Source organism: Tachyglossus aculeatus, chromosome 25 (assembly GCF_015852505.1).
Source record: "Tachyglossus aculeatus isolate mTacAcu1 chromosome 25, mTacAcu1.pri, whole genome shotgun sequence".
In the NCBI taxonomy this organism is placed as follows: domain Eukaryota; kingdom Metazoa; phylum Chordata; class Mammalia; order Monotremata; family Tachyglossidae; genus Tachyglossus; species Tachyglossus aculeatus.
In genome coordinates this window covers 2,029,090-2,317,447 of record NC_052090.1, presented here as the reverse complement: position 1 = coordinate 2,317,447, position 288,358 = coordinate 2,029,090, and the positions used below count along the sequence as shown (strand labels likewise).

Genomic DNA, 288,358 nt, shown 5'->3' with positions numbered 1-288,358 from the left:
GTAAGTGCTTAATATGAACCTTCTTTCCTGTAGTTCATCCTGCCCTCAGTTTCAAGGATGATCTTAAAGCATCATTCAGAATTCACCATTCCACCTCTTGAAAACCTTGGTTACTCATCCCCCTCCACATAATAATAGTAATAATAATGATGGTGTTAGGCGCTTACTATGTGCAAAGCACTGTTCTAAGCGCTGGGGGAATACAAGGTGATTAGGTTGTCCCATGTGGGGCTCACAATCTTAATCCCCATTTTACAGATGAGGTAACTGAGGCACAGAGAAGTTAAGTGACTTGCCCAAAGTCACACAGCTGACAAGTGGCAGAGTTGGAATTAGAACCCATGACCTCTGACTCCCAAGCCCGTGCTTTCCACTGAGCCACGCTGCTTCTTCACATCACATAGCATCCATGTCAATTGACCACTGGCTCTCTCCCTCTGATTTGTCCACTCTCTTCAGTAGAGAAGGGGCTTCTCCATTAGGAGAGCAGCATGGCCTAATGAAAAGAGCACAAAGCTGGGAGTCATGAGTCCTGGATTCTAATTCTGGTTTAAACCCTTAAATCAATAGTATTCAATGAGTACTCTATGCTTTGTAGAGCACTCTACTAAGTGGTTTGGAAAGTACCAAAGAGTAGACACAATCCCTACCCTTGAGAAGATTACAATTGCCTGCTATGTGACCTTAGGTAAGTCCCTTGAGTTCCCTGTACTTCAGTTTCTTCATCCATAAAATGGGGGCCTCATTGTCTTGCTCTGTGTACAGCATGGCGTGCTCACATCATGCACCAAGTTTAGAGACACATTGAGTCTTTGCCTCAGGGCACCAGCCAGGAGGATATATGAGGAATCACCTCTTGGTCCCTGAGGGGAGAGGCCCAGTCCTATTGGGGAGAAGGGAGAGACATCTGGGGAGAGAGAGAATGGATGGAGTGGGAGGCAGGGGACGGGTGAGGCATATATGTCACAGGAGGGAGGGATTGATTTCCCTGCCCTGCCCAGTCCTGAGCTCTGCCCATACAACCTCCCCCCAGCCCAGCCCACTGATGGGAATCCCAGCACCCTGGGAGCTCAGGACATGCTGGCTTGGGAAGTGAGCCAGAAGGAGAAGAGCAGCCCCTGTCCCTGCACTGGAGGATGCCACTTTCTGAAATTGCTAGTTGGGTGAGAGGCCTTGTCTTGTGCCCAGGGCTGGGGCAGTCAGGATAGTGAGGAGGGACCCTGGGGAGGGGCCAATGAGATCATGGAAACCCCAGAAATTAGGGACCCTGTCCAGCTCTGCCCACAGTGAGGGTCCAGAGGAAGCAGAGACATTCTGCACCTGCTGAATAGTTCATCTCCCCACCAGCACTTCCAACACCTCAGCACATCCACGCCCAGTACCTGGCCTGGTGGTCTGGATTACTTCACAAATAGCTCAGGATGGCCAGGGGTCTATGGTGGGAAGGGCAAGAACGAGGGACAGTGAGAAGTTTAGCACCAGAGGAGCGGAGTGTGTGGGCTGGAATGTAGAAGAAGAGAAGGGAAGTGAGGTAGGTGGGGGCAAGGTTATTTTTTAAAAGTTTTAAAGTCAATAGGCAGGAGTTTTTGTTTCATACTGAGGTGGATGGGCAACTCCTGGAGATTTTTGAGGAGTGGGGTGACATGTCCTGAACATTTCTGTAGAAAGATAATCCAGGCAGTGGCGTGAAGTATGGACTGGAGTGGGGAGAGGCAGGAGGTTGGGAGGTCAGAAAAGAAGGCTGATGCAGTAGTCTAGGTGGTAGGATGAGTGATTGTACTAATGTGGTAGTGGTTTGGATGGAGAGAAAAGGGCGCATCTTGGCGATGTTGTGAAGGTGAGACCGGTAGGTTTTAGTGACTAATTGGCTATGTGGGGTGAATGAGAGAGTGAAGTCAAGGATGATACCAAGGTTGTGGTGGGTAGGAAAGTCAAGAGTCTAATACAGTTGGCTTGGGAGGACCAGAGATATGGACCTGGAGGGTAGCAGGTGAAGAAGGCCAATATGTAAAATGGGGAGATTGGTGGAGAGTTGTGAAGCCAATCGTGATTAATGCTGAGGTAAGTAGGAAGCCTCTGAAGGTATTGTGTCTACCAACTCTTATTGTAATGTAATATATTGTACTTGCCTAAGGTGTTAGTAGAATGCTCTGCACACAGTAAGTACTTAGCAAATGCCATTGATTCAGAATAATAATAATGACTATGGTACTTGTTAACCACTTACTATGTGCCAAACACCTTTCTAAGCAAGTTAGCAGGTTGGACACAGTCTCTGTCCCACATGGTATTCACACTCTTAATCCCCATTTTACAGATGAGGTAAAGAGGCCCAGAGAAGTTAAGTGAGTTGCCCAAGGTCACACAGCAGACATGTGGCAGAGCCAGGATTAGAACAAAGGTCCCTCTGACTCCCAGGACTGTGATCTATCCACTAAGCCACACTGCTTCTTGATTGGCTTCCCTGACTCCATCCTCTCCTGGTTCTCCTCTGATCTCTCTGGCTGTTCATTCTCAGTCTCCTTCATGGGTTCCTCATCCCTCTCCCATCCCTTAACTTGAGGGGTCCCTCAAGGTTCAGTTCTTGGCTCCCTTCTATTCTCCATCTACACTCACTCCCTTGGGGAACTCATTTGCTCACGGGCTTCAACTATCATCTCTATGCAGATGATCCAAATCTATATCTCCTCCCCTGTTCTCTCTCTTTCCCTCCGGGCTTGCAACTCCTCCTGTGTTCAGGACATCTCTACTTGGATGTCCTCCCACCACCTAAAACTCAATATGTCCAAGACTGAGCTCCTTATCTTCCCTGTCCTCTCCCTGACTTTCCCGTCACTGTGGACGGCACTACCATCCTTCTAGTCTCACAAGCCCGCAATCTTGGTGTCATCCTGACTCTGCTCTCCCATTCAACCCACATATCCAATCCATCACCAAATCCTGCAGGTCTTACCTTCACAACATTGCTAAGATCCACCCTCTCCTCTCCATCTAAACCACTATCATGTTAGTACAGTCACTCATCATATCCCGACTGGATTACTACTTCAGCCTCCTTTCTGACCGCCCAACCTTCTGCCTCTCCCAGCTTCAGTCCACATGTCACTCTGCTGCCTGGATTATCTTTCTACAGAAATGTTCAGAGCATGTCACCTCCACTCCTCAAAATCTCCAGTGATTGCCTATCAACCTCCGTATCAAACAAAAACTCCTCACTATTGGCTTCAAAGCTTGCCCCTACCACTTTTCCCCGTCTTGCCTCACCACCCTTCTCTCCTTCTACATCGCAGCCTGCACACTCCACTCTCTGGTGCTAACCTTCTCACTGTGCCTCGATCTAGCCTGTTCCACTGTCGACCCCTGGTCCACGTCCTACCTCTGGCCTGGAATACCCTCCCTCCTCAAATCCACCAGAAAATCACTCTTCCCCCCTTCAAAACCCTACTGAAGGTGCGCCTCCTCCAAGAGACCTTCCCAAACTAAGCTCCCTTTTTCCTCAGCTCCCCCTCCCTTCTGCATCACCTTGACTTGCTCCCTTTGCTCTCCCCCCACCCCGCACCCCACAGCACTTATGTATATAGGTATATATCTATAATTCTATTTATTTATCTTGATGCCTGCTTACTTGTTTTGATGCCTCTCTCCCCCTCTCTAGACTGTAATCCCAGTGTGGGCAGGGATTGTCTCTCTTTATTGCTGTATTGTACTTTCCAAGAGCTTAGTACAGTACTCTGCACACGGTAAGTGCTCAATAAATACAATAGAATGAATGAATGATTGAGTTTGCTTAAAAAAAATTATCCTTGCAGCAGCATGTAATAAAGAATGGAAGTGAGAGAAGCTGGAGACAGGTTGGACAGGGATGAGGCTGATACATAAGTCAGAGGAGACTATGAGAAGACCATGAAGAGAATAAGAAGTGACCTTGGAAAAAGGTGGTAGCAGACTGGGTGGAGAGGAATGAACAGATAAGGTAAATGCTGCATAGTAAGATCCAGCATAATTTAACAATCACTTGAACTTGAAAGTTGAAAATCATAAGAAATCAAGGGTGACACCAAGGTTGAAGGCTTCTGGGAAGGGGAGGATAGTGGAGATAAGAAGTTAGGAAAGAAAGTAAACCCAGCCACACAAACTCCCACCCAAGCATATAAATCCATTCCCTCTGCCTTCCATTCTACCCTTCAGTCTCCCCATTCCACCTGCTCGATTCAGAGGATTCCTACAGATGGAACCCTGCTTAGCTCCACTCCCTTGATCCCCTTTCCCTTCGCCACTCTCGTACCACTAACCCACAGCCCTGGATCACTGCCTCTGTCCGCTTCCTTCGCTCTTATGCTCCAGTTGCTGAACGCTGCTAGCGAAAGACTAAACACCAAGCCAACCTTGTTCACTTCAAGTTCAAGTTGCCTTAACTCTGCCCTCTCCTCTGCCAGACAAAACTATTTCTCCTCCCTCATTGACACCCATGCCCATTATCCCTGTCAGCTCTTCCGTACATTTAACTCCCTTCTCAGGTCCCCTGTTCCTCCCCCTCCTCCTTCCCTCACCCCCAATGATCTGGCCTCCTACTTCATTAATAAAATTAACTCCATCAGGTCTGAGCTCCCCAAAGTCACTCCTCCCCCTTCTCCAACCCCACAGCTCTCAACCCTCTCCACTACTCTCCCATCCTTCCGAGCAGTATCCTCCTCCCTCCTCTCAAGTGCTACTCCAGCCACCTGTGCTTCTGACCCCATTCCCTCTCATCTTATGAAATCTCTCGCCCCATCCCTCCTCCCCTCCTTAACTTCCATCTTCAACAGCTCACTCTCCACTGGTTCCTTCCCCTCTGCCTTCAAACATGCCCACATCTCCCCATCCTAAAAAAGCCTTCTCTTGACCCCACCTCCCCTTCTAGTTATCACCCATCTCCCTCCTACCATTCCTTTCCAAACTCCTTGAACAAGTCGTCTACACCCGCTGCCTCGAATTCCTCAACACCAACTCTCTCCTCGACCCCCTCCAATCTGGCTTCCGTCCCCAACATTCCACTGAAACTGCCCTCTCAAAGGTCACCAATGACCTCCTGCTTGCCAAATCCAATGGCTCCTACTCTATCCTAATCCTCCTCGACCTCTCAGCTGCCTTTGACACTGTGGACCACCCCCTTCTCCTCAACACGCTATCCAACCTTGGCTACACAGACTCTGTCCTCTTCTGGTTCTCCTCTTATCTCTCTGGCCATTCATTCTCAGTCTCTTTTGTGGGCTCCTCCTCACCATCCCATCCCCTTACTGTAGGGCTTCCTCAAGGGTCAGTCCTTGGTCCCCTTTTGTTCTCTAGCTACACTCACTCCCTTGGTGAACTCATTCACTCCCACAGCTTCAACTATCATCTCTACGCTGATGACACCCAAATCTACATCTCTGTCCCTGCTCTCTCTCCCTCCCTTCAGGCTCGGGTCTCCTCCTGCCTTCAAGACATCTCCATCTGGATGTCTGCCCGTCATCTAAAACTCAATATGTCCAAGACTGAACTCCTTATCTTCCCTCCCAAACCCTGCCCTCTCCCTGACTTTCCCATCACTGTTGACGGCACTACCATCCTTCCCATCTCACAAGCCCGCAACCTTGGTGTCATCCTTGAATGAGTTGTCTACACGCGCTGCCTAGAATTCCTCAACAACAACTCTCTCCTCGACCCCCTCCAGTCTGGCTTCCGTCCCCTTCATTCCACGGAAACTGCCCTCTCAAAGGTCACCAATGACCTCCTGCTTGCCAAATCCAACGGCTCATATTCTGTCCTAATCCTCCACGACCTCTCAGCTGCCTTTGACACTGTGGACCACCCCCTTCTCCTCAACACGTTATCTGACCTTGGCTTCACAGACTCCGTCCTCTCCTGGTTCTCCTCTTATCTCTCCGGTCGTTCTTTCTCAGTCTTTTTTGCAGGCTCCTGCTCCCCCTCCCATCCTCTTACTGTGGGGGTTCCCCAAGGTTCAGTGCTTGGTCCCCTTTTGTTCTCAATCTACACTCACTCCCTTGGTGACCTCATTCACTCCCACGGCTTCAACTATCATCTCTACGCTGATGACACCCAGATCTACATCTCTGCCCCTGCTCTCTCCCCCTCCCTCCAGGCTCGCATCTCCTCCTGCCTTCAGGACATCTCCATCTGGATGTCCGCCTGCCACCTAAAGCTCAACATGTCGAAGACTGAGCTCCTTGTCTTCCCTCCCAAACCTTGTCCTCTCCCTGACTTTCCCATCTCTGTTGACGGCACTACCATCCTTCCCGTCTCACAAGCCCACAACCTTGGTGTCATCCTCGACTCCGCTCTCTCATTCACCCCTCACATCCAAGCCGTCACCAAAACCTGCCGGTCTCAGCTCCGCAACATTGCCAAGATCCACCCTTTCCTCTCCATCCAAACTGCTACCCTGCTCATTCAAGCTCTCATCCTATCCCGTCTGGACTACTGCACCAGCCTTCTCTCTGATCTCCCATCCTCGTGTCTCTCTCCACTTCAATCCATACTTCATGCTGCTGCCCGGATTATCTTTGTCCAGAAACGCTCTGGGCATATTACTCCCCTCCTCAAAAATCTCCAGTGGCTACCAATCAATCTGCGCATCAGGCAGAAACTCCTCACCCTGGGCTTCAAGGCTCTCCATCACCTCGCCCCCTCCTACCTCACCTCCCTTCTCTCCTTCTACTGCCCAGCCCGCAACCTCCACTCCTCCACTGCTAATCTCCTCACTGTACCTCGTTCTCGCCTGTCCCGCCATCGACCCCTGGCCCACGTCATCCCCCGGGCCTGGAATGCCCTCCCTCTGCCCCTCCGCCAAGCTAGCTCTCTTCCTCCCTTCAAGGCCCTGCTGAGAGCTCACCTCCTCCAGGAGGCCTTCCCAGACTGAGCCCCTTCCTTCCTCTCCCCCTCATCCCCCTCTCCATCCCCCCATCTTACCTCCTTCCCTTCCCCACAGCACCTGTATATATGTATATATGGTTGTACATATTTATTACTCTATTTATTTATTTATTTTACTTGTACATTTCTATCCTATTTATTTTATTTTGTTGGTATGTTTGGTTCAGTTCTCTGTCTCCCCCTTTTAGACTGTGAGCCCACTGTTGGGTAGGGACTGTCCCTATGTGTTGCCAATTTGTACTTCCCAAGCGCTTAGTACAGTGCTCTGCACATAGTAAGCGCTCAATAAATACAATTGATTGATTGATTGATTGATCCTTGACTCTGCTCTCTCGTTCAGCCCTCACATCCAATCCATCACCAAAAACTGCCGGTCTCACCTCCGCAACATCACCAAGATCCGCTCTTTCCTCTCCATCCAAACCGCTACTCTCCTAGTTCAATCTCTCATCCTATCCCGACTGGATTACTGCATCAGCCTCCTCTCTGATCTCCCATCCTCCTGTCTCTCCCCACTTCAATCTATACTTCACGCTGCTGCCTGGATCATCTTTGTGCAGAAATGCTCTGGGCATGTTACTCCCCTCCTCAAAAATCTCCAGTGGCTACCAATCAACCTATGCATCAGGCAGAAACTCCTCACTCTCGGTTTCAAGGCTCTCCATCACCTCGCCTCCTCCTACCTCACCTCCCTTCTCTCCTTCTACAGCCCAGCCTGCACCCTCCGCTCCTCTGCCGCTAACCTCCTCACTGTACCTCGTTCTCGCCTGTCCCACCATCGACCCCCTGCCCACGTCCTCCCCCTGGCCTGGAATGCCCTCCCTCCCCACAGCCGCCAAGCTAGCTCTCTTACTCCCTTCAAAGCCCTACTGAGAGCTCACCTCCTCCGGGAGGCCTTCCCAAAATGAGCCTTCTCCTTCCTCTTCCCCCCATCCTACCTGCCCTACCTCCTTCCCCTCCCCACAGCACCTATATATATGTTTGTACAGATTTATTACTCTATTTGTTTTACTTGTACAAATTTACTATTCTATTCATTTTATTTTGTTAATATGTTTTGTTTTGTTGTCTGTCTCCCCCTTCTAGACTGTGAGCCCGCTGTTGGATAGGGACCGTCTCTATATGTTGCCAACTTGTACTTCCCAAGTGCTTAGTACAGTGCTCTGCATGCAGTAAGCGCTCAATAAATACGATTGAATGAATGAATGAATGAACCCTGGACTCATGGCTCTGGTGGGCAGGCAAGATGTTCGGGGCAATTACTCCAAGCACCATGTAACAAAATGACATAACAGGAACTCACTACAATGTAATGAGAGAAGAGAGTGGCTAAGTAGGGTAGAAAGAGCTGATTGAGTGTCTTAAAACCAATGGTCAGAAGTTTTCTGTTTGATGCAGAGAGGAATTTATAAACCATTGAAAGTTTCTAAGAAGTGGGGAGATGAATGCAGAGCAAAGTTTTCAGGAAGTGATCTGGGCAGCAGAGTGAAGTATGGACTGGAAAGGAGAGAGACTGGAGACAGGGAGATCAATGAGGAGGCAATGGAATATGATAAGTGCCCGGATTAATATGGTTTGGTAAAGAGGAATGGGTGGATCCTGGAAATTTAGTGGAGAGAAAAACTGACAGGATTTTAGTGCCAGATTGATTATGGGGGTTAAAAGAGAGAGAGGAGTAAAGGTTAAGATTACTGGGCCTTCAGGGATAGGAAAGATGGTGGTGTTGTTAACTGTGATGGGAAAGTTAAGTGGAGAAGTGAATTTGAGAGGGAAGATGAAAAGTTGTAGACATACTATCCTTGAGGGGCCAGCAAGACACCCATATGGAGAAGTCTTGGAGGTACGAGGAACTAGAGGCTGTAGAGGAATTGAGAGATCACATTCCAAAGCTTGTTGGGGGAGGCTGAAAATGGACTTATAAGCTGCTGCTGGCACCGACCAAGGACCTCGCAAGGAAAGAAAGGGAGGGACCTTGGGGTAGGAAGATTGCTCTCCTGGGATAGGGACTGCTTGGAGTAGAGCTAGGCGATTCAGTTTGCATTGAATTTTGTCTATTGTTTAAGTACTTGTGTTTGATTAAACCCTCCATACCTATTTATCTCATAATTAGGTTGGGAGGAGAGCAGGACTTGAATTCCTAAGTCACATTACAGGAAAGAGAGAAATGCTTGATGAATTTCCTAACCCAAAGCATAACCCCCAGGAGTTTCCTGGGAGGCTTACACCCCTTTTGACTCAATCCCCTGGAGGGAATGGTGGTGGTCATGGGGGTGTCAATAATAAAGAGGAAAACTCATTTTTAAAACTCTCTCTGGGAGGATCCCTAGAAGATGACCCATCCCTGAAAAGTAGTTGACTTGGTTCCCAAGCCCTCCTTGATAATGACCATAGCCATAGGAGCTGGCCATGGATCACAAGGCATCCAAACGGTAGAGGAATATTGGTCTCCAGAAAAAGAGTTCCAGCAGAGTTTCCAAGAGCACTCTTCAGGCTGGCCCCGGGGTTCCTACTGAAATCATCATCTGCTTCAGCACCAGCAGGAACTTTCCTTCAGCAGCACCTAAGGAGACTGCCCAACCATGGGGGTTTGCTTCTCTGAACAACACAGCTACCTCTTCCACCCACTACAGGCCCTACAGAGGGAAACCAGAGAAGGAGCCAAGCCTGAAGTAGTGTTTATGCAAGTTTTCATCCAGGGTGCAGCAGGGGAGGAGGAGCAGCTGAGCCCACGCGGAATACCACAATGCTGCCCTCACTGTGCCAGAATGAATCCCCTTGGGTTGTCCCTCAATGAGCATCCTTGGCATAACTCAATTCAAGATGACTTAGGAGCCTGGAAGAAAGGATGGAGAACCTGCTCATCATGTTCTCATTGTGCAAGCCGATATTCACCCACCTAGGACTTATGTACATATCCTTATTCTCTCCCTTTTCCCCTCCCTGTTATTTATTTTAATGACTGTCTCCCCCTAGACTGTAAGCTCCTTGGGAGGCAGGATTGTGTTTACCAACTCTATTACATTGCACTCTCCCAGCAATTTGTACCATGCTCTGCACACAATGTGTTCAATGAATATGAATGATTGATTGATTGATTGAAGAACCCTCTGAAAGGCTTAACTGGAGTTCAAAATTGTTGGGACCAAAGTCTCCTTCTTGCCATCTACCACCATTTGCCCTAATGACAAAATAACAAATCATAGCATTCAGGCCACAGCAATCAGGAGGAGAATAAAGAAATGGCTTGACTCTGTGGGGACACGATTAGGAAGGGGAAAATTGGGCAGGACAAGCAGTCAAATTGGAACATAAAAATGACTCTGGAAATGATTCTTCAGCTCCAAAGGCCAGAACTGACAGCCCAGGACAAGTTGACCTCCCTTAGCAAGCTGGGCAGGAAAGCTAGCATTGGTAGTGGTGAGTGGGCAGCGGTTCGTGATGTTTCTTTCATTTCTGAATTTACAAAAAAAAAAGAACAAAAATGAACAGTGTTTTGCCCTGGTGATGGAAAGTTGGAAAGTCAAAATAGAATAAGGAAGAAACCATTAACACGTATTTACAAGCAGGAGGAATTGAAATTGGAAGGGCCTGGATAGTTAGTAATAGCACTGAATTTTTTGTTTTTTATGGTATTTGTTAAGCACTTGCTATGTACCAAGACTGTACTAAGCACTGAGGCAGATATAGGCTAATCAGGTTGGACCCAGTCCCCCTCCCACCTGGGGCTCACAGTCTTAATCTGCATTTTATAGATGAGGTAACTAAGGCACAGATAATTTAAGTGACTTGCCCAAGGTCACACAGCAGACAAGTGGCGGAGTGGGATTAGAACCCAGATCCTTTGAATCCAGGCCTGTGCTATATCCACTAGGTAATGCTGCTTCTCTATTAAGTATTTGCTATATGCCAAGCACTTCCTGAGTACAAGGGTAAATACAGTACAGTGAGTGTAAACACAATTCCCATTTTACTCTGGGCTCGCTATCTAAGAGTTGGAAGAGCAGGCACCTGATTCCCCCTTTTACACATAGGGTAACTAAAGCCTAGAGAAGTTAGGAGATTAAGTTCACTATGATTGTTCCCCATCATTTTGGGAGGGATTTTGCTTGAGCTATGACTCCGGGCCTCTGCAGGAAACTTCTCAGAGTCACTGAAAGAGGATGTATGGGGCAAAATTTGTCCCTGATCTGCTACCCCTGGGGGAACCAGGACACAAGGGAGGCCTGAACCTCAAGACTCCCTGGACTGTGTCATCTGCCTTGAACCAGGATGACAGCATCTGCAAAGGAACCCTCCCCGATCAGAAACATCCCAGAGAAGAAGAGGAGTCTGTCTCTGATGGCATAGGCCCTAGGGTACAGAGGAAGCTGTTGGATTATTGGATTACTCCTCATGGTGGGCAGAAATCCCCGATTTGGAAAGGGATTTATGATGACCTTTAAAAAAGAGAAAAAGGAATCCTATCATGACAGATGGTCAGAGTCATATTTCTACCAGGGAAAAAACTAGAGCAAATGACCAAAAATAATTTTGGAATCTCTTAGATGAACAAAAGATCCTTGGAAGCCATCAGCATTGCTTTCTGAAGAGCATACTCTGCCTCAGTGATGCCATCACCATCACCATCTTCATCATCATCATCACCATCAATGGTATTTATTGAGCACTTTGTGCAGAGCACTTAGTACAGACAGCAGCAGCCATGCAAGTAAGAAGAACATTCAATCTTGCTTTTACTGTACTCTCCCAGCTGCTCAGTTCAGGCCTTTGCACTAAGTAGATGATCAGTAAAAACAACTGACTGATTGCCTGACATGGATACACTAGGGAAACAGTTTTGCCAAATGAAGATGAAATTCAGAAGGGACAAGCCCCACAAACCCAGGGTGGGTTTGTGTTTGTGGGTTAGTAAAGTCAGCAGCAGCCATGCAAGTAAGAAGAACATTCAATCTTGCTTTTACTGTACTCTCCCAGCTGCTCAGTTCAGGCCTTTGCACTCAGTAGATGATCAGTAAAAACAACTGATTGATTGCCTGACATGGATACACTAGGGAAACAGTTTTGCCAAATTAAGATGAAATTCAGAAGGGATGAGCCACACAAACCCAGGGTGGGGAAAATCTGGGTAGAACCAAGGACAGAAGAAAAGACCTGGGGTTCATAGTGGGCCAGAAACTGAATATGAGTAGCAGGGTAGCCAACATGGAAAGGAGGTATCCCACCAGGAGTATGACAGACAGTGATCAGCTGAAACTTCTCTGAGACATTCTGTGCAGAGCTCTAGCCCCTCTCTCTTAAACAGGATATGGAGACCCAAGGGAATGGAGAGAAGAGCAGCAGAAGAGAAAATAGATCCTGCTAAAGCACTTGGGTGTTGGTAGGAATTTCAGCTCTGAGTGCCTAAAAGACTATACTTAGGTATATAATTCATTTGATGACTGCCAAAAAGGGATTTAAATGGCTCAAATAGCATCATTATGCACAAGCTGGTCCATCCCCTGGCTTTCAGACAAACTCAGTTTGCTACTATCAGAAATACCATGAGTGATCGGTTCAGTTCAGTTGAGAAACCAGTAGATTAATCTGTGTTCCATATGCTTGGGGACCATGTGTCTGAAAAGTTCCTTACACTCTGGAAGAATGTGAGTGTGGAGACAGCTTCATGTTGTTTATAGAGAAGGAAGGTCTCCTGAGGACCAGCAAGACATGACTTCCTGAATTTGCCATCTGACAAAGAGGAATAAAGAACTACCCGGCATGTGGTGCACAAACTCTGAGCTGACTCTTGAGGAAGTCACCACATCAGGCTCTGTGGGGAGCAGCTACAAAAATAAGGCAAAGGAAAGGAAGATCTTCCTTTCACAGATGCCTTCCGTGGTCCCCCACTTAGGTGTGGTAGCCACGTGTGCCTTTGGGGCAAACAGCATCCTCACCATACTAGGCCTGACCCCAATGGGCTCCTGTAAACCCTCACAACTCTGAGATTCCTCTGGCCCAGGGCATTTCAAAATTGGAATAGACCCCATGCTGCTGCTGCTGCTACCTATTCCCACTCCTCCCAGTCTCCAGAGATGGCAGGAGTCAGGGAGAAGTTGAGTCTGGGAACTGTGGAATAAGCTGGTAAGAAAGAAAGCACAACTGAAATGTCTGAAAGGTTAGACAAAAACCTGTGATATATAATGAAGAATTTTTTCCCTGGGAGAGCTGCAGTTGCCACCAGGGTCTAATCTGACATTTATTCTAATCATCTTCAGTAGCAATGTGGGTGGCAGTAGAAGTTTCTGAGAGCAAAACAGCAGGAGCTGCTTAGGAATCAAGTCAGGGTCCAAACGGAACAGGAAAATTCTCACTCCCATAGGGAAAGCCCATTTGCATAAAATGTCAACACATTACCTAATGATATCACCATTTACAAAGGTGGAGTTGAATCATCATGAACCACAAAGAGGTGCTGACTCAATCTGTGAGGGATAGGACCTCCCAAGCACTTAGTACAGGACTCTGCATATAATAATAATGGCATTTGTTAAGCACTTACTATATGCCAGGGAGTGTTAAGCACTGGAGTGGATACAAGCAAGTCAGGTTGGACACAGTCCGCCCCACGTGGAGCTCACAGTCTCAATCCCCATTTCACAGATGAGGTAATTGAGGCCCAGGGATGTGAAGTGACTTGCCCAAGGACACATAGCAGATAAGTGGCAGAGCCAGGATTAGAAGCCTAGGCCCATGTTCTATCCACTATGCACACTGCTTCTCATATATAGTAAGCATTCAAGAAATACCACAGATGATGATGAAGAATCAATCAGACAATGGCATTTTTTGAGTACTTATTGTGTGACGAGCACTGTACTTAGTGCTTGGGAGAGGACAACAGAGTTAGTAAACACGATCTCTGTTCTCTGGGATCTTAACAGTTGGTCAGGGAAGACAGACACATAAAAATTACAACTAGGCAGAAGCTACAGAGTTTAAAGATAGGTACATAAGTGCTACTGGGCAAGGCAGCAAGTAATAATTATTATTATTATGGTATTATTATGGTATTGTTAAGTTTTTACTATGTGCCCAGCACTGTTCTACATACCAGGTTAGATACAAGTTAATCAGGTCACCCTCGTACCCAATAGCTAAGGAGATGCAGAAGGGCTGAAATAGCTGTAGAGAAGAAATGTAGTGTGGATTTAAGAGATTAATCAGGGGAGATGTCCCAGAGGAAATGTGATTACAAATAAACCTATACCTCAGTCTTGTCTTCTCTTTGCCAGTCTCTCACCCACATCCTGCCTCTGGCCTAGATTACCCTCCATCCTCAAGTCCAACAGACACTCTCCCCACCTTCAAAGCCTTATTGAAGGCATATCTCCACCAAGAGGCCTTCCTTGACTAAGCCTCCTTTCCTTTTTTCCCACTCGCTTCTGCGTTGCCCTGACCCACTCCGTTCAATCATCCCCCGTCCCAGTCCCACAGCACTTGCACACATATCTGCAAATTATTTATTTATATTAATGTCTGTCTCCCCCTCTAGACTGTGAGCTCTATGTGGGCAGGCAATGTGTCTGTTGTAGTATGGTACTCTCCCAAGCACTGAGCTCAGTGCTTTGCACACAGTAACTGCTCAATAAATACGATTGAATGAATGAATGAATGCTCTGTACACGCACTGAATGAAGTAGTGAAGTAGTGAAGTAGTGAAGTGCCAGATATGAATCAATGAATCAGTGGTATTTATTGACCTCTTACTATGTGCATTGTACTAGACTAAGAGCTTAGGAGAGTACAATAGAATTAACAGTCATGTTCCCTGCGCATGAGTTTACAGCATAGAGAATGGGGAGTTCCAGGCAAAGGGGAGGGAAATAGCAAGGAATCAGCAACATGAGATGCAAGTAGAAGGCACAGTGACTTGAGAAGGCATAGTGCCTCTTCTTCTCCCACTCCCCCAGACTCACCGGAAAAGGAGGAGGTGTTGGCTTCCTTCTCAAACTTCAGTGACACTTTCCCACTAACCCTCCTCCCCCTTCCCTTTCCTTCCCCTCCTTTGAAGCCCATATTACTTGCCCCTACCACCCCCTCCGGATTCTTGTAGCCATCCTCTACCGCCCCACTGGCCCCACCTCCAAATTTTTTAATGATTTTGACCCCTTTCTCACCTTCCTTCTCTCCTTTTCCATGCCCACTCTGATCGTAGGAGACTTCAACATCCACATGGATGTTCCTGGTGACTCCTCTGCTGCCCGTCTCCCCACCTCACCTCCCTATCCTCTCTACCCACTCTTGATGACCAGATTACTGCTCTCAACTCCACCCTCTCTACTCAACTCAACTCGCTCACTCCCCTTTCCCTTTGCCGCTCTCGCACCACTAACCCGCAGCCTTGGATCACTGCCACTATCTGCCTCCTTCGCTCTTATGCTTGAGCTGCTGAATGCTGCTGGCCTAAGTCTAAACACCAGGCCAACCTTGTTCACTCTTTCCTGCCTTAACTCTGCCCTCTCCTCTGCCAGGCAAAGCTATTTTTCCTTCTATTTTGACACCCATGCCCATCATCCCTGTCAGCTGTTCCGTACATTTAACTCCCTTCTCAGGCCCCCTGTTCCTCCCCCTCCTCCATCCCTCACCCCCAATGATCTGGCCTCCTACTTCATTAGTAAAAGTAACTCCATCAGGTCTGAGCTCCCCAAAGTCACCACTCCTCCTTCTCCATTCCCCCCACCCTGCTCTCAACCCTCTCCGCTACTCTCCCAGCCTTCCCTGCAGTATCTTCAGAGGAGATCTCCTCCCTTCTCTCAGGTGTTACTCCATTCACCTGTGCTTCAGACCCCGTTCCCTCTCATCTTATGAAAACTCTAGCCCATTCCCTCCTCCCTTCCTTAACTTCCATCTTCAACCGCTCACTCTCCCCTGGTTCCTTCCCCTCTGCCTTCAAACATGCCCACGTCTTCCCATCCTAAAAAAGCCCTCTCGACCCCACTGCCCCTTCTAGTTATTGCCTTATCTCCCTCCTACCCTTCCTTTCCAAAATCCTTGAACGAGTCATCTATACTCACTGCCTCGAATTCCTCAACGCCAACTCTCTCCTTGATCCCCTCCAGTCTGGCTTCCATCCCCTTCACTCCACCAAAACTGTGCTCTCAAAGGTCACCAGTGACCTCCTTCTTGCCAAATCCCATGGCTCCTACCCTACCTTCCCCTGGCCTGGAATGCCCTCCCTCCACACATCCGCCAAGCTAGCTCTCTTCCTCCTTAAAAAGCCCTACTGAGAGCTCACCTCCTCCAGGAGGCCTTCCCAGACTGAGCCCCCTTTTTCCTCTCCTTCTCCCCATCACCCCCCTTCTACCCAACCTCCTTCCCCTCCCCACAGCACTTATATATATTTGTACAGATTTATTACTCTATTTATTTTACTTGTACATATTTACTATTCTACTCACTTTGTTAATGATGTGCATATAGCTATAATTCTATTTATTCTGACGATTTTGACACCTGTTTACATGTTTTCTTTTGTTGTCTGTCTCCCCCTTCTAGACTATGAGCCCGTTCTTGGTTAGGGACTGTCTATGTATGTTGTCGACTTGTACTTCCCAAGAGCTTAGTACAGTGCTCTACACACAGTAAGCACTTAATAAATACGATTGAATGAATGAATGAGAAGAGCTTAGCATGTAAGCTGGGGTGCAGTTAGTGAACAGTGAAGATACGTAATAGGAAGAGAGTTGATTGAGCACCCTAATCCAAGGGGAAGGAAAAGATACAAGATTGCATAAAAGGAGAGATGTTTGGGCTAGTGAGTTAAATTTGGGAGTTATCCACAGAGGTGACAGTTGAAACTGTGAGGACATTGAGCTCTCCAAAGGAGTGATTGTGCATTGAGAATACTGAGGCTTGAGAGAACCCCGCAGTTAAGGAGTAGAGGGGCAGAAGAAGAGCCACTGAAGGAGATCGAGAAGGAGCGTCAGATATCCAAAGATAAGCAGCATGGCCTAGTGGATAGAGCATGGAGTCAGAAGGACCTGGGTTCTAATCCCACCTCTGCCACTTGTCTGCTGGGTGCCCTTGGGCAAGTCATTCTCTATGCCTCAGTTCCTTCATCTGCAAAATGGGGATTAAGACTGTGAGCCCTATGTGGGACAAGGACTGTATCCAACCAGATTAGTTCATATCCACCCCAGAGCTTAGAACAGTGCCTGGCACATAGTAAGTGCTTAACAAACACCACTATAATTATTATTATTACAAGAGGAGAACCAGGAGGGGACTGTTTCCATGAAACCAAGGTTAGATAGTGTTTCCTGGTGAAGAAGGTGATCCACAGTGTCAAAGGTAAGTGAGAGGTCAGTGAGGATTAGGACAGAGTAGAGCCATTTAGATTTGGCAATGAAGAGGTTTTGGTTGACCTTTGAAAGAGCAGTTTCAGTGGAGTGGAACGGGTAGAAGCCAGATTGTAGAGAGTAAAGGACGGAGTTAGAAAAATGGAAGTGGAACAGCTGATGTGACCCAACTGCTTGAAGAATCTAGTCAGTAATTGTAGACAGGAGCTAGAGGGATAGTTAGATGATGCAGTGGGGTTCTGAGATTCATTTTTAGGACAGGAGACACAGGGACGTATTTGAAAGCAGTTGAAGATAGTAGTCATGGAGGTAAGAAGAGAGGGAACAAGTGATTTCATAAGGTGCAAGGGATGAGATTGGAGGTGTCAGTGGAAGGAGTACATGTCTAAAGCAGATAATAATAATAATAATGATGGCATTTATTAAGCACTTACTATGTGCAAAGCACTGTTCTAAGCACTGAAGAGGTTACAAGATGATCAGGTTGTCCCACGGGGGGCTCACAGTCTTAATCCCCATTTTACAGATGAGGTAACTGAGGCACAGGGAAGTTAAGTGACTTGCCCAAAGTCACACAGCTGACAATTGGAGGAGCAGGGATTTGAACCCATGAACTCTAACTCCAAAGCCTGTGCTCTTTCCACTGAGCCACGCTGCTTCTCTATGGGAGATGGGAGGATGGGATGGGATGAGATGGGATGAGATAGGAGAGCTCTTCTCTTGAGAGATGACTGGGAAGAATGAAAGAGTGGGTGTGGGGTAGGAGGGTGTTAGGTAGGTGAGGGGAAGATCTGGGGGGGATTATTCCAGATGGTCTAATTTTGTCAACATAGTAGTTGGCAAGATCATCAGATGTGAGGGAGTGGGGACGTGGAGACACTGTTTAAGGAGGTCTGACACTCCCAGGCCAATTTCCAGTCTCTGGCAAGCACTATATTCATTAGGCACTCAAAGAATACCATTCTGACTCTTAATTGTAAGAGAGTTGATATCACTGTGGGGGTTAGGAAGGAATTTAAAGATCTGGGAATCCCTGAGATGGGCAATGGGAATAGGAGTCAATGAATATGGTTTCTGGGCAGGGGAGAGGGCAGAGACACAGAAGGTGAGGATGAAGTTTGGATGGACAAGATTGCCCTGATACCTGGAATTGGTGTTGATAAGATTGATGTTGCAGAGATTTGGTGTTGATGAGATAAGACAAGCAGCATGGCTCAAAGGAAAGAGCATGGGCTTTGGAGTCAAAGTTCATGGGTTCAAATCCCAGCTCGGCCAATTGTCAGTTGTGTGACTTTGGGAAAGTCACTTAACTTCTCTGTGCCTCAGTTATCTCATCTGTAAAATGGGGATTAAGACTGTGAGCCCCCCGTGGGACAACCTGATCACCTTGTAATCTCCCCAGGGCTTAGAACAGTGCTTTGCACAAAGTAAGCACTTAATAAATGCCATAATAATAATAATTATTATTATTGGCTGAGAGACAAGGGTCAAAAGTTGGTTGATGAGGGCAAAGTAGAGTGCATCAATTTGTGCATCAAGAGAGGGGAGGTTGGCTAGGGGGTCTAAATAAGTGGAAGGGATCAAAAGACCAGAGGTCTCTGTGGGGAAAGAGGACAGTTTGCAAGGAGGAGATGTTTCAGAGAGAAGTCAAGTGAGGAGGTGGTGGTCACAGAGTGTGCATTCAGGGTTTCGATGCTTCTGTTTTTATGGTATTTGTTAAGCATGTACTTTGGGTCAATCACTGTTCTAAGTGCTGGGGTAGGTACAAGGTAATCAGGGTGGACACAGTTCCTGTCCCCAAGGACACAGAAGGAGGGAGGGATTGGAAAGGAGCAGGGAAGATTTTAGGGAGAGCACACCTCATAGTGTCAATTTCCTCATGAAAGTATATTTGGCCTCCTAGTGGGGGAAAGGTTGCCAGTTGGAGGAAAGTACGAGCAAGGGCTGAAGGTTGGACACCTAAGGGTGAAATGCAGCTAGAAGATTGGCTGCAGAGGAATTTAAACAATGAATTGGGTCAGGAGGGACAGGATTACCATTTGAAGTCAGGGCTGCTCAAAGTGAGCACCTCTGGGCGGTGGCCAGGTGGGCACATGGACATGCACACCTGCACGTGCGTGCGCACACACTCACACACACACACACCCCACCACCACCACCACCACCACCACCCCCTCTTTACTATTCGCCAAGGTCTGCGCCCCTTAAAGTCCTCATGTTAATCTAGCCCCACACTGAATAAATTGAAACCACGGTTGAATTATCCAAAATGGGGTGATTTGAGAACCTGAAGTTCCCTGGGGGGGTTGATTTGGACAGGACAAGCTCTCTTCTTGAGTTTCATTCTCCATGGTCTATTAATGGTATCTATTCAGCACCTCCTGAGTGCAAAGCACTGTACCTTACAAGGGCAAGAGAGGCTAAAAAATTTGGCCTTACCCTCAATCTAATGAATATTTATTTCACTTGGCTGCATTCCTTTCATTCTGGCATCTCATCCATTCTGCTATATCCAGAGGAGGCTCTCAGAAGGTTGGGATTCAGAGAAACCAAAAGTTCTGGGTCTCACTTGACCTGGTGCCAAAATCACCAAGGATGAAGTCATGCAGGAGTTTCTGGAAGGCATTTGACAATGGGGAAATCTTGCCAGGAATCTGATGGTAAGAAGTTTCTGTTTGATGCAGTGATAGATGGGAAGCCATTGAAGTTTTTGAGGAGTGGATAAATGTGGACTGAGTATTTACAAAACTGCTCCAGCCAGCAGAGTGAAATATGGACTGAAATGGAGAAAAGCTGAAGGCAAAGAGACTGATGTAATAGTCAAACCACAGTTTGACTACTAGGAGATCAGCATGGTATCAGCAGTGTGGCTTATTGGAAAGAGCATGGGCTTGCGAGTCAGAGGACTTGGGTTCTAATCCTGGCTCTGCCACTTGTCTGCTGTGTGACCTTGGGCAAGTAACTTCACTTCTCTGTGCTTTAGTTGCCTCATCTGCAAAATGGGGATTAAGACTGTGAGCCCCACATGGGACAATGATTGCCTTGTATCCACCCCAGCGCTTAGAACAGTGCTTGGCACCTAGTAAGTGCTTAACACATACCATAATTATTATTATTTATTATCAGTTTCAATGGAGAGGAAGGGATGGATTCTAGAGATGCTGTGAAGGAAGAGCCAACAAGATTTTGTGACAGACTGAATACACAGGATGAATCACAGATGAGCCCAAGGATGATGCCATGGCTATGGGCTTGTGAGACAAGGGAGAAAGGTGTTCCTACAGTGTTGAGGAAGTCTCGGGCAGGACAAGGTTTGGATGGCTGTTAACTCTCCAAGTTCTCCATGAAGTCTGCCCCTCTTGAAGGACTCAGTGGCTGCAGCAGATAGCCCAGATTGATTCTTCCTGAAAATGGTGAACTATGGAATTGGAAGCCACAATCTCCAGGGTGTGTATGTTGCAAGAAGCCCTGATATCAGTGTTCCTGATAGGGTCATCAATGGGAGGCTTCTAACGGCAGCTACTTGCTGCTGTCATGGAAACTGGGGTGTGGCATTGGCAATGCCTAGTGCTGTCCATTAATTTTCAGTGGATCTGTCAAACTATAGAAGAAGGAAAGCGTGAAGCCCGGGTATTTCAACTCTGCATCTTTTTCTTTTCTTTTTCCTGCATGCTGCCATTTAACAAAGTTCTTAGAACTACCTTGAGCAAAATTAAAGAGGGAATAATGTATGCTCACACCAATGCCTCTTAGTCAAAGAGTTTATTTGTTACTTGAGAAAATTCCTTTTGTTGTCAAGCTACTTCAGAGAGAGGCAGCAGATGGCTGTGTAAATCCCAGAATGCCCAGCCGGAGCTGTGAACAGATGTCTGGGACCAGGAATAGACTAACCCTCTCTATGAGACTATATGCTGGAAACTGAGCAATTCAAGAGATTTGTAAAAATCTGCTGGCTTCCAGAGCACCCTGAAGAAAGAATCGTTTTGCTTCCTCTTGTGGGAGGTTTTAAATTACAAATAAAGTCATCAGCATGTTGGGGTGCAACCTTTAGCAAGGGGATGAACACAGCATCCCAGAACATCTCTTCTCAAAAACCTAACCCACAATTTATCTCATGGTTCATTCATTCATTCAATCGTATTTATTGAGTGCTTATTGTGTGCAGGGCACTGTACTAAGGGCTTGGGAAGTACAAGTTGGCAACATATAGAGACAGTCCCTGCCCAACAACAGGCTCACAATCTAGAAGTGGGAGACAGACAACAAAACAAAACATATTAACAAAATAAAATAAATAGAATATGTAAATATATACAAGTAAAATAGAGTAATAAATCTGTACAAACATATATACAGGTGCTGTGGGGAGGGGAAGGAGGTAGGGTGAGGGGGATGGGGAGGGGGAAAGGAAGGAGGGGGCTCAGTCTGGGAAGGCCTCCTGGATTCTGGTTCTGAGCTTCCACACATCTGAATGGGTCCCTTTGCTTTACCAAGCAAAGATGCCTGACCGAGCCTTCCCAAGCTTTCCATTGCTCCCTTCCGACTCGGAGATAGTGTTTACCACCAAATTCAGATCCCCTGAGAATCATTCTTCAGATGAGGAGCTTCCACTCTGTGCTGGGCAAGCCTGGTATGCTGGGAGGGAGGTACTTCCCCTATTACCCCTGTAACAAACCAGAAAACTTATTGCATAATCCCGCATGGAAAGACACACCCATACACAACTGCGCAGTTATCCTCATAACTGTCAGTGCCATTTATTACCAGAAATCCATAGAGATAGATGAGAGCACTGAAAATGAAAGATCGGATATTTGGAATGGCCCCCGTGGAAGACCACCGCGTTCTAAAATAAGTTAAGCTCTGGATCATGTATCAAGGAGGAAGAATCTTTGATTTTTCACCTCTTCTGGCTGTCTCTGAGCCTCGAAAAAAAAATCCGAAATCTTGGGCTTCCTCTGGATGAAGTCCATTCCCACAAGGTTATTTGCAAAAGGGATTTGCTGCCACCTAGTGGTTAAATAGGGTCCTAACCTGAAAGCATATTAACCCTGATTTTTGAACTGCCCAACAGATCAATCAATCAATCAATCGTATTTATTGAGCGCTTACTGTGTGCAGAGCACTGTACTAAGCGCTTGGGAAGTACAAGTTGGCAGCATAAACAGATTTGCTTAACACCCTCTTGCGCGGGCCCCGGCTAATAGAACCGGGAATCAGTGAACTAGTTGGTTGTGAGGAAGGCTCAAACAAGGCAAAGCGAGTCCCTTTGAAGAAGCAGCGTGGCTCAAAGGAAAGAGCCCAGCCTTGGGAGTCAGAAGTCATGGGTTCGAATCCCGGCTTTGCCACTTGTCAGCTGTGTGACTTTGGGCAAGTCACTTAACTTCTCTGTGCCTCCGTTCCCTCAACTGGAAAATGGAGATTAAGACTGTGAGCCCCATGTAGGACAACCTGATTACCTTGTATACCCCCCAGTGCTTAGAACAGTGCTCGGCACATAGTAAGTGCTTCACAAATGCCATCATTTTTAATATTATTATTACTGAAAGGGTGGTCCTAGGAAAAGAGGGACTGTGTCTCGGGTCCCTCTGCTACCTTCTGTTCCTCCCACCACAGTTTAGAAAGGTGACACAGGAAGGAAGAAGGATCAACCTCCTTGGAGAGGCTCTACCAGCTAGAGATTCCTTTAACATCCTAGTCCAACACTCAGCCTAGTTAGTGAGTCACTATTGCTTGGGGGACGGAAGTGACACCAGTCCACATGTTTTGTTTTGTTGTCTGTCTCCCCCTTCTAGACTGTGAGCCTGTTGTTGGGTAGGGACCGGCTCTATACGTTGCCAACTTGTACTTCCCAAGCACTTAGTACAGTGCTCTGCACACAGTAAGCGCTCAATAAATACGATTGAATGAATGAATGAATTCCTTGGCAGGCTTGGGTACCAGCCAGAAGAGACTTTCTGCAGCCAGGTCCCCTGACCCAATGAAGAAGACTTGCGGACATAACCGCGGCAAGATCTACGCCTCCTACCCCGGGGTTGCTGCTGCCGTCCAGCCAGCCAGTTCGGCCATTGGTTCATTCAGATCATCAGCAGCTGCAAGGCAGCCTTCCTCCCAGAGCAGGGACTTGGTGGTGATAATGATGGTTTTTGTTAATCAATCAATCAATCAATTGTATTTATTGAGCGCTTACTGTGTGCAGAGCACTGTACTAAACGCTTGGGAAGTACAAGTTGGCAACATATAGAGACAGTCCCTACCCAACAGTGGGCTCACAGTCTAAAAGGGGGAGACAGAGAACTAAACCAAACATACTAACAAAATAAAATAAATAGAATAAATATGTACAGGTAAAATAAATAGAGTACTAAATATGTACAAACATATATACATATATACAGGTGCTGTGGGGAAGGGAAGGAGGTAAGATGGGGGATAAAGAGGGGGACAAGGGGGAGAGGAAGGAAGGGGCTCAGTCTGGGAAGGCCTCCTGGAGGAGGTGAGCTCTCAGTAGGGCCTTGAAGGGAGGAAGAGAGTTAGCTTGGTGGATGGGCAGAGGGAGGGCATTCCAGGCCCGGGGGATGACGTGGGCCGGGGGTCAATGGCGGGACAGGCGAGAACGAGCTACGGTGAGGAGATTAGCGGCAGAGGAGCGGAGGGTGCGGGGTGGGCTGTAGAAGGAGAGAAGCGCTGTTAAACGCTGTTCTAAGCACTGGGGAAGATACAAGGTCATCAGGTTGTCCCACATGGGGCTCACAGTCTTAACCCCCATTTTACAGACGAGGTAACCGAGGCACAGAGAATTTAAGTGACTTGCCCAAAGTCACACAGCTGACGAGTGACGGAGCCGGGATTGGAACCCATGACCTCTGACTCCCAAGCCCAGGCTTTTTCCACTGAGCCACGCTGCTTCTCAGGTAATTGGAACTGTATTAATTCAATCATCATCAATCGTATTTATTGAGCACTTACTATGTGCAGAGCACTGTACTAAGCGCTTGGGAAGTACAAATTAGAGACAGTCCCTACCCAACAGTGGGCTCACAGTCTAAAAGTATTTATTGAGCGCTTACTCTCCCAAGCACTTAATACAGTTCTCTGAAATTACTCAGTGGGAAGCAGAGTAGCCTAGTGGAGAAAGCATGGGCCTGGGAGCTCTAATCCTGGCTCCGCCACTTGTCTGCCACATGACTTTGGGCAAGTCACTTAGCTTCTCTGTGCCTCAGTTACCTCATCTGTAAAATGGGAATTAAGATTTTGAGCCCTATGTGGGACTTTGTCCAACCAGTCAGCCTTGTACCTACCCAGAACTTAGAACAGTGCCTGGCACATAGTAAATACTAAACGAATACCATATTTAAAAAATTAATTGATGAAATAAATAAATCAATACCAGTTATTGAATGATTACTGGATTGTCTGGTCTGGGATGTTGTGTGAGTAATTGGAGTGGGTGCCTGAGGAATCCCACTGTGACTCAGTGGGCCATCCTAGGCTCCTGTCTTTGAAGGGGGGGGGGTCTATCCACTGGGTACTCCCAGTGGCATCAGCATCCAAGGGTTCTGCGTTGGGTTTTGAGCTATGTGTTAGAGGATTCCCAGGGTCATTGATCTGAACCGTTCTGACACCGTGGGGGGTGATGCAAGGGCTATAGAGTGAACAAAGCTGCTTCACCACCTACAGGGATGGCCACAATCATGGCCACTTTCACCTGAACTAGTGAAGCAGTGTGGCTTAGTGGGAACAGCACAGGAGTCAGAAGGACCTCGGTTCTAATCCCAGCTCTGCCACCTGCCTTCTGTGTGACCTTGGGCAAATTGCTTAACTTCTCTATGCCTCAGCTACCTCAACTATAAAAATAGGGATTAAGACCATGAGCCCCATTTGGGTCCAACTTGATTTGCTTATATCTACCCAGACTCTTTGTACTGTTCCTGGGACGCAGTAAGTGCTCAGCAAATACCATGAAGAGAATAAGCATTTTGCTTCCTTCGTACTTTCCCAAGCTCATTGTACAGGACTCTGCGCCCAAAAAATATCTTTGCTTGATCATAGGTAAGAAACATGGCCAGACCCACCCACCCACTCAGATTCACGTTCCTAATTGTCTTCTTGTTTACAAAATCAACTGGACATTTGCAGGGAAGGGCAAGTGTTTCCCAGTGAGCCAAAAATGAAGCCAACAGAGTAGCTGGCCTAAGCCCATTGCCCTGGGCCAGTACAGATTTCCTTTCCAGCCTTCCAGAGCAATCAGTGAGGGGAGAAAAGCTTTTCAGTTTAAAACAAGGATTTAGATTTTCAAATGATAAACCCAAATGTAATGATGGGAATGGGAAAAGTCAGCACGAAGCAAACTGACAACTCTTCATTTTAGTGAATAAACTCATTGGTCCTAGGGACAAGGAGATACAGACTAGCTTGTGAATATGTAGACCATCTGTTCTAAATATCTCTCGCACTACACGTCCTGATCTACCTGGGCAGTGATACTGTTGCCAGGTTTTTGAGAAAACAGTTAAAGCACTCAGTTCATCCAAAGGTTTGGGGAGGCAGTGGGAGCTAAGTGAAACTTGCTTAGGCCTGGGAATCAGAAGTTCCAGATCTACTGATGGTCTGCTGCTTAGTCGGGGGCAGCACACTTAATTTATCTCTGTCTCAGTGTCCCCATCTGTAAAATGGACATAAGAAGTATGGACTCCCACCAGCCCCTGCTCCAGCCCAGGAAGGATTGAAACACCAGCAGCTGCGGGAATCCTCCATCACATCCTTGACACCGCACCGCTGGGACCTGCCATGAGAGAGAGAGACTACCCCCATCCTTCCCTCCGTGCCATCTGACCTCCCAGCAGCCTCTGCTCCAGCCCAGAAAGTACTCAAATGCCAGCAGCATCAGTGTGAGGCCTTCTCAAAATACAATATTTTGGTAAGGCCCCAGTGGTGGTAGCGGCTGCATCTTTGTCACTGTTGGGCAGATCTCACTGTTCTTCTACCTCCCCCCAACATCCCTCACCCAGAACAATCTGGCCATCTACTTCATTAGGAAAATTAACATCATCAAGTCTGAGTTCCCCAAAATCCCTCCCCCCCTTATCCATCCCCCCTCCGTTCGACTCCCTCTTCTACTTTCCCATCCTTTCCAGCAGTATCTTCAGAGGAGATCTCCTCCCTCCTCCCAAGTGCCACACCCTCCAGAAGCACTTCAGACCCCATTCCCTCTCACCTTATAAAAACTCTCACCCCTTGCCTCCTCCCCTCCTTAACTTCCATCTTCAATAGTTCACTCTCCAAAGGCTTCTTCCCCTCTGCCCTCAAATATGACCATCTCTCCCATTCTATACTGTGAGACCGTTGTTAGGTAGGGATTGTCTCTATTTGTTACCAAATTGTACTTTCCAAGTGCTTATGTACAGTGCTCTGCACACAGTAAGCGCTCAATAAATATGATTGATTGAATGAATGAATGAATGAATGAATGAATCCAAAAAAACCCTCCCTTGACCCCAAGTCTCTTCCATTTATCAGTCCATCTCCTTCCTACCCTTCCTTTCCAAATTCCTGGAGCAAATTGACTACACTTGCTGCCTCGAATTCCTCTCCTCCATCTCTCTCCTGGACCCCCTCCAATCTGGCTTCTGTCCCCTCCACTCCACTGAAACCACCCTCTCAAAGGTCACCAATGACCTCCTTCTTGCCAAATTCAATGGCTTCTACTCCATCCTAATCCTCCTCGACCTCTCAGCTGCCTTTGACACTGTCAATCATCCCCTTCTCCTCAACACGTTAGCCAACCTTGGCTTCACTGACTCCATCCTCTTCTGGTTCTCCTCATCTTTCTGGCCATTGATTCTCAGTCTCCTTTGCGGGCTCCTCCTCCCCCTCCCATCGCTGTAGGGGTTCCTCAAGGGTCAGTTCTTGGTCTCCTTCTGTTCTCCATCTATACTCACTCCCTTGGTGAACTCATTCTCATTCTCTCCCACGGAATCAACTATCACCTCTTCGCAGACGATACCCAAATCTATATCTCCTCCCTTGTTCTATCTCCCTCCCTCCAGGCTCACATCTCCTCCTGCCTTCAAGACATCTCCTCCTGGATGTCCTCCCGCCACCTAAAATTCAACATGTACAAGACTGACAAGATCTTCCCCCCAAAACCCTGTCTTCTCCCTGACTTTCTCGTCACTGTGAACGGCACTACCATCCTTCCCATCTCACAAGCCCACATCCTTGGTGTCATCCTTGACTTCACTATCTCATTCATCTAACATATCCAATTCGTCACTTAAACCAGCCAGTCTCACCTTCACAACATCACCAAAATCTGCCCTTTCCTCTCCATCCAAACCACTATCAAGTTAATACAATCACTCATCCTATCCTGACTGGATTACTGCATCAGCATCCTTTCTGATCTCCCAACCTCCTGTTTCTCCCCACTTCAGTCTGCTGCCTGGATTATCTTTCTATAGAAACGCTCAGGGCATTCACTCCCCTCCTCAAAAATCTCCAGTGGTTGCCTATCAACTTTAATATCAAGCAAAAACTCCTCACTATTAGCTTCAAAGATATCACCTTGCCCCCTCCTACCTCACCTCCCTTTTTTCCTCCTACATCCCAGCCTGAACACTACACTCCTCTGGTGCTAAACTCTTACTGTGATGCCTTGTTCTCACCTGTCCTGCTGCCTGGCCCACATCCTACCTCTGGCCTACGTCCTACATCTGGCCTGGAATGCCCTCCCTTCTCACATCTGCCAAACTAGCTCTCTTCCCCCCTTTAAAGCCCTACTGAGAGCTCACCTCCTCAAACTGAGGAGGCCTTCCCAGACTGATTCCCCACTTTTCCTCTGCTCCCTATCCCCTCGCCATCACCCCTACTTCCTCCCTCTGCTGTATCCCCTTCTCTGCCCCACATCACTTGTGTATATTTGTACATATTTATTATTCTATTTATTTTATTACTGATGTTTATATATCTATCATTCTATCTATCTATTTTGATGCTATTGATGCCTGTCTACTTGTTTTGTTTTGTTGTCTGTCTCCCCCTTCTAGACTGTGAGCCTGTTGTCGGGTAGGGATATTCTCTATCTGTTGCCGAATTGTACTTCCCAAGTGCTTAGTGCAGTGCTCTGCACACAGTAAATGCTCAATAAATACGATTGAATGAATGAATAAAGAGCCACAAGGAACCTGAATCTTTCCTCCTCGAGGCCCAAATGGCTACTGCTCTTGTCATATTTATCATTGCCCCTTTTCTCACCTTCCTCATATGCCTGTGAGCCTAGGAGTTTACCTCCTTTTCCTATTCACCATCCTCCCCGTTCATCATCTCCTATTTGGCTCGTTACTGTTGGGAGATGCCTCCAGACAACATCTCCAGCAAAGGCTGTGTCATTCCCAGCTCTAGCTGATTCCTGTGACTTGGCTCTGGACATTGCTTCCAAGTTCTCAGTTTTCCCAGTTGTAACAATGGCTGTGCTGGTACACTGGGATGGAGGTGAGATTCATGATGTTCTGAGATACAGGGCAGTGAACTCGGGGAAACTTATGCACACACAGATCGGAACACCTGCTCCCCAGCAAACCCTCTCCCTACCTCAATCCCCACAATAGCCTACATCCATTACCTTCATTCCCTTCCATTTCTGAGCAGTGTTTACTGACACAATTCTCCACTGCCTGCCCATCCTGTTGTTAGCTTCTGAGTTGGGATTTGCTGGAATCCCTTTAAATGCACTCAAAATGAAAAATGGGTTTTTAATTGCTAAGAAAATGTTAGAAAAGTTCAAGGCTGGCTCCACTTTAATAGCTCAGCTAAAATTTGACATTTTTTCACTTTTTTCTTAATGGTATTTTTAAGTGTTTACTGTGCATTAGGCACTTCATCAACAAATCAATCAATCAATTGTATTTATTGATGATGATGATGATGGTATTTGTTAAGCACTTACTAGGTTTGAAGTACTGCTCTAACCACTGGGGTAGATACAAGCTAATTAGGTTAGTGTGTGCAGAACACTGTACTAAGCACTTGGTAGAGTACAATATAACAGAGTTGGTAGGCATGTTCCCTGCACACAAGGAGCTTACCATCTAGAGGAAACTAAGCTCTGGGGTAGATACAGGATAATCAGTTTCGAAAATATCCCTGTCCCATATGGTCTCACTAAGTAGGGGGGAGTAGGTTTTAATTCCCATTTTCAGATGAGGTAACTGAGGCAAGAAAAATTAAGTGACTTGCCTAAGGTCACACAGTAGGCAAGTGGCAGAACCAGAATTAGAACCCAAGCCCTCTGGCCTGTGCTCTTTCCACTAGATGTGCTCCTCTTCAACCATATTCCCTACTCCCAGTATATTAGAGAAGCAGCGTGGCTCAGTGGAAAGAGCCCGGGCTTTGGAGTCAGAGATCATGGGTTCAAATTCCAGCTCCTCCACTTGTCAGCTGTGTGATTTCATGCAAGTCACTTGACTTCTCTTGGTCTCAGTTACCTCATCTGTAGAATGGGGATTAAGACTGTGAGCCCCACATGGAACAACCTGATCACCTTGTATCCCTCCAGCGCTTAGAACAGTGCTTTGCACATAGTAAGCGCTTAGTAAATGCCATCATTATTATTATAAGAATAGTTGGGCATTACACTGACCTGCAAAATCACAGAATTAAAGAAGCCTGGTGCCCAAACACCTACTGGCAGTGCAAACATGCAGAAGAGTAATGCTTAAGCCATCAAGGGGACAGTAGGTCAAGTTCCTGATGACCCTTCTGCTTCCTGACTTCTATCACTCCTCAACTCTGTTGACCTCCTGCTCCACCCCACCACACGCACTCACCAACTTGGATACATACTCAAGCTCATTATCTCTAGCCAATGCACAATTGCTGCCCTCACCAACTCAGAAATCCCTCTACCGGATTACAACCTCCTCACCTGCCTTCTCTTCCACACCTTCTCCCGTAAATCTATACTATTCCCCCACAGAGACCTCTGATCTCTGGACTCCATCCAATTTTCTCAGCTCATCATGCCCCACTTAGTCTCCATACCCAAGCTAACCTTCCTTGATGACCGAGTAGACGTTCTCAACACCACCCTCTCTACTGAACTCAACTCTCTTCCTCCCTTATCCCTTAATTGATCTCACACCTCTAACCCACAGCTCTGGATCACCTACACAGTCCGCTTCTTCATTCCTGTGCTAGAGCTGCAAAGCCTTGCTGGTGGAAATCTAAATATCAGGCTGACTTTGTCCACTTCAGGTTTATTCTTGCATGCTCTAACTCTGCCCTCTCTTCTGCCCAGCAAAACTATTTCTCCACCCTTATTGATACCCACGTCCATCGCTCTCACCAGTTGTTCCAGACATTTCACTCCCTCCTCAGGTCCCCTGATGATGATGATGATGGCATTTGTTACCTAGCTTCCTAAAATCGCCCCTGCCCCTCCTAAGTCCCTCCCACTTCAGGCCCCTCTTCAACTTTCCCATCCTCCCCAGCAGTATCTCTAGAGGAGATCTCCTGCCTCCTCTCAAAAGCCACACCCTCCACCTGCACATCCGACACCATTCCTTCACACCGTATCAAAATTCTCGCCCTCTCCCTTTTACCCTCCCCAACAGCCATCATCAACCATTCACTCTCCAGTGGCTTCTCACTGTGCTTCAATCATGTCTATCTCACCACCAACCCTTCATCTATGTCCTGCCTCTGGCCTGGAACACCCTACCTTCTCAAATCCAACAACTGCTCTCCCCCACTTCAAAGCCTTATTGAAGGCATATCTCCTTCAAGAGATCTTCCCTGACTAAGCCCCCCTTTCCTCTTCTCCCACTCCCTTCTGCATTGCCCTGACTTGCTCCCTTTGTTCTTCCCCCCTCCCAGCCCCACAGCACTTATATACACATCTATAATTTAGTTATTTATAGTAATGTTTGTCTCACTCTCTTCTTGACTGTAAGCTCGTTGTGGGCAGGAAATGTGTCTGTTTATTGTTGTACTCTCTCAAGTGCTTAGTACTGTGTTCGGCACACAGTAATCACTCAATAAATGCAATCGCGAATGAATGAATGAATGAATGAGTACTGTGGGCCTGGGAGGGGAATAAATAAAGGGAGCAAGTCAGGGTATCACAGGAGGGAGTGGAAGAAAAGGAAAAGAGGGCTGAGTCAGAGAAGTATTCTTGGAGAAGATGTGTCTTCACATCTTCTTTGAAGCCGGGGAGATTAATTGTCTGTCGGATATGAGGGAGGGCATTCCAGGCCAGAGGCAAGATGTGGGCAAGAGCTCAGTAGTGATAAAGATGAGCTAGAGATACAGTGAGAAGGTTAGCTTTAAAGGAGCAAAGTAAGTAAGCTGGGTTGTAGTAGGAGAGTAGTGAGTTGAAGTAGGATGGGGTAAGGTGATTGACTGCTTTAAAGTAATGGTGAGGAGTTTCTGCTTGATGCACAGGTGGATTGGCAACCACTGGAGGTTCTGGGGGAGTGGGGAAACATGGCCTTAATGCTTTTGTAGAAAAATGATCTGGGCAGCAAAGTTTGGAATGGAGTGGGAAGAGACAGGAGACAGGAAGGTCAGCAAGGAGGTTGATAACAATAATGAAGGCAGGATAGAATAAGTGATTTGATTAATGTGGTAGCAGTTTGGATGGAAAGGAAAGGGCAGATTTTAGCAATGTTGTGAAAGTTGAACTGACAGGATTTAGTGATGCACTGAATATATGGTTTGAATAAGAGGGGTGTCAGGATAACACAGGCTTGTGAGACAGGAAGGATGGTGGTGCCATCCTTCTGGGAAAATCAGAGGAGGTCAAGGATTGGGTGGGAGGATAAGGAGTTCAGTTTTGGACATATTAAGTTTGAGGTGATGAGAGGACATCCAGGTAAAGTTGTCTTAAAGGCAGGAGAAAATGCGAGAATGCAGAGAGGGAGACAGACCAGGGCTGGGAATGTAGATTTGGGTTTCATCCACATGGAGATGGTAGTTAAAGCCATGTGAATGAAGCAGTTCTCAAAGGTTTAGATAGAGAATAGAAGGGGACCCAGAATTGAACCTTGAGGGACACCCACAGTTAGGGCGTGGGAGGCATGGGAGCCTACAAAAGAGACTGAGAATTTCATTCATTCATTCAATCGAATTTATTGAGTGCTTACTGTGTGCACGGCACTGTACTAAGCACTTGGAAAGTACAATTCAGCAACAGATAGAGACAATTCCTACCCAACAGCAGGCTCACAGTCTAGAAGGGGGAGACAGACAACAAAACAATAACATCAATAACATCAAAATAGATAAATAGAATTATAGATATATACATCATTAATAAAATAAACAGAATAATAAATATGTACAAATATACACAAGTGCTGTGGGGCAGAGAAGGGGATAGAGCAGACGGAGGGAGTAGGGGCGATGGGGAGGGGAGGAGGAGCAGAGGAATAGGGGGGCTCAGTCTGGGAAGGCCTCTTGGAGGAGGTGAGCTCTCAGTAGGGCTTTAAAGGGGGGAAGAGAGCTAGTTTGGTGGATTTGAGGTGACACTACGTGTTATTCTGGGAGGCCCTGCCTCCTTATCACCCATGGTGACAGCAGGCTTGTCCAGGGAGGCTGTGCCTGGTGGCAGTGTAGTATAGAATAGTGTGGTATAGCAGGAGGCTTGTTCTGGGAGGCTGCTCCTCTCTACCGCACCATGGTGGCACTAGGCATTGTTCTGTGAAGGTGCACCTTTCTATCATCCCCTTGTGACACCAGGCATTGATCAGGGCGGCTGCCCTCCTCTATCATTCATTCATTCAATCATATTTATTGAGCACTTACTGTGTGCAGAGCACTGTATTAAGCGCTTGGGAAGTACAAGTTGGCAACATATAGAGACGGTCCCTACCCAACAGTAGGCTCACAGTCTATCACCCCAAGGTGGTACTAGCACTTGGTTCTGTGAAGCTGCGATTCTCTATCACTCTCCAGTGGCATGATCTTTTTTTTTCTCCTCTGTATTCGTCAAGCACTTTCTATGTGCCAGGCACTGAACCAAGCGCTGGGATAGAGATAAGCTCATCAGGTTGGTCACAGTCCAGGTCCCACATGGGGCTCATAATCTTAATCCCCATTTTAAGACTGTGAGCCCACCTTCTAGACTGTGAGCCCACTGTTGGGTAGGGACCGTCTCTATATGTTGCCAACTTGTACTTCCCAAGCACTTAGTACAGTGCTCTGCACACAGTAAGCGCTCAATAAATACGATTGAATGAACGAATTAAAGAGGAGTTGCAGCATGCCCTAGTGGAAAGAGCACGGACCTGAAAGTTTTAATTCCGACTCCGCCGCACGTCTGCTCGGTGACCTTGGCCACGTCACTTAACTTTCCTGCGTCTCAGTTACCTCATTTGTAAAATGGGGACTAAGACCGTGATCCCCATGTGGGACGGGGACTGTATCTGACCTGATTACCCGGTTTCTACCCCAGTGCCTAGAACAGTGATTGGCACACGGCATGTGCTTAACAAATACCTCAATTATCATCATCGTCATCATCATTATTATTCTGACTTTAGAGATGAGGTAACTGAGGCTCAGAGAAGTGAAGTGATTCGTCTCCTGATGGCACTTTGATCCTCCAGCACCTGCTTACTCCTTTGGCCTCTTTGTCATCTATCTCGCGTTTGGGTGCTGTGGCATTACATCTTCATCAAATAATCGGATCGGACAACGTCCCTCATCTAAACCGGCCGCACACGGCAGGGTTGGATTTTAGGAGTGGTCCATCGCGGCCCCCTGCAAAATGACCCGTGAGTTCCACATAGGGGGCCGTGGCCAGAGGGGAGAACACTAGAGAATCAATCAATCAATCAATCGTATTTATTGAGCACTTACTGTGTGCAGAGCACTGTATAAGCGCTTGGGAAGTACAAGTTGGCAACATATACAGTCCCTACCCAACAGTGGGCTCACCGTCCAAAAAGCAGCGTAGCTCAATGGAAAGAGCACAGGCTTGGGAGTCAGGGGTCATGGGTTCAAATCCCGGCTCTGCCAACTGTCAGCTGTGTGACCTTGGGCAAGTCACTTAACTTCTCTGTGCCTCAGTTACCTCATCTGTAAAATGGGGATGAAGACTGTGAGCCCCACGAGGGACAACCTGATCACCTTGTATCCTCCCCAGCGCTTAGAACAGTGCTTTGCACATAGTAAGCGCTTAACAAATGCCGTCATCATCATCATCATCATCAACGGTAGCCGCTGGGCTAACACCGGCCTCCTGGGAGATCCAGGGCCAGCGTTTGTGTCTGCCCGGGCCCGGGGCCCGCCACGGTCCGTCCTCCCTCGGAGTCGGTCTGGGAGGGGGAGGCTTTGGGACGGACACGGCCGAATCGATCAATTGATCAGCGGTCTCTAACTAGAGTCTGCCACTTGTGGAGCTCCGTACTGAGTGCTTGGGAGCACTTAATAATAACAGTAATAATAATAATTATGGTATCTGTTAAGTGCTTACTAGGTGCCAGGCACTGTACTAAGCGCTGGGAAGAATACAAGCAAATTGGATTGTCCCACATCATCATCATCATCATCATCAATCGTATTTATTGAGCACTGTATTAAGCGCTTGGGAAGTACAAATTGGCAACATATAGAGACAGTCCCTACCTAACAGTGGGCTCACAGTCTAAAAGGGGGAGACAAAACCAAACATACTAACAAAATAAAATCAATAGGCTCACAGTCTCGATCCCCATCTCACAGATGAGGGAACTGAGGCAAAGAGAAGTAAAGTGACTCGCCCGAGGTCACACAGCAGACAAGTGGCGGAGCCATAATTAGAACCAATTACCTTCTGAAGATCTCCATCCCACTGCCAACACCACAGAAGTTAGGTCGTATCTATAAATGACCTAGGTTCAGTGGAAAGAGGGCAGGCCTGGAACTCAGAGGTCATGGGTTCCATTCCCAGCTCCGCCACATAATAATGACAAGCTGACAAGTGGTGGAGCCAGGGTTAGAACCCATGACCTCTGACTCCCAAGCCTGCGCTCCCTCCACTGAGCCATTAATGTTCTTTGGTGTGAGGGAATAAACCAAAATTCTCTCAATGGTTTCTGAATCAGTATCTCCCCCTCCCCATCCCCACTGCTTTACCTCCTTCCCCTCCCCATAGCACCTGTATATATTTATATATGTTTGTACGTATTTATTACTCTATTTTATTTGTACATATTTATTCTATTTATTTTATTTTGGTAATATGCTTTGTTTTGTTCTCTGTCTCCCCCTTCTAGACTGTGAGCCCACTGTTGGGTAGGGACCGTCTCTATATGTTGCCAACTTGTACTTCCCAAGCGCTTAGTACAGTGCTCTGCACATAGTAAGCGCTCAATAAATACGATTGAGTGAATGAATGAATGAATGAATGAATGAATGAATGAATGAATGAATGAGTGCTGTTTCTGGTCACATATGTCTGCTGTGTGAACTTGTGCCAGCCACCCAACTTCTTTGAGCCTCAGTTACCTCATCTGTAAAATGGGGTTCAAGACTGTGAGCCCCACGTGGGACAACCTGATCACCTTGTATCCCCCCCAGTGCTTAGAACAGTGCTTTGCATATAATAAGCGCTTAACAAATGCCATCATTATTATTATTATTATTATAAATTGTGTTCTATCAATGACGTCTGTCTCCCTGGAGACTGAGAAGATGAGGAAGGGATAACCCCACAGCTTTTTTAAAAAAAATTATTTTAGCACTTATTACATGCCAGGTATTGTACTAAGCGCTGGGGTAGATACAAGCTAATAGGGTTGGAAACTGGCCCTGGCCCACATGGGATTCACAGTCTTAATCCCCATTTCACAGAAGAGGTAACTGAGGCACAGAAGAGTGAAGTGACTCCCCCTTCTAGACTGTGAGCCCGATGTTAAGTAGGGACTCTATATGTTGCCGACTTGTACTTCCCAAGTGCTTATTACGGTGTTCTGCACACAGTAAGCGCTCAATAAATACAACTGACTGAATGAATGAATGACTGCCCAAGGCCCAAGCAGACAAGTGGCAGAGCTGGGATTAGAACCCAGGTCCTCTGACTCCCATGCCCGGGCTCTTAACACTAGACCATGCTGCTGCTCTGCATCTTTTCTCTACCCCAGAGCATACTAAGGTACTTGGCACATGGTAAATGTTTAAATATTAAAAATAGTACAGTGCTCTGCACAGAGAATGGACCCAATAAATAGCATTGATCAATTGATTGACCTGGCATTCTGGCCCGGATCCATTTTCGCTAGTGACCCCACTGCTTAAATAAACAGCACAGCAGAAAACAGCCAAAGCCTAACAAATACCAATAAGATAATAATTAAAATAAAAATACAAAGGCAGGGCAAGAGAACTGAGAACAGCACCTATGCTGATCAATCACCCACAGAATGGCCAAATCTGTCTTCCTGACAATAATGATAATAACAATTGTTGTATTTGTTAGGCGCTTATATGTGATGGACAATGTACTAAACGCTCGGGTAGATACAAGATAATTGGGTTGGACACAATTCGTGTCCCACACTGGTTTCACAGTCTTAATCCACAGTTTACAAATGAGGAAACTGAAGCACAGAGATTAATGGAGAAGGGAAAGGCATGTTGGGGTGTTGGATGGAAGAAGCAGGAGTGTTGTATGATCTGTGCTGGGTCACTGGGGGAGAGTCAGGGTTGAGGAGGGCAGAGACAAAAGGTTCAGATGGTCACACCACCAAGCAAATGGTGGTGTGACCCTCTGGTTTGGGGTTACTGTTCAAGGTTTTGCCGGGACAGAAGACCAACTACCAGTGGCCCAAAAGGGCTTCTTCCCCACACCCCCACCGACAGGGCCAAGCCCCTGGCTGAGCAGAGTTAGTCAGTCAGCTAGTCAATCCTATTTACTTGGTGTTTACTGTGTGCAAGACCACTATACTAAGCACTTGGGAGAGTACAATATAACAATAGAGGCATTACCTGACCACATGAGCAAACAGGCTAGAGGGAGAAACAGACATTGATATAGAGAAATACCTTACAGATATGGACAGAAGTGATGGGGGGCTGGAAAGTTGGGGGTGGGGGGTATATGAAGGGAGCTAGTCAGGGCAAAGCAGAAGGGATTGAGGGGAAGAGGAAAAGAGGGCTTAGGGAAGGCCTCTTGGAAGAGATGTGCCTTCAATAAGGCTTTGAAGGCAGGTAGAGTCATTGTCAGTTACAAAGAGGGAGGGCATTCCAGACCGGAGGCATGAGGAGTTTCTGTTTGAGGTGGAGTGGACAGGCAACCACTGGAGTTTCTTGAGGAGTGGGGAAACACATCCTGAATGTTTCATCAAAGCCTCCTCTGATACTGGGGAAGAGGAGTGGTCAGAGAGATAGGAAAACCAGGAGAGGACAGGGTCAGTGAAGCCAAGGTTGGATAATGTTTCCAGGAGAAGGGGGTGGTTGACAGTGTCAAAGGCAGCTGAGAGGTAGAGGAGGATTAGGATGGAGTAGAGGCCACTGGGTTTGGCAAGAAGATCATTGGTGACCTTTGAGAGGGTGGTTTCTGTGGAACTGAAGGGGATGGAAGCCAGATTGGAGAGGGTCAAGGAGAGAATTGGAGGAGAGGAACTTGAGACAGTAGGTGTGGATGACTTGCTTAAGGAGTTTGGAGAGGAATGGTAGGAGGGAGGTGGAGCGATAACTGGAGGGAGCCATGGGGGTCAAGGAAGGAATTTTTTAGGATAGGGGAGACATAGACATGTTTGAAACCAGTGGAGAAGTTATTGAAGAGTGAACAGTTGATGATGGCAGTTACGGAGGACAGAAGGGAGGGGGCAAGTGTTTTAATAAGGTGTGAAGAATTGGGGTCAGATGCACAGGTGGATTTTGAAAGAAGGCAGAAGATCTCCTCAAGATACTGCAGGGAAAGATGGGCCAGTTGAAGAAGGGGAAGGAGTGGGGAGAGAAGAAGGGGAAGGAGTGGAGAGAGACTGGGGAGGGGCAGGAGAGATTTTAGGGAGATCATGCCTGATAGTGTCATGTTTCTCAAAAAAGTAGGTGGTCAGTTCATTAGGGGCAAGGAATTGGAGGGTGGACCGGGGGCAGGAGGTTTGAGAAAGGAGTTACACACCTAGAACTTTATAAGGATGGAGAAATAATTTTGCCTGCAGAGGAGAGGGCAGAGTTAAAGCACACAAGAATAAAATAGAAGTGGACAAAGTAGGCCTTTATATCCAGATTCCACCAGCACCACAGATTCCACTGCGGCTCATGCACAAGAAAGAAGGAGGTGGATTTTAAAAGTGATCCAGGGCTGTGGGTTAGTGGTACAATATTGACGAAGGGATAGGGGAGCGAGTGAGTTGAGTTCAGAAATAATAATAATAATGACAATAATAATAATAGTATTTGTTAAGGATTTACCATGTGCCAAGCACTGTTCTAAGCACTGGGGTAGATACAAGGTAATCAGGTTATCCCATGTGGGGCGCACAGTCTTAATCCCCATTTTACAGATGAGGTAACTGAGGCCCAGAGAAGTTAATCAATCAATAAATCGTATTTATTGAGCACTTACTGTGTGCAGAGCACTGTACTAAGCACTTGGGAAGTACAAGTCGGCAACATGTAGAGACAGTCCCTACCCAATAGTGGGCTCACAGTCTAAAAGGGGGAGACAGAGAACAAAACCAAACATACTAACAAAATAAAATAAATAGAATAGATATGTACAAGTAAAATAAATAGAGTAATAAATATGTACAAACATATATACATATATACAGGTGACTTGCCCTTGTTAAGTGACTTGCCCAAGGTCACACAGCAGACAAGTGCAGAGCAGGGATTAGAACCCATGTCCTCTGACTCCCAAGCCTGAGCTCGTGCCACTAAGCCATTCTGCTTAGAGAAAGTGATGTCAATTTGCTTATCAAGGGAGGGTAGTTTGGGTATGGAGGCTAAATGAGGCATAATGACTTGAGATAATTGGATGGTGTCAAAAGATAGGAGATCCCTGTGGGGGAACTGCACAGATTTGTGGAGAGGAGGTGAGTGGGAGAGAAGTTGGGTGAGGACGCTGTGATCAGACAGAGGGATTTCAGAGTTGGTAAGGGTTGAGATTGTGCAGTAGCTAGAGATGATGGGATTGAATGTGTGTCCAAGTTGGTGAGTTGGTGAGGTGGGTTGGAGCAGAAGGTTAGTGGAGTTGAGGAGTGACAGAAAGGTGGGAGCCTAAGGGTCATCAGGAACATCTATGTGGACATTAACGTCCCCAAGGACCAATGTAGGGATGGAAAAAGAGAGAAGGAATGTGGAGGGTGGTAGATGAGAGTTACTAGAATCTGGATCTTATTGCAAGTTTGCTCCACATCCTGCTCATCACCTTCTGTATCCTGCTCCTCAAGGCATCAGGGTGAGTCTGAGCCAAGTCCTGTCACACTTGCTCAAGACATACAAATCCCCTGGAAAACTTGGGCCAGCTGGCTACCACTCAGTGTTTTTTCCTTGCAAGGGTAGGATGGCGGGGAGGCAGGGGGAGATTAATAGTCTGGAACCCAGTATTCCAGCTCCAGGAAAACTGGGCATAAATGGGTGGTCTCCAAGGAGGTGAGGTGATAATGGCAACAGCCGTGTGGTGAAGGGAGCAGTAGTACAGTGTCCCACCCTGCCTCCTCCCCACATCCACCCTGTCCCCTCTTAACTAGTAGCGCCAAAATAAAACTTTGGTGGACTTGAAAAGATAAATCATAATTGGCCTAACAGGAGGCTCTCTGTCCATAAAATCGGATTAGCTTCACTGCGCGGTCTGACCTGATTGCCAGACTCCTGCCAATCACCCTCCTGCTTATCCATCCCTTTACCATGCTGGTTTTCTTACTAGTAAGCATGAGACCAAGAAAAGCCACGGACATGACAGGGAAGCCCAGCGAACGCTCCACCACAACTGTGACCCCTTTAATGTTGATGTTGCCACTGCTTGAAGCTTCTTTCTGCTGAGGGGGCAATGGCCCTCCTGCAGTCTCCACCACAGTTGCCTCCACCACCTACCCAAAATAGTTCCTTTAAGGGGCCAAACAGCCACAGGGAGAACCCAGGGTGGGAAAGATACAGCAGTAAGACCCATCAACCTGCTTACATATAAACATTCACCTTTTTACTCTGGCTGTAAGTGACTGAATGTGCTCTTTCTCACCCACGGGGAAGGACCTGCAATCAGTCCCACAGTTAATCACAGGAAACACCAGATTAAGTTGCAACTTCTCTGGACAATCTCTCTTAAAACCCATAAAATTATCTGACCTATGTCCTCTCAAAGCCTTCTCTCTAATCACCCCATCCCTGTCCTTCTTTCCCACCACCACCTTTTGTCCCCCTCCTCTGGCACCCCCCAAACCAAGAATCTCCCCACAAATTCACTGCCATTCAACCCTCCCCACCCAACCATCATGGGTGGTCCCCCCCTTCTCTACTCCCCAACCTGACTGTCTGTGAAACCCCTGCCTCCATCATGGGCAACGTTACCTCATTCTTTGACCTGATCCTGACCCAATTACTGCTCCTCCTCTCCATCACTGAAACCTCATTCTCCCCAGACAACACTGTCTCCAACATCACACTCTCCCAAATGAGGCTCATCTTCTCCCATTCCCCAAGACTCACTGGGAAAGGGGGAAAAGTGGGAAGGGAGAGAAGGAGGGAGGGAACAAGTGCTTTAATAAGTTTAAAGGGATGGGACCAGAGGCTCAGGTTTGAGAGGAAGTGGGAGATTCCTTGAGATACTGCTGCAAAGAATAGGAGAATCAGAGAGAGGACAGGAGAAAGGAGGGACTGGGGAGATACAGGGGAGATTTTTAGGGAGATCATGCCTGATGGTTCTAATTTTTTCCAGTGAAATAGGGGGTAACCTCTCCCAGGTCTCCTCCCACTTTTTAACATGCTCAGGCACTGCTCATGCAACCCCATCCAAAAAAATCTCTTTCATGCCACCCTCCAAGTTATCAAGCCATCTCCCTCAGCCCAGACAAGGCCCATGGCTGAACTCTATCCCGAGTATTCTAGGAAGACAGACTGGTCCCTGGACCACAAATTCCCACCCTGACCTTTGGGGAGAAGGCATGAAGGGAGGAGGTCAAGGAGCTCTGGGGATTGGAAGGACTAGAGCCAATTCAGACCACTCAGATTCCAGGCACCAAGAATGTCATTGGGGGATGCAAGCTGACCACTGACAGGGAAGAGGATTCCCAGCAAGAGAGCCATGGTGGAAATCCATCAAGCACATTGCTTCCTACTCCATCTGGCCCAGCAGAGCAGCAGGGCAGGAGTATCTGTGGGGCACAGAGAGTTGATCTGGGTGGCATCAGAGACCCAGGAGCCCTGGAAAGTCCTGAGGTGGGAATCTATCTGCCCTCCAGCCACCCTCCCCCTTCTCTAAAATCACCAGCTCCAGAGACAGCACGGTTGATCCACAGCTGGCGTTCCAGAGACTGCAGTGCCAGCTTGCTGATCGTGGCCCATCCGAGAACAATCATCCATTTATTAAAGTGGCCTCTTTAAATGTAACAGCCTAGATCAGCTGAACGGGTAGGCTTACAAACCTGAAAGGAGAAGGAAAGAAAGGAGAGAAGCAAAGAGAAGCATTAAACTGATGTGTAATGGAAGGGGAAAAGTCTTAACTAGGGCTCTTGGGACTCTGGCTCCAATGGAAATTCCTAAGCAAGGGTTCAGGAGGAAGCCTTCTTTCCTGGACCAATAGTGCCCCCTCCTGTCCTTTCCCAGCCCAGCTGTTACTGGAATTCATTTTCCAAAACTGGGGATTTTCCAAAATGAGATTGCTTCTTCACTCTTTTATGTCTGTAGAAAAGGACCACTCAAGCTCATTTTTTTAGCAGAAAAATCCCATAATGTTATTTCTGTTTTTTCTCTCAGTCTCTCTCTTAATGAAGTGTCCCATGGAAACAAGCCTCAGTACTGAGATTTCAGGACCGAGCAACCACCCACATTCTCTCTTCCTTGCCATTTGTGTTCCCACTCGTTCCCTCAATTCTTCTCTCCCTCCCCATTTTTTCCCCTTTCCCAGGGAGGCTTGGGGAATGGGAGATGATTGGGCTCACCTGGGAGAGTGTGATGTTAGAGGTACTCTTGTCTGGGGAAAATGAGGTTTCAGTGATGGAGAGGAGGAGCAGTAACTGGGTCAGGAATGAGGTAAGGCTGTCCATGATGGAGCAGGGGTTTCATAGACAGCTGGGACTGTCAGGTTGGGGAGTAGGGAAGCGGAGAACCACCCATGATGGTTGGGTGGAGAGGGTTGGAGGGCAGTGAATTTGTGGGAAGATTTGCAGGGGGAGCGCAAGACAAGGGGGACATCATGATACCCTGTCTCAGGTCCACCAAGGCATTACTAGCTAAGAGGTGGCAGGGTAGGTGTGGGGAGGAGGCAGGGTGGGACACTGTACTACTGTTCCCTCTGCCACAGGGCTGTTGCCACTATCACCTCACCTCCTTGGAGACCACGCATTTATGCCCAATTTTCCTGGAACTGGAATCCTGGGTTCCAGATTATTAATCTCCCCCTACCTTCCTGCCATCCTGCCCCTGCAAGGAAGTAACCTGAGTGGCAGCCAGCAGGCCAGCCCAGGTTTTTCAGGAGATTTGTATGTCTTGAGCAACTGTGACAGGACTTGGCTCATTCTCACCCTGCTGCCTTGAGAAGCAGGATACAGAAGGTGATGAGCAGGATGTGAGGCAGACTTGCAATAAGATCCAGATTCTAGTAACTGTCATCTACCACCCTCCAGGTCCCATCTCCAATGTCCTTAACCATTTTGATCCCATTCTCACATTCCTTCTCTCTTTTTCATCATCATCAATCGTATTTATTGAGCGCTTACTGTGTGCAGAGCACTGTACTAGGCGCTTGGGAAGTACAAGTTGGCAACATTGGTCCTTGGGGACGTCATCATCATCATCATCAATCGTATTTATTGAGAGCTTACTATGTGCAGAGCACTGTACTAAGCGCTTGGGAAGTACAAATTGGCAACATATAGAGACAGTCCCTACCCAACAGTGGGCTCACAGTCTAAAAGGGGGAGACAGAGAACAAAACCAAACATACTAACAAAATAAAATAAATAGAATAGATATGTACAAGTAAAATAAATAAATAAATAGAGTAATAAATATGTACAAACATATATACAGGTCAGTCAGTCAGACAAACATCAAGATAACAAGGCAATCACTTTGAACTTACTTTGAACTCACTTTGAACTTACGTCAATATCCACATAGATGTTCCTGATGACTCTTTCGCTGCCTATGTTCTATCACTCATCAACTCCACTAACCTCCTGCTCCACCCCAACGACTCACCAATTTGGGAACACATTTATTCATTCAATCTTATTTATTGAGCGCTTACTGTGTGCAGAGCACTGTACTAAGCTCTTGGATAGTACAATTCGGCAACAGAGACAATCCCTACCCAACAACGATCTCATCATCTCTAGCTTCTGCAAACCTCTACCCTCACCAACTGTAAAAGCCCTCGGCCTGATCACAACCTCCTCACCCAACTTCTCTCCCACTCACCTCCTCCCCACAAATCTGCAGTTCCCCGACAGGGACTTCCCATCTTTTGACCCCATCCAATTTTCTCAAGTCATTATGCCTCGTTCAGCCTCCATGCCCTTTCCCTTTCCCTTGATGAACTACTTTCCCTTAATGAACAAATTGAAACTCTCAACACCACCCTCACTAAGCAGCATGGCCTAGTGGCAAGAGCTCTGGCTTGAGAGTCAGAGGACATGGGTTTTATTCCCAGATCTGCACATGTCTACTTGGGTAAGTCACCTCGGGTGAAAGTGAAAGACCCACTTATGGCCAATGAACACAGCATAGTGTCAATGCTGTGCCATGGTGCCGTAACCATTTATTCATTCAATCGTATTTATTGAGCATTTATTGTGTGCAGAGCACTGTACTAAGCACCTGGGAAGTATAATTCAGCAACAAATAGAGACAATCCCTGCCCACAACGGGCTCACAGTCTAGAAGGGGGGAGACAGACATCGAAACAAGTAAACAGGCATCAGTACCAACATTATAAATAAATAGAATGATAGATATAGTCACAGCATTAATAAAAATAAATAGAATTATAATTATAAATATGTACAGATAGACACAAGTGCTGTTGGGAGGGGATGGGGATAGAGCAGAGGGAGCGAGTCGGGGCGATGGAAGGGGTGCGGGAGCAGAGAAAAAGGTTGGGGGGCTCAGTCTGGGGCCTCAGATGGGAAACACTCCCAAGACTGGGCTCTTTCCACTAAGTCCCACTGATTAGAGTTGATAGACACCTTCCTGCCCACCCTGAGTTTATTATCAGTAATAATAATAATAATGGTATTTGTTGAGAAGCAGCATGGCTTAGTGGAAAGAGCACAGGCTTGGGATCAGAGGTCATGGGTTCTAATCCCGCCTCTGCCACTTGTCAGCTGTGTGACCTTGGGCAAGTCACTTCACTTCTCTGGGCCTCAGTTACCTCATCTGTAAAATGGGGATGAAGACTGTGAGCCCCACATGGGACAACCTGATTACCTTGTATCTATCCCAGTGCTTAGAACAGTGCTTGGCACATAGCAAGTGCTTAACAAATACCAACATTATTATTATTATTATTATTATTAAGTGCTTACTATGTGCTACGCGTTGGGGTAGATATAAGTCTGTGAAATTGGACACGGTCCCTGTCCCACATGGGGCTCACGCTCTTCATTCCCATTTTATAGATGGGGAAACTGAGGCCCAGAGAAGGGAAGTGACTTGCCCAAGGTCACCCAGCAGACAAGTTTACAGTCTAGGGATCCAGCCTGGCCTCTGACAGGATCAAGAAGTCCTGGGCTCCCTCCCCACACCACCGTGCTCCGCAACCTTCCAGAAATTCTCTTTTACCTGGATGTGGCTAGCACAGTCCCCGGGAACGTGACTCTTAGCGAAGCGCCCCCAAGTAGTGATCGCCTCTGAGGCTGTTGCAGTTTTTGCCAACCAGGTTGGCCAGCTATTTTTCAAGATTCTTCCTGGGTCTATCCACAGTGAGACACACCTTAGATGGTTCTTCAGTCAGAAACCTTCCCTACTGATGGCATCAGCCCAGCAGGCAGAGTCAGGACTAGAACTCAGTGTGCCTCAAGTCTCTCTCCACTGCAGTCCATATTTCACTCTGCTGCTCACATCATTTTTCTACAAACACGTTCAGGCCATGTGTCCCTGCTCATCAAGAACCGCCAGTGACTGACCATCTAACTCCACGTCAAACAGAAACTCCTTTTTACCACAACCCAGCCTGTACACTTTGCTCCTCTAATGCCAATTCATTCATTCATTCATTTATTCAATCGTATTTACTGAGTGCTTACTATGTGCAGAGCACTGTACTAAGGTCTTGGAAAGTACAATTCAGCAATAAAGAAAGATAATCCCTGCCCACACCGGGCTTTACAGTTTAGAAGGGGGGGATACAGATATCAAAACAAGTAAACAGGCATCAACATAAACAAGTAGAATTATATATACACATCAAAACAAGTAAACAGGCATCAATATAAATAAATACAATTATAGATATGCACATGTATACACAAGTGCTGTGGGGCGGGGAGGGGGAGGTAGAGAAAAGGGAGCAAGTCGAGGTGGAGGGAAGGGGGAGCTGAGGAAAAGGGAGTCTGGGAGTCTGGGAAGGCCTTTTGGAGGAGGTGAGCCTTCAGTAGGGTTTTGAAGCGGGGTAGTGTGATTGTTTGGCAGATTTGGCCAACCTACTCAAGGTATTTCAATCTCGTCTATCTCACCACCAACCTCTTGCCTGGATTACGATCCCTCCTCATATCTGACAGACAATTATTCTCCCCGTCTTTAAATCCTTATTGAAAGCAAATCTTCTCCAAGAGGCCTTCCCTAACTAAGCCATTTCCTTTTTTCCCACTCCCTTCTGCATCACCCTTACTTGCATCACTTACTCATGAACCCCCAGCCTCAGCCCCACAGCACTTATGCATAGATCCAGAATTTATTTATTTATATTAATGTCTGTCTCCCCCTCTAGACTGTAAGCTTGTCGTGGGCAGGGAAGATGTCTTTTATATTGTTGTGTTGTACTCTCTCAAGAGCCTTGTACGGTGTTCTGCACACAGTAAGCACTTAAATATAATTGATTGATTGGGGAAGATTCTTTTTGACAACACAAGCCTGTTACGAAAAGTAACTACTCATGCACAGTGTCAAAACAGGTGATAACTACAGTAATAGTTTTCCTGAGTTTTCTTTGATATGAGATGCCTTAATGGTATGAATAGTTTGCTGCCTGATCTTGCCCATTCACAGACAAATATTTATGATCATTCATGATGAAAGATGTTGCTACTAATTGTGAAATTCATCTAAGGGTGAGGAGAGAAAACCATCAACACTGAAGAAAAGGCGGAGAAAGAGGATTCTTACTAAACAGAGGCCGCCCCACCTCTCCTTGAGAGCTGCAGAATCTTCTAGGAATTTGTTGGAAAGAAATTGTCTGTTGGATATCAGGAGGGAGGGCATTCCAGAACAGAGGCAGGACGTGGGCAAGGGGTCAGAAGCAAGATAGACAAGATCGAGGAAGAGTGAGAAGGTAGGCTAGCATTAGAATAGTGAAGTGTGTCGGGTGGGTTGTAGTAGGAGAGTAGTGAGGTGAGGAAGGAGAGGGCAAAGTGGTTGAATGCTTTAAAGCCAATGGTGAGTGGTCTCTGTTTGATGTACCTGGGAGATTCATATGGCTTCAGAGATACCAATCCCCTGCCTTGATTCCTGATAAGGTCAGAAGAGAAGCCCTCCTTGGGCAGACGGAACTGCGGGGAGGCTATTCTCTCAGATGATCAAACACACGCTTCACCCACCCGCTATCGTTCCTCCAGCTTTCCTTCTCCCATCGGTCCTTTCTCCTCTGTGATCCCTAGGGAAGCAGTGTGGCCTAATGGATAGGGCACTGGCCTGGGAGTGAGAAAGGCCTGTGTTCTAATCCCAGCTCTGCCACTTGTCTGCTGTGTGACCTTGGGCAAGTCACTTAATTTCTCTGTGCCTTGGTTACCTCATCTGTAAAATGGGGATGAAGACTGTAAGCCCCATGTGGGACAAGAAGGTGTTCAACCTGATTAGCTAGTATCTACCTCGGCACTTAGACATGTAGTACATGTTTGACATGTAGTAAGTACTTAAATACCATCATCACCATCATCAGCACATGGAATTCCTGGGCTCAGTACAGTGGACCCAAGGGAATTATTTATTTATTATTTATTTATATCGGTGCCTGTTTACTGGTTTTGATGTCTTGATGCCTGTTTACTTGTTGTCTGTCACTCCTCCTCTAGACTATGAGCTCATTGTGGGCAGGGATTGTCTCTACTGCTGTATTGTACTTTTCCAAGCATTTAGTACAGTGCTCTGCGTGAAGTAAGCGCTCAATAAATACAATTGAATGAATGAATGAATGAATGGAAGGCCTCTTGGAGGAGATATGCCTTCAATAAGGCTTTGAGGCGGGGGAGAGTAATTGTCTGTTGGATACCAGAGGGAGGGCGTTCCAGAACAGCTGCAGTATGAGGGCAAGGGGTCAGCAGTGAGATAGAAAAGATTGAGGTACAGTGAGAAGGTAGGCTAGCATTAGAGGAGTGAAGTATGTGGACTTGGTTATAGTAGGAAAGTAGTGAGGTGAGGAAGGAGAGGGCAAAGTGATTGAGTGCTTTAAAGCTAATGATGAGGATGTGGATGAGCAACCACTGGAGGTTCTTGAGAAGTCAGGAAACATGGCCCTGACGTTTTTGTAGAAAAATGATCTGGGCAGCAGAGTGAAGTATGGAATGGAGTGAGAAGAGGCAGGAGGCTGGGAGGTCAGCAAGGAGGCTGACACAGCAGTCAAGGAGGGATAGGCTAAGTGCTCAGATTAACATGGTAGCAGTTAGGATGGAGAGGAAAGGGCAGATTTTAGCGATGTCATGAAGGTCGAACCGACAGGATTTAGAGATGGATTGAGTATGCGGGTTGAATGAGAAAGAGGAGTCAAGGATAACGCCAAGGTTATGGGGTTGTGAGATAGGAAGGATGGTGGTGCCATCTACAGTAATGGGAAAGTCAGGGGAGGATAGGGTTTGGGTGGGAGGAGAAGGAGCTCTGTTTTTGACGTGTTAAGTTTGAAGTGACAGGAGGACATCCAAGTAGAGATGTCTTGAAAGCAGGAGGTAATGCAAGACTGCAGAGAGGGAGAGAAATCAGGGCTGGAGTTATAGACTTGGGTATCATCCACATAGAGGAGGTAGTTGAAATCATGGGAGCGAATGAGTTTTCTAAGGGAGTCGATGAAGCTGGAAAATAGAAGGGGACCCAGAACTGAACTTTGAGGAATCCCCCCCAACCCCCGGCCAGTTAGGGGGTGGGAGGTAGAGGAGAAGCCCATGAAAGAGAGTGAGAATGAGCTTCCAAAGAGATGGGAGGAGAACCAGGAGAGGACATTGTCAGTTTGGTGTAAATTAAAGAGACATGATCCCTGCCCTCAAGAAGCTTTCTATGTTGTGGGGGGAGACAGGCAAAATAAATTACAGGCAGGGGAAGCAACAGTACATAAGTCCCGTGGGGATAAGGGTGACAATTCAAGTGGTGCCTTCTCTTAGGGGGGCTTACTTTGGGGATTTTGTGTGGGGAGCCTAGGCTGAGCAGGAAGGATCCCTTAGGGATTCTTGGGTCCCTTCTATGTTAGCCAAATTTTTCTCGTTAGAGTGCAAACTTCTTCTTCTAATGGTATCTGTTAAGCACTTAGTATGTGCCAGGCACTGTACTAAGCGCTGAGGTAGATACAAGATCATTGGGTTGGACACAGTCCCTGTTCCATATGAGGCTCACAATCTTAATCCCCACCTTACAGATGAAGAAACTGAGGCACAGAGAAGCTAAGCACATTCAGAAGGCCCTAGGAGCACCTCACTTCCCTGCCCCCAAAGTAAGCATACACTTTACATCAGAGACTGCCTATCCATGCTCAAGCCTGAACAAATCCCCAAGAACGGGCCAATGGGGCTTTCACTTTTTCCATTCACCGCAGGCAAGCAGTGGTTTTCCCTGCACAGGTCCAAAGAGATGTGTTCCTGGTGAATAGCCACTTACCCAAATCAGTTTCTTTTTGTCACTGGAAATAAACCACACCACACAACTTTCCCCCAGGAAGAGCTGTCAGCTTACATTTCATATTCTCCAAAAGTGCCGTGCTCACATTAGGAGAGGAGACAGCTGCGGTTGAAGGGCAATGGGGACTGGCCTCTGGGACCAACGGTGCATACCCTGGAACACTCCCCAGGGCACATACCACCCTCTGACCCGCCAACTAATGATAATAATGATGGTACTTTTTAAGCACTTACTATGTGCTAAGCGCTGGGGTGGATACAAGGTAATCATGTTGTCCCACGTGGGACTCAGTCTTAATCCCCATTTTCCAGATGAGGTAACAGACACAGAGAAGTGAAGTGACTTACCCAAGGTCACACAGCGGACAAGTGGCAGAGCCGGGATAACCCACGTCCTCCGCCTCCCAAGCCCTGGCTCTTTCCACTAAGCCACACTGCTTCTCCATCTAAGGCGTTCTGACCTGCAGAGCAGAGTAGAGAGGATTGAAAGGGCCCTCTGCTATTCCAGCAGCTCCGGGCCACCCTGGTTCGCCATCCATTACACCCGTCACCTCCCCCATGCCATCCAGGAGTTCCTGACCTGCGATACAAAAGCAGCATGGGGAAAGGCTGTGGCTATGGATGTTCAACAAGCGCCAAGTCTGAACCCTACATTGCTTCCCTTCCATCAGACCTCTGGGGTTCCCCATGGAGGAGAGAGACTAACCCCTCACCCATGCCTCAGGGATTCCCATCAGCTCTTGCTCAGGAAAGGTTTGCGCAGTGGCGGCAGCACGGAGGCTTTTCAAGTTTTAGAACATCAATTAGGTCACTGCCATGACTGAAGCTGTGACTTCTGGGGCTGTTGGGATGTGTGAGGAGCCTGAGATCCGCCCCGTCTTACTCATTATCATCCTTCTTTTATAGCTTTATTTCATCTTTCCTTGCGTGTCTATCCCCTTGTTCTTAGATCTTGACCTTTGGGTATACTTCTTTCCCAGTACTTGGTATCTGTCTCAAGTTGAACGGGGGCAGCCACCACCTCAAGGTCAAGTGTTATCTCGTGACTGCCCGAGCTAGCGAAGTGGAACTGGAAACGCGGACTGACACTGCCCCTGCAAGTGTATCCGACAGACATCCTAGGCCAGGAATACAGACGGTGGAACTCACCTTCGTGGCAACTAAATAAGATATGGAGGAATGGGAGGCACAGAGATTGAGCAAGCAGAAACAGGAAGACAGAACAGCCTAGAAGGACACGTGATAAATACCTGCCACCTCCAACATTCGGGGCAACAGATCGAGACTTACAGCAGCCCCCTACATGTCACCTCTGCCCAAAGCGAGGGCTACCCAGTTGGTCTGCACCAAGTGAGGTCCCATGGGACAAGTGAGTGTCCCACTCAACGGTTGTGGGGCTGAAAGATAGGGTAACTCAAATGTATTCCTCCCACGTGTGATGCACTCGTGTGAGAGCTAGATGCTTCGCCATGTGCAAGTAATGCAGAAGTATATTCCTCCCAAGAGGGAAGTTCAATTCGCCACAAGTGAATAACTAAAAATAAGTGTATTCCTCCTGAAAGGGAAGTTCAACTCACCAAGTAAAATAAATAATACACGGCTCAGCCTTTCTGACCCCAGTGTCTCCTTCTCGTTGTGCTGATCTGTGACAGATGACAGTACCACGCTTTGCACACAGTAAGTGCTTAATACTATTACTACTAGTTCTGTTTTGATTACTGGACTGGGGACAGGCCAGCCTCAGCAGTGACGAGTTCGAAAAATGTCCTTTCAGCCTCAGCCTTCTGTATTGGGGAGGTGGGAAGGGGGGGGAGAGAGAGAGGGAAGGAGGGAGGGTGGGAGGGAAGTAGGGAGAGGGAGAGAGCATGAGTGTGTGTGTGAATACACGTGTATGTGTACACACTACATATACAAAGCATAAAAGCAGCTGCAGATGGAATGTCATTACTTTGAGTGATATCTGCACCTGAGTATCTACACAGCAGTTAACTGAGAGCAGTGGCATCTTCAAGTAGGAAGGATAATTATAAACTTCCAGAGAGAGAGCAAATTATCCACCCTAACAGTATCTCCCCATATTTCCAGTCCATTCCAAAGACTTAAGGAACGGTTACCAAGACCCAAACATACTAAAAATACGGCCAAAGTTTAAATAAAAATTTGAAGATACCCATCACCAAATCTATTCTTTTTCTAGGCTCCCAGCTATTGGCTGCTTCATCTCCAAGGAGGAACCAGAAGTAACAAGAGTTTAGCCAAATATTAATAATAATAATGGCATTTATTAAGCCCTTACTATGTGCAAAGCACTGTTCTAAGCGCTGGGGAGGTTACAAGGTGATCAGGTTGTCCCATGTGGGGCTCACAGTCTTCATCCCCATTTTACAGATGAGGAAACTGAGGCACAGAGAAGTTAAGTGACTTGCCCAAAGTCGCACAGCTGACAATTGGCAGAGCCTGGATTCGAACCCATGACCATACTTCACTCCCACAGCTTCAACTACCATCTCTACGCTGATGACACCCAAACCTACATCTCTGCCCCTGCTCTCCCTCCCTCCCTTCAGGCTCCTGTCTCCTCCTGCCTTCAGGACATCTCCAGCTGGATGTCTGCCCACCATCTAAAACTCAGTATATCCAAGACTGAACTTCTTATCTTCCCTCCCAAACCCTGTCCTCTCCCTCACTTTCCCTTCACTGTAGACAGTACTACCATCCTTCCCGTCTCACAAACCTGCAACCTTGGTGTCATCCTTGACTCCGCTCTCTCGTTCACGTTCACTCTTCACATCCAATCCGTCACCAAAACCTGCAGGTCTCACCTCCACAACATCACCAAGATCCACCCTTTCCTCTCCATCCAAACCTCTACCTTGCTGGTTCAATCTCTCATCTTATCCCGACTGGATTACTGCATCAGCCTCCTCTCTGATCTCTCATCCTCCTGTCTCTCCCCACTTCAGCCTATACTTCACGCTGCTGCCCGGATCATCTTTGTGCAGAAACGCTCTGGGCATGTTACTCCCCTCCTCAAAAACCTCCAGTGGCTGCCCGTCAACCTATGCATCAAGCAAAACCTCCTCACTCTCGGCTTCAAGGCTCTCCATCACCTTGCCCCCTCCTACCTCACCTCCCTTCTCTCCTTCTACATCCCAACCCGCACCCTCCACTCCTCTGCCGCTAACCTCCTCACTGTACCTCGCTCTTGCCTGTCCCGCCGTCGACCCCCGGCCCACGCCCTTCCCCTGGCCTGGAATGCCCTCCCTCCAAGCTTAGCTGTGCCAAGCTAGCATTCTTCCCCCCTTCAAACCCTACTGAGAGCTCACCTCCTCCAAGAGGCCTTCCCAGACTGAGCCCCCTTTTTCCTCTCCTCCTCCCCATCCCCCCGCTCTACCTCCTTCCCCTCCCCATAGCACCTGTACTTATGTTTGTACAGATTTATTGCTCTATTTTATTTGACTTATACATATTTACTATTCTATTTATTTTATTAATGATGTGTATATAGCTATAATTCTATTTATTCTGATGGTATTGACACCTGTCTACTTGTTTTGTTGTTTGTTTCCCCCTTCTAGACTGTGAGCCCACTGTTGGGGAAGGACTGTCTGTATATGTTGCCAACTTGCACTTCCTAAGCGCTTAGTACAGTACTCTGCACACATTAAGCACCCAATAAATACAACTGAATGAGTGAATTAATCTCTCAGTCCAAGAGAGAGGTCTTATTACCTGGAAATTCCTAAAGTGAAGTTCCAGGCAAGTAGCCCTTTCAGCACTTTGCAGAGGGCTTGTTAGAGCCAGGACCCCATTAGTTAGAGATGTAGAAGACAATGGTCAATGGCAAGGAGCCTCTAGGAAGGGTTTTTTAAAACCCTCCAAAATTACCCACGCTTCTCTGGAAACAAACACTACTCTTCAGCCATGACCCAAACAGATACAGCTTCAGAAAGATAGCAGGGTGCACAGCAAAACTAACCCCGCCCTACATCCAGACGCTATGGCCAACACTGATCAAAAGACTGCTACGGGAAAGCCCCATCAGTTGCCAGCTGATACTGGGCTTTGGGAAGAAGAGTTGGTCTCGCTCCACTTGTCCAAACCAACCATAGCCAACAAAACAAGGCCAACGCTTGTTGCACAAAGGCAGATGACTACCAACCCCAGCAAGATTAACTAGAGAGGGAGACATAAGAAATGAATAAGCAAATTTTCTCTCATTGATCACGATTTATTCTGAAGTCATGAAATGCCAGCAACAGAACAGACCAAGTCAGCGAATAGGTCAGGCTGGACAAACACTTGATTGGAGCCATGTTTCCATGGGCTATGAGCAGCAGCACTGAGTTACATGACGAGGGTTTCATTGCCCCCACCTTCCTGTTCAAATTGTTAGATAAGGCAAAGGATGGGCAGCTATTGAAGGGTGGCATGCAAGAACAACAAATGATGAAGTATTAGGTGTGCAATAAATATTCAATTGCTGAACCTTCTTAGTGGTGGGGACAGAAGGAAAGAAATCAACACCATCATAAAAGTGGTAGGGGAGAAGGCATTTCAGTTCAGAATTTTTTTTAATGCAGGAAATAAGCCCTTTTAAAATGTTCTCTTAACCTCTACTACCTTTCTGTAGAGGTAGAACATTCCAAAAGATAACCTTTTCTTTTCTGGGGTACTTGTTTTTTTGTTTGTTTGTTTTTTAAGCTGGTTGACACATGAATTTGCTTTTGAGTCTACTTTCCACCCTCTTTGCTCCATGGGAGGGTACCAAACTACATATTTAGGGCATAAGACAACCTGATTATCATCTTCTAAAGCTCTGATTAAGAAATGATCAACGAACATTTATTTCACACCTAGTCAGAAATAGCCCAAATGTAGATTATTGTTCCGCTTCCTCTTCAATGATCTCAACTTTGCGGGGCCCGTAGAGTAGAACGTAAGCTATATGCCAGTCTCCACCACCGGATAATCGCAAAATGTCATCAGGGGTAACGATGCTGACTTTGTCATCATCAAACTTAATCCATTCTTCTACGAAACAGGAGAGAGATATGAAAATCAAAAAACGTCGAGAAACAACTTAGAACGGCCGACCGAGGCTAATCAGAAAATGCAAAAACGAACGATTCCATCACCTTGTTTCCTTTTCACCCATGATACATAATGGCCTGAGGAACTAGACCTTCCCTGATGCGTCAGCACCGCTTGCAAGTCGTAGTATCCACAATTATTGGAACCAATATCTAGGAAAAAGAGAGAGGCGTGTCCATTTTAGCCCATCCTGAAAACTGTTCAGAGTAAATAGTCACTGGTGAGAAACTACCACAACCTTCTTGTTCAGCCAGTCCAGGTTGACTGGATACTTCCTGTTGGTCTAGGGAGAAAAGAGCATAAAAAACTCCAGACGCTGGAATCCCCGGCATCCCTGGGCTCTAGTCCTGGTGCCCCCCTGAAGGACTTTGCCATCGGTGGGGAAGGTTTCCAACTAAAAAACCACCTAGGGCACTCTACGAGGCAGACAGGCCCAGCAAGAAAAATAGCTGGCAAATATGGATGGCCCAGACCGCCAAGGCCTCCTCCTGCTGCATTACAGCACTACAGAGCAGCGCTGGCACTCGGGTGTGATCAGACCCTAGCCCCATGGGGACCCTTACAATGGGATGCAACCCTGACCACTTAGTTGACTGTTGCACTCGGGTCCAGCAGGAACACAACTAGCACTCTGCCACCCATTACTGCTTTGATCAAATCTTTGGCGCTGGTCCTTTGCGGACTGAGGCTCGCCTGGCGTTCTCAATAGGAGAAGCAAACAAAACCAAACTCCTATATTATCAGAGGTTAGGGAGCATGACAAAATGGTAATTATGAAGTTGAGCATTTTAGAAAGATACTTGAAGCTTACTCGTATGGGGTGGCAGTCATTCATTCAATCATATTTATTGAGTGCTTACCGTATGCAGAGCACGTAACACACATTCGCTGCCCAAAACAAGGTTACAGTCTAGAGGGTGCAGCTGAACGGCCCAGAACATATTCCTAATTTCAAATTCAGAGCTTGCCAACCCTTCCAGAGGACTGAAAAAGTCACTTACCATCAGGAAAAGAAAAGGGCTCATATTTAACTTCTTTCTGGGCACCGCTACCGTTGTTTGTCTGTGAAGCGAAAGATGCTTTTGAAATATTTTCCTAGGAATACTTGGAGAATAGCCTCAACCTTTCCCATTAACAAGTAATTGTATTCCACAATATTTGGAGAAAGGTCAGGGCTACCTGTAACAGGGCATGCCAAGGAACATGAGGCTTGTGATGCCCTGTTACAGGTAGCTCTGACCTTTCTCCAAACCCTCAGACACCTTGGCCCTTTACTCATGTTTTCCATATAGTAGACAAAAGCAATCTACCACTTCCTCTATACCCACACGGCCACTCTCTAATTCTAATTAAACTTGCATCAACTCAACTGGATTAACCCGTAAGCTTCCTCAATAGCCTCCCCTGTCTCTAGGCTTTCCATTTGCCCAGTCTACATTATATTTTTCTTCACCTTCTCCCACCTCCCCCAGGAAGCCCTTCCCAATTCCCAACACCCCAGGTCTGGCATCAACCAGGCAGCCACCTATAATACTTTGGTCTATATCCCCATCCTCATCATTTTGTGATCATGCATATCTAATTATTTATTCATTCATCTAGTTCAGTCTTACATATTCTTGTTACTGTTGGCTTCATCTCTGCGCTTTCTCCCTCCCCGCACTGTTTGTAAATTTGTGTCTGTCTGTTTCCCCAGACTGTATATTACTTAAGGGCAAGCATCACAGATACAGATACAGAAATTCGTATTCCACCTACTTTCTTTGGCTGCTGATTTACTTTCTTGTCTTCTAGATCCTTGAATTTTGATCGAAAGGAGACCATTTTTTCTTGAAGTTCTGGGGTACAGAGCTCATAAACATCCAACATGAGAGGAAATTTAACATCCTAAGTATAGAACAGGGAAAGGGTTATTATACTGAGAAAGGGAATGGAGAATCACAGAACAGTAAGGAACACTGACCATTCATTCATTCATTCAATCGTATTTATTGAGCGCTTACTGGGTGCAGAGCACAGTACTAAGCTCTTGGGAAGTACAAGTCGGCGACATATAGAGACAGTCCCTACCCAACAACGGGCTCACAGTCTAGAAGGGGGAGACAGGCAACAAAACAAAACATGTAGACAGGTGTTAAAATCGTCAGAACAAATAGAATTAGAGCTATATGCACATCATTAACAAAATAAAGAATAGCAAATATGTACAAGTAAAATAAATAGAGTAATAAGTCTGTACAAATATATACAAGTCCTGTGGGGAGGGGAAGGAGGTAGGGTGGAGGGGGATGGGGAGGAGGAGAGGAAAAAGGGAGTTCAGTCTGGGAAGGCCTCCTGGAGGAGGTGAGCTCTCAGTAGGGCTTTGAAGGGAGGAAGAGAGCTAGCTTGGCAGATGTGTGGAGGGAAGGCATTCCAAGTCAGGGGAAGGACGTGGGCCAGGGGTCAACGGCGGGACAGGCGAGACTGAGGCACAGTGAGTAGGTTAGCGGCAGAGGAGTGGAGGGTGTGGGCTGCGCTGTAGAAGGAGAGAAGGATGGTGAGGTAGGAGGGGGCGAGGTGACGGAGAGCCCTGAAGCCGAGTGAGGAATTTTTGCTAGATTAAGGTTTATAGGCAGCCACTGCAGATTTTTGAGGAGGGAAGTGACATGCCCAGAGCGTTTCTATACAAAGATAATCTGGGCAGCAGAGTGAAGTATAGACTGAAGTGGGGAAGACAGGAGGATGGAAGATCAGAGAGGAGGATGATGCAGTAATCCAGTCGGGACAGGATGACAGATTGAACCAGCAAGGTCGCGGTTTGGATGGAGAGGAAAGGGTGGATCTTGGCGATGTTGCGGAGGTGAGACCGGCAGGTTTTGGTGACGGATGTGTGGAGTGAATGAGAGAGCGGAGTCGAGGATGACACCAAGGTTGCGGGCTTGTGAGACAGGAAGGATGGTAGTGCTGTCTACAGTGATGGGAAAGTCAGGGAGAGGGCAGGGTTTGGGAGGGAAGATGAGGAGTTTAGTCTTGGACATATTGAGTTTTAGGCGGCAGGCAGACATCCAGATGGAGATGTCCTGAAGGCAGGAAGAGATACGAGCCTGGAGGGAGGGAGAGAGAGCAGGGGCAGAGATGTAGATTTGGGTGTCATCTGCGTAGAGATGATAGTTGAAGCCATGGGAGCGAATGAGTTCACCAAGGGAGTGAGTGTAGATAGAGAACAGAAGGGGACCAAGAACTGACCCTTGAGGAACCCCTACAGTAAAGGGATAGGAGGGGGAGGAGGAGCCCGCAAAGGAGACTGAGAATGAACGGCCGGAGAGATAAGAGGAGAACCAGGAGAGGATGGAGTCTGCGAAGCCAAGGTTGGATAGCATATTGAGGAGAAGGGGATGATCCACAGTGTCGAAGGCAGATGAGAGGTCGAGGAGGATTAGGATTCACTATAGAAGTAGGGTTAAATGACCAAAATTGCACTCAGAAATTTTCCTGCCAGGACTCAAGGCAGTACTTCCCTAGTGTAGTCCCATTTAGATAGGATTTCCTTTCCTTGTCATTTCCTGAAAATGCCACACCTTAGCAATGAGGAAGACCTGTTATTCTGCCCTGGGGTTTCTCCAGCCCAAGACGTAGTTTTGAAATACAATCACTGGAAATTTCAAATACTGGAGAGAAAAATGTGATTACCAGCGCAAGAATGTAAACATTCAATTTATCAAGATTCAATCACTAGGATCATTACCTTAAGAACTTTGGCATTGACAGATTCCTTTTCTTTGTAAAAAAATCGAACCATCTGAATAGTCAGGTAAGCAGGCAGCCGGCTGATCTTTGACTGAGAAAAGTATATTGGGAGAAATAGAAACGATAATTACAGTTTCTGTTTAGTGCTTACTATGTGCCAAGCACTTTGCTAAGCCTCTGGGAAGATTCACCAAAATCAGTTCAGAACCATACCTGTCCCACACTTGGCTCATTATCCAAGAAGACGGGAAAGCAGGCGTCCTTACCCACACCTGACAGATGTGGAAACTAAGGCAACACAGTAGACTAATGGCAGTGCTGGGATCAGAACCTAGCTATCCTGACTCCCGGTCCCATGCTCTTTCCACCAGGCCACGCTGCCAACATTTCGAGCACTGAATTACGTTTTCATTTTTCAACTCTTTGATACTAAGAAAGAAAAGTTCCTGACTGGGGAAGAAGCGTGGCTTAGTGGAAAGAGGCTTGGGAGTCAGAGGTCATAGGTTCTGATCTGACTCTGCCACTTGTCTGCTGTGTGACTTTGGACAAGTCACTTAACTTCTCTGCCTCAGTTACCTCATCTGTAAAATGGGGATTAAGACTGTGAGCCCCACGTGCGACAACCGGATGACCTTGTATCTACCCCAGTGCTTAGAACAGTGGTTGACATATAGTAAGCGCTTAACAAATACCATCATTATTAGTAGTAGTAGTAGCCCAACTGTACAAAACCCCCAGCCTCAATAAATGAATGGGAAATGAAAAGGATACTATACTTACCGATTTGATGTACAGAGCATTTCTTTGCAATGTTGGAGACTGTTTGGTGATTTCTTCCTGGAGTCGCTATATGATAAACAAGAGGAGTAAAAAATCTGTTCCATATAAAATGCTTTCTTGAAAATTGACGGGCAGTAACGACTTTCTCCTTCTGTTCCTCCTCCCCCCAAACAAATCTCTATCTAAAATCTGCTATCACCTATTTATCTCTTCCAGTAAGCCACCACTTTATGGGAAAGAAATGATAGAGTTTCTTGAAAATTTTTACAAAACAAGAAGAGAAAAGGGCAGCCTCTATGTGTTCCCATTGAAATGTAGCTGGAAAAACAACCTACTTTTGCCTCGGAGATTACTCAAGGCCCCAGGCCCTTAAGAGATTAAAAACTGTACTCACCAGTTTAAGTCCTGTAAAAAGATATTTGACTTCTTGATTGATGAAGCAGCTGAGTTGAAGTTGATTTTCCTTTCCTTTAGTGGCTTCTTCTTCTTCGGCTTCTGTACATTTCATGCTTTATCAAACAAGTCAAGGCACCTGCTATCACTCGGTTATGGATGTAGATTTAAGTTCCTACATGGGAGGGAATAGGAACTGCTTCTAGTCAGGTATCAGATTAATGGGATGGCAACTGCATTGGCTGCTGCCTTATTTAACAAAATATTTCTGAATCTCCGTAATTTAATGTCCTATTTCCCTCACTGCCTTCCACTTCCATTTGGATTTCTCACCTTCCTCAGGTCCTAAAACAGTTCCACACTAGTGCAGAGGACCTAGAAAAGTCCTGCTTCCAGGAAGCTTGACTGCTCATGTACCCTACACAAGGACCACTTTGGGGAATCCAAGTTTCAGGATCCCCTCAACCACATGCTTCTATCAGTTCTAATCTTGGTAGTGCCCCTCTGCTATTCAGAAGGCAGGACCCTTGTGATCTAATGGAACATGCATATTTTGCAGGCAGGCACACTAAATGGTGTTACTCTAGGGGAATGCCCTCTTTCTAAAGGTCTCCAATATCTGCTCTTCAGTTTTTCCTTGGGTGAGTACATCCACCTGTTTCCATCTTCCCTCATCTAAAGGGGGACTATTCCCTGGATAAATCAAGACAATCTTCATTAAGGATACGTTGTTTCAAATTCAACACTGAAGAACTGATCAATCAAACTCTTCTTTTTAGGAGGTGCTGCTGCTGTTGTTCCAGAATCTGTCTGCAAAGAAGTTATGTATATTTTAAAACACTATATTTACATTTAAATACACAATAATGAAACTGATTTTTATCCAAGCAAGAACAGCAATAAAGTCTAGATTTCTTACAAGGGTAGCTCTCATTCCGGATAGCCCTACCTGACAAAAAAACAATTTTGATTAAACCTAGTAAACCTAACCCCTGGAACTCTCAAAAATCATCCCTTGTATGTTCATAACCAATTGTATGCAATGCGGATGTAAAGAAGTAAAAATTACATTGACAGCAAATAATTTTAGCTTTAAATAAATGTAGCACTGACAGAAGTGTGAACTCTTTGAGGTCCAAAATGGAACATTTATGGAATTGAGATTGGCTCGGTGCCAAGGATGCTGATTTATGAGACTGCATTCAGGCAGAAAAACAAGTTCACTTAATCTTGAATGTATCTGTCTATGCGGTTTAGCTGTGAAATTATCTACTAATCGCTCAGGTTTAAAATAGTGAAACAAACACACAGGTCTAAGTCTGAGGAATCGAGGGTGTCTACCTTTTCAAAGCAATTCACCGAAAAAACTATTTGAAAAAAGATCCGAGCATTGGTCCCAAGTGTGAGATGGACCAACACAATGCTGGGCATTATCAAGAAAGGGGGAGGAAACAAAAGGCACAGGGCTGTTAAGACATAAAACCATTGTCCTTCCTACTTGGGCTATACCCTGGGCAGTTCTGGTCACAGAGCTGGTCAGAGTACAAAAATGGCCCCAGGATAATAAGGGGAATAATTTCGGCTGGAGGATGGATTGACAGGGTTAGGACTCTTCAGATGACAAAGACGGAGGTTGTGGAAAAGCTGCACACAAAACTTTGCTCCCCGTATCCCACACTGTCAAGAAGAGGCACCCTATGGAATGTGAAGACAGTATGCACAAAATGAATAGAAGAAAATACTTCTCAGCAGGTGGTAAACAAAAGGAATTCATTACCACATGAAATGTGCACAGGCCAGAAAGACCAGCAAATAATATGTGAGGAGTTCATAATGGGTCAGTAGAAGGAAAGTGTGATGTCAAGAAAGGCAACCACCACCCTTTGGTGCCCCTGTCAGAGAGAGCCTCTTGGCCTGAAGTGACCAAAATCTAATAATTAATAATAGTAACTGTGGTATTTGTTAAGGATTTTCTGGTGCACTCAGCGCTAGGATAAATACAAGGTAATCTGGTCAAACACAACCCCTGTTTCATACAGGCATCACAGTCTAAGAGTGAGGGAGATGAAAAATTTAATCCCTTACTTCACAGATGGGGAAATAGGCACAGAGAAATTATGACTTGCCCAAAGTTACACAGAGGCAGGTGGCAGGGCTAGGATTAGAACCCAGATCCTTGCCCTTTCCACTAGACCAGGCAGCTACTCAGACTCTTTAACAAACTAATCTATTGATAGCATTTTTTTATACAACAGAGATAGGCCTTAAAATAAATTAGTTTCAATTACCTCCATATCAGAGTCACCTTCTAAAGCTTCCAGTTTTTGTTGCAGTACTCTCATCACCTGGACCCAACATTCATTGGCATCCTGGAATTAAAACATTCATTCATTCATTCAATCGTATTTATTGAGCGCTTACTGTGTGCAGAGCACTGTACTAAGCGCTTGGGAAGTACAAATTGGTAACATATAGAGATGGTCCCTACCCAATAGCGGGCTCACACTCAGGGAATGTTTACCAATTTGCTTACTGGGTGCAAGGCACTTGGAAAAGTATAAAACAACGGAGTTATCATTACTATTACTAAGTCGGTAGTATACCTACATAGTAATAATTCTGTGTGCTCACTTCAGAAAAATCTATATGTCCACACTGAAAAATGATAGACACTAAAACACATTAAGCAGTACTGAAATGGCATTTCTTACAACAGGGAGAGATTACTGGTCAAATACTGGACCTCCAGGAAAAGTCAAAAGCTTTTGAATTATTTTAAATGTTTGATACTTAGAAAAGAAATTCCAACCTCATACAACAAATACTAACCCCTTAAGGTATTATGGATAGCCCATATTTTCTCATAGCTTTAGGATTTTGGCATTGATTACCTGTTGAAGATACTGTCCTTGATCACCCTTCTCGGCAAACTGAGGAAAGGCCATGTGTAAAAACTGCAGAAGAATAATCGGAGGGATGCTGGAGGAACTTTTATCCATGGAATCAAACAAATCTCTAAGAGCTTAAAGACAAAGCAAATCTTTCTATAAATAACCGCAAGCCAGAGCCAAAAATCAAAGACCTACTGACACAAACTGGGAATTACATGGTAACAGGGTTCAGGTTTTCCATTTAGCTCAAGTGATGCTTTCACAACTGACATGTACTGACCGACTGCTACTAAACAAATCCTTTAAATCAGAGATGCAATATACACTAGGGCAAATTTCTCTGACCACACTATCTGATATTTCTAAAAGTTGAGTGTGAATACCCATGATGATTATGGTATTTGTTAAGTACTTATTATGTTCCAAACACTCTTCTAATCATTGGGGTAAGGTACAAGTTAACCAAGCTGGACACAGCCCCTGTCTCACATGAGGCTCACAGTCTAAATAGGTGGGAGAACATCTTACCGAAAAGGAAACTAAAGCACAGAGAAGTGACTTGCCCAAGGTCACACAGCAGGAAACTGGCAGAGCAGGGTTTAAGAACCTAGGTCCTCTGTCTTCAGGTCTGTGCTCTTTCCACTAGGCAAAACTGCTTCTCAATGGATAATTGTAAAGGGTAACATATTTCAAGATGAGTCATATTTCAAATGCTTTCATAAATTCTCTGAAAAGGGTGCGAAAGCCTTGAGTCTACCCTAAGGCACAGAAAAGATCCTGTGCCAAGTTCTGGTCTGAAGGCATATGGTAACCAGGAACATTTGGCCAGTGATATTAGTGCAAGGGCTTGGGTGTCAGAAGGACCTAGGCTCTAATCCCGGTTCCACACTTGTCTGCTGTGAGACCTTAGGCAAATCACTTAACTTCTCTGGGCATCAGTTACCTCACCTGTAAAATGGAAATTAAGACTATGAGCCCCACATGAGACAGGAACTGTGTCCAACTCAATTTGCTTGTATCCACCCCAGCACTTAGTACAGTGCCTGACAAATAGTAAGCACTTTGGAAATACTATTATTACTATTATTATTCTTATTAATCAGGGACCAAACGAGGAATAACCTTGCCGGCAAAGGAGAATAACAAGAGGCCTTTAACTGCTGCAATATGATCCTCCATCTTTCTTCTTGAAGATGGTGATGATTCTGTCCCTGAGACTCTGAGGCACTTCCTCAATGCTTCCTATAATCAGGAAGCACTCATGTAATTGTTTAAGCAGGAGGTCTCCTCTGTGCTTGCAGGTATCCTATTGGATAAGGTGCTTTTCCATTTTTCACATCTCTTCACATATCAGACACTGTCTACCCAACACTCTGCTTCCTGGTTGCTGTGATCTGAACATCCTTGAGATCCCTTTGCTGCACTACAATGTAATCAACATGATGCTCCTATTTAGATGGTGAAGACAGCCAGGATGTTGTGGAAGATGTGGTTTCTGATTGCAAGATAGTATTCAGAAATTATTTAATGACAAAGTCAGCCCTTGCTGTTGAGTTTGCCAATCCCCTGCAGCCTATCTTTCCTCCCTCAAGGGGCATCACTTCCCCATTGAAATCACCAATTTTTCTAACACTGGTACTCTTTCAACGAGACTGTCAGTCTCTGGAGAGTCTTTTTCTTCATCAACGTACGTCATCATGAGGGCAGAAGTGCTTGTGATAGTAGGAAAGGGCTTTGGTTTCAGGGAAGGTTGCAAGCACTTCACCAATCACACTCCTGGGCCGACTGGAGAGGCCTAACATCAGTGACTGTCCAATTACAAATCCAACTCCCTTTTTAAGGTACCCTTGATAAGGTAAAGCCTTAAAAAGGGAAAGCCTTTCCACAAAGATGTATCCAGAAAGCACCTATTTTTGCGAGCACCCGTTCACCCAGGAGTCTATTTTCCCTTAGTGCTGCACTACCCAATCCATAGTTAGCCAGCTCCTGTACTATTAAAGCTGTTCTTCTTTCAGGCCGATGACTTCTTTCATCATCATGCAACATTCCGACATCCTGTGATACAATGGCTACTTCACAACGCATCTTTTTTCTTGTTTTTTGTGGCTCTGCAAATACTCAGCTCACCAGTTATGGCTTATGGGAGAGCTGGGTTTGGGTGAGGCAGACAATTTTTAGGGGCACCTTTTCTAGTCCCTTTGCCATTAAGGAGCAGTGCAATCCTAAACTTGGCTGCTCAGACATCTAGGATGCAGCAGTCGAGCAACCAATACTTCTTACTCGTATTCTCCTTACTCATGCAAAAATGGTTTGAGGGCAGGTACGTATGAGAGAGCCCACCATGAGGAAGACTTAGGCTTCAAGCGTTTTTCATTAGTAGTGATGGTTAGCACCAAGTCATCCACACTTTCTCACCAAGGCTCCACCAAAAGCACACCTTAGGAGATGGTTGGTCTGGGTAGGGACGCAGCCTCGGGCCTTAGAGTAGGCTGCCCTCTTAGCAGCAGGACCTGCTCTGCCCTCATTCGGTCTGTTCCCTTCTGCCCGCAGCTGCTACACCAGTCATTGCGGTTTTCACTCGGAAACCATGGTAGCTTGTGTTCAAGAAACAGAATAATTGTGTGCCCTCTCCACAACAGGTCTACGCAAGGAATCAGAGACGAATGGGTACAGAGTGAGGGAGTACCCTTTCATATACCAAAAAGAGGTGGCTGGAAAGGCACGATACAGCAGGGGTCTGCATGTACACCAAACAACTCACTTAACACTGTTAATCACTTGACATCATGTTTGGCCAAGAGGGTTCTCACCTCTCCTGAGTCAGACATAAAAACATAATGAACGAACACCAAGAAATAGCCAGTCTAAAAGATAGAAATGGCCTTCCTAAACTGAATAATTGAACAATGCTATGTGGCGGAGATAGTGGCATGACCAAGAAGGTGGATGATGGGTCAGGGAATGCCTCTTTGGGATAACCTGAAGAAGGGGTGAGAAGTGGTCTGGCAGATTTGAGGGGGAACACCCTTCTCCTTCCATTCTGGCCTCCTCAATGAAGTTGACATAATCTCAGATGTTCCACTGGCATTGCTCTACAGATAAAGAAGAGACCTACAGATTTTAAGCATGAAAGGGGGGGGATCTTTCTAAATACCTGAGGTAAGACCATTTAAATGCTGTACGTGCTACGTGCTTGCTCTGTGCTAAGAGCTGGGTGGAGACAAGCAAATAGGGTTGGACTCAATGTCTTAGGTAGAGTTGTGCCAACAAACGAATCTGAAGTTTGAAAATCAATTTTAAGCAAAAATACTTCTTTGGGATATTCCCATTAAGCATTGTATTTGAAACACTTACCTGCAGTAATATATTGCGCGGAAGCCATTTCACCAGAAGCTCTTAAAGCACCAGCATACCTAAGGAAAACAATTCCAAGTCAGTACACTTGCAAAAAGTAATGTTTTAATAATGTTCTTTAACAAAAAGTAAGAGGGTGGCGAACATGATTCTTTTTAATTTGGTTACTGAAAATTTATTCTGTGCTAAATGAAATTAAGTACTAAGTACTAAATTAAATACGTTTAACAGAAACAGAATTCTCAGAATCCATATGTGCCATAATCAGTGTTAATACTATTGGGTTTGTTAGCCAGCTAATGGTAGGGGGGAAAGGGTGTTGAAGCTATTATGTTTTGCTGGACGTGGTGTGTGGGTTGTTTTTTTCTCAAGTGCTCAGTTGGACTAGTGAAGAAAGGGAAGTTTTGCACCAGGATGAAATTTCCCACCTCCAGACAGGCTCAGGAGTCTAATCCCACAGGGTGGTAGTGTTCTCCCAAAAGCCACCTTGTTTTTTGACCAGTGGCCTGTCTGTCTGATCCTGGGGAAGACCAACTGGGCCCCTACATCCGAGCAAGCCTGATAGAGCCTCTCAGGATATCCTGCTCCCTCAGCAGCCCTCTCTGGGAAATTACGGCCCAGGCCCTAGGAAGGGAAAGGAACGGTCCACCTTCCAAAGTTTAGAAATTTTGTTGTTGTAACTTAAAATGATCTGTTCTGAAATGTCAATCAGATGTCTATGCTACACTTGGAGGTAGGACTAGTGGGACAAAAATTAAAATATTCTTCTCATTTGAAGGATGCAAACATCTAAACATCTAAAGGATGGCACTACCATCCTTCCCGTCTTACAAGCCCGCAACCTTGGTATCATCCTCAACTCCTCTCTCTCGTTCACCCCTCACCATCCAATCCGTCACCAAAACCTGCCGGTCTCACCTCTGCAACATCGCCAAGATCCACCCTTTCCTCTCCATCCAAACCACTACCCTGCTGGTTCAATCTCCCATCCTATCCCGACTGGATTACTGCATCAGCCTCCACTCTGATCTCCCATCCTCCTGTCTCTCCCCACTTCAATCTATACTTCACGCTGCTGCCCGGATCATTTTTGGCAGAAACGCTCTGGGCATGTTACTCCCCTCCTCAAAAACCTCCAGTGGCTACCAATCAACCTACGCATCAGGCAAAAACTCCTCACTCTTGGCTTCAAGGTTCTCCATCACCTCACCTGCTCCTACCTCACCTCCCTTCTCTCCTTCTACAGCCCAGCCCGCACCCTCCGCTCCTCCGCCGCTAATCTCCTCACCGTACCTCGTTCTCGCCTGTCCCGCCATCGACCCCCTGCCCACGTCCTCCCCCTGGCCTGGAATGCCCTCCCTCCGCGCATCCGCCAAGCTACCTCTCTTCCTCCCTTCAAAGCCCTACTGAGAGCTCACCTCCTCCAGGAGGCCGTCCCAGACTGAGCCCCCTTTTCTCTTCCCCCCTCCCCCTCCCCCCCTTACCTCCTTCCCCTCCCCACAGCACCAGTATATATGTTTGTACATATTTATTACCCTTTATTTTATGTGTACATATTTACTATTCTATTTATTTTATTTTGTTAGTATGTTTTGTTTTGTTTTCTGTCTCCCCCTTCTAGACTGTGAGCCCGCTGCTGGGTAGGGAACGTCTCTATATGTTGCCAACTTGTTCTTCCCAAGCGCTTAGTACAGTGATCTGCACACAGTAAGCGCTCAATAAATATGACTGAATGAATGAATGAATCTAAAGTGCATCTTAAGGTGGATTTGTGGCAAAACAAGAATTTTCAACAGGAAAAGCTCTTTAAAAATTGTACTTCTCCATTCAGACAACTACCGTCTGTTATTAGTGATGCCCAGACACTTCTCACCGAAGGATTAAATTCAAACACATTTGGTATATTGGCTCACTAGGACTGAAAAACTTAAGTAGTAGTCAGGACACTGTTAAATGTAGTTTCAGAATTGGAATCTAGGTTTTGGTCAAACTTTTATTTTATGTTAGAAGAATAAGAAATGTCTAAGCCTCCCTTACTTCTCATTCCTATAAGAAAGTAAGCATTTCTCTAACAGATCCAAAACTCCGGAAATACAGAATCAGTTTGGTTTTACTCCTTCAGAAAGACTCTTGAAGTCCAGTGAAAGCCACCTCCCTAGCCTGCAAAATAACTATCTGTCCTTAATGCCTGTCAACCTTCAGCCATACCTCTTAAGGGCCTCTTTGAGTTCCGGTACGGAGCGGATACACTGAACTGTAGCATTCATATAACAAGTGTTACCAAGGTTGGTCAGTCCACAAGGAAGTTCCATCTACCAAGAAAAAGGAAAAAAATCATATTTTGAAAGGTCACAGTTTCAGGATTTGGCAGGCTGGTTTCCCTATAAACCCAAAACGTACCACTGTACAACTCTCCCCATAAATGAGCACCGGGCGCACAAGAAATCAAGGCTAACATGGTATTTACCTAAGGCACTCTTTTTTAAGCAAGGTCTTGAGTTGGCTTGGCTAAAAGATTTGCACAATATCACAATAAGCTTACACGGATCGGGTCTACCATCTCTCTTTTTTTAAAATGGCATTTGTTCAGTACTTACTAGGTGCCACGCACTGTCTACCACCTCTTTTTTTACAATGGCATTTGTTCAGTACTTACTAGGTGCCATACACCGTTCTAAATGCTGGCATAGAAAGGAGATAATCAGATTGGACACCGTCCCAGTCCCACACTGGGCTCATAGTCTAAATCAGAGGGAGGAGGACTCAATCCCCACTTACAGGCTTTAGTTAGATTACAGCTGCAGGACTTTGTGCAGCCCTGGCAACACACATTGCGGGGTGTTTGGGAAGGGCGCCCCTTTACCCATGCCCTGTTCAAGAGCCACTTTCAGCTCCAAGAGCCAAATACAGCTCCAGAGCCACTCGTGGACGACCCCCATGTTAGACATATTCCTTGAAATGCCTAATTTCAGTGAATTCTTGGTACCGTGCTCTGCACCGAGGGGGTGCTCAATAAATACTTCAACTATTGTGAGTTCCCAAGGAGTTAAAACTGCACAAGTTCCGAAACTGACTACTACGGTTTCAGGATTACTTTTAGCACAGCTATCAATATCAAGAGAGTGATAAGGGAGGGAAGTTCCCCTAGGCATGGTCTCTCACCTTCACAAAGGAACAAATCCTATGACCGGTTGCTTACACATGAACAGACCACTGACTACTGAATTACACCTCCTATTGACTCTTGAAATCCAAACTACAAGTCATTTTAATAAGCAATATTCAAGCACGTGTCCATAAACATTTGCTGAAAACAGTGATGCGACTAGAGGAAGAAGTCCGATAGATTCCTTACAGCGGAGGCTAGCTGTTCTTCTGTCATGTCTTCTACGAAGACAGTCCTAGCCACGGGCTCCTCAGGAAGAGCATCGGCTGAACCCATCATCAGAAGAGTCATTCCCTGTTTGAGAAACAAAAATGATTACCTAGATGGAAACAGTGAGAATCAGCACTTTGTTGCTGATGGAGGTGATTCCTGTCCTTAAACTTCAGGATTGAGAAATATGCAACAGGACTGATTATAGTAACAGAGGTTTGTGTGGTGCCCACCTGTACTTTCTTTTCTGCCCGTCACGGCCCCTCGGGGCCATCTGTTGTTAAAGGAGTCAACTATTGATTCTTTAATATTACAGTTTATTTCATCATCATTTCATGGTAATGGTTAGGTGAACTCACGATCACAGGATAAAAATCCTCCTGCTGAGGGCTGAATTTTAACCTGATAGAAGCATTATCGATTGAAATACATTAAAGCTAATTGCCCCCTATTGAAAGCTATAACACTAGTGCATTAAACACAGTTAATTACTTCTAAACATTATGAAAAACTACATCGATTGCTAAATCTAGACTCGGCTTCCATTTCAATTCACCGGAAGAAATACAAGAAATCTAGCATTCAAATCAACGCAGAAACTCTCCCCTTATACTGAAATACTAATTCTAGTCAGTTCTATGTTTACACAGGGGTCACGAGTTTGAAGCAACCCACGGTAAAGGGAACTCAGACACCTAGATGAACATAGTACGTACAGGCACCGTTCTTTCTCCCAACGGTGCATCACGTTCTATCCAGACACAAGTTGTTGGAAAAACATCCCATGATTCGAAAACATCAGGGGTGGGCTCCCCAAAGCCCTCCCTTCACCTCTCCAACTCCCTCCTTTCCAAAAATCCTTCCTATTATCCTTCCCAGCCATCATTTGAGATTTCCCACCTGTTTACAAAATCTGTTCACTCTACTGGGGCACCATGGTGCAGTGGACAGAGAACGAGCCTGGGAGTCAGAAGGTCATGGGTTCTAATCCCAGCTCCGCCACTTATCTGCTGTGTGACCTTGGGCAAGTCGCTTCACTTCTCTGTGCCAAGTACACACAGCAGACAAATGGTGGAGCCGGGATTAGAACCAAGGTCCTTCTCATTCCCAGGCTCTATCCACTAGACCACCCTACTTCTCCCTTCTTGACCCTATACAATACTGTTCTCTTCCCCTTTATTCCCCCAGATAGCTCTCTCCAAGCTCACTAATGAGTTCCTGCTTACCAAATCTAGGGCTTTAAAAAGGACCTGGGCTCTAGTCCTGGCCCCGCCACTTGTTTGCTGTGTGACCCTGGGCAAGTCACTTAACTTCTCTGTGCCTCAGTTACCTCATTTGTAAAATGGGAATTAATAATAATAATCATTATTATGGCCTTTGCTAAGCGCTTATTATGTGCCAAGCACTGTTCTACGCACTAAGGTAGATACAAGGTAATCAGGTTGTCCCACGTGGGGCTCAGTCTCAATACCCATTTTACAGTTGAGGTAACAGGCACAGAGAAGTTAAGTGGCTTGCTCAAGGTCACCCAGCTGATAAGTGGAGGAGCCTAGATTAGAACCCACCACCTCTAACTCCCAAGCCAGTGCTCTTTCCACTAAGCCACGCTGCTTACTTGAGCCCCACGTGGGACAGGGACTGTGACCCGATTACCTAATATCTACCCCAGCTCTTAGAACACTGGCCGGGTACATAGTAAGCACTTTAACAAATGCCATAATAAAACCTTCTTGACTGCTTTCAACACTACAGACCACTCTCTTTCCCTAGAAAGACAATATAGCCTTCGTTTTGTTGATATTTGTCCCCTCATTCTCCTCATTTTTCTGGTGCTCCTTCTTAGGCCAGCTCTTCCTCTGCCCTCCCACCTACTAAATACGTGTGTGCCTCAAGACTCAATACTGGGTCCCCTTCTCTTCTCACTTTATCCTCACTCCCTTTGGGAGCTCATCCCCTCCCATGGCTTCAACTAACACTTATACTGGGTTGCTACAGCTATGCAGACTCCCCAGGCACCTTTGTGGTACGATAATACCTTCATTTTTCTCTAGAATCATGAGGAGCAATAGTGACCACTGTGATCTCCCATTCCCACTCCCCACTCTGTGACTGTGGCTATCCCTTTGAGGATCAGTTCCAGGTCACCTACTCTCAACCTACACTCACTCCAAGGGGGGAGTTCATCCATTTCTGTGGCTTTCAACGGGATGTCCAAAACTGAACTGCTTACCTCCAAAATCCACTTCTGCACCTAACTTTCCTAACAGTACCATCTTCCCCATATGAGGTTCACAAAGTTGGCCTTATCCCATTATTCCTCTCGTTCACCCTCATTATTCAGTCTGCTGTCAAATCCTGCTGATATTCATTCAAACCATCTCTAGGATTCACCCTTTCCCCTCCATCCAAACTGCCACCAAGCTGCAACTGAAGGCAGGGATCATCATCATTATTTAAAAAGGTATTTATTGAGCGCTTACTATGAGCAGAGCAATGTACTAAGCACTTGGGGAAATATAAGAAAACACAGTTGGCAGACATTCCCTGCCACAATAAGCTTACAGGGATCGGGTCTACCAACTCTTTTTAAAATGGCATTTGTTCAGTACTTACTAGGTGCCATGCACTGTCTACCAACTCTTTTTTTACAATGGTATTTGTTCAGTACTTACTAGGTGCCATACACCGTTCTAAATGCTGGCATAGAAAGGAGATAATTAGACTGGACACAGTCCCAGTTCCACACTGGGCTCACAGTCTAAATCAGAGGGAGGACTAAATCCCCATTTTGCAAATGAGGTAACTGAGGCACAGAAAAGTTAAATGACTTGCAGGGAAGTGACAGAGCCGGTACAGAACCCAGGTCCATGCTCTCTCCACTAGGCAATGCGCTCTCCCAAAGCACTTAGTGCAGTGATCTGCACAATAACTACCATTCACTGACTGATCCAAGCACTTGTCATATATCTTGACTCGCTCACTCCATCGGCTTACTTGCCTCCAGTCTTCCCCTTCTCCAGGCCCCACTTCATATGTTGCCCAGATCAGCTTTCTAATAATGGGCAGCATATTTCCCCACCCCTCAAAAGCCTCCAACAGATATCCATTTCTCTTCACATCAAGCGGGAACTCCTGACCATCGGCTTTAAGGCAGTCAGTCAACAGGCTCCCTCCTGCTTTTTCCACTACACCGCCCTCCCACCTCCCCCTCACAGTCTTCACTCTGCTGGACCTAACCTGAGTACTTTGCCTCATTCACATCTCTCCTCAACCACGCACCTTCAAATATTACAGACTACAACTCTACCCATCTTCAAAGCTCTTTTGAGTACACACCTCCTACAGGAGGCCATCCCTGATTAATTTCTAATCTCCCGAGATAACAATCCCCCTACAACTGCCACGTCAGCACTTCTGCATCAAGGAGTTGTAGCATTTGTCAAGTGCATGTGTGGCGCACCGTAGTAAGCACTAGGAAACCATAAAATCGGTTACTTACAACCTCCCATAGCACTTAAGTACATGTCTGACATACCCTATTCCTTAAGTATATCCCCTTTGCCTTCTTCCTCCTATCTATAAATCATTTTTGTCTGTAACCCCTCCTCCAGTTTCTAAAATCTATGAGGGCAATCAATCATATTTACTGAACACTTACTGTTTACAGAGCACTGTACTAAGCGCTTGGGAGAGTACAACACAACAATATAACAGACACATTCCTTGCCCACAACGCGCTTACAGTCAAGAGGGCAACAAGTATCTGGTCTTTTAACTCTACTGTACTCTCCCATGTGTCATACTTGGGACGCAGTTAGGAATTAATTCAACAATACAAGTAGTAGATAATGCTGTTCAAAATGAACAGAAATACAATCATATGGAAGAACTGACTATTCCAAAGGAAAGCTAAAGGTCTGAAATGAAACAACCCTTCTATACAAACTTTCCAATCCAATCACTGCTTCATCCATTAACACCTAGAAAAGAGTTTCTTGGAAGATTCCAGATTTTATTTTTCAGGAATCAGAGGAAATACTAAGATGTTTAGCTTAACACATACAAGCAAAATCATATCACTTCTTCTCTATCCTGGGACTTGAGTTTTTGCAGAATCCCATGTTAAGAAAAACTAATGCTGCAACACTCTAATCATGCGGCTGCACCAAACCACATCAGCCGATATATTCAGGCCGGCACACATTGTTAGAAGAATATTTCCTAATTCTTCCATTACACACTACCCGGGGCACAAAGTAAGAAATGGAAGAATTGACCCTACAGCCATGAATCTGTGGGGGTGGTGCATGATCACTTAGGAAAGGGATCCCATCTGGTTCCCATTCAGCCCTCCTCCTTTCATGGTTAGATCACTGCAACCACCTCCTCAATGGTCTCCCTCCTGGCAGCCTCTCCCCATTTCAGCCCATTCTCCACACTCCTGAAACATTCCACGCCCTTCCCCACAGCACCTGTATATATGTATATACGTTTGTACATATTTATTACTCTATTTATTTATTTATTTCACTTGTACATATCTATTCTATTTATTTTATTTTGTTAGTATGTTTGGTTTTGTTCTCTGTCTCCCCCTTTTAGACTGTGAGCCCACTGTTGGGTAGGGACTGTCTCTATGTGTTGCCAATTTGTACTTCTCAAGCGCTTAGTACAGTGCTCTGCACATAGTAAGCGCTCAATACGATTGATGATGATGATGATGATCTCCAATGATTACACATCCCCCCTCACACAAAAACTCCATGCCATAGGCTTAAGCTCTCCATCAGCTCTCTCAGCTCTCTCATGTGTATACACACACACACACACACACAGAGATTTATATCTATATATAGATATATATAGATATATATATATGTATAAGCTTTCTTCACCCACCACCCCCCAGCTAGGGCTTTTCGCTTCTCCCTAGCGCACCTCCAAACTACACCCCCACCCTCGCACTGTCTGACTCCGAAGCTTGCTCGTTCATTCATTCATTCGTATTTATTGAGCGCTTACTGTGTGCACGGCACTGTACTAAGCGCTTGGAAAGTACAATTTGGCAACAGACAGAGACAATCCCTACCCAACAACGGGCTCACAGTCTAGAAGGGGAGCCAGAAAACAAAACAAATAGACAGGCACATTCTCTCGGGCCTTAACTGCCCCCTCCCCTCCAAATCCGCCAGATCTCAGTCCTTGCCACCTTCAAATACTTCCTACATTCCCAGTTCCTCCAACAAGCCTTCCCCAATTAATTCCTAATGCTTTAAGTCATCCCAACACAAGAGTCTCCTGTAGCACTTTTGCATTTAATTATAACCATCCTCTGCATTTCTGTACATTCAATTTTTCATTACACTATTTGTTCTACTTCCATAATTTAGAAATACTGTACGGTGGGTCTCTCCTTTTAGGCTGTAAGAGCCTTATAGGTAGGGTATGGGTTATGTGCTTCTGTTGCACCTTCCCATGTGCTTCTTATAGAATTCTCTAGAACAGAAGGGCAAATTCTAAATGCTTGATGGGTGCTTTTAGAAAAAATTGCAGGAACCAAAAAGATTCCTGCCCTACTTAATCATTTGGATAGCTTCTGGAAGGCCCAGTATTTTAAGATTCCAAATCGTATCAATCAGAAGTATCTCTGCTCAAAATTATGCCTTCGCACAGAACCAGATGGGATGTGACCCCAGCTGAGTGCAGCAGCAGCAGCTGTTGCTTCTCTCCAGACCAGAACTGTAGACAGATGTCGACCTTCTTGATGGAGTGTGGGAACTGTGGAATTCCCACAGACCCTAGCACTACTGTGCGATAATGTCACCCCAATGGAGTGAGCCACTACACGTAGCCCTAGCAAACCACCAAAGATCAGACAGGAAACAAGTACATTACACATGTAAAGGCACGTGAAGAACTCAGGGAAAAATGAGCTGCTTTTCTACGCTGGCCAGGTGGAAATCACAGCACTGACCGGCAAGCTTCAGGCCCTCGCCCATCAGGAGGAAGAGTCATATGTCTTCAGTTCACATATTTCTACTGAATCCCATAATACTCTACAAATTCAGTGTCCTCCTTTAATTTCTATTGCAAGAATTGCCTGAGGTTGACTGATGACATTCTTCTAACAGGAAATAGCCCATTCTCAGGGGGGAAGAAGGCACTTTTTCTAGACCCTACATGATAGAACATATCTTAGCCTGTTAGACTTAGTATTATATCGCCAAGAATTCCAATCTCAATTGCTTTAAGGTCACTTTAAAAACAACAACCCTATAAACAAATCATCAGCTCGATTATTTAAAAGAACTCTTCACCCATGCTCCTTAAAGAAAAAGTTCAATCGAGCCTCTCTCAAAGCCATAGTTTTATCACTATCATCATTTTAAGTAAAAGGATAAGCGTAAAATAAAAAACCCTAATAGGTGCCCTTAACCAACTTTCGCTCAAGGAAAATGAACATATTATAAAATCAGCAATTCCAGAAGCTTTGTTTTCAGTTAGGTGTTGTTCTTCCAATGTTACTATCTAACTGGATAGAAAGCAATGGGAAAAGGTTTGTGGCCCACACCTAAAGTCTTGGGCAAGGTGCACAGTTTTTCTTAATACAGATCTCACCAAGAATGTAACCTCCACATTATGGGAGAACTAAGTGCATTAGAAAGTGTTCTGAAGGTATTTTTACACTGTATGTTTATTTTTTCCAAATCGCAAACTCTAAAGTAGGTAATTTTTAGTAATGTTAAAAATAATTCTAACTAAATTTACAATAGAAGCAGCACAGCCAAGCATGGGCTTGGGAGTCAGAGTACATGGGTTCTAATCCCAGTTCTGCCAATTGTTTGCTCTGTGACCTTGGGTAAGTCACAACTTCTCTGTGCCTCAGTTCTCCTATTCTCCCTCCTACTTAAAACTGTGAGCCCCACGTGGGACAAGAACTGTGCCCAACCTAATTAAACTTTACGTCAGCGTTTAGAACAGTTTTTGACACATAGTAAATGATTGAGAAACATCATAAAAAAGTCAAATGGGATCTAGAAGATCTGTCCTACTTCTGAGGAAAATGAGGAATTTTGAAAGTTAAAATGCATTTGCTTGATAAATAACGATAATAATAACAGTGATAATAATGGCATTTGTCAAGCACTTACTATGTGCCAAACACTACATTAGGCACTGGGGTAGGTACAAGTTAATCAGGTTGGACACAGTCCCTGTTCCTCATGGGGCTCACAGTCCTAGGTGGGGGAGGGGAGAAGGGAAGGGAGAACAGGTATTTCACTCCATTTAACAGAAGAGGATCTGACCCGGCCTTGATTACTGTATCAGCTTCCTTGCCTTAATTCTCTTCCCACTTCACTTCACCCAGCTGCCTGGATCATTTTTCTACAAAAACGTTCATTTAATATTTCCCCACTCAAGAACTTCCAGTGGTTGCCCATCCACCTCCGCATCAAACGGAAACTCCTTACTATTGATTTTAAAAGCACTCAATCACCTTGCCCTCTCCTTCCTCACCTCACTGCTCACCAACTACAGTCCAGCCCACACACACTTCACTCCTCTAATGCTAACCTTCTCACCGTACGTTGATCTCATCTATCCTGCGGCCGACCTTTGTCCACATCCTTCCTCTGGCCTGGAACACCCTCCCTCTTCATACCGACCCAAAATTATTCCCCCCACCTTCAAAGCCTTATTGAAGGGACATCTCCTCCTTCCCTGACTCAGCCCTCCTTTCCTCTTCTCCCACTCCCTTCTGCATCACCTTGATTTGCTCTCTATTAACGCCTCCCTCAGCCCCACAGGACTTATTCATTCAGTCAATCGTATTTATTGAGTACTTACAGTGTGCACAGCACTGTACTAAGCACTTGGGAGAATACAATATAACAATAAACAGACTACAACGAGCTCACAATCTCATCCGTAATTTAATGGTGGTCTCCCCCTCTAGAATGTAAGCTTGCTGTGGGCAGGGAATGTCTGTTATATTGTTATAGTCTACTCTCCCAAGTGCTTAGTACAAAATTCTGCACACAGTAAGCGCTCAATAAATACAACTGATTGATGAGGAAACTGAGGCACAGAGAAGTTAAGTGACTTGTCTAAAAATCCTACAGCAGGCATGTAATAATAATAGTAGTATTAATTGTGGTGTTTGTTAAGTGCTTACTATGTGCCAGGCACTGTACTAAGTGCTGAGGGAGATACAAGGTTATCAGGTTGGACACAGTCCCTGTCCCACATGGGTGGGGCTCGCAATCTTAATCCTCATTTTCCAGATGAGGTCACTGAGGCATAGAGAAGTGAAGTGACTTGCCCAAGGTCACAGGGCAGACAAATGGCACGGCCAGGATTAGAACCAGGTCCTCTGACTCCCGGGCCTGTACGTTTTCCACTTGGCTTCACTGCTTCTAACAACTAACAGAACAGCAGGACATCCTACACTTAAATTTCACGAGGCATGAAAAAGGAATCTCAGGATGAAAAAGTCTACACTAAATGACCACACATCACCCAGTAGTATTTACTGCCTGTATGCAGAGACTATACTAAGTAGTCGGGAAAGTACAATGGAATCAGGTGGAAACAGTCCCCACCCTCAGGGAGTTGTCAGTCTAGCAGAAGACCCGTTATCACTCCCTGCACAACACAAAGGATGTTGTAAGATAAAGGCTCAGGTGATGCCAAGTAACTCATGTGAAGCAAGTTGTTGCCAACTTGTACTTCCCAAGCGCTTAGTACAGTGCTCTGCACACAGCAAGCGCTCAATAAATAACGACTGAATGAATGAATGAATGAACAAGGTGGGAAGATTTACAATAATTGGGATAAACCATCGAGAAGAGATATGATCACAGAAGGGTTTGAAGATGGGGAGATTTGTGGTCTGTTATACCTGAAGGAGAACGGAGTTATAGGCAGGATGAAGGGCACGAGGGAGGTGGCAGAAGAAATGAGAAAAGACCACAGTGAGTGAATCAATTTGAGACGAATGAAGATTATGAACTGGGGTCTAGGGGAAGAAGAGAGGACATTAGAAAGGAGAGAGCTGACTGCTTTAAAGCCAACACTTAAGTGCTTCCGTTTCACCTGGAGAGGAATGGGAAGTCACTGGAGGCTTCTGAAGAGTAGAGAGACAGGTGCAGTACAATATTTTAGAAAAACAATCCAGGCAGCAGAGTGACGTATGGACTGGAGGCATGGAGAACACGAGGAGGTTGATAAAGTAAGAGGTTAAGCAGGCAATGACAAGAGCCAGCATGATGAACTCTGTTGAATTCTTGTGAAGACATGCATGCATACATAACCAAAGTGCATTTTTCACAAAGGAGCCACATGCCAGAAGCGGAAAAAGTCAACTCTGATGCCCCAAATAAGGGCAAAGAGGAAGTGGCATGGTTGATTCTACAGGACATGTGGTGGGGAGAGGGAAGTGAGCAAAGATAATCCTTGCACTGTCATCTCATTGTGGGCAGGGAATACGTCTACCAACTCTGCTGCACTGTGCTCCCCCAAGGCCTTAGTTAATATCTCGGCACACAGCAAGTGCCCAATAAATCCAACTGATTAGTGCGTCATCAGTCTTTGTACTACCTCTATCGAGAGACGGATATCTCAACACAGAGTTGAGTGGAAATGGATCTGCATGTTATGCAATTATTCATTGATTTCATGGTCTTACCACTGGTCCTGTTTTTCTTCCTCCTGCTGCCACCATTTCTAAATACTTAGTGTCTTCCACCTGCCAGGGCAGGAAATGTATCTCTGGTCTCTGTTACAGTACATGGTGCCGTGCAAAGTAGGCACTTAGTAAATGTCACTGACTGATTGCAGATTTGCCTGCCCTGAAGCAGGGCAACCAACAAAAGGAAAAGCATGTGAACTGAACAATCGGATGTGGACAGTGCCAAGTGAATAAGTCACTCAGACAGTTGGGAATTTACTATAACATTCTGGCATGATCCTATTCTTAGATCACCTCAAAAAATATTACTGAACTGATTATGTAGGTGAAGGAAATTTCTCTGGAAGTTTTGCATTTTCAAATACAAATTAAAATCAGGTCACACTTTGTTCTAAATTTGCAGAGCCAATAGGAGATGATTAATGGGCAACTCAGGTGGAGCAGTTTTAACAAAATCAGTTCTAGGCATAAGTCATTTCAATTACATTTTCTTAGACTTTTCAAAAAACTTGACAAGTTTGATTTTAACAGAAACACGACCTCCAGTGAAGCAACGTTAGCATGACACCCTTTAAGCCTATCAGAAAATTACATTTGCACAACTAGAGTCAAGGTACTTACACTCTTTATCTTGAGGTTTCCCCAGTCTTCATCCTGTTTTAAATAGAAAAGAAAGCAGATTGTTTTAAGTGATTTATTTGGCAGTACTGAAGCACCCACTCTATGTGCAGCATTGCACTAAACATCAGCAGTTGAATCAAATTATACTCTACACTAAACTCAATTTTATGCTCCTTAAACTGCTTTCAAACTCTGCTCTGACAAATAGCTCTTTTCTCTCTACTAGACAGCTGAGCAAATCCTCTAGGAACCTGCCATGGCCTCCTCATGGTGATCCCGCAGCTCCTAGCATGCTCCCAACTCCCTGTGGCTGGCAAGGCCGTATGCCCTGCGGAGTGCTGCCTCGACTTCTCTCTCCACCAGGCTTTCCATGCGACTCCTCGTGGCCGCCGCCTTCCCACTTCAGCATTAGGAAAGCGGTGTGGCCTAGGGGAAGGAGTACAGACCTGGCTTGGTTCTAATCCCAGCTTGGCCACTTGTCTGCTGTGTGACCTTGGATAAGTCACTTAGCTTCTCTGTACCTCAGTTTCCTTATTCATTACATGGGGGTTAAGTCTGCGAACCCCTTATGGGACAGGGTCTGGGTCAGACTTGATTATCTTGTATATACCCCAGTACTTGGTAAAATGCTTGGCGCAAAGTAGCACTCAACGAGTACCATAAAATTTAACAAAGAAAACAAACCAACCAACAAAAAAAAAATACATCCGGGGCCCTCGGCATCCTCCTCCTCTACGAGATCACTTCACTGCTTTCCTGGAAACCCTTACCAGCCCTCCTGGTCACCAAGGAACCTCCATCCCAGCCTGTCTAACACCAGCCTGGTGGGGTAGAGAAAAGCAGCCGCGGTCCAGTGCCGTCTCCACAAAACCTCAGCAAGGTTGTGACTGCAGAATTTGAGTGCCGAGCAGCCTGAAATTTTGCTCCTCTAGCCACAGTACCCTACTAAGCTTTGTGTTTGGATTTCATGTTGTCTCAGTGTTTTGTTGCATCACTCCTTCTGTGTCTGCCACCGACTGGGACTCTATCCCAAGGACCACATTCATTGAATCATATTTATTGAGCGCTTACTGTGTGCACAGCACTGTACATAGCGCTCGGAAAGTACAATTCAGGAACAGATAGCGACAACCCCTACCCAACAATGGGCTCACCGTCTAGAAGGGGAAGACAGACAGCAAAACAAAACAAGTAGACGGTGTCTGCGAAATAAACAGAATTATTCCCACCCGATTTGTGCTCAGTACCATTGCTGCTACTAAAATATTTGTTGCAATAGCTTCCTACCAATAATATCGCTACCCACCAAGAAAGGGATGAAAAATGAAACTTCACTTCATTTAAGAAGGGAGTCTCTCAAAATGTGGTCTACAGGGAACTTCTAGGTGGCTGCCCCCCAATCCTTCACCTTTGGGAAGGAAGGTCCCCATGGGCCCACTTCTAGTCCCATTTTTGGAATGGGGGTGGGGGTTGTCACAGGCACCTACTCCATACGTGGCATGCCCAGGGAATCAAGGGCAGGCAGGAGGCCCTCTTTAATCAATGAACACTTGGGTACAGAATATTACTGTAATCTCTGGAGAAGAGTACAACAGAATTCACAGACGTAACCCCTCCCCTCAAGTAACTTGCTATCCAGCAGGAAGGGCAGGGAGGAGGGCACTGTCACTAACATAAACTACAGGTAGGAGGAGGCAATACAGTATAAAGTTTATATACATAAGCACAAAGGAGAGGTACTAGTTCCCAAGTGCTTGGGTGACGCAGAAGTGCTGAAGCAGTAATAACAATGGTGTTTATTACACACTTACTGTGTGCAGAGCACTGTACTAAGCACCGGGGAAAAAAATACAGAGAGGGGAATTATACAAGGTCCCTGTCCCCTCAAGGGGCTCATGAGAGGTATATATGTGGAGAAATGAGAGATTAAGCCCCTGGTGAAGATGGAGAGAAGTGGATTTGCCAAATATGAAGCGGGAGGGAGCTCCGGGCAATGGGGACCACTTGTCCGATGGATAAGGCAACTGACTTTGGATCAATCCCTTCGTGGTTAGGTTTTGGAAGCAGTGTGGTTTAGTGGCTAGAGCAAGGGCCTCGGAGTCAGAAGGTTCTATTCCCGGCTCTGCCACATGTCTGTTGCGTGACCTTCGGCAAGTCACTTAACTTCTCTGGGCCTCAGTTACCTCATCTGTAAAATGGGGATTGAGAGTATGAGCTCCACGTGGGTCAGGGACTGTGTCCAACCTGATTTGCCTGTATCCATACAGTGCCTGGCACATAGCAAGCGCTTAACAAATATCACAACATTATTATTATTATTGTTAAAGTGGAAGGGAGTGATCAAGAGGTCAGTGCAGGAAAGCTGAAAAGAGACATAATGAGATTAACTTGAAAGGGGAACCAACCAAGCCTGCGAGCTGAAGCGCAGTGAGAGGAGAAAGTGGAGAAGTAGTCGGGAGAGAGCTGATGGAGGGCCTGAAAGTCGATGATTAGGAGTTTCTGCTGGATGTGGAGAGAAATGGAGACTCACTGAAGGTTTCTGAGGACTGGGGAGCAGTGAGCAGAACACCTTCGCAGACTGTAATGATGGAGGACCTCTACTTTAGGGATATAAAAAACTCAGCAGTATGGGGAAGCACAGAATCCCTTCTTCACTGTTAGTGTTCTTAGTCTAACTTGGGTGAGAGAAAAGCAGAAATGTGGTCTGCCGAAAGGCCAAAGGGACTTTCTCCAATGCCCTCCAGCCCCCCGTGAGACAGGAACAGGAAAACTCCAACCCCCAGTTTCCTGGGGCACCAGGATTCCTCTCTCTAGGAAGGCCAGCTGCCACTTCAATATCAGATGGCTGCTTTTGGCTGGTTCGTTCCCTGTCAGGTACAAAAGGCACTGGACGCCTCTTACTTCTAAGGCCCCAGCCCCCCTCAGGCTCAGCTTCTGTGGCTATGTTCCATGGTCCAGAAGTGGTGCTTGTTTTTACAAGAACCTGGGAAGGGAATAGAATAGCTCTGAAGCAACGGAGGGAGCCAGAGGTGACTTGCCTCCTTTCCCTGCACCCCACCACCATGCAGCCTCATTACTACACAGATTCTACATTCCCGTCTGCATCAGGTAGAAGCTCCTGGCAATTGGCTCAAAGGCCTACAATCCGAATTCTCCTCTCATTTTATCTACTCATCTCTTCTACACCCTACCTGGCACTCTTCGTGCTTCTTCTGTTGGAGTGTACTCTGTAAGGGCTTAGTACACTGCTCTGCACATAGTAAATGCTCAATACCACTGATTGATTAATTCCAGATAACCTACTCTCTTGTGTCTCATTCTGGGTTCTCCCCAACCAACACTACCCTCTCATTTCCAAAGACAGCTTCAAATAAATACCCCAGACTGAGCCGCCCTTTTTCCTCTCCTCCTCCCCATCCCCCCGCCCTACCTCCTTCCCCTCCCCACAGCACTTGTATATATTTGTACAGGTTTATTACTCTATTTTACTTGTACATATTCACTATTCTATTTATTTTGTTAATGATGTGCATATAGCTTTAATTCTATTTGTTCGGACAATTTTGACACCTATCTACATGTTTTGTTTTGTTGTCTGTCTCCCCCTTCTAGACTGTGAGCCTGCTGTTGGGTAGGAACCGTCTCTATATGTTGCCAATTTGTACTTCCCAAGCACTTAGTACTTCCCAAGTACTCTGCACACAGTAAGTGCTCAGTAAATATGACTGAATGAATGAATGAATCCACTGACTGGCTCCAAGCATTTCTGAAGTCACATCTCCTCCAGAAGCCCTTCTCTGATTAATAATAACTGTGGTATTTGTTAAGCACTTACTCTGTGCCAGGCACTGTACTAAGAACTGGGGTGGACACCAGCAGATTAGGCTGGAAACAGTCCCTTATCCCACATGGGCCGGACATTCTTAATCCCCATTTTACAGATGAGGTAACTGAGGTAGAGAAGTGAAGTGACTTGCCCAGGGTCACATAGCAGACAAGTGGAGGGGCTGGGATTATTATGTAGGCCTAATTTCTCTTCTCCCCAAACTGCATTACCCAACCCCTACATCAGCACTTCGGAAACACCTAACTAGGTCCAACTTCCCGATAGCAGCTAGTTTTATATACTTTATTACTTTACTATAAAGAAGCAGCGTGATTTAGTGGAAAGAGCACAGGTTTAGGAGTCGGACTTCACGAGTTCTGATCCTGACTCCGCCACTTAGCAGCTGTGTGACTTTGGGCCAGTCACTTGACTTCTCTGTGCTTCAGTTACCTTACCTGTAAAATGGGGATTAAGACAGTGAGCCCCACATGGGACAAACCAATTACTATGTATCTACCCCCATGCTTAGAACAGTGCTTGGCACATAATAAGCACTTAAATACTATCATTATTATTATTACTATTTTCTCTCCCAGGACAGGGACTGTTTCCTACCTCTACTGTACTCTCCCAAGATTGTACAGTCTCTGCATACAGTAAGTGTTCAATAAATACTATTCACTGATTACTTCTGTGCCCTTAAAGAGCACAGCCCTCGGAGTCAGAGGACCTGGGCTCTAATCCCAGCTCTGCACCCTTAGGCAAGTCACTTCACTTGGAAACAGCATGGCTCCATGGAAAGAGCAAAGGCTTCGGAGTCAGAGGTCATGGGTTCAAATCCCAGCTCCGCCAACTGTCAGCTGTGTGACCTTGGGCAAGTCACTTAGCTTCTCTGTGCCTCAGTTACCTCATCAGTAAAATGGAGATTAAGACTGTGAGCCCCATGTGGGACAATCTGATCACCTTGTATCCTCCCCAGAGCTTAAAACAGTGCTCTGCACATAGTAAGCACTTAACAAATGCCATTATTTTTTCTTCACTTCTCTGTGCCTCAGTTACCTCATCTGTAAAGTGGAGAATCCAATATCTGTTCACCATTCCGCTTAGACTGTGAGCCCCATTTGGTACGGGGACTATGTCCAACCTGATCAGCTTGTAGCTACCCCGGAGTTTAGCACATGTTAACTGCTTAAGGAATACCACAATCACCATCATCGTAAATACTAATAGTAACTTGAACAAAGACCCTTTTGATGTGTCCTTATGATGTACTACTTCTGCAACATACACTAGGTTGCCTCACTGGGTCAGTTAGAGTATCCGTAAATTTTAAGTGCTACCAGTGGTCATCCGGCCCCTCTCTGACCCTAAATTACATCAGGGAGCCCTAGGACCAGGTACTTGGAATTCAGGATTCTGCTTTAACAGGGCCTTGCATTTCATGTAGTAGTGGGGAATAGAATGTCAACCCTCTCCTTGACCCCCTCCAATCTGGCTTCTGTCCCCTACACTCCACCCAAACAGCCTTCTCACAGGTCACCAATGGCCTTCTTGCCAAATCCAACAGCTCCTACTCTATCCTAATCCTCCTTGACCTCTCAGCTGCCTTCGACACTGTGGATCATCCCCTTCTCCTCAACCCTGGCTTCACAGACTCCGTCCTCTCCTGGTTCTCCTCATCCCTCCCACCGTTCATTCTCAGTCTCCTTTGCGGGCTCCTCCTCCCCCTCTCATCCCCTTATTGTAGGGGTTCCTCAAGGGTCAGTTCTTGGTCCCCTTCTGTTCTCTATTTACACTCACTCCCACGGCTTCAACTATCATCTCTACGCCGATGACACCCAAATCTAGTTCTCTGCCCCTGATCTCTCTCCCGCTCTCCAGACTCATATCTCCTCCTGCCTTCAGGACATCTCCATCTGGATGTCTGCCCACCATCTAAAACTCAGTATGTCCAAGACTGAACTCCTTATCTTCCCTTCCAAACCCTACCCTCTCCCTTTTCTGTCACTGTAGACGGCACTACCATCCTTTCTGTCTCACAAGACCGCAACCTCGGTGTCATACTCGACTCCGCTCTCTCGTTCACCCCACACATCCAATCCGTCACCAAAACCTGCCGGCCTCACCTCCACAGCATTGCCAAGATCCGCCCTTTCCTCTCCATCCAAACTGCTACCTTGCTGGTTCAACCTGTCATCCTATCCCAACTGGATTACTGCATCAGCCTCCTCTCTTATCTCCCATCCTCCTGTCTCTCCCCACTTCAGTCTATACTTCACGCTGCTGCCCGGATCATCTTTGTGCAGAAACGCTCTGGGCATGTTACTCCCCTCCTCAAAAATCTCCAGTGGCTGCCAGTCAATCTACGCAACAGGCAAAAACTCCTCACTCTCGGCTTCAAGGCTCTCCATCACCTCGCCCCCTCCTATCTCACCTCCCTTTTTTCCTTCTCCAGCCCAGCCCGCACCCTCCACTCCTCTGCCGTTAACCTCCTCACTGTACCTCGTTCTCGCCCATCCTGCCGTCGACCCCCGGCCCACATCCTTCCTCTGGCCTGGAATGGCCTCCCTCCACACATCCGCCAAGCTAGCTCTCTTCCTCCCTTCAAAGCCCTACTGAGAGCTCACCTCCTCCAGGAGGCCTTCCCAGACTGAACCCCTTTTCCTCTCCTCCTCCCCATCACCCCCCCGCCCTACCCCCTTCCCCTCCCCGCAGCACTTGTATATACTTGTACAGATTTATTACTCTATTCATTTTACTTGTACATATTTACTATTCTATTTATTTTGTTAATGATGTGCACATAGCTTTAATCCTATTTGTTCTGACGATTTTGACACCTGTCTAAATGTTTTGTTTTGTTGTCTGTCTCCCCCTTCTACACTGTGAGCCCGTTGTTGGGTAGGGACCGCCTCTGTACGTTGTCGACTTGTACTTCCCAAGTGCTTAGTACAGTGCTCTGCACACAGTAAGTGCTCAATAAACACGACTGAATGAATGAATTTCAAGACTACGAAGAATTAAGCGGGATACTACTGTTAAGTGGATAGAGGAAATATGTACAGTTGGTGGTGCCCATATTTGGGGGGGGTGTAGATCCAAATTTTAACAGCAAGGAATGAAAACGTCATGGCTGAACAGGCAATAGCTAAGGGTTTGTGGAAACTTTCTACGAGATACCTGCACCTCTTTCTCTCTACTTTCTGCCTGCTCCAACCTGCCCCTAAGTAGCTGTCAGCTTCTCGGACCTCGGGGCTCCTTCACTGGGCTCTACTCGTTTTGCTGAAGTGCTTGTCGCGCCTATCCCTCCTCACTCACCTGGACAGACAAGCAGGCACTGCAGGCTGAGAAGGACAGACAAGCACCAGGAGAGGACCAAAATACACCCGCGGATCGGATCCACCCTGACAAGTGATGTGCGGAAGGGGTTGGGCTTCGAGCTCTTACACCCCTCCCACACCCTCCTGTCATCCCGACAGCCTAGGGAAGAGAGGGACCTGCGGTGAGACCTGTGGGCCGCCACACTCTCACTGAAGCAATCGTCTTTCCTCGAGCCAGCGTATAAAGTATCTCTCATACACTTTATGTGTAGACACATAAAAAACGTCCTAAAAGAATTTCTCAGCTGTACAAAACTCCCCTTTAAATGCAAAATGAGCAACACTCAACGGGACATGGCTCCACGCGGAAAAGACTTTTATTTAATTTTACCTTCAGAGTTCCTCCTTTCACCATAACTTTCTGTCTGGCTGGCTGGACTCCGGTCAGTGCAAAAAGCTGGGCCTTGAACACCATGGGAGGTTCGTCGGTATTCAGCTCCACACCGTCAAACTTCTCCTTCCCCCATTTCACATTAACTGCAAATAAAGAGTTCGGCTCATCTGTCTGCTTTAGTACATTCCTCATGGGGAGTTAGCTCCGGGCCCTGTATTATTTCCCGTAAGACCAAGTTACAGGGTAGAACTTAGAGGAGCTGGTTCACAGGGAAAGGAGGAGACCCTGAAGAGGGAAAATAAATAAGCAATTCCCGGCTGGCATGAGTGGATGTGTCAAAAAAAATCAGCCTGATGGGTGTCCCCGAAGGCCCTCGTGCCTCCTACTTCTTTGAAATAACAGAAAATAAATAATTTCAAGTGTTAGCTGAGCCGTTGGTTCAACATTTCCACCAGAATCCTGGTCAAAGTGACAAGAACCAAATCCTACTTAATGCAAGACAAAAAGCATTTCATTCCCCTCCCCACCCACACACCCAATTTTAGGAGAACCGGTGTCACTGGCCGAATGATCTCGACTGCTGAGATCACCGTGGGGAAATTGGTCAAAAGCCCGCTGGTGATAGAGAAGCGGCGTGGCTCAGTGGAAAGAGCCCGGGCTTTGGAGCCGGTGGTCATGGGTTCAAATCCCGACTCTGCCAACTGTCAGCTGTGTGACTTTGGGCAAGTCGCTTAACTTCTCCGGGCCTCAGTTACCTCATCTGTAAACTGGGTTTTGAGACTGTGAGTCCCCCGTGGGACAACCTGATAATAATAATAATAATAATAATGGCATTTGTTAAGCGCTTACTATGTGCAAAGCACTGTTCTAAGCGCTGGGGGGATACAAGGTGATCAGGTTGTCCCACGTGGGGCTCATAGTCTTAATCCCCATTTTCCAGTTGAGGGAACTGAGGCTCAGAGAAGTTAAGTGACTTGCCCAAGGTCACACAGCAGACGTGGCGGAGCGGGATTCGAAGCCATTACCTCTGACTCCAAAGCCCGGGCTCTTTCCACTGAGCCATGCTGCTTGTAACCACCCCAGCGCTTAGAGCCCACTGTTGGGTAGGGGCCGTCTCTATATGTTGCCATCTTGTACTTCCCAAGCGCTTAGTACAGTGCTCTGCGCACAGTAAGCGCTTAATAAATGTCATTATTATTATGTGCCCCTTTCAACTTGGGGATCAAAATCTGCGGTGCAACGCTGAGCCGGCGGATTGTTAAAACCCAACCCCGGGGCCGCCCCGTACGCGTTTCCAGAGGGCCGGTGCGGCACAATAAAGCACCTGTATATATGTATATGTTTGTATATATCTATTACTCTATTTATTTATTTATTTATTTTACTTGTACGTATCTATTCTATTAATTTTATTTTGTTAGTATGTTTGGTTTTGTTCCGTCTCCCCCTTTTAGACTGCGAGCCCACTGTTGGGTAGGGACTGTCTATGTTGCTGACTTGTACTTCCCAAGCAGTTAGTACAGTGCTCTGCACACAGTAAGCGCTCAATAAATACGATTGATTGATTGACTGATGGCATTTATTAAGCGCTTACTATATGCAAAGCACTGTTCTGCCGCTAATCTCCTCACCGTGCCTTGTTCTCGCCTGTCCTGCCATTGACCCCCGGCCCACGTCCTCCCCCGGGCCTGGAATGGCCTCCCTCTGCCCATCCGCCAAACTAGCTCTCTTCCTCCCTTCAAGGCCCTACTGAGAGCTCCCCTCCTCCAGGAGGCCTTCCCAGACTGAGCCCCTTCCTCCCTTTCCCCCTCGTCCCCCTCTCCATCCCCCCCCATCTTACCTCCTTCCCTTCCCCACAGCACCTGTATATATGTTTGTACCCTTCAAGGCCCTCCCGAGAGCTCCCCTCCTCCAGGAGGCCTTCCCAGACTGAGCCCCTTCCGAGCCCGGGCTTTGGAGTCAGAGGTCATGGGCTCGAATCCCGACTCCGCCACATGTCTGCTCTGTGACCTTGGGCAAGTTACTTAACTTCTCTGAGCCTCGGTTACCTCATCTGTCAAATGGGGATTAAGATTGTGAGCCCCACGTGGGCCAACTTGATCACCTGGTGTCCCCCCCAGCGCTTTGAACAGTGCTCTGCACATAGTAAGCGCTTAATAAATGCCATTAGTATTATTATTCCTCTCCCCCTCTCCATCCCCCATCTTACCTCCTTCCCTTCCCCACAGCACCTCTATATATGTTTGTATATATTTATTACTCCATTTATCTTGTTCATATCTACCCTATTTATTTCATTTTGTCAGTATGTTTGGTTTTGTTCTGTCTCCCCCTTCTAGACTGTGAGCCCGCTGTTGGGTAGGGCCTGTCTCTCTGTGCGGCCGACTTGGACTTCCCAAGCGCTCAGTACAGTGCTGTGCACACAGTAAGCGCTCGATAAATCATCAATCATCAATAGTATTTATTGAGCGCTTACAATGTGCAGAGCACTGTACTAAGCGCTTGGAAAGTCCAAATTGGCAACATATAGAGACAGTCCCTACCCAACAGTGGGTTCACAGTCTAAAAGGGGGAGACAGAGAACAAAACCAAACGTGCTAACAAAATAAAATAAATAGGATAGATATGTACAAGTAAAATAAATAAATAGAGTGATAAATATGTACAAACATATATACAGGTGCTGTGGGGAAGGGAAGGAGGTAAGATGGGGGGATGGAGGGGGGATGAGGGGGAGAGGAAGGAAGGGGCTCAGTCTTCGGGGGGTCGCGTAACAGGCAGAAACTCCTCACCCTGGGCTTCAAGGCTGTCCATCCCCTCGCCCCCTCCTACCTCACCTCCCTTCTCTCCTTCTCCAGCCCAGCCCGCACCCTCCGTTCCTCCGCCGCTAATCTCCTCACCGTTAGGCCTCATTCTCGCCTGTCCCGCCATCGACCCCCGGCCCACGTCCACCCCCGGGCTTGGAATGCCCTCCCTCTGCCCATCCGCCAAGCTCGCTCTCTTCCTCCCTTCAAGGCCCTCCTGAGAGCTCACCTCCTCCAGGAGGCCTTCCCAGACTGAGCCCCTTCCTTCCTCTCCCCCTCGTCCCCCTCTCCATCCCCCCCATCTTACCTCCTTCCCTTTCCCACAGCACCTGTATATATGTATATATGCTTGTACATATTTTTTACTCTATTTATTTATTTTATTTGTCCATATCTATCCTATTTATTTTATTTTGTTAGTCTGTTTGGTTTTGTTCCCTGTCTCCCCCTTCTAGACTGGGAGCCCACTGTTGGGTAGGGACTGTCTCTCTATGTTGCCAACTTGTACTGCCCAAGCGCTTAGTACAGTGCTCCGCACATAGTAAGCGCTCAATAAATACGATTGATGCTGATTACTCTACTTATTTATTTATTTTATTTGTACATATCTATCCTATTTATTTTGTTAGTACGTTTGGTTTTGTTCCCTGTCTCCCCCTTTTAGACTGGGAGCCCACTGTTGGGTAGGGACTGTCTCTCTATGTTGCCAACTTGTACTGCCCAAGCGCTTAGTACAGTGCTCCGCCCATAGTAAGCGCTCGATAAATACGATTGATGATGATTACCCTACTTATTTATTTATTTTATTTGTCCATATCTATCCTATTTATTTTATTTGGTTAGCACGTTTGGTTTTGTTCTCTGTCTCCCCCTTTTAGACTGGGAGCCCACTGTTGGGTAGGGACTGTCTCTCTATGTTGCCAACTTGTACTGCCCAAGCGCTTAGTACAGTGCTCCGCACATAGTAAGCGCTCAATAAATACGATTGATGCTGATTACTTATTTATTTATTTTATTTGTACATATCTATCCTATTTATTTTATTTTGTTAGCACGTTTGGTTTTGTTCTCTGTCTCCCCCTTCTAGACTGGGAGCCCACTGATGGGTAGGGACTGTCTCTATACGTTGCCCACTTGGACTTCCCAAGCGCTTACTACGGTGCTCCGCACATAGTAAGCGCTCGATCAATGCGATTGATGATGATGATTGATTGATTGATGGTATAATTACCCCCGGCCCACGTCCTCCCCCGGGCCCGGAATGCTCTCCCTCTGCCCCTCCGCCAAGCTCGCTCTCTTCCTCCCTTCAAGGCCCTGCTGAGAGCTCCCCTCCTCCAGGAGGCCTTCCCACACTGAGCCCCTTCCCTCCTCTCCCCCTCGTCCCCCTCTCCATCCCCCCATCTTACCTCCTTCCCTTCCCCACAGCACCTGTATATATGTATATATGGTTGTACATATTTATTACTCTATTTATTTATCTTACTTGTACATTTCTATCCTATTTATTTTATTTCGTTGGTACGTTTGGTTCTGTTCTCCGTCTCCCCCTTCTAGACTGGGAGCCCGCTGTTGGGTAGGGACTGTCTCTGTGTGTTGCCAATTTGTACTGCCCAAGCGCTTAGTACAGTGCTCTGCACATAGGAAGCGCTCGATAAATACGATTGATTGATTGACTGATTGATCCGCCAAGCTAACAATCTTCCTCCCTTCAAGGCCCTGCTGAGAGCTCCCCTCCTCCAGGAGGCCTTCCCAGACTGAGCCCCTTCCTTCCTCTCCCCCCCCGCCCCCCTCTCCATCCCCCCCATCTTACCTCCTTCCCTTCCCCACAGCCCCTGTATATATGGTTGTACATATTTATTACTCTATTTATTTATTTATTTTACTTGTACATTTCTATCCTATTTATTTTATTTCGTTGGTATGTTTGGTTCTGTTCTCCGTCTCCCCCTTCTAGATTGGGAGCCCGCTGTTGGGTAGGGACTGTCTCTGTGTGTTGCCAATTTGTACTGCCCAAGCGCTTAGTACAGTGCTCCGCACATAGGAAGCGCTCGATAAATACGATTGATTGATTGGTTGATTGATTGATTAAGCGCTTGCTAGGGGCCAAGCAGTGTTGCAAGGGCACGGGGCGGGCGCCGCACGTGGGTGAGGCCCCTTCGGGCCTGCCGACGGCGGGGCCCCGCAGAGGCCCGGGGCGGGCGGGGCGGGCGGGGCTCCCCGGGGCCTGCGGGGGACCGAAGGAGGAAGGGAAGGAGGGAAGGAGGGAAGGAGGGAAGGCTCCGGGCCGGTCTCACCTGAGAACAGCGGCATGGCGGGGCGAGGCGGGCGCGGGGGCCGCTCTGCGGCTCATTCACAGCGGCCCCCGGCGATGGCGCGCCGCGGCACGGAGAGGAGGGGGGGGGGCGGGGCGGGGCGGCGGGAGGCTCCGGTGCGGGGCGGGGGAGGGGGGCACCGGAACTCGGGGGGCGGGCACCGGAAAGAGCAAGGCCCCGCGGTTGCCGTGACGCGGCAGTCAATCAATCAGTCAATCAATCAATCGTATTTATTGAGCGCTTCCTATGTGCAGGGCACTGGACTAAGCGCTTGGGAAGTCCAAGTTGGCAACACATAGAGACAGTCCCTACCCAACGGCGGGCTCCCAGTCTAAAAGGGGGAGACGGAGAACAGAACCAAACGTACCAACAGAATAAAATAAATAGGATAGAAATGTACAAGTAAAATAAGTAAATAAATAGAGTAATAAATATGTACAACCATATATCCATATATGCAGGTGCTGTGGGGAAGGGAAGGAGGGAAGATGGGGGGATGGAGAGGGGGACGAGGGGGAGAGGAAGGAAGGGGCTCAGGCTGGGAAGGCCTCCTGGAGGAGGGGAGCTCTCAGCAGGGCCTTGAAGGGAGGAAGAGAGCCAGCTTGGCGGATGTGGGGAGGGAGGGCATTCCAGGCCCGGGGGAGGACGTGGGCCGGGGGTCAATCAATCAATCAATCAATCGTATTTATTGAGCGCTTACTATGTGCAGAGCACTGGACTAAGCGCTTGGGAGGTACAAATTGGCATCACATAGAGACAGTCCCTACCCAACAGTGGGCTCCCAGTCTAAAAGGGGGAGACAGAGAACAGAACCAAACGTACCAACAAAATAAAATAAGTAGGATAGAAATGTACAAGTAAAATAAATAAATAAATAGAGTAATAAATATGTACAACCATATATACATATATACAGGTGCTGTGGGGAAGGGAAGGAGGGAAGATGGGGGGGATGGAGAGGGGGACGAGGGGGAGAGGGAGGAAGGGGCTCAGGCTGGGAAGGCCTCCTGGAGGAGGGGAGCTCTCAGCAGGGCCTTGAAGGGAGGAAGAGAGCTAGCTTGGCGGATGGGCGGAGGGAGGGCATTCCAGGCCCGGGGGAGGACGTGGGCCGGGGGTCGATGGCGGGACAGGCGAGAACGAGGCCTAATGGTGAGGAGATTAGCGGCGGAGGAGCGGAGGGTGCGGGCTGGGCTGGAGAAGGAGAGAAGGGAGGTGAGGTAGTAGGGGGCGAGGGGATGGACAGCCTTGAACCCCAGGGTGAGGAGTTTCTGCCTGATGCGCAGATTGATTGGTAGCCACTGGAGATTTTTGAGGAGGGGAGTGATATGCCCAGTCATTCATTCATTCATTCATTCATTCATTCATTCAATCATTCATTCATTCATTCAATCCCATCGATTGAGCGCCTACTGGCTGCGCCGCGCTGGACGAAGCGCTTGGGAATCAATCAATCGTATTTCTCCTCACCGTCATCTACCCGAATTCCGTATCCGTACCTATCAGTCGATCGTAGAGGTCACGGGTTCGAGTCCCGACTCCGCCGCGTGTCCGCTGTGTGATCTCGGGCAGGCCGCTTCACTTCTCCGGGCCCCCGTCCCCTCACCCGGCGAATGGGGATGAAGACTGGGAGCCCCACGGGGGACAACCTGATCGGCCTGTATCCTCCCCAGCGCTTAGAACAGTGCTTTGCACATAGTAAGCGCTTAACAAATGCCAATTATTATTATTATTATTATTATTAATGATTATTATTTATCCTCACCGTAATCTATCCGAATTCCGTATTCTGTATCCACCGTATCCTAATCTCCTCACCGTTAGGCCTCGTTCTCGCCTGTCCCGCCATCGACCCCCGGGCCTGGAATGCCCCCAATCCCTCTGCCCATTCTCCAAGCTAGCTCTCTCCCCCCTTCAAGGCCCTCCTGAGAGCTCACCTCCTCCAGGAGGCCTTCCCAGATTGAGCCCCTTCCTTCCTCTCCCCCTCGTCCCCCTCTCCATCCCCCCCGTCTTACCTCCTTCCCTTCCCCACAGCACCTGTATATATGTTTGTACATATTTATTACTCTATCTTACTTGTACATATCTATTCTATTTATTTTGTTTTGTTGGTATGTTTGGTTTTGTTCTCTGTCTCCCCCTTTTAGACTGTGAGCCCACTGTTGGGCAGGGACTGTCTCTATGTGTTGCCAATTTGTATTTCCCAAGCGCTTAGTACAGTGCTCTGCACATAGTAAGCGCTCAATAAATACGATTGATGATGATTTATCGAGCGCTACTGTGTGCAGAGCACTGGACTAAGCGCAAGTCGGCAACATATAGAGACAGTCCCTACCCAACAGCGGGCTCACAGGCTAAAAGGCGGAGAGAGAGAACAAACCAAACGTACTAATAAAATAAAAGAAATGGAATCATCATCATCAATCGTATTTATCGAGCACTTACTGTGTGCGGAGCACTGTACTAAGCGCTTGGGAAGTCCAAGTCGACAACATATAGAGACGGTCCCTACCCAACAGCGAGCTCACAGGCTAAAAGGGGGAGACAGAGAACAAAACCAAACGTACTAACCAAATAAAAGAAATAGAATCATCAATCATCATCATCCATCGTATTTATCGAGCGCTCACTGTGTGCCAAGCACTGTACTAAGCGCTTGGGAAGTCCAAGTCGACAACATATAGAGACAGTCCCTACCCAACAGCGGGCTCACAGTCTAAAAGGGGGAGACAGACAACAAAACCAAACGTACTAACAAAATAAAAGAAATGGAATCATCAATCATCATCATCCATCGTATTAATTGAGCGCTTACTGTGTGCGGAGTACTGTACTAAGCGCTTGGGAAGCCCAAGTCGACAACCTATAGAGACAGTCCCTACCCAACAGCGGGCTCACAGTCTAAAAGGGGGAGACAGACAACAAAACAAAACATACTAACAAAATAAAAGAAATAGAATCGTCATCATCAATCGTATTTATCGAGTGCTTACTGTGTGCAGAGCACTGTACTAAGCACTTGGGAAGTCCAAGTCGACAACATATAGAGACAGTCCCTACCCAACGGCGGGCTCACAGTCTAGAAGGGGGAGACAGAGAACAAAACCAAAAGTACTGACAAAATAAAATAAATAGAATAGATATGTACAAGTAAAATAAGTAAATAGAGTAATAAATATGTATAAACGTATATACAGGTGCTGTGGGGAAGGGAAGGAGGTAAGATGGGGGGATGGAGAGGGGGACGAGGGGGAGAGGAAGGAAGGGGCTCAGTCTGGGAAGGCCTCCTGGAGGAGGTGAGCTCTCAGTAGGGCCTTGAAGGGAGGAAGCAGAGCTAGCTTGGCGGATGGGCATATTGTACATATGTACAATATGTTTGTACATATTTATTACTCTAGTTATTTCATTTGTACATATCTATTCTATTTATTTTATTTTGTTAGTACGTTATTTTACTTGTACATCAATCAATCAATCAATCAATCGTATTTATTGAGCGCTTACTGTGTGCGGAGCACTGTACTAAGCGCTTGGGAAGTACAAGTCGACAACATATAGAGACGGTCCTTACCCAACAGCGGGCTCACAGGCTAAAAGGGGGAGACAGAGAACAAAACCAAACGTACTAATAAAATAAATATAATAGATATGTACTTTTAGACTGTGAGCCCACTGTTGGGTAGGGACTGTCTATATGTTGCCAACTTGTACTTCCCAAGCGCTTAGTACAGTGCTCTGCACATAGTAAGCGCTCAATAAATACGATTGATGATTGATTGATTGATGTACAAGTAAAATAACGTACTAACAAAATAAAATAAATAGAATAGATATGTACAAGTGAAAAATATGTACAAACATATATACATAGATACAGGTGCTGGGGGGAAGGGAAGGAGGTAAGATGGGGGGGATGGAGAGGGGGACGAGGGGGAGAGGAAGGAAGGGAAGGACAAGTTGGCAACGTATAGAGACGGTCATCATCATCAATCGTATTTATTGAGCGCTTACTATGTGCAGAGCACTACTAAGCGCTTGGGAAGTACAAGTCGGCAACATATAGAGACGGTCCCGACCCAACAGCGGGCCCACAGTCTAGAAGGGGGAGACAGAGAACCAAACCAAACACAGGAACAAAATAAAATGAATATGGACCAATAAAATAGAGTAATAAATACGTACAAACATATATACAGGCAGTGCGGGCGCGGCCGGCCCACAGTCTGGAAGGGGGAGACAGAGAGCAAAACATAGTAACAAAATAAAATAAAAATATTTACAAATAAAATAGAGTAATAAATACATACAAACATATATACAGGCAGTGCGGGCGCGGCCGGCTCACAGTCTGGAAGGGGGAGACAGAGAACAAAACATAGTAACAAAATAAAATAAATAGAATGAATATGTACAAATAAAATAGAGTAATAAATACATACAAATATATATATATGTATATATATATATATATGTACAAACATATATACAGGTAGTAAGGGCGCAGCCGGCTCACAGTCTGGAAGGGGGAGACAGAGAGCAAAACATAGTAACAAAATAAAATAAAAATATGTACAAATAAAATAGAGTAATAAATACATACAAACATATATAGAGGCAGTGCGGGCGCGGCCGGCTCACAGTCTGGAAGGGGGAGACAGAGAACAAAACATAGTAACAAAATAAAATAAATAGAATAAATATGTACAAATAAAATAGAGTAATAAATACATACAAACATATATACATATATACAGGCAGTGCGGGCGCGGCCGGCTCACAGTCTGGAAGGGGGAGACAGAGAACAAAACATAGTAACAAAATAAAATAAATAGAATGAATATGTACAAATAAAATAGAGTAATAAATACATACAAATATATATATATGTATATATATATATATACACACATATATACAGGCAGTGCGGGCGCGGCCGGCTGGGCGGCTCACAGTCTGGAAGGGGGAGACAGAGAACAAAACATAGTAACAAAATAAAATAAATTGAATGAATAGGTACAAACAAAATAAATAAATAAATAGAGTAATAAATGCATACAAACATATATGCATATATACAGGCAGTGCGGGCGAGGCCGGGTGGGCGGCTCACAGTCTAGAATAATAATAATAATAATAATAATGGCATTTATTAAGCGCTTACTATGTGCAAAGCACTGTTCTAAGCGCTGGGGAGGTTACAAGGCGATCAGGTTGTCCCATGGGGGGCTCACAGTCTTCATCCCCATTTGACAGAGGAGGTAACTGAGGCCCCAGCTGACAATTGGCGGAGCCGGGATTTGAACCCATGACCTCTGATTCCAAAGCCCGGGCTCTTTCCATTGAGCCACGAAGGGGAAGACAGAGAACAAAACAAAACATATTAACAAAATAAAATAGAATAAATATGTACAAATAAAATAAATAAATAAATAGAGTAATAAATACATACAAACATATATACAGGCAGTGCGGGCATGGCCGGGCGGGCGGCTCACAGTCTAGAAGGGGGAGACAGAGAGCAAAACAAAACATATTAACAAAATAAAATAAATAGAATAAATATGTACAAATAAAATAAATAGAGTAATCAATCCATACAAACATATATACATATATACAGGCAGTGCGGGCGCGGCCGGGCAGGCAGCTCACAGTCTGGAAGGGGGAGACAGAGAACAAAACAAACATATTAACAAAATAAAATAAATAGAATAAATACGTACAAATAAAATAGAGTAACAAATACATACACACATATATACATATATACAGGCAGTGCGGGCGCGGCCGGGCGGGCGGGCGGCTCACAGTCTAGAAGGGGGAGACAGAGAACAAAACAAAACATAGTAACAAAATAAAATAAATAGAATAAATATGTACAAATAAAATAAATAATCAATACATACAAACATATATACATATATACAGGCAGTGCGGGCTCGGCCGGGCAGGCGGCTCACAGTCTAGAAGGGGGGGACAGAGAACAAAACAGAACATAGTAACAAAATAAAATAAATAGAATAAATATGTACAAATAAAATAAATAAATAGAGTAATAAATACATACAAACATATATCAATATATACAGGCAGTGCGGGCACCCGGGCCCTCTCTGATGGTCATGGAGTTCGTCTAGGGGACAGGGAGGCTCCTCCTGGGCCGGGCGGCCCACAGCTGGACTGACCGACCGACTGACCAACCGCCTGTCGGACTTTGTGGCGGGCTCAGGGCTGATAATAATAATAATTTTGGTGTTTGTTAAGCACTTACTATGTGCCAAGCACTGGGTGGGGGGGAATACAAGGTCATCAGGTTGCCCCACATGGGGCTCACAGTCCTCATCCCCATTTTACAGGTGAGGTAACTGAGGCCCAGAGAAGTTAAATTCATTCATTCATTCATTCAATCGTATTTATTGAGCGCTTACTGTGTGCAGAGCACTGGACCAAGCGCTTGGGAAGTACAAGTCGGCCACATATAAAGACGGTCCCTACCCAACAATGGGCTCACAGTCTAGAAGGGGGAGACAGACAACAAAACAAAACATGTAGACAGGTGTCGAAGTCGTCAGAACAAATAGAATTAAAGCTATATGCACATCATTAACAAAATAAACAGAGTATTAAATCTGTACAAATATATATACAAGTGCTGTGGGGAGGGGAAGGAGGTAGGGCGGGACTTGCCCAAAGTCACACAGCTGACAAGAGGTGGAGTGGGGATTAGAACCCATGACCTCTGACTACCAAGACCACGCTCTTTCCACTGAGCCACTCTGTTTCTCTAATGATAACTGATGGCGGGCTCAGGGCGGGCTGGCTAGTCGCCAATAGGCCCAGCGGCCCAAAATCAACTGATCTATCAATCGGTACTAGTTATTGACCAGTTATGGGGTTTAAGGGCTATTTCCTGAGCGCCTGGGAGAGGTCAGAAGGGTGAGTAGGCGTGATCCCTGCCCTCACGTAGCTAACAGGCTAATTCCAACTCTGCCACTTGTCTGCTGTGTGACCTTGGGTAAGTCACTTCACTTCCCTGGGCCTAAATTACCTCATCTGAAAAATGGAGATTGAGACTGCAAGCCCCCCGTGGGACAGGAGACTGTGCCTAACCCGTTTTGCTTGTATCCACCCCAGCACTTAGCACAGTGCCTGGCACATACCAAGTGCTTAACAAATACCAGCATTATTATTATAACCCAGGTATCATCATCATCATCAATCGTATTTATTGAGCGCTTACTGTGTGCAGAGCACTGTACTAAGCGCTTGGGAAGTACAAATTGGCAACATATAGAGACAGTCCCTACCCAACAGTGGGCTCACAGTGTAAAAGGGGGAGATAGAGAACAAAACCAAACATACTAACAAAATAAAATAAATAGAATAGATATGTACAAATAAAATAAATAGAGTAATAAATATGTACAAACATATATACATATGTACAGGTGATGTGGGGCAGGGAAGGAGGTAAGATGGGGGGATGGAAAGGGGGACGAGGGGGAGAGGAAGGAAGGGGCTCAGTCTGGTAAGGCCTCCTGGAGGAGGTGAGCTCTCAGTAGGGCCTTGAGGGGAGGAGAGCTAGCTTGGCGGATGGGCAGACGGAGGGCCTTCCAGGCCCGGGGGATGACGTGGGCCAGGGGTCATCATCATGACGAACGAGTTGTCTACACACGCTGCCTAGAATTCCTCAACAACAACTCTCTCCTCGACCCCCTCCAGTCTGGCTTCCGTCCCCTTCATTCCACGGAAACTGCGCTCTCAAAGGTCACCAATGACCTCCTGCTTGCCAAATCCAACGGCTCATACTCTGTCCTAATCCTCCTCGACCTCTCAGCTGCCTTTGACACTGTGGACCACCCCCTTCTCCTCAACACGTTATCTGACCTTGGCTTCACAGACTCCGTCCTCTCCTGGTTCTCCTCATCTCTCCGGTCGTTCTTTCTCAGTCTCTTTTGCAGGCTCCTCCTCCCCCTCCCATCCTCTTACTGTGGGGGTTCCCCAAGGTTCAGTGCTTGGTCCCCTTCTGTTCTCAATCTACACTCACTCCCTTGGTGACCTCATTCGCTCCCACGGCTTCAACTATCACCTCTACGCTGATGACACCCAGATCTACATCTCTGCCCCTGCTCTCTCCCCCTCCCTCCAGGCTCGCATCTCCTCCTGCCTTCAGGACATCTCCATCTGGATGTCCGCCCACCACCTAAAGCTCAACATGTCGAAGACTGAGCTCCTTGTCTTCCCTCCCAAACCTTGTCCTCTCCCTGACTTTCCCATCTCTGTTGACGGCACTACCATCCTTCCCGTCTCACAAGCCCGCAACCTTGGTGTCATCCTCGACTCCGCTCTCTCATTCACCCCTCACATCCAAGCCGTCACCAAAACCTGCCGGTCTCAGCTCCGCAACATTGCCAAGATCCGCCCTTTCCTCTCCATCCAAACCGCTACCCTGCTAATTCAAGCTCTCATCCTATCCCGTCTGGACTACTGCACTAGCCTTCTCTCTGATCTCCCATCCTCGTGTCTCTCTCCACTTCAATCCATACTTCATGCTGCTGCCCGGATTATCTTTGTCCAGAAACGCTCTGGACATATTACTCCCCTCCTCAAAAACCTCCAATGGCTACCGATCAATCTGCGCATCAGGCAGAAACTCCTCACCCACTTCAAGGCTGTCCATCACCTCGCCCCCTCCTACCTCACCTCCCTTCTCTCCTTCTACTGCCCAGCCCGCACCCTCCGCTCCTCCACCACTAATCTCCTCACTGTACCTCGCTCTCGCCTGTCCCGCCATCGACCCCCGGCCCACGTCATCCCCCGGGCCTGGAATGCCCTCCCTCTGCCCATCCGCCAAGCTAGCTCTCTTCCTCCCTTCAAGGCCCTGCTGAGAGCTCACCTCCTCCAGGAGGCCTTCCCAGACTGAGCCCCTTCTTTCCTGTCCCCCTCGTCCCCCTCTCCATCCCCCCATCTTACCTCCTTCCCTTCCCCACAGCACCTGTATATATGTATATATGGTTGTACATATTTATTACTCTATTTATTTATTTATTTATTTATTTTACTTGTACATTTCTAGCCTACTTATTTTATTTTGTTGGTATGTTTGGTTCTGTTCTCTGTCTCCCCCTTTTAGACTGTGAGCCCACTGTTGGGCAGGGACTGTCTCTATGTGATGCCAATTTGTACTTCCCAAGTGCTTAGTACAGTGCTCTGCACATAGTAAGCACTCAATAAATACGATTGATTGATTGATTGATTGATCATCATCATCAATCGTATTTATTGAGCGCTTACTATGTGCAGAGCACTGTACTATCCTGAGTCCCGATCCTGTACTCTTTCCTCGAGGTCAAGCTGCTTCAAGTTGTGAGTGTGCATTTGCACAGTCAAGGGACTATAACTGGAGTAAGGGAAATCAAATCAGAAATGTTCTGGGCATTGTCACCTCCCTCCTCAAAAATCTCCAGTGGTTGCCTATCAACCTCCGTATCAAGCAAAAACTCCTCACTATTGCCTTCAAATCTCTCCATCACCTCGCCCCCTCCTACCTCACCTCCCTTCTCGCTTTCCATAGCCCAGCCCGCACACTCCGCTCCTCTGATGCTAACCTTCTCACTGTGCCTCATTTACACCTGTCCTGCCGTCGACCCCTGACCCATATCCTACCTCTGGCCTGGAATGCCCTCCCTCCTCACTTCTGCCAAACTAGCACATTCCCCCACTTTAAAGCCCTACTGAAAGCTCACCTCCTCCAGGAGGCCTTCCCAGACTAAGCCCCCCCTTTTCCTCTTCTCCTTCTCCCCTCCCCATCACCCCAACTCGCTCCCTCTGCCCTACCCCCTCCCCAGCACGTGTGTATATATGTACATATTAATAATTCTATTTTTTTAATGTGCATATATCTATAATTCTCTGTATATTGATGCCTGTTTACTTCTTTTGATGTCTACCTCCCCCTTTCTAGACTGTGAGGCCATTGTGAGCAGGGATTGCCTCTGTTGCTGAATTGTACTTTCCAAGCGCTTAGTTCAGTGCGCCGCAAACGGTAAGCGCTCAATAAATATGAGTGAATGAATGAATCAGGGACGACTTCCTGGAGGAGGTGTGATTTCAGAAGACGTGTCTCCTACAGTGTGGCCGATAGTGTTTTCCCCTCGGGAATGGAGCTCGTAAAACTGTAGAAATCAGGAAACATTTCAAGGAGGAAGTTGTTATACAAATTTAGTAACCTACGTAGCCGCAGTCAAAAGGGCCAAAATCTGAAAAAGGACTGTTTACATAACTTCATCAGTTTTGGAGCTTAAACAGCGTAGTAGTTTTAAATGCATTTAAATACAAGTTTAGGATGTAGCTCGTGATTTTAATTGGTATAACTGTTGAAATGCAGATATGACGTGGGATGACTGTATACGGGTTATGATGTTTCGTACTATTTACCTTCATGCTATTGTTGGTCCTAATTTCTTTTACCCTAATATTCCATGTTTCTTTAATAATAAAATTCATCCAACAATGACTGAGGCCAGCCTTTCCAGAATTCACAAGGGTTCAATCTAAAGTGGGTGAAATCTGAGCCAAATAAGGAGTCACCCCGGTTTCATTTGATTCTGAATCAGTAGCTCAAATGCTTTATCCATAGCTGGTTTGAAATGAAGAACTGAGAGAGATTTTCTTGCGAGTTTTCAAAATACCAAAACCCCCTAGGGGCAAGATATAAGCTATTTTTACTTTATTCATTCTTCTATGACTTAAATGTCAGCACACATCCTGAAATGATTTTTGTTTTCTTAAATGACCAGTGTGTGTTGAAATGCACCATCATTTTCTATTTCATTTTTCCCAAGGTATCTTGAGCTTCAGAGAGGAACACTTTGATGCCCGATTGGTACAAATGTATCCAGGTGAAATAACTGAATAAACAGATGCATTTGTAAAAATATATAATGTAAGCAGCATGGGGTACCGGATGGAGCACGGGCTTGGGAGTCAGAAGGATATGAGTTCTAATCCCAGCTCTGCCACTTGGCTGCTGTGTGACCTTGGGCAAATCACTTCACTTCTCTGGGCCTCAGTTACCTCATCTGTAAAATGGAGATTGAGACTGTGATCCTCACATGGGACAGGGACTGTGTCCAACCGCATTTACTTTTATCCACCCCAGTACTTAGAACAGTGCCTGGCACATAGTAAGTGCTTAACAAATACCATAATTATTATTATTGTTATTATTTATGTATATTTCAAGTGCTAAAGGGTGGTGTTGGGTGGATGAGACTAGAACATCCACAGTAAAAAAGACAAGGGGAAGATGAAGAGTGAAGAAGGCTGGGAAGGAGCAATCAGAGAATCAAGGAAATCATCAACTTAGTCAAGCAAAGGCTGGAGAGAATGATTTGAAGGGAGTGGTTGACAATATCAAAAGACAACTTAGAGGTCAAGAAAGATTATAGAATTAGGAAAATGTTTAAATCTGTTTTTTAGCACCTACATAAATGATTTGGAAGGGAGAGTCTCAGGGTTAGTTTCGCTCAGAAATGGTACTTGGGTTAACAGGGACCTGGAAGGGGAATGTAATGTCTCTGGGGCAAGGGCAGTTGGAGGGCGAGGGAAACAGGGGTCATCCTGGAGAAATACTCTTGGTTCAAGGATTTAGGGAGACTTAATCACATATGTAAAGGAATGGAAAACCAGGTGTCTAAAACCAGCCCCAAAGAGTACAGAGTAAAATTTCCAAATGTGCATCTCACACTAAACTCTCCTATGGTGGGAAATGCTGTTGCAAGTGGGGATAAATCTCAGGACTTTATGATGGTGCTACTGGACAAGGTCCACATATCGAAACAGGAGGGAAAATCTCAGAAGGTTCTGGAACAGATACCGCTTCTCCAGTTCCTCTCATCTAGTTCTTTCCCCAGTCTGGCTTATGCCCCTTCACTCCAAAGAAATTGCCCTCTCAGAAGTCACCAATAATAATTGTGGTACTTAAGTGCTTACTATATGCTAAGCACTGTACTAAGCACTGGGGTGGATACGAGCAAATCAGGTTGGACACAGTTTCTGTCCCATGAGGGACTCACGGTCTCAATCCCTATTTTACAGATGAGGCAACTGAGGCCCAGACGAGTGAAGTAACTTGCCCAAGGTAACACAGCAGACAAGTGGCAGGACCAGAATTAGAACACACAGCCTTCTGACTCCCAGGACCATGCTCTATCCACTATGCCAAATCTAACAGCCTCTACACCATCCTAATCTTTACTCAACCTTGGCTTTACAGACACTCTCCTCTCCTATATCTCCTATCTCTCTGGCTGCTCCTTCTCCATCTCTTATGGGGACTCCTCCTCTGCTTCCCAATCCCTCACTGTGGGAATCCCTCAGGGCACAGTTCTGGGTTCCCTTCTGTTCTCCATCTATACCCACTCCCTTGGAGAACTCATTCACACCCATGACTTCAACAACCATCTATTCCTACTAGAATGATTCCTAAATCTACATCTCCTGCCCTGATCTCTCTCCTCTGCAGTCTCTCATTTACTCCAGCCTTCAGGACATCTCTACTTTGATGTCCCACCAACACCTCAAATTTAACATGCCAAAACCGAGCTCCTTATCTTCCCACCCAAACCCTGTCCTCCCTGTGACCTTCCCATCATTGTAGACAGCACCACCATCTTCCCTGTCTCACAAGCCTATAACCTTGGCTTTATCCTCAACTCATCTCTCTCATTCAACCCACGTATTCAGCATCACCAAATCCTGCCAGTTCACTCTTTACGTCATTAAAAGCCACTTTTTTCTCTCCATCCAAACTGCTACCTATCCCCCCTTGATTACTGTATCAGCCTCCTTGCTGACCACCCTGCCTCCTGTCTTTCCCCTACTCCCAAATTTCATTCTGCTGCCCAGATCACTGTTCTACAAAAACATTCAGTGCATGCTTCCCCATGCCTCAAGAACCGCCAGTGGTTGCCCATTCACCTCCAGATCAAGCAGAAACTCCTCACCATCAGCTTTAAAGCACTTAATTACCTTGCCTCCCCCGACCTTACCTTGCAGCTTTCCTACTACAGCCCAGCCCCGCACATTTCACACCAACCTATTTACTGTACCTCAGTCTCGTCTATCTCGACACCGACCTCTCGCCCACGCCTCGCCCCTGGCCTGAACCGCCCTCCCTCCTCATATCTGAGAGAAGATTATTCTCCCCACCTTCAAAGCCTTATTGAAGAAGGCATGTCTCCTCCAAGAGGCCTTCTCCGACTAGCCCCTCATTTCCTCTTCTCCCGCTCCCTTCTACATCGCTCTTCCACTTGGATTTGCACTCATTATTCACCCCCCCAGCACATATCCATAATTTATTTATATTAATGTCTGTCTCTGCCTCTATGCTGTAAGCAGAGAACATGTCTACCAACCCTGTTATTTTTGTAATCTCGCAAGCACTTAGTACAGTGCTCTGCACACAGTAAGTGCTCATTAAATACGTTTTGTTTTGTTGTCTGTCTCCCTCTTCTCATAATATTAATAATAATGGCATGTGTTAAGCGCTTACTATGTGCAAAGCACTGTTCTAAGCACTGGGGGGATACAAGGTGATCAGGTTGTCCCGCATGGGGCTCACAGTCGTCATCCCCATTTTACAGATGAGGCAACTGAGGCTCCGAGAAGTTAAGTGACTTGTCCAAGGTCACACAGCAGACATGTGGCGGAGCCGGGATTCGAACCCACGACCTCTGACTCCAAAGCCCGGGCTCTTTCCACTGAGCCACGCTGCTTCTAGACTGAGAGCCCATTGTTGGGTAGGGACCGTCTCTACATGTTGCCGACTTGTACTTCCCAAGCGCTCAGTACATTGCTCTGCACACAGTAAGCACTCAATAAATACAATTGAATTAATGAATGACTTGATGGGAAAGCTTATCTGCATTAAGAAGCACTTGCTTAGCTGATGGCCCCACCTGGAACATAACCAATCACAGGGAAAGATTAAGAAACATGAGAGGGAAGCTAGCTAATTAGGGAAGAAGCATCACAGCCATTTTAAGTTTAGTTGGGATCAAGCATCTGGAGATGCTTGACTGCTCAATCTCAATCTTGAGGCCCTGAGGGAAGGGCTTGAGAAGCTACAGTTCAAAAAGAAGATATGTTCTTCACCATAGAAGAAGAATAATTGTATTTAACCAATTACTATGTGGTCATGCACTGCTCTAAGCACTGGGGTAGATATAAGTTAATCAGGTCAGACTCAGTCCCACCCAGGACTCCCAGTCTAAGGAGGGAGAGCAGGAATTGAATTCCTCATTTTCCAGAGGAGGAAACAAAGGAACAGAGTAGTTAAGTGACTTGCCCAGGGTCACGCAGCAGACAAATGGCAAAGCCAGGGTTAGGGCCCAGGTCCTCATTGGCAAAAAATATTAGTGGGGCCAAGAGGAGCTACTTTGGATAGATTCATGGATAATAGTAACTGTGGTATTTGTTAAGTGCTTACTCTGTGCCAGGCACTGTACTAAATACTGGGGTGGACACAAGCAAATCGGGTTGGACACAGTCCCTCACTCATGTGGGACTCACAGTCTCAATCTCCATTTTACAGATGAGGTAACTGAGGCACAGAGAAGTGATTTGCCCAAGGTCACACAGCAGACAACTGACCAAGCCAGAATTAGAACTCATGACCTTCTGAGTCCCAGGCCTATGCTCTGTCCACTACACCACGCTGAACAAGCGACTAACGGCAGGAGACTTTTGAGTTGAGTAAATTGGGAGGACACCTACATATTAATGTCTCTCAAACCCTCAGTATTTGTTTCCAAGTGTAAGGGAAAGTGAGCAACGGACTTTCCTCCTTGAAGGCTGAATCCCACTTGACTGATAGGGCCCATTGGCTCCTGAACAGATTCTGCCCAGCCCTGTGTAAGCCCACTCACTTGTTAGGATAGCCGGGAATGGGGGGCAGCAATTTCTCACCAAAGATTGGGGCCTGAAGTGGTGAGAGACCCAAGGTCAGTCCACTCCAAGGACCATTTATTTACCTGGTGTACCTTACTCACATTTTCACTATTAAAATTGAACTTGTTTTCACTGTTGTTGCAGAATGGTTTTTTTGTTCACCCCATCAGACTGAGCCAGAGGTGGAGTCTGAATTGATTTGAATGTAATGTATCCCAGCACTTGGCACAGTGCAAGCACTTAACGAATGTTAAATCCTCTTCATCTACCTTTCCCCCAACAACATTGACAGAACCACCAACCCCATTTTCTCTAGAGCCTGCAACTGTGACATTATCCTTGACTCCTCCCTTCCTCTCTCCCACCAAACCCTGACTTCTATCTTCATGGTATCTCCGGAGTCCAATCCTTCCTTTCCAGCCAAACTGCCACCATTCTGTTCCAAGCCCAGCCCTTGTCACATCCCGACTTGACAACTCCATCGGCCTCCCGCCTCCAGTCTTTCTCCTGTCCAGTCCCACACGTCACTCTGCTGCCTAGGTCATTTTCTTCAAACATCATTTTACACCCATACGCCCACTCCTCAAAAACCTCCAATGGTTGTTGATTGCTCCTGCCATCCAACAGAAACTCCTGATATTGACTTTAATAATGATGGCATTTATTAAGCACTTACTATGTGCAAAGCACTGTTCTAAGCGTTGGGGAGGTTACAAGGAGATCAGGTTGTCCCATGGGGGGCTCACAGTCTTAATCCCCATTTTACAGATGAGGGAACTGAGGCACAGAGAAGTCACACAGCTGACAATTGGCAGAGCCGGGATTCAAACCCATGACCCCTGACTCCAAAGACCGTGCTCTTTCCACTGAGCCACGCTTTAAGACACTCAATCAGCTCTCCCCGAATCAACTGATGGTAATTTTTAACTGTATTTGTTAAGCGTTTACTGTGTGCCAAATGATAGGGTAGAGAGACGTTAAATCAGATTCCACATGAGCTCACAGTCTGAGTAGGAGGGAGAACAGGTACTGAATTCCCATTTCGCAGATGAGGAAACTGGGGCGCAGAGAAGTTGTGACTTGCCCAAGATTACACAGCAGGTACGTGACAAAGCCGGGACTAGAACGAACCCAGGTCCTCTTGACTTTCAGGCCCAGACTTTTTCCACTATGCCATGCTGCTTCTCTATGGTATTTTATTAGCTGCATGCAGAGCACTGTTCTACACACTTGGGAAAGTACAAGCTCCCCAACATACCCATGCTCTTCTCCCACTACACCCAGTTTGTACGCTTCCCTCTTCTCAAGCTAGCCTACTCACTGTGCCCATTCTTACCTCTCAATCAGCCCACCTCTTGCCCACACCACTGTTCCTGCCTCAACACCCACACACCACTCCTCTCCGTCGTAACAATATTTGTTGAAGTGCTTACTATATGCCAGGAACTGTGCTAAGTGTTGAAGCAGATTCAATACAATTAGAGCAGAGTATTTGTCCCACACAGTTTCCACTGGATGGGGAGGGAAAACAGGCATGTCATCAGCATTTTACAGATGAGGAAACTGAGACCCAGGAGGTCTCCCAGCAGTTAAGTAGCAGGGCCAAGATTAGAACCTTGGACTCCCGACTTCCAGTCCTTTGCTCTTTCCATTAGGGGTGGCTCGCCCCATCTTCCAGGTCCTTCCGAAACTCCCACTCCTCGTCAGCATCACCTGCGTCCTTGAGTACTTGTTCCTCCCTCCCAGCGCTTCCATTCATATCTTTAAACTCTGTGGCCTCTCCTACCTGTAATTTATTCTTATGTGTGTCTCCCTTAATTGTAAGCTCCTTGAGAGCAAAGATTGTGTCTACTTATTCTATTGTACTCTTTCAGGTGTTTGGTACAGTGCTCTTAAACATAAGTTCTCCAGGGAACATTGTATACATTTTTGTAAACATGAAGTACAGCTGCTTGGCAAAATTTGAAATATAGTTATAGCTGTAAGAAAACATTTGTCGGGTATTAATAATCGATAATACCTTAAAATAAAGCACAGACTTTGGTCTTAAGAACACATCATACCTTCCAATGAGTCTTTAAATTACCTTTATTTCTCATTAAATGAGCACAGAGGCATTAGCATATTAATAACAGATATGTATATTTGTTAAATATCTACCAGTGCGGCTTTCAAAATACAACTTGAAACATGCACATCACCCTGCAGGCAAACCTGTTTTCCAGTGCTTCTTCTTTGATACACAGAACTGCAAAGCCATTATAAATTACTTAGGAGGTATTTGTTTAAAAAAAAATTAAAAAACTCATACTGCTCATAACACATATGAACTCTTGTTCCAAGGCAAGAGTTTGACGGCGTTTACTTTGCAATTCCTTTATAAACTGGAAACGTTCAGATTTTATATTGCAGATAATTGTGAAGTTCATTTGTAGCGGACAATTTTACACTACTCAGTTTGTGTAGTTGAAATCAACCTCTGGAATCTTTTAAATTAAACCAATTATCAAAAAAAAAAAAAGCCTGACAGGAAAGTTTGTTGAAATTTCTACACAGATGGTGAAATAATTTTCTCAAATTAAGGCACTAAAAAGGATAAAGCGACTCCCATTAAGTGTACTAAGAATAATTTACTTTTCAAACAGTGCATACATTTCTTATATGTTTGTTAACAATGTCTTTATCACTTTAAACCATAAGAAAATCCATTAAAAAAAAAATCACAGAATTGATGTACCCCACAATATGCTTTCCAACTTGGTTCTCTTGAACACTCAGTCCCTAATGCCTCTAGGATTAGAATAATTCAGTATGGCTTGGCAAAGATGCATAGATTAAATGGAATTGGTTTTATCTTCTCCCACCCCTGAATCTACAGTATTTTGTAAAGCAAAATAGAACAGATTGAACTCCCAGATCTGGTCCAGGCTGTTTAACTCTCCAGTGAAGACGCTGGGTCGAGGGAGGAAAAAAGCTTCTCTGAAAGTTTGAAATCTTCCAGGAGCGTAAAAACATTGAGTCTTCAAATAAATTTCAGTCTGTCTCACTTTGAGATATTTCCTTTATTCCTTTGTTACACTGATCTTGATGACAGTCATTCCCCAGGGGAAATTGTCCCTTTCGCTCTGACTCATATGTGTTCCATCATGACTGATAGGCGTTTTTGTAGAAATCCAAAAAGGCAGCACCTTTTTCATGTATCTAGCTAAGCTTGTATTTGCTTGTACTTGCATTACATAGTAATAATTAATCTAATCTACCTGGAGGCAAACCCACAATGATACCCTCTGCGTGCTTTTGTGCAAAGCAAGGAGGAGAGAATAACAGCAATCTTAACCCTGAAGCCTGTGATTCGTGCCTGTCCGCTCTGCATGGTTAAAGAAGCCCAGGTTCTCAGGTGGCGTCTTGCTAGATTCCAATAGATGCCACAACGGTGGTTAGCTGTAATAAAAATAAAGAAGTTCATTAAAGTCAAACTTTCTAGCAGCAGAGTTGGTGGGAGGGGGAGGGAGGAAAGGTGCAGAGGAGAACAAATTTCCTTTCGGCAGTTATAAATTCAATTCTCATAAGACCTCTTCCTTTCCATCCACACCAAGGTACAATCTCTGGTTTAGTGAGGGCTAGGCTACTGCATTAGGGTCCTTGCTGGTCTCTCAGCCTCCGATCTACCCTACATGATGCTGCACAGACCTGAAGCATCACTCGGTCCACTTCTCTCCTCTCTCCAAAATGCCCTGGAAATGCCCTCCCTCCCTCTCCACAGAAGACACCACAGTTCTCCCCACCTTCAAATCCTAAATCCTGCCACCATCAACAAGCCACTGCTAGCTCAATAAACGCAACTACCACCACCTATGGAAATCATTCATTTAATCCCATCACTACTGAAACACATGTGAACCGAGCTATATTTGGCAGTAGGAGACCTGCTCGGACAAACCTAATTTGGTCTCGAGGAAAGCAATGGCCAGATCAGCTCCAAACTCAGGGGAAAGCTTTATTCTTGCCTCAGTGAACAATATTGTATATACCTGGGTAACATTTTAATGATGAAAACTAATTCTCCAATGCATAATCCTTCAGCTTCAACTACTGCTCTGGTTGACTCCTGTTACTGCGCCTCAACATCTCTTCAAATTTGAAATGCAGTGCCTTGTCATTAGAAAACCCTACTCTGCCAGAGATTAGACACCATCGGTAAAAAATGCAGTCATTTAAAAAGAATAGAGGGACGGGTGCCAGTCTGCCTGCTTAGAAACACAGCAAAATCTTTGGCTACCTCTTCACAGTGATGCCTGCTTGCAAAGGACCAGTTCAATGCCAAGGCCTGGACATTTTGCTAAATGTCCTTACAGAGTAACCTCTCAAAAGAAAACTCAAGTCACATGGAGCCCTGGGGCCAAACCTTTTAGTGTATCGGCAGAGAGTCCTCCCAAAGGGCACAGTCCCTTGCCAGCTCTCAGAATGGGTACCCCCTTACCCTACCTATCCTTCACCTCCAGGTCTGCAGCCAGTTGTGAGTTGCCCAGGTCCTCTAGACTGTAACCTCACTGTGAGCAGGGAATGTCTCTACCAACTCTGTTGTATTGTGCTTACCTTGTGTCAAGCACTGCGGAAGATACAAGATAACCAGCTCAGACATAGTCTTTGTCCCACACAGACCTCACAGTGAAAGGAGGAGGGAGAACAGGGATTGAACCCCCATTTTACAGCTGCGGTAACCAAGGCACAGAAAAGTGACTTGCCCAAGGTCATACATCAGGCACATGGTGGAGCCAAGACTAGAACCCAGGTCCTCTAATTCCCAGGCCCAGGCCCTTTCCACTAGGCCATGCTGTTCATCTCCTTGCAAACATTCAATAAATACCACTGATGGTGATGGTATGGGCCCCTTGGCCTTTAATTAAAAAGTTCAGGAGTGAGGATGGGTCCTGGCATGAACATTTCTATCAAAGAAAGGATTTGAGGTGGGAGTGAGCTAATCCTTTTTTCCTTTTTTTCCTTTGTCTTCTGATTGCTGATTCCTTTCACTCCCCTCCTCTGGCTGTAACTGAAACAAACAAGAGCTTGATATAAAAGATTTCAGCCTAGGTCCTTGGCATGTTATCCCCATCTGAGGACTTAATAATCACTCTACTGGTTCACACACAAAACAAAACCCTGAACACTTCTGAACTGCCAAAGCAAGAGACAAGCTCATCAATGACTTAGGAAATGGTGAGGGCTCAGCCATATCGATGCTGAGAAATTTCAAGGATTTATTGTGCGGAGACCACAGCCTGCATTCACTTCCCTGCCAATTCCCTCCCGATATGAGCTGCTGGCCACAGGGAGACTTGGCACGTGGATGCAGATGGGACAGGATAGTACATCACAAATACTGGAAAAACCGCCAAAGCGTATATCTCATTGGTGGACTGTGAGCTTGTTGTGGACTGGAATAAGTCTGTTGTAATATTGTGATCTCCCAAGCACTTAGTACAGTGCTTGGCACACAGTAAATGCTCAAAAACTACGACTGAATGAATGAATTAATGGTGGGTTACTCTTTCCCTTCTTTCCAACTCTAAAGTCTAGCTTCAATAGTCAATTAATGTTGGTCTTTTGTAGCTCAAGAGCAGCCCTACCTAAGAATATATATGGCTTGCAGCATTTGAGTTAGGCAAGAAAAGGAACCCTATTATGATACTTGGTGTTTTCACTGCAGGAAATTATCTTTCAGTGAATCTCACAAGCAAAATCACTAGAGTATCTTCATCTTTGAATCCAAAAGGAGGCTCTCTTATATTTGCCAAGCAAAATGAAATCATTTGTTCAAACCCTGTGGCAGTGAGAGACGTGATATCTCACCAATGCTCCCTTTACCCTGCTAAATTCTGCAGTTATAAACCACAAGCTCCAGGTGTCAAACAGTTAATACAAAGGGGCTACTCTCTAGGGACTGGAGTGTCACTGGATTAGCATCCCAGTTGCTGTCACAAGGCGCCAGAAACCAAGACAGGAAAGCAATAAGAGATATGGGATTAAGAAGGGACACACACCTGATAGGTATTTACACAAATGAGTTTCCTTCCTTATCCACAGGAATAGAGACCATATTACCAATAGAAAAAGGTAATTTCATTACTTAAAAATGAAAATAAGCCAGGACTAGACGGAGGCTTGTTGTGAACGCGCCTACCAACTGTGCTGTATTCAGCTATACCAAGTACAGTGCTCTGCAAATAGTAAGTGCCCAATAAATACCACTGATTGACTGACTATAAACAGCAAGCCTATTTCCTATTACAAACTTTTATTAGGCACTAAGGCTCAGCTCCAGTTTTTTCATGGTACTTGTAACACACTTACTACGCACCAAGCATTGTACTAAGTGTTGGGGTGGATACAGGATAATCAGAGAAGCCAATGGAGGGTTTTGAGGACACTTCAAGATGACAATTCGTGCAGTAGTATCAATCAATGGTATTTATTGACCCCTTACTAAGTGCAGAGTACTGTATTAAGCACTTGGAAGAGTACAATATAACAGAAGTAGCAAACATGTTCCCTGACTACAATAAGCCTAGAGGGGGGGACAGGCATTAATATAAATAAACTATGTATGTAGTATAGATCGGAGGCTGCAAGACCAGTAAGAAAGCTGATATGATCATCTTTCTGCAATAGGACCAGAGCTCATATTGCCTCCCTTTCCCCGAACAACCCATTTCCCTTAACCTAATCTCACGAGTCATTTTTTCCTTAATTAAGTCTGGTCGCTCTTCCCTGAACCCTCTTCAACTTCTCTGCATTCTTTTTAAAGTGCAGTGACCAAAGCTGGAGACCATACCCCAAAAAGAGTTTGACCAGGTAGGGTGCAGCACTTTCCAACTCATATCTCATACTCTTACTGAGACATCCATATCATCCACTGAGCACTTACTACATGAAAAAACACTCTACAGTGGAAAAAAACGCAGTTCCTTCTCTTGAGTAACTTGTGATCCAATGAACCATCCCCAAGCCAAGCGGGAAGCGGCGTGGCCTAGTGGAAAGAGCCCGGGCTTGGGAGTCAGAGGACGTGGGTTCTAATCGCCACTCTGCCACTTCTCAGCAGTGTGATTTTGGGCTAGTCACTTCACTTCTCTGTGCCTCAGTAACCTCATCTGTAAAATTGGGATTAAGACTGTAAGTCCCAAGTGGGACAACCTGATGATCTTGTATCTACCCCAGCATTTAGAACAGTGCTTGGCACATAGTAGGCACTTAAAAAAATACCATCATTGTTATTGTTTTTATTCCCAGGAAGGCTTTTTAAAACACCACCGCACTGCTCATATGTATTCCATTTCCGGTCAACCCTAAACTTCACCCCTCACCCACTTTCTGCTGTACTTACTCCTAGCCAGTCTTTCGAGAGGGCTTCTTCTTTTCCTTCTAAACTCCCCTTTCCCATGTCCCTCCAGCATGCTAACCTGTTTTGGAGGACTGTGTTTCTAATATACTGAAGCCACCGTGAACTCTAATCCCTGTGGGCTACCACTGGAAATTTCCCCAGGTTGACTCTAACACCCCGTTCTTTGCAGTCCTCTGACCAGCTGGGCATTCACCAACAGCAGGACAGCAGGATGGACTTCCCTAGGAAGTCTGTCAATAATGATGTTGGAAGACATGGATTCAGAAACCTCACTGAAGTCTAGACGCATTACATCATTTGCTCTCCCTTGCCTAGGGGGCTCCAATTGATACGACAGGTTCTTCTTGGAGCCAGGTTGTTGTCTTCCTAATTCCTTGGGTCCTTTTCAACAGAGGCATCAACAGAGCTCGAGGACAAGAACAGAACATCAACGTATTCAATCAAGCCCTCAGTTCAAGAAGAATCAAACATTCTTGTCCTCTAAAAGCCATGTGGTCCCTTGGTGTGATTTTAAACTCCCCTCCAACCAAAGAAAACATGGCAGCCCCAGAATGTACGTCCCCTAGTTTCCCTCCTGCAGACTGTGGCCAAACAAGGTTTAATTCTGCAGCTCTGGGGGTTTCAATTCAATATCCCACAAGTATCCTTCTACCCTAACCCTGAATCCAGGCCAGTCCCCCTTTTTTCCCCTATAAATTGACAATTTGCCCATCAGTAAATTTGATCTCTCTCACCTAGTTTATAAAGTGATAAATTGGTTTTCTCCTGAGGAAAGAATTAACTCCATCAGGTCTGAGCTCCGCAAAGTCACTCCTGCCCCTTCTCCAATGCACCTGATCTCAACGCTCTCCGCTACTCTCCCATCATTCCCAGCAGTATCTTCAAATGAGATCTCCTCCCTCCTCTCAAGTGCTACTCCATCCACCTGTGCTTCAGACCCCATTCCCTCTCATCTCATCAAGTCTCTCGCCCCTTCCCTCCTTAACTTCCATCTTCAACCGCTCACTCTCCACTGGTTCCTTCCCCTCTGCCTTCAAATATGCCCATCTCCCCCATCCTAAAAAAACCTTCTCCTGACTCCACCTCCCCTTCTAGTTATCGCCCTATCTCGCTCCTACCATTCCTTTCCAAACTCCTAGAATGAGTCGTCTATACCCGCTGCCTCAAATTCCTCAACGCGAACTCTCTCCTTGACCCCCTCCAATCTGGCTTCCGTCCCCTGCACTCCACCGAAACTGCCCTCTCAAAGGTTACCAATGACTTCCTTCTTGCCAAATCCAATGGCTCCTACTCTATCCTAATCCTCCTCGACCTCTCAGCTGCCTTCGACACCGTGGACCACCCCCTTCTCCTCAACACTCTATGCAACCTTGGCTTCACCGACTCCGTCCTCTCCTGGTTCTCCTCTTATCTCTCCGGCCGTTCATTCTCAGTCTCCTTTGCAGGCTCCTCCTCCCCCTCCTATCCCCTTACTGTAGGGGTTCTTCAAGGGTCAGTTCTTGGTCCCCTTCTGTTCTCTATCTACACTCACTCCCTTGGTGAACTCATTCGCTCCTATGGCTTCAACTACCATCTCTGCGCTGATGACACCCAAATCTACTTCTCTGCCCCTGCTCTCTCTCCCTCCCTTCAGGCTCGTATCTCTTCCTGCCTTCAGGACACCTCCATCTGGATGTCTGCCCGCCACCTAAAACTCAATTTATACAAGACTGAACTCCTTATCTTCCCTCCCAAACCCTGCCCTCTCCCTGCCTTTCCCATCACTGTAGACGGCACTACCATCCTTCCCGTCTCACAAGCCCGCAACCTTGGTGTCTTCCTCGACTCCGCTCTCTTGTTCACCCCACACATCCAATCCGTCACCAAAACCTGCTGGTCTCACCTCCACAACATCGCCAAGATCCGCCCTTTCCTCTCCATCCAAACCGTTACCTTGCTGGTTCAATCTCTCATCCTATCCCGACTGGATTACTGCATCAGCCTCCTCTCTGATCTCCCATCCTCCTGTCTCTCCCCAGTTCTGTCTATACTTCACTCTGCTGCCCAGATCATCTTTGTGCAGAAACTCTCTGGGCATGTTACTCCCCTCCTCAAAAACCTCTAGTGGCCGCCTGTCAACCTATACATCAAGCAAAAACTCCTCACCCTGGGCTTCAAGGCTCTCCATCACCTCACCTCCCTTCTCTCCTTCTCCAGCCCAGCCCGCACCCTCCACTCCTCTGCCTCCAACCTCCTCACTGTACCTCATTCTTGCCTGTCCCGCCGTCAACCCCCGGCCCACGTCCTTCCCCTGGCCTGGAATGCCCTCCCTCCACACATCCGCCAAGCTAGCTCTCTTCCTCCTTTCAAAGCCCTACTGAGAGCTCACCTCCTCCAAGAGGCCTTCCCAGACTAAGCCCCTTTTTTCCTCTCCTCTTCCCCATCCCCCCAGCCCTACCTCCTTCCCCTCCCCACAGCACTTGTGTGTGTGTGTGTATATATATATATATATATATATATATATATATATATATACACACACACACATACATATTTGTACAGATTTATTACTCTATTTTACTTGTACATATTTACTATTCTATATATTTTGGTAATGATGTGCATATAGCTTTAATTCTGTTTGTTCCGACGATTTTGACACCTGTCTACATGTTTTGTTTTGTTGTCTGTCTCCCCCTTCTAGACTGTGAGCCCGCTGTTGGGTAGGGACCATCTCTATATGTTGCCGACTTGTACTTCCTAAGCGCTTAGTACAGTGCTCTGCACACAGTAATCGCTCAATATGACTGAATGAATGAAGGAAGGAAAGCAGCCTGAAATGAACAGAGTTAGATCCTCCTCCCACCCCTGCTTAAAACGTGAATACTCTCTTTCAGTCCTAAGAAACTTCTTTGGTCCTCAATGAATCCTCAGAATTAGTGGCTGGGGATTCTTTAAGCACCCCAATGACCTTGATTTTTTAACTCTGCTTTATTCTAGAAACTATCTGTTAGCTGGCTCTTTGATGTACAACACAACCACCTACTTTTTCTCCCTCGCATCTTTCCCAACTAACTGTTGCCCCTCTAATCTAGCTCTCAGGTATTTCCATGATCTCCTACTCTTGACCTCCAATCCCTCAAACCAACACTGAAAGAAATTATGGACCCGCTCAAGGTCACATATCAGGCAAGTGGTAGAGCCAGGATTAGAACCCAGGCCCTCGGACTCCTAGGCCAGTGCTCTTTCTACTAGGCCAGACTGCTTCTGTTACCTTGTTACCCACGGAATACCAATAAGATAATATCTTTCCGCAAAGAAAATCCTGTCTAAAACCAAAACTCTTAGGCAAAAAGACAAATACTTACGAAGTTTCTCTCCAAATTTTCAAATATTAAAAGCAAAATTAAGAGTGAATACTGAAAACCAATAAATTTTTTTGGAGAATTGTACTGCCAAGAGAAGTATGTTACATGAGCACAGACAAAATGCCCTTTCAAAGCCCAACAACTGTAATACTTAAGTGACTTTCCTAATCATCAACTGAAAAAAATCCCAAATCCATCTTTTAGTACATTGTCACAAGGAGCATTTGAGAAAATCAAAAGAGTAGAAAAACATACTGTGGTACAGAATATTCTGCTGATTTTTTTTCTAATATTTCTATTAGTATTCTTCAACTACTTCCTTTTTAGCAAGAGAGATCTATTGCGGATTAGGCAGACATTTTACAAAAAATTGAAGCAATACAGGCAAACCAGACACTTTCAATTTAAGACCCTGTGACAGAATAAATTGAATATGGAGCAAGGGTCTCTTCAGGAATTCCTCTCATCATCCCTTTTGGGGCTGATCTGCTATGAGAGTACCTGGAAGCACAGACCTGAGAGATCATGTGGCAAGATCTATTTATTATTTTCCCCACCATCACAAGAAATATGGATATTACAGTCCTCACCTGGTTTTCCCTGATGTATTTTTGACAACTTTTCGGAAAGACTGATTTGCAGTGGATCTTGTAGAAAGTGTCCTTGGGGAAGCACGGACAAAACTGGATGGTGGAGTCTTGGGGATCTTTTTTACTAAATGAGTAACCCATTTCTTCTGTTCATCCTGGGAACATGCCAACAGTAGCATATCCCTTGCTGACGTTATATCATAGCTCACTAGGAAGTGGAAGGGAAAAGAAAAAATGTCAAATAAGAACAGTTTCCTTCAATTTCTGGAAAGAAAATGGACAAGATAGTATTCAGACCAATAAGCAAAGCCAAATAAATCTGTTGTTAGTAAAAGGAGACAAATCCTAAAAGGACATGCCTAAGACCAAGGAATTAAAATTTGGGGGAATGAAATTTCACCCTACCAACCAATCACTGGTATACAGTGTGTCTCAGGTATGTGAATCTCATAGCGCTCTGTCTTGCTGGAGCAACAAAATGAAGGAAAACTTTTTTTTCAGTTCACTTGGGCTTTTTTCCGGGCAGGGATCATGCTATCATTCACTCAATCATATTTATTGAGAGCCTACTGTGTGAAGAGTACTGTACTAAGCACTTAGGAGAGTCCAATACAGCAGCAGACACATTCCCTGCCCACAACACTGTTGGGTGGGGACTGTCTCTATATGTTGCCAATTTGTACTTCCCAAGCGCTTAGTACAGTGCTCTGCACATAGTAAGTGCTCAATAAATACGACTGATGATGATGATGACAACAAGCTTACAGTCGAATTCTATGGTACTCTCTCAAGTGTTTAGTTCAGTGCTCAGCACACAGCAGGCACTCAGTAGGTGCCACTACTACTACTACTGTTATCGCCTGGAAAAGTTACGATAAAAATCATAAACTCTTACCTTTGCATGGAGAAATTAAATCTTCCTTTTTGTCTAAGTGATCCCTATGGCACTTAACATGACACCTTCGGCACTCCACAGCAGGGGGTGGCTTGAAAACATGCCACAGGGGTTTGGCACAGGCCTCACAGTTGGCTGGAAAGTGGTAGAGTGTAGGAATAAACTCGTGGCCTTTGTGATTTTGAAAGTTAGCCTTCTCTGCTTGCTGACCTGGATCCAACTCCAAATCTTTCCTACATTCACCCTCATTCGCATAGAGGATCTAGTTGAAACAAAACGGTTATTAATACTCTAGATGTGCAGGAATTACATTTTACACATACTGGAAATTTTTGTTCTTGGACAAACTTGAAAAGCTCTCAACGAATTTTCACCTGGAATATCTTTGGGATTTCTTCAGTTTCTGCTCTATATACATCCCCTTGGGTTACAGGTCTAACGTGAAATAATTTACTGAAATGAAAGAAAATATAAGGATTAAAAGTTTTAAAAAAATCACATGCATGGCAGTTGATTCCATGGTATAAAACCATGCTTCTTGCTGCCAATGCAAAATGCAAAGCCTCTGATGAACATGCTAAGGGATGTTTTCTTCCATACCTATGTTGGAAAATTCCTCCAATGCCTGGGCCATTCCAAAAGGCACAGCGATTCCTTCCCCTCTCCCAGATCAAATCTTTCTTGCTTTATTTTTAATGATTTGTTCTTAAGCCACATAATTTGGATAATACAAAATGGAAAACCCTAAAATGAACATCTTTGGGAGGTTCCCCCCACAAACATTGGCAAAACAGGAATCAGTCCACTTTTACAAATCACTTCAAAATAATCAATAAAGGATAATTCTGCGACTAATTCATCCAACCTCATACAAAAAGCAAAACAAAACTTACTCTATGTCTAGAACCATAGATGGATTAGATTGTTCCTTGTCCTGTTCATCATTATAGAACAAAATTTTTTTGCTGCTTACTACGACATACTGAAATGAGAAAAAATAGGGGGGGAAGTTATAACATAAGCTTCTCCAGGTCCACTTCATTCAAAGTGTCAAACATCACCCCATTACACATCTACTCAACTCCCTGTGATGATACCCTATTACACTATAAACACCTAGTCCTTTCCATTACCAATTATTTTTAAACCCTATCAAAACAGCTGCATTGTAAAATGATAATATCAACTAATTGCTGCACTGGAAAAGTGTAATAAATACCATTAATTAGCATTATTACTCCTGGAAAAACTCCCCAAATCATTCTGTCGGGAAGAATTAGAGTCCAAGGTAACTGTTTTCCCATCTGAAACTCTAGTAAGCCATTATTTTGAAATCAGTCCTAGCTCCTCAGTAGTTTGCAGTAACAACAGTGTTCTAAAAGAATATTACAACAGTTAGACACCAATTTAAACGAGCATGGCATACCTGTTTCTTCCAGCCATATCGTTTTATATTTCCTCTGTTGGGCACTGAAAGCCAACCTTCAATTCTGGACTCTGGATTCAAAAAAAGACCCGTTACAATAATTGGGTGGATGACAAAAGAAAATGTAAGGAAGTCAGCTTGATCGCATGCAGCAACAGCCGTTCCAACAAGCTAAATGAAAGTGTTGTCATTTGTTCTCTCATGCTTCAACCACAAATTAACTTTTTAATAGCCATACAAAACGGCAGGAAAAAAATCATAAAGCCACTTTTTCATACGATCAACACTTAACACTTAATTACAAAAGAGGAAAGAGGGTTCATCTCTTTCCGAGCCAGGCAGGACTGCGTTGAAGAATGAGTTGCAGCTTAAATGGGGTATGACTGAAAAAAGATTCTCGGTAGAAATGCCATTTAACATCCAGTCACACTAAAACACTTAGCAGAATGATGCGGCGAGTGAAACAAGCCACAGCAACAGTTAACACAAGGGCAAGAGCAAGCACAAGTACACAAGGATCCTATTACTCACAGAAGACAAGAATAGAAGATAAATAAATAAGGAATGCAGGAAGAATCAACTAGATATAAAGAATAAGAGACAAGTAGTTTATTTGGTTTCCATCCAGGTATACATACCCTAATCACTCGTCAGAAACTACCCAAACCTATAATCAAGGCTTTGTAAACTATAAAAATATCCCTGTAGAACTAGCCTTCCTGGGATTTTCCTAGCATAAAAAAGAACTCTGAAAAATGCCAGCTGATACTCTATACAGGTTTGCAGTAGTAGAACTGTGTTTTTTACTTATGAAAGTTACGGAGGATAACAATTTTGATTTTATAGAAACCCTGGAACCAACGAATTCACAGAAAAGAATTGCCTAGAACAAACTACTTCCTTGAATTGTTCCGACATATCCTCAGTCGTCCCTTAAGGAGGGAAGTCAGAATACAACTCCAGCCTCCCCAAATAAAAAATTTCCAGTTGCTCCCTTCAATAACTGGATGCCAACCTCAACTCTGAGCCCTTTATAAGGCAGGGACTGGGCCCAATCCAATTATCTTGTCTCTAGCCCAGCACTTCGTAGAATGCTTAGCATATAGTAAACACTTAACAGATGTCACTATATTATTATTATTACCACTATCAACTTCATCCTTCCACTCGGTACCCCATAACTCCTTCCTCTCCCCCTCCCCATCCCCCCACCCTACCTCCCCACAGCACCTGTATATATGTTTGTACAGATTTATTACTCTATTTATTTTACTTGTACATATTTACACATTCTATTTATTTTATTCTGTTAATACGTTTTGTTTCGTTGTCTGTCTCCCCCTTCTACACTGTGAGCCCGCTGTTGGGTAGGGACCGTCTCTATATGTTGCCAACTTGTACCTCCCAAGCGCTTAGTACAGTGCTTTGCACACAGTAAGCGCTCAATAAATATGATTGAATGAATGAATGAATAACTGGTTCAATGAATGCTGAAAGTGATGTACATGCATACTGTTTAAACGATCAAATGAAATAATTGATTACTGCATCAGCTGCCTTTCTGATCTCCCATCCTCCTGTCTCTCCCCACTTCAGTCTATACTTCACTATGCTGTCCGGATTATCTTTGTACAGAAACGCTCTGGGCAAGTCACTCCTCCTCAAAAACCTCCAGTGGTTTGCCTGTCAACCTACGAATCAAGCAAAAAGCTCCTCACTCTCGGCTTCAAGGCCCTCCATCACCTCCCCCCATCCTACCTCACCTCCCTTCTCTAGCCCAGCCCACACCCTCTGCTACTCTGCCGCTAACCTCCTCACTGTGCCTCGTTCTCACCTGTCCCGCCATCAACCCCTGGCCCACGTCCTTCCCCTGGCCTGGAATGCCCTCCCTCCACACATCCGCCAAACTAGCTCTCTTCCTCCCTTCAAAGCCCTACTGAAAGCTCACCTCCTCCAGAAGGCCTTCCCAGACTGAGCCCCCTTTTTGCTCTCCGCCTCCCCATCACCCCTCCTCCTCCCTCTGCCCTACCTCTTTCCCCTCCCCACAGCACTTGTATATATTTGTACATATTTATTACTTTATTTTACATGTACATATTTTCTACTCTATTTTATTAATGACGTGCATACAGCTATAATTCTATTTATTCTGATGGTTTTGACACCTGTCTACTTGTTTTGTTGTCTGTCTCCCCCTTCTAGACCGTGAGCCCGTTGTTGGGTAGGGACCGTCTCTATATGTTGCCAACTTGTACTTCCCAAGTGCTTAGTGCAGTGGTCTGCACACAGTAAGTGCTCAATAAATACGATTGATTGAATGAATGAATGAAACAATGACAGTGCTCCAATGCAGATTTTTGTGTATGTTCCCAGTGACTATTACAAAATGGAAAGTCTTTCCAAAAGTTATCTGTTAGCAAAGTGTCAGAAGGGGTAAGTATCCAACAATGCAACTAAAATACTGTTAAAGCCTGCCAGCTGTGAAGAAATGGCTTAAGAAAATCCAGTTGAGTCTACAAAGTCTAGAACAGGACAAGAATAGTATCTAATAACTCTATTGTTCTCTTCCAAAAGCTTAGTATAATCTTCTGCACAGAGCAAGCACTCAATAAATACTATCATCTGAAACCTGAAGACTGACAAATACCATTAACTGCTTAGTGCCCTAGCCTATGCAGGTTGGCAGTATTATTTTAACTGAAATAATGACAAAATTTTAGTCAATTCTTTTGTCCAAATCTTTGTACTCCTGCATCCTTTGCACTTTTTTGATCTGAAAATAAGTTCATGAAGCTTTACTGTGCTGCAGACCAGCTGCTGGTCATTCATTCAATCGTATTTACTGAGCGCTTACTGTGGGCAGAGCACTGCACTAAACGCTTGGGAAGTACAAGTTGGCAACATATAGACAGTCCCTACCCAACAACGGGCTAACAGTTTAGAAGGGGGAGACAGACAACAAAACAAAACACGTAGGTGTAGCTATATGCACATCATTAATAAAACAGAGTAGTAAGTATGTACAAGTAAAATAAATAGACTAATAAATACGTACAAATATTTACAAGGGCTGTGGGGAGGGGAAGGAGGTAGGATGGGGGGGTGATGGGGAGGGGAGGAGGCAAGAAAAAAGGGGGCTCAGTCTGGGAAGGCCTCCTGGAGGAGGTGAGCTCTCAGTAGGGCTTTGAAGGGAGGAAGAGAGCTAGTTTGGCGGATGTATGGAGAGAGGGCATTCCAGGCCAGGGGAAGGACGTGGGCCAGGGGCTGACGGCGGGACAGGCGAGAACGAGGCACAGTGAGAAGGTTAGTGGCAGAGGAGCAAAGGGTGCGGGCTGGGCTGTAGAAGGAGAGAAGGGAGATGAGGTAGGAGGGAGTGAGGTGATGGACAGCCTTGAAGCTGAGAGTGAGGAGTCTTTGCTTGATTTGTAGGTTAACAAGCAACCACTGGAGATTTCTGAGGAGGGGAGTGACATGCCCAGACCGTTTCTGTACAATATCTCAAGTTTACAATACAATACGTTTCTGTACAATACAATACCTGGTCGATACCTCTTTAACAAAGTCTGTTCTCTCAATTAAGTTTTCACTGTAGGAGGAAAAGATCTGGCTTTTCTACAGATTTCCCTCATACTTCCAAAAAAGGGCTATCCCACCTTCTCCCAGCTTACATTGTATTGTTAAACAATGGATAAGCTGTGACCAAAGGGAGGAGCCCAGCAAACTGGGCCTGACCCAGGAACGTCCACACAGTCCAAACATGGGACAACACAGGTCCAATTTAGGGTAACCTTAGGTAAAAATGGGGAAAAGGTAAAGGGAGGGGAAAACAAATAGCACTGTGGCCCACAGATATCACAGTGGCTATTTCCAGAAGCTTCTACATCCACACTTGGGATTCAAGGCTCAATAGCCACTGTGAATAGCATGTTTCTGTGCTCTTCACCTACTAGAGTGCTGTCAGACCTACCCAGATTTTAGGCTAGAATGAAGTTATTTTGTAATTTTCCAATATTTTTTATGGTATCTGTTAAGCGCTTACATTGTGCCAGGCACTGTATTAAGCGCTGGGGTAGGTACAAGTTACTCGGCTTGGACACAATCCGTGTCCCACATAGGACTCACAGTCTTAATCCCCACCCAGCGCTTAAAACAGTGCTTGGCACATAGTAAGCACTTAACAAAAACCACCATTATTATTTTACAGATGAGGTAACTGAGGCACAGAGAAGTTAAGTGACTTGCCCACGGTCACACAGCAGACACGTGGCAGAGTGGGATTAGAAACCAGGTCCTTCTGACTCCCAGGCGATTTACTAGGTCACACAGCTTCTCTGTTTAAATCAGGACTATGTTTAAATAGTCCAGTTTAAATCAGGACTATTTAAATCATTAGTTATTTCCTTATTTTAATGTTTGTCACATAGGAAAAAGCTTCCAAGCTATCAAAACCTTGAAAAAATATATATGCATGGATATTACTAACATGGCATTCAAAATATTAGATAAATCCATTTAACAGAAATATATTGCCATGGACATTTGTGGACAGGGAATGTGTCTGTTCATTCTTGTACAGTGCTCTGCACATAGTAAGTGCTCAATAAATTTAACTGAATGAATATGCAGCCTCTGTATGTAGATATCTATACAGAAATTGTTATATTTAGCAAAAAATAAATTTATGAAATGTGATATATTTAACATAGGTATTATTAAACTAAGCATACTATAAGAAATGTGGAGTGTATGTTTATTTAAATATGCAAGTATATGCTCAAATGAGGTTGGGTATACTCCCAACCAATGGGGGACAAAAGCTCAAAATGCTCAGGCTCTTTGGCTTTAGGGTTTGAATGTTTTACTAGTGCTTTCCTACATCTATACATTTATTGGGGATGGTTAATGTTATGCTACACCATGGATTCTCCATGAAGTGAAAATCTGTGCGTTATTTTTAATCCTCTCCACCAAATTTCAATCATCCGGATTCCATTTTTGTTATCAGGAATGCCAACCTTACTTCAGAACCAATTCTGATACAGGGCAGTCCAACTCTCAACACCTGTGAAGGCCACTACCGAAGCAGCCCTCTATAATCTCTAGAGAACACTTTAATAGTTTGCGTGTGGGGAGCAAGCCGACTCTACTCTTCTTGCCAAGAGGTCTCACAAAAGCAAAACTTACACTCTACCTAATACAAATCTCAGTTCCCTCGGCTGTAAAATGTGGATTATAACTGTGAGCTCCATGTGGGGCATGTATGTGTCCAACCTGATTACCCTGTAACTGCCCCGGCATTTAGTACAGTGCCTGGCAGACGGTAAGCGCTTCACAAAAACAATAAAAAAAAAAACCCTCAAAAAACAACTAGTATTGAAATGTCCTGGCCCCTTTTCATTCGTTCATTCAATCGTATTCATTGAGCGCTTACTGAGTGCAAAGCACTGTACTAAACGCTCTGGAGAGTACAATGTAACAATAAACAGACACAGTCCCTGCCCATAACGAGCTTTTTACATTCTGCTGGTTGCTTCTGCCATTCAAAGGAAGCTAACAGGTACAAGACGCTAAAGTATAAATAACTCACTTTAATCAACTCAGACCAGACCCAGTTAAATTCTTCTGCAGTCAACAAACCTGACTCTCTTTACCAGTTCACAGCTTCAATATTGTAGAATAAAAATGGATAAGTAGAGGGTGGAAGAAGTCAAAGAGTACAGAGTCAGAATTTATGATTTCAAACTCTTAGACATGATAGTTTCTTGATCAAGTTTCACAAGACATTGGAAAGTTCTGAGGGGTGGAGAAACATAGACTGAACGTTTCCTTTTTTTCTTAGAAAAATGCTCTGGGCAGCTGAGTGAAGTAGGGACTGGAGTGGAGAGAGACAGGAGGCAAGGAGGCTGATGCTGTAGTCAAGGCAGGATAGGAGAAGTGCTTAGATCAATGCGGTAGCAGTTTGGATGGAAAGGAAGGGATGAATTCTAGAGATGTTGTGCCGATCAAATGGGCAGGATTTAATGACAGACAGTGTGCAAACTGAATGAGAGCACTGAGTTGAAGAAAATGCCAGTTACAGGCTTGTGAGACAGTGAGGGTGGTGGCGGTGTCTACAGTGATGGGAAAGACTGCAGGAGGATGGGGCAAAATGGGTTAATTTAGGCTTGGAAACCCTCTTTAAATCCCCAAACCCAGCTGCCCACCCCAATCCTGCTGCACACCTCCTCTGCCCTCAGCCCCACTTTCTTCTGTCCCCATTCTGGGACTGGGTCGCCAGCTGGTTGAGGAACACTGGGAACCACGGTAGCATGGCCCCAGAACACTGTGCTAGCCCTGGGACAGGAACACACTACTGTAAATATTTTTTATGTTTGTCTCCCTCAGAGTGCAAGCTCCTCGTGCACAAGGAACGTGCCACTTTGTTACTGAGCACCGCCCAAGGGCCTGGTACAGGGCACCGCACCAAATGGGTGCTCGGTAAATGCTACTATTACAACTTTTGAAGAGCTACACCTCTGTGTGCGGCCCTGCCTCTTTTGAAGGCTAACGGCTACTGTTGTGGGAAGGGGCTCGCCAAGACTGTCTCAACAATTTGCAAAGAAGAAGCTGCTGCCAAACCACTGGAAATGCAGCGAAGCACCAGGGAACATACCTTCCCAAGGCTGGCCTTTTCCGCCGTGTCAGCCTGAGGGACTCCCAAACCTCAACGGCCCAACCGCACAGTGTTGTTTTGGGGGTACTGCTCAGCCCAAGCTAATCTAAATCATAATCACGGTTTCCTCTCCCTTCAACATAATAGGGCTAAATAAGTGGATTAAACTTTCAGAACCAAGAATTCCTAAGGTGTAAAGCAAGCAGACCCGGGTGAAATAAAGTGCACTTACCTACAAGGTTCCCATCAGTCTCATCAGCCTGAAGGCTGGCCACACTGCCAGAATCCATTCCAAGTAGAAGGTCTGAAAGTTTACTGTGTAATTGCTCTATATCACTCTCTTTGCTGGCCAGCTGCATCTGAAGCTCATTCCGATGGGTGGACTCTTCCACCAATTGCTGCATTTATTGAAGTGTACATCACCACAAACACCAAAAAGGAGAATAGTTTTGAACAAATTATGTTGAATAATAATCCCCCCGCCGGAGCCCATAGCGGCAGATGGCTGGCTTCGGAGAGATCACAAGGACTAGGCACTTTTAATGAGGACTCCAAAAAAATTACCTTAATAGTCTATTAGAATAAAGAGAAGAATCAGAACAGAGAAGCAGCGTAGCTTAGTGGAAAGAGCATGGGTTCTGGATTCTAATCCCAGCTCTGCCACTTGTCTGCTTTATGACCTTGGATACGGCACTGTACTTCTCTGTACCTCAGTTACTTCATCGGTAAAATGGGGATTAAGACTGTGAGCCTCAAGTGGGACAACCTGATTTCCTTGTATCTACCCCAGTGCTTAGAACAGTGCTTGACACATAGTAAGTGCTTAACAAATACCATAATAATAATATTATTATTAATTACTATTATTAATAAAGGGGCTCCTACAAGGGCTTGAAAAAGGAGAAGCTTTCGCTTTGCTTTGTTTTCGCCAAGTGCTTTTGGATCAAGCATACAGTTTTAAAAGTATAAAGGCCATACTGAAACAGTTTTGCTTTCAGTCCAAAATGCAATAATTTTACCTAAATGCATTACTTACATAGTAGGCTTGCCATTTCCCCTTCAGAGGAGTGATAATCTAACCCGTGACTCAAAAAAAAAGCGGGGTGGCGGCAACAAACACAGACACGTTTTCCAGTTTGCTTATTGCCTAGTGTCTGCACCTCTTAATTACGTTTCTGTACCAAAGTTCATTTCTGCCTCTGCCTCTCTGGGTCTCCGGGGAAACTGGGAAACCCTGCTTTTGGGCAGGCTGGTGCAACCTGTGGAATTTGACAGCCAGCATCAATGAGGAACAGGGCAAGGAGGGGATGGAAAGGGAACGACCACGGGCTTTGGACTCAGAGATCATGGGTTCTAATTCCGGCTCTGCCGATTGTCAGCTGTGACTTTGGGCAAGTCACTGAACTTCTCTGTGCCTCAGTTACCTCATCTGTAAAATGGGGATTAAGACTGCGAGCCCCCTGTGGGACAACCTGATCACCCTGTAACCTCCCCATCGCCTAGAACAGTGCTTTGCACACAGTAGGTGCTTAATAAATGCCATTATTATTATTATTACTATTATTATTATTAAGGGTAAGATGATGTGAGGGAGGGTCCAAGTTGGGAAGGTGGGAGTGGGGGGTCTCTAGCTTCTGGTCTCTCCTCCATTCCTTCCTGTTCCTGTGAGCTCCCCACCTGGAGGGTAAAAAAAGACGACCCTCGACTCCTAGAGCCTTCAAGCACCGCTTTGCTCTCCTTATTGAGTTAGCCTCACACCTTTTAAAATCGGGCTACTAAGCGTAGATGAATATAAGTATTAATATTTAATATTTATATTTAAATACATAAAAATACAATTAAATGCACTTGGCCTAATATAACATTTACATTTAATATTAATATTTAAAGTTATATACCAGATTTGTATTTCATATATTAAGTGTAAGACCTTAATATAATGCCTGAAAAATATACTTTCAATTAAAATTCTAATTTTGGTTTTCCTGATAGCAGAATGAAAATTATCAAGTGGCTCTGTGTTCCTTGGTGCCTGCAGTCTAACTGTTAAAACAGAGGCAGTATAGGAAACATTCATTACCGCTTGCATTTCGTTGAGTTCCTTCTGGTATTTCACCACCATCTGATTGAATTTCTCTTTTTCTTGATTGAGATCCAGTTGGAGTTTTCGGTTTTCTTTTTCTTTCTTTCTCAAATCTTGGGTATTTGCTTTCTTCCTATCAATTTTAAAGTCTTTGCGATTCATTATCTCTGCCAACTTGTTCACAGCCTATTTAATGCAAAAGTAAATAGAAGTGATAGATTTTCTTACATCCACCTGAAACGTCTTCCTAAATGGATAAAATGGCTTCAAAAATTAGAGGTGAGAGAAATGTGCTCTAATTCTGGAAGTTAGGTTTCCTGAAGGCCAGAGCGACTAAACTCACCATAGAAAACTTCTCTATGTGAGCCCATTCTTATGTCTACAAGGTTCCCCCAGCCTTACGTACTAATCTGCGGTAAAAAAAACCCTGAATTTTCCAATTATAAAATTCAACAGCAGTGTGTAGGTTAGGCAGAGTTTGTGACGCACATGTGGGAGGGGGGTGCGTGTGTGTGTGCGCATGTGAGCACGCATGAGCAGAAGCAAGTGAGACATGCCAGATATCTACTGGGGGCTCTTAATCTGCCCTGCACCATGAAGAACGCATCTATTAAGCCAGGCAGAAAATGTTCAGGGTCTCAAACGATCTATCGTATGGCCCTAAGAAGTTTTTGCATCTTGTTTTTGCCCCAGTTCAGATACCGCTGTTGCACTCGCTTTCGTGAAGTCTGCTTATACTTCTGGCTGCTCCAAAGCACCAAGTACGAGTCTTCTCCCTTCTTTCTACACCAGCCCCTAACTCCGTGTGTCATATTCGCACAGGTCCTTGATGAAAAAATATAAAACACTAGGAAAAAGGTGAAAGCACATACCTGGGTTTTCAGGGTCCTTTCAGTGTTAATATGCTTTTCATAAGCAGCTTTGAGATTACTGATTTCCTCTTCTTTCTTCAATCTGTATTCTGTTAAAACAAATTCCAGGGCATGTCAAGTTCATCCTACTACAGAATGAATTTTTCCAACATCTCATTCAAAGTATGATGGAAGCATTAACTTGCCACTGTCAGTCATTCTCTACACTTCAACTACTTTCATTCAATAGTATTTGTTGAGCGCATTCTGTGTGCAGAGCACTGTACTAAGCGTTTGGAAAGTACAATTCGGGAACAGATAGACACAATCCCTACCCAACAATGGGCTCACAGTCTAGAAGGGGGAGCCAGACAACAAAACAAAACAAGTCGACAGGCATCAATAACATCAAAATAAATAGAATTATAGATATATATATATACATCATTAATAAAATAAATAGAATAATAAATATGTACAAATATACACAAGTGCTGTGGGGTGGGGACGGGGGTAGAGCAGGGGAAGGGAATAGGGGCAATGGGGAGGGAAGCAGGAGCAGAGGAAAAGGAGGGCTCAGTCTTGGGAAGACCTCCTGGAGGAAGGCTTTGAATGGCGCGGGGGCTGGGGGGGAGAGCTAGTTTGGCAGATATGAGCAGGGAGAGCATTCCAGGCCAGAGGTAGGACGTGGGCCAGGGGTTGACGACGGGACAAGGCAAGAATGAGGCACAGTGAGGAAGTTAGTGGCAGGGGAGTGGAAGGTGCGGGCTGGGCTTTAGGAGAGAAGGAGCTGAGGTAGGAGGGAGCTAAGTGATGGAGAGCTTCAAAGCCAATAGTAAGGAGTTTTTGCTTCATGTAAAGGTTGCCAGGCAACCACTGGAGATTTTTGAGGAGGGGGGTGACACACCCATAGCGTTTCTATACAAAGATAATCCGGGCAGCAGAGTGAAGTATAGACTGAAGTGGGGAGAGACAGAAGGATGGGAGATCAGAAAGGAGGCTGATGCAGTAATCCAGTCGGGATAGGATGAGAGATTGTACCAACAAGGTAGTGGTTTGGATGGAAAGGATAGGGCGGATCTTGGCAATGTTGTGCGGGTGAGACCGGCAGATTTTGATGACGGATTGGAGGTGTGGGGTGAATGAGAGAGCGGAGTCACGGATGACGCGAAGGTTGCAGGCTTGTGAGACGGGAAAGATGGTAGTGCCGTCCACAGTGATGGGCAAGACAAGGACTACGTAGCCTGAGGTCACTTACGGTGACCGTGCTGCGAGGTCATACTAAATGGTCGCCACTCTACTCCCAGATGCTTGCTAGCTCTAGAGCATAACAGACTCCCTCTCTTTAGCGAGTAAAGGAAATTTAAGTCCAGGTGACCTCAAGGTGCACCTCCCCCTCACATTCCCAGGTGGCCAAGGAACACACAGCTCCTTGTCTTGCAGTGTTCCCGGAGTGGAGGAATTTCTGATGAGATAACTGACCCCAGGGTCAAAGATACGGACAGCTCTTTGTACATTCTGATGTCACGGTCATCCCTCACCTAATGCCTACCATGTAGAGACTAGCCCAGGCTGAGTGTGGCTCAGGGTGAGAAAAGAAGGGATGACTGCTAAAATCCACACTTTCCTCTCCGTCCAAACTCCTACTACGCTGATCTACTACTTTATCCTATAGCACCTGGACTACTGCAACTGCCTCCTCACTGACATCCCCTCCTCCAGTCTCTCCTCATTCCAATCCACAATTCAGTTTTCTAAAAAATCCATTCAATCCACATCTCCCCGCACTGTAATAACTTCCAGCGGTCGCCCATCCACCATAGCAAACAGAAACTCCTTACTGTCAGCTTTAAAGCACTAAGTTACCTTGCCTGCTCCTATGTGACCTCACTGATCTCCTACTATAGCCCAGCCCACGAACTTTGCTCCTGTAGCCCCAGCCTGCTTACTTTCGCCCCCGCATTTCATCTACCACCACCCTTCCCTAAATCATCCCTTTGGCCAGGAACACCCTCCTCCTCCCTATTTGCAGGTTTACCAAGGTCACATCTCCTCCAAAAGGCCTTGCACTTGGATTTGCACCTTTTATTCACTGCACCCTCAGCCCCACAGCACTTATGCATGTATTTGTAATTTTTTTATTTATATTAATGTCTGCACATTGTGGGCAGGGAACGTGTCTATTAGCTCTGCTACGTTGTATTCTCCCAATCGGCACAGTGCTCCGCACACAGTAAGCGTTCAAAAAATACGACATTGATTGAGGCCTTCCCCGAATAAGTCTTCTCTTCCCTGACTCCTTCCCCTTCCGTGTTGTCCATCTGTACCCTTTGGACACTTGATATTCCCTCCACCCTCAACCCCACAGCAATTATGTAAAAGTCTGTAATTTATTTATATCGTCTGCCTCTCCCTCTAGACTGCAAACTCATTGTGGACGGGGAAGGTGTCTACCAACTCTACTGCACCTTACTCTTCCAAAAGCTTAGCACAGTGCTCTCTACACAATAAGAACTCAACAATTACCACTGACTGATGACCACAGCTTGGGAAGGAGGAAATCAGAGCCACATTGAGAAGGACCCAAGAGACAGAGCTGACTTTAAGGATCCTGAGGAGACAGATGCAGAAAACTAAACCTTGACTCTCATGAAGATGGGTTCCCAAGTCATTCCCAACAGAAACAGGACTTGAGATCACATTCTTGCTTGGGATAATTGGGAAGGGTTAACATTTGTTCCATGGAGTGGGGTTGTTCTTGGGAATTGAACTTTATAGTCCCTTAGAGAGTCTGGGACCGTTTCTTAGTCTCTACCTCTCCCAATAATAATAATAATAATAATAATAATGGCATTTATTAAGCGCTTACTATGTGCAAAGCACTGTTCTAAGCGCTGGGGAGGTCCCAAGCACCTGGGATATGGCTCTGGCAGTAATAGGAACTGGATGGACCATGGGCATGTCAGGTGATATAGTTCAAACTGGAAGTGATCTTCCAAAAAGTCTAGATGGTTACCACAGGTCTATGGGAAGCAGTGTGGCCGACTGGACAGAGCAAAAGCCTAAAACTGAGAGGACCTGGGATCTAATCCCAGCTCTGCCACTTAACTGCTGGGTGACTCTGGGGAAGTTACTTAACTTCTCTGTGCCTCAGTTTCCTCAAAGGCAAAATGGGGACGCTATACCTGCTCACCCTCCTACGTAGACTGTGAGCCCCATGTGTGACAGGGAGTGTGCCTGATCTGATTAGCTCAAATCCACTCCAGCGCTTAGAATGATGCTTGACCCATAGTAAGAGCTTAACAAATAACAACAATTATTATTATGCAACGTTATGTTGCTAACTTTTGGAAAAATACCAGTTGAGACACCTTTTTCAAGTGGCAAGAGAGTTGGATGAGATCAGAATCATTCTAAACTTTCACACGTACACATGGAAGAAGAGGATTAGAAAGCAGCGTGGCCTGGTGGAAAGAGCACATTGGCCTGGGTGTCAGAGATCTTGTCGTCTCCGACCCACAGCGACGCCAGGGACACATCTCTCCCAGAACGCCCACCTCCATACGCAATCATTCTGGAAGTGTATGCAGGGAGTTTTCTTGGTAAAAATATGGAAGTGGTTTACCACTGCCTCCTTCCACGCAGTAAACTTGAGCCTCCGCTCTCGACACTCTCCCATGCCACTGCTGCCCAGCACAGGTGAGTTTAGACTTAGAGCAGATCGTCTTCCACTCACTACGCCACTGCCCAAGCTAGGAATGGAATGGATATGCCGTGCTTGACTCTCCCTTCCATAGTTGAGACTGGTAGATTACTGGAAACTCACTCTCCAAGTGCGACCCTGAGAGGGAGGAGTCGGAGGATTTGAGTTCTACTCCCGGCTCCGCCACTTGTCGGCCGGTGACCTTGCAAAATACCTATTAAGACTTTGAACCCCATGGGGGACGGATTATCTTGCATCTTCACCAGGGCTTGGCATATAGTAAATGTTTAACAAATACCATTTAAAAAAAAAAGGTGAGCAGTATACTGCCCGACCAATCCACCCATATCCGATTAGCTGTAGGACTGACTGAGGGGAGCTACTTTGGACCTGGCCAATAAAGATCAGAATCAGTTGGCCTCCTTTGTAAGAACCTTGGCTAAGGGTGTAAACAGGAGTGGGACTGAGGGGATGCTATCCTTCGTGACCAGCTCCAAATTAGGAGTGGCTTGTTTAGAAATGGGAGACTCTGCTCTATCCCAGTTGTGTGGCCCACCATCCTCTACCTCAGTTTGCTGCAATGGTAAGGCAGGTGACTACTAGGGAAGCAGCGTGGCTCAGTGGAAAGAGCCCGGGCTTTGGAGTCAGAGGTCACGGGTTCAAATCCCGGCTCCGCCGCTTGTCGGCTGTGTGACTTTGGGCAAGTCACTTAACTTCTCTGCGCCTCAGATACCTCATCTGTAAAACAGGGATTAAGACTGTGCGGACCCTGTGGGACAACCTGATTACCTTGTAAACTCCCCAGTGCTTTGCACGTAGTAAGAGCTTAACAAACACCATCATTATTATTGTTATTACTAAGCCACGCCTCAATCAAGACTATGAGCCCACTGTTGGGTAGGGACTGTCTCTATGTGTTGCCAACTTGTACTTCCCAAGTGCTTAGTACAGTGCTCTGCACACAGTAAGTGCTCAATAAATATGATTGATTGATTGATTATCTCAATACTCAGAAGATCCTTCTGCTTAAAAAGCTAAAACATCAAAGATAATGGAGAAATTGGTTGGATTTTGGTTGGAGAAAGTTCTGGAAAGGATTTATCCATTCAAATTGAGGTCTTCAACTGTGGGCAATTGGGTCTGTGGCAGGAACTAGCTGCCAGGATCTAGAAATTGTTGAAGTGTTCCCCGAGTTAATCACCAACCCCTTCAACAGTCAACACCCACATTCCTTAAATGGAATTTCTTTAAAATTGATACCCCTTCACTTTACACTGTATTCGCCCATGACCCCCACAGACACAGGGGAATGCTCCAGAAAGCAGAGCTTGACACCAAGTCTCCATTTACACCCACAACAAAGACGACACACTAAAATGAACCAATTTTAGCCCATCTTCTGTGAGCCAGTCTTGAGCCTGCCCAGGGTTTATTTCAATAAAATCAATCAATCATATTTACTGAGTGAACTCATCATCTACACGTGCTGCCTCGAATTCCTCAGTGCCAATTCTCTCCTCGACCCCCTCCAATCTGGCTTCTGTCCCCTACATTCCAAGGAAACTGCCCTCTCAAAGGTCACCAATGACCTCCTGTTTGCCAAATCCAAAGGCTCCTACTCTATCCTAATCCTCCTCGACCTCTCAGCTGCCTTTGACACTGTGGACTGCCCCCTTCTCCTCAACACACTGTCCAACCTTGGCTTCACAGACTCTGTCCTCTCCTGGTTCTCCTCTTATCTCTCGGGCCATTCATTCTCAGTCTCTTTTGCGGGCTCCTCCTCCCCCTCCCATCCCCTTACTGTAGGGGTTCCTCAAGGGTCAGTTCTTGGTCCCCTTCTGTTCTCTATCTACACTCACTCCCTTGGTGAACTCATTCGCTCCCACAGCTTCAACTATCATCTCTACGCTAATGACACCCAAATCTACATCTCTGCCCCTGCTCTTTCTTCCTCCTTTCAGGCTCGTGTGTCCTCCTGCCTTCAATACATCTCCATCTGGATGTCTGCCCGCCATCTAAAACTCAACATGTCCAAGACTGAACTCCTTGTCTTCCCTCCCAAACCCTGCCCTCTCCCTGACTTTCCCATCACTGTTGACGGCACTATCATCCTTCCCGTCTCACAAGCCCGCAACCTTGATGTCATCCGACTCTGCTCTCTTGTTCACCCCACACATCCAATCCGTCACCAAAACCTGCCGGTCTCACCTCCGCAACATTGCCAAGATCCGCCCTTTCCTCTCCATCCAAACCGCTACCCTGCTCGTTCAATCTCTCATCCTATCCCGACTGGATTACTGCATCAGCCTCCTCTCTGATCTCCCATCCTCCTGTCTCTCCCCACTTCACGCTGCTGCCCGGATCATCTTTGTACAGAAACGTTCTGGGCATGTTACTCCCCTCCTCAAAAATCTCCAGTGGCTACCAATCAACCTACACATCAGGCAAAACTCCTCACTCTCGGCTTCAAGGCTCCCCATCGCCTCGCTCCCTCCTACCTCACCTCCCTTCTTTCCTTCTACAGCCCAGCCCGCACCCTCCACTCCTCTGCCGCTAACCTCCTCACTGTGCCTCATTCTCGCCTGTCCCGCCTTCGACCCCCGGCCCACGTCCTCCCCCTGGCCTGGAATGCCCTCCCTCCACACATCCGCCAAGCTAGCTCTCTTCCTCTCTTCAAAGCCCTACTGAGAGCTCACCTCCTCCAGGAGGCCTTCCCAGACTGAGCTCCCTCCTTCCTCTGCCCCTCCTCCCCCTCCCCATCCCCCCCGCCTCACCTCCTTCCCCTTCCCACAGCTCCTGTATATATGTATAAATGTTTGTACACATTTATTACTCTATTTTACTTGTAGATATTTACTATTCTATTTACTTTATTTTGTTAATATGTTTTGTTTTGTTCTCTGTTTCCCCCTTTTAGACTTTGAGCCCGCTGCTGGGTAGGGATCGTCTCTATATGTGGCCAACTTGTACTTCCCAAGCGCTTAGTACAGCGCTCTGCACACAGTAAGCACTCAATAAATACGATTGAATGAATGAATGAATGAATAAGTGCTTATAAGTGCCGAGCACTGTACAAAGTGCTTGGAACAGTACAATATAACAGAGTTGGGAGATGCATTTCCTGCCCACAACGAGCTTATAGTCTACAGGGGAAGACAGACAATATAAATAAATAAAATTACAGATACATACGTAAGTGCAATGGGCTGGCTGAGGGAGGGGTGAATAAATGGTGCAAGTCATCGGGCAAAGGGGACACAGAAGGGAGACGGAGAGAAGGAAATAAGGGTTTAGTCAGGGAAGGCCTCTTGCAGGAGATGTGTTTTTAATAAAGCTTTGAAGAAGGGGGGCATGAATGTCTATCAGACATGGAGAGGGAGGGAATTCCAGGCCAGAGGCAAGAAGTGGATGAGGGATCAGCAGCAAGACAGACGAGATAAAGGAACAGCGAATAGGTTGGCATTTAGAAGAGTGAAGTGTATGGGCTGGGTTTTAGTACAAAATCAGGGAGGTACAGTATGAACGAGCAAGGTGACTGAGTGCTTTAAAACCTAGGGTAAGAAGTTTCTATTCATGGTGGGGGTAGTGGGGCAGGAGGTGGGGAGAGTGGGTGTCAGGCAAGAAGAAAAAGAACTGGAAAAACAGCCAGGAAGAACAGGCAAAAATATCAGAGAAGTTTCCCGAACCCACAGACACTGAGATGGGAGGCTCCCTGCGGCGAGCAGGGGAAGGGGTAGTATTCCGAATCTGAGGCTCTCCTACAGGCCTGGGGAAGGATGGAGCTTGACACCAAGTCCCCAGATACACCCACATCAAGGAAAAGACAAACTAAAATGAATCAATTTTAGCCAGTCTTCTGTGAGAGGTGGGACCAGTTGAGCTTTCCTATGGCCTAGTCCAATCAATCATATGCAGAGCACTGTACTAAGCACTTATGAGGCTACATAATAACAGAGTTGGCAGACACATTCCCTGCCCACAATGAGCTTACAGTCTAGAGGGGAGGACAGACATTAATATAAATAAATGGATTACAGATATGTACATAAATGCTGCACGGCTGATGGAGGGATGCTCCTCTAATGCACAGTGTGTGGGCTGGGTTGGCCACTGGAGGTCTTGAGGCATGGGGAAACATGGACTGAACTCAAAAATGACTGAACTGAAAAATAATCCAGGCAGCAAAGTGAAGTATGAACTGGAGTGGGGAGACACAGGAGGCAGAGAGGTCAGCAAGGAGGCCAACAGTAGTCAAGGCGGAATAGAATAAGTGCTTGGATTAAAGTGGTAGCAGTTTGGATGGAAAGTGGACTTCAACGATATTACGAAAGTTGGACTGATAGAACCGGGTGACAGATTGAACATGTGGGTTGAATGAGAGATGAGTCTAGGATAATGCCAAGGTTAAGGACTTGTGAGACAGGAAGGATGGTGGTGCTGTCTACAGTGATGGGAAAATAGAGGGGAGGACAGGGTTTGGATTGGAAGATAAGGATTTCTGTTTTGGATATGTTATGGTTGAGGTGTCATGGTGCCATCCAAGTAGAGATGTCTTGAAAGCAGAAGAAAATGTGAGACTACAGAGAGGGAGAGAGATCAGGGCTCAAGATAGAGATTTGGGAATCATCGCATAGTGGTGGTAGTTGAAGCCAAGGAGTTGATGAGTTCCCCAAGGTATTGGGTTTAGATGGAGAACAGAACAGGACCCAGGACTGAACACTGAGGAATTCGCACATTTAGTGTGGGAGGGAGAGAAGGAACAACCGACAAAAGAGACTGAAAATGAAGAATGACAGTGAAGCCGAGGTTGGATAATGTTTCCCAGAGAAGAGGGTGGTCGACAGTGTTGAAGGCAGTTGAGAGGTCAAGGAGGATTAGGATGGAGTAGAGGCCACTGGATTTGACAAGAAGAAAATCACTGGTGACTTTTTAGAGGGTGATTTCTATGGAGTGAAGGGGATGGAAGCCAGATTGGAGGGGATCAAGGGGAGAATTGGAAGAAAGGAACTTGAGACAATTCGTTCAAGGAGTTTGGAGAGGAATGATAGGAGAGAGAAGGGGCGATAACTGGAGGGAGTAGGGGCGATAACTGGAGGGAGTTGTGAGTTCATGGATAGCATTTTTTGTTTTAGGATAAGAGAGACATGAGCATGTTTGAAAGCAGTGGGGAAGAAGCCATTGGAGAGCAGACAGCTGAAGATGGCTGTCAAGAAGGGAAGTAGGAAGGGTGCAAGTGCTTTGTTATGGTACAAAGGGATGGGGTCAGATGTGCAGGTGGAGGGTGTGGATTTTGAGAGAAGGCAGGAGATCTCTTGAGATGGTGCACAGAAAGATAGGAGAGTTGAAGAAGGGGCAGGAGGAGGGAGGGACTAGACAATAGCAAAGGAAATTTTAGGGAGATCACGCCTGATAGTTTCCATTTTCTCAAAATGGTAGGTAGTCCAGTGAATAGTGGCAAGAAATGAGGGAGGCAGGGGAACAGGAGGTTTGAAGAGCAAATTAAACATCTGGAATAACTGGTGAGGATAATGGGCACAGATGTCAACAAGGTTGGAGAAATAATTTGCCAGTGTACATACTTATGCCTGGATTTGATTTAGCATTATGAAAACACAATAACAAAAGATATACCTTCATCTGCCTTTCTCATCTTCTCAGTCAGCTCTTCATTTTCTTTTTTTAAAAACTCAACATCTTTGGTTAAGGTACTGTTGTTTTCTTCCAACTAAATGAAAAACAGAAACTCTGTAAGTAATTTTTATTAAAAACAATTGTTCATCAAATTAGTTGTTATTTTCTTCAGATAAGAACAGCTCAATCACTGCCAATTTGGTGAAAGGCTGGGTTTTCTTTTAAAAAATATTACATTAACGATGATAGCCCATAGTTTTGTGTACATGATTTTTGAGGTCAGAAAGTATACATTGCCCATGACCATAGGAAGAAAGATGGGCATTGGAGCCCTAGCAGTATGGAGAAATTTGATTTTTGATTACACTGTTAGAATCAAATGGCTTTCCAGGCTAGAACCATATGTAAAAAGAAAACAAATATGCTACATATGCACGGAGGGGTGGCATGCAGACATCTAATTTCTAAACATACTCAGCCGTTCCTGTGAGCACCTAAATCTGAAAACAACCCCACAAAGTCCTTCCTAACTACACTGAGAATTTACTTTGGGGCTTTGAAGTGTTTCAAAGCCTTGATGAAGAGACTACCCGCCAAACTTTACAATAGGTCCCTTTCTACTGACTTCAAAGGTCTACCAATCTAGCAATCGATAGTACTTATTGGATATTTACTTGGTACAGAGCACTAAACCGTGCGTTTGAGAGAGTACAACGGTAACTCCATTACCTGATTCTTGCCTTTTAGTAACAATCTAGCACACTGTAACAAGTATGTAACATGGTCAATCAATCACGTTTAATGAGTGTCTACTCCAAAACACTTGGCAGAATACAAACGATTAAAAAATATGGTCTCTGCCCACAAAGGACCTTAGAATTTAAATTGGGAGACTGACAGTCACTAGCCATTCACAAATAGAGGAGAAAGAAAAAATTGCTACCACTTTTGACGGCAAAAAGTACGGAAGGATAAACAAATATATTTGGGCATTCCTCCAACATCACAGTAGTTGTACTCCGGCAAACCCCCATGTTATACAAAGCTCATGTTGTGTTTCAGTGGGAAATAACAGGTTAGGGGTAAAATAGTCAAGAACATCTGAAACAGTACATGACTTCTGTCATACCAGGTGAAACTCAAGAAGGTTGCCGAGGAGAAAATAATGAAGTCAACTATTGTACTTCACTTGCAAGTGGGAACGGCCAGATTGGTACCAAAGCAATAATGGTACAAAGCATAAAAAACATCCTGTTCAGAGTTCCCTAGATCACTACTGCAAACATCCAGGTCTGCTGGGTACAAACAGAACACTTGTAGTCTTCCCTCAACATCAATCACCCTATGCAGAAAGTTGTGCCATAAAGAATTACACAATAAGCGTGGGGTGGAAGACTGTGGGCATATTTAGGCATATTTCCAGAAGGCAGGAAGCCCCTCTTCCTGGTGCCAACCCCTAGTTCCCACAGATGGCCATCCCTTCCTTCTCCCTCTTCCTTTCCATTCAGGGGTGGCCAGGTAGGGATGTGTGTGGGGAGGAAGGGGAGAAATCTTTCCCAGAGAGGACTATGCCTAGCTAACTTCGCCCTACGGATGTTCTTTCAAACCACACCTCAGGCCGTCAGGGTGAATCAATCAATCAATCAGTGGTATTTACTGAGAGCTTACTGTGTCAGAGCACTGTACTAAATGCTTAAGCGCTGAATACACACCCTTTAGAGATGATAGACACAATCCCTGCCCACAAGGTACTGACATCTAGAAGGGGAAAGAACTACCAACAAGTTTCCAATGCTCCCCTACACCAATTTTCAGGCAAACAGAAGTCCTACCCCCCCAAGGAAATTATTTTCTATCAACCTATGGCAATGACTGAACACTTACGATGTGCAAAGCACTGTACTACACGCTTGGGAAAGCTCTGCAAGCACCCCTGCTTCTATTAAGCCTTACTCCTCTCCTTTCCTTTCTCTTGATACAGCTGAAACTACTCTCATCCAGCTTGGCCACAGACAGCATGAACACCTACAGTGCAACTGCCACCGAAAGATCAATCGATGGTATTTATTTAGTGCTTGTATTCTGAGCAGAGGACTCTACTAAGTGTTTGGGAGAGAACAGCACGCAAGCAGACAAAAATCCCTGCTCTCAAGGAGTTTACAGTCTAGAGAGGGATGTTATAGCACCTGTGGGGCAAGAAGTGGTAGAATGCAAGAGATCACATAGGAAGGTTGAATGGGAGAGAGGGAGAGGTCAGCGGGAGGGAGGGGGTCCGAGGGCAGCTCTGCCGCTTGTCAGCTGTGTGACTTTGGGCAAGTCACTTAACTTCTCTGTGCCTCAGTTACCTCATCTGTAAAATGGGGATTAAGATTGTGAGCCCCACATGTGACAGCCTGATCACCTTCTATCCTCCCAAGCGCTTAGAACAGTGTTTTGCACATAGTAAGCACTTAAATACCAAAATTATTATTATATTATGCTAAAATACATTCACACAAACACCAATGATTGAAATTCAATTCATACGTTGATGAAATTCAATGCAGAAAAAAAGTTTGGTCTCATCTGTGATGTAAAGGACTTACCCGGCTAACGGTGTGGTCCTTATCTGAAATTTCTTGCCTATTTCGTGAGGAGGCTTTCTTGTATTCTTGAGTCAACTCAAAATTCTGTTCTTCTAGGAGCCCTCGAGCCAACCGTTCTGACTCAGCCTTTGTCTCGGCTAGGTCCAATTGTGCTGCAAGAGTTTCTCTGCAAAGGAACATTTTAAGAGTTCCATAATAAACGTTAACACTTCTCGGTACAAAATAAACCAATTAAGATTGTTCTTTCAAATGGATCACTTCTAAAAACACTGCCTGTTAAAGATGCAAGATGTTCTCTCAAGGTACACTGCAGAATCCGTGAAACAATTTTGCAAAGAGAATAAACTATGCTTATATCTCTCTAACATTATGAAAACTAGAAAAGATCGGCTATTAAACCCAGTAACTTCCACTTCAACTCAAAGGAAGAGCACTAAAGTTAGATCTTAGATCTTCTCTCTTAAAATCAGGCTTTGTAAAGCTAGGGATTAGACGTTGGGTTCTCATTTCTTTTCCTATTGACCTTCCCTCAAGATTCATTGTGGTTTATTTCACTCCCAACAAAATGGGCCCAAAAAGTGACGGTGAAAAAGGTTCTCTAAAATCTGCACTACCACTCTGCTGTGCCCCTCAAAACTCCACCTCTAGTATTCTCCTCTACTTTTGTTAGTATGTTTGGTTTTGTTCTCTGTCTCCCCCTTTTAGACTGGGAGCCCACTGTTGGGCAGGGACTGTCTCTATATGTTGCCAATTTGTACTTCCCAAGCGCTTAGTACAGTGCTCTGCACACAGTAAGCGCTCAATAAATACGATGATGATGATGATGATGATTGGGGGGTGCCTTGGTAAGTGGGGAAGACGTGACCTGTTGCGTCACTTGGGTCAAGCCCTGGAACCCTAGGGGGGTTTAGCCACTTGGCAAGTGGCACTGCCTACATTGCAAAGGAGTTTGTGGTCAAGCCTGCTACCTCTTCAATGGCCCTGCACCCATGAGAATGGCACAAATAAGACTGGTGAGGCAAAGGGGACAGAATGGTTCACAAACCATCCATGGAAGCAGTCAAATATTAGGAAAAAGTTAAATGCCTTATTTTTTTTATTTTAACTCCAGCACATTTTTCAAAAACAGGGAATTTTCCATGTAAAGCTGTTTAAACTTGAAACCAAGAAAAAGCTCGAATTATGCCACTTACCTGATCACAAAAAAACTCCTGAAAATCTGTTGGGGAAGGGGAAGGGCGAAGATTTTTTACAATCAAAATCCCCAGACTTTGGAGGGGAGTTCCCAGATTAGGGGCATAGTAATTGTCATTACTTGGCTCTTTTGGCCAGGCCCTCCATCCCCTCCTGCCTGACCACCTGGGCAAATCTCTGAGTGCCAGGGGAGCTTTCCACTTCTTTGGCTTAGGGAGAACCGGGCTCAGCATCACTGACATTTTGAAGCTCCCTAGCAATACACTTTGCAATAAATACTCAACCACTGCTTTTAATCAGTCTTTAACTTTCACTACAAGGAAAATTTAACAAGCTTAAATATGTACGGCTACCCTACAATACACTGAACGTACTTTTCATTATGCAGTTCTTGTATTTTCCTTAGATTTTCTCTGTTCTTCTCTTCAATTTCTTCTTTAAGTTCTTTTACCTGAGTTTTGTACAGTGTCTGCAAAACAAGCATCAGTATTAAACCACCATTTACTAGCCATTACAAAACCCATCCTGTCGGTCTCACCTTCACAACATTGCTAAAATCCTCCCTTTCCTCTCCATTCAAACCGCTACCACATTAGTACAATCATTCATCCTATCCCACCTAGATTACTGCATAAGCCTCCTTTCTAACCTCCCAACCTCCTGCCTCTCCCCACTCCAGTCCATTTTTCACTCTGCTGCCCAGATTATCTTTCTTCAAAAACACTCAGGGCATGTCACCCCCCCTCCTCAAAAATCTCCAGTGGTTGCCTATCCACCTCCATAGCAAACAAAAACTCCTCACTATTGGGTTTAAAGGTCTCCAGCACCATGCCCCCTCCTACCTCACCTCCCTTCTCTCCTTCTACAACCCAGCTCACACAATTTCGCTCCGCTGGTGCTAACCTTCTCACTGTGCCTCGATCTCACCTGTCTCACCGCCAACCCCTGACCCAAGTCCTGCCTCTGGCCTGGAATGCCCTCCCTCCTGAAATCCACAAATCACTCTCCACCCATCTCTTCAAAGCCCTGCTGAAGGCACATCTCCTCCAAGAGGCCTTCCCAGACGAAGCCCCACTTTTCCTCATCTCCCACTCCCCTTCCGCATCACCTTGACTCACTCTCTTTGCTCTTCCCCCGTCTCCCTGCCCCACAGAACTTATTTATCTATAATTTCATTTCTTTATATTGATGCCTGTTTACTTGTATTGATGTCTGTCTCCCCTCCTCTAGACTGTGAGCTCATTGTGGGCAGGGACTGTCTCTATCACTGCATTGTACTTTCACAAGCGTTTAGTACAATGGTCTACACACACAGTAGCGCTCAATAAATACGACTGAATGAATGAATGAATTGGGGAAATGGTTAAAATTAAAAGACAAATACAATTCAGTTTATTATACCAATTCTTTACTGTAGGGGCAAATTTGTTTTGTGAATCAAACCATTTACATTCATTGTTAAACTAACATCTTCAGGAGGATTTTAAGAAAAATTAGAATTCCAAAATATCTCTATTTGATGATTTTACCAAACACATTCAGTCATTTCGGATCAGATTATCTCTTCCAACCATATGTAATGAGCTACACATTACGATATGGAGGGCAAAACAATCTGACTTGGAGTGTATCCTAACAACTGACCATTCATACTGGGTAGTGTAGATTTTGAGCATTATTTCCAGTACTTAAATGTGAAAATAAAGGCATTGAGATGAACTGTGTTTTTTATTTTTTTTAAAAAAGCACACCCCCCTTGAGTGTGTATAAGAGAGGTGGGGGAGTGAAGGGGTAAAGAACACCAGACTTCTTCCACACTTGCCCTCATTATGAGTGAATGGATTTCCCTGACATTTCCCTTACTTCATCTTTCGCCCAAAATAAACAAGCAAGTTACTAGACTACTCGGGAAGTTATCTGCTAGAAGCTTCCAAAACTGCAGGCCCTGTTTTGACTAGTAGAGTAGATGTTTGTTCTTGGAACCTTCCTGAAAAGACCCATCATCCATAAAGCAGTCTCCAAATAATCTCCACCTTTCTAGTTGTGTCAGCTCCCTTAACCCTTTTGGGGACACTGTCTTATTTCATTTATTCATGTGATCAATTGGGGGGTGGGGGGGGAGAGGAAGGGGAGGAGTTTAATTTTGTTACCAGTTGATACACGATTGTCCTCTTGTTCCCACTGTATGTATTCAATGTGTCCATCTCCCCCATTAGATTGTAAAATGGAGAGAAGGATCATACCCACTGTTGTGTAGGGACTGTCTCTATCTGTTGCCAATTTGTACTTCCCAAGCGCTTAGTACAGTGCTCTGCACATAGTAAGCGCTCAATAAATACGATTGATGATGATATCTTCTCTTCTTAGTGTATTCTCCCGAGAATGAAACAGGCTGCCGTGGCAACTTCTGACCATCATTCATTCATTCAATCGAATGGCCTCTACAGCTCCATCCTAAGTTTTTCACAACAACTGATTTGGTTACAATTTTCTCCTTTCCTATAAATGTTCATAAATTCATAAGGATTGGAGAAGACTAGTCCATTCATTCGTATTTATTGAGCGCTTACTGCGTGCAGAGAACTTTATTAAACACTTGCACTGTACTATGTACAAGGTGTGATCAAGCCCTCCCTTAAGAAGAGTGGCCCTTGTGAGCGATTTCAATTACTCTGCTTTCCCCACAGGTCGACTAAGGGGTCAATTAATATTCCTAAAACCACTGCCCAGGCTCACCTTTCTGTGGACTAGAATGGACCCAACTTCTCTTACCCTGAAGCTGTAGTGAGCCGAACGAGAGTCGGGGTGCAGAGCTGGGAGCCCCTGGCCTTCCACTTCCCACCCGCTTACCTACTGGAATGAACGCAGGAGGCCATCTGCTGCTTCCTAACACAGCCAAGCAGGTCAAAAGGAAATGAGTGGATTAGTTTCATGGAAAGTTTCTAGAAACTGGTAGCAACGCTTTCCACTTACCGAAAAATACTGTTCAGCCTCAAGCTGATCTTGTAGTTCCCGCATCTGGCCTTCATTTCCTCTATACTGCCTTAGAGAGAGAGAAAAGTGTTATGACCACACTTGATTACACTAATCTTTCCTTAGGCCTTATAAGGTGAACGTATTTGCTAGAATCACTTTCAAAACTACCCTGCATGCCACTATCATCACTGTGTGCCTTCGGTATCTTAGTGAAGGTAGGTGGTTCCTCTTTGCAGCTGCAATTTAGGTGAAGCAAAGGCACTGAAAACCCAGGGTGTTTATTTACTTGGGGCTGGGGGGAGGTGAGGCATGGGAGGGCTTGGGAAGGAAGATAAGGAAAACAAAATAGAAGAATCACATCCTGGGAGAACTGGCAGATTGTCAAGTATGACCGTTTTTTCATTTAGGAAAGGGGCAGAAGTTCTACAGTCTGTACAGGAAATCAGAAGGGGAGGCTCAGCTCTTCTTGCATCTTCTTTCAAAATGAAAATTCGAGACTGGACTATTGAAACAAACCTGGTGTGAGAAGCAATGTGGCTTAGTGTAAAGAGCACGGGCTTGGGAGTCAAAGGACAGGGGTTCTAATCCCAGCTCTGCCACTTGCCTGCTGTCTGATCTTGGGAAAGCCAATTAACTTCTCTGTGCCTCAGTTACCTCCTCTGTAAAATGGGGATTAAGACTGTGAGCCCCACATGAGACAATCTAATTACCTAGTATCTACGCCAATGCTTAGAACACTGCTTGGCACATAGTAAATGCCAAGTAAGTAACATATTTATTCTATTTATTTTATTTTGTTAATGTGTTTTGTTCTCTGTCTCCCCCCTCTAGACTGTGAGCCCGCTGCTGGGTAGGGACCGTCTCTATACATTGCCAACTTGTACTTCCCAAGTGCTTAGTACAGTGCTCTGCACACAGTAAGCGCTCAATAAATACGATTGAATGAATGAATGAATAGTAAGTACTTAAACACCATCATTATCATCATCATCATGAAAAATTCATCACTCCCCTCTAAACTGTAAGCTCCCCTTTAGCCTGAAAACGTGCTGTGGGCAGGGAATGTGTCTGTTATATTTTGCTATACTGTACTCTCCCAAGCAGTTCATACAGTGCTCTGCACAGAGTAAGTGCTCAATAAATGTGATTAAGCATTCACTAATATAGGTTGCCAATTTTTTTTGAAACGGTATTTCTTAAGCGCTTACTTTGTGCCAGGCACTGTATTCATTGATGGGGTAGATACAGGATAATCACATTGGACACAGTCCCTGACCCACACAGTCTTCATCCCCATTGTACAGATGAGGTAACTGAAGCACAGAGAAGTTTTGACTTGTCCAAGGTCACAAAACAGGTAAGTGGCAGAGCTGAGATTAGAACCCAGGTCCTCTGACTCAAAGGCCCACGATCCCTCCACTAGGCCACGCTGCTTCTCAAATTTTAAAACTTGCATAAACAATGAGCGGAATAAGGCCAAGAAATGTTCGTTCTCATGTATGAAACCTTACTTTGTGAGCTGAGCTAACTCAAAGTCCAGTAATCTTTTGGCTTCCAACAATGTATTGATTTCCTGTTTCAATTGCTTTTCTGAACCTTTCAGATGGTCTGCCTCAAGGGCCTGGCTCTTCAGTTCATTCTGTGTTAGCAGCCGTTTATTTATCTCCTGTTCCAACTGAAGACTGAGATTTTTTGCCTGTGAACAAAACATTTTTGAACTTCAGTTATTTCCAATTTCAACAGTTCCTAATTTGAAGGACAAGTATACCAGGTATAATTCCCACAACTGCCTTAACGTTTTAGACAATCCAAATACATCCCACCAAAATGTATGCTCATTCTTAGGGAACATATTTTCTAAATGGCCCGCTGATTTTGTAATTCAAATTTCAATTTAAAGAGCTGTTGAGCCTTCTATAAAATTCCTTGTAGGCAGGGAACGTGTGTATCTACCCTGCTATAGTGTACTCTCCCAAGTGCTTAGTATAGTGCTCTGCAAACAGTAAGTGCTTCATAAATACCACTGATTGATGCTTTTTTGTGACTGAGAACAAAGGTTAATGGTAATTCCTTGTTTTAAGAAGTTCAAGAAGGTTTTAGGAAGAATGGAAGTGTGCTACAAATCAACGCCCCCCCCCCCCACCCCCACCATCTAAAAAGACAAAACTAGAATTAAATTCATATTCAAAAGGAAGAGCAGGTGTGGTTTTGCTTTTTAAAATAATCCACCTATAACCAAAATTTTAATGCAGCATCATAATTACTAACTGGGTACTACTCACAGAATGTATCAGTTATAAAATAAAATGCTTTCCTTGTCAGCTCAAATTCTACCTCTCATTCCTTAAATGTGGGAATCCCTCAGACCTCTTTTCTCTTTGTCTTCTAACACCATGCCATCTTCTGTACCTCATTTTTAACCCACGGCCTCTGACTCCAAAGCCCATGCTCTTTCCACTGAGCCACGCTGCTTTCTTACCTCTGCTGTGGCTCCAAGTGGCTTCCAGATCTCTAAAGAGCTGATAAAACCATCTCACTCTCCTCCATCTGACCTTACTTTACCCTTCCACACTGAAATCTCAAAGCAGGAGGGGTAGAATATGGGGCAGAGGGGTGGGGGAAAAACACGACTTGCTTCTTAGAGACACTGTAACAATTCATCAGCATTTGCCTGTTTCAAGTCTCGGCTGTCCCAGGGTTATTTTGGGGAAACCCAATCACCTTTATCCAGAAGAGAAGCTCCTCAAAGATAGGATCTCATCTCCTCAGTCTTACTTATATTCGTGGAACATTTACTTCAGCACTACACACACAGAGCACACACCTGATATTTATGACCACACTATTTTATCATTATCAATTTGCTTTCCAGACCAAACACCTCTACAAAATCCAAAAGTATTTCTCCAAACTGGTCACTCAAACTATTTGCCCACCCCTTCCTCAGGTCTATTTTAACTACTTAAAACATCAATTTATTTCCTTACCTCATCCTCTGACCTCCGTTTTTGTTCAGTGACTTGCTCCAGCTTCTGCTGGTACTGCTTCAGGTCAACATCCAGCATAGAACATTTTTTCTCAGTCTGAACAGCTCTATTTTCAGCTTTCTCCCGGGCTGCCCTCTCTTCCTTCACTTTTTTTTCCATCTCTGATTAAGAAAAGATGCACCCGAAACGTTAGAGGCTCTAACAGCAGTACAATTCTCCCTTCGTCAATTGCACAACTGTATCCTGGTGAACAAGAGGGTAAAAAAACTGTTCTGGTGTGTGGTAAGTCCTTATGATTCTGGGATCATTTCACTGAGAATGAAGAATGGGGCTAAAATTCACTAAACAAGAACTGGAATCCTGGTTCTCTCAAAAAATTTATTCCCATGGGTCAACAAGAATCCAGATTTGACTCTATGACTCTGAGGACCAAGAGGAATGTGGGTTTTCCTGGGACTGTTGTAGCTGACCAGAGGTCAGGAAGACAAACGGACCTTACTTGCAGCAACCCTACATAAAATCACTTCAGAAATTGTACTTGTCCCTATTACCATTAAAGAATTGGTGATGAAAATTTTTATAAATTCCATTTCCTATGGGAGTTTTGATTTTTTTTTTAAAGTCAGACGTATGGAAGATATGAATGTTTTTCTAATGACGTGAAACTTTTCAAAGGCTTATATGTCCATAATACCCTTTATTCTAGAGTCTCACTTCTATATAATTTGCAAACTTCAAGTGGGAATATTTTCCTTTAAATAGTAAACTGTGAATTCCTGGACTGACCAAAGTATTTTGTCAAAAGAGAAATCTGTCAAAATAACTACATAATATAACCTTACAAGCCATGCACAATTCAATATAAAATGCGAAAATGACCACTTACCACACATTGCTGCTGATTTTGCCTCTTCAATAGATTGATGCTTGTCAGTTAGCCGGGCTTTGGTCACTTTATGCTCATTTAGTTCCTGTTCTAGTCGCTGTTGTAGTGATTTGAGCTTGTAATTCAAATCTATTTCCAAATTATTCTTTTCCTATTGTGTGTGATTAAAGCATAAAGATCATTCATCAGCAAAATCAATTTAGAGTAAGAGCACAAAGGGTCTGAAATAAACAACTCAAGGTTCCTTCCCCGCTTCCTTCCTTCTACCCTATGGTCAGAAACTCACCAGAAACAGATTTAACAAGGGACTCTCATTAGCAGAAAGTACCCTGAGACGTTCCAAACCCCAGAAGTATTCATTCATTCAATCGTATTTACTGAGCACTTACTGTGTGCAGAGCACTGTACTAAGCACTTAAAATATGTTATAATGATGTTATCTCTAGGCAAAATGAATGAACAAGAGACACAGGTCATCAGGGCCCAAACACGCTGACTGAGCTTGAGCAGCCAGGCCCGCAGGGCTTATCAAGTATTCCAGACTTTTAACTCCCTCCTGAATCTTTCTGTGCCACCTCCTCTCTCCTTAATCCTGAATGAACTAACTCACCAGATCTTTTATAGGTATAATAGATACCAACAGGCTTGACCTTTACCCGAGTCTCACGTTTGCCTTCCCAACACTCACTCTCCACGCTATTCATTTCTCCTTTCCACCTGTAGTGCAGGAGGAAATCTTTCATCTACTCTCAAAAGCTACCCTCTATCTCTGTCCTGGACCCAACATACTTTCATCTCTTAAAAGCATTGGCTCTTCCCTTCAAATATGCTCTGCTTTCAAATATGCTCATTATCTATCCTACTAAAGAACCTTCCTCTTGGTCCCACAGTACCTTTTGACTATCCGCCACATCTCCCGTGCCTCTCCTTCGGCTTTCAGGCGCACCACAAACTGGTTTCCACCTCCCTCAGCATGGAGATAGTGCTCACCCGAGTCTCCAACAATCTCTTCTTTGTCAAGTTTAATAGGATTTACTTACCTCTCTACCTTTTTAGTCTACTTCATTGGCTTCCCCTCTGCTGCTCGGGCCCTAGCTAAAGATATTCCACAAGGCCCTGCTCTGGGTGACCATCTTTTTGCTATATGCCCACTGTCTCTGGGAGTTCATCCACAATGTGGCTTCAACTAGAACCTTTGTGTGGATGACTCCCAAACCTACCTCACTTGCCCCACAACACTGGTTCTATATGGATGTTCCGCTGGTACAATTTTTATTCACCTGGGTTAAAACTAAATTCCTCAAAGCCTCCTCCAAACCTAAACCCACTCCTTACCTTGGCTTTCTCATAAAAGTCCAGTACCATCCCCCTCCCTGTCCCTAAAGCTTGCTACCTTGGTCACTTAGTCACATTTTGACTCCTTGCTACCTTTTAATCAGGCTGTTGCTAAATTCTGCCAGTTCTTTTTCCCAAATATTTCTTCAATCTGCACCATCCTTTCCACCCAGATGACCACCATCTTGGTTCAGGCACTTGTCAGGTCTTGCCTAGACCACTGCCTTCCCCAAAATTCAACCCACGCACCTCACCATGATGGGGGAGTGTAACAGCTAGATGTGCCTGCTGGGACTATGCCAATGTTGGTGATGTCTTATGAGAGGAGAACCAACTGGGGTGCTTCACCAAGGTGGGCTGGCCCAGGCCCAGCAGGAATCCTGAAAATGCCAGGCCTCAAAGACTGCAGCAGCTACCGAAGCAACCACATGCTGGGCAGTAGGCTGCAGGCACCTCACCCATAAATGCATTTAAAAAACCCTCCTAGGGCATGTCCCAGTGTTCTGAACCCCTACCAGCCTATTGGGTTATCGCACCCCTTGAGCTGGTAGGAGAATAACCGGTAGGATAAGAGAGTACAAACCCGATGCATTTCATCCATTTCTTCTAGCAAGCACTCGGATCTGAAAAGGGCCTGAGCTCATCCATGACTCTTTGACCGGAGGCTCTGTTTTTACCACTGGACTGCTGCTTCCTCTGGGTCTCCTTGACTCCAACCACACCAATCTGACCATACTCTGTGGCTTTGATCGTCTTCCTAAAATGTTTTCTGGTTTATGTCTCTCCCCACCTCCAAAACCTCTAATGGTTACCCATTTCTCTCAAAGAGAAATCCCTGCCCTTTGGGTTCAACACTCTCCATCCACTCTCTCATTACATAACATATCTGTTCTCTGCCCCTGCTTCTCCTCAGTTTGTGCTCTGCTTTCCACCCAAGTGGGTCTCATCTGGCCTTTCCGGCCCCTGAAAAATGGGGATAAGATCCCTGCTTCCCCTCAGACTTTGAACCCCGTTTGGGACAGGGATTGTGCCCAATTTGATTATCTTATATCTACCCCAATGCTAAGCACAGCGCGTGGCCCACAGTAAGGACTTAATATATGCTGTATTCTTCCACATCACCGAAAAGGATGGAAAATCCAAACTAAAAGGAATGGAACAGAATCTTGCATGAATATGGTCCCATGCTTTTCCAGAGACTTAAATATACTTTAGTACTAGAGGCTGAGAGGTAATTTATAAAAACAGACTCCTAATGCATTCAGGGTTATATGAGCTTTATGTTAGTTCTCTCAAACAGTGTGCTTCTAGAATCCTTACCTTTTCAGAGTGATTGAGCAGATCTTGAGCCTCTTTCCTTTCTCCTTCTACCCTCTCAAGATTATGTTTGAGGTGTTTCACTTCTTCTTGTAAAGACGTAATTCGAGCTAATATTTCAGGACAAAAAACCAAAACTCATTACCCCCATTTTCTGAAAGACAGAATGTGTCTGTTCTATGCATTACTGCTAAAACTAGTCTTGAATTTAGGAAAAAATAGAGCTGAACCTTGAATATAACAAATACTACTTCTTGAGAGAAAATATGAAAGCCATTTCAGCTCAGGAGCAGTTTTATTTGTTAACAGAACAATCTCATATGAAAATCTATCTTCAATAATGCATGGAACCCTCTTGATCAGTCCCAGGATTTGTCCCTCAAAGTTTAAGGAATCAGGATCAACTGAATGTTACTTTCCTTCTGTTGACACCAATTTAATATTGTATAAGTTGTGATTTCTCTTTGGAAACCAGGCTTCAAAAGACTGCTTTTAAACTTATGCCTTCCTAGGCAAGTGCATTCACTGAACTGACCAAACGGTGATACTACCATGCAATCACACCAAACACAGGTCAGAGGTTGAATAGCTGAGAAAACCTACTGCAAGGAAGAAGAAAAGAGATAAGGAGGCAGAGATTTGTGTAGAGGAAAGAGGTAAAGGTAATAGATTAATGTGTGCATGGTGGGAGAAGAGTGAATGGGCCTGGAGGGATTCCCTGGAAAGGGAAGCAGCATGGACTAGTGGATAAAGCACGGGCCTGGGATTCTAATCCCAGCTCCACCACTTGTTTGCTGTAATATTGCTTTGTGAGTTTTTGTGGATCCCTTTTGTCTACTTCTATTATGAAGAAAGGGATGAAGATGATGCTAGCAAGTGCGCTCAAGTTAAGACTGCCCTCAAATACACCTTGGGATTTGCTGTGGTTTGTTCTCTACTTCTCCTGCCTGGATCATCTTTGTACAGAAACGCTCTGGGCATGTTACTCCCCTCCTCAAAAATCTCCAATGGCTACCAATCACTCTGCGCATCAGGCAGAAACTCCTCACCCTGGGCTTCAAGGCTGTCCATCACCTCGCCCTCTCCTACCTCACCTCCCTTCTCTCCTTCTACAGCCCACCCCGCACCCTCCGCTCCTCTGCCGCTAATCTCCTCACCGTACCTCGTTCTCGCCTGTCCCGCCATCGACCCCTGACCCACGTCATCCCCCGGGCCTGGAATGCCCTCCCTCTGCCCATCCGCCAAGCTAGCTCTCTTCCTCCCTTCAAGACCCTACTGAGAGCTCACCTATTCCAGGAGGCCTTCCCAGACTGAGTCCCTTCCTTCCTCTCCCCCTCGTCCCCCTCTCCATCTCCCCCATTTTACCTCCTTCCCTTCCCCACAGCACCTGTATATATGGATATATGTTTGTACATATTTGTTACTCTATTTATTTTACTAGTACATATCTATTCTATTTATTTTATTTTGTTAGTATGTTTGGTTTTGTTCTCTGTCTCCCCCTTTTAGACTGTGAGCCCACTGTTGGGTAGGGACTGTCTCTATATGTTGCCAACTTGTACTTCCCAAGCGCTGAGTACAGTGCTCTGCACACAGTAAGCGCTCAATAAATACGATTGATGATGATGTTGCCAACTTGTACTTCCCAAGTGCTTAGTACAGTGCTCTGCACACAGTAAGTGCTCAATATGATTGAATGAATGAATGCTGTGTGACCTGGGGCAAATCACTTAATTTCTCTGTGCCTCAGATACCTCATCTGGAAAATGGGGATTAAGACGTAAGCCTCATGCAGGACATGGACTGTGTCCAACCGGACTAACCTGTATCTACCCCAATGCTTAATACAGTGCCTGGCACACAGTAAATGCTAAACAAATGTCTTTAAAAAAAAAAGGAATGTGAAGAGAGGCCAAGTCAATCGTTCATATAATGGGAGGACACTGCGCATTCAAGTGACGAAAGGAGTTGTAAGTTCTTTAAAGGTAAGGACAACATCTTTTGCTTCTGTTGTACTCTCTCAAGCTCTTGATTGGAAGGATACAACTGAACAAAATTCTAATTTTTTTCTCCTAAATATGGGATCCTTTTATTTGACCAATAACTGCATCTAAATAAAAAATTATCTTCCATACAAGGCATATCACTTGCCCCATCTTCACTATCAAAATCAGAGAACTCTTGAATAACATTTTAACAATTAATTTCCCTTGTCCCACTGGGACTTCTGAAAAGAAAACCATCTTATATTATTGGTCATATTGTCAATCGGGAAACATGTTCTTTTTGAAAAGGGTAGAACCGGTCCTAATTTGGGGGGGAAAGTCTTAAACTACTGAGGCTGAATCTGTTCAAAAGCTCGAAGGAGAGTCATCTTATGGACATTTTACATTGAAACTTCCAAGACTGACCTTTATATAAGCATTTATCACTGGAAGACCTATTCATTTTTCTCTTTTCCCAGGATGACATAGAAAATGTTCTTGTTCAATCTAAAAAACGCTCAATTAAATATTTCTTCCTAACTCAAAATTCTTTCCTAGTTCTGTATTTACAAGAAACAATGACCACTCCCTCATTTCTGAACAACGCTGAGAAAGACTGGATTAAATTACAGAGTTATGAATCTAAAAGTAGGTCAGGAAACACAACCTTAAGGATTGGAGAATAACCTGAACAGCAGTCCTGACGACCACATGAAAAACAGATCATGCAAAAAGTTTGCGGTTTTGATGCTTTCGTGTACAAAAATAGGCTGGTACATCACGAGAACTATGAGCAAATGAACAAAAACGTGCTGATAAAGAGGCTCATTAGACAGGCAGAACAGTGTCCCCTCCAAGAGAGCACAGAACTGGGAAGAGGTAAATGGAACAATTTAAAATTAGCTCCTTTATTTAAAGGGACTTGAAGGCTTATTTGGATTTTTTTCACAATTCTGTTCAACTTTTGGACACTACACATTTTAACAGGAATAAGGTAGCATGAGACTTGAAAACCTAGGAGAGACTGATGCACGAGCTACTTGGAAAATATCTGATTTTCTCGAAGTAAAGTCAATTTTACATACATATGTATGTAAACACTTTTTAAAATAAATACAGATTTATGTATGTGTGAGTATAGGGCTGATCTTCTTAAAAACAAGTGTATCACTGGCCACACCCCTGGTGGAGGTGGAAAGTGGAAGGTGATGCTCTTAGCTCCCAAGACTCAGCACTTCATACCAGGATCACAGAGCCAAATCCCATTCTCCCCCTGACAATGCCAGGGATCTCTGGGGGCAGAAGAGTCCAGGCCACCCACCTGCCCCATTCCCAGGTAGTAGAGCCCTAATTTAAACCCATCTCCCTCACTCACTTGTTGGAGATACACCCCTCCCTCCATTTCGGTGCTCAAGCCTCTCCCAGGTTCAGAGATTTTACCGATTAGGAAGCTAAATCCCAATAACTATGCTCCATAACTGACCATAACTGTTTTTTTGGCAGAAAAACTGGCATATAGGTAGCCCGATTTCTGATACGCCTGGGGTCAAATCCCTTTTTCAGTCTTCAATTGTTATTACCTTGTAGATCTCCAATCATTTCAGATCCTTGACTTCTATCCCTCCGTTCAGCTTCCAAGGCGGCTTGCAGCTGGTAATAATCCTTGTCCACTTGTGATTTGGAACTTTCTAATACTCTGTTCCTCTCCTGAAGTTCCCTGTTCAGAGACTCTAACTGACTTATTGTTTTGTTCATCTCTGTGTTGCTTTTCCTTAATCTTCCTGCTGTGTCCGATTCGGTCCTTAGGAAGTCATTGGCTTCTTCTAGCTATTAAAAGAAGAAATCAAGTAGGTGTGCAGCTGAGGTGCAATCGACAAGCTCTGTTATTACTACAACCACGGAGACAAGGGGAAAAGAGGAATTGAACGGAAAGAATTACCTGCTTTTGTAACTGGGCCACCTTCTCATTTGCAGCCTGTGAATTCTGACTGACTTTCTTCAGATCTTCTAACTGATCTTTTAATGTAGACACTAATGGGAGAAAAAATGAAGGTTTAGATTCAGCACTTAATCACCTGTGGCGGGAGCAACTTGCTAGACTTCTACAATGTCCTTACGTGCTTAAGGCTACAAAATGTCAGCTACGTGAAGCAGCTTCTTCAAGCCAAATTCTGCTGAAGACTACTCAGAGGCACCTGAGAAGCAGCATGGCCTTGTGAAAAAACCATGTCCCTGGGATTCAAAGCACCTGGGTTCTAATCCCAGCTCTGTCACGTGCCAGCTGTGCGGCCTTGGGCAAGTCACGTAACTTCTCCGAGCCTCAGTTTCCTCATCTGTAAATTAGGGATTCAATACCTGGCCTCCCTCCTGCTTAGACTGTGAACGCTGAGTGGGACAGGGACTGTGTCAGACCTGATTAGCTTTGACATCTACCCCAATGCTTAGTAGTGGAGTGCTTGGCACAAGGGAAGTGCTTAACAAGTAAACTCCAGTTAAGATCTTTTTTTACAATGGTATTTGATAAGCACTTGTTATGTGTCAAGCCTGTATGACAGTGCTGGGGTAGATATGAGTTAATTAGGCCGGACACAGTCCCTGTCCCACAAGGGGCTCATAGTTTAAGTAGAGGGAGAACAGGTATCCCCATTTTACAGTTAAGGAAGTTGAGGCACAAATAAGTAACTTTCCCAAGGTCACACATCAAGTAATTGACAGAACTGGGATTAGTACCAACGTCCTTCTAACTCCCAGGCCCATGAGTTCTTCAATAGGCCACGTTACTTCTCATCTCTACTTCAAGTGAAGAGGCACTGGATAAGTTCCAAAAGAAATTCTGAATTATGTTGCTAAATTGAAATAGTCCACAAAACGCTCCAAATATAAGGATAAATTACCTTCATTTTCTGCATTCCGTCTCCTCTCGTTCTCCTGATCAGCTTTTCTTTGGTACTCATTTGCTTTATGTTGGAGCAACATTTTTTCCTTTTCGAACTGAGACACTGTAGACTCTAAACCTTTCCTTTGATTTCCCTGCAAGTATAAACATTGGCACATTCATTCTTACCCTAGGATTGTTGAAATGGTATTCTTTCTGCAATTTCTGTATGATTCCCAAACAAATTAAAACACAAACAAGCAAAATACTGAACTGGAAATGAGCAAACCTGGTTCCTTAAACTTTCAGGCTAATATAATACAAGGCCCATACAATATGAAGCTTTGCCCCAGTGGGCACTCTCTATCACTTAATCGTTAATCAGTCACAGTCATTGAGAGAGCACAATAAAAGAGAGTTAATAATAATAATAATAATAATAATGATGGTATTTGTTAAGCGCTTACCACATGCCAAGCACTGCCCTAAGTGCTGGAGTAGATACAAGGTAATCAGGTTGTCCCTCATGGGGCTCACAGTCTTAATCCCCTTTTTACAGAAGCAGCATGGCTCAGTGGAAAGAGCATGGGCTTTGGAGTCAGAGGTCATGGGTTCGAATCCCAGCTCCGCCACTTGTCAGCTGTGTGACTTTGGGCAAGTCACTTCACCTCTCTGTTCCCTCATCTGTAAAATGGGGATTAAGCCTGTGAGCCCCATGTGGGACAACCTGATCACCTTGTAACCTCCCCAGCACTCAGAACAGTCCTTTGCACATAGTAAGCGCTTAATAAATGCCATTATTATCATTATTATTATTACATATGAGGGAACTGAGGCACAGAGAAGTGACTTGCCCAAAGTCACACAGCTCATAAGTGGCGGAGCCGGAAATGGAACCCACAACTTCTGACTCCCAAGCCCGTGATCTTTCCACTAAGCCACGCTGCACATTCCCTGATTATATTGTTGCATGACAGCCTGACAGGAGGCAAAGATATGGGTAGGAGTCACAACTAACCAAAATTTCCTCTGGTTCCTCTGAATGCCGAGACTCCCTAGAACTACTACGATTGCCTAGAACTACATTTGCTCCCTAACTGTCATCTTCAACTGTTTACTCTCCAATGGCATCTTCTCCACTGCTTTTAAACATACCCATATCTCCCTTATCCTAAAAAAACCCTCCCTTGACCCCATGGCTCCCACCAATTGTCACCCCATCCTCCTCCTACCATTCCTCTCCAAACCCCTTTAACAAGCTGTATCACCCGCTGACTCAAGTTCCTCTCCTCCAATTCTCTCCTTGACCCCCTCCAATATGGCTTCCTTTCCCCTTCACTCCATCGAAACAACACTCTCAAAGATCACCAACGATCTCTTTCTTGACAAATCCAACGGCCTCTACTCCATCCTAATCCTCCTCAACCTCTCAGCTGCCTTTGACACTGTCAACCACTCCCTTCTTCTGGAAACAAGATCCAACCTCGGCTTCACCGACACTGTCCCCTACTAGTTCACCTCCTATTTTTCTCAGTCTCCTTCGCGGGCTTTTCCTCTGCCTCCCATCCTCTAACTGAGGGGGTCCCTCAAGGTTCAGTTCTGGGTCCTCTTCTATTCCCCATCTACACCCATTCCCTTGAAAAACTAATTCGCTCACACAGCTTCAACTACTACCTCTATGCTGATAGATTTGATAGCAAATATACATCTCCAGCCCTGATCTCTCTCCCTCTCTGCAGTCTCACATTTCCTCTTGCCTTCCAAGTAGAGGTGCCTTGAAATCCTCCTCAAACCTTAATATGGCTAACCTCAAACTTAATATGGCTAAAACTGAACTTCTTATCTTACCCAAACCCTGTCCTCCCACTCACTTTTCCATCAATGACAGCACCACCATCTTTCTTGTCTCACAAGCCTATTACCTTGGCATTATCCTTACTCCTTTCATTCATCCCACATATTCAAGCCAACACTAAATCCTGTCAGTTCAACCTTCACAATGTCACTAACATCCACACCTTCCTCTCCATCTAAACTGCTACCGCATTAATGCAAGCAATTACCCTATCCCGCCTTGATTATTCTATCTGCTGACCTCCCAGCCTTCCGTCTCTCCCCATACTCCACTCTGCTGCCCAGATCATTTTCTTCCAAAAATGTTCAGACCACATTTCCCCACTCCTTAAAAAACTCCAGTGGTTGCCCATCTATCTCTGCATCAAACAAAAACTCCTCACTATTGGCCTTTAAGCATTTGATCACCTTGCCCCTGCCTAAATCACCTCGCTACTCTCCTACTACAACCCAGCCCACACACTTCATTCCTCAAGCTGTACCTTGATCTCATCTATCTCACCCCCAACCTCTCACCCACATCCTACGTCTGGCCTGGAATGCCCTCCTTCCTATCAGACAGATAATTGCCTCCACCACCACCTCAAAGTCTTATTGTAGGCACATCTCCTCCAAGAAGCCTTCGCTAAGATCTCCTCTCCTCTTCTCCCACTCCCTTCTGTGTCACCTTGACTTGCTCCCTTCATTCATCCTCCCACCCAGCCCCAAGGCACATATGTATATATCTGTAATGTATTTATTTATTTATTTATATTAACATCTTCCTTCCTCTCTAAACTGTGAGCTCACTGTGGGCAGAGAATGTGTCTATTGTTGAATTGTACTCTCCCAAGCATTTAGTACCATGCTTTGCATACATTAAGTGCTGAATAAATATGACTGAATGAATAAATGATTTCCACAAATTACTTATTTGATATCAACCTGGCTCCATCTCCTTAGACGCTTTCATTTCAACTGTCTGTAACTTATTTTAATGTTTGTCTTTCCCTGTAGGCTGAAAGTTCCTTATGAGAAGAGATGGTGGATAAAAACTCTGTTGGACTGCCCTTTCCCCAAGCACTCAGTACAGTGTTCTGCACATGGCAAGTGCTCAATAGATGAATGATTGATTGAGGAACACTAATAAGATACTAGGTGTTATGCACACCCCTGCTGGGGGAAAGGCACTGCCCATACTTGCCTAGGTCAGGGAGATCTCTATAAAACAAGAACATCTGGTGGCCCACCTCATCCTGTGCCCTCATTCCCTGCTCACCAGTCACCAATTCATTCATATTTATTGAGCGCTTCCTGGGTGCAGAGTACTGTATTCATTCATTCAATCATATTTATTGAGCACTTACTGTGTGCAGCGCACTGTACTAAGCGCTTGGGAAGTACAAGTTGGCAACAATAAACAGTGGCATTCCCTGCCCACAACGAGCCTACAGTCTAGCCTGCATGGCCCACTTCTGTGGGAGCAAAAATAGGAGGGGAGGCAGACCTCCTGTGGATCTTAAATGTAACAGAGACTTGAGAACCAAAGCTCATCCCACTTGGTTCCCCAGTCCCAGATAGTTCTGCGAACAAATGGACACTGATGACACTTATACAGGGGAAGGAAAGGAGGAGGAGCAAAGAATCAGAGTGAAAGGGATGGTTCCAAGGCAGGGGAAGGACCTTCTTTGGCAAATCCAAACCTTCATGACGCCAGGCTATCACTGTGGCATTTGTCACTAAGGCCACTGTGTAGAGCCGTCATGCAACAATGAGGGGAGCAGCAGGAAAGCTAGATCACTGTCCATCTGGGATCCTAGTTAACTCCTGCTTAACAGTGAGTTAAGTCTCTTCATTCACACTGAGCATGTTAGTGGGTTCTCCTCCTGGGGAATGGGAGGTGATGAGGGGTAGGCCTGAATGCAAAACTGCCAAGCAATGCTCTCTGGAGCCAAAATGCACATATTTTACTCTTCTCCACTCCTTCACAATTTTCAACCGGCACTCCCACATCCTGCCCTTTACTAACCAATAATTTGTACAGACTGGGGGAGAGCAAAGAATTGTTTGTTGGGAATCTCTTCCACCTCAACAGACTCCAAGCACCATTACACTATATCCTAGAACCAGCCATACAGGAACTATATGCACAGATGGCTGGGCCCTAAAGACTCACTAGCAAAAGGGTTTATAGTCAGCCATGTGACTGAGTTAGTCGGGAGAGAGATCAGGACTGGGGATACAGATTTGGGAATCATCCACTGAGAGGTGGTAGTTGAAGCCATGGGAGTGAATAATTCTCCAAGGAGAGGGTGTAGATGAATGGAAGGGGAACCAGAACTGAACCTTGAGGAACCCCCACAGTTAAGGTGTGAAAGGCAGAGGAGGAGCCTGCGAAAGACTGAAAATCAGTGGCTAGACAGCTAGAAGGAGAGCCAGGAGAAGACAGTGTCAGTGAAGCCACAGTTGGATAATGTTTCCAGGAAAAAGGGGTGGTCCGCAGTGTCAAGGGCAGCTGAGAGGTCAAGGAGGATTAGGATGGAGTAGAGGCTGCTGGATTTGGCAAGGAGTAAATCACTGGTGACTTTTGAGAGGGAGGTTCTGTGGAGTGAAGGAAGTGGGAGCATGAATAGAGGAACTCAAAGAGGGCATTGGATGAGAGCAAGTGAAGGAAGCAGTTGTAGACAACCTGATCAAGGAGTTTGGAGCTGAATGGTAGGAGGCATATGGGGTGATAACTAGAGGGGTCAGGGAAAGGAAGGCTTTTTTTAGCATAAAGGATATATGAACATGTTAGAAAACAGTGGGGAAACAGTATGAATAGATGAATATGATGGTCAGGGAGGGAATAAGGGAGAGGACAAGTGTTTTGATCATGTGTAAAAGGATGGGTTATGGGCGCAGGTGGTGGAGGTGAATTTTGAGAGGAGGCAGATCTCAACTTACTACTGGGAAAAATGGGAGAGTGGAAGAGGCAGAAGGAGAGAGGAAAGGGAGAGAAGCATAGGAGATTTTAGGGAAATTACATCTGATGGCTTCAATTTTATTAATGAAGTACGTGACCAGGTCATTAGGGGTGAGAGATGGGCAGGGGGGTAGGGACTAGGCTGTAAATTCCTTGGTAGACAGGGAATGTGTCTACCAACTCTGCTAACTGTACTCTCCCAAGTGCTTAATACAGTGCTCCTCACCACAGTAAGCACTCAATAAATTAAGGAGCTAAACGTCTGAAACAGCTGACAAGGGTGAAGAAATAATGTTGCTGGGCAGAGTTAAAACAAACGATGATGAAGTTCAGATGGACATGGCAGTGGAAGGATGTGTACGCTCGGGCTCTCTCTCTCTTCTCTCCTCCTTCCCAACCCCCAACCTCCTCTCTCATTTGTTCCGGCAAGGGCCTAGGCTGAGTCAGGACTAGGTTCCCTGAAAATTTCATCCCCCAGTCTGGTAAAGGCAAACCAATGGTATAGGCAGGAGGAAAAAGGGACATAGCCAAATATTTGGCTTCACTGACCATCTCCTCTCCTGGTTTTCCTCCTAACTGCTCCTTCTCAATCTTTTTTGCAGGCTCTTCCTCAGCCTCCCACCCTCTGACAGTGGGAGTCCCTTAAGATTCAGCTCTGGGTCCCCTTCTAGTCTCCATCTACACCCATTCTCTTGGAGAACTCATTCACTTCCATGGCTTTAACTACCATGTTTACGCAGACTCCCAAATTCCTCAACTCCCTCCCTTTCTGTGTTGTCTACAGACTTGGATGTGTACCCTTTGGACACTTGGTACTCACCCCACCCTCAGTTCCATAGCACTTTTCTACACATCCAAAATTCATTTCTCTAGATTAATGTCTGTCTACCCCTCTAGACTGAAAGCTCCTTGTGGGCAGGGAAAGTGACTACTAAATCTATTGTATTGTTCTCTTCCAAGCACTTAGTTACATTGCTCTGCACACAGTAGGCATTCAATAAATGCCACTGATTGGCTGATTTGCAGACAAGAGGCCTCCTCAGGCCTCATAAAATTACTATGAGGACATTAAAACCCAACCGCATATTCAATCCATCACTAAATCCTGTCAGTGCAACTTTCACATTGCTAAAATCTGTCCTTTCCTCTCCATCCAAACTGCTACCATTTTAATCCAAGAATTTATCCTATCCCACCTTGATTACGATGTCAGCTTCACTGTTGACCTCACTGCCTCTCCTGTCTCTCCCCATTCCAGTCCATTTTTTTTTTTTTTTAAAAGAAAAGTTCAGGCAATGTTTCCCCACTCCTCAAGAATCTCCAGTGGTTGCCAATCCACCTCCACATCAAAACAGAAACTCCTCACAATTGTTTATAAAGCACTCCATCACCTTGCCCCCTCTAATAATAATAATAATAATAACTGCGGCATTTGTTAAGCACTTACTATGTGCCACGCACTGTTCTAAGCACTGGGGTAGATGCAGGGTAATCAGGTTGTCCCACATGGGGCTCACAGTCTTCATCCCCATTTTACAGATGAGGGACCTGAGGCACAGAGAATTGAAGTGGCTTGCCCAAGGTTACACAGCAGACAAGTGGCGGAGGTGGGATTAGAACCCACAACCTCTGACTCCCAAGCCTGTGCTTTTGCCACTAAGCCATGCTACTTTTCCTATCTCACCTCAGACTAGTCTCCTACAACAACCCTGCCTGCACACTTTGCTCCTCTAATGCTAACCTTCTCACTGTACCTCTATCTCCCCACCAACCTCTAGCCCAAGCCCTGCCTCTGGCCTGGAGTGCCCTCCCTCTTCATATCCAACAGACAATTACTCTACCCAACTTCAAAGAGGGATTTCTTGACTATGCTCTCTTTTGCTTTTCTTCCACTCCCTCTGCAGGGCCCTGACTCGCTCCCTTTATTCATCTCTCCTCCCAGCCCCACAGCACTTATGTGCATAACTGTAATTTTATTTATTTACATTAATGTCTGTCGGGAAACCTCTAAACTGTAAACTCAATATGGGCAGGGAATATGTCTTTTATATTGTTATACCGTACTTTCTCAAGCATTTAGTACAGCCCCCTGCACAAAGTGCTCAAGATGATTAACTGATTGATTGCTTTCCCAGTGCCATTCTTTCTCTCACTCCTTCCTTTACCTGCGCTGCCCACCCCTTCTACCACCTAATTCTCAAGCTTCCCATTGTTTTGCCTTAGCTTCTTCCCAGCTACTGTTCCCCCTATGCAGAACTAGGACACACACACACACACACACACACACACACACACACACACGCGCACAAATAACCTGGAGAAGACATTATTACTCATGACACTCTACAATTCAAAGAAATAGCAGATAGGACCAGTGCCCAACACTTGGTCATATGAAATTATTTGAAATAATATACAACCTCTAAAGAGCTACTGCAGTGTGGCTGGGCAAATGTTCAATAGCCAGAGAATTAAATGCATTCAAATCTCATCCCCCTCTGTTTCTTTGTAGACCTTGAGCTCCAAATTTTCACCCTACTCTACCATACTGTAAAGGTTGCAGCTTGCCTTTAAATGGCACAAACCTTTCATGATCCACAAAAAATGCTTCATAGAAAGAACCACTATCCAAAACGAACAAGACCTACCTCTTCATCCAGTTCCTTCATAACCTTGTCTAGTTTCATACTTGAAGTTCTGTTCAAAAACAAAGTGAAAAATGTTACAACAGTCAAAGCTTGTCTATCAGAGGCACACTTTCCAGTTTAAGGATTACCAAGTCACTGGCTTCGCTCTCCTTTTCTTTTTGTTGCCCATGTTTTGTCCATCTCATTACTGACTAGCACTGCTAACTAAGAGGACTGGAGAGAAAGAAAACTGCAAATCCAAACACAGAAATGTTTTTTAGTGCACACATGAGATTTGGTGAGTTAAGAGGCTGAAATATTGGTTTGGCATTGTCTAAAGATTTCATTTATCCAAGTTCTTCTGCTTCTTACTAGAAGGGCCAACCAATTTGTATGCCACTCCAGAGTATACAATACTAAACTACAGTAGATGTTTAATGACTAATAACACTTGTTAATATGGGAGATCTGAAGTGATTTAAAAGCGATTATGTGAACTGTTAACATCTGGTCTCAGAAATGACACTTCTCCCCATTTTCCTTCTTCTTTTCCCTCCTGCACCTTATATGCATATCCCAAAACATCCAAGACTTTCTTTTATGGAGACTAACTGGGTGAGGCAGCAAAACCAGGACTGGGGAGCAATGGAGAAGTTTGGCAGCAATAACCTTTTAACAGGTAGAGTCTCTCTTTAATAAACACAGGTGACTGTAAATCCATCAGTGGTATGTCCTGAGCACGAACACATACATACATAACATAAATACATACATACATACACATACATAAATGCATACAATGCAACAGAGTTGGTAGGCATGTACCCCGAAAACCACCACACTAGCCTTGCAAACAGCAGTGTCCTTGCCAAAGAACCATCCAGGGCGGATAAAGCAAAGAATGCTTATTTGTTTCAATACAAATAACTGAATATTCCTGGGAGGGGCACTGCTAAAGTAAACTTCCAATTTTGGTTTTTGTCCCTTTTTAAAATTATTTTTTTAATTAAGTTACTGGCAAGATACACAATACATCTAGCAACTGGTGTGGGACATCAATGAAAATTATACTTTCCAAGCAACAGGTTTTTCTGTTTTACAGGGAGAAACTTGGCAGAAAAACAATCTACTAGGGGGCCCAGTTCAGCTGGCAGAGAGCAGCTACGCGACTTGCCAGGGAGAACATTGCTAATCAAGTCACTCTACGTTTCACGGGGCACAAGCTGGGACCAGTGCCCAACACTTGACTGAGAAAGAATTTATTGTGGCTAACAAAGAGTTCCAGTATAGGTGTGTGTTTTTTTAGGGTATTTGTTAAGCACTTACTATGTGCCAGGCACTGTACGAAACACTGGGGCAGATACAAGCTAAACAGGTTGGACACAGTCCATGTCTGACTGACATGGGGCTCACAGTCTTAATCCGTTTTTTTTTTTAAAAAACAGATGAGGTAACTGAGGGCACAGGGAAGTTAAATGACTTGCCCAAGGTCACACAGCAAACAAGTGGGAAAGGTCACATAAGTGCTCTGCACACAGTAAGCGCTCAATAAATACTATTGAATGAATTAGAAACCAGGTGCTCTGATACCCAGGTTCGGGCTTTAACCACTAGGCTACTCTGCTTCTGTATTTTAACCAACATTCCCTGGAAAACCTTTTAGGTGCCTCTTCAAATTATGAGTTCCTCAACTTAAATAAGGGCTCCATATATTTAGTATGGATCTCTGGAATGCATGTCCAATGGACTACTTATGTTTCCATGAGACAGGAATAGTTGCACCATTGAGCTGTGTAAAGGAAAGTGAGCAAGCTTTGGAGAGGGCCCATTATCCCTACTGGGGATCATCACAGACTCCAGGATAGATGGCAGTTGGTCATATTTTAAAAAAAAAAATTAGATCTTGGGTTGGGGACTTCTTTGATAGACCATGCCAATGCGATCACTCTGACAGTCCCTCCAAAGTATAATCACTTGGTTCCACTTCCTCCTCTTTCTTGATCTTCATTCAACACAGAAAGCAGGAAATTAGCATTTTCAGAAATTATTTTTAGGATAATAAATAATTAATAATCCTTTCAGTTTCAGAATAGAGCTGAAAGGTCATTTCCCAACTCTTGGGAGTCATATGCCTTTTGTTTACCCTCAGTACACTGTTGGCTTTTCAATAATGGAAGTACATTTTTGAATCACATTCAGATTTCTGGTCAACCATTAGGGTCTTTTTCTGTTATAATTATGCCTCAACAATTTTAGCCCCTCTGTTATTGTTGGTACTTTTCAGAATGGAATTTCATCATACTTTTGTGGGACCATTTTTCCAATCTGTCTCTGAACTTTATTTCACATAATAATAATAATAATATTTATTAGGCACTTGATATGTATAAAACTGTTCTAAGCACTTGAGTAGATAAAGGTTAATGAGATAGGAAACAGCCCCTGTTCACATGAGGCTCACAGTCTAATTAGGAGGGAGAACAGGTACTGAATTCCCACTTTACACTTGAGAAAATTGGGGCACAGAGAAGTTAAGAGACTTACCCAAGTTCACCCAGGAGGCTAGTGGGGGAGCCAAGATTAGAACCCAGGTCCTCTGACTCCTAGGCCTGTGCTCTTTCCACTATTTATTCATTTAACCATATTTATTGAGGGCTTACTGTGTGCAGAGCACTGTATTAAGTGCTTGGGAGAGTACAGTACAACAACAGACACATTCCCTGTCTGCAACAAGCTTAGAGCCTGGGGGAAGGGGGGGAAGACAGACATTAATAAATATATTATTAATAAATTGCAGATATGTACATAAGTGCAGTGGGGCTGGTAGGTGGGAAGAACAAAGGGAGCAAGTCAGGGCAACGGAGAAGGGTGTCAGAGATGAGGAAATGGGGGGCTTAGTCATGGAAGGCCTCCTGGAGGAGATGCACCTTCAATAAGGCTTTGAAGAGGTGGAGAGTAATGATCTGTCAGTTGAGGCACTAGGCTACACTGTTTTCGGCAGCCCGCCTTCCGAAATGTTAGCTGTTCCACGGGATCATCATCAATCGTATTTATTGAGCGCTTACTATGTGCAGAGCACTGTACTAAGCGCTTGGGAAGTACAAATTGGCAACATATAGAGACAGTCCCTACCCAACAGTGGGCTCACAGTCTAAAAGATCATCTTTTAGATGATCATCTGCCAATCTAACTAGCATTCTCAATTTCTTCATCCAGACAATCACTAAGACACTGCACAGAATTGCCCCAACCTGCAGATTCTATTCCCCCATGAGGCTGCACCAAGCTTACGATGACTCACATCAAGCCAGTGGTCTCCCCACCAAATTAAATATATATATATTTTAAAAAGTAATATTTTGTTAAACACTTACTATGAGCCAGATTCGAGATAATCAGGAAGAACAGTCCCTGCCCAACTTGGAATCTAGCAGGCAAGTGGCAGGTCCTTAGACTTCCAGGCCTGTGCTCTAGGCCAAGATGCTGCTCATAAGACTTTCAATGAAGATGTCATATCTTCATATCTAATAACAACTATAATACTTGTTAAGTGCCAGGCACCATACTAAGTGTTGGGGGAGACACACGGTAATCCCCTGCCCAACATGGGGCTCACAGTTTTAATATGAGTGAGTAGGATTTAATCTCCATTTTACAAATGAGGAAACAGACACAGTCAAGTGACTGGTGTAAGGTCACAAAGTAAGCGAATAGCAGAGCTGGAATTTGAACCCAGGTCCTCTGATTCCTAGGCCCGTGCTCTTTCCATTAGACCACAGTACTTCTCTACACTCTGTCACTACCCCAGAAACAGACAGATTTAATCTAATACCAGTTTGCCTATCCTAAAACTCTGAATTTTCTGCTCTTCTAGTTCATCTGATGCTGAACTAACAAAAATTCTTCTCTAGCCTAATACTGAGATCTACGATTTTAGGGAAGACTTCTTTATTTGGAATGAACTTGAATATGCATTCATCGTTTTCATTCAGTTGAACCAAAACCTAAAATAGAGTTTCTTCAAAAACCACCGCTATTACGATGAAGATTAGAAACAGGCTACTTTAACTGAATGTCTGCATTAGAAAATTGAGAGATGGAATTTAAGCAAATTCTAAGGCTTGATAACACTGCATTTTAATTCTCTACACATATGAATGAATTCACTAGTGCTAGAAGCCTCTAAAGAGTGATAGGGAGCAATTTGCAGTTCAAATGCCCATAGAAAAATGTATCTGTTTTATTAATGCCAACACAAAAAAATACTGCTTTCTTCTCCTAACCTAGACTCCCCAAGGAAGTGAATATTTGCAACAGCAACCTTTTCATTCTCATTTCACAGCTTGGTATGCAGGTAAAGGTAAACCTTCTTGGCTATTCTTAATGTCATTAAAAAGTGATGTGATTAATAATGTTTTCACTTTCAAATCAATGTTTGTAATTCAATTTGTAGTCTCCAAAACAAAAATTCAATCTCACCTACACTTCTGCTCCATTTCATCTTTCAACTGCATTTCATTATGGAGTTGTTCTTCCAGCTTGTAAATTGTTTTCTGCAAATTTTCTACCTTTAAACAGAAATATAAGAATATTTTAACAAAAGACAGCAATACCCTAAAACATAAAAATTTTCTTGTACTGAATTTTATTTTAATGTAGTAACTGGATGATACAATTTTTATAAATATTCCTAGGGACAGACCCCCTCATGTCTCAGGATGTCTGAATTTTGCTCATCACAACTGTCCATTAATATCTTATCCAGAGGATGATACGTAAAAGAAACAAAGATAAAACTCAAATGTGGCAATTTTCCTGTTTACTAGCTTTGGTAGAAATCTGATGGAGAGAGACTACGATGAGGTTTCTGGTACTTTTCAGTGGCTTTCATTTATCCATATTCTCTTTTCCTCCACCCCCAAAACTGAAAATAAACCATCTGTGATTACCTTTCCAAGGGCTTTCTGCCCCCTTGAATACTGAAATAAATTCTTCTTTGGGAAATAAGAATTAGATTATCCAGATCTAATATCTAAACTTTACTTATTTTCATTAGAAAGAATGGCATTTAAAAATGAGCCTAATGCTCACATATTGAAGTTCAAACTAATCACACACCCAATTTATAAATTATAAATTACTTATATTAATGCCTTCTCCCACTCTAGACTGTAAGCTCCTTGTGAGCAGGGACCATGTTCACCAACTCTGCTGTGTTGTACTCTCCCAAGCACTTAGTATAGGGCTCTGCACACAATAAGTGGTCAATAAATACAACTGATTAACAGACTGATTATGGGGAAATAAGGTAAACCCTAAAGTTGAATCACTGATTCAACTTTCTTCCCAAAGTCACAAGCTGTCAAGGGACCGTTGTATCAATGATGCCTAAAATATTTCAAGGTTAGAGAGAATTAGAGATCACCTCTATGAAGCTTTTCCTTTTGAAAGCCTGCTTTGACAGTGGGAAATTTACATGAAAGACTGGTAAGAACATTCATATTTACAGAATGAGAAAAAATTATAGAACTCCTCCCCCTAAGGTAATCACAATTGCCTATATTTACAGTTTGATCAAGTAAATAGTAAACAGTACCAGCTCTGACTAGATTCTTAATAATACCTGCAAGAAAACAACCTCCAAAAATGAAACACCCACCAAAGTTTTATCCACGTTGGAGCTGCTCCTATTGTCATTAGGATTTGCTGGAGGTACAGATAAATACCTGAAAAATATTTTTTAAAGTCATTTTCATCACAAATCCAATCAAAAAGATATAGCAGAGAGCCAAAAAGTACTCATTTTAACAAATAATCCCCAAATATTGTTTCTGTGTTTTTTTTAAAAGCATCATATGCTTGGGCTTCCTTAGATAAACAAATAAAGAGAATGGTAAGATTAAAAACTCATGGGAACAGCAATATTACATTTGATCTGAACAACACCTAGCACATTAAGCAAAATATTTGGACAGCTATAATTGCTTTACATAAATGTTAATACTGGCTGTGAAAATTATCACATATGCTCCTTGAAAAGTTGCATACATTTATTTGTTAGCCAATTTTGAAATGAAGGTAATGGCTTCAAATTAACAGCCCACTGAATCTTCACTTCTCTTCATTATCAACAATCAATCAATCGTATTTATTGAGCGCTTACTATGTGCAGAGCACTGTACTAAGCGCTTGGGAAGTACAAATTGGCATCACAATTATCAACACTTCAAGGTGAAGTCACCCCAGAACCACCTCTTCAACTCACATATATTTATCCGATCCTCAGCATTTGTGGACATATGCACATTCGATTCACCATTCAACTTATTATAATTCTGCTGCTTGTAAATATTTTATGTCCACCTCCCCCAATGAAGAGTAGAAGCTCCTTATGGACAAGGATCATGCCTCATATTTCCGCTGTACTTTTCCAAGCACTTAGTGCAGGCTACATTGCATTTGGTTAATTCTACGTTCCTAATCAAAATTTTGCTAGTAGAAAATTAGGAGAACGGAAAGCAAAAAAAAAAAACAAAAAAAAACCAAAAAACCACCTGTTGTAGTATGAGGCATAATGGGAAAACCTTGAACAGCAGAAATGCTTTTAAAAATACACAAGCAAAATTTGAAATGATGTGTCACAGCTATGGACATCTGGAGACACTACATTAAATATTCTACAATTATAACCGACCCATATAAAACCAGCACTCCAGAATCCTCTTGGACATGGGGTAATGCCTTACTTAACTGACTTGCAATGCAAACTATGGTGATTCTCCCAGAAATACTTCTTCATCTGGTGCAAACACCTAAAAAAACCCTCTCAACCTTCGGCTCCCCCCAGTTATCGCCCCCATCTCCCTCCTACCATTCCTCTCCAAACACCTTGGGCGAGTTGTCAACAGTCACTGTCTCAATTTTCTCTCCTCCAATTCTCCTCTTGACCCCCTACAATATGGCTTCTATCCCATTCACTCCAAAGATAGAGCCCTCCCAAAGGTCACCCATGATCTCCTTCTTGTCAAATCCAACAGCCTCTACTCCGTCAATTCTCCTCGACCTCTCAGCTGCCTTCAACACTGTCGACGACCCCATTCTTCTGGAAACGTTATCCAACCTCGGCTTCACTGACTCTGTCCTCTCCTGGTTCTCCTCGTCTCTGGCCGTTCACTCTCAGTGTCCTTGGCGGGCTCCTCCTCTGCCTTCCACCCCCTAACTGTGGGGGTCCCTCAAGGTTCAGTCCTGGGTCTCCTTCTATTCTCCATCTACACCCACTTCCTTGAACAACTCATTTGCTCCCATGGCTTCAACTACTACCCCTATGTGGATGATACCCAAATCTCCATCTCCAGCCCTGATCTCTCTCCCTTTCTTCAGTATCACATCTCCTCCTGAACTTGACATCTCTACTTGGATGTCCTACCATCACGTCAAACTTAACATGTCCAGAGTTCCTTATCTTCCCTGCCAAATCCTATCCTTCCCGTGACTTTCCCATCGCAGTAGACGACACCACCATCCACCTTGTCTCACAAGCCCAAAACCTTGGCATTATCCTGGACTCCTCTCTCTCAAACATACATATTAAATTCATCACTAAATCCTGTCAGTCCCACCTTCAGGACACTACTAAAATATGCCCTTTCCTCTCCATCCAAACTGCTACCACATTAATACTCATCCAGTCCCGCCTGGATTACTGCATCAGCCTCCATACTGACCTCCCTGCCTCCTGTCTCTCCCCACTCCAGTCCATACTTCACTCTGCCGCGCGGATCATTTTTCTACAAAACCGTTCAGGACATATCACTCTGTTCCTCAAAAGAATTCCAGTAGTTGCCCATCCACCTCTGCATCAAACAAAAACTCCTCACCACTGGCTTTAAATCATCCCACCATCTTGCCCCCTCCTACCTCCCTTCTCTCCTTCAATAACCCAGCCCACACACTTTGCTCCTCTAGTGCTAACCTTCTTACTGTGCCTCAATCTCACCATCTCGCCGCCAACCCCTAGCCCACGTCCTGTCTGTAGCCCGGAATGCCCTCCCCCTCCTCAAATCCAACAGACAATTACTCTCCCCCAGTTCAAAGCATCATTGAAGGCACTTCTCCTCCAAGAGGCCTTCCCAGACTGAGCCCCACCTTTCCTCATCTCCAACTCCCTTCTGTATTGCCCTGACTTGTCCCCTATGTTCTTCCCCCATCCCAGCCCCACAGCACTTATGTACATACCTGTAATTTAATTTACTTGTATTCATGTCTGTCTCCCCGGTTCTAGACTGTAAGCTCATTGTGGACAAGGGAATGTGTCCGTTGTGCACTGTACTGCACTCTCCCAAGTGCTCAGTACAGTGGTCTGCACACAGTAAGCACTCAATAAATACGACAATGAATCAAATTCTTCACTATCTTTGTCTTTTCCTACCTTCTCTTTCTTTGAATGTTTTCTCTCCTTCTAGTTCCTTATTCATTCTCCATGTTAAATTAAATGTTAAATTAGAATCAAAAGCTACTATGATTCTAATTTAAGTGTAAGCATTATTTGTTTTTGGTTACTTGATTTATTTCTTCCAGTACTTTTAACATCTCCTCATATGGTAATAGTGGGGACAAACTCTTTTACTGTTTCTATCAAATATTGTCTTTATTTTTTCTCTTGGGGAAATTTTTTTGTGGTTTTATAGACACCAAATATTTTACACTACTTATTACTAGTTCTACTGCTGCTGCTACTACTACTACTACTACTAATAATGATGGTATTTGTTAAGCGCTTACTATGTGCAAAGCACCGTTCTAAGTGCTGGGGGGATACAAGGTGATCAGGTTGTCCCATGTGGGGCTCACAGTCCCCATTTTACAGATGAGGTAACTGAGGCACAGAAGTGAAGTGACTTTGCCCAAAGTCACACAGCTGACAAGCGGCAGAGCCAGGATTAGAACCCATGACCTCGGACTCCCAAGCCCAGGCTCTTTCCACTGAGCCGCGCTGAACAACTATGGTGATTGTTAATCATTAGCCCTTAGAACAGTGCTCAGCACATAGTAAGCGCTTAACAAATACCATCAGTATTATTATTATTATTATTATTATTATTATTATTATTATTATTATTATTATTACTAAATACTATACTAAACAGTGGGGTAGCTATAAGGTAATCAGATAAGAAACAAATTACTTTGCTTCTGCCCTTCACAGCTTTCTTTAAGGACATGTTTGGATCACTCAGACCTCGCAGGCCAAACCTCAGGGCCTAATCCCACGTCGGTGAATGTGGCCTGTAGTCGCGGTCACTTTGGACCTCAGACAGGAAACTGCAATCCCTGAGGTTCCAGGACTTCACCACGGCCCCTTTCCTGCCACCAAATTCTGCTCACCGCTATTTATCCCCTCTATCCCAACTTACCCTTTCTATTTCCCCTCAAGCCAATTTACTCACTGTGCCTCTTTCCTGTCTTTTTTTTCGTAAAATGGCATTAGTGAAGCACTTACTGTATAGAAGTAACTTGGTTTAATAATAATTGTGATACTTGCTAAGCACTTACTATGTGCCAGGCATTGTATTAAGCACTGGTGTGAATACAACAAGCAAATCGGGTTGGACAGATTTCCTGTCCTGGATAGGGCTCACAGCCTTAATCCCCATTGTACAAATGAGGTAACTGGGGCCCAGAGAAGTGACTTGCCCAAGGCCACACAGCAGACAAGTGGTGGAGTTGGGATTAGAACCCATGACCTTCCGACACCCAGTCCCGTACTCTATCCACTACACCTAGGCCACAGGCCTGGGATTCTGAAGGACCTGGGTTCTAATCCTGGCACTGCAACTGGTCTGCTGTGTGCCTTGGGCAACTGACTTCAGTTCTCTGTGCCTCAGTTCCCACATCTGTAAAATGGGGATTGAGACTGTGAGCTCCATGTGGGACAGGGACTGTTTCCAACCTGATTAGTTTGTGTATCTCCCTCATCACTTAGTCCTTCCGACTCCCAAGCTCATGCTCCCCTTTTTCAATCCTCCCCGTTGCCTAAAACTCCCTCCCCTTTCACAGCCATCATGGATCACAGCTACCTCCCCTGCAATCCTCAAAGCCGATCATAAATCACATCTCCTTTGTGCTCTCTTACTTCAATTCTTTCTGGTGTCTGTCTTGGTCACTAGCTCCTTGTGGGAAGGGACCACATCTACTAATTTTACTGTACTCTTCTGATCACTCGATACAGTGGTTAGCAGCCAGGAGGGCCTCAATCAATAATTCTGATGGAGTGAATCTGATTAGTCTCTCCAGTTCATTGTTTTGAGGCACCCAGGCTTGCTGGGAAGACTAGGCACAAATAGTGGAGGCATAGCTTATTAAGTGATCATTGTTCCCCTTTATGTACCTCGTATCTCCCCCAGTGCTTAGAACAGTGCTAGGCACATGGTAAACACTTAATACCATTATTATTATTATTAATATTACATATACTTTTGTCACTTTCTGGTTGGTTCTCAGGGATCCAGCATCTGCTCCTCTTCACCTTCACTGTTTGTTTTTTATGGTTCCATTTCTGCCTATTTCTCGTTTTTCCTCCTTTCATGATGCTGTTCTACAGGAAACTTTGCTCTTTTCTTCAGTGTTCTTTTTTAATTTGCAACAATTAGTTGGCCTTTCTCCTCTTCCCTTTGTATACTCTCATCCTGTCCCATTGATAGTCAACTTTCTTCCTCCCTCAGGGCCACTCTTGCTACCTGATAATAATAATAATAATAATAATGTTTGGTATTTGTTAAGCGCTTACTATGTGCAAAGCACTGTTCTAAGCGCTGGGGAGGATACAAGGTGATCGGGTTGTCCCATGTGGGGCTCATAATCTTAATCCCCATTTTACAGAGGAGGTAACTGAGGCTCAGAGAAGTTAAGTGACTTGCCCAAAGTCACACAGCTGACAAGCGGCGGGGTCGGGATTTGAACCCATGACCTCTGACTCCCAAGCCCGTACTCTTTCCACTGAGCTTTATTTTATTCTGGATTTAAATTTTGCTTCCTGTGAAGTTTCACAATTTTACCACCGAGCTTAGTGATACAATGCAGGTTTGGACCTGGACCTCTTGCTGTAGTTTCTGTAATTAAAATGTCAATGAGACCTTGTAAAATATGTTTTACACACTACAGTGGGCAGAAAATGGCCTATTTCTGAACCATAATACTCATCAATAAATTCATAGAACATCCGCTTTTTGTTTGCTATTGTGTGAAAGGATTCATTTTTAAGATGTCCCAATGCTTAAAACTCTCATCTTTTAATATTCCCATTAGTCATACACATTCTAGAACGAATTGGTACCGAAGTCAGGGCACTATTTTTGGATGCAGGCAGTCAGGAATCTGGTATCCTGATTTGATTAAGAGAGACACAAATGCCAGCTCTGACTGAGGGAAAATCTTAGAAATCAAATCCAACATGTACACATATGGGAAAGTGGATTACCTTTCATTTTTTTTAAAGAAGATGGTATTTGTTAAGTGCTTACTATGTGCCAGGCACTGTACTAAGCGCTAAGGTGGATATGAGCAAATCGAGCTGGACATAGCCCCAGTCCCATGTGGAGCTCACAGTCTCACTACCCATTTTACAGATGAGGTAACTGAAGCACAGAAGTGAAGTGACTTGCCCAAGGTCATAAAGCAGACAAGTGGTGCAGCCAGAATTAGAACCTATGTCAGAAGGTTCTAATAACTCCCAGGCCTATATTCTATTCAAGGGTTAAGCAGTAATTCCTTTTAAACTTAAAATAAATAAAAATAGCCTTCCTATTGTTCCAAAAGTCTCATCTTCCCCTCTTCTATGTAGTACTAGCACTGAAATGCTTTAGTAGGTAAAAAAGATCATGATTTTAAGAGCAAAAGGGGCCAAAGAAATTAAGTGATTATATGAATATCTACTTTCCGTCAAACCTAATCATAATCATGGGATCGGTAGATATCTCAAGCCTAACGCAAAGGGAATGTTGCTACCACATGGAGTTTGAAAAAAGTGCCTATTTTGAAATCGTACTGCTTCTCCTAGACTGACAAACGATGAAGTACAAGACCCAAGAGATCCTTTCTTTCTCTCCAGCTCAGAGTTTTCCACACTTATAACGACAGACATTAATTTTACTGGTAATGTTACTTACCTTCGGTTGCTATAGTAGGTAAATCCCACAAAAGGCAACTGATTGCCCACAAAAGCTTTTGGTATAGGGAATGTCTCTTCATCTCCCTTGTCTTCCTCCAAGTCATCAAAGTTACTTGTATCAATATCGCTACTAAGATCAGGCACAACCGGTGCAACAGCTAAAAGCAAAAAATAAATAAATAAATAAATAAATAAATAAATAAATAAATTGGTTATTCCCTCCAAAGTTTTATAGTCAAACCAAAGAAACTGAAGGATCATAAATGAGGATCTGATGCAAACTTATCTGAATGTTTTCTTAAAAGAAGCAGCAGTTTTCCATGCCCTTCTCCACTTGCCACTTTTTATCAAATACGACACCCAGACACAGTGCCCTCAAGTAGGCTAATGACAGCTAGCTTTGTGGAAGCTTTCCAGGGCTATAAATCTACGAGGCAATCATTTGGTAAACTACCTTTTTGGGGGTACCTGGTCTGTTCCTTGTCCCAAAAATCACTTAAGTGCCCCTTTTGCCTATTCAGGAAAAGAGCATTAACCACCCACAAGTGTATAACATCTAACCAAACACCACTGTACTGTTGTTTTATCCTGATGGTTTTTTTTATTGCTTCCTGCTTTATATTTGCTCTTTCTCCAACTTTCACTCCCTGAAAATAATTTTTGTACTTCTCCCATCAAATGAGAAGGCACGGAACATACATCTTACTATACCGTACTTTGCCAAGAACTTAGTAAAGAGTATGCTCAAAAATGTCATTAATTCAATTGATCCCACCTACAAAGGCTTTAATTCTCTTTCAAATGTAAAGGTTAACCTATCATCTAAATAAATATACCTAACATAGGTCCAGCCTATGGTCCAAATGAGTTAGTACTCCATGGAGGGTTATTTTCTGCAACCTTGTCAAGGAAATCAAACACACTACCCTGGAACAAACCTAAGGCCAGCTTTAAGAAACCCCTCTCAAATCAAGAAAAGTACCCTTTAATTCTTTCAAGATCCTACAGTTCTTTCAACAAAGTAACACCCAATTGTTGCAGGTTGAAAAAAAAAATTCTGCCATCACTGAACCAGCCACATCCAAATAGCAAAGCACAGTTTTAGCCACACTGTAAATTATTAGAAAAGAAAATCTTCTCTTTTGTTATTCAAATCTACTAAAAACTTTTATTACGAAAAAGATCTACAAATTATAATAATCTTATACTTCTAACAAGCTTGATTTTAATTCACTATCCACCACTGTTCATTCAAGTTTTTTGGAGGAAGGGATGTGTGGGTAAGGGATCTTTTTGATGGTGCAGTAAATGTTCAAGCCATTAGAAACAAGGTTAGTCAAACTTTCCTGAAAATACTGGGGTGTGTAATAACCAATATTAAATGTTAAGCCTGTATTTTTCTCCCCTCTTTCAGCACTATATACATATCAGTAATGTATTTATGTCTGCCTCCCCCTCTAGACTGTACGCTTTTTTTATGGTACTTGTTAAGCACTTACTATGTGCCAGGGACTGTACGAAGTGATGAAATAGATACAGCTAGTCACGTTGGACACAGTCCATGTCCCACATGGGGCTAACAGTCTTAATGCCCTTGATGTGACCTGGGAACATGTCCACCAACTCTGTTACACTGTACTGCTCCCAAACGCTTAGTACAGTTCTCTGCATACAGTAAGCGCTCAATAAATGCCAATGATTGACAGGCAATTGTAAATTATGAGAAAAATACTGCCTCAGGAATTGTTGACTCAAGTGTGGTCATTTTCCACCACAATTCCCTACTAGTACTAGTAAACACTATCCAATCCAAGTAGTGAGTACCTGAGTTCCTCATGGTGTCATACTCGTGGGAACACTGCTGGCTGGATGACCCGCGGAAAGTCAGGGCTGGACCTATACAGAAGCTATGAGGGCTTTGGGGGCTGCAGCCTCAGGGCAGGGGGTCGGGGTAAGAGAGACACGTGATGCAAGCTTTTAGATCTTTTAGACTTGATCTTTTAGACTGTGAGCCCACTGTTGGGTAGGGACTGTCTCTATATGTTGCCAATTTGTACTTCCCAAGCGCTTAGTACAGTGCTCTGCACATACTAAGCGCTCAATAAATACGATTGAGGATGATGATGATGCAAGCCAGCGCTGATTCAGTCAGCTGGCATGCACCTCCTGACCCTACCAATACGACCACCGCTCGGGACATTACAAAAGTGGGCCCGAACCCAACTGCCCCAAGATGGCAAACATTCAGCTGTGAAGTCAGAGAAGGTGCTGTGGCTCTGGGATTGACCTGTTGCTCTGCCATTCAACTTGGACCAATCAATCGTATTTATTGAGCGCTGTGTGCAGAGCACTGTACTATCCCGACTACCACCCTACTCTCTCTGATGCTGCACAAAAATAGTGGTGAGTTACAATTTTTTCACTCGGTGAAGAATAGGGAGAGCAAGACTGTGTGAGGGCACGGGTTTAAAGCTCAGCTCCAACCCCCAGGCACCGTCCTGGAGTGGCCCTGGCTCTGCTATTCCCACTGCCCGCTTCCCACCACCACCACAACCTGCTCTAGGGATGCGGCAACCTGTGCGGTCATCTTGCTCCCTGTCCAGACCTGGGGAGCAGCATTTCTGTTCCTTAAAGAGGCTGCTAACCTTTAAGTGGCTCAGCCACTCTTGAGAGCATGCAAAGGATGAATGGCCTCTGGTTTGGAGTCAGCAGATGAGTCATGGCAGTGGAATCAATCAATCAGTGGTATTTATCGAGTGCTTACTGTGTGCCCAGAACTGAACTAAGCACTTGGGAGAAGTACAATATAGCAGAGTTGGTAGACCTGCTCCCTGCCCACAATGAGCTTACAGTCTAGACTACCCTCTGCCCCTTCACCCCACCCCAAATCCCAATAAAATTGGTCTGAGGGGGAAACTGATCTTGGCTGTTCCCAGCAAGGATCGCTGCCGGGTTTCACACACTCAGACCGATTGGCTTCCTCACTGTCTTGCCCCATGTCCACGATCGGGCTTAAAGCACTGATGGGTGGACTGACTGGCTGAATGGTCTCTTGGGCAAGAGTGAGACACCGGGCAGCGATCCCCACTGCAACAGCTAAGACCACCTGTTACCTGGCACTGTGGGGTCAGACACTGGTAGAGCAAAGAGGCTGAAGGGAATGGGTAGGGTAACGAGGAGGGTGCACCCAAAAGTAAAGAGCTCTGGGGCTCTTGGGAGTCTCAATCTGGCCTGTTCTTAGTACACAGTTAAAAAGGCAAGTGGCTTGCAAAGACTTTAAACACAAGACTAAGATCGGTCCCCACTATACCAATGGCGCTATACTGTGCCCAGATTAAATAACAAATCTCTGCCTATTTTAGGAGTGGATCATCTGGAAAGGTGATGTAACAGTAATAACTGTGGTATTTGTTAAACGCTTACTATGTGCCAGGCACTGTACTAAGCGCTGGGGTGGATACAAGCAAATCGGGTTGAACAAAGTCCCCATCCCTCATGGGACTCAAGGTCTCAATCCCCATTTTACAGATGAGGTAACTGAGGCACAGAGAAGTGAAGTGACTTGCCCAAGGTCACATAGCAGACAAATGGCGGAGCCGGGATTAGAACCCATGACCTTCTAGATGCCCAGGCCATGCTGCTTCTTTCAAAGCAGGCCTAGGTCAAACAAGAAATTGTGACAGATACTCCAGATACTGTGGGATGAGGAAGAACGATATACTCATTATGCAGATTTTTGTTGGAAAAACGCCCAACTGATGATGAACAACTTACTGTCTCGGAGGGTTTCCCAAGCCCACTGATCATTTTTGAAGAAGAGGTGACGCTTGATTTCTTCCACACCATTTCGGCCCAATCTCACTTCTCTACAAAAAGGAGACATTATACAATACATTAATTCTCAATATGGTCCTTGCCGTATCCATAGCGCCCAAATCTTGAAGGATGGAAACGAATGACAAAATGGCCAATCAGCTTCTTTCAATAGCTAAGGGAAAAACCCTGGGAAGTAACAGATGTAGTACAAGTATTTACTAAGGGCCTACTGCGTGCAAAGCACTCTCCTAGGAAAAAAATAGCCCAAAGAGATAGAAACGAGTCCCTGAACCAGAAGGCACTCACGATCTAAGAATTCAGGGGAGAGAAGCGCTTAGTGACTGACACATAAGGAAAGATAAAAACAAAAAATATGAGAAGAGGAGGGCAATAAATGCAAAAGGACAGGAAGCACTGTGGCTAGAAACAGAGTTTCAGGCTCCTTTGGGTCCCTGGGGGCCCTTTAGTTTCATTACTACTCTGGACTAAACAATGGTGCTTGCAAGCAAGTACATTTGCTTCTTTGGCTGAACAAACACACAGACCCACATTTAAACGGATGCATTAAAGTGCCAACTGTGTGCAGCATTTGGGAGACTACAAGCACCATGATTTATCCATAGAGAAGTAGAGTGGCTTCGTGGAAAGAGCCCGGGCTTGGGAGTCAGAGGATGTGGGTTCTAATCCCAACCCCACCATTTGTCTGCTGTGTGACCTTGGGCAAGCCGCTTAACTTCTCTGCACCTCAGTTACCTCCTCTGTAAAAATGGGGATTAAGACTGTGAGCCCCACGTGCGACAACCTGATTACCTGGCATCTACCCAGTGCTCAGAACAGCGCTTGGCACCTGGTAAGCGCTTAACAAATACCATCAATATTATTATAAATGTATTTACACCCTATTTATTTTTGACTTCTGTATTTGTAAGTATTTTTATGTTTGTGTGCCTCATTAAGCGTTTTGGGCAGGAAATGTGTTACTTTTGTGTAGTGTTCCAGTACACTACACTAAGCAAGCATTCAATAAATCGTGATACCATCTGATATTCCATTATTGAATTACTACAGCAAAATGGAAGCTGACTTGTAAAATAGTACTTCAATGGCCACCAAAAACAATGAATGACTTGGGGTTCCAGAAAAACCTTCCAGCCTATAGGAGAGTGGGCCTGGTGCTAACCTCTTCACTGTGCCTCATTTTCCCCTGTTCAGTCGTCGACCCCTGGCCCACGTCCTACCTCTGGCCTGGAATGCTCTTCCTCCTCACATCTGCCAAACTAGCCCACTTCCCCCTTTCAAAGCCCTACTGAAAGCTCACTTCCTCCAGGAAGCCTTTCCAGACTGAGCCCCCCTTTTCCTTTGCCCCTCCCCATCACCTCAACTCCCTCCCCCTGCTCTACCCTCCTCCCCGCCTCACAGCACTTGTGTATATATGTACATATTTGTTGTTGTTTGTCTCCCCACTTCTAGTCTATGAGCCCGTTGTTGGGTAGGGATTGTCTCTATCTGTTGCCGAATTGTACTTTCCAAGCACTTAGTACAGTGCTCTGCACACAGTAAGCGCTCAATAAATACAATTAAATGAATGAATGTAAATTCTCTTCTTCTCTAGGGCATCTCTTTGTCCAGGCCCATATGGGGCTTTCTGATGTGTGTGTGTTTGTGCGCTTTCACTCTAGTAGTAAATAGGAAAGGGCAATTGATGGAGGTGGAAAATAACGGCTTTGGTGTAGCAACTCCATGTTGGGCAGCCCACATTTGTTGTATATGTGTGTATGAGTGTATGTGTGTGTGCACACTCAAAGTAGTGGAGCCTGAGGCATGGAAGTTCTGGACAATGTGTCAGTTCTTGGTGTGAGGGCTGCAGGAGCAGGAGTTTTTTTGGGCTCTAATGGTAGGCTGGTCCACTTCAGCTCTTTCCATTCCCACCTTCCACCCAGATCAGTTCTCTCCATTTCACCAGCCAGCTCAGCACTCCCACAAGTTTGTTATTCAATCAATCAATCAAATGTGTTTTACTGAGCTCCTACTTTGTACGCAGCACTGGACTAAGAGGTTGGGCAAGTATAACAGGGTTAATAGGCAATGGTCCCCTGCCCTCCAGCAGCATACATTCTAATGAATACTAAAATAATTGAAACACAGGTGGAAAGAGAAAATGGGGATATGTACGTGAGATAATACTGGTAATAATAATGGTATTTGTTGAGCACTTACAATGCACTAAGCCCCGAGGTAATCAGATCCCACATGGAGCTCACAGACTAAGTAGGAGGGAATACAGGCATTGAATCTCCATTTTGCAAATGAGGGACCTGTGGCACAGAGAAGTTAAAGAGACTTGCCCAAGGTCACATAGCAGACAAATGGAGGAGACAGGATTAGAACCCAGGTCCTCAGACTCCCAGACTCATGATCTTTCCATTAGGCTACTCTGCTTCTTTAGTGAGTGAATGCATAAGTGCTCAGCTGGTGCCTAAATGGCAGTTGGTGGGGAATACAGGGTGGAAAGATGAAAGATTAATCAGGAAAGACCTCCTGGAGAATATACAAATTCAGAAGGGCTTTGAATCTGTGGTGTGCCAGATTTTAAGTTGGAAGGGGTTGTAGGGGAAGGGAAGGGCGTGGGCAAGAGGTTAGAGGTGGGAGAGACCAGAATGAGGCACAGTGGGAAGATCAGCTTGGAAGGAGTGTGGAGTGTGAGCTAGGGTGGAATGGAGGAAGAGAATGGAAAAGCGGGAAGGAGAGATTCAATTCAGTGCCTTAAAGTCAATAGTCAGAAGTTTCTACTTGAGCTGGAGAGTAATGGACAACCACTGAATTTTTTTAGGAGTAGAAAGACACTTACATTTTTCTACTGAAATGAATGAACTGTAATGAAAAACAGAATGTTACAGAATGTTTTTGGAAAATGATCCACACAGGAGCATGAAATATGGACCAAAGTGTTGTGAGACTGCAGGGAGACGTATCAATGAAGAGGCTGATCGGTAATCAAGGCAGCATGATGACCATTTGGACTGGAGAAGGAGTGAATTCTGGAAGTGCTAAGGAGGAACCACCACCAGGAACTGGCAGGAACATGCCGCTTTCACACCACTCCACCTTGCCCACATCCCTTTCTTTCCCCTCATTTGCCACCACCCACTCCAGATTCTATTAACAATTATCTACCTCTTCCAGGTCCCACCTCCAACTTTTTGAACCATACTGATTCCTCACATTACTTCTCTCTCCATCCCAACATTGATCCATAGGGACTTTAATAACCATATAAAGGTTTCCTAACTACCCTTCTGATGCTCACTTTCCTTCACTCCTCAACTCCACTGACCTTCCGCTCAACACCAGCTCGCTAACTCACCAACTTGGACACACAATCCATCTCATCATCTCTGGCCACTGCAAAATTTCCACCCTCGCCAACTCTGAAAAATCTCTAACCACAACCTCCTCACCTGCCCTCTCTCCCACGCACCTCCTCTCCACAAATAATAATGGTATTTGCTAAGTGCCTACTGTGTGCCAAGCACTGTACTAAGCACTGGAGGCACTTTACTACGCACTGGCCTGCACTGTTCCCCCACAGGCACCGCTGATCTTGAGACTCCATCCAATTTCCTCAAGTCATCATGCCCCATTTAGCCTCCATACCCAAACAACCTTCCCTTGATTACCAAACTGACACTTTCACACCACGCTCTCTACTGAATTCATCACTGCTCCCCTATCCCTTTGATCTCGTACCACTAATCCACAATACAGAATCACCTCCACAATCCGCCTCCTTCGCGCTTGTGCACGAACCGCACAGCGCTGCTGGAGGAAGTTTATATATCAGACCGACTACATCCACTTCAAGTTTATCGTTAGGTACTTTAACTCTGCTCTCTCCTCTGCCCAGTAAAATGATTTCTCTATCCTTACCGACACCCATGCCCATTGCCTTCACTAGTTGTTCCAGACATTTAACTACCTCCTTAAACCCCCTGCCCCACTGCCTCCTCAATCTCATGGCCTTAATGACCTGGTCAACTACTTTATTGAGAAAATCGAAACTAGCAGTCATGATTCCCCTAAAATCTTCCCTGACCCCCACCAAGTCTCTCCCTCCTCCTGCCCCTTCTTCAACTCTCCCATTTTTCTCAACAGTTCCTCGAGGAGATCTCCTACCTTCTCTCATAATCCACCGTCTCCACCTGCACATCCAACCGCATCCTTTCAAAACAGTTGCCCCCTCCCTTCTTCCCTTCCTAATTGCGATCTTCAACCTTCCACTCTCCAACGGCTTCTTCCCCACTGCTTTCAAACTTGCCCATGTCTCCCCGATCCCCCCCCAAAACCTTCCCTTAATCCCACAGCTCTCTCCAGTTATTGCCTCATTTCCCTCCTACCATTCCTCTCCAAACTCCTGGAGCGAGTTGTCTACACGCGCTGACTCAAGTTCCTCTCCTTCAATTCTTTCCTTGACCAAACTGGCTTCCAACCCATTCACTCCACAGAATCCGCCCTCTCAAAAGTCCCTGGTGATCTCCTTCTTGCCAAATCCAAGTGTCAAGTGGAAGAGAGGATTTGCAAGGGAAGAAGTGGAGTTGAGCTTTGTATACATTAAATGCGAGGGGCGAGTGGGATAGCCACGTACACAAGTCCTGGAGGCAGGAGGCAAATTGGCAGTGCAAAGGACAGGTTAGGGCCCAGCAGCAGTGTAGACAGTGCAGTTTCTTGGCTTAAGTGGGTAATGTTACAGAAAGGAAAGAAACAGGGATCCCCAGCTCCAGGAATTGGGGAAAAGAGGGAAATAGAGGTTTGGGAGAAGGAAATTCTCCTATCTAGCTTCTCTCAATACTCAAAACTTTCCCCCAGCCCACACACTTTTTTAAAATTTCCAATGGGAGTAAAGGTAAGTTTGGGTTTGGGGGTTTCTGTTTTGTTTTTTCCATGAAACACAAGGGCAATACCAGAAGAGAGTTTCTTAGGAATAGGATTATTACCAGGACACCACTGAAATCCAAACCCTTGATAAGCTGATACTGCCACAACTATTCAACAGTACAGCAAACCATACAGGACAACTTCCATATCCTTAATTCCTGTTTTGGAAAATAATCTAGCTTTTAAGTTACTTTACCTGTCAGTGAGGAAGGCACAAATAAGATTTTTTGCTTCTTTTGATATATCATTATCATCAGGGAAGGTAAGTGAATTCTTATGGTTCATAATTTTACTGTACGTGCCAACAAGTGAATCTGCATAAAAAGGAGTATCGCCTGAAAAAAAAAAACAGGAAAAAGTAATAAGATAAAATAAAAGTTCAGAACTGTATCTTATAAATTTCAAAAATCAAATGAATTAAAACATACAGATTATATAGTAAAATCAGCTAAAATTAACCAATTAGTGCTGAGCAACTGCCAGCGTGCAATGTGTAATTATCAAGGTTAGCACAGTATCATAAAATAATTCTGGATATAAAATATCCAAACACAACTGATGCAGCTTTTGAGCTAGTGAAAATAACCATTTCTCTAGACTGAAAGCTCGTTGTGGGCAGGGAATGTGTCTGTTATATTGTACTCTCCCAAGCACTTACCGCTCTGCACATGGTAAGCGCTCAATAAATATAATTGATTGAAAATAAAGGAATTGCTAAACACCAGTACATCTTTTTAGCTGAAAAAGAAATAGAATGGTGATCTGAGGAAGAATAAACCTATTTGGCTTAACTTACCTACAAGCATTTCGTATAAAAAAACTCCAACTGACCACCAGTCACATTCCCGACCATAATAGCCATCGCCTCCTTGGGATTTTAATACTTCGGGAGAAATATAATCTGGCGTTCCAACTGCTGTATCACATCGTACCATACCTTCCTACAAAAGATGACAAATCCAAGGTCTAGAGTGAATGTGAATTTACAGTGTTTTTTTAGCTTAGACTTGCTCTTCTTAAACGCAATTGAAGAAAGATCCTTTAGGACAAAAATTTGCGTTTCAAAATCATTCTTCCACAAAGGGTTTAACCAATTGCATTTCTTGGAAAAACTAATGAAGTTTCACACACAGTCTACTAAAAGCTATCTCAGAGACAGCAATCTATTTTGCTTCTGTGACTCTAGCCCAATCTACAACGATCAAAGGAAATGTACTTCAAAAACAACTTCCACCACCAAAGAAAATCAAGAAATAACAGTAAAATAAAGAGCTACTTAAAACACACAGATTGTGTATGATCAAAGGCATAAAGCACTTTTTAGATCCTGTTTACCACAACGACGTAGCTGTTTAGTGACACTTAGAGCCAATTTGATTTCTAGTCACCAATTGTACACATTACTCCACTGTTATGAAGGATTGAGTATATCTGAAAAACGAGAAGCGGTGTGGCCTATTGGAGAAAGCCCGGGCGTGAGAGTCAGAGAAACCAAGGGCCTGGTCCTGGCTCTGCCATTTGTCTGCTGTGTGACCTTGGACAAGTCACTTAACTTCTCTGGGCCTCAGTTCTCTCATCTGTAAAATGGGGATTAGGACTGTGAGCCCCATGGGGGATAGTGTGACCACCTTGTATCTACCCCAGTGCTTGGAACAGTGCCTGGCACACGGTAAGTGCTTAGCAAATATCACTAAAAAAATTCTCAAGGGGAAAATAAACCATGAAAATTTCAGCAACACGGCATCGGAAACATAGTATTCAGGTCCACATCAAAGAATATGGCTAACATCATACCGAAAAAACCCATATACATTGGCCATTTAATTGAAACTTCTGAAAAGGTGTATACACCTTTTGAACTGAGCTACACGTTTAATAAAACCAACTATAAATCAGTCATGTAAACCTACCTTATTCATTTTCATACAAGTACCAAAATCAGCTAGTTTTAAGTGACCAGATTTGTCCAGCAGCATGTTATCAGGTTTCACATCTCTGCAAAGAGGAAAAGCAGATTACCCAAGAAATAATGCAATACATTACTAAAATAGCAAACCTCAAGTGAAAAATTGCTCCGGACTGGGGGCTTTTCATGGGAAATACAAAAACAGGAGTAAATACTAGATGAATCCTCTCTAGAGAAGCAGCTTGGTAAGGGCACAGGACAAAGTCAGGAAAACTGGGTTTAAAACCTGGCTTAGCTATTTGATTACTGTGGGCAAGCCACTAACTTTTCTGTGCCTTGGTTTCCTTACACGTAAAATGGAGATTAAATTTCCATTTTCTCCCCTTAAACTGTGAGTCCCCATGTGCAACCAGGACCGTGCCTAATGTTATTGTGAGCGCTTTAACAAATACCATAATTATCGTTATTACTATTATTATCATCTAGTCATATTCCAAAAAACTGGATAGGGAAGGGGGAAGAGTGTTAGAGTGAGTGAAAAGAAGTGGGTGGACTGGCCTGAAGTAGTCTCCACTCCGCTACATCTGAAGTGACATGGCTCTCAAAAACTGCTATCCCATGACCCCTGTAAATTCTGCTGCTTTACAATTTTGATCTCTCACCCACGCATCAGTCACAACTCTACACTCCCTGAACTATGCCAAAAAAGAGATACAAAAAAATCAAAAGGAAAGCAGACCACTGATGATATTAACAATAATAATAATAATAATTGTGGTATGTGTTCATTCATTCATTCAATTGTATTTATTGAGTGCTTACTGACTACAGAGCACTGTACTAAGCGCTTGGAAAGTACAATTCAGATTCGTTATGCACTATGTGCCAGGCACTGTACTAAGCACTGAGGTAGATACACGGTAACTGGGTTGGACACAGTCCTTGTCCCACAGTGGGTTCAGTATTAATCCCCATTTTACAGATGAGGTAACTGAGGCAGAGAGAAGTGAAGTGACTTGCCCAAGGTGACACAGCAGACAAGTGGCAGAGCCGAGAGTAGAACCCAAGCCTTTCTGAATCCCAGGCCGGTGCTCTATCCACGAGACCACGCAGCTTCTAATTGCTTTGGGATTGGCAGTGGTAGTGATGGGTAAGAAATCAGCTAAGCAGCCATGCAATCACTACCAAACATATGTCTGAGTTATATGTCCCTATCAACTATCACCCCAAAGCCCACGCCTCATTAGCACGGGGATTATAAAATTGGAATTGGATGAACCCAGACAATTCCAGGGGAAACCAAGAGCAGCGTGGCCTAGGGGAAAGAGCACGGAGCTGGGAATCAGAAGACCTGGCTACTAATCCCAGCTCTGCCACTTGTCTGCTGTGTGACCTTGGCCAAGTCACTTAACTTCCCTGTGACCCGGTCACCTCACCTGTAAAATGAGAATTAAGACAGGGAGCCCCACATGGGACAAGGACTGTATCCAACCTGATTAACTTGTACCTACCCCAGGGCTTAGTACTTAAAGCATATAGTAAAAGTGCTTCACAAATACCATTAAAAATAAATAAAACTAAAAGACTACTGTCTACAGTGTACTGTTTTAGAATTACCCCGCAATAATCTAAGAAGGCTACATTCTCTCAATCTTCCTTTCACTGCAAATGTATATTAGGTGAAAAATGCATCTATAGAATCTCTCTCCCTAAGACACTTGTGACTTCATCAGAACTTTCAAGTAGTGATGTGGGGAGGGAGGCCTAGAATTGAATATTAAAAGGCAAGTCACATCTAGGATTTGAAATAAATGACCAATTACAAGGTGGGTTACAGCTACACTTCCCTAGACACCATCACATGTACTGAATTATGAAAATGATTCAAATCCCTGGGATTTATATTCACTTTAAATGTGGGTGATAAAACGGTTTCAAAAGCTTCAAAAATGAAAAACCAAGTCAAGGAAATGAGGATGTCTCATACTGATTCAGAAACCATTGAGAGAATTTTGGTTTATTCCCTCACACCAAAGAACGTTAAATGCAAATAATTATAGTCCTACCTGTGAATAAAACCCATTGAATGGATGGCATCTAATGCCAGAACGACTTCAGCAGTGTAAAAGCGGGCCCACTTTTCAGGGACATCGTAGTTGCTCATTAAATTCACGAGATCTCCACCAGGCATATATTCCATTACCATGTAGAGGTAACGATCATCTTGGAATGCATAAAATAACTGTTTAAGACAGAAGTAGGTTGCACTGAATTTTAATATACTTTAGTAGCAGACAGAATCGAAGAAATGTGCTTACCAGTTAAGTTTTACGTTTAGAAAGATCATTACTGAATTCTATACTATATGTATTTCCTTCGATATTTAAAGAGAAATCAAGAAGGTCTTCCAGAAGTAAGAGGAAACTGAGTTGGTATGGGAAGACCTCTCACAAGGTGTACCAGCAGGTACACTAAAACAAGTTAACAGAGGAGAAAAAATCCCAAACAAAAGCTTTATATACACCGACTAGCAGTTGAAAGATTGACTCCCATAAGCTCAAGAGTCAAAGGAGAAAGGTTCCATATATTACTGGAAGGTAATTTAATTTATATTGACCTTCATCAGTTAAGCGTTACGCCGAATGAACAATATTCAACTCATACATCTACCTCTGGAAATTTAAACATAAGCATTTCAAACAACTTCATTCACACTCCATTTCAAATACATTCTAAGACACCCCTTAGATGTAAAGTCCTCAGAAATCATGGGAACACGCCTTCTATTTCCTTTGAAAATTCCCCCAGGGTTTTATTATGGGGTTTTTACAAATAGAGTTTACTAAATCAATGTCTTTAACTGGAAATCCTTTACAGTGCTCAGCACTTAGAACAGTGCTTGGCACATAGTAAGCGCCTAACAAATACCATTATTATTGTTAGAAATGCCAAATTACGAGTGATTATTGCCACATTTTGCACACTATCATTTCTTTTATCTTCCAAGTACCAGTGTACCTCATTAATTCCATACACGGGAAGAGTATTAAGAAATTCTGCTCCTATACCTTTTGGACTAGATGTTCATAATGAGTTGCTAGCAAGACGGTTAGGGAGGTAGAGGGACAAGTTAAGAAAGTTAGATAGCCCATTCCTAAAAATGAAAATCAGTGCTCATAAGGCTGCAAGCCTATCATGATGCCACTGTTAGAGACAGAATATGGGCTGGATGAAGCACGGGGAAGACACAGGTCGATACTGTTTGTGGTTTTACGGTGGCCTTGGCATCTCAAATTCTGTTCCCAATAAAACTGGGCTCTGGTTTGAGAACCACAAATTTAACAATACATTTTTCCAGACCAATTCTCAATTATTTATTTTTTTTTCTTTTTTAAAGAAATAGGTTTTAAAGTTCCCAGAAACTTTATATAAGTTACAAATAAAACACTTACACAAACCAGGTTATTCTGCTACTGAAAAAATAAACAATGGTATAACTTTACCTGCACCACCCAGGGGCTGTTAGCAAATGCCATGATGTCTCTTTCTTCCCAAAAGAAAGCAGAATCCGATCTTTTTATCATCTCAAATTTGCTTAGAAGTTTCATAGCATAAACCTTCTTTGTGGATTTATGCCTCACCTTTAAAATAAATTCATATAAAAGGTACTGAGTTAAGCCTTTCATGAAAGAATCCCTTTACAAGAAACGGAACAATCCATTCACTCAGTGCAGCTACTTTATAACATCCGAAGGACTCCTTGTACTTGTAGAGTTTTTTCTTTACTGATTTAACCAAGTCCATTTCTTCAATTTTCCCTGAAAGAATGTCAGGTTCTCACACCAAAGGAAAATTGAAAACGTGAATTTTATTTGAATTGTGCTCTGAACACCCTCATACAAGGTGTTTACATATCTATTCTATTTATTACATATCTATTCTATTTATTTTATTTTGTTAGTATGTTTGGTTTTGTTCTCTGTCTCCCCCTTTTAGACTGTGAGCCCACTGTTGGGTAGGGACTGTCTCTGTATGTTGCCAATTTGTACTTCCCAAGCGCTTAGTACAGTGCTCTGCACATAGTAAGCGCTCAATAAATACGATTGACGATGATGATACAAGGAGGCTAGCACAGACAGCGGACTCTGAGCCCCAAGTGGGAGAGAGACTGTTCAATTTGACTCACATATCAACCCCACCACTTAGAACAATGCTTGACACATAGTAAGCATGTCCTAGTAGACAGAGCATGGGCCTCAGAGTCAGAAGGTCATAGGTTCTAATCCCAGCTGCACCACCTGTCTGCTGTGTGACCTTGGGTAAGTCACTTCTCTGGGCCTCAATTCCCTCATCTGTAAAATGGGGATTAAGACTGTGAGTCCTGTGTAGGACAGGGACCGTGTCCAACTTACCTTGATTTTACCCCAGCGCTTAGAACTGTTCCTGGCACATAGTAAGCGCTTAAATATCATTATTATTAATAATGATGATGATAATAATATACTGCTCATGCACGTTAGCCATGCTTCCTTCAAAATGTAACCTCTCCACCCCTGAAGGCTCCTTAAACATGTTCCCCTGGTCCCTGTGTTCCTGGGTGACTGTCCCTATCACTCCCTTACTGCCCACTTTCGCCCACCCCATGCACACACCAAACTTTTAGAGTGTCTGCGAAGCAGTGTTGCCTAAGGAAAAGCAGTATGGCCTAGTGGAAAGAGCATGAGCCTCGGAGTCAGAGGACCTGGGTTCTAATCCCAGCTCTGCCACTTGTCTGCTGTGTGACCTTGGACAAGTCACTTCACTTCTCTATGCCTCAGTTCCCTCATCTGCAAAATGAGGATTCAATGCCTGTTCTCCCTCCTACTTAGATGTGATTCCCCAAGTGGGACCTGGTTATCTTGTATATACCCCAGCGCTTGGGACATAGTAAGTGCTTAACAAATACCAGTCAGTCAAGAGTAGTTCACCTCCTTACCTACTCAATAGCTGGAAAACACCAAGGAACAGAGAAAGACTGGCAGCCCTGAGCTGAGCTAGACGGCTGCAAAACCATCTGACAGTGAAAAAGATGAAATGTCTTGATGTTCCCTGGTGGGGAGAAGGGGGACCGGGTCACTTCCACCACCCTCTCCGAGAAAAGGATGTGGGCAGGATGAATGCGGGATCCTTCTGATCGACACATAATGATGCGGGAACACTTATTAGAGCTTGTGAGAGGAGGTAGACAATAAATAGAAGGGAAAGGAACACTTCTTCACCCAGAAGAGAGTAATCACATGGAATCTGCTTCCACAACATGGCCTAATGGTTAATGCCCAAACCTGGAACTCAGAAGGACCTGGGTTCTAATCCCGGCTCTGCCACTTCCAACAGTACGGCCTGAGAAGCAGCATGGCCTGGAGGATAGAGCATGGGCCTGGGAACCAGAAGGGCTTGGGTTCGAATCCAAGCTCTACCACTTGTCTGCTGTGTGACCTCGGGCAAGTCACTTCATTTCTCTGTGCAAAAACAGGAATAAGACTGTGAGCCCTATGTAGGACAGGGGCTGTGCCCAACCTGATTATCTTGTATCTACCATAGCACATAATGATAATAATAATAAATAGTATTTGTTAAGCACTTACTATGTGCCAGGCACTGTTCTGAGCACTGGGGTAGATAAAAGATATTTGGGTTAGACACAGTCCCTGTCCTACATAGGGCTCACAATCTTAATCCCCATTTTAAAGATGAGGGCACTGAGGAACAGAGAAGTGAAGTCACTTGTCCAAGGTCACACAGCAGACAAGTGGTGGAGCTGGGATTAGAACCCATGACCTTCTGACTCCCAAGCAGGGTGGGGGGGGAAGGGGAAGCCAGCTAGACTTGCCCTCCCTCTAGTTCAACCAGGGTTAGGAGGAAAGGCCATTTACAACTGCAAGCATTTCTTCTCTTCTCCTGTCCTCCACCTTCTCCCCCTCTCTCCCCGCAACCCTCTCACCGCCTTACAGTCTGGCCATTGTTTCTCCGAAAAACCCCCATGTAGTCCAAAAGCAGTACTGTGTCGACAACTGCTTTCAATGAAAAATGAGTACGGTAGAAGATGGTTCAAAAAACTGAAATACTACAAGGCTTCTATCCCAAGAGGTGAAAGTCAAGAATAGGGCAGAAGACAAAAAAGCCTTAAAACACTTGATTCTCTTCAAGTTCTAACTTTACAAGTACCGTCCTTTATATGATTCTCTGACATTTCTCTCTGTGTGACAAACTGGAAGCTCACTGCGGGCAGGGAATGTGTCTGTTATACTGTTGTGCTGTACTCTCCCAAGCGCTGAGTACAGTGCCCTGCACACAGCAAGAGCTCAATTCAATTAACTGATTAATAAACACCTTATAGGGAAGCAATTTGCTCAAAACCAGTTAAATACTGCCTTCCGCGGTCATGTGTGCCTCCCTACAAGCACACTTTGGCTAGAGTGCTATTAGTTGGAAACTGCGCAACCAACATGAGCCTCTTTGGATCTAGCCACCATGTACCATGGGAAGAAATCAATCAGTCAATCAATCAATCAATCAATCAATTGTATTTATTGAGCGCTTACTATGTGCAGAGCACTGTACTAAGCGCTTGGGAAGTACAAATTGGCATCACATAGAGACAGTCCCTACCCAACAGTGGGCTCACAGTCTAAAAGGGGGAGACAGAGAACAGAACCAAACATACCAACAAAATAAAATAAGTAGGATAGAAATGTACAAGTAAAATAAATAAATAAATAAATAAATAAATAGAGTAATAAATATGTACAACCATGGGAGTAGCACTAGACAAGCTGAGTACTGCAATGTGAGTTCCCCTTATTCAAAATCTTGGAAGAATGTAACCCTTGTGTTAAGAGAGGCTAATGGGTATTCTGCACTGGGCTTCCTTGAGAAATGTTAAGGAGGAACTAATTGCAAGGTTTCATCTGCCTGAAACAGCACTTTTGGAAGGGCCTCTTTCACAGTCGGTTCTACTTATTTGACAACCATGTTATGGTAACGAAGTTGCCCTAATTCCTCCACCACTTTCTATCCATATTGGTAAGGAAAGACCACTTGAGAGCAAAAAGGCCAGCTTTGCCTGACAAGCTTGTGTTTTAAAGGTTATCTTAGGTCTCCCCCAGGCTCTTCAGGAGGAAAACGCATTTACTAACTTGGAATCGCTTAGTACGGTGCTCTGAACACAGTAAGCGCTCAATAAACACGACTGAATGAATGAATAAAAGGATCCTAGTTTACCGAATGAGAGAGAATAGTCTAAAAAGAGGTGGCACGGTTGCCCAAAGTTAAACTTAACCCTTCAAACCGAATGCAATAGAACCTACCAACTGGACTTCTCCAAATGCACCTCTCCCAATCACTTTCACCACTTCATAATCTTCAGCTTTCATGCGCAAATCTCGAATTTTATTTATTGTGTCTTTATCTGTGCAAAGAGAGAAACAGTTTTAAAATCAACATTAACTTCCACTACGGTTCAGAAGTTTACAGACAAGTTTCAGAAATACCATTGGCATTCAATTTACTTAAAATTTGAGTCACGAAATTTGACATGTATTTGAAAGATTCATGTTTAAAAAGTCAATAACCAGCTATTTTTTTCCAGTGAACTTTAATCCACTGAAATACAAGTTGGAATTTGTAGAAAAGTGATTTGAAAGCAAAAACTTGCCTTCTAAACCTGAATGAGGAGAAACTGTTGCTAAATGGTTCAAACATACAATCTCTATGTTTAACAATCAGGAAAGTACCGTCAAAATGTGTTTTTGCATAAAATTTACCTCTTGACAGGTTTGGGATCCGACTGTACATTTTGTAAAAAGTGAAACAATTATTTTAAACAAAGTGAATAACATTACTGGTTACAGACAGGTAGGTTTAAGTGATAAAGATCATACTTAAAATAGAAACTGTCCATCTCCAACATTTGTTTTATTACATTTTTCTATTTGAAACTGGATTTTAATTTAAACTCTGCAGTGGGAACCGCTGTAATTATTTATATAAACCTGTCATGCCATAAACTACAATAATTTACAAATTCCCAAAGGATAGATACTCTAATTCCAAATTTGGTCATGGATTAAAATAGGGCTATTTTAATCCCCATGGGTCAACACTGGCATGAAAATACATGGAAAAGCTTCCAATGCTCAAGCTGTACGAGGCACGGGACAACTATTAAACTTGACTGAGATTCTAGTAAAAGCTACACAGTAAATAGTGGATTTGCTCTAGAAAATTGCATTTCTAACCCCAAAGTTTGTGGGTTTAGGTTCCCTCTCTCTCACCACCACCCCCCACACACACACCCCAAGGAGCACAGGGGAGATAACAGTCTACAGAGGGGCCACAAAGCCTCTTGGTCCTCAAGAACCTGCTGCTTCCTTCGTGCCCGTTATTCCTTCCCGCGCCCAGGCTTCCGAGGAAGGGATAGGATGGCTCCAGGTGTGCATCCCATTCCCAGGGCCCAGAGACGCCTCCATGGGCTGGCACCTCCTTCACCACGGTCTCTGGCTCCCGGACTCGCACCCCACCACCACGGCTCATCTCAGACACCACCGGGCACCTCCTAGACGGGTGGTGGCTGAAAGGTTGGATGATCCTGTTGGCTTAAAGGCTTCATTCATTCGATCGTATTTATTGAGCACTTACTGTGTGCAGAGCACTGTACTAAGCGCTTGGGAAGTTCATGTTGGCAACATACAGAGATGGTCCCTACCCAACAATGGGCTCACAGTCTAGAAGGGGGAGACAGACAAAACATGCAGGCAGGTGTCATCGCAATAGAAATAAAGCTAGATGCACATCATTAACAAAACAAATAGAATAGTAAATATGTACAAGTAAAATAAATAGAGTAATAAATCTGTACAAACATATATACAGGTGCTGTGGGTAGGGGAAGGAGGGGGGATGGGGAGGAAGAGAGGAAAGAGGGGGCTCAGTCTGGGAAGGCCTCCTGGAGGAGGTGAGCTCTCAGTAGGGCTTCTTCTAGTCCCACGGGATGAATAAACCATAGACATGTTAGCCACTCTATTCCTCCATGATTCTCGATGTGGGGTTCTATTAGACCAGACCCAGCTATCTCCAGGATGCCCAAGCTTCCTCTCCTGCCTCCCCCGATACACTCTTGGGGTCACAAACATGAGAATTCAATTATGATACGTTCCAAGACATGTTGGTGGTTTCCATTTTCCGTGGTAATCCTAAACCATCCTAATCCTCCTTGATTTCTCAGATGCCTTCAACACTATGAACCACCTCCGCCTCCTGGAAACACTATCCAACCTCGGCTTCACTGACAGTCCTCTCCTGGTCCTCTCACCTCTCTGGCCACTCATTCTTAGTCTTTTTTGCAGGCTCCTCCTCTGCCTTCCACCCCCTAACTTTGAGTGTCCCTCAAGGTTCATATCTGGAATCTTCTATTCTCCATCTCCACCCATTCTCTCAGAGAACTCATTTTTTCCCAGGCCCTAAACAACCATATGCGAATGATTCCCAAATTTAGATTTCCAGCCCTAATCTTCTTCCTTCTCTGCAATGTCCTTTTTCCTCCTGCCTTCAGGACATCTCTATTTGGATGTCCCACCAACACTTCAAACTTAATACGTCCACAACAGAACTCTTCATCTTGCCATGCTACCCTGTCCTCCCCATGACTTTCCCATCACTGCAGACAGCACGCCTATCCTCCCACTCTCACGAGATCATAATCTTGACGTTATCCTAGATTTATGCCTAATGGATAGACCAGGGGGCCTGGAGGTCAGAAAGACTTCATTCATTCATTCATTCATTCAATCATAATTATTGAGCGCTTTCTGTGTGATTGAGTTCTAATCCTCGCTCTGCCACTTGCCTGCTGTGTGACCTTGGGCAAGTCACTTCATTCCTCTGTGCCTCAGTTACCTCATCTGTAAAATGGGGATTAAGACTGTGGACCCCATGGGGGACAGGGCCTGTGTTCAACCTGATTTGCTTCTACCTACCTCAGAGCTTAGTACAGTGCTTGGCACATAGTACACACTTCACAAATGCTACTATGATTTTCACTCTCATTCAACCCACATTTTCAGTCTGTCGCAACACTGCTAAAATCTGCCCTTTCCTCTCCTTCTAAACTGTTACTATGCTGATCCAAGCACCTATCTTATCCTTCCTTGGTTATTGCACCAGCCTTCTTGCTGACCTCCTTGCCTCCTGTCTTTACCCACTTCAATCCACACTTCATTTTTCTACAAAACCTTTCAATCCATGTCTCCCCCACTTCTCGAGAGCCTTCAGCGGCTGCCCAACCACTTCCACATCAAACAGAAACTCCTTTCCGTTGGCTTCCTTAAAACACTCCATCACCTTGTCCCCTCCTACCTTCCCATGCTGCTCTCATACTATAACTCAGCCTGCATACTTCATTCCTCTAATGCCAACCTACTCACTGTGCCTCAGTTGCCTCTGGCCTGGAGGACCCTGCCCCTTCATATCTGACAGATAATCACTGTCCCCACCTTCAACTCCTTATTAAAAGCAAACTCCTCCAAGATGCCTTCCCCAACCTAAGCCCTTATTTCTTCTTTTCCAACTCCCTTCTGCAACACCCTTGCACTTGGATTTGCACCCTTAATTTATTCTCTCCCTCAACCTCACGGCACTTATGTAGAATATCCAAATTTTATCCATTTATATTAATGTCTGTCTCCCTGTGCAGTAATCAAGGTGGGACAGACTGTAAACTCACTGTGGTCAGGGAACATGCCGAACAATTCTATTATATGCTCCTAAACGCTTAGTACAGTGCCCTGTACACAAAGCACTCAAAGAATAGGTTTGATTGATGACAAGCTTTTATTAATAATAATAATAATAATAATAATGTTGGTATTTGTTAAGCGCTTACTATGTGCAAAGCACTGTTCTAAGCACTGCGGGGGAATACAAGGTAATCAAGGTTGTCCCACATGGGGCTCACAGTCTTAATCCCCATTTTACAGATGAGGGAAATGAGGCACAGAGAAGTGAAGTGACTTCCCCAAAGTCACATAGCTGACAAACAGTGGAGGCAGGATTAGAACCCACGACCTCAGACTCCCAAGTCCGGGCTCTTGCCACTGAGCCATGCTGCTTCTTTTGCCTAGGACCTGCAGGGAAAACAATGTTTGTGCATACATACTTATAAATAAAAGGAGGGGGAAAAGCAGTGTTAATAGAAGTTCCTTGGCTAGAAGCATCCGAAGAAATTGTTATAACAATCTCTAAGGAGACATCTTAGAAATGGCATTTGCTAATGTTCTCAGGTTCAAAAATAAACTTTTTCCCCATTATCGGAAAACTATCTGGTGTCTAACATTACACTGTTCATTCTGTGACCCATTTTTCCTGTTTAAAAGAAAAAACTCACAGAATTCCTATTTTGAGTAAAAGAATGCCTCCAAAGTGATAAGCAGTGAAGAGCAGAATAGACAGCTGACACTAATGTGAAGTTGTCAAGGAAATGGGTATATTCTGTTTGATGTCCTTTAGATGGCAAACTCCTTGTAGACAGTGAACGTGTCTACTAACTCTGTTGTGTTGTATTTGCGTAAGTTCTGAGCACAGTGCTCTTCTCCTAGAAAGCACTCAACAAGCGCTTAGTACAGTGCTCTGCACATAGTAAGCGCTCAATAAATACGATTGATGATGAATCGTATGATTCATCTGACTGATCGCCTGAATTTTACCCTACTAGACTCTCCCCTTCTAGACTGTAAACTTACTGTGGCCAGGAAATGGGTCTGTTATAGTCTTATATTGTATAGAAAAGCAGCAAGCTTAATGGAAAGAGCAGGGGCTTGGAAGCCAGGTCTTGGGTTCTAACCCCAGCTCCGTAACTTATAAGCTGTGTGACCTTGGGCAACCCACTAAACTTCTCTGTGCCTTAGTTACCTCATCTGTAAAATGGGGATTAAGACTGTGAGCCCCACGTGGGACAACCTGATAACCCTGTATCTACCCTAGCGCTTAGAACTGCTTGGCACACAGTAAACGCTTAACAAATACCATTATTATTATTATTACTTTCCCAAGCACTTAGTACAGTGTTCTGCACACAGTAAGCATTCAAATACAGTTGACTGATTACTTAAATGTAGGTTTTACATCCACCTAGTTTTATATAAATGATTTAATTCCTAGGGTATGACTGGATTATATTCTGCAACACAAGTCCATTTTTATGTTTCTCTCCAACTGAAGGACTAATTGGACCCTATTAGTCTTCATAAACTCAAAATTTCCTAAACTACAGCAATGCGTAACAACGAAGGTGCCAATAAAAAGCCAGTTTTGTCTAAGCTTTTATAAGAAGCCATCCACTTAGTTCAAAATGCTGGCCCTCAAATTCCAAACATTTTTGGCTTGGTAAGAAAATTTAGAGTTTACAAACCATGGCAACATACTTTATTTTTGATGTAAAAAAGACACTAGGTTTTGCCATTACGAGCATTCTTTACAATGTGCAGTTTATCGTGGCTTAAAGGATTCTACTGTTAGAAAAATGTTTAATGTTAACAAGTTGCTATATTGTATTTAACTGTACTACAGAAAACCGAGAACAAAATCTTGCCCCTGTGGATCCTTTCTCCTTCTGTTTTTGGCAAGCATGTACTTTGTTCCGTAGTTATAAAGAAGCCAAAGCAAACATAGCAGAATTTTGTTTACTTCCTTGTATGTACAACAGAATCATTGATGATATCAGCAGGATATGCAGAGCCTAGAATTGTGTTTGTTTTCTCAATTGCCATTTTGCCAACATAAGAAAAAGCTTGCATTGTACAAAATTCCCTCCCACTCAACCTATAAGCTTTTGAAAGACAAATTTCTCAGGGTGAGTATGGGCAGAATTCAAGGAACATCTTTTTATCTTAAACGAGATTAAAACTTTTCTGGAGTACAAACCTCCGACGAAAGACTCGGAACGGAACTATACGAGGGACTGAATTTTTCAGGATTCAATATTTCTACTAAAAGCTTTAGCCAAGGACATTAAAGGAGCCGAACAAATGAGAGCAGCCCAGGGCAAAAGGGTAGTATGCCTTCTGGATGGGAGAAAAACTACCACTGGCCCCAGCCTTCCGGGGCAACTCCAACTCCAGCACATTAGCTTCCAACCCAAATGACCGGTGGTTGCCAGACGGAAAGACGACTAGGGATTTCAAAATACATGCAGGGATGTAAGAGTATAGCATGGAGTCAGACCGGGATATAAAGTTCATGCCCCCAAAGTAGTGGGTGTTTGTCTCTAAATGAGCTTCAAAACCGTCTGTATTTAATTAGAAAGCTTTCCTATTTAAAGTAAATGTGTCTGGAGGGATGGGGTGTGGGGATAGTTGGCTTAATTTCAGGTATTAGAATGTAATTTATAACACACAATCGACCACGTTGAGAGAGCCAGGCCAGGAGAAGCAGCCTGGCTTAGTGGAAAAAGCACAGGCCTAGGAGTCAAGGGCCCTGGGTTCTAATCCTGGCTCCACCACTAGGCTGCTGTGTGTCCTTGAGCACGTCACAACTTCTCTGTGCCTCAATTTACCCATTTGTAAAATGGAAATTAGGTGCCTTTTCTCCCTCCCCCTTAATCTATGGGGGAGGGACACAGGGACTGTGTCTGACCTGATGATCTTGTATCTATCCCAGCACTCAGTACAGTGCTTGGTACACAGTTATCACTTAAATACCACAATTATTATTATTATTATTATGAAGGGACAGTCCAGAAACTAATTTGCAAATCCACCCCTGTTATAATTTGTTCTTCTTGGTGGTGACAAAGGCAGTCTAAACTACCTAGATTTCCAGGTAACAGCTGTATGAAAATCAGCTACATGAAACTCAAACTGTTGCCGATTTGTACTTCTGAGGCTCTTAGTACAGTGCTCTGCACACAAGAAGCAGTCAATAAATACGACTGAATGAATGAAAACATGAAGCAAACACTACACTCAGAATAGAGCAATTTCAATTTGCCTTTTATTCATTCTGGACATGGACATATACAGAAGTTGCACCAGTCTTTCTTCCTCTGAAAAGCTTATCACATAAGACCTCATGACAGTGCATGAAAAGCATTTCCATAAAGGGAAATGAAATCTTAATTTATGATTTTATTGCTAGTCCGTGGTCAATATTTACCACTGTAATATGTATAAGCAGGTGTATAGTGATGACTGCAAAATTACCCCACTCTTTTGCTCAAAGTTTAGTAGCCAGTTTGCTTGATCATTTCTAAACTGCATGGTACAAGACAAAAACCAATAAAAAAGCTGTTCGGTCCAAGAGTGAAGCCTCCAGGAGGAAAATACGTAAAGATAGAGCAATGGCTTTTAAATACTAGTCACAAGAGAACTGGGTCATTTTCTTTACTGACAGTTCCCTCTGCTCATACTCTGACCTGTTTCCTCCGCACCCAGTCTCCCAACTCCAATCATAACCATAATAATAATAATTAGTAGTAGTATTTATCAGTGCTTACTATGTGCTGAGCACTGTACTAAGCACTGGGGCACATACAAGATAATCATATCAGATCCAGTCCCTGTCCCGCACAGGGCTCCACAGTCTAGGTAAGAGGATGATCAGGGATTTATATTTTCACAAACCCACCCTGAACAAACTGAGGTAGGCCCTGGGTGAGGACTGCCCCCCTCACTTTCTCCCTACTATCCTTGCTGCAGGGATGAGGATTGATTTTATGGGAAGAAAGAATTAATTAAGTCTGAAACATCAAAATAGTTTGTTGATTTAACTTCCATTCTAATGATTCTGTTTTAAATTACCAACCCCTTTAGCGATTTACAAAATTGAATGCCTTAGGGGTTGCTATCTTGTTTGAGAGTCAGGGGCCGAACCAGATGACAAACTCCCTTCTGGCATCATGATGCGTGAAGCGAGGCAGAGTCTTCCTTTTCATGTTTAAAAAAAAAGGGGGGGGGGGGGTGTCTTACTATCAGGTAGAGTCTTCATAATTTTACTAATTTACTGTGATCTACAGCCGAGTTGGAAACCCCCAGCATGTGCATCAGAGGGTAGCACGCCTCACTATCCTGATCCCCTGCCTGCCCTGACTTCAAGACCTTTTGAAGACCTTGGGGACGTAGGACTCAAGCTGCAATGCCGCAGTATCATTTTCACAGTCAACAATGTTTACTGTGGGCCTACTCCGTTTGGTTCCCGGGCTCTTAAAGTTACAATCAAATGGCGAAGATCCTAGACCTAAAGGGATACAAATACAGTGGTCGAAAAAAATATGAGTTAAATACATATATAATAAATGCAAGTGGGTAAGTAAATCAGCTACCAAAAAAGTAGGCAAGGGGCAGAGGTGGAGGTGAGGATGCCATGCCTGGGCTGGATCAATCAGGAAAGGCAACCCCAGTGGGAGGCTTATCTTATCTTCCTTGGCTTATCTACTTTATTTTCCTACCCACACCCTGCCCACCTCATGACTTGGCCATCACTGTAGACAATACCACTAGCCTTCTCATCTCACAAGGCCTAAAACTGGTGTTGTCCTTAACTCATCTCTCTCATTCAACCAACTTATTCAGTCACCAAATCCTGTTGGTTCTACCACCCCAACATTGCTAAAATCCTCCCTTTGCTCTCCATCCAAACTGCTACTATGCTGATCAAACTCCTGACTACTGCATCTGCCTCCTCATTGACCACCTTGCCTTCTGTCTCTCTCTGCTCCAGTCCATACTTCACTCTGCTGCATGGTTTATTTTTCTAAAAAATGTTCATTCTATGTCTCCTCATTCCTCAAGAACCTCTAGTGGTTGCCTATCCACCTCTGCATTAAACAGAAACTCCTGCCCAATGGATTTAAAGCACTCAATCAGTTCACCCTCTCCTATCTTACCTCACTGATCTCCTACTACAGTCCAGCCCACACACTTTGCTCTAGTACCAGCTTGCTCACTGCGTCCATACTGTGACCACCACTCACCCAACCTTTTTCAAAGCTTTATTGAGATAACTCCTCCTCTACGACGCCTTTCACAATTGAGCCCTCTTTTCCTCGGCTCCATCTCCCTTCTGTATCATCTAGGTTCTGTGACCTTTGGGCATTTGATATTCGCCCCAACCTGAGCCCCCACAGAACTTATGAGCATATCTATAAATTATATATTATAAATTATTATGCATATTAATGTCCGTCTCCCCCTTCCAGACTGTACGCCTGTCGTGAGCAGGGAACATATCTAGCAACTCTGCTGTACTGTGCTCCTTCAAGCACTTAGTACAGTGCTCCGCACATAAGAAGTGCTCAATAAATATTACTGATGATGATGATGACGACAATGGCTTTACAGTGACCACCGCACATTTTGGGGAGTCTGGACCCACCACATCAATTTTTCTCCCAACCTCCTACAAAAAATTAGACACCAACTACTTTTTTATTGTGGATATCAGTTCTTCCCTTCAGACTTTTGACTCAAACATTCACCTTGCAGACATCTGCCTGCCTGCAGAAATACTCCACCGACAAAAAGTATTAAGATTTATTAGAGATTCAGAGGAGTCGACCCATTCAGTTGCAAAAGGAATTGAATCGGAATTCAAAAAAAAAAAACAAACCACATGAAACAACTGTTATATTTTAAAATAACAATAAGTAAACAAACCACTTCTTATGCCATAACTCTGATTTCTGAAGCCTTCTGTTGCTTCAGAGATAGCCACAAAGAAACAAATATCAGGAATAAGTCCAGCAAATCTTTCAGATTAAAAGTGAAAGAAACCCATGTTTTCATCTTAACGCTAGATCCTATAAACCAGCCTTATTGAAGTGCTAATACATTATTTGAGCCCACCTAAGAGCAATGCATTTTGCCAACACAGATGGGCTTAGTGCTCAAGAGAAAGACATCTTCGTGGACCTTATTTGAAAGACGGGACAGCAACCTCTGAGGCTTAGGTCCAAACTTAGGTATTTACAGAGAAGACTACTACATTTTAATAGCAATGACTCTCCTGTGGTCATAAGGGGCTAAGATGCCAGGCAGAAGATTGTGGGCTCCTTAAGGCCCAGAGATCAAGTTAATATTTTTTATGGCATCTGCTCAGCGCTTACTATGTGCCAGACACTGTACTAAGCACTGGGGTCGATACAGGCTAATCAGGTTCGACACAGACCCTGTCCCAAACGAGGCTCAAACACTTAATCCTCCTTTCACAGATGAGGAAACCGAGGTACAGAGAAGTGAAGCCACTTCTCCAAGGTCACATGGCAGACAAGTGGCAGAACCCAGGATCAGAACCCAGTTCCTTCTGACTCTCAGGTTCATGATGCTTCTGTATACTTTCCCAGGGCTTCATGCAGTGCTCTGCAAAAAGTACACACTTAATAAATACTATGGCTACCATTACAAGCGCTTAGTACAGTGCTCTGCACACAATAAGCCCTCAATAAATATGACAATGAATGAATTACTACAAGGGAGATCAGAAACTTCATTTTAGTCACTAGAGTAGCCCAACGACCATACCTGCAAGATACCGGACACCCAGATGCATATGACAACTTTCCCAATTCATCAGTCCCCAACAATACACATTGATACCACATATAACGTTTGGACGTAGTACACCAGAGCCTGGAGTGTTTCTTCAGAGGGACCCCTTACCCCCAACCACCCCAACTTGCTCCAGAGCCTTTTCTTTCCCTTCCCACACTCCTCGGAACCAGGAGCACAAACACGGGCTTCTGAGCTATGGAACTTGGTGGCAGGAGCCGAGGCAGTGGCGGCTGGTCACTTAAAATGAAAGTGTGAACGTGAGTCCCCAGGGGGACAGAGACTGGGCCTAATTCCCAACCGTGTATTCTTTCCCAGCGCTTAGTGACAGTGGTCTGCACCCAGTACGTGCTTAATAAATGCAATTACTACTACTCCGAGACATAAAGGCATTTCTATCTGAATTTATTCCAAAGAGGGGACAGACCAGCCGAAGAAAACAAAAATAACATAAATGACCACCCCAGTTACAGCCATTCCCCTACTTAAGTACAACTACACAGAACAAACTGCCCATTTTGAGTTTCACCTACTCTCTCTACCCTTGATCAAGTCCTAGAGATGTTCATAAAAATGTGTTGCTCCAAAACAGGCAACTAATGGAAGAGGGACTTGAATAATCCTAGATAATTCCCCAAATGACAGAGATTCCATCTGATAAAGAAAATTTACTTACACCTGCTTAGAAAGTTGTCAATATTTTTGTTTTTTCTCAGGGCAGGAAAATCCAAGTCATACACCAAAGCATCCAATCCATCCTAAGAAATAAAAATAAAGCAAAGTGAGTTTCTTTGGCCATATTCTTGAATCATTTACACTAATGCCAGGTAAGTTAATCAATATTTATTGAGCTTTGAGCACCAGAGAAGAAGCAGGAAACACAATTTCTTCCACAGGCTTGCAGTCTAATGGAGAGGTCAGGCCAGGCACACCGATGAAAACACTCTACCAATATCATTATGACCATTCATTCGTTCATTCAATTGTATTTATTGAGCGCTTGTGTGCAGAGCACTGTACTAAGAGCTTGGGAAGTACAAGTCCAGTTCACTGAGCACCTGTTGATCCAATCAATCACTGGTATTTATTGAGTGCTTACTATGTGTAGAGCACTGTACTAAGAGCTTGGGAGAGTACAGTACAAAAGAATTAGCAGACACGTTCCCTGCCCAGAACAAGCTGAGAGCCTACAGGGACAATGAGCAAAGTATTGTACTTGGCAGTTGGGAAAATGAAACATAAGTAAAAGAAATGCTAATAATAATAATAATGGTATTTATTAAGTGCTTACTATGTGCCAAGCACTGTTCTAAGCACTGGGGTAAATACAAGGTAATAATCAGGTTGTCCCACACGGGGCTCAGAGTCTTAATCCCCATTTTACGATGAGGTAACTGAGGCACAGAGAAATTAAGGGACTTGCCCAAAGTCACAGAGCTGACAAGTGTCAGAGCTGGGATTAGAACCCTCAACCTCTGACTCCCAAGCCCATACTCTTTCCACTAAGCCACACTGCTTCTCTGTCCTCAGAAAGCTTACAATTTAATGGGGAATATGAATTTTAAAATTAAAATACATGCAGACTGTTGCTATAGAGGGAGACAATGCAACCACCCCGTAGGCAGGAACGTATCTAATAATAATAATAATGATGATGTTATTTCATCATCATCATCAATCGTATTTATTGAGCGCTTACTATGTGCAGAGCACTGTACTAAGCGCTTGGGAAGTACAAATTGGCAACACACAGAGACAGTCCCTACCCAACAGCAGGGTCACAGTCTAAAAGGGGGAGACAGAGAACAAAACCAAACATACTAACAAAATAAAATAAATAGAATAGATATGTACAAGTAAAATAGATGAATAGATTAATAAATATGTACAGACCTATACACATCATCATCGTCAATTGTATTTATTGAGCTATTACTATGTGCAGAGCACTGTACTAAGTTATTTGTTAAGTGCTTACTACATGCCAGACACTGTACTAAGTGCTGGGGTAGACACAGGGAAATCAGGTTGGACGCAGTCCCTGTCCTGCATAGGGCTCACAATCTTAATCCCCATTTACAGATGAGGTAACTGAGGCACAGAGAAGTGAAGTGACTTGGCCAAGGCCACATAGCAGACAAGTGGTGAAGCCTGGATTAGAACCCATGACCCTCTGACTCCCAGAGTGGTGCTCTAACTACCACATCATGCTGCTTCCCAACTCTACTGTATTGTATTCTCCCATGTGCTCTACACACAGTGAGCACTCAATGAATACCATTACTGACTGACTGACAAGTAAAGAAATGAGAAACAGCGTGGCTCAGTAGGAAAGAGCACGGGCTTTGGAGTTAGAGGTCATGGGTTCAAATCCCGGCTCCGCCAATTGTCAGCTGTGTGACTTTGGGCAAGTCACTTAACTTCTCTGTGCCTCAGTTACCTCGTCTGGAAAATGGGGATTAAATCTGTGAGCCCCACAAGGGACAACCTGGTCACCTTGTAACCTCCCCAGCGCTTAGAACAGTGCTTTGCACATAGTAAGTGCTTAATAAATGACATTAAAAATAAATAAATAAATAAATAAATAAATAAATAAATAAATGAATGAATGAATGTCTGGAGCCATGACAGAGTGTTTTGTTTTGTTTTTTAATGGCACTCATTAAATGCTTACCATGTGTCAGTCATTGTCCTAAGCACTGGGGTAGATACAAGCTAATCAATCAATCAATCAATCATATTTATTGAGCGCTTACTGTGTGCAGAGCACTGTACTAAGCGCTTGGGAAGTACAAGTTGGCAACATATAGAGACAATCCCTACCCAACAGTGGGTTCACAGTCTAGAAGGGGTAGACAGAGAACAAAACCAAACATATTAACAAAATATAATAAATAGAATAGATATGTACAAGTAAAATAGAGTAATAAATATGTACAAACATATATACATATATACAGGTGCTGTGGGGAAGGGAAGGAGGCAAGACGGGGGGATGGAGGGGGGACGAGGGGGAGAGGAAGGAAGGGGCTCAGTCTGGGAAGGCCTCCTGGAGGAGGTGAGCTCTCAGTAGTGCCCCGAAGGGAGGAAGAGAGCTAGCTTGGTGGATGGGCAGAGGGAGGGCATTCCAGGCCAGGGGGATGATGTGGGCCGGAGGTCGACGGCGGAACAGGCGAGAATGAGGCACGGTGAGGAGATTGCTAATTGGGTTGGATACAGTCCATGTCTCACATAATCGCCATTTTAAAGTTGAGGCAACTGAGGCAAATAAGTGACTTGACCAAACAAATGGTGAGGCTGGGATGAGAACCTAGGTCCTCTGGATTCCAGGTCCACGCTCTTTCCACTAAGCCAGGCTGCTACCTGATTCAGACACGAAGGCCTTAAGGCGGAGGGGGCGGGTCATTAAAGAGGGAAGAGACAAAGTTGGGTGGAGAACTGGGAAGGGGACTTAAGGCGGGGGAGGAAAAGACAGCCTGGCAGCGGAGGCAGGGTAGGAAGAACAGCTGGTTCTCTTTCCTCCAGCAAAGCCACAGAGAAAGGCATGGGCAGCACGCAATTTCCCCTGCCCCATACTTCACACCCCCAACACCCTACTTCCCCAACATCTTGGAGAACCAGACTCCTTTAAATCCTAATACGAACTTGAAAAAAAGGTTGCTGCTTCCCATCTCACAGTGCAGTCTCATGGTTTGCAACAATTTAAGCAATGCTGGAACAAGAACAGCTTGGGCCTCAAGATTCCTAAACCTTCCTTCCTGGTAGTTAGACCCATCCCTTAGGTTTGCCTCAGCTAAATGATCTCTCTTCCTAACACACACTCTCTCTCCTCTTGTCCAACAATCTGCTTATGTATGGCTGAAAAAAAATGCATTTTGTCTTGAAGAGTCCTACCCTTAGCAAAATATCCAGCTCTACAAAGAGCCAATAAATACCTATGTTACTTTGGTCCTTTCTCTACCTAAAAGAAGATTTGAAATGAGGCTATAATCTATGTCCTCAATGTCAAAAAGTGAATCTTGAGTAAAAGTCGAATCACTCTTTCTTTCCTAAGGCAGGCGATCTGTTTTCCAAAAAGGATCAGTTAACTACACTGTACTTTCAACGAGACAAATTAACAATTTATATTGACTTGAATTCTCCAAAAGAAGTAGTTCAATTGTGCAGGCTTTTAATAAAGGCTTAAATACAGGCAAATACTTTATGAAAACTCAAGGCAGGTCATCGAGGGTCCACACAAAGCAAGCAATTGAGCTGAATACGCAATACACAAAGTAAAGATATGGCACGTGGCACCTTAGAGTGGTAGCTTGGTTGCTGAACCAAGCAAATGGTTTTTAAGCCCTTAGCTACATTTAAACAAAGACTGTCCATGTGCTGGGAGGTTAGAGGGGAAGGTGGCCCGAAGGTGGTAGATTTGGAAGGGGTATTAGGACGAAAGGAGTGTGTTCTGGTGAAGGAGTGTGGGGCAGACATTCCACAGGGGAGAATGGCATGAGCAATGGCTTGTGACATTGCACACAGTAAGGGCTCAATAAATATGACTGGCTGACTGACAATCGATGGGGATGAAGTTACCCTAGAACAGAGTGATGGTTGTACAATGGGGTATAAGCGAACGGTCAGTCAAATATGAGGTTAGTCATACACAGATAGGAGAAGAAGAGGCAGAGTAGCCTAGCAGAAAGAGCCCAGGCCTGGAGTCAGAGGTTCTGCTGTTCGTTGCCTGCTGTGTGACCCTGGGCAAGTCACTCTACTTCTCTGGGTCTCAGTTTCCTCCTCTGTTACATGGGAATTTGATTCCCATTCTCCCTCCTACTTAGACTGTGAGCCCCATGGGGGTAAGGGACTGTGTTCAACCTGAGTCTCTTGTTTCTACCCCAGTGCTTGGTATAGGGCTTAGCACACAGTAGGCACTTAACTACCACAATTTTTATTAGAATGAGTTTGAAGCCAATGGTCAAGAGTTAAAGTTGGAGGTCAATGGCAATCGGGAGCCAAGGATGGCTTTTGAGAAATGGAGGATGCGATCCAATGGGCATTTCTGAAAGATGATTTATGCTATAACATGAAGATGTAAATATTAACAGTATAAATTGAGCACCCACTGGGCAATGCACTTGGGAGCATACGACAGGTTCATGAGGCACGTTCCCCTCCCCACATGAAACTTGCATTACTAGAGAGGGAGAGCCTGGAGATGGAAAGAACAGCCAGGAAGCTAAGATGGGAAATGAAGAGGCCTTAGCAAGTGTGTGAGGAGTCAGTACAGAGAGTGGAAATCTCAGGGCACAGTCCAATCCAGAGAAATTACAATCCAACTCATTTGGCAGCTCCATGGGTCTAAGAACACACCCTGGATAGCTAGGCATCAACAGGACTTTCCCCTACCCTTGACATTTCCAGACACTACCAAGCATGCAGGTGCAGGAGACGGTATAGTCATTAAGTCAATCGTATTTACTGAACACTGTACAAAGTGCTCGGGTGTACCTTCTGGCTTCTCCCAGTAGCCCTGCTGCCTGAAGAAGTGTTACGCTGAGGGTTGCCCAGGTCACCAAAACAGTGACAAGAGCCCACAATCACACATAAACTACAGCTACCCCTTAATAATAATAATGGTAGTATTTGTGAAGCGCTTACTATGTGCCAAGCACTGTTCTAAACACTGGGGTAGATGCCAGCTAATCAGGTTGTCCCATATGGGACTCAGAGTCTTAATCCCCATTTTGCAGATGAGGGAAATGAGGCACAGACAAGTGAATTGGCTTGCCCAAGGTCACATAGCAGACAAACGGCGGAGCCAGAATTAGAACCCATGTCCTCTAGCTCCCAAGCCTGTGCTCTTTCCATTAAGCCACGCTGTTTCTATCACATTTGACACTCTAGGAGTAGTGACAGTGTGCCCTATTAATCAGTCAACTGTATTTATTGAGCACTTACTGTGTGCAGAGCATTGTACTAACTGTTTGGGAGAGTACAATACAACAATAATAACATCTTACCTCCTTCCCTTCCCCACAGCACCTGTTTATATGTTTATTTGTATATATGTTTGTACATATTTGTTACTCTATTTATTTATTTATTTTCCTTGTACATATCTATTCTATTTATTTTATTTTGTTAGTATGTTTGGTTTTGTTCTCTGTCTCCCCCTTTTAGACTGTGAGCCCACTGTTGGGTAGGGACTGTCTCTATATGTTGCCAACTTGTACTTCCCAAGCGCTTAGTACAGTGCTCTGCACACAGTAAGTGCTCAATACGATTGATGATGATGATGATGATAATAAATTCATGGCCCACAATAAGCTTACAGTCTAGAAGATTGCAATAATATACAGGAACCGGAAGATACGCTGGACCTGGATTTCTACAATGCAAATGTTAGTAGCAAAATTTTCCTGCGTTCAGAGGGTCTTGGAGAAGCATCTGCTGAATTAGACATGACAAGTGAAGTGCTGCAGAGTACAGTGCCCCCAGATAATCCTTATTTCAGGTTATCCACCTTTGGAAATGCAGGAAGTTCACCCCCGGATTACCCCAAAGATTCAGATTTCATGTAAACATGTAGTCAATCCCAGACACACAACACAGGCCAGACATCCTACTGGCTGGGGTCACTGAATTGTTCTTTCCAAATGCTGAGCTGTGCTTTCCAAGCGCTTAGTACAGCGCTCTGCACCCAGCAAGCACTCAATAACTACGACTGAATGAATGATGCTGGGTCCGCATCAGGAGCACACCAAGGTGTGTGTGTGTCGGGGGGCACTAACCTAAGCCTTGGCTCTCTTGAATCTGGGTGGGAGAGGGCTAAAAAGTGCTCCTTCCCTGGGCCAACGGTCCTCCATCCGGTGGGGATCCAGGATGCTCTGTGGGCCACGCCTTTCACTGCAAGTGGGACACCAGAGAGCAACCACCAAGTACGGACAGAGAGGGAGGATCCTGTTGGGAGACAAGCGATCTGGGCCCTCTACTCATGAGTCTCACACTCCCATTGTGTGACAGTATCGCTCTGAAGACAGGTGGGGGACCCGGCCATGACAGGTGGGGGACCCGGGGCAGTGGGATGGCCCTGTTCTTCATACAACTCTAGAAATCAGTTTGGCATATGCTCTCGATTCTGTCGTGCATGTGGTCACTAAATAAATCAATTCTATTTATTAATGATGTGTATGTATCTAGAATCTATTTATATTGACGCCTGTTTACTTGTGTTGATGGCTGTCTCCCCCCTTCTAGACTGTGGGCCCACTGTTGGGCAGGGATTGTCTCTGTTGCTTAATTGTACTTTCCAAGTGCTTAATACAGTTGGGCAGGGATTGTCTCTGTTGCTTAACTGTACTTTCCAAGTGCTTAACACAGTGCTCTGCACACAGTAAGCACTCAATAAATATGACAATGAATGAATGAATACAAGCTTCATCTAGGGCCTCATTAAGACCATCTCCAAGAAGCCTTTCCAGATTAAGCCCTCTTTCCCCAGCCCCCTCTCTTTTCTTCATCATCTGCACTCAGATCTGTGCCCTTTGGGTAACTGATGTTGACCCCACCCTCGGCCCCACAGCACTTCAGTAAGTATCTTTAAGTTATAGGTTTAAATTATTTATAATCATGTCTGTCTCCCCTTCTAGACTGTTAGCTCATTGTGGGCAGGGAACATGTCTGCCAGCTCTGTGTACTTTACTCTCCCAAGTGCTTAGTACAGTGCTCTGCACATAGTAAGCGCTCGATTAATACCACTGATCGATAAATAAACGTGGCCTCACTCCTACTTCCTGTGAGCCCCATCAATCAGTGGTACTTATTGAGCCCCTCTTTGGGATGGGGACTGTCCCTGATTAACTTGTATCAACCCCAGCACTTACACCACTTCTTGAGAAATAGTAAGTGCTTAACAAGCACAATAATCATCACTGACATAATCATCAAAGGCACTCAGGAACTGTTCCCAGTCTCCCTTTTCATGCAGAGGGAAAAAGGGTACAAAACAATAATAATAATGATAGTAATAGTGTCATTTGTTAAGAGCTTACTATGTGCCAAGAACTGTATTAAGCACTGGGATAAATACAAGATCAAGTGGATCCTGTCCCTTGTTCCACATGAGAGCTGCTGAGAGCTCACCTCCTCGAGGAGGCCTTCCCAGACTGAGCCCCTTCCTTCCTCTCCCCCTCGTCCCCCTCTCCATCCCCCATCTTACCTCCTTCCCTTCCCCAGCACCTGTATATATGTATGTATGTTTGTACATATTTATTACTCTATTTATTTATTTTATTTGTACATATCTATTCTATTTATTTTATTTTGTTAGTATGTTTGGTTTTGTTCTCTGTCTCCCCTTTTTAGACTGTGAGCCCACTGTTGGGTAGGGACTGTCTCTATATGTTGCCAATTTGTACTTCCCAAGCGCTTAGTACGGTGCTCTGCACATAGTAAGCGCTCAATAAATACGATTGATGATGATGATGAGGCTCACAGTATAAGAAGGGAAAACAGGTATCGAATCCCCATTTTACCAAAGAGGAAATAGAGGTAGGCAGAAGTGAAGTGATTTGCCCAAGGTCACCCAGCAGGCAAGAAGCACAGGGGGATCAGAACCTAGGTCCTCTGACTCGCAGGCCTGGGCTATTTCCATTAGAAACTGCTGCTTAATAATGATGATGATAATAATAATAATAATAGTAATAATAATAATAATGGTATTTAAGCACTTACTATGTGCCAAGCACTGTGGTAGATACAAGGTAATCAGGTTGTCCCGTATGGGGCTCACAGTCTTAATCCCCATTTTACAGATGAGGTATCTGAGGCACAGAGAAGTTAAGTGACTTGCCCAAAGTCCCACAGCTGATAAGTGGTGGAGCCGGGATCAGAACCCATCTGACTCCCAAGCCCAGGCTCTTTCCACTACGCCACAATACTTCTCTAACCAAACACACTGCTCCCTGACCAAACTAAGCAGTAAAGGCCCATGTCAACAATGTAGGTTCCCAGATGTCTGGCGCTCTATCAGTACTCCTTTCCAGCTTGTTCTAAGTGTTGTAACCTCACAGACTGTTCAGGACCCCTGGGTAAGCCACTTCTGATGTCCCCTCCTGCCTCCGCAGGCTTCACAGACAGAAGGGGCACTAATGTCTCTAAATACAATCCACTGATTTGGAATGTCCAGAGATGGAAAACTGAGGTTCCACAGCATTGGAGGCTTCAGTCGTCCCTCTCCGCAGTGTGAATGCTATCATGTAATTGTGATCACCACTTTGGTTTTTGTTGTCTTTTTGTTTTGTGTCTTCACCTTGATTTTTCCCAAGAAAATGGAAGAGTCCTCCCTCCTCCCGCAACCCTTTCTAAACCAATCTAAGTATGTTAGTCAATGGTCATTTACCAAAAGGAGGAGGGGACAATGGTCTGCTTGATGCTGCTGAGTCCCAGAGATAGAGACTGCATCCATTCTCCCACCTGGCTAACTCGCAATGTATGCCATTGGGCACAGATGCCCAGGTGGAAGCGTATGTATGCCTCAATTTAATCGTATTTACTGAGTGCTTACTCTGCAGAGCACTGTACTAAGCACTTGGGAGAGTACAATACAACAACAGACACATTACCGGGCCACAACGATCTTACAATCTAGAATGCAGGACAGAGACATTAATATAAGTAAATTACAGATATGTACATAAGTGCTGTGGGGCTGGGACAGGGGAAGAACAAAGGGAGTATGTCAGGGCGTCACAGAAGCAAGTGGGAGAAGAGGCAAGGGGTGGGGGGCTTAATAAGGGAAGGCCTCCTGGAGGAGATGTGCCTTTAATAAGGCTTTGAAGCTGGGGGGGAGAGTAACTGTCTATTAAATTTGAGGAGGGTGAGTGTTTCAGGCCAGAGGCAGGGCATGGGTGAGGAGTCGGCAGCAAAATAGACGAGACAAAGGTACAGTGAAGAGTTAGCATTAGAGGAGTGAAGTGTGTGGGCTGGACTGTAGTAGAACAGTAGTGAGGTAAGGTAGGATGGGGCAACATGACTGAGTGCTTTAAAGTGAAAGGCAATCCCTCCTAATGTAAAAATAACTCAAAACCGTGTGTTGGTGACAGGACATTTGTCCCCGCTCAATCACTGGCATCTGAACAACGCTCAAGCTAATGAACTGGAGTCAGAAAATGTCCATTACTGTATTTTTGTGGATAAAGCGTGCAAGGGATTTTCTCAAATCACTCTTTATCCACAAAGCACTTTCCCTTAATTGACTCACTTTACCCCTCACATCAACCCTGGGAGGGAGGGAGGAAAGGCAGGTGTTTTATCCCCATTCTGTAAATGTGGAAATTGAGGTCTAGAGAAGTTAAGTGCTTGCCCACAGTCACACGGCAGGTGAGTAGCACAGCTTGGGCTCGAACCCAGGTCCTCCGGCTCCTACACCGGTGCTGTGTCGCTTCGCCAAGCTGCTTCCCTTACATTCTTGGATGCAATGGTCACCATCAGCAGTAGCATCTTCAAACTGATTGACAACTACACTAGATTTTTCAGAGACAGAAAGAAGCAGAAGAAGAAAGAAAACGAGAGGGAGAGGAAGACAATAAAGAGGAAGGGTAGGACTAGCTACCCCTCTCAGGGTCACACCTGGAGAGTTTCCAGTACTCTACCAGTCTCGACTAAAAGATGGAGAGTCAAGCAGAGGCATCTCTATTCCATTCCTCGCTTGGACAGTGCGTTGCAAGTGGAGGGCAATCTGCCACAAGTCAAAACTCAGCAGCGGCACAGGAGAGTAGCGAGGATGGAGACTCAATTTTACTGTGCGGAGGCAGCGGTAAACCGCTTCCATATTTTTACCAAGAAAGCTCTATGGCTCCAATACCAGAACGACTGCCGATGGAAGTGGGGCATTCTAGGAGAGATGTGTCCATGGCGTGGTTATGGGTCAGAGATGATGACCCAACAGCATAAAACAAGGACTAGCGGTGTCTGCAACCCCCAGTGCTAATCCCATCGAGTGGGGCATGGGGAAGAAGAGAGGAGGAACATGATAACCCCACCTCAATCCCAGTGGAGATGGCATCTACAGCAACCAGTAACATATTTAGATTTTCAAATCATCTTTGCCAAAGTTCCAGACAAAAGGCTTTTTTTAAAATGAGGAAAATACTTAATATTTAATATTTCTAGATTTAAAATATGGGTGTGCTTTCAGATCATCCAAACAGATTTTGTTAAGACTTTACAAAGGAATTGGAAGGAAGGAAAGGAGGAAACACGCTACACTGTCCAAGGAACAGAGGGGCTGGTTTGGCATTTAGAGCAGGAACTGCCTTCGCTGCCATAGGTGGAGAGTGACCCCGCATGGCCTAAGAGAAAGAGCACCGTTCTGGCAGTCCAAGGATCTGGGTTCTAATCCCACTCCTCCACTTGTCTGCTAAGTGACCCTAGGCAAATCACAACTTCTCTCATGCCTCAATTTCCTTATCTGTAAATAAGGACTAAACTAGCTGTCCTTGTACTCACTGTTGTGGGACATGGGTTGTGTCCAATTTACATGTACTCTATTGACCCCAGTTCTTTGTACAGCTTCTGCTTTCGTCTCTGTACTTCATATTTATTCATCCCCTTCCCCAGCATGTACATATATACACGTGATCAACTGTACAGTCAACGTACTTATTCTGATGACCCCACTTATACATATATCACGTGTCTCCGCAGTTGGAATGTAAGCTCCTTGCAGACTGGGAATGTGTGTCATGCTTCTGTTGTACTTTCCCCAAGCACTTAGTATAGTACACTGTCCCCAGTGGAGGTACAACAGGTACCTCTACTACGACTACTACTACTACTACTACTACTACTACAGTGAGAGAGGCCTCTCTCTGCTAACTGCCTGGCTGCTTTCTACTTCCTGATCTGTTTCCTGCACTAAGGTTTTTTTTCTGCTTAATCATCTGTGACAAAGTAGGCCTGGGACATAAGTACTGTCTTTTGGTAGACTAGTTTCCACCCTCTTTCCCCAGGAAAAAGTCTTCAATCTAGGGACACATGTGTTTCACAGGCCTCAATAAGGTCACAGTTTAAGGGGCCTCTATCTCAATTCTGTCAGGCAAATCTCCCCCTATGCATAACTTCCATTTGAATCTTTCTGCTTTTATTAATATTAAATATTAAACATTGGCATGGGCCACTGTTCTGTGGGGGAACCTAGTTCAGCCATAGTTAACCAGAGTTTTTGTAGAGCTAGCAAACAGGCCCTGGCTATGCTTATCCTTATCCCTTCATTTCATCTAGGGTGTTCTGAATATAGGAAGATTCACATTAATTTTAATGTGTCAAGCATTGTTCAGCAAATAGGCACCAGTCTCTCAAAGCATGTGCTTCTGAGCCTAACAGTAAAATCTGAGTTAATAAACACTGTGATTTACTAGTCCTTCAGCTGTTCTGGGAACTAATCCTGGAGTTTCCTGAACTAGTCAATAAGCTGCTAATTGAGGCTTGGGGGAAGAATAAATGGTCAGGGCCTCGAAAAATTGGCTTGATTTAAAGTGAAAGGGGAATCTAAGAGGGGAAGGAGAAAGACATTTTTAAAAAGCTAGCGGCCCTTACAATTACTGTCATCACTAAAGCCTCAGTAAACAGGAGGTTGGGAGTGGAAACCTGCAAAAGGGATCAAATAGAAAGAGAACAAAGTTCAGAGCTTTTGCCAAGGAGAACCAGCTTGGGTCAGAAGAGTGATAGTTGCTTGAAGATTACATGCTACAGAGACTCTAGAACACCCCAAGGCCTTGCTTAGTAAATCTGAAAACTTTAAACCTAGAATTCTGTTAGAGAAGTCTATGGGAAGAGAAAGAATGCTTGGGGGTTTAATTTTACGCTCTTTGGAATGATGATGATGATGATAATAATAATAATAATAATTCTGATATTTGTTAAGTGCTTACCATGTGCCAGGCACTGTACTAAGCACTGGGGTGGATACAAGCAAATTGTGTTGGACACAGTCCCTGTCCCAGATGGGGCTCACAGTCTCAATCCCCATTTTACAGATAACTGAAGCACATAGAAGTGAAGTGACTTGTCCAAGGCCACATAGCAGATAAGTGGCAGAGGCAGAATTAGAACCCATGACCTTCTGACTCCCAAGCCCATGCTCTATCCACTATGCCGTGCTGCTTCCTATGATGTCACTGTATCATCTGATGGAATAAGCTTGTTATATCCTGACTGCTGTTACTGATTTCCCCTAATGCTTAACCTCATCTTTAACTTTAATGAAATGCTTTTACGTAAGCTTTGTGCTCTAGGTAATCAAATCCATATTTGGGTCACATTACTGAGGGCCACGTCAGACCCCTACTGAGAAGGCCACTATCTTCCCAGCTGTTCCATGTAATGAATCCTACCTGGCATGGTGATAGCAGTTCCCAATCTTCTGCTATTCTGGATGAGAAACTCCTTCCACCCTCTGTCAAGGGGTGCAGAAAACCAAGGATCCTGGATTAAAATAAACAGCTAGCAGGATTGGTTTATGGAAAATTCTGCCTTGTGCCAGTTAGGCATAGCCCGGGTGAGACCTTTGGTTGTTTTAGACCAGGAAACTCCAGGGCTACAGCCCATTTTTTTCCAAGCATGCTGGCATCAATTGGGGAAAATATTAAAGCATCTTGTTGTCACTAACATATTGCCTATATGCCCAAAATTTCATTTCAAAGACCTTCAGAGCTTCTCCAAGTGAATCCTGTTTATCCACTTAAAGAGAAGTTGTTGAACAGATTTGGGGTCTGCCCAATAATTTGTATCAGGATCACAACTCTGAGTTACTCTATGCACTATGCTAAGCATGTCATTTGAAACGAAATAGCAATGTTTTTTCTTAATCCTTCTCCAAGTTAGCTAGCACAGAAGCCACTTTTGACTCCATTCTTGCTGAGTCTAGAAAGTAGCACCTGGTTGCACATCATTATGTCGATGTCTGGAGCTCACTTTTCTAGGTTTTATCACAGTCATCATCAGCATTTATTGAGCAGACTCATGGGCATAACATTATGCTGGGGGCTTAGAAACATAAAATAAACTGAAAGTCAAAATCTCTAGTTTCTAAGTTTCTTATGGGCAGAGGTGTCCACCAACTCTGCTGTACTGTACTCTCCCAAGCACCTAGTACAGTGCTCTGTGCACATTAAGTGCTCAATAAATATGACTGATGAATTATAATCTGATGGTTAGTGGCCAAGTGGGAAAATGGGCCAAGTATTAAATTTGAATTATGTATTAACTCTCAAAAAGACTAGATCAGGTAGAAGAGAGACAAGGGAGTTAGAAATGGTTGGAAGAAGAGCCCCAAAAGACTAACCCTCTCTAGGTGCCACTCACTTGAAACCTTTGAAAGTTTAGTGCCTAATACAACCCTACTCTCCAGCTCTGTGGTCAATAATGGGATGCCATTTAAAGCATGAGAGCCCGAAGTACCAACCAAACAAAAGCTCTGAACTCCTGGAGAGCAAACCCTGAGAGGGGACAAATGTGTCGGCCTTAAAGCCATTCAGTTTTTATGGACTGAACACAAAGTGAATTGTTTCCCACTGCTATTACTTGGAAACTTTACGTTGGCACATCAACCAGCTAAACCAGTCAGGCTGCCTTTCCCTTTCTGCTAGCCTTACATTTTCCATGGCATCCGTACCCACAAACACTCAAAATGAACTTTTACTTGAATCTCTCCTATTCCCAGAAGATGGCTTTTAACTCAGTGCATGAGGTCACTGGTTCTACTTTAATTTTTAACTCCAGAGAAAGAACTGAGAGGCAGCATGGCCTAGTGATGAATCACAGGCTTAGGAGTCAGAAGACCTGAGCTTTAGTCCCAGCTCTGCCACTTGCCTGCTGTGTGACCTTGGGCAAACCACTTATCTTCTCTGGGCCTCAGTTACCTCATCTGTAAAATAGGGATTAAACACCTTTCTCCCTCTTACTTCGACTGCATACCCCACATGGGATGGGAACAGGGCTTAGCATATAGGAAGCGCTTAACAAATTTCACGATTATCATTATTATTGTTGCTATCATTATTATCTCAATGCAAAATTCCTCCCACTACATTGCTATACTTTTTTGACAGTTTAAATGCAAGCTGAGTGATTTAAGGCACATTCCCATTACATGGTGACTTTTCAGATTAGGAATTATCTTCACAGCAAATGCACTAATTGCCAGCAATCGAACAGGCATTCCTTTCCATGGGTCACCTAAATACTTTAATGAGGAAAAACATTGCAAAAAGCAGCTGCATACAGAACAAATTGTATTTATGGACATCTTAGTTCTCAACGGCTTTGCAAGCCTTCCTTTTTTGGTTAGAGGACTTGAAATCTTCAAAAATAGCAATCTGATCACTAATTCTGTTTACTGAAGCAGTTTTTCCTATTACTTTCAAAAGCATGACTTCATATTTACCAAAGTATCCAAGGTCCAATCATATCTAATACTCAACAAGATATTGTTGTTGAGATTCCATTTAGAGCAGCGGTGCTGGTAGGAATGGAAAGCGTGATACATCCTCAAAAGTGAGTCGTTTACTCCTAGAAAGTAATGTCTATACTTGTAAAATAAATGAGGTGTCTTAATGGATTTGCTTTCCTATTATGTTGCACCTTAAAATAATAAAGTTTTCAATAACAGGTTGGCTGAAATGTAATTAAGCTAAAACCTAAAAGCCCCAAATCCAGAGAAGCTGCACAAAGTATTGGAAACTAAGATTGACATTTTCTACAGTACAACACTTAGATGGACATACAATCAAGGCTAATTTGGGAATAAAAATTTCACCCAAACTTCATGCCCATCTTTCCACTCAAATAAGGTGATCTTACACCTTTGTTTATATAACTAATTAAGCAATTGACACATTGTATTTAAATAATTTTAAGTACTTTGCAATCATAATTAACTCATTTAAATGAACCTCCTGTAATTCTTGCCTTTTTGCTGACCTGCAAAAGGATTCATTTTGAGGAACACAAAAACACTTAAATCATCAATAGTATTTACTGAGCTTTTATTGGATGCTGAATACTGCACTAAGCGCTTGGCAAGAATTCAGCTGAGCTGACAGACACATTTCCTGACCTCAACAACCTTAATGAGTACTGTACCAACTCATTTATTTTAACTGTTACTGGTTCAGCAGATCATTTCTTGTGTTTAGGGCTGGAACGCATTCTACGGTTAAGAAAATAACAAGTGGCTAAAAAGTTATCAAATGATTGTGAGCTGCTTCAGTGAATTAGCCAGGAGGTACCTTAAAGATCTTAAGAAATTCTGGCATCACAGAACTAAACACTGCCCCACAATTGAGAAGTCCAGCCCACCCTTTGGGTGACTGTCGAAGAGTGTGGCAGAAGAGTGTTATCAGCCTTTGGAAACAAAATGAAGGTCTACCATGCTGTTACTTTGGTCAACACTCTCTACAGTTGAGAGATTTGGACTCTACCCAGACATTAATCACATCTGACCCCCTGAGCAGTTCCATCAGTGAAAAACATAATTTATTTCTGTACCACTCCTAGCTGGACTCCCAGGTAGATATCACTGTGTCATTCCAAAGCCAGGCTACACTAAACAATACTGAAGAATATTTGAAAGCGTATCTCTACTAGGTAAATCTAAGGATAGTATTAAAACTTCCATCTCCATTTTAAAGCAGGTAATTCCTATCTGAGTGAAACCAGCCAAGTGAGAGTGAAGAATCAGGCTTCGTGGCAAACTTCCCTCTGATTTTTTTATGGTATTTCTCAAGCACTTACTACGTGTCCAGGCACTCTACTAAGCACTGGGGCACATACAAGCTAATCAGGTTGGACACATCCCACAAAGGGCCCACAGAGCTCTTTATGAGTCCTCCTCCTGACTGTGTCATCACTGTAGACAGCACTCCCATCCTTCCTGTCTCACAAGTCCATAACTTTGGCGTTATCCTGGACTCCTCTCTGTCATTCAACCCACATGTTCAATCCGTCACCAAGTCCTGTTGGTCCAACCTTCACATCATCGCTAAAATCTGCCCTTTCCTCTCCATTCCAACTGCTACCATGTTAATACAATCACTCATCCTATCCTGCCTGGATTACTGCATCAGCCTCCTTGCTGACCTCCCTGTCTCCTGTCTGTCCCCTGTCCAGTCCATACTTCACTCTGCTGCTGGGACCATTTTTCTACAAAATTGTTCACCACATGACACCCTCCCCATTCAAAAAACTCCAGTGGTTGCCTATCCACCTCGATATCAAACTAAAACTCCTCACCATTGGCTTTAAAGCAGCCCATCACCTTGCCCCCTCCTACCTCACCTTCCTTCTCTCCTTCTACAACCCAACCTGCACACTTAGCTTCTCTGGTGCTAACCTTCTCACTGTGCCTCAATCTCGCCTATCTCTCTGTTGACCCCTAGCCCACGCCCTGCCTTTGACCTGAACGCCCACCCTCCTCAAATTCAACACTCTCCCCTACCTTCAAAATCCTCTTGAAGGCACACTTCACCCAAGAGACCTTCCCAGACTAAAGCCCCACTGATTTGCCCCCTTTAATCTTCCCTCCTCCTAGCCCCACAGCACTTATGTACATAACTGTAATTTTATTTATTTGTATTGATGCCGGTCTCCCCTCTTCCAGACTGTGAGCTTGTTGTGGGCAGGGAGTGTCACTATTCACTGTTGTATTATACTTCCCCAAAGCCCTTAGTACAGTGCTCTGCACACAGTAAGTGCTCAATAAATATGATTGATTGAATAAATGAATGAACGAATCAAACCTTATTTTACATGTGAGATAACTGAAGCCCAGAGAAGTGATTTGCCCATGGTCATGCAGCAGATAAGTGCTGGAACCAGAATTGGAACCCAGGTCTTCTGACTCCCAGGAGCATGCTGCTTTATTGAGCACTTACTATGTGCAGAACACTGTACTACATACTTGGGAAAGTACAGTACAATAATAATAATAAAAATGATGGTACTTATTAAGTGCTTATTATGTGCTAGGCACTGTATTAAGCACTGGTGCAGCTACAATCAAATCTAGTTGAACACAGTCCCTGTCCCATGTGGGGCTCACAGACTCAATCCCCATTTTACAAATGAGGAACTGAGGCCCAAAGAACTGGGTGCATGGTCACACAAGTAGACAAGTGGCAGAGCCAGGATTATAGACAATTCCTGACCACAAGGAACAGTCTAATGGGGAGATAGACATGAAAATAAATTACAGATAATAGAAATGACAGCATGTATTACAGAAGCCCACACTGTGAAGACAGGAAACTTCCCCTCCGAGGTGGCTCACACGGCACTAGGACAAATTCTCACCTTTAGCAGGAAAATTTTCTTCAAGCAATTTTTTCTAAGAGGGTCTGAATCTAAAGAGAAAAACTCAAGACATCACTCCTTTCTTGTTCTTCCTTGAGTCCAAGAGAGCCCTCAACCTCTTACACTCAACCTCCTAAAATGAACTGCATTTCAGAAGAAGAGCTGCCCCCTCCACCATGCCTTCGGGATTCCCATTGGCTTCTGCTCCTCTCAACATCAAACAGAAATTCTTGACCACTGGCTTTAAAGTGTTCAATCAACTCCCTGCCTCCTATCTACACACTCTTTTCTCCCATTATAACCCAACTCACACTCTCCATTCTTAAGAGTAATGGTAGTGTTCACTGAGTGTGCATCTTGGGAAGAACAGAATAAGGAAATGTTATTTCCAGTCTACAAGGAATTTGCACTCAAAAGGGAAAGACAAGCATAAAAATATTTGCAACACGAGTGGTCAGAATAGCACATGAGTGCTAAGGAGAGTACAAAGCAGCAAAAGTTGCAGTGGAGAAACTGTGTGGTTGAGTGGAACGAGCACTGACCTATGTAACCTGGGGCAAGTCACTTAATTTCTCTCTGCCTGTTTCCTTATATGATTCCTTAGTCCGGGAGCCCTGTATGGGGCAGGGATGGTGTATGACCTGATTGTATCTACTCCAATACTTGGCATACAGTAAACAGTTAATAAATCGCACAACTATTATTATTATGATAGCTGACTGATGGGACTCTAGGGTTCAGAATGTTAGGAAATGAATCAGGCAAGGCTTCCTGGAATAAGCAGGATTTTAGGAGGGCTTCAAGTGTGGGGAGAGCTATGATATGTAGTGTGGGGTGGGAGAGACTTCCAAACCGAATCACTTCTTGCTCACATTCTGCCCACTGCCTGGAACTCCCTCCCATTTCAAATCCGACAGACCCCAGCTACTCCCATCTTCCCCTTCTAGACTGTGAACTCATTATGGGCAGGGAACATGTCTGCTAATTCTGTTGTACTGTACACTCTCAAGCACTTGGTACAGCGTTCTGCATATAATAAGCGCTTAAAAAGTGCTCGCTGATTGATTCAAAGCCCTTCTGAAATCATATCTCCTCCAAAACACCATTCCCTGACTAATCGCTAAACTCCCCCACTATATATCCCCCAGCAATTTCTTTTGCTAGAGTCATGGCAGCATGCCCTATCTTCTTGCTATTAAAACACAATCTGCCTAATGAACAAAATCAGCTACTTGCTAAAACTCCTGCCAGCCTCAGGAATCACAGTAACTCTGCCAAACTGCCAACACCCCAGGAGTCTATTTCTCCAGGCTTGGTAGTGGCTAAAAAAGAAAGCTTCAGGAGACAGACTCTGAACTTGGAGCTCGACAGAGGACGTGAATCTTAGAAAAGGCTGGGATGAGAGACGGGTGGGCCATAAGCAGAGTGGAAGGTGTTGAGTGGAAGGAGATGAAAGTAAAAATGTTTCCATTGTAAAATGGCCAGACTTTTACAAGTACAGCGGCAGCAAACAGGTGTGGTGTCTGCATTCATTCATTCATTCATACAATCATATTTATTGAGCGCTTACTGTGTGCACAGCACTGTACTAAGCACTTGGGAAGGCCAAGTTGGCAACATACAGAGATGGTCCCTACCCAACAGCAGGCTCACAGTCTAGAAGGGGGAGACAGACGACAAAACAAAACATATTAACAAAATAAAATTAATAGAATCAATACGTAGTGAGCTGGGCATGTGGCGAAGGTCAGAGAGCTGCAACACCTTGCTCTGCAGCCCAGGAGAGGCAATGGGCACCCTACCTGTGGGTCCTCGTGTTGTGTCTGCGTGTGCGTGTGATGGGGGGAGAGGGTCACATCCTGCTAGCTGAAAGTGATGGATCAGCCAGCATATGGGCTGGATTTATCCCACGACCCCAACCCAGAGAGGCCCTCCGCGGTTCGCTGCAGGGACAGGCGATGCTGCTGGTGGCCAACTGGCCCACTGAAGCTTTGGCCCCATGCTATGAATTTGGGAGGAGGGGCCAGCTCCTCACTGAAGCCAAGTCCACTCCCTTGCACCTCAACTAGGAGAGCCCCCATACCAGTGAGGGAAGGGTAGCCCATTCCCTGGGCCACATGGAATCCCAAGTCCAGAGCGTCCAGATATACCAGCTCCCTTCCTGAGCCCCTGCAGTGCTGCACGGAGAGGGGAGGTGGGGAAGAAATCACTTGCCCTTAAATATTTCACACCACAAAAGCTGGCCTTACTGGCACTTCCTGCTTTGCCTAATGTGGCATGCCAGACCGTTCCCGGTTTATTTTACCTCTGGAAATGCTGATGAGAATTTGCATGGATCGCCAAAGAGGCGGATTTCTGTTTTGGGAAACAACTCGGACATGACCTTGGGTGCACAATGAGTTCACATTTGAAGATTCATTATCAGAGCATCTTGACAGCACCAGCATATATGGTCTGCTGCAAAGGAGGGATGTCTCTAAAGGCAGTTCTGCAGACTTAAAATAAAAGTTGTGTTTTTAAACATATTTTGGATGCTATTTCTGACAGTGTTAATAGTCAATATTTCCCCATGCTATTTAAGCTAGTACTATTTTTAAATTAGTCTGTCTTTGAAATTAAATACCATACTCAAGTCCTTGGGCTAAACCTTCTCAGAAGTTCAGAAGACGACTCCAAGTACAGAAAAGCAGATTTAAAAAAAAAAAAAAGAAAAAGAACCAAATCTTTTAGGATGCTCTAACAACAAACATGAGGAACCAAGAAAAAGGTTATGATGATTTCCTGATCCTTTTTCCAGAGCAGAAAAAGGTGAACTGAGGTTAGAAAGCCAGGACCGCAATCGTGGAGGGAGGGACTGTAAGGAAGGCATCTGTCTATATATGTATATATGTTTGTATATATTTATTACTCTATTTTACTTGTACATATCTATTATATTTATTTTATTTTGTTAATATGTTTGGTTTTGTTCTCTGTCTCCCCCTTCTAGACTGTGAGCCCACTGTTGGGTAGGGACTGTCTCTATACGTTGCTAACTTGTACTTCCCAAGCACTTAGTACAGTGCTCTGCACACAGTAAGCGCTCAATAAATACCATTGATTGATTGATTGATCTGCCTATCGATCTACTGGAAGCATCCTCCGGCTTGCAACTGTTTCAGTGGAAAGAGAAATGCTCTAGGAATCAGGAATCTGGGTTGTGGCCTCGATACTGGATGGAGCTGGCCAATATGGGTCCATCTCGCACCTGCATCGAGCAATGTGCTGCAGTCCTTTCTACCTACTCACTCACTGCACTCCATGTTCCAGTGGAAACATGTCCGGTAAGAGCATGCAGGTGGCACTGCACAAACAACGACCTCTATATATTTATTAAGATAATTTTATATACATCCATCTATACATGCAGATGGATGTATATATAATTATCTTAATGTATGCCAAAAACATAGATAAGTGCTAAGTGCAAATGCTTATAGGCAGCTGCTAGCTGGATAAGCGCTTAGTACAGTGCTCTGCACACAGTAAGCGCTCAATAAATACAACTGAATATGACATAATAATAATAATGGCATTTATTAAGCGCTTACTATGTGTGACGCACTGTTCTAGGTGCTGGGGAGGTTACAAGGTGATCAGGTTGTCCCACAGGGGGCTCACAGTCTTAATCCCCATTTTACAGATGAGGTCACTGAGGCACAGAGAAGTTAAGTGACTTGCCCAAAGTCAAACAGCTGGCAATTGGCAGAGCTGGGATTTGAACACATGACCTCTGACTCCAAAGCCCATGCTCTTTCCACTGAGCCATGCTGCTTCTCATGACATGGGAAAGATGAGGAACTTATCTTTCTTACCAAATCCTCTCCTCCATCTAACTTTCCCCTGACAGTTGATGACAACCCATCCTCCCCATCTCCGAAGCTAATAACTTTGGCATTATTCATTCATTCATTCAATCGTATTTATTGAGCACTTTCTGTGTACAGAGCACTGTACTAAGCGCTTGGGAAGTACAAATCGGCAGCATATAGAGACGGTCCCTACCCAACAAGGGGATCACAGTCTAGAAGGGGGAGACAGACAACTAAACAAAACATGTAGACAGGTGTCAAGATCATCAGAACGAATAGAATTATAGCTATATGAACATCTTTAACAAAATAAATCGAATAGTAGGTTCTTCCCTTTCTTTCAACCCCCATATCTGGTCTGTCACCAGATCCTGTTGATATTCCCCCAACAACATCTCCAGGATCCTGTTCTCTGTGAGCCTTACGTGGGACAGAGCCTGATGTTCAATATGATTATCCTGAACCTACTCCAGTGCTTGGCACATAGTATGTGCATAACAACTGCCACAATTATCAGTCTCCTCACTGATGTCCCTCCCTCTAGCCTCTCCCCTCTCCCATATTTCGCTCTACTGCCCAGATCATTTTTCCAAAATGTGCAAACATCTCTCCACTTCTCACATACCTCAAATGATGCCCATTCCTCTCTCTGCATCAAACAGAAACTACTATTGGCTCTAAAGACCTCAAACTGCTCCCTCCAGCTTACCTATTCACTTCCTTCACACTCTTCTGTCCTGAAGCTTCATTCTTGTCATTCCTGCTAGCAACCTCTTATTCACATCTCTCCCCCTGTCTGGAATTCCCTCACCCTTCATATTTGATAGACAACAGCTCCTCACATCTTCAAAGCCACTTTCCAATAGCTTCTTTTGTGACCCTTGGGCATTTGGTATGCACCCCACCCTCAGCACTCATGCACACATCTGTAAATTATTTATTTATATTAACCTGTCTCCCCCTCTAGACAGAGAGATCCCTGAAAGTAGAAAACTTGTCTACTGACTTTGAAGTAATGTACTCGCCCAAGTGTTTCGTACAGTGCTCTGGACAGAGTAAGCATTCAAAAAATATCATTAATTGATTCGAAGATCTTCTGAAATCTCCTCTCGGAGATCTTCAATTAGTTTTTTTTCCTCCCCACTTTACACCTTCCAACTGCCAGTTTTTTTGACATTTGTTAAGTATCTACTATGTAACAAGCACTGTACTAAATGTCGGGGTAGATACAAGAAAATCGAGTTGGACACAGTCCCTGTCCCAAATGGAGCTCACAGTCTAAGCAGGAGGGAGCATGATTTAATCCCCATTTTACAGATGAGAAAACTGAGTCAACTAAGTGATTTGCCCAAGGTAACACCATAAACAAGTGGCGGGTGCCAGGATCAGAACCCAGGTCCTCTGACACCCAGGCCCATGCCCTTTCCACTAGGCCATGCCACTTCTTAGCGCTTCCATGCTACCTAACTACTTATGCACTTACAAACCCCATAGCACTTAGGAACATGTTATATATATTACTATATACAATTTACTATCTATAATTTATTTTATTGTCTATATTCCTGGCTAGATTGCAAGTGCCTTAAAGGTAAAAATTGTGCCTTATTCTATCATACTCTCCCAAGTACTTAGACTAGTGCTCTACACACAGCAGGTGCTCAATAAATACTATTTATTAGAAAGGTGAAGCTTAAATCGGGGACTTCCTACTGGAGAAGGTGAGGTTTCAAGAGGGTTAGAATATGGGGAAAACAGTGGTCTGACAGATTTGAAGTGGGAAGGGAGTTCCAGGCCAAGGACATTAGCAAGACGGGGAGAAGGAGAATTCGGGTACAAAAAAAGTAGGCAAAATGAGAAGAGACTGGCATGGAGGGAAGGAAAAATGCAAGCTGAAGTGTAGCAGGAGAAGAGAACTGACAATTAAGAAGGAGAGAGTTGATGCAGTGCACTGATCAGAAGTTTCTGCTTGGTGCCAAGGGAATTAAGAAACGAGTGAAGATTTTGGAGAAGTAGAAAGTAGTGTACTGAATGTTTCAGGCTGTAGTCCTTCAGACTGTAAACTCATTAAGGGCAGGGGACATGTCTGCTACTTCTGTTGTATTGTACCTCCCCAAGTGCTTGGTACAGTGCTCTGCACATGGTAAGTGCTCAATAAATACCTTTTATTGATGTCAGACCAAAGATGAGGCTGAACAGTCAAACAAAATGCACCCCAAATGCTCAATAGTTTTAAGGGCATCATTATGTCATGCTGCACACAGTGTATTGTGATGGCATTGTGCCACGTGGCTACTTCACAGGAATAGGTGTTCCCAGCAACAGCTGTTAGAGCCAGCAAGAAAGAGGGAAAGGGGAGGGGGGGGGAGCACACCAGCACCAGCAGTGATGCCAAGGGGCAATGCACTCATTGCCAGATGGCAACAGCGCAACCCCTCCCGAGCCCAACAATTGAGGGGCAGGAGCCCCTCCTCCTCCCTCATGAGCAAAGTCCCCAGGGACAGATGGATCTCACGCTCCCCAGTGCAGAGGAAAACATTAAGGAGATGGTAGAGTCAGAGGAGCAGTGTGTTTTACTGGAAAGAATTTGGGCCTGGGAAGTCAGAAGACCTGGGTTCTAAACCCAGCTCCACCACTTGCTTGCTGTGTGACCTTGGGCAAATCACTTACTTTCTCTGGGCTTCATCATCTGTAAAACGGGGATCAAATCCTATTCCCTCCAAGATGGACTGTGAGCCTCTTGTGGGACAAGGACTGTGTCGGCCCTGATTATCTTGCATCGACTCCAAAGCTTAGTGCAATGCTTGGCACATAGTAATAATAATAAAAATGATAATAATTATGGTATTTGTTAAGCACTTACTATGCGCCAAGCACTGTTCTAAGCGCTGGGGTAGAAGATACAGGGAAATCAAGTTGTCCCACGTGGGGCTCACACTATTAATCCCCATTTTACAGATGAGGTAACTGAGGCACAGAGAAGTGATGTGACTTGCCCAAGAACTATAATTATAAGGAGTCAAGAAGAGTTCGATTTGTTTGGGAGAAGTGAGAGCTCAGGTGTGGCTTGAAAAAAAGGAAAACAGTTGGGGGAGAGCCTTGAAGGCAATGGCAGGGAATCTGAGTTTGATGCCAAGAGAAATTAGTAGCCCCTAGAGGTTTCTGAGGAAGAGATATGGGATGTGAACTGTGTCCAACTTGTATCAACCCCAGTGCTTAATACAGTGCCTGGCCCACACTAAGCGCTTAACAAATACTATTAAAAAAATATAGGTGCAGTACTCAAAACGGACTTTTCGGAAGATGATCCAAACAACAGTGGGCAGGATACACTGAAGAGGGAAGAGGCTGGCAGTGATGGGACCAACAGGGAGGCTGACAGTATTTCACCTGAGAGGGGATTATGTATTCAAGACATCCAGCTGCCTACCACAGAATTGGTCCACACTGAGTGTTCCAATCTAATATTACCTAGGACTTGAATTAATTGCCCCCAGAAAGTCAGCCAGAGTATTCAGTGTTTGCTAAGAATGCTGCCTTCCTCAAATATATACACCTTATATAACAATACTGAGGTATTAATAACTACTGAAGCTCACCCAAGACTTTCTGGTTTTCAGGTCAGGTACATTTGTTCATTCAATCATTTATTGAGCATTTACTATGTGCGGAGCACTGTACTAAGCACTTAGGAGAGTACAATACAACAATAAACAGACATTCCCTGACCACAACGAGCTTAAAGTCTAGAAGGGTTCCCCCTTCTAGACATTACTAAAAATAAATTACAGGTAGGAACAAAAGTGCTGTGGGTTCCCCCTTACGGACATTACTAAAAGTAAATTACAGGTAGGAACAAAAGTGCTGTGGGGCTAGGTTGGGGGGAAAACAGAAGGAGCAAGTCAGGGCAACGCAGAAGGGAGTGGGAGAAGAGGAATGGAGGTGCTTGGTCAGGGAAGGACTCCTGTAGGAGACATATGACTTTGAAGGGGGAGAGAGTAATTGTCAGATTTGAGGAGGGAGGGTGTTCCAGGCCAGAGGCAGGATGTGGGTGAGGGTCGGTGGCGAGATAGACGAGATGGAGGCACAGTGAGTAGGTTAGTACTATCAATCATATTTATTGAGCGCTTACTAGAGGAACAAAGTGTGCAGGCTGGGTTATAGTAGGAGAGAAGCAAGGTGAGGTAGGAGCAGGCAACGTGATGGAGTACTTTAAAGCCAATGGTGAGTTTTTGTTGGATACGGACAGAGATGGATGGGCTTTCACAGGAATTTTTTTGGGGGGGAGGGAGGTGGCATGTCCTGAATGTTTTTACAGAAAAGTGATTCAAGAAGCAGAGTGACGTATGACTGGAGTGGGGAGAGGCAGGAGGGATAAGAAGCGATTGCATTAACGTGTATTAGCAGTTTGGATGGAGAGGAAGGGGTGGATTTTAGGTACATGCTATAAACCTCAGGTGTCAACTTTTTACAATTACAGCATGGGAGCAAGAAAGAGTCAGGAATTTGGGGGCTGGATAAGAAGTTGTAGGATGCAGGATGAGAGCTGGTAGGCCAGAAAACCATCATTTGGGGATAAGCAAGTCTGTGTGGCTGCCTGTACTGCTCCCACGGAGAAGGCACCTATGATGTAAATAATAAAATAACTGATCAAGTGACTCCATATGACTTGACATTTGGCAATTTTCAACACTTAGGTTTTGCTATGGTAAGAATTTTGTAACCATAATGTTCTAAACCCTAAGCCTAGAAAGGGAAGTCAGTTGCAACAGCACTTCTGGTAGGAAATGTGCTTAGAGAAAAAGAAACTTCAAAAGTGTTGGTAACTAAATTTGTAGAACCCAATTTTAATCATCACAACAGGTGTGGGCTTTTTTTTTCTTTAAATCAACTTTCAACTGGGAGTTCAGTTCCATCTACAACAGGTTCTAACTACCAGACTTCATGTTTGCACTCATAAAAAGGGCTACAAATCCTCCTTAAACCCATATGTAGCAATTGGCCAAATTTTAATTGACAGATGATTAAGGCACATTTTCATTTCTCATATTAAAAATTCAATGTGCATGGACTCTACCACTGTTTTCACACACAAGTGAAAACTGATACACATTTTATCTTCACCATCACTTGGTATATGGAGCTTTTCTTTCCCAAACTTAAGTGCTTTTTGTGAAAATCCTAGAAGAGATATACCATCACCTACATTTGTAAGTGGGAAACTTGTCAGTGAAGCGAGGTTGGAAAGTCCAAGCCATGTTAGCCTGTCAGTGAGATTAGCAGGCCGCAGTCAGTCTCATGACATCAGTCTAATATCTAGAACTGCCCTTCATACTCCAAGACACAACTGACTTTCGCTTTCGGATAGCTCACCACACAATAGCTGCTTGGGTGCCCTGCCGTTGTCTATTCTCCCCAATTGTGCCACCCAGCACAGTGGTGTAGTGAGTTCTGAATCTACAAGGATCACTTCATTCTAGAACTTCATTACATGTGATCCTACCCTGCCATTTGATGCTGAGTATAACCCAAAATAACTAGGATGGAATTGCTCAAGGAGTTGGATATAGCATCTATGTGAATCATGGTCTCAACAAGACAAAGATAGTTGGACAACACTCAGCACCATAGAACCATAGTCTGGTCTGGGGCCTAATTTCCCCCCGCTGTCACATTCCGTATGACAGTCTCCTGAAGGCTGTTCTGTCATTCTTGCTAGAAATTTCAACTTCTAGCTACTTATACTCCCAATTCACGAAACTAAACATTTTCACAAACATGCCATGCAATGCGTACAAATCCTTCTTTGCTTTAACCCAGATCTGTCCAGTGGAAATGGATTTCCCCATAACCACCTGAAACTCAAAATCTGAGTTTTCCCAGATATAATGTAGTCAAATCAGATGATCCCTTAAGGGCATCCACTTAATATGGTGAACTGTACTTAGTCTAACAGAACTTAAACCTCACACTGCTTCTCTTATTCCATCCCTACTCTGAAGGTGAGGATGGTATTTGTTAAGCACTTAATACAAGGTAGATACAAGGTAATCAGGTTGTCCCACATGAGGCTCACAATCTTAATCTCCATTTTACAGACAAGGTAACTGAGGCACAGAGAAGTTATGTGGCTTGCCCAAGGTCACCCAGCAGACAAATGGCAGAACCAGGATTAGAACCCACATCCTCTGACTCCCAAGCCTGTGTTCTACCCGTTAAGCCATGCTGCTTCTCCGATCCTCGGGGACTTCAATATCCATGGGGATGTTCCTGGTGACTGGCACTGCTGACTTTCTATCACCTCTCAACTCAATGGATCTCCTGCTCCATTCCACCTCACCCAGTCACCAATTCCCCTCCCCTCCCCACACTCACCTCTAGATTGAGCTTGTTGTGGGCAGGGTCTGGCACTGTTTATTGCTGTAATATGTTTTCCCAAGCGCTTAGTACAGTGCTCTACACACAAGCGCTAATAAATACCATTAAATGAATGAACTTAGGCACACACTCTTTCATTATCTCCACTCACTGTACAATCTCTATCCCCACCAACTCTGAAATCCCTTTCAGACAACAACCTCCGCACCTGCCTTCTTTCCCATACACCCAACTCCTCGCAAATCTGTCCTGTTCCCCTACAGAGATCTCCAATCTCTTGACCTCATCAAATTTTCTCATCTTTCTGCCCCATTTAGTCTCCACACCAAAACTAACTAAACCGACACCCTCAAGACCACCCTCTCTACTGAACTCAACTCAGTTCAGTCGATCCGCTATCCATTCACCAGTGTCGTACCACTAACCTACAGCCCTGGATCACCTCCATAGTCCACTTCCTTCGCTCCTGAGCAAGAGCTGCAGAGTGCTGCAGGCAGAAATCCAGATATCAAGCCAACCTCATCCACTTCAAGCACATCATGGCCTGCTTTATCTCTGCTCTCTCCTCTGCCAGTACCCTTACTGACTTCCATGCTCACTACCCTCACCATTTCCTTCTGATGTTTTAAATCCCTCCTCAAACCCCCTATCCGCCTGCCTTCCCAATCTCTTGCCCTAATGATCTGGCCACATATTTTATTGAGAAAATTGAAACCATCAGGTGTGATCTCACTAAAATCTCCCCTGCTCCTCCCTAGTGGCTTAAACTCTCCCAACTTTCCCCAGCAGTATCTCAAAAGGCGATCTCCTGCTTAACTCCAAACCCCCACCAACCTGCATTTCTGACTCCAGCCCTTCAAACTTTATCAAGGCATTTGCCCCCTCCTTTCTTCTCTCACTCACTGCCATCCTTCAATTGTTCACTCTCCGATGCCTTTTTCTCCACTACTTTCAAACATGTTCATGTCTCCCTATTAGAAAAAAAACCTCCCTCGACCCCTTGACCCTTCCCTAATTTCTCATATCCCCAGCCCTGTATTCCTTTGGGTACCCATCCTACAGTGCTTACGCACATACTCCTATACCCAGTTGCCTCCTCTACCTGTAATTATTAATGTCTGTATCCCCTGTTATTTTGTGCAAGCTCCTTGAAGGCAGGAATGAAGCGTATTTACTCTACTGAATTCTTCCAAGGACAAAGAACAGGGGACAACACAGAGTATGGGCTCAATCAATCATATTTACTGAGCAAGCATGTACTGTGTACAAAGCACTGTACTAAGTGCTTGGGAGAGCACAATATAACAGAGTTGGTAGACATATTCCCTGTCCACAAGGAGTTTAAAGTCTAGCAGGGAGAGAGAGATGTTAATATAATTAAATAAATAAATTGTGGATATGTACATAAGTGCTGTGGGGCTGAGGCTGGGGTGAATAAAGGGTGTAAATCCAAGTGCAAGGGTGAGACAAAAGGGAGTGGGAGTAAATGAAATGAGGAAGTTAGGGAAGGCCTCCTGAATGAGATGTACTTTTTACAGAGCTTTGAAGGTGAAGAGAATGATCATCTGTCAGATATGAAGGGCGAGGGAGTTCCAGGCTACAGGCAGGACATGAGTGAGAAGCTGAGGCAAAATACATAAGATCGAGGTACAGTGAGTAGGCTGGCATTAGAAAAGTGAGCATGCTGAATTGTAGAAGGAAATCGGCGAGATAAAAAAGGAAATGGCAGGTGCTTGAGTGCTTTAAAGCCAATGGTAAGGAGTTTCTGTTTGATGCTGAAGTGGATGGGCAACTACTGGAGTTTCTTGAGGAGTGGGGAATGTGGACTGAACAGTTTTGGAGAAAACTGATCTGGGCAGCAGAGTGGGGAGATGCAGGGAGGTCAGCAAGGAGTCATGGTGGGATTGACTAGGTGCTTGGATTACCATAACAGCAGTATAGTTGGAGAGAAAAGGGCAAATTTTAGGTATCTTGTGAAGGTTGAATCAGGATTTGGTGATGGCTGAATAAGTGGGTTGAAGGAGAGAGATGAGTTGAGGATCATACCTGTGAGATGGGAAGGATGTTCATTCATTCATTCATTCAATCGTATTTATTGAGCGCTTACTGTGTGCAGAGCACTGTACTAAGCGCTTGGGAAGTACAAGTTGGCAACATATAGAGACAGTCCCTACCCAACAGCGGGCTCACAGTCTAGAAGGGGGAGACAGACAACAAAACATATTAACAAAATAAAATAAATAGAATAAATATGTATAAGTAAAATAAATAGAGTAATAAACATGCATGTTGGTGCTGTCTATACCGATGGGACAGTCAGGAGAAGGAGTGTTAATACCACTGATTCACTGACTGACTGGGCAGAGACGGACTTCAAAGAGCTAACTGGGGAATCACTATTTTTGGATACTTTCAGCACTAACTAAAAGGTCTCAGTTCTTTTCAGAGATCTGGGATGAGCCTGCTTGGGACTCTAGTCATAAAGCTGTGGGGGTAACAGCCCCTACCATCCCATGAAATACGGCTTTGAATACGGGAAGGACTGTGGTCTCTCAGATTTGGGAAGGGAATATTCCTTTGGCATATTCAGGCTGCCACCAAATCCCGTTGGTTCTTCCCTCTCAACGTCTCTAAAATCCACCCCTCCTTCTCCACCCTTTCCCCAAAAAAACCCTCCCTTGATGCCAAAGCGCCACAGTCACCACCCCAAGTCTCCTCCTACCATTCCTCTCAAACTCCTAAAGCTAGTTGTTTATACCCACTGCCTCCATTTCCTGCCCTCCTACTCTCTACCTGATCCAATCTGGCTTCTGCCCCCTACACTCCATTGGAACAGCCCTCTCAAGGGTCACCAGCAATCTATTTTTTGCCAAATCCAATAGCCTCTACTCCAGTCTAATCCTCCTCAACCTCTCGGCTGCCTTCGATGCGGTCGATCACCCCCTCCTCCTGGAAACATTATCCAACCTTGGCTTCACTGACACTATCTTCTCCTGGTTCTAGCTCTCTGGCAGTGCAGGCTCCTCATCTGCCTCCCACCCACTAACTGTGGGATCCTTCAGAGCTTAATTCTGAGTCTCCTCCTATTCTACATCTACAGAGAACTCATTCACTCCCATGGCTTCAACTACCACCTCGATGTGGATGATTCCCAAATCTACATCTCCAACCCTGATCTCTCTCTTTCTCTGCAGTCTCGCAATTTTCTCCTGCCTTCAGGACACGGCTAATTGGATGTACCACTCACAGTTCAAACTTAATATGTCCAAAACAGAACTCTTTATCTTCCCCCACAAACCATATTCTCCCCCAAATTTCCCATCATTGAAGACAGCACAGTCATCCTCCCTGTATCATGAGCCCATAACCTCGGTATTATCCTCGACTCATCTCTTTCAACCCACAGATTCAATCCTATCCTATCAGTTCTGCCTTCACAACATTGCAAAATCCACCCTCTTCCTCTCTATCCAAACTGCTGCCACGCTGATTCAAGCACTTACCCTATCCCACCATGACTACTGCATTTTCAATCATATTTCAATCATAATTACTAAGTGCTTACTGTACTAAGTGCTTGGGAGAGTACAATACAACATCAGACACATTCCCAGCCCACAACGAGCTCACAGTCCAGAGGGGGAGACAGACATTAATATAAATAAATAAGTAAATAAATAAATTATATATATATATATCTACATATGTGTTGTGGGGAAGGGAAGGAGGATGAATGAAGGAGCAAATATGAACAGTGCAGAAAGGAGTGGGAGAAGAGGAGGAAAGGACTCAGTCAGGGAAGGTTTCCTGAAGGAGATGTGCCTTCAATATGGCTTTGAAGTAGGGGAGAGCAATTATCTGTCTGAAATGAGGAGGGAGGGCGTTCCAGGCCAGAGGTAGGATGTGGGCGAGAGATCAGTGGCGAGACAGACGAGATCGAGGTTCAGTAAGAAGGTTAGCACCAAAAGAACGAAGTGTGCAGGCTGGGTTGTATTAGGAGAGCAGCAAGGTGAGATAGGAGGGGGCAAGGTGACTGAATGCTTTAAAGCCAATGGTGAGGAGTTTTTGCTTAATGCGGAGGTGGATGGGCAACCACTGGAATTTCCTAAGGAGTGGGGAAACACGGTCTGAACATTTTTAAAGGAAAATGATTCGGGCAGCAGAATGGTAGTGTGGACTGGAGTGTAACGAGACAGGAAGCAGGGAGGTCAGCAAGGAGGTCAGCAGCAGCCTCCTTGTTGACCTCCCTGCCTCCTGCCTCTCCCCACTCCAATCCGTACATCATCTGGCTACCCGGATCATTTTTCAAAGAAAAAATGTTCCATCCATGTTTCCCAACTGCTCAAGAAGTGTCAGGAGTTGTCAATCAACCTTCGATCAAACAAAGTCCTTACCATTGGCTTTACAGTACTCAATCACTTGCTCTCTCCTTTTTTATCTCGCTGATTTCCTTCTACCTCCCAGCATGCTTACTTAACTCCTCTTACGCCAACTTACTCTTCCTCGATCTCACCTATCTTGCCACCAGCTCCCCTCCTCCCCCCACCCCCCTAGTCCACATCCTGCCTCTGGCCTGAAACTCCTTCCCCCCTTCACACCCGACAGCTGATTACTCTCCCCACCTTCAAAGCCTTATTAAAATTACAACTCCTCCAGGAGGCCTTCCCCAACTAAGCCCTCATTTCCCCCACTCCCTCCCACTTGCTCATGTATCCGTACTGTTTATTCACCCCACCTTCAGCCCAACAGCACTTAGGTACATAGCTATAATTTATTTATTGTCTGTCTCCCCCTCTAGATTGCAAGCTCCTTGTGGGCAAGGAACATGTATACTGAATCTGTTATACTGTACTCTCACAACCAACCAACCCCATCTCATCTATCTCACTGCCAACCCCTTGCCCCATCCTCCCTCTGGCCTGGAACTCCCTTCCCGTGAATATCCAACAAATCACCAATATCCCCACCTTCAGAACCCTATTAAAATTACATTTCCTTCAAGAGGCCTTTCCTGATTAACCCTTCATTTCCCTAACCATTAGCCTTCCTGTCTGTATCACCTATGCCTTGAATATTTACCCCTTAAGCACTTTAAGCACTCCACCCTCGGCTCCTCAGCACTTATGTACATATCCATAATTTGTTTATATTAATGTGGGTCTCCCCCTCTAGACTGTGAGCTCCTCGTGGGCAGGGACCATGTCTACCAACTGTTACATTGTAGGTGGAGACAGAGTTTAAAGCACAGATAGAGGGGACAGACTTTGAGACACCGCACAAGTGCAGGAGTGGAAAAAGCCGATGAGGGTTGAGGGGACGGTGAATGAGGACTGATAGCACGAGAGCAAGTGAGGAACAGGGGGCACAAGCTGAGTGGAGAAGACGGTGTGGGCTTCTGCATCCAGATATAAGTGTGTCATTAGGAAGAAGAACAAGCAGGATGGTTTGGGACAAATGGAGAAGGTGAAGAATTTGGAGGTATCTGTGGACGGAAAGGACAGCTATGCAAAGTGAGAGGATAAGGAGGGTAAGGGTTACGTTCAGAGAGTGGTATCCAGAGTTGCTGTGCTAAGAAATGATGTAGTGGCTTTACTAAGAAGATCGAGTGCTTCTCCAGGTTGGAGTGACAACAATGTTGGGTAGAGCAAGAGGTCAGCAGAACTGAGTAGTGTGAGGAAGTGGGAAGCTGGGGACTCAGCATGAACATCAATGTGAATCAGTGGATGAGAGAGAGAGAGAGAGAGAGAGAGAGAGAGAGAGACAGACAGGAGAAAGGAAATTTACTAGAGTCACTCAGCAACAAAAAGGTGGTGCCAAGAAGGAAGTAGATGACAGCTACGAGGAACTAGCAACTACTGCAATAACTTATGCAATAACAATAACAATAATAATAAAATAACTGTGGTATTTGTTGAGCACTTACTATGTGCCAAGCACTGTACAAGCAAATCGGGCTGGACACAGTCCCTGTCCCACATGGGGCTCACAGCCTCTATCCCCATTTTACAGACGAGGTAACAGGCACAGAAGTGAACTGACTTGCCCAAGGTCACACAGCACCCAAGTGGTGGAGGCAGGATTAGAACCCATGACCTACTGACTCCCAGGCCTGTGCTCTAACCGCTAGGCCATGTTGCTTCTCCTATGTACTCTGCTTTTTCCTCTCTGTAACTTACTTTGGCGTCTGTTTCCCCTGCTGGGCTTTAAGCTCCTTGGGGGCAGGGATCTTGCCTACTAATTCTTTGGTATGCGCTGAACACAATAGGCATTTAATAAGTACTGACTGACTGGTGAACACGAGATCGAGGGATCGGGACAGAGGTGAGATGGTGAGAATGTGGGTCTGAGGAGCAAGGACTACTCCTGTTCCTCCACCTTTCCCTTTGAGTTGGGTGAGGCTGGGGCATAGTCAGAGACTTGATGGCAAAGAGGAGTGGTTGTGATAAAAACAGGTACAGGATCAAGGGGAGGCTATTCACAATGGAGTAGAAATTCCAGAGGCACATTTACATGGTGCTACAAGATGGGAGGGGTCTGTAGTAGTAATGGTATTTATTGAGTGTCCAGAGTGCAGTGCATTGTAACAAGTGCTTGGAAAAGTATAGCAGTACAACAGAAATAAGTGACATGCTCCCAGCCCATAAGGAGCTTACCTTCCAGTGGGGAAACAGGCATAAGAATATTCACAGATAATGTGATCAGAGTATCTAGTTAAATGAATAATTGAATACACATGAATAGACAAGTGCTGAGGATGGGTGCAAATAAATTTGAATGTGCTAAGGGGGCTGCTAGGAATTCATCAGGACAGACTCTTTGGAAGAGACGGGATTTTTAAGAGGGCTCTGAAGATGGAGAGAGTTATGATGAGGTGGTCTGGGGAAGGGGATAGATCCAGGCCAGATCCAGGGGACAGAGGAGGGAGAAGCATGACTGGGGCACAATTAGAACTTAGGATGACCGAAGAGTACCAGCTGGGGAGTAGTGGGTAAAGCCAGCTAATATGCAAGGGAAAGGGGCAACTTGGAGAGGTGCCTTGGTAATGTTGGAGAAGGATGGCTTAGGGCAGCAGCAAGAAAGGAGTGCTGGGCACATGGTAGTAAAGCAGCTCAGTTCCAAACAGTCCGGAGAAGCCACAGCCATTCCAAAATTCCTAATGTCACTAGGACATTTTCACCCCTCTGCTTCTGCAGAGGCCATGCTGTCAGTGATTGTGTACATGTAATAACCATGTATTCTCCATTCAGTTGCTACTCCCCCTCCTCAAACCTCCAATAACTGCTCAACCATGTCCATGTCTTTTACCAATGGCTTTAAGGCAATTAGCCCCCTACCTTTTATCTAAACTTGCTGATCTCCTACTAGAATCCAATCCGCACACTTAGCTCCTCTAATGCCAGCATACTCTCCGTGTCTCAATCCAACCATCGACTCTTTGCCCACGTTTCCCTCAGACCTGGAACTCCCCTCCCCTCTTCATATCAGACAATCCACTTCTCTCCCCACCTTCAAAACCCTCCTAAAAATCACTCTCGTTGTGGGCAGGGAACTTGTCTCCTGACTCTGTTATAATGTACTCTTCCAAGTGTTTTGTACAGTGCTCTGCACACATTAAGTGCTCAAATACAACTGATTGATTAATCTCCTCTAAGAGGCCTTCCCCAACTAAGCCCTCATATCCCCTATTGTCCCTCCCCTCTGTGCACATGGCTGGGTACCCCTTCAGCACTTCGATCCTCACCACAGCTTCAGATCCTTATACACTACTAATTCCCCTAGCTGGGATCTATTTTAATGCCTCCCTCCCCCTGAAAACTGTAAGCTTCTTGTGGGCAGGAATTGTGACTACCAAAGCTACTGTACTGCACTTTTCCAATGTTCTGCACACAGAAGCATTCAAATACTACTGTTTGATTGATATGGGGTTTCATACTTCACAAGGACTTTAATAAATCTTATTTAGTAATCTGCTGGTGTTCTGTGTGTTGTTGGAAGATCCTTGACCCCTGGTTGGGCATATCAAGCCAATCATTTCTAAAATTTGGGGGAATCAGGCTAACAGAGGATTGGGGGGTTGGAGCACAGCACTTGGCGATGTGAAGGACAGTGGCCTAAAGGAAAGAGCACAGGAATGGGAGTCAGGAAATCTAAATTTTAGTAACAGTGCTACCACTTGCTGCTCTGTGAACTTGGGCAAGTCGCTTTACCTCTCTGTGCTTCAGTTTCTTCACTTTTAAAATGAGGATTAAATGCATATTCTCTCTCCTATCTTCAACTGTGAACCTCATGTGGGACAGGGACTGCGTCTGTTCCTGTCTGACCTTATCGCACTGTATTTACCCCGGTGCTTACTATAGGGCTTGACACACAGTAAGCACTTAAATCGATAATAATAATAATAATAAAAACCGTTGTGGTCAGCCCTTCTGTAGCAACAAAGGAAACCACTCTTGCATTGGCTAGAGAGGAACTACCTATAAAGCATTCCCCCCACCTTGGTCTCTTAGTGGATACAGCACAGGCCTGGGAGTGAGAAAGTTACAGGTTCTAATCCTGGCTCTGCCGCATGTCTGCTGTGTGACTTTAGGAAAGCCACTTCACTTCTCTGGGCCTAATCTGTAAAATGGGGATTGAGACTGTGAGCCCCACACGGGACAGGGATTGTATCCAACTCAATTTGCTTGCATCCACCCCAGCGCTTAGTACAGTGCCTGGCATATATAGTAAGCGCTTAACAAATACCACAGTTATTTTGAAGATTAGTGAAAAGGGTAGAAAGGTGCAGGCAAAGATATCTTTCCATTCTAATGGAATGGTTGTGGCTTCTGCTCTAGCAGAAGGATCCAGTCCGGCTGGCTGACAGACAAAAGGGTGAATGCCCTCAGCCATAGTTCCTGTTCCATGTCAACTGAGATACCCACGGGGACCAAGAACAGTATGTGACCACTGACTGACAAATGACAAAGCAATAGGTTGAGAACCCAAACTCACACTTTAGGAAACACACTGACAGCAGCCGAACACGCTCAGCCACACGAGTCCAACTTTCGGCTCTGTATTTCTATTTTAAAACTAGTAAGAAGTTTATCATAAACATATTCTTCGATCATGCATTCCTTTGGCACTGCAACAAAAATAGGACAAGTAGGTAAATTAAAAAGGTAAAAAAATAAAAATGAATTACAGGACAGTGCAGTTTTATTTATAAAAAGCTCTCAGAACGCTGTTCTCCTGCTCTCCCTTTTCTCCCTCCTACTTAGAATGTGAGCTCCATGCAGGACTGGGAATGTGTCCAAACTATTTCACTTGTATGTACCCCAGCGCTTAGAACAGTTATTGACACATAAGTGCTTGACAAATACCATTAAAAAAAAAAAGGAAAAGTAGTGCAGGGAAAACTGCAAGGAACACTCATTAGCACAGAACCTTGGGCTCTAGGCGCAAAAAAAAAAAGACAACAATTATTAAGTTCAGGACAGTCTTCCCAAAATATGAGACATCTAATGTAAATTATATAACTAGGGTTGTCTTGCACTCTACCTTCTTCCTCCTCCTGCTTAATCTGTTTTCCCTCGTTAAGTATTTCTCAGAATATACAATTGAGAAATGTAGGGTATTTAGCAATACATCCTGAACTTACTGTGCTCTCTGAATGAACACACACACACACATAAAAAAAATTGTCCTTTGTACTTGGAGACACCACTGACACTGAAATGCACCCATGAGTAAGGGTGTGAGTGAAAAGGCCTATGTGGAGCCTACAGACCCAGCCACACTGTGCACAAAAAACATATTGGGTTATCTATAAATAAAAGCATACCTTTAAGTGAGGACTCTAGGATAATTTTCTAAAACAAAAACACATAAATTAGCATTTACTTAGGTATAATTAGCCTAATCGCCTGCCAAAAAACAAAATGACTGTTATAACAGAGTATTAAAATTTAATGAGATATAATTTAAAATGAAGTTAAGCAAAAACATATTAAACTGAGCAATTTCCTTTTTGTTTATTACAGATTTCCATACAGGGCCTCTTTGAATTAGAAATATTTCTGGATAAATTTCACTCAAGAGATTAATGAATGGTCCATTTCATGCCTCATCTATTCCACTGGGTTTCTCCCACACACACCCACATAGCTTATAGTGCAAAGAGTGTCTACTTACATAATAGTTCATTTACATCAGATTGCAAGGAAACAGCAGTGGGGGAACCAGGATTTATTAGAGCTTTCAGTTTAGATGTCAGATTTCCTTCAAAATCATTAATTTATGAGTGAGTTTACCTTATCCAAGAGAACGTACTTTTATTTATACAGTCCATTTTTTTAAGATATTTGTAAAGTGCTTACTATGTGCCAGGCACTGAACTAAGTGCTGGGGCAGATATAAATAAATGCATTTATTTATATCAATGTCTGTCTCCACCCCCACAGACTATAAACTCATTGTGGGCATGGAATGTGTCTGTTTATTGTTGTACTGTACTCTCCCAAGTGCTTAGAACAGTGCTCTGCACACAGTAAGCACTCAATAAATACAACTGAATGAGTCAATTAATACAAGCTCATCAGGCTGGATGCAGTCCCTGTCCCACATGGGACTCACAGCCTTAATCCCATTTTTCAGATGAGGTAACTGAGGCACAGAAGTTAAGTGACCTGCCCAAGGTCACACAGCAGACAACTGGTGGAGCTGCGATTAGAATCCAGGTCTTCTGACTCCAAGGCCTGTGCTGTATCCACTAGGCCACACTGCTTTCTCTAATCTGACAAACTAACATAGCTGGATGTTCTCAATAAACGTAACACTTCAAAATATTTCCCAAACCACGAAGCAATAACTAGATAAGTGTAATACATCACAAATTTTTGCCGGTTTCCCTCCACTCAAATTAAAGCAATCCAAGATTTCTATTATGCAGGACTATCAATCCTGAGTTCAGCGCCTAGAACGGTGCTTGGCAACATAGTAGGCACTTAAGTACCATAGTTATTATTATCATCAACATAAGAAAGCACTAATAAATTTAAAAGAACATGTCAGAGAATCAAAAATCATTTTGTCCCAGATCATTATCCCCAAGGGAAGTGACAGATCAAAAACACGTAGCCCACCAAGTAAAATTAAGGAAGGAGCGCCATCTCATCCCTGATGTTGGGACATTTCCAGCCCAATAAAATCAACGGTATTTATTGAGTGCTTACTGTGTGCAAAGAACACTGCACTAAGCACTTAGCACATTTTACTGGCTGGAACCCATGACACTGAATATCCCTACTCCAAGGGATGATCAGCCACCCCCAACCTGCCCCGATAAAAAATGGGACTCATCTGGGCTCTTTCTGCTTTGGAAAAGATCTTCTTAATTCTAACTTTAAGCTCTATCGTCTGAATCAAGCAAGGTAGGAAACCTCAATCACTAATCCCCTCTACTAAGAGCAGCAATATGGCAAGTGGAATGAGCACAGGGTTGGGAGTCAGTGGACCTGGGTTCTAATCCTGGCTCTGCCACTTGCCTAGTGTGTGACCTTGGGCACGTCAGGTAGCTACTCCATGCCTTAGTTTCTTCATCTGTAAAATGGGAATTTAAAGCTTGCCCCTTAGACTGTGAGCCCTGTAACGGGCAAAGACTGTGTTCATCTTGATGATCTTATAGCTAACCCAGTGCTTAGAACAGTACTTTGGCACATAGTAAGTGCTTAACAAATACAATTATTATTATTACAAGCAGTAGCAGTTGCAACTTGCCAACAAGGGATGGTAGGAAGAAAGAAGAGCACATCACTCTGACCCTGCCTTTTCCCACTTAATCCAACTATTGTAGAGGAAGGCCACCTCTATGGCCACCAGGACTGGAGTATCCATTCCCCCGTAGCGGGTACCACCTTTGCGTGATTCCCCGGATGGAATTTTATCAGGAAGTTTCTGAGGGGGAAAGGATCCCATACATGCCCTAACATCCAACACTGGGAGCAAGGAACCATCCTGGGATAGTACAATAGAGGTAAGGCACATTATCTGAACACTTGGGGTACTTGGCACCTATATTATTCCCTAAGCACTTAGGGACGCACATGCCCCATCCCCACAGAATGTATGTACATATCTTTACCCTCCCTATCTGTAACTTTGTCTATCTGTAATTTACTTTAATATCTGTCTCCCTACTACATTGTAAGCTCCTGGAAGGCAGGGAATGTGCCTACTTTATTGTACTATTCCAGGCCTACAGTACAGAGCTGTGCACATAATCAGTGGTATTGAGTACTCACTAAATCATTACCTGCCAAGAGCTTAGATCTGAGACAAAAAATATTATAAAACAATAGGGAATGCAGGAAAAGAACAAGTAGCAAGTAGGAAACAGTACAAGAAACATCACCAGAAAACACCTGAACAAATTAAGTGAATGAATAAATATATACATGATGTATGAATAAAAACACATACTTGTACATGAATTCTGAGAGTAGGAGTAATGTACACATGTACTACTTTAGGTGCTGGAGTGATGTGACTAGCATTGCAAATTAATTGGGAAAGGCTTTCTGGGGGAGGAGGGACTTCAGGAGGCCAGCTAAGATGGGAAAAGCTGTGGTCTGATGGATTTTTTTGAGGGGGAAGAGAGTAAGGAGTTCCAGGCTGGGGGAAAACAAAGACTATGAGGTCAGAAGCAGGAAAGTCAGGAATGAGGTACAGTTAAATAGTGAGCTCTTGGGAGAAGCCAAAAATGCAAGCTGGGGAGTAGTGGGTGTTGTAGAGAGCTGTTAAGGAGTTTCTGCCTGATGGGAAGGGAGATGGATAACGGTTTGAGGTGTGAGGATACTATTCCCTACTAGATACTAGGGAAGCAGCGTGGCTCAATGGAAAGAGCACTGGCTTTGGAGTCAGAGGTCACAGGTTCATATCCCGGCTCCGCCAATTGTCAGCTGTGTGACTTTGGGCAAGTCACAACTTCTCTATGCCTCAGTTACCTCATCTGTAAAATGGGGATGAAGACTGTGAGCCCCACGTGGGACAACCTTGATTACCTTGTATCCCCCCCCCCAGCGCTTAGAACAGTGCTTGGCACATAGTAAGTGCTTAAATACTAACATTATTATTATTATCCATGAATGCTAATGCACTTCAAAATGCAGTGTATCAATAAGGCATTCCTCATTTCCAAAATCTCTTCACTCAAGAGCAGTGTGAGAACTTAAAAATCAGGGAGCAATCAATCAATCAATCAATCGCATTTATTGAGCGCTTACTATGTGCAGAGCACTGTACTAAGCGCTTGGGAAGTACAAATTGGCATCACATAGAGACAGTCCCTACCCAACAGTGGGCTCACAGTCTAAAAGGGGGAGACAGAGAACTGAACCAAACATACCAACAAAATAAAATAAGTAGGATAGAAATGTACAAGTAAAATAAATAAATAAATAAATAAATAAATAGAGTAATAAATATGTACAACCATATATACATATATACAGGTGCTGTGGGGAAGGGAAGGAGGTAAGACGGGGGGGTGGAGAGGGGGACGAGGGGGAGAGGAAAGAAGGGGCTCAGTCTGGGAAGGCCTCCTGGAGGAGGTGAGCTCTCAGCAGGGCCTTGAAGGGAGGAAGAGAGCTAGCTTGGCGGATGGGCAGAGGGAGGCCATTCCAGGCCCGGGGGATGACGTGGGCCGGGGATCGATGGCGGGACAGGCGAGAGCGAGGTACAGTGAGGAGATTAGTGGTGGAGGAGCGGAGGGTGCGGGCTGGGCAGTAGAAGGAGAGAAGGGAGGTGAGGTAGGAGGGGGCGAGGTGATGGACAGCCTTGAAGCCCAGGGTGAGGAGTTTCTGCTTGATGCGCAGATTGATCGGTAGCCATTGGAGGTTTTTGAGGAGGGGAGTAATATGTCCAGAGCGTTTCTGGACAAAGATAATCCGGGCAGCAGCATGAAGTATGGATTGAAGTGGAGAGAGACACGAGGATGGGAGATCAGAGAGAAGGCTAGTGCAGTAGTCCAGACGGGATAGGATGAGAGCTTGAATTAGCAGGGTAGCGGTTTGGATGGAGAGGAAAGGGCGGATCTTGGCAATGTTGCGGAGCTGAGACCGGCAGGTTTTGGTGACGGCTTGGATGTGAGGGGTGAATGAGAGAGCGGAGTCGAGGATGACACCAAGGTTGCGGGCTTGTGAGACGGGAAGGATGGTAGTGCCGTCAACAGAGATGGGAAAGTCAGGGAGAGGACAAGGTTTGGGAGGGAAGACAAGGAGCTCAGTCTTCGACATGTTGAGCTTTAGGTGGCGGGCGGACATCCAGATGGAGATGTCCTGAAGGCAGGAGGAGATGCGAGCCTGGAGGGAGGGGGAGAGAGCAGGGGCAGAGATGTAGATCTGGGTGTCATCAGCGTAGAGATGATAGTTGAAGCCGTGGGAGCGAATGAGGTCACCAAGGGAGTGAGTGTAGATTGAGAACAGAAGGGGACCAAGCACTGAACCTTGGGGAACCCCCACAGTAAGAGGATGGGAGGGGGAGGAGGAGCCTGCAAAAGAGACTGAGAAAGAACGACCGGAGAGATAAGAGGAGAACCAGGAGAGGACGGAGTCTGTGAAGCCAAGGTCAGATAACGTGTTGAGGAGAAGGGGGTGGTCCACAGTGTCAAAGGCAGCTGAGAGGTCGAGGAGGATTAGGACAGAGTATGAGCCGTTGGATTTGGCAAGCAGGAGGTCATTGGTGACCTTTGAGAGCGCAGTTTCCGTGGAATGAAGGGGACGGAAGTCAGACTGGAGGGGGTCGAGGAGAGAGTTGTTGTTGAGGAATTCTAGGCAGCGCGTGTAGACAACTCGTTCAAGGAGTTTGGAAAGGAATGGTAGGAGGGATATGGGACGATAACTAGAAGGTGAGGTGGGGTCAAGAGAGGGTTTTTTTAGGATGGGAGAGACATGGGCATGTTTGAAGGCAGAGGGGAAGGAACCAGTGGAGAGTGAGCGGTTGAAGATGGAGGTTAAGGAGGGGAGAAGGGATGGAGCGAGAGATTTCATAAGATGAGAGGGAATGGGGTCAGAAGCACAGGTGGCCGGAGCAGCACTTGAGAGGAGGGAGGAGAGTTCCTCTGAGGATACCGCTGGGAAGGATGGGAGAGTAGCAGAGAGTGTTGAGAGCCGGGGGGTTGGAGAAAGGGGGGAAGAGACTTTGGGGAGGTCGGACCTGATGGATTTAATTTTGTTAATGAAGTAGGAGGCCAGATCGTTGGGGGTGAGGGAAGGAGGAAGGGGAGGAACCGGGGGCCTGAGAAGGGAGTTGAATGTACGGAAGAGCTGGCGGGGGTGATGGGCATGGGTGTCAATAAGGGAGGAGAAATAGTTTTGTCTGGCAGAAGAGAGGGCTGAGTTAAGGCAGGAAAGGATAAACTTGAAGTGAACGAGGTTGGCATGGTGTTTAGACTTTCGCCAGCAGCGTTCGGCAGCTCGAGCATAAGAGCGAAGGAGGCGGACAGTGGCAGTGATCCAGGGCTGTGGGTTAGTGGTGCGAGAGCGGCGAAGGGAAAGGGGAGCGAGCGAGTCTAGCTGAGTAGAAAGGGTAGAGTTGAGAGCAGTAATCTGATCATCAAGACTGGGTAGAGAGGAGAGGGCGGCGAGGTGGGGTGTGAGGCGCTCCGAAAGATGGGTGGGGTCCAGAGAGCGGAGATCTCTGTGAGGGAGTAATACGGATTTACAGGGGAAAGGAGTGTGAGTGAGGAGGCAGGTGAGAAGATTATGATCAGAGAGAGGGATCACAGAGTTGGTGAGGGTGGACACAGTGCAGCGGTAGGAGATGATGAGGTCGAGGGTATGACCAAGTTGGTGAGTGGGTGAGGTGAGGTGGAGGAAGAGGTTGGCAGCGTCAAGGAGAGATAGAAGGCGGGCGGCAGAGGAGTCGTTAGGGATATCCATGTGGATATTGAAGTCTCCGAGGATCAGAGTGGGCATGGAGAAGGAGAGAAGGAATGTGAGGAAGGGGTCAAAGTCGTTAAAGAAGTTGGAAGTGGGGCCCGGAGGGCGGTAGATGACGGCTACAAGAATCTGGAGGGGGTGGTAGAGGCGAATAATGTGGGCTTCAAAGGAAGGGAAGGAAAGGGAAGGGGGAGGAGGGATAGTGCGAAAGCGACATTGGGGGGCGAGAAGGAAACCGACACCTCAGAGCACTACAGTTACAGACATCTGTACTGGCACAGCAGGTGGGAATGATCCAGAAACAAAGGAATCCAGCTAATCTCAAGCCTTTATCCGAACCATTGGGAGGAAAAGTCAGAATACCACTGCATACCTAATTGCCATCATCTCAGATGTCTGAAAAACTGTGTCAGCCAGCAGTTTAATTACAGACACCAGAAGCCAAATCTTGGATCAGGCAGCAAATGTCAAAGAAATACAAGACTTCCCAGAAATCTGGCACTACACTCCAAAATTCTGCTTGGAGAGGAGACACCACTGCTATTCCACAAAAAAAAGAAAAAAAAAGAAAAAAGGGAGACAGAACAGCCACGGCACGTAAAAGACCTCAGCTCTCAAGCAGAGGTGGGTTGGGCTACCTATACCATCTATAAAGTAGTAAGCTAAGACCTCCATCTTCAGTGACAAGGGCAATCATGCAGACATTAACAGCAGAATACTGGTACAGGCAATAGCAGAGCCAGAACTACAAATAACAACAGTAATTGCAGCACTTGTTAAGCACTTCTATGTGTCATGCACTGGGATAAGTGCTGAGGTAAAGAATTACTTGATCCAACCATCCCTGTTCCACCTGGGACTCATATTTTAGACTGCAAGCTCCTCTCTAGATGGAAAGCTCCTTATGGGCAGGGATGAAAACTACCAACTCTATTGTACTGTACTCTCCCAAGCCCTAATCGTACTCTGCAAACAGTAAGCGCTCGATAAGTACCACTGATTGGTTAGGGGGAAGAAGAAGTACTGAATTTCCATTTTTCAGATGAGGAAACAGAGAAGTTGCCCAACATCACACACCAAGAAAAAGGCGGAAATAATACTAATGGCATTTATTAAGCACTTACTAATGTGCAAAGCACTGTTCTAAGCGCTGGGGAGGTTACAAGGTGATCAGGTTGTCCCATGGAGGGCTCACAGTCTTAATCCCCATTTTACAGTTGAGGTAACTGAGGCACAGAGAAGTTAAGTGACTTGCCCAAAGTCACACAGCTGACAACTGGCAGGGCCGGAATTTGAACCCATGACCTCTGACCCCAAGCCCGTGCTCCTTCCACTGAGCCACACTGCTTCTCTATGGAATGTGAGCCCGTTGTTGGGTAGAGACCGTCTCTATATGTTGCTGATTTGTACTTTCCAAGCCCTTGGTACAGTGCTCTACACAGTAAGCGTTCAATAAATACGACTGAATGAATGAACTAGAACCAATATTCCAAAAGTTTCACCTTCAAGCTCAGTTCTCACTGTGCCTTATTCTTGACTCTTCTACCTTCAATCCTCCCACCTGGAATGCCACTCCTCCAAATTTACCAGATCAAAGCTCTCTCCATTTCCAAAGCCCTTTATGAAATCCCATCTTTAGGAGAAGCCCAAGGGCCCTTACCCAATACATTTTTCTCCTCACTACATCACATCCCCTAAACCACACCCCCCAAATTCCCTCCTCAATACTTTTTGCGTTACAATGAAGCACTTCTTCATATCCATTTTTCCATTCTTATGTTCCCTATCTATAATGACTTTGGGCCTGTCTCCCCTACTAGATAAGAAAATCCATATGGAAAGGGACTGTCTTCTATTGTACTCTCCAAGTATGAAGCTTTGCATAAAGTTGGTATTGAATACCAACTTCATTTAATACCATTGATCAAAAGGGGCAACAGCAACCCAGAATCTTAGAATCTTTTTTATAACTTTTCAACAATTCCTTTACAACAACTCTGGGTAGAACAACTTTACAGGAACAGAATGCACAGACTTCCCCACCTCTGCCTTCTTCCCCTCATCATATCTGACATTTGGATCCTCTAAGTCATCAGGTTGACCTATCACATATAAGTTGCCTCTCCTCCACCCAACATCCTCTCCACCTGTCCTCAAAGATGAGGCTGGGACTCTCATCTGACCTGGACTGAGACCTTAGCCCTTCTGGGCCATCAAACTTGTTCCCCAGAGAAAGGAGCCCGTCCTACTTCCACTTCCCTCTAGTTCCCAAGAAATATGTTGGGCCACGGCCTCAGGGAATTTAATCACTGGATCCTCAAAAAAAAATAGAAAATTGTATCTTTCCAAAAATTTCCCCCTTGATTTAAGGGGACCGACTGGATCGCCCTGCTCATCAAAACCAATTCTTACCAAGGGAGATTCCACCAATCAATTCCTGATGAAGCCTCATCACTACCAATCCTAGACACTACCATTTTGCCTAAATTTATCCAACAAAGTATTTGTGAAAAGCACAGTAGCTCCAGCTGCCTACTTCTGTAGATTAAGAATACTTGCACAGTCAGTTCTACCACAATGCACTTCTTCATTATGAAATTTGGATACACTACTGTCTTCATTATGAATTTTGGAGAGCCCACTATTAAGGAATTAGAGAATATTTTCCCAACAATACAGTTTTGTCTGGACAGAATGTGATGCAGTGTTGACAGAAACAGTTGTTCACATGTGTGCTGTGTCAGTCAATGCACAAGTACATCACAACTTTTCCTTCAAGTGAGATTCTTCAAGAATGTAACTTCTATGTTATAGGACAGCTGATTGCATTCCCTTAATAAAAGTCATATCCTAACAAGTACATGAGTCATTCAAAATAAACCTAGGGAGTAGTAGCTGATCCCACTCAGGCAAATAGAAGTAATAATATTTATTAAGGGCTTTTACTGTATGCAAAGCACACTATACTAAGTGCTGGGAAAGCCAGTTCAATAGCATTTATTGACCACTTATTGTGTGCAGAGCATCGTATTAAATATTGTACTTGGGAAGGGTACAAGAGAGCAAGTAGACACATCTCTGTCCTCAAGGATCGTAAAATGTAGCAAAAAACAATCCATAGATGAGAATTATACGTAATTCTTGGCCCCAAGTGGCTCACAATCTGAGAAAGGAGAGGATAGGTTGCCAACTTGTACTTCCCAAGCGCTTAGTACAGTGCTCTGCACACAGTAAGTGCTCAATAAATACGATTGAATGAATGAATGAATAGGTGGTGGACATAAAGTGAGATGAAATAAAAACATATTAAGGATACACACTAAAAACGCTAAAAGCAGCTTAACACCGAAGTTAAATTAAGAGTGTCACACTTCTTTCAATTCAGGAGGGGCTGTTCAGAGACCAACAATCACCCCAATCCCAACGGTCTAAAAGATCAAAAGGAAGGCCACCATTTGCGCTCACCCTGCTGCACTAAAACAAAGCAGGATGAAGCCTACTGGTGTGAAGAAATGGAAGCTAAAATATGTAGGAATGTCCAAGGACACCTTCAGGGAGATGATCATTCTTGCTCCAAACAGAAGAAAAAAAGACCAACAATACTGAAATTTTTCCCAGAGAGTCAGGACAGTAAGGGCCCTAGAAAACATCACACAAGAAGTCTTCTAAAATATGGGCATAGTGCATTGTAAAAACTTGCACAAAAAATATTTCCGTTCTGATTAGTTCAAGGTAAGTGATAAATTCAAGCTTGAATGAGGTAAAATTCTGATGACAAAAATTAAGGCAGAGTTACCAAACTGGCAAAACTGAAGCAATGTTTTTCCAAGCACTGGATGACCTGTACAATTTCCAAACCAGTCAAATGAACTTGACAGCCCAGAATGACTCCCAAAGTTCTACTACTCTTCTAAGTGGATTTGACAAGAAATTCATCAGATTATTACTAACCAAATCTCCCACTCAGTAAGAGTGGAAGAGAGGCAGATCTTCCACATCACACAGTACTTGTTACTTCAAACTCAACAAGTACTATTTACTTAGCGTGGTGAGGTATCTTGCATCTACCTGCTCCTTTAATTTGGGTTTATTGTTAAATGGATTATATTTTCATTATTTTCCCCCCACCACTGCCAAGGGTCCTCACCAAGGTGGGGAAGGGGCAGGGGTGAGGGGATGAAGTGAAACAATTAGGTGGACGGGAGTGCCTGCTGGGGTTATGCTATCAGTGGTGAAAGCTGACAGGCTCAGCAGTCTGGTGCATAGGCTCAGCAGAAATCCTGCAAACAACTGGCTAATTATGGGTGTAAAAGGGCCCCACTGGCTCCCCAGGCAGCCCCCCCATCCACGGACTTCTGGTTATTTCATTGAGGTTACTATGGTCGTAAATGGGTGTTGCACCCTAAATTCTTGTGTGCATCTCAAAATGTGTTGCTGCCCCCCTGCCCACCTATGTGTTTGTTACCCACCCCCGACCACCATCACCGCAGCATAAACCTGACTCAAAGGGACAAAAGTGAAGAAGTGGCAAAGGACAAACTACCGTGCCCCTTCCTACCTCACCTCGCTATTCTCCTACTACAACCAACCCAGCCCTCACACTTCATTCCTCTAATGCTAACCTTCTTGAGGTACGCTGTACCTCAACCTCGTCTATATCGCAGCCGACCTCTTGCCCACATCCTGCCTCTGGCCTGGAATGCCCTCCCTCCTCATCAAAGCCTTATTGAAGGCACATCACCTACAAGAAGCCTTTCCTGACTAAGCCCTCCTCTCCTCTTCTCCCTCTCCCTTCTGCATCACCCTGACTCAATCCCTTTATTCAACCTCCCTTCCAGGCCCACAGCACATATGTATATGTCTGTAATTTATGTATATTAATGTCTGTCTCCCCTTCTTGACTGTGATCTCATTATGGACAGGGATTGTGTCTGTTGTACTTGCATTATGAACCTCCTGTGGCCAAGGACAATGCCTTAAAGGACTTATGTGTATTTATTCCAGCACTTAGTACCAGAATCTTGCCCACTGTAAAGCACTTAAACAAATGTTACCACATCCCCTTGTCTTATATGGGCTTCCTTGTTCTCTTACCTCTCTGGCCACTCCTTCTCGGTCTCCTTCACTAGCCCTTCCTCTACTTTCCACTCCCTAACTGTGGGTCTTCCTCAAGACACTGTTCTGGATTCACCTACTCACCAGGCCTCATTCTCATCTCTCCTACCACTGACATCCCGCTCAAGCACAAACTCCTGACATGAACTCCCTCCCCCTACAAACTAGACAGACCATTGCTCTTTCCCCATGCCCGGCACTCTCTCCCCACTTCAAATTTGTCAGATTACATCCCTGACACCATTTTCAAGCCCTTCTGAAATAATCTCTCCTCCATGATGCCTTCCTGGATTATTATTATTGTTGCATTTGTTAAGTGCTTACTATATGCCAAGCACTGTTCTAAGCACTGTGATAGATACAAGTTACTCAGGTTGGGCACAGTGCCTATCCCACATGGAGTTCACAGCCTAAGAAGGATACAAACCCGGTACCTTGGGGAAGTCATCCACTCCCGCTGCTTCAACTACCACCTCTATGCAGAAGATTCCCAAAACCAACCTCACTAGCTCCAACCTTTCACCTCTGCAATCTCGCATTTCCTCTGACCTCTGGGACGTCCCTACATTTTTTTAATGGTTTATGGTTTAATGGTTAATCCCTTAACTATGTGCCAGGCACTGTACTAAGCATGAACTACATGTATGTCCTGCTGACCCCTCAAGTCCAATATGCCTGAAACTGAAGTACTCATCTTCTCTCCTACATCATCTCCTTCACCTAACTTTCCCCTCACAACTGACATCACCACCAACCCCTGTCCCCCCCATCTCTGAGACCTGCTATCGCGGTGTTGCCCTTGAATCCTCTCCCTCTATTTCAACTCTCATAATGAGGGCTGAAACCCAAACTCTGTTGCTTTTTCCCCTACCAGGCATCCAAGATTGACCTGCTCTCTGAGAAGCAGCATGGCCTAATGGCAAGAACATGGGTCTGGGAAGCAGGGCACCTGGGTTCTAATCCCTGCTCTGCCACATACCTGCTGTGTGACTTTGGAAAAGTCACTTAAACTCTCTGGGCCTCAGTTCCCTCATCTGCAAAATGGGGATTTTGCACGTGGAAAGCCCCAGGTAGAAGCCAATGATCTTCTATGTGTCCCAGCGCTTTCTACGGTGCTTGGCAAATAGTAAGCTCTTAAATACCTATTATTATTATTATTATTATTATTATTATAGTTTTATCCAAATGCCAGCATGCTAGCCCAGGTTTTTTTCACACCCCAACCTGAACATTGGCCTTTTCACTGAGTGCTTACTGTTACTGTATGCACAGCACTGTACTAAGCACTTGGGAGAGGACACTACAATAACTGGTATACACATTCCCTGCCCACAAGCGCCTTACTGATCTGCCTGCTTCCAGTCTCACCCCTCTCCAGTCCATAATTCACTCTGCTTTCCTGACCATTTTTCTTACGCATCATTCTGCACATATCTCCCTACTCCACGAAAAGGACTGAAATGACTACCCGTTCCTCTTCACATCAAGCACCTTCGCATTATCTTTTTGGCTTTAGGGACCTCAATCAGTTCTATTCCTCCTACTTATTCACTCTTCCCCAAATACACCACAGCTTGCACCCTTCATTGTTGTATTGTACTTTCCCAAGCGCTCATAGTGCTCTGCACACAGCAAGCACTCAATAAGTACGACAATGAATTTCAATGAATGAATGTCAATCATGAATGAACTTCTGACAAGCCAACGTACTTATTATGCCCCCCCCAACTCACCCACCGCTGATTTCTTTCTTACCCTGTCCTCCCACTGCTGGAACTTCCTTCCCATTCATACTTGACAAACCACAACTCCCCACATCTTCAAAGCCCTTCTGAAATCACATTTCAATCAATCATATTTACTGAGCGCTTACTGTGTGCAGAACACTGTACTAAGTGCCTGGAAGAGTACAATATAACAGAGTTGGCAGATGTGCTCTCTGCCCACAACCCCCCTACAGTCTAGTCTTCTGAACTCCCATCTCCTCCGGGAGGCCTTGATCAATTAACTTTGAATCTCCCTACCTTATATCTCCCAATTGCCACATCACCACTTCCGAGGCACCTAGATCCTTAAACACACACAACTCCCATTGCATTTATGGACATAGTTTAAATACTCCATTACTTCCTATTACCAGTAATTTACTGTCTATCTCCCTCCCTAGATTGTAAACTCCTTGAGGACAAGGATCATGACTAATTCTATCGGACTCTCATTAGACACTCAAATACTGCCGACTGATCATGCTTTTCTAAGATCTTTCAATACTTTACAAAGCATCTAACAGCACCACTGCACATATTATTTATCTAGGTATACAGTGAAAGTTATGAAATTTATTATAAGGATTGGATTAAACTCAGGAATGGCAAACAGGAAGAAGCAATGGATTGGCACAGGATTAAAAGTATCCATTCTTATTTAATACCTAAATAAGGATTACCATTTTTTTTTAAGTACTCCCAAAACCAGATTCATTCCTGAAAAGGTTTTCTTGGGACCTAACTAGAAGTAATGCCCGCTGTTAAAAGGGAACGGACATTTCCATGCCACCCTAAATGAGGAAAGAATTTTAAGATCCTTGAGTGCAGTGATCACCCAGAACAGGGTCTTGAGGAAGACTCGCAGTTGGGGAATGGGAGGCAGAGGAGGAGTCAGAGAAGGAGCCTGAGAAGGAGTGGCCAGAGAGGTAAGAGGAGAACCAGGAAGAACAAATACGGGCAGAGCAGAATGCTTAGAACAATGCTCTCAATACTGTAATGAATGCTGTTGATGATAATGCTGCTGTAGAAATATAGCTGGAAGAGGCATGCAAGAGTCATTCAGTCCCTTCTCATTCCTCCTGGAAGAAATGTCCCTGAATAATCAATCATATTTACTGAACACCTACTTTGTGCAGGGCACTGTACTAGTGCTTGGGAGAGTACAATATAACTGAGTTGGTAGACACGTTTCCTGTCCACCACAATAAGTCTACAGTCAAGAGGAGGAGACGGGCAATATAAATAAATTACAGCCGTGGGGCTCAGGGAGGGGTGAAGAAAGGGTACACATCCAAGTGCAAGAGTGACACACAAGAGAGTGGGAGAAGAAGATATGAAAGCTAATTCGGGGAAGTACATCGAGGAGATGTATTTTATTAAGGCTTTGAAGGTCGGGAAAATAATCTAAAATAATCTCAGATGAGTTGTCTGTCCATAAAAATTTCAAAGAGATTCCATCATTTTTATCTAATTTGTTTCCATATCTCTCAAGTTCTTAGTACAGTGCTCTTAACAGTAAGCACTCAAATATCATCATCATCATCATCAATCGTATTTATTGAGCGCTTACTATGTGCAGAGCACTGTACTAAGCACTTGGGAAGTACAAATTGGCAACATATAGAGACAGTCCCTACCCAACAGTGGGCTCACAGTCTAAAAGGGGGAGACAGAGAACAAAACCAAACATACTAACAAAATAAAGTAAATAGAATAAATAGAATATGACTGAAGTTCTTTCTTTAGCTAACACACCCTGTTGGCTACAACCTTTCAAGAATAGCTAGCCACTAACTTCCACTGCACCCTCCCCCCCACACCAAAAAAAAATCCCACATTCTTTTTCCTATAACCAATTTGGGAGAAGCATCAGCTTCTATTTTGCAGAGTTTAAGTATATGCTCTATTTTTAATATTGTCATTTTCAGAAGCCAGACATTAAAATGGTTAAGACCTGAAATTTTTTAATTGAATTACCATATGCTTTTACTTTAAATAAAAAATTCTGGCAGAGAACCATCATGGTAAATCCTTCTTAGAAACATGATTTGGGTTTTTGTTTTTACATTGGGTGAATGTTTCATCAGCTTGCACAATGAATATTCAAAATTTCCAAGGGAAAGGAGAAAAGGAACAGACAACAAATACAAATGCTCTTCTTTTATACCTCCAAGTTGGCTTAGAACAGGGTTCTGATATTCTTGGGCTGCCCTCCTAGTAGTAATAGTATTTATTAAGTATCTACTGCATGCAAGACACTGGGAAAAGCATATAGGGCTGAAAATTGGTAATGACCCCTTGCCCGAGGGGCTCACAATATAAGAAATAAGCAAGAGAGTTGGCGATGGACAAATGATGATAGATAAAACAAAAACACAAAGACAACATGTAAAAGACAGGAAGAACAGTGAGAGAAACAGCAAGGCCTAGTGGATAGAAAACAGACCTGGGAGTCAGAAGGATATGGGTTCTAATCCCACCTTTGTTGCTTGTCTGCTGTGTAACCTTGGGGAAGCCACTTAACATCTCTGGGCCTCAGTTATCTAATCTGTAAAATGGGAATTAAGACTGTGAGTTCCAGGTGGGACATGGATTGGGTCCAACCTGATTTGCTTATATCAACCCCAGTGCTTGGTAAAGTACCTGGCACATAATAAGCATTTAACAAATACTATTATTATTATTATTATAGAAAGTCTAATACCATTTTTTTAAAAAGTGGGTACGGTAAGAGCACAGCATGGAAATTAAAGCAGGCATTCCATTTTACTCTCTGTTGAGAGCCCAACAGTCACAACAGTCACCCCAACACAAGTGCTCTAAAAGTTCAGTAGACACACTGCCATTTGTGCTAATCCAGCTGTACTGGAACAAAGCAAGCTGAAGTTCCATGATGTGGGAAAATAGTGACTATTTAACTGTCTCCCATCCTCTCCCATCCCCTTGGGCTTGCAGTCCATGTTCTAGTGAAGGATGACACCTTACGCTGCCAAATATACATGGGCACTCAATAAATGTGGCTTGGAACCCGGCAGAGTGAGCCCACGTCTTTATGCTGCTGCCAGGGTTTCAATCAATTAATCAACATTTATTGAGCACCTGTACATAGACCACTGCACTAAACACCTGGGTGGGGAAAACAGTGTTAGTAGGCATGGTCCCTAATCGGAAGGTACTTACATTCTAGTGGGGGAGACAGACACTAAAATAATTTACAGACATGAAGAAAAAGAGAGACCTAAACAAAAATTAATGTCTAAGTAAGGGGGTACATAAGATACGTACTTAAGTGCTGAGATGGTGTCAGGGTCGGTAATGGAGGGATATTACCTGGGTACAGTAGAAATTATTAAGGGAAGGCAACCTTGAGATGTGATTTCAGATGGCTTGGGAGATGTGGAAGAACAAATGTGAAGGGAAGCAGAGGAATTGGTGGGTGGGGGGACAAGGGGTTGGCAGCAGGAATGATGAAAAGATAAGCACAATGAGTAGGTTAGTTTGGGAGGAGCAAGGTGGGTATAATGAAAGACTAGAGGATGTAAGTAGGAAGGAGAGAACTGATTGAGGGCCTGGGGTTAGGAGTTTCTGTCGATGTGGAGAGAGGAATGAGAAATTACTGGCAATTTTATTGTGAGGAGTCATGTACACAGTGATGTTTTAGCAAAATGATCCAGGCAGCAGAGAGAATTACGAACTGGAAAGGGGAAAGACTGAAGACAGGTAGAACAGCAAAGTGTCTGATGCAATGTCAAACTGGGATCTGACAGGTCAACCTGGGATCTGAGAGACGATGAGACCAACAGGTGGCCATTTAGGAGAGGAAGGGGTGGATCCTGGAAACGCGGTGGAGGAAACATGGATAGGATGTGGCAATTAATTGAATTCGAGGATTGAATGAGACGGAGGCATCAAGGATAATGCCACAATTGCAAGACTAGAAATGGGGAGGTTGGTAGTGTCGACAACTGTGATGGAAAAGGAAGGAGGAGGAGAAAACTGGGTGGGGGGGGAGATGAGAACTTCAGTTTTCAACATATTAAACTTGACGTGCTGGGGAGATGTTCGTGTAGAAATGCGGGACTGCAGAAAAGTCGAAAAGTCCGAGCTAATGAGGTAGATTTGAGAGCAACCTGCACAGTTGAAACCACGGGAGCAGATAAGCTCTCCCCAAGGTATTGAGTGCTAAGGAGAGAAGAGACGGACACACAGAACAAAGCTTTGAGGAACGCCCACAGTTCAGGAGTGGGAGGCAGAACCTGTGTAAGAGCATAAGGAATGGACAGAGAGGTAAGAGGAGACCAGGAGGGAAGGCTGAATGGTGTTCCCAGGAGATGGGAGTGATTCACAGTGTTGGAGGCAGTCAAGCAGTCTAGGATTAGGACAAAGTAGCGTTTGCTAGATTTGACAAGGAAGAGGTCGCTAGTGACCTTAGAGAGAATAGTCTCAGCAAAGTGAAAAAGGTAGTAGCTAGATTTTTCAGGGGCCAAGAGGGAGTTGGAGGAGAAGCCGCCGAAGCAGCAGGTGTAAACGACCCAGCTGAGGAGTTTGGAGAGGAAAGGAAGGAGTTGGGGTGATAGCTGAAAAGTGCAGTGGGATTCAAAGGGTTGGGTTTTTTGTATCTTTTTAGGATGGGGACAAATGGGCATGTCTGAAAACAAAGGGCAAGGAGACATCAAAGAATGGGCAGTGAAGGGGAGTCAGTGTGGGAAGGAGAGTGGGTGCCAGTGTTTTTAAAAGGTGCAAAGAGATGGAGTCCGAGTTACAGATACAGGGGGTAGACTTTGAAGGCACCCAGATATCCTCTACAGAGAGACAAGAGTGAAAATGTGAGGAAGCTGGGGAGCTGTGGGGGCATGTGTGATGGTTTGGACTTTGTCAACAGATTAGTTGGCAAATTCATGAGGGGAATGAGAGGATGAAATGGGTATATATTAGAGGCTTTCAGAAGGGAGTTAAACATTAAGAAAAGTTTTTGAGAGAAATGGGATTTTTTTCTCCAATTCTACTTTATTACCCTTACTGTTATCCCACTAGCCCTCAAAGGTGGAAAACCTGACAGCTACTTCCCTAAAAACTCTCAAAGGAATCAGAGCTGTGTGGACAGCAGCAGGGAGGGAAGCAGCAAGAAGGAATGATGGTAGCCAAGACTATTCTCCTCTGACTTTTATATTATTGCTATTAATATTAACATGGCATTTGTTAAGCACTTAAAGTGAGTCACACACTGTTCTAAGCACTGGGTACATATAAGTTAGTGAGATCGACCACAGTCTCTGTCCCACATGGGGCTCACAGTCTAAGTAGGAGGGAGAACAGGGAGGAAGAACTTACTGTGGGCAGAGCACTGCACTACTTGCTTGGGAGAGTATAACAGAGTAGGCACAATTTCTCCCCTCAAGTAGCACACAATCTGATGACAAAACTGAGGCTTTGTACACTTTGCCACATCCTCAATATAGACACCGGAATGTAAGCTCCTTAAGGGGGCAGAGATCAAGTCTATTGTATTCTATTGTGTGCTCAATAAATAACATTGACTGATTAATAACCCTGCTTAGGTAAATAAAAATGTCACCAACATATGCATTTCAAAATGACTCTTTTTCTCCCTAAACCCCACAAAAGGAGATATGCCTCAGCTATTCCTTCATAGCGATCCATGAAACTCAGCCTCCCAATCCATCAGATAGCCCAGCCATTCCTGCACCACTCATCCCAAAGCCTCCATCCCAGCCTGCTTTGAAACAATGGCAGCTGGCCACCTCCGTGGAATGCTGAACAGCAGTAAGCGCTCAGTAAATACGACTGAATGAATGAATGAATTAGGAAGCTGTGCTAGACTCTGAGAAGCCCAAAACTCGGCTCTCCTAGCCACAGCACCCTATGGCTTTTATTTTATGTTGATTTCCTGGGGGGTAGAGGGAGGGTTTGTCATATTTACAGCTTTTCTTTTAATGTGTGTTACCCTTTCCTCTCTTTATTCTCAATTTGGGAGCCCCTTGAGGGCCACAGATCATGTCTACTTCTCAGCCACGAGTCACTTGAGTTGATAAATAAGTATTACCTAAAGTAGAGCTGAAACTGCCAGGATACATGAGCACCTTTCAGGTCTGGTGAGCCAGGATGAGACCAAAGTCCTAAAGCAACACTTGGGCAAAAGTGATCAAAAAGTGTTAAGCTTGAGCAAGGCTCTTCCTTCCAGATTTTATACCTGAAGTGAGGAATTTAGGAAGTCTTTTGTACAAAATGCTGAATAATACCTTTTTAAAAATCAAGACCTTAGTAGTGGAGGACCAAGTGGATAAATTCTGAAAAATATATGGCCCTTCAAGATTTCTTAACAGTCGGAACTACTGGCTGACCATATATTCATGCTTTCTTCAAAACTGGCCAAGAGAATAAAGGGGTACTTTCAGGTAGCCAGAAACATGAGATAGGGTCAAAGGCAGAGAACAGGAAAAGACAGATAAATAAATAAATCTGATGCTAAAAAATACCCTGAAGGAACCTTTCATATTATTACCAAAAGCCAGAATCGGGTAAAGAGCTTCTGACCCAAATAACGTTCAAGTATCGAGACAGGAATCTAAATGCTGCACAGTAGAAAATGTCAGTTAGTAGTCAACTGTAAAACTATGAGCTCCATGTGGGACTAGGACTGTGTCCAAACTGATAAGCCTGTACCTACCCCAGCCCCAGAACAGTGCATGACACATAGAAATCACTTAACAAATAGTTTACTTACAATATCCTGGGGTATACATTAGCATATAAGATGTTGGTAACACAAGATCAGCATTTCCTCAATTTACCTCACTGGCAAAGTTGTGGTTCTGGTAGCTTCATTTCCCTTATGCAGATAAAGTGCAGATACCAATTATTTGCCAAATCAAAGCCAAGAGCTGTGATTAAAATGAACAAAAAGACACTAAGTGTAGTGCTGATTTATAACTCCCAAGAAGGAACTTTAAAAATTAAGGAGCTCAATTTAGGACACCCTCACACTGCTACTGAGAATCTAACTGCAATAATAAATGTGGGTCCAGTAAGTAGACCTTTGTGGATACACACTAGGTATGCAGGTGCGGGTTGGGTGCAGGCACGTAATACGGTTACCCAATGCAAGATGCTAAATACAAGCCAATTGCAAACACACGTCGGAAGACACAAAACAGTACAGACTATGGTGTCTGACAGAATACTGAACAAAAGTGGTGTTTATCAGCCTCAGCATAAATATCAACTCCCCCCACCTACATTTGAGTTATAAATTAAAATCCTGGTAAATCAATTACTGGAATCATCATCCAGTATTGACTGTATACCTAAAGGATACATAGAGGAAGATACTAGCGGGATTAAGTGACCTTGGGCAAGTCACTTAACTTCTCTGTGCCTCAGTAACCTCATCTGTAAAATGGGGATTAAGACTGTGAGCCCCATGAGGGACATGGACCGTGTCCAATTTGAGTATTCATTCATTCATTCATTCAATCGTATTTATTGAGAGCTGTGTGCAGAGCACTGTACTAAGCGCTTGGGAAGTACAAGTTGGCAACATATAGAGACGGTCCCTACCCAACAGTGGGCTCACAATCTAGATGGGGGAGACAGATAACAAAACATATTACCAAAATAAAATAAATAGAATAAATATGTACAAGTAAAATAGAGTAATAAATATGTACAAACATATATACAGGTGCTGTGGGGAGGGGAAGGAGGTAAGGCGAGGTGATGGGGAAGGGGAGGAGGGGGAGAGGAAGAAGGGGGAGAGGAAGGAGGGGGAGAGGAAGGAGGGGGAGAGGAAGGAGGGGGCTCAGTCTGGGAAGGCCTCCTGGAGGAGGTGAGCTCTCAATAGGGCTTTGAAGGGAGGAAGAGAGCTAGCTTGGCGGATGTGCGGAGGGAGGGCATTCCAGGCCAGGAGGAGGACGTGGGCAGGGGGTCGACGGCGGGACAGGCGAGAACGAGGTACAGCGAGGAGGTGAGCGGTGGAGGAGCGGAGGGTGCAGGCTGGGCTGTAGAAGGAGAGAAGGGAGGTGAGGTAGGCGGGGGCGAAGTGATGGACAGCCTTGAAGCCGAGGGTGAGGAGCTTTTGCCTGATGTGTAGGTTGATTGGTAGCCACTGGAGACTTTTGAGGAGGGGAGTAAAATGCCCAGAGCGTTTCTGCACACAGACGATCCGGGCAGCAGAGTGAAGTACAGATTGAAGTGGGGAGAGACAGGAGGATGGGAGATCAGAGAGGAGGCTGATGCAGTAATCCAGTCGGGATAGGATGAGAGATTGAACGAGGAGGGTAGCGGTTTGGATGGAGCGGAAAGGGCGGATCTTGGCGATGCTGCAGAGGTGAGACCGGCAGGTTTTGGTGACGGATTGGATGTGATTAGCTTGTATCTACCCCAGCGCATACAGAGCCTGGCATGTAGTAAGCAGTTAAATACCATTTTTTAAAAAAAAGCAATTTATGAAGATAATCATGAACTCCATCTGAAACAAAGATGTCAATTTTAACTTTTCATCCTGTTTTAATGCTTTTAAGGCACTTCGTCGATGTTAAATGTTAAAGCCTTCAATTTATATAGTGCTTTCATTTTCCAAAGCAATTCTCAGAAAACTTACAGGTATTGATTTTAGTGACCATTATCTCAGCCAAGTCAATTCACGGTAGGAAATGGAATCACTCAACACATTTTCGTCATTCTCTTAAGGAACCTAAACCCACATGAAATGCATTATTTCCAATTAATTTACAGGATTTAGTACTATATACTTGGTTATACTTTCTGAAAGTTAATGTTGTTTAGAACAGAACAGAGACAGCCTACACACTCTGGTAATTTATTTAACAATGAATTCCAATTTGTTAAACTAACCACTTAACACGTGGCCTAGTGAACAGAGCACAGGGCTGGGAGTCAGAAAACCTAGGTTCTAATGCCAGCGCCACCATTTGCCTGCTGTGTGACCTTGGGCAAGCCACTTAACTTATCTGTGCCTCAATTTCCCCAAATGAAAAATAGAGAGTTAATACCTGTTCTCCCTCCTACTCAGACTGTGAGCCCAACGAGGGACAGGAACTGGGTTGAACTTGATTGATTTGTATCTATTCCAGGTCTTAGGAAGAATGCGTGACACATAGTGAGCGCTCAACAAATAAACCATAAAAAAGCATACAAACTAAGCACGCATTACGCATTCACAGGGTACTTCAAAGAACATCCATTACCAGATGTCCAGATAAGTATCATTATCAATAAGCTTTTTTTTTAAATTATTTGGTTCATGGTTGTTTGATCTGCAGGAATTCCTGTTTTAACACATGCTTTCATTTTACCACTTGGATCTAACATGATGAAGTATTAGAGAATGTTCTTCCCATAACATGAGTCTCTGTTCTGGGTACGACACAATCCACAAGTTGGCACTAGATGAGACGGGTTTAGGAAGAAACAGTTGTGTGTATGCAACATGACATCAATCAAGGTGTGATACTGCTACAATCCAGCCTCTGCCTCAGTCCTACTGTACTTTACAGTAGGTTCCATTTCTTTGTGCTTGGGGAAACTTACAGTATTTAATACAGTAAAATAAGAATGAGTGACAAAGGTATAAAACACTCACCTAATAGTGAAAAATAATACAGGAATTTGTTAAAAAAAAATCAGTCATGGTGGAATCTTAGAACCATCTTCCCCCTTATGCACTGACTCGAGATTATTCAAGAACACATCTATCAAACTATGGCAAAAATGATTGTACATACTTGGTTCTAGAAAGGACAAACGGGCTCTAGGTTTTTCTACTCAGTTTAATTGGCACTACAGACATTATGGTATTTGGGAAGTTGTTACGGGCATGAGATGATAAAAAAAAAAACAGTGGTTTGGTAGAAGTACGCTTGACTAGAGTAAAATAAGCCATTCGGAGAGTAAGGAGAGATGACAGTGGATAATGGAGGAGAAAGGCTGGTGAACAATTTGAGTTTAATGCAGGAAACAAGTGAAAGCTATAGGTAGTTGTGAAATAAAGGCAAAAGGAAAAAAGACAAAAAAGAAATTAGGGAGGATATATTGGCCCAGTACTTGAGATAAACAAATCAGAAAGGATTTTACCTGTAAGGGCCTAAGTAAAAAGAGATTTGAAATTGTTGTATAGGAAAAAAAAAGCCGTTTTGTATGATGGAAGGAAAACAGATAATCCCAAACTTTCTGGATGGAAGAGCTTGGAGTTTCCAGAAGTCACTAAGGAATTAGTAGATAGTATTTCTCTTTTTTCCCCCCCTCAGCTCCTCCCCCTTCTTTTCCAGTCCATAGAGAGACAGAAATGGCACTTCCCAGAAGATCTGTAAGAATGACAAGTTTGCAGGCCTGAAAAACTTGCTGCTGTAACTGCAAAGTACCAGCACAGAAATATTTCCCTGAGTATACTCCAACAGAGGTCTCCCTCCCTCCCTTCAGGGCCCTTCTGAAATCACTGTAACGCAGGAGGCCTTCCCCAAAGAATTTCTACTACCCAAGATGTCATACCTCCGAAACAGCCACTTTGGTACTTCTGCAGCACTTATGCACTTGGGTACTCACAATCTCCCAAAGCATGTACGGACATAGCTTACATTCCCTATAATTTAAGCACTAATTATTATACCAACTTTTCCTCCTCCCTCCTCTCTGTAAATTACTTTTAATACCCGTCTCACCCATTAGACTATAAACTCCTTCAGAGAGGGGCTGGGTCTGCAAACTCAGTGGTACTCTCCCAAGCACGTGGTACACTGCTCTGTGCACAGTAGGTGCTCAATAAATACTACTGATACCAGAGATGGTTTGGAGGTATCTCAAGACAAGTACAGGGTGCCCAAGCTCAAGCCCAAATTGTGAGGGAGGGGCAGTCCCTAGGGTAAGCTTGTTTAGACTATATAATACTCCTGGTTCAGGAATCCCCCAGAGATTTGGTGGGCCTACGGACACCAAAAGTATTACACAAATCAGAACCCTAGGAAGCTCTCCTCCCCAGGACTTGATCAGAATCCTGAAAAGGCCCTAAAACAACCCAGGTAGGAAAGTTCCTCAAACCTCTTTGGGTCGACTAAACTGTGGGACACTCCATCCCCTCCCCAGCCCATCTGTGCTCAGAAACAGGTCCCACAGGCTTTTCCAAACAGCCGGGGTGGTCCTGAAAAATGCCCAGGAAGCACCAGATTCAGGGGCTACCTTTCATCGTCACCCTGCAAACTACTTCTGGAAGCAGGAATAACCTACGTAGATGCAGGGTGGCCCAACAAAAATTCAATATTTGATTTTCGTCATACTCTCAGCAGGAGATGCTGGACTAGGAAAAACAATGCAGGGGTACGAAAATAGACTTGGGAGTCACTCACCTAAAGGAGGGTATAGGGACAATTCCAATCTAGCATCTAACAGACAGCACGTTCCCTGCTACACAGTCAAAAAAGCACTGCAGGGTGATATTTCCTATGTGAAATGTGTAAAGGAAGTTGCAAGTGTAGAGTCACGCTAAGGGAGAGAATGAGAAACTTCCAGATAACACCAAAAGTCACCAAAGAATAACGGTCGGTCTGAAATTTGAGTGATGATGGTTAGGCTATCAGTGATTGAAGTGATCGTAATAGGTTAACTATCAAGTTTAGAGCAGTGACTACTATTAAATATTGAAGGGGCCAATTTTTAAAAAATATTGAACTCAACTCAGAAATTTCTAACAAAAGGAAAATATTTTCCTTCTCCCTTCCCACATGCTCTCACAAGAAAAGCACTATCAGCCATGTGCATATATATACACACACACACATACATATATATGTATACAGACCCATATATATATAAATAATATATTACCTGCTAAGAATTGACCTATGGCCACCTGTAGAGTCACAAAACAGGCTTCCCAGCAGGGGAAAACCATTACGACCCTTGCTATGTCTGAGTCAAAAATTCCTACCTCGAGAAACCGCACCAATACCCTTTGCAAATGAACCTCGTAAACTAACCGCTCCTGTGATCTTTTCCGTAAAATTAGGTTCCCTTTTAAAGCGGACTGAAGATAAATTCTATCACAATAGCGTTGTCACCTTTGAATCAAGCACCAGAGTTGAAAAGAAAATATACCGAAAGGCCAAGGGACCATTATTTTATTCACTGCCCAAACTACTATCTGGCCTTAAGTGGTAAAAGACAGGAATGCAAGGGTCAGTTGAGCACTAATTCCCTAGATAGAAATGAGTGAAATCCGATCAGTACACAGAGTCCCTGAGACGGTGTTTAAGGAGGAATATGTTTTAGGGGCACGCTTATTTCCCTGATCATGGCATCATCGGAAACTGATGTTTTGAGTAGGCCTTTTAAGAGGTTCTTAAAATGTTTACCCGATCAAGGTAGCGGTGAACGCAACCAAGGTTTTCAACTTCTGGATGGTCCCCCAAAATCCAACTGCTCAGACTACGTTTTGAGTGGCATAAGGTCAGGCAAGTGGATGGTCCCCCAAAACCCAACCGCTTAGCCTACGTTTTGAGTGGCATAAGGTCAGGCAACCGTTTCAAACACTGGAAGTTGTTTTCTTCACATAAAACGTCGTCGGAACAATGACAAGGGAGCAGACGAGCACCAAAGGGTTGCTATAAAAAGATTACAGGAACTACACACAAACATCATTACGGCCCACAACAATGTTAACGAACCTAGGGTCGTGGCGAGTTATGAGCCACAAAAGTCTGGCCTCTTACGCTTTCCAGTGCAGCAAAAAGTTCGTGAGGCGCAGTGGGGTAGGGACTGTCTCTGTATGTTGCCGATTTGTACTTCCCAAGCGCTTAGTACAGTGCTCTGCACACAGTAAGCGCTCAATAAATACGATTGATGATCATCTAAGACATCCTGGCCAAGAGGCTCTGTTGTTCCGGAAAGGTTGAAGGATTAAATCCGGCCGGGCCTTCGATTGCCTCATTGCAACGGAGAAGTAGAAGCCTCCCGGCAGAACCGTTTGGCCTGAGCCGACTTCGTCATCGTCAATCGTATTTATTGAGCGCTTACTATGTGCAGGGCACTGTACTAAGCGCTTGGGAAGTACAAGTTGGCAACATATGGAGACAGTCATCATCATCATCATCAATCGTATTTATTGAGCGCTTACTATGTGCAGAGCACTGTACTAAGCGCTTGGGAAGTACAAATTGGCAACATAGAGAGACAGTCCCTACCCAACAGTGGGCTCACAGTCTAAAAGGGGGAGACAGAGATCAAAACCAAACATACTAACAAAATAAAATAAATAGAATAGATATGTACAAATAAAATAAAGTAAAAAAAAATATGTACAAACATCTCTACATATATCCAGGTGCTGTGGGGAAGGGAAGGAGGTAAGATGGGGGGGATGGAGGGGGGGGGAGAGGAAGGAAGGGGCTCAGTCTGGGAAGGCCTCCTGGAGGAGGGGAGCTCTCAGCAGGGCCTTGAAGGGAGGAAGAGAGCTAGTCCCTACCCAACAGTGAGCTCACAGTCTGCTAAAAGGAGGCCCTCGGTGAGGTGGTTCTTGAAGAAGTACCGGGGACGGTCCCCCCGGGAGGCGGCGGGGCCCAGCAGAAGCCCGTCCCCCGGCCCCCGGCCGGGTCAACCGGGTCGCGAAGCGAGGGGCGAGCGGCCTCTCCACTCACCAGCAAACAATCGGAATTCACTTGGGACTTGGGGTCGCGCAGCAGGTTGTCGATCTTCTCAAAGCGAGTCTCCAGACTGTCCCCAGTCGACATGGTGCCGCCTCGGGCCCGGCGGCGGCGGCGGCGGCGGCGGCGGCGGCGGCGGCGGCGGCCGCGGAAACCCCGAGCGCCTCCCCCCCGTCCCCGCCCCGGGGGCGGCCCCGCCCGCTCGGCCCTCAGCGCGGGGCCCTCGGCTCCCCCGCCCGGGGGGGCGCGGGCCACGGGGGCCCGGAGCGGCTCCCTCGGGCCCGGCCCCAAGCTCATTCCCCCTCCCTCTTCCTCCCTTGTCACCAAGCTGGGCGCGGGGAAGATGCCCTCGGCGGAGGGTCCGGGCCGCGGAGTCCCGGACGACAGAAGGGACGGACGGACCGGGGGGGGGGGGGGGGGGGGGGGAAGGAAGGAGGAAGGGAGGGCGGGCCGAGCCGGGGGCCGCGTTCGAGGCGCCTCACTCGCCCATTCCGTCCGGCGGGCAGAACGAGCGACAACCGAGGGACGTGGGTGGGGGGGCCGGCGAGAGCCCCTAATATGTCCGCCTTCCCTTTTCAAACAAACGGAGACCGCCCGCGCGCACTGCGCATGCGCGGAAGTGCCTCGGGAGGGGGGCGGGAAGCGCGTTGGCGGGGGCGCGCGCGCGCGCGAGGCGGGGACGAGGAAGGGCGCGGTCGGGCTTCGGCTGAGGGGCCGCCGGGAGCCAATCAGCGTCCTCCTGCGCGCGGGCGGCGCTGACTGACGGACTGACTGACGGACTGACGGACTGACTGACGGACTGACTGACGGGCGGGGCTTGCAGCTGTTTGTCGTCGCCGTCGCCTCACACTCTTCCTCAACCGGTTCTCTTCCTGTCCCCTTTTGGGGGTCCCTGATGGACGAACTGGGGACGGCTCCGGGGCAGCCTCCCTCAACGGAAAAAAGGAGATTTTCCCGTCCCACCCAACGTCTCCCGCTCCAGAAGCGGTTATTAACGGCGCTGACTCCCTCCCTCCCTCCCCTCGAAGCACAGCGCTTCGGTTGTAGCCGCCCCCGGTTGGACCCCGGATCTTTCAGTAATTGAGTTTAAAGTGGAGGAAAACTCGCGGAAATGAATAGGAATTCGCATTACATATTTGTACGTATTATACATAGTATTAAATATTTGTACATATTTATTACTCTATTGATTTTGCTTCTACATATCTAGTCTACTTATTTTATTTTGTTAGCATGGTTTTGTTCTCTGTCTCCCCCTTTTCTCATCATCCTCAATCGTATTTGTTGAGCGCTTGCTGGGTGCGGAGCACTGGACTGAGCGCTTGCTGGGTGCAGAGCGCTGCACTAAGCGCTTGGGAAGTACAAATGGGCAACATATAGAGACAGCCCCTGCCCAACAGTCTAAAAGGGGGAGACAGAGAACAAAACCAAACGTACTAACAAAATAAAAGAAATAGAATAGATATGTACAAGTAAAATAAATAAATAGAGTAATAAATGTGTACAAGCATATATACATATATACAGGTGCTGTAGGGAAGGAGGTAAGATGGGGGGGGTGGAGAGGGGGACGAGGGGGAGAGGAGGGAAGGGGCTCAGTCTGGGAAGGCCTCCTGGAGGAGGGGAGCACTTCAGTTTTAGCCGACCCCGGGGGGAGGCCGGATCTTTCAGTAATTGACTTTAAAGTGGAGGAGAACTCCCGGAAATGAATAGGAATTCGTAGTATTACATATATGTACATATTATACATAGTATTAAATATTTGTGCATATTTGTTACTCTATTTTACTTGTACATATCTATTCTATTTATTTTATTTTGTTAGTATGTTTGGTTTTGTTCTCTGCCTCCCCCTTTTAGACTGGGAGCCCACTGTTGGGTAGGGACTGTCTCGATATGTTGCCAACTTGTACTTCCCAGGCGCTTAGTACAGCGCTCTGCACACAGTAAGCGCTCAATAAATACGATTGATTGATTGATTGATAGTTGGACGCACAGTGACAGTAACATCGACCAACGAACCCAAACTCTACTCCCCCAAAGAAAGCAAGAGACACCTCCCACCGGGGCACACGGATCGCGTGGTTCTTCCCCCACCCCAACTGACAAGTAGTTTCATAAGCAGCAGTTCTCAATGTCGTTGAAGTCCACACTCTTCAGTGGGATCATCATCATCATCAATCGTATTTATTGAGAGCTTACTGTGTGCAGAGCACTGTACTAAGCGCTTGGGAAGTACAAATTGGCAACATATAGAGACAGTCCCTACCCAACAGTGGGCTCACAGTCTAAAAACGGTGGGATCCCTTCAGAGCTGTGACTTTTTCTTCAAATGACGTAACTTTCGGTTCGGCCACTTCCTGCTCCGACTGTTACCTTCGTGACTCGATTCTTCAACTGAGCTGGGTGGCGGGGAGAGCCGTCACTAGTTTTGTAAAATGGACATTGGTCCCCAAATTTTACTAGGCCGTTCCTACCTCCACCCTTGTTCGGCTAGGCTGAAAGAGCGTAGGCCATTTCAGGAAGCAAGCGTACCTGCACTTCAAGACGGCTGTCTGATTTACTGTAACCTCTGGGTGTGTGCTGTAAATCAGTCGTATTTTGGGGGCGCTTACGGCGTGCAGAGCACTGTACTAAGCGCTTGGGAAAGTACAATCTAAAACGGAGTTCGAGTCCAGAGGGGGAGACGGACACTGCTACAAAATAAGGATCTGTACCTAAGTGCTGGGCTGAGAGAGGAGTGAGGAAAGGGAGCGTAGCTTCCTTATAGCTGCCAAACTCATTAATGTGGAATTTATTGTAATGCTTCAGTCAAATATTTGATTTCTGTCCAGTGGAAATTTGCTCTTAAAATTTAAAAAGTTTTGATTTCTTACTATGTTAAGTGGATGTTTCCATGCATTTCACATTTAAACTCCGGCGCCCCCACTGGCTCTTACTGCGAGCTTCGTAACACGGATAAAATGCATGAAAACCGCCGACTGAAAAACAAACATTAACGGTCCTTTCTGCCCAGTTCCATCGCCCATTTATAAAGCCTGGGAATACCTGATTTGAATCAAATGAGATTGAACCCCTGATTTGTGCAATGCCAATAAAGCAAATGCCCTTATTAAGTCAGTAGATTGAAAACGAACTCTTTTGAGAGCCTTAAAACCATATTCGCTCATCCGCAGGGCTAGTCTCAAAATAGAAGAATATCAACACCGGTGTTAGTTGCAGGCAAGTGATGCATTTTTATTACCCGTAGGGCTGCCTCCAGTCCTCTTAATGCAATAGTGTTGCTGAGTCTTGAAATCACTACTAGCATCTTTTCAGAGGACCCTCAGTCTTGTGGGCAACTCTTGATCCCACTAGCATTTGCCCCAAGAATGGCAGGCCCAAAACTGTGTTTTATGAAATGAAGATTCAGCAACATTCCCAGATGTCCAAAGCTGTTCAAGTTCATGTAAAAAATTGCCCTATATTCACTCCCGTGGGCACTTTCCCAGATGGAGCCCTTCCTGGCCTTTCCACCGTTAGAAGTGCAAGTATCATAAATGCAATGGAAGAACCAGAAATTTTGTTCAGATTTTGAAATCTGCAGAGAGGAGCCCAGGGGACTTAGCAAATCATGCCCCTTTCTAAATATGGGTTCTGGCCTGGACGCAGCTTCCCATCCCCTGTCTCCTTATCGGCCCTGCCTTTCATCTAGACCAGCTGTGGGCCTATCTCACGTAGATTATTGCACCTTGGCTTGACAGAACCCCCTGCCCCTCCCCACAATCAATCGTCAAACTGCCACCCATGTTGCTTTCTTCATCTGTTATTATGATCAAACTTCTACCCGGCCAGTGTCAGGGTCCCAGGAAAGAAAGAGAGATTATGGTGACACCTTGGAATCCACCTTCAAGGCCTCAAAGATGGGAAATGGTCTGTAGGATGTAGCCTAACACAAGATGCAGCATGGCCTAATGAAGAGAGGACAGGCCTGGGTGTCAGAAGGTCACGGGTTCTAATCCCAGCTCCGCCACTTGTCTGCTGTGTGACCTCGGGCAAGTCACTTCTCTGTGCCTCAGTTTCCTCACCTGTAAAATGAGGATTAATACTATAAGCCCCAGGTGGAACAGGGACTGTGTCCAGCCTGATTAGTTTATATCTACCGCAGCGCTTAGTACTGTGCCTGGCCCATAGTAAGTGCTTACCAAATATTTAAAAAAAAAAAGAGAAGTAACCTCTCCCAGGCCTCAGCCAGAGGTGAACTCTGCAGTTTCTTCCTGTAATCTAATGGCTGAATATTTCTGAAGTGTGGGTTAGGGAGGGGCTTCCTCCTCATGTGGATAGTTTTGCACAGCTCCAACGTTTGCTGCCAGATTCTAAGTACCTGATACACTTACTTCCTTTGCTATTGACTAAGAGGGTACAGTGCAGCTGACAGGTACGAGAACAAATGGTTCAGTCACGGTCTCTGACCCCCGGGGAGTTTAATCTAGAGTTAGGAGGGCAGGTACATAAGGAAAGGAAAGCAGGATAAATTCAGCTAAAAAAGCACTCAACAACAACACACTGTTAAGCACTTTAAGGACAGGGAGCCCTTTTCAACTTTTAGTCTACTCTACCAAAGGTCTCATACAGTGCCCAGCCAGCTTCAGATTCAGGCAGCAGGATAGCAACAGGATAGGTAAGCCCTTTTGTCTCTCTTAGACAATATTATTACTGCTTGGGGTTCTTTGACTCAGTAAGGGTGAACATCCCTCTATTATGTATATATCTGTAATTTATATATTTATTTATATTAATGTTTGTCTCTCCCTCTAGACTGTGAGCTCATTGTGAGAAGGAAATGTGTCTGTTGTTGCACACAGTAAATGCCCAGTAAATACAGTGGAATGAATAAATGAATGTTGAGTGATTAATGAGGCTGAATGAGTTGTTGTTCTAAGTGTCAATGCCTGGTTCTCCCTTACCAGCGCTTAGAACGGTGCTTTGCACATAGTAAGTGCTTAATAAATGCCATTATTATTATTATAATTATTATTATCATTACTGACAGGTAATGGATTTTGAGGGGTGGGCCTGGATACCAGAGGGGTGGAGAGCAGCGTGACTCAGTGGAAAGAGCACGGGTTTGGGAGTCAGAGGTCATGGGTTCTAATCCTGCTCCGCCACTTGTCAGCTGTGTGACACTAGGCAAATCACATAACTTCTCTGTGCCTCAGTTACTTCATCTGTAAAATGGGGATTAAGACTGTGAGCCCCATGTGGGACAACCTGATTACCTTGTATCCCCCCCCAAGCGCTTAGAACAGTGCTTGGCACATAGTAAGCGCTTAACAAATGCCATCATTATTATTATTATTATTATTATACCATAGGGCCTTATGGTGTGCTGCTTACAGGACAAACAGGGATGCCCTTTTCTACAGCCATAGTCACTGCACTCAAACCTTAACCAACCACCTTACAAAGCATGCTGTTGCCTTCAAGCGGGGCTGGGCAAGAGAGTGTAGATGACTCGGTGCAAGCCCTACTGACAGTGTGATGCCTCATCCCTGAACATAAATAAAATCTGACATGAATAGGCAATCCAGGATATTGGCCACTTAGTTGCTGAGTGCCACTCAGCAGCTCCCTGGATGTCTGAGCAGTCCTATTTTGGAGTGCCCTGCTCATCCTGAATTGGGAAGGGGACCAGAAAAATTGTCTCTAAAAATTGCTTGCCTCACCCTAATGCAGCTCATCAGTAAACTGTGACTGGGGAGCTGTATATATACATGCATATACCTATTTGCATATACATGCATACATATGTAGATGCAGCTATATCTATAAGTGTATGTATAGGTGTATCTATAGGTATATACACATACATATACATATGGTGTATATTTGGCACCAACAGAAAGAAAAAAACAAAAAAAATCACACCATGAAACATCAAGACACTACATGATGATGAAAGTAGTCATTGACCCTTAAGAAGAACAGCTGAAATAGTGCATGAATTGTCCAGATAAGGAGTCAGTTTCCCAGCTCAGAGCGAGACTAGACTAATGATGAAGGACAGCTGGCGGAATTCTCCTTGATCCCCTCCAATCTGGCTTCTGCCCCCTTCACTCCACAGAAACCGCCCTTCTTCTAAGGGCATCAATGATCTTCTTACCAAATCCAATGGCCTCTACTCCACCGAAGTCCTCCTCGACCCCTCAACTGTCTTCAACGCTGTCAACCACCCTCTCCTCCCGAAACCATCATCCAACCTTGGCTTCACTAATACCATCCTCTCCTGGTTCTCCTCCTAGCTCTCTGGTCACTCATTCTGTCTCTTTTGCAAGCACCTCCTTTGCCTCCCAACATCTAACTGTGGGAGACACCAAGGCTTAGTTCTCCATCCTTACCCACTCCCTTGGAAAACTCATTCACTCCCATGGCTTCAACTAGCATCTCTATACCGATGATTCCCAAAGATACATCTCCAGCTCTGATCTCTCTCCTTCTCTGAAATCTTGCATTTCCTCCTGACATCAGGACATCACTACTAGGATGTCCTGCCAACATATCAAACTTAACATGCCCAAAAGAGAACTCCTCATCTTTCCATCCAAACCCTGTTCATCACCCCCGGCTTTCCCATCACTGTATACTGCACCACCATCCTCTCTGCCTCACAAGCCCATTATCTTCAACTCATCTCTCTCAATCAATCCACAAATTCAATTGATCACCAAATCCTGACATTCAACCTTCACAACATCACTGATGCTGTGATTCAAGAACTTATCCTATCCCTCTTTGATTACTGCATCTGCCGCCTTGCTGACCTCCTTGCCTCCTGTCTTTACCCACTTCAATCCCTAATTCCCTCTGCTGCCTGGATCATTCTTCTTCAAACATTCTAATCCATGTTTCCCCACTTCTCAGAAACCTCCAGTGGTTGACCATTCACCTCCATATCAAACAAAAACTCCTTACCATTAGCTTTAAAGCGCTCAATCACCTTGCCTCTTCCTTCCTTAATTCTCTGATTTTTTAATTACAACCCAGCCCACACATTTTGTTCCCCTAATGCCAACCTACTCATTGTACCTCGATCTCATCAATCTCAATGTCAAACCCTCGCCCACATCCTGCCTCTGGCCTGGAACTCCCTTCCGCTTCATATCCAACAGACAATCACTCTCCCCACCATCAAAGCCTTATTAAAAGCACATCTCCTCCAAGAGGCCTTCTCCAACTAGGCCTTCTCCCACTGGCTCTCTTCTGCATTGTCCTTGCAATTGGATTTGTACTTTATTCATGCCACCCACAGCCCCATAACACTTATGTACATATCTATAATGTATTCATTAATATTAATGTCTGACTTCCCCTCTAGACTGTATGGGAACGTATCTACCAACTCTGTTATGTTATACTCTCCCAAGCACTTAGTACATTGATCTGCTCACAGTAAACAATAAATGCGACTGATTGATTGATTGATTGGATATAACTGCTTTTGGAGAGGCCTCCCCCTTCATAATGATGTGTGTCAGGGGTTGAATTTGCTGTGAGTCAGTCATTAATATTAGGCCTGCCAGATCTGTCCAGAGGCATAGTGACCCTCAAATGACATTTTGCCTGGCCCTAAAACAAAAGTGCTTTACTACCATCATAAGGGCCTATGCTCTCACAGTGATGAACTGCGATGAGGATAAAGAGCACTTCTCTAAAGATTTAGGCAAACTCATTGCAGGAGTACCGTTTATCAGATAAATTAATTGTAATCTGGCAATTTCAATGACAGAGTTGGAAGTGATACACAGAGGAAAGTCATAGGTCACATGGGATTGGCACACTCAGTAGTAGAAGCTTTTTTTTTGCTGAGTGAATGTGCCATCCAAATACTCTACCATCTCTTACCTGCCAAACAAAAGAAAAACATTCCGGATACCTCCCCAGTCCAAACAGTGGCATCTTATTGATTACATCACAGTGAGGCAGATGGACCTAAAGGAGGTTCAATCATAACCGTTGTGCCTGGAACGGAATGTTGTCTGGACCATCGTCTCATACACTGCAAGCTCACACTGTTGCTGATTTGTACTTTCCAAGCGCTTAGTACAGTGTTCTGCACACAGTAAGTGCTCAATAAATACGATTGAATGAATGAACATTGTCTTTAGAACTATTTCACTAAAAACTGACCTCCAAAATACAAAAAGACCTTACCCTTAAGCTCCTGGAGAATGAAGACATCCACAAGCAACTCTGCAACAACGTCCCTACAGCCCTGCTGAAAGAAGAAAATCAAATCACTAACCCCAACATACAAAGTGAATGGACATTTCTCCATGTTGTCTTCCAGGCAGCTGTCAATACAATGGGTCTGGCCAAGAAAAGACAGAGACTGGTTTGATGCAAACAACTTGGAAATAAAAGGCCTACTTCCTACGAGACATCAACTGCACCAGCAGCATCTTATAGAACTCAAGAACTCTGACAAAACTGTGATTCATTCAATCGTATTTATTGAGCGCTTACTGTGTGCAGAGCACTGTACTAAGCACTTGGGATCTTCAGAAACCTGTACCATGACCGTACCAGCAGGGATCCAAAATCTTCTAGTCTTTGCTGAAGATATTACATGGTTCCGTACAGGCCGTTCCAGTACCTCTGAAGAGTGAAGACGGCTTCGGCCTCATCAATGACCAGGAGGGAATTTTACTAGATTGTAAACTCCAAGGGCAGAGAGAAGGTCTTTTAACTCCACTGTACCATCCCAAATGTTTAGTACAGAGCTCTGCAAAGAGTAAACACTCAATTTTTTTTAATGGTATATGTTAAGTGCTTGCTATGCGTAAACACTATGACCTCGCAAGTTTATGAGGTTGGACACTGACCCTGTCCCAGATGGGGAACACAGTCTAAGAGGGAGGGAGAACAGGTATTGACTCCCCATTTTACGGCTGAGAAAACTGGGGTACAGAGGATATAAGCGATTTGCCCAAGTTCCCAAAGGAGACAAGTGGAAAAGACAGGATTAGAACTCATTCTCTGACTCCCAAGACCATGCTCTTTCCACTATATCACACTGCTTCCCATGATGCTCAGTAAATACTATTGATTGATTAAAAGATGGCAAAAACATTTCACTATCCTCCTCCACATACCTCCTACTACTGAAGATGAGACTCAGCACAACACACAACACTGCCTGAATGTGAAAATGGGCCCTTGTACCAACTATAGGAGAAGCAGTGTGGCCTAGTGGAAAGCTCCCAAGCCTGGGAGTCAGAGGGCCTGGGCTCTAATCCCAGCTCTGCCACTTGTCTGCTGTGTGACCTTGGGCAAGTTACTTACCTTTTCTGTGCCTCAGTTATCTCATCTGTAAAATGGGGATTAAGACTGTGAACCCTATGTGGGACATGGACTGTGTCCAACCTGATTAGCTCGTATCTACCCCTGCGCTTAATACAGTGCCTGGCACTATCGTCATCATCAACATGTCTACCAATTCTGTTGTATTGCACTCACTCAAGCGTTTAGTACGGTACTTTGCACACATTATGTGTTCACATAGTAAGCACTCAACAGATACCATTAAAAAAGTCACCTCGGCAGTCAGAGCCAAAAAAATGGAAAAGCAACTAGATCCAATGCCATATCTGCTGAGATCTACAAACATGGAAGGGATGCTCTGCTTTGACACTTGCACAAACTCTTCCTCAACATTTCTTCAACCCTGAGGAATTGCACTAGGCATTTAAAGGTGCCACTAACATCATCAACATCATGTTGATCAACATGTTGTTGATCAACAACTAACATTATCAATGTCTACCAATTCTGTTGTATTGCACTCACTCAAGCATTTAGTACGGTACTTTGCACACATTATGTGTTCACATAGTAAGCACTCAACAGATACCATTAAAAAAAAGTCACCTCGGCAGTCAGAGCCAAAAAAATGGAAAAGCAACTAGATTCAATGCCATATCTGCTGAGATCTACAAACATGGAAGGGATGCTCCGCTTTGACACTTGCACAAACTCTTCCTCAACATTTCTTCAACCCTGAGGAATCGCACTGGGCATTTAAAGGTGCCACTAACATCACCAACCTCAAGAAAAAAAGCAAAAGATCAGATTGTGGCAATTACTGAGGTGTCCCACTACTCTCTATTGCCAGCAAACTGCTAGCCAGAGCCCTTCTGGACCAGCAACTAAGGAATATCATTAACTAAAAGCTCCTGGAATCACAATGTGGCATCAGATGGCAGCATTGCACAGCAGATATGATCTTTGCCACATGTCAGATTCAGAAGTGAAGGGAATAGCCTCAGAACCTCTACTCAGTTCTCAAAGATTGTATTTACCATTTGATACCCATCAGTACACCTGGGCTCTGGAAATTACAAAGCAAATTTGGCTGCCCTAGGAAGTTCATCAAGATTCGGAGATTACTTCATGATTGTGTGAGTGGCGGGGTCAGAGGTGAGGGTGCCATTTCAGGTCCATTCCCCAATGCCAGTGGACCACTTATTCTATGCAGCCATGCTGAACAATGGCAAAAAGTCTTCTAATTCAACAGGATTTTAGCACCATCCAAAGTCCTAGGAACAATCATTCAAGACTACCTGTATCCAAATGACTGTACGCTAGAGAACCCACCCAACGAGACATGCAAATTACTGTAAAATGCTTCTCTGAATCACCCAGGTATTATGGGCTGACAATAAATCTAAAAAAAAGAGAACTGAGGTGATAATAATAATGGCATTCGTTAAATGCTTACTACGTGTCAGGCACTGTACTAAGTGCTGGGATATATACAAGCAAATCACGTTGGCCACAGTCCCTGTCCCATGTGGGCCTCACAGTCTCAATCCCCATTTTACAGGTAAGGTAACTCAGGCCCAGAGAAGTAAAGTGATTTGCCCAAGGTCACAGAGCAGATAAGTGACAGAGCTGGGATTAGAACCCTTGACCTTCTGACTCCCAGCCTAGTGCACTATCCTGAAGCAGTAAAGCCATATACATAACAAAAAATGTATATTGGCAACACAGAGCTAAAAGTTGTCACCAAATCACATCGGTTCAAACTTCAAAAATTGCTAAAATCCATCTTCCCCCCATCCAAACTGCTACCACACTGATCTAAGCACTTATCCTATCCTGACCTGATTACGGCATTAGCCTCCTTGTTGAATTCCCTACCTCCTGTCTCTTCCCACTCCAGTCCGCACTTCATCCTGCTGTCTGGATCATTTTCTACAAAACCATTCAGTCCATGGTTCCCCCACTCCTCAAGAACCTCCAGTGGTTGCCCATCCACCTTGACATTAAACAGAAACTCCTTAACACAGACTTTAAAACACTCAATCACCTTGCCCCCCATCCTACCTTATCTTGTTGCTTTCCTATTACAGTCCAGCCCCCACACTTTGCTCATCTAATGCCAACCTACTCACTCTACCTCAATCTCATCCACCTTGCAGTCATCCTCTTGCCTCTGGCCTGTAATGCCCTTCCTCTTTATATCCTACCAACATTCACTCTACCCACCTTCAAAACCTTATTAAAAGCACATCTCCTCCAAGAGGACTTCCCTGACTAGGCCCTCATTTCCTCATCACCCTTACACTTGAATTTGCGCTCTATACTTGCCCTTCTCACAGTCCCACAGCACTTATGTTCATATCCATAATTTATTTATTTAGCTTCATGTCTGTCTCCCCCCTCTAGAATGTACGCTCATGATGGGCAGGGATGTGTCTAACAACGGTGTTATATTAAACTCTCCTAAGCTTTTAATACAGTGCTCTGCACACAGTAAGCTCTTGATAAGTATGATTGAGTGATTGATTGTCTCAGAATTCACTTATCTAGGCAGCTCACTGATAGATGAAGCAATGATAGGCAAGGAAGTTAAAAAATGAATCAAGAAGGGCAACATATCATTTGGGAGACTGTCAGAATATGGCAGCAGCATATGCCTATAAGTGCTTTGTACAGTGCTCTATGCACAGTAAGTGCTCAATAAATACAATTGATTGAATGCCTGTCCAGACCAAGGTAAAAGTCAGCATAGCTATAGTGTATCCAACTTCCTCTTCAGCTGCGAGACCTGGACTTCACAGAGTCACCATATCCAGCTCCTTGAACAGTTCCATCAGCATCATCAATAGGCCATAGTCGATACCAAAAGGCAAGACAAGATAATAAACAATGAAGACACAGGACAGAGTCAGTCCTGTAGCACCGAAGCTATGCTCACCTGTCTATGCTGGGTGGGTCAGGTAAGAAGAATGAGCAACAGCAGGATACCCAAACAACTGCTGTATGGTGAGCTGAAATTGGGAAACTGAAAGCAAGGAGAGCAGAGGGAGCATTAAAGGGATAAGGTTAAACAGAAGCTCACACAATTGTTGCAACCCAACTGAAAACTGTCAGTTGCTGAGCATACACGGGCAGGGCAAACTGCTATTGAGAAAGAAAGAAGTAACTCTTTTTGAGCTAAAGCTCAAAGGAGGAAGAGAAAAGGAGGAAAAATAGAAAATACAAGCAGTCCCTGCAAATATTAAACATAACAACATGGAGTGGCCATTTTGTGTGCACAATGTGGCTGAGACTGAGGGCCCCACATTGACTTTTTCAGCCACAAACACTCTTAAGTGAATTTCACTGTCAGTAGTTTCTTCTTCAACTATAAATGTAAAATGGGGATTAAGATTGTGAGTCTTATGTGGGACAGGCACTGTGTCCAATCTGATTAGCTTGTATCTACCCTAGCGTTTAGTTCATTGCCTGGCACATAGTAAGTGCTTAACAAATGAACAAATACCATAAAATACAGTTATACACAAAAACACTTGACACCTGACCACATATTTTGTTTTGTTGTCTGTCTACTCCTTCTAATAATAATAATAATAACGGCTTTTATTAAGCGCTTACTATGTGCAAAGCACTGTTCTAAGCGCTGGGGAGGTTACAAGGTGATCAGGTTGTCCCACGGGGGGCTCACAGCCTTAATCCCCATTTTACAGATGAGGTAACTGAGGCACAGAGAAGTTAACTGACTTGCCCAGTCACACAGCTGACAATTGGCAGAGCTGGGATTTGAACCCATGATATCTGACTCCAAAGCCCGTGCTCTTTCCACTGCGCCACGCTGCTTCTAGACTGTGAGCCTGTTGTTGGGTAGGGACCGTCTCTATATGTTGCCCACTTGTACTTCCCAAGCACTTAGTACAGGGCTCAAGTAAGCACTCAATAAATACAATTGAATGAATGAATTAATTAAAAAAGACTGTGTAGGCCAATGTCATCTAGTACAGCGTTCTGCAGCCAGGAGAGGCTAGATCAATACTGCAGCAGCAGCACATCATTAATGGAGGGAAAAGCCCTCCACTCTTCTCTATTCCAGGCACAACCCATCCCAACATTTTTTTATGGCATTTGTTAAGCACTTACTATTCCAACTGCTCCATCGGGAGGTAGAACCTCAAGTCATAACAGAGGCTCCCAAGGTGGATGTGGGGGGCAGAGCCCCACAGCAGCAAAACACCAAACTGGGATAGGTCTTCCCTGATTAACTGAGTGGAATTGTGAGGAGTTGGGCTAGGAATAGAAGCAGGGTTATGGAGCATAATCTGGAAAGTGCAGTGAAATCTAGAGAAGGCCTTTTTTGGTGTAGGTGACAGTTGAGGGCGTTTGAAGGCTGAAGGGAAAGAGCTATTAGAAAGTAAGAGGATGATAAGGAAGTGGTAAGTGAGGGAAGGAAACAGGAAGAAGAGACGAAAGGGGGAGATGAAAGGGGATTGGGGCTGGGGCTCAGGTAGAGGGGGTGGATGTTGAGAGCAAGTAGGAGACCTCCTCTTGAGAGGCAGCTAGGAAGAAGGAGAGAATTGAGGTGAAGATGAAGAAAGTTGAGGGGATGAGGTGGAAATGGGGAAGCTAATGCCCAGTGGTTTTGATTTTTCCCATATAGTATCTGACAAGATCATCAGGGTCTGAAAAATCAGACCCTGAAATAATTGGTCTGACTCTGGTCTGAAATAATTGGTGCAGGCTTTGGATGGAGGAGTTGACGAGAATAGAAAAGAAGGGTTGCTGAGCAGAAAGAAAGCAGAGTTGTAGCAGGAGAGGGTGAATCTTAAGTGGCAAAATTTGGTCTGGTGTCTGGATGTCCCGCCCTCACGTCAAACTCAATTGTCCAAAATGGAACTCCTCATCTTTACCCCTAAACCTCCTCCTCTTCCTAACTTTCCCATCTCAATCAATAACAACAGAACCTTCCCTGTCCCCAAAGCCTGCAAACTCAGTATTACCCTCAACTCCTTGCTGTCTTTCAATTCTAGCATTCAACATGTTGCCAAATCCTGCCGATTCTTCTTTCCCAGCATCTCTGGGATCTAATCTTTCCTCTCTATACAAACTGTTACCTCCCTAATACAAGCTCTGGTGACACTGCTACTGGAATACTGCATCAGCCTCTTCGCTGGTCTCCCTGCCACAAATCTCTTCCCTCTCCAACCTACACTGCTACATGTAAGCTCACTGTGGGCAGGGAATGTGTCTGTTTATTGTTATATTGTACCCTCCTAAGTGCTTAGTACCGTGCTCTGCACACAGTAAGTGCTCAATAAATATGACTGAATGAGTGAATGAATGCTGCATGGATCATCTTGAAGTGTCTTTTGGCCTAATCTCTCCTCTCTCCAAACCCTCCACTGAGTCTCTTCACATCAAACCAAATTCTCTTTTAGTTGGCTTCAAGGACAGCCCCCAAATCCCCACTTCACCTAGCTCTTATGAACTTATTTCCACCATACTTAGTATTTGTGCCTTCCCATTTGTCATGTGATTCGGTTCGTGACTATCGTTGTTTTTGTCTCTCCTTTTGAGCAGAGACTGTGTCTTTACTATTCTTTACTTCCTAAATGCTTAGAACAATGCTCTGCACTAAGTGGGCACTCAACAAATGCTACTACGTAAGTACACACATCCTATTGTTAGGTAGGAGCCACCTCCAGTGGATGCACTTCCATTCTTCCTTGGTGAATTGCAACCAAAAAATACACGTTGCCAATTGGCAGATTTTTTTCAGAGTGCCCTTTAGTAACACCTGGATGCACTTCCAGTGGATGTTAGCTTTGTCCTTTTCTGATTTGGGGAACATCTCAAAATATTTGAGGTGGAGCTACAGAGGCAGCAACAACCCCCTCATTTTAAAATCCGTGGTAGTTACTAACCATTTACTGGCTAACCTTAACAGTAGACTTTCACTTTATGTCCCGGTTTACGAGATCGATCAAATAAACCCATAGCAGACTGACACCAGGGGCATAGGCACCCAGATATCGCAGTTGCCTCTAAAAATGTCGCGAATACATTTACCAATTGTATGTCACATGGGTGGGTTAAGTGACAACCTGTGGCATGAGAACATTGGCTGACTAATGCAAGCTTCTTGACCCTTCGGAACATTTTAAGTTTCTTTAATAGTCTACCTAAGGGTGGTAAGCATCATGCTAAAGGGTTAATACCAACATGATCTCTTGCTGGGTTCTGTTTGGGACAATTGGTGATGGCTCTCCATCTCAGATGCCAATGCTGTTATCTTGCCAAAGGGTCAAAGCTGATCCTGGAAAGCATTTCTTGCCGCAAAAGAAGACGTTGGGAACTCAACTCAGTAAATGGAGAAAAAAAAGGGAAAAGAACAAAGAACTGGAACTGGATGAGGGTCAAGCATTCCCATTGACTCCGGAAACTGCTAATGGTAGGGCCCTGGTCACATGAGCCTGACGGATAAGGAGGGGCATTTGCAGAACTGCTCCCAGAACACTTGACAGAAGCTTCGGAGCAAAGTTTTTGCCCTGATCTCATGCAGAGCCTCTGGAATTATCCCTGATGCACTCTTCCTCAAAAGGACGGGCTTGGCACCCAGGCAGCTTGAGAAAAGGGTAGGCTGCAGCACTGTTGGGGTAGATTAAAAAAATAAGTAATCAAATGGTCTCAGAGGGGGCTCCTGGCTATGGCAATGCTTGCAAAAGGGTTTCCTGTGCAGCAGCAATGGCATAGAGAAGGAGAAGTACAGTGAGGCTCAGGGCTGGGAGAACTCTTATGAAACCTATCACTTAATTTTTAAACACTTCTAACAAAGCAGCCAAGCTTTAGGGCAATATGTTTCTTGCAACAAGGGCAACTGAGGTGAACACTTTTAGAATGCCTCAGGAGCAATCAATCAGGCAAACTATAGCATTTATTGAGCTCCTACTGTGTGCGGAGCACAGTACAAAAGGTTTTGGAGAGAACAAAAGAGTTAGAAGAGGATCTCCAGTCTCAAGGAGTTTACAGACTAGCAGAGGAGACAGACACTTAAAAAAAATTAAAGATGGAGGAGGAATAAAATACATGAAATTTTATATTTCTATTTATAAATATTTATATTTATATATACACGCTAGAGAGATGTTGGTTATTTAAGAGTTTAGGTAGCTGGAGAGAAGCAGTGTGTGGCCTAGTGGATAAAGCACGGGTCTTGGAGTAAGAAGGACCTAGGTTCTAATTCCAGCTCCGTCATTAGTCTGATGGGTGACCTTAAGCAAGTCACTTCATTTCTCTTTGCCTCAGTTACCTCATCTGTAAAATGGAGAAATACTGTGAGCCCCATGTGGGACAGGGACTATGACCAATCTGGGTAACTTGTATATACCCCAGCAATCAGTACAGTACCTGGCTCATAGTAAGCACTTAACAAATACAATTAAAAAATGGTAGTTGGGGAATATAAAATGAGAAAATTTAAAGATTAGTCAGGGAAGTTTCTTGGAGGAGAGGTGATTTTCAGAGAGTTTTGACGTTGGGGAGCACTGCAGTCTGTCAGATATAAAGGGGATGGGAACTCCAAGCAGGAAGAAGGTTGTGAACAAATGGTCAGTGGCAGGGGAATCAAGAAAGAGATAAAAAATAAATAAATAAATTATGGCATTTGTTAAGCTCTTACTACGTGCCAAGCACTGTTCTAAGCACTGGGGTAAATACAAGCTAATCAGTTTGTCCCACATGGGGCTCACAGACTTAATCCCCATTTTATAGACGAGGTAACTGAGACACAAAGAAGTTAAATGATTTGCCCAAGGTCACACAATAGACAAGAGGCAGAGCCGAGATTAGAACCCACGTCCTCTGACTCCCAAGCCCGTGCTCTTGCCACTAAGCCACACGGCTTAGCAACGGTGAGTTAGTGATTAAGACACTAGAGGTACAGTGAATACGTTAGTTTGAGATTGGAAGCTGAGGTGCAACGGGAAAATGAGTGGGTCAATAGGAGGAGAGAGTTGACTGAGTTGCTTAAAGCCAATTATTGGAAGTTTCTGAGGTGTGGGAAGACGTGTGCTATAGGATGTTTTAGAAAAATGATCCAGGTGGTGGAGGGAAGAATGAACTGGAGTTGGGAAAGCCTGAAGGCAATGAGATCAGTGAGAAGGCTGATGCACTAATCAAGCTGGGACATGACAAGTGCATGGTTCGGCCTGATGGCTGTTTGGATGGAGAATAATAATAATAATAATAATAATAATAATAATAATAATAATAATAATGGCATTTATTAAGCGCTTACTACGTGCAAAGCACTGTTCTAAGTACTGGGGAAAGTTACAAGGTGATCAGGTTGTCCCACAGGGGGCTCACACTCAGTCCCCATTTTACAGATGAGGTAACTGAGGCACAGAGAAATTCAGTGACTTGCCCAAAGTCACACAGCTGACAGTTGTCCAAGCCGGGATTTGAACCCATGACCACTGACTCCAAAGCCCGTACTCTTTCCACTGAGCCATGCTGCTTCTCAAGGAAGGAA

General features: G+C 44.7%; 2 protein-coding genes across 2 annotated transcripts; both read right to left on the bottom strand.

Moving 5' to 3' along the window:
- Nucleotides 1-53,642: 53,642 nt before the first annotated feature.
- On the bottom strand, nt 53,643-92,085 carry USP14 (ubiquitin specific peptidase 14). Its single transcript, XM_038766717.1, has 16 exons — nt 91,997-92,085; nt 86,896-87,041; nt 79,359-79,391; nt 69,026-69,130; nt 67,879-67,982; nt 65,671-65,729; nt 62,317-62,447; nt 61,714-61,794; nt 60,153-60,235; nt 59,427-59,541; nt 59,033-59,098; nt 58,251-58,343; nt 56,285-56,413; nt 55,528-55,588; nt 54,571-54,678; nt 53,643-54,466 (listed from the first exon to the last, which is right to left on the bottom strand). Exons 1-16 carry the CDS (start codon nt 92,010-92,012, stop codon nt 54,315-54,317), a joined length of 1,482 nt encoding a protein of 493 aa, XP_038622645.1. The 5' UTR covers nt 92,013-92,085; the 3' UTR covers nt 53,643-54,314.
- A 16,948-nt stretch (nt 92,086-109,033) lies between these two features.
- Nucleotides 109,034-270,620, bottom strand: ROCK1 (Rho associated coiled-coil containing protein kinase 1). The gene is made up of 33 exons (XM_038766453.1): nt 270,526-270,620; nt 206,175-206,256; nt 195,272-195,372; nt 191,429-191,566; nt 189,992-190,167; nt 187,930-188,014; nt 186,816-186,960; nt 186,216-186,354; nt 181,046-181,137; nt 177,270-177,429; nt 170,765-170,831; nt 169,585-169,673; nt 165,127-165,175; nt 157,700-157,835; nt 156,745-156,836; nt 156,386-156,632; nt 152,824-152,930; nt 150,169-150,319; nt 149,283-149,443; nt 147,807-147,991; nt 146,293-146,362; nt 143,694-143,788; nt 142,126-142,291; nt 139,541-139,634; nt 130,228-130,316; nt 129,353-129,541; nt 127,505-127,670; nt 120,621-120,691; nt 120,088-120,176; nt 119,569-119,647; nt 119,195-119,456; nt 118,300-118,507; nt 109,034-110,404 (listed from the first exon to the last, which is right to left on the bottom strand). Exons 1-33 carry the CDS (start codon nt 270,616-270,618, stop codon nt 110,401-110,403), a joined length of 4,077 nt encoding a protein of 1,358 aa, XP_038622381.1. The 5' UTR covers nt 270,619-270,620; the 3' UTR covers nt 109,034-110,400.
- Between the last annotated feature and the right edge of the window lie 17,738 nt (nt 270,621-288,358).

Excerpts from the sequence above, each read along its gene's own strand:
- USP14 (XM_038766717.1), bottom strand. Across the intron at positions 60,236-61,713 it reads AAGGTGACTCTGATATGGAG|ACAGATTCTGGAACAACAGC; the intron begins GTAATTGAAACT and ends ACTTCTTTGCAG. Across the intron at positions 54,467-54,570 it reads ATGGGTGAAAAGGAAACAAG|AAGAATGGATTAAGTTTGAT; the intron begins GTGATGGAATCG and ends CCTGTTTCGTAG.
- ROCK1 (XM_038766453.1), bottom strand. The coding sequence starts at position 270,618 with ATGTCGACTGGGGACAGTCTGGAGACTCGCTTTGAGAAGATCGACAAC. Across the intron at positions 191,567-195,271 it reads CATTTGGAGAAGTCCAGTTG|GTGAGGCATAAATCCACAAA; the intron begins GTAGGTTCTATT and ends TTTATTTTAAAG. Across the intron at positions 139,635-142,125 it reads AGGACCACACCGTTAGCCGG|TTGGAAGAAAACAACAGTAC; the intron begins GTAAGTCCTTTA and ends TTTTTCATTTAG.